Raw genomic sequence first — 288,358 nt, forward strand, 5'->3', positions numbered from 1 at the left:
GGTTACCATGTATTAAAGGAACAGTACGTCAAAATTAAATAAGGAAAGAAAATACAATTTAATTGTAAATATTACGCTAAACAAAATTATATAGTAAAAACTGAAATTCCCTATTATCTTACACTTATCCAAACTAATTCAAATTATTAACAAATATACATTCTGTGCAATCTGAGTAAACTAAGAGATGATTAGACCTTTATCTTACACAGTATACTGTAAATGCAAGCTACATGTTTTTAAAGGCAAAACACAGGAAATTGTTCACGAGCCCAGCAAGTCAACTGTCCTCTACTCAACAGAGTTATCAAAGAACAATGCAGAAAACCCAGGAACTGAAGGCAGGGCAATAAAAGCCTGCCAGAGCATGTCACGGGCATCTGATGATGTAAATGAGCTCTAGATTTTAGGGTCACTGACTGCAAAGGATTTTATTCATATATTTAAAAAACAAACTCCTATATTTACAAGTTTAGCCTCTAAAACGTGGGAGAACATCTAACTAATGACCAGCTGGTCAACTCTACTAAAAATACACGTCTGAAAGTATGAATAGAGAATATTTTGCAGAGGTTTTATACATATTTTTATTCACAGCTTTATACAGTGTAGAACAACTGATGACACTATGAAATCCCAAATTTATTAAGAAAGTGAGCTCAAACTTACAGTCAGTCATAAAAAAGAAGAATCTAGATCGATCTATGCACGCACGCACAAACGCACAGACTTCATAGTTTCTCACACGGTACAAAATACTAAATAATCAGGAAGTTGTCACGGTCCGCTGTGACGGACCGAGTGGAGAATGCGTGTAATGGACCCAGGTGCGTACACAAGTGAACAGACGGGAGTGAGCTTTAACAGAAGGCGAGCCTTTATTATGGCTGAAAACAAGGTGTGCAAATACAGCAGGGATGGCGTGGCTAAACAAAAACCTAAACTGGGAACAAACTATGGTGAGGCTATGGCTTGGAAGACAACAGACCAGGCATGGAAACACGGAGGGTGGGAACACAGACGACGCGACACAGACTGTAAGAAACACAGAGACTAAATACACATGAGGGATGATCAGGGGAAGTGGCCACACATTGGAACGCAGCTGACACACATGAACTTAACGACAGGACAGGAGGAGTGAGCTGAATACACAGACAGTGAATGCAGGCCTTCAAAGTACAGTGGGGCAAAAAAGTATTTAGTCAGCCACCGATTGTGCAAGTTCCCCCACTTAAAATGATGACAGAGGTCAGTAATTTGCACCAGAGGTACACTTCAACTGTGAGAGACAGAATGTGAAAAAAAAAATCCATGAATCCACATGGTAGGATTTGTAAAGAATTTATTCGTAAATTAGGGTGGAAAATAAGTATTTGGTCAATAACAAAAATACAACTCAACACTTTGTAACATAACCTTTGTTGGCAATAACAGAGGTCAAACGTTTACTATAGGTCTTTACCAGGTTTGCACACACAGTAGCTGGTATTTTGGCCCATTCCTCCATGCAGATCTTCTCGAGAGCAGTGATGTTTTGGGGCTGTCGCCGAGCAACACGGACTTTCAACTCCCGCCACAGATTTTCTATGGGGTTGAGGTCTGGAGACTGGCTAGGCCACTCCAGGACTTTCAAATGCTTCTTACGGAGCCACTCCTTTGTTGCCCGGGCGGTGTGTTTTGGATCATTGTCATGTTGGAAGACCCAGCCTCGTTTCATCTTCAAAGTTCTCACTGATGGAAGGAGGTTTTGGCTCAAAATCTCACGATACATGGCCCCATTCATTCTGTCCTTAACACGGATCAGTCGTCCTGTCCCCTTGGCAGAAAAACAGCCCCATAGCATGATGTTTCCACCCCCATGCTTCACAGTAGGTATGGTGTTCTTGGGATGCAACTCAGTATTCTTCGTCCTCCAAACACGACGAGTTGAGTTTATACCAAAAAGTTCTACTTTGGTTTCACCTGACCACATGACATTCTCCCAATCCTCTGCTGTATCATCCATGTGCTCTCTGGCAAACTTCAGACGGGCCTGGACATGCACTGGCTTCAGCAGCGGAACACGTCTGGCACTGCGGGATTTGATTCCCTGCCGTTGTAGTGTGTTACTGATGGTGACCTTTGTTACTTTGGTCCCAGCTCTCTGCAGGTCATTCACCAGGTCCCCCCGTGTGGTTCTGGGATCTTTGCTCACCGTTCTCATGATCATTTTGACCCCACGGGATGAGATCTTGCGTGGAGCCCCAGATCGAGGGAGATTATCAGTGGTCTTGTATGTCTTCCATTTTCTGATGATTGCTCCCACAGTTGATTTTTTTCACACCAAGCTGCTTGCCTATTGTAGATTCACTCTTCCCAGTCTGGTGCAGGTCTACAATACTTTTCCTGGTGTCCTTCAAAAGCTCTTTGGTCTTGGCCATGGCGGAGTTTGGAGTCTGACTGAGGCTGTGGACAGGTGTCTTTTATACAGATGATGAGTTCAAACAGGTGCCATTCATACAGGTAACGAGTGGGGGACAGAAAAGCGTCTTACAGAAGACGTTACAGGTCTGTGAGAGCCAGAGATTTTCCTTGTTTGAGGTGACCAAATACTTATTTTCCACCCTAATTTACGAATAAATTCTTTACAAATCCTACCATGTGGATTCATGGATTTTTTTTTCACATTCTGTCTCTCACAGTTGAAGTGTACCTCTGGTGCAAATTACTGACCTCTGTCATCATTTTAAGTGGGGGAACTTGCACAATCGGTGGCTGACTAAATACTTTTTTGCCCCACTGTAAAACAGGAAACATGAGACATGAACCGGGGAGACGTAGTACAGGGGGAGGTGACATAACTGACAGCATGAACTTGACAGTACAAGACACACAGACATAAACACACGAAGGGCAAGGGAGACGTAATGCAAGGGTAACATAATTACAAAAAGGACTGGACTACCTTAAAGAACCTAAGCAAACAATAAACATCAAAATAGGTCAAGCATAACACACTGGGTCACACGACCCAGGACCATGACAGAAGTACTGTGTAGCACCCACAGTGTGGTTGATGCCACTTGCTGCACTAGAGAACCAGGAACGTATATTTCCAAACTGGGTTACGTTGTTAGAAAGGTCGCTCAATACTTTTAACAAAAGCAAAAACCCAGCAGCTGTGCACAGACTCACTAAGATTACAGTCTCAGCTGCACATATTCAGGATGTTGTGTCCTATGTACACTGTGCTGAACACAACTGTTCTAATGAGAATGAGAACTTTGATGGCCCATGATGCCCTAACCCTAATACATTCACAAAGTATTACATCATCTGACCCTGACAGTCACTGCACATACCTGTAACTGTTACGTCCGTTTTTTAATTGTAAGCCTATTTTTGCATTTAACTCTACTAAACTGTGCACAATGTTTAGGCAGATGCTCAGATTCTAAGACATTGGTACCACCAGTGCAATGACTCCAAACATGCACTCGCACATGCAATCATCTTCAGTCTCAATAAAAACGAGTTACAGTGGGATGCAAACGTTTGGCAGCCTTGTTAATAGTCCTTATTTTCCTGTATAAATCGTTGTTTAATAAAAAATGTCAGTTAAATATATCATACACACACACAGTGATATTTGAGAAGTGAAATGAAGTTTATTGGATTTACAGAAAGTGTGCAATAATTATTGTAACAACCAACGATTTATACAGGAAAATAATGACTATTAACAAGGCTGCCAAACGTTTGCATCCCACTGTACGTCCTCTTTAAACTGTCAGCCTCCTACAGTATCGCTCGTTTTCTACTGCACAGAAAAAGCAGTTTTAATAAAATCAGTGTTAGCAAAAATTATATTCACAACTAAAGTGCAGATTTTATAATTGTTAATGTTTTTTATGTAAAAACAAATCAAGCAGCTGTTTCTAAGCCGCATCGGGCCCATTTTTGGTCCACGTTCACAAAGTTGAGTGCGCTGCCCGCCAGCTCAGCTGCTGGGATATTTACTCTGGTTATCCTCGTCTTTTTATGATCTGGAACATGCAAGTCTAATAAATCAAAAACAAGAAGGAAATGAAGGAGGGGGCAAATATCACAGCAGGAAGGTCTGAAATATTAGACAGTGCTGCTAGAAGTTAAATCAAAAGATAAACTGAAAGTAAGTAAGTAACTACTGCAAGGGCTCGACACACTCTGACTGGATCCTACTATAAAACAAAACTTTTAGCCCATCAGTCTCTGTGCAAACCATAGAGGCTGACATAAGAATAGTTTAAGACATAAATCCTTTAAGTTTGAGGCAAGAAGCCAAGAACCAGCTGTAAACCTTTGACATGTTAAATAGAATGAGTAATTACATTTTTATTGTTACATATAAAGGCCACATGGCACAGTATGCAAAACAAAACAAAAAACATTTCTTTACAAAAACGTAAAAAGTAAAAAGTTTTGTTATCACATCCACATTTTGAGACATGAACATACTGGAGCTTACTTTGTGCTATTGAGCCTGACTCAATGATGCTAAAAGGAAACTCGAGCGAAACCAACAGATTCAAGCATAAACAGAGACGTGTATGAACAGTTATACACAGTTAAACAGGTTTAGCAAAAACAAACATTTTTAAAAGGTCTTTAAAGGAAATAAAAATGTTGATGTGATGGAGGGAATTTGTCATCAGGGAGAAGCGTAACAAACAGAAGTATCCCTCCACTGACCTGAGCTCACATCAGAATCTCATCAGCACCAGTCCTCTGACTCATCTTTCATTCCTCATTCACTGACTCCATCTTTACCATTTATTATAGTAGGACTGCTGCTTCTTCTTCATGAAGACAAAGATCTGACGGCTGCTCTGTGTTGAAGCACAGCCACAGAACAGTGATGCTTTTGTCATAAGCTCCCACAGTCCAGATCACCTGAACGGAGAAACAGAGTGAGAAGAAGTTTAAAATGCTCCTAGGAAATGTACCAACATTAGACCAGTTTGCAGTAGATTTACATTTGTGTACATTTTGATAGATGGACATTTTTCACCACTATCCATTTGATGGCAAATAATCGAAATACAAATTTCATTCCAATTAATTTTAGGGGGTCTAAAGTTACTTAGAATCAAACCGCTCCTTCCAGTCAGCTTGGACAAAGGTTACTAACACTTTCGGCTGTCGTGTTGCTTTAGTCCCATGATAGCTTGTTGTATTGTTTTTCTACAGCCAGAAGCTGAATGTTAACCATGAACATTAAGTAACATGAAACGTATTTCACTCCAGCTTCCTAAGTTTTGTCTTATTTTTACAACATTAAGAGCCAGTCCATTTTGATTGTGCAACTACAGAAGGCGGTTAATGTTTCACCTCAATAAAACAGGTAATGTTGAACAGTACATGCACCAAAGTTTCCTACCTTTTGTGTACATCTTTGATTCATTCCAGCACTAGCACCTTACACTCTCTCTTGGCTATTTTTACCAGTGAAACAAAGCTGGGGTCGGGGGGCAGGTGAGGGGCTCGATTAACAGTTCCTGCAGGAGAGGTTGTTGTCTGGAGCTCTGCCATAGCGCCTGACCTGGACCCAGAACAAAGATATCACAGACATCATTGTGGACTGCAATATGAAAGATTGTCTTAAATGCGTCTCCAATCTTGCATAACTACTACAATGTCTCTAAAAAGTGTATCGTCTATTATGTGAATCTTTTATACAAACATATTTGGCTTAAATCTGACATAACTCAAAGGAATTTCCATCCATCTTCTTCTTCTGGAAACAACCTAAGCAGAGAAGTCTCCAGCCACCTCCCACAGCTTATTCAGGGGGACGCCAAGTCGTTTCCATGGCAGCAGAGAGATATAGTCTTACCAGTTTGTCTTCTCCTCCAGGTGGGACACCTTGGAACACCTGACCTGAGAGGAGCCAATGAGGCAACCTATAGATGCCCAAAACAATGACCCGGTTCATTTCCAGAAGCAATAGCTCGACTCTGAGCACTTCTTGAATGACTGAACTTCTCACCATCTCAAGGTCATTTCTTCCCTTTTTACAGTTTTCAATTAATTCAACTTAACTTTACTCATTTAATAAAAACTTTTTTTCCCAGTCGCCCACACCCCAGTGGAAGTATCTCAGTGCCCCACAGTTTGAGAAGCAGTCTTGTACAATGACCCTCCATACCTGAGATTTACTGACCAAAATGGCTGGTGGTGGGGGAAGCTCTTTAACCGGCTCAGGCTTCGTCCTTCGAAGGTGTTTTTCAAAGGTGACTGAGGCTCCGTGGGCGGTGCGGGCACAGAAGCTGTAAACTTCATATGCTGGCTCAGCTACCGCGTTATCATAGACATGTGGAAGATGGAAAGCCATTACTTACATTTTTTGTCAAGCAAAACTGTGCCAAATAAAAACAATACAGCAGTATGAGCGGTGTAGTAATTCCTGGTTTAAAGTTCTTCAAGGATCAAACATTAAACGGAGCATAAACAGGATTTACTGGGCTGGGTTTGTGCACTGTTAATATTAAGACAATGTCAATACATTTAACAACTTATTTCCTTTGGTACCTCAAAAATCCCAGTTTTGAGAATCTGGAAGGCCACAGTGAAGGACAGCATGGAACCTTTCTTACACTGGCCCAGGTTGTTGAGTGGAGACTGGCACACAACCGCTCCCACACTGGGATCCTGCTCACTTCCTCCTAGATGGATGCATGGACAGTGAGGAGCAGGTAACAAACATAAGCAGGGGGAAGAATGAGAATTTAGACTGGATTAGGTATCCGATAGAGGATTGGAGCAGAGAATATTTATCCAATGCAAGAATCTAAGGCTACGTTCACACTGCAGGTCTTAATGCTCAAATCTGATTTTTTTTTATCAAATCCAATTGTTTTGGCTGCTTGTTCACAATACAAATAAAATGTGACAGCAAACGCGCTCTAGGGTGAACCCTCAAAGCGGCCCGCATGTGCAAAAGCAGACGTCACACACAACGCGCTCTGTTTACGGAAGTAAAAATGGTGGCTACGGATCTAGTAGGTGTTGTTGCAGCAGTCTATCAATTTCTCTCCATGCTAATCAAGTCCAAAACCTCAGTTTCTGTCCATTGACTCGCTGCAGATTCAGGAGAGGGAGCAAATAATTATTTCCCACACACTAGGAACTGTCTGTAGGATTTGATACTCACCCTCTGAATTCCAGATCAGACGAACAGCAAGGAAATCTTGCAAATTGTTGAGCAGCGTATATTTCACCCAGAAGTGTTGTTGAGGCCTGACGGTCCTTGGGCAGGACGCCATCATCACCAACTCCGGACGATTTAAGTGAACACTGGGTATCGAGTAACAAGTAGAGATGCATCTGGAGAGAGCATGATAAGTATTATATTTCTATTATTAGAACATATAGCAGGAATTCTTCTTATAAGAGAAAACAAATAGCACAACAAGACTACAATTTCAATTCTATACAATTATAAACAGAAAAAAATCATTTAATGTTCTTATATGGAGAGTGTTTTGGTTTCTTCTTTAATACATTTTGTATTTCACACATAAAGGCATACAAAATGACACAATGTGCTTATCCCTGTCAGGGTCACGGGGGGCAGGAGCCTAGCTCGGCTACCACAGGGCGAGAGACAGGGTACACCCCGGACAGGTCGACCAGTCTATTGCAAGACTGATACATAGAGACAGACAACCATTCCCACTCACAGTCGTACTTATGGGCAATTTAGAATTATAAGTTAACTTAATCCCACTAAACTTTGGTCTTTGGACTGTGGGAGGAAGAGAACCCACGCAAACTCCACACAGAAAGGCCCCAGGCGCTGGAACTGAACTCAGGATCCTCTTGCAGTGCTTATCGCAGTGTTACGCCTGCTTGCGTTTGTTGAGCAATTGCTGTCCTTCTACAGCAATGCATAGTGGTCAAAGGTCTAATGTAGTGCAGCCACATACATGATCCATAGTTGCTACAGTCTGCGCTAAGGGTGCAAACACGCACTCAGTTGTTATTTAAAATAGATGTTAAACTACAAATTCTGGAAGTCATATAAATATCATCTCTTAAATTGTTTAAAAAAATTTTTTTATTTTGCCACAGTTGGTGAAATTAATCAATTTATTTTTATACTAATTTTCTCTAAATCCTGTTATATGTTTGTGTTCAGTCAAATAACATAATAGTGCTGTAGATCCAAAAATATAGGATTATAGATCTCTCTCTCTCTCTCTCTCTCTCTCTCTCTCTCTCTCTCTCTCTCTCTCTCTCTCTCTCTCTCCATATACATATATATATATATATATATATGTATATGTATATTAAAGGTTATTTGTATTTAGAAGCCTGCAGCCTTTTGATGATCCTTTGGTGCCCTCTAGTGACTCATGTGAAATAGTGATCAACTGGGAAATTAATGTTATTTCTGTTAAATAAACTTGTACGATCTTTATTTGTAGACCACACTAAGCAAAAGATAAATAAAAACTCAAAGGGAACTTTAAGTCTGTTTGCCATCCTTTACTGGATGCAAGCAGCAGCTGTAATTACTTTAAAATACACAGCAGTCGTTTCATATACACAGTACATGCAGACTCCAGGATTGTTATGTACTGCTACAGAAATACCTCAACAAGAAGACAAATAGTTACCTCATGGCAGGATGTACTGGACTGTGCCACTGTAGGACAGCCAACAATGGGACTTCCAAACCCTATGAAAAGACAACAACATTATTTAATAATTAAAACCTCCTCTTCGACCCCTCTACCTCTCACATTGGACTCTCCGGGAGGCTTCAGACTGAAAGCCCCATAGAGGGCAGAGAAGTGACAAGGTGATGAGAGGCATTATGAGGTATGGTCTTTCCATGTGATTTCCATGCATCCTCATTAAATTTTCAGTTTTTACAGGTGGGATAAGGTCCCTAGGCTAGATGCCCCATGCTAACCAAGCCTACCTCGGATATGGGCAAGAGAAAAGGGAAACCATACCATCGCCAGGATTAACAAGGTCCCTGTCAGGTGTTGAGGAGCCAGGATACTGATGAAAAGTGTACCGAAACAAGAAGGCTCAAGTCGGCAAGAGATGAGAACAGGGCACTGTTGGAGTACTAATATGCAAGTAACCCCAGGAGAAGAGGTTACATGAGCGGGATGTGGGACCTCTGGTATCTCCAGCATCCAGATTGTCAGCAAAACAACTACTAACTCAGTGTTCCAACATTTGGAGGAAGGAACTGCTGTCACAGCTAGAGACTGACGAGGTACAACACACAAGCTACGGCAAGGGGGAGCCAGGAAGACAAGTTGGGGGGAGATATCATCATCACCCCCACCCGAGCTTGGGTACCAAGCCCAGGTACGATGGAAGAAGGAGCGCTGAGTGTGAGAGAAACTGACCTGAAAGGTAGGATCATGGTGAAGCTTTAAATTTGGACCCTCCGTATTCGGTTACCAAGATTACGTGAAGCACTCTCTGAAGGTCTACTAGATGATGTGAATGCAGCACTACGGACAGTTCCTACTGTAACCATCACTGAGACTAATCAATACCCTTCAGTACCCTGGAGAAGGAGACTGGAGGTCAAGATCAAGGTAGCGTGGAGGGAAGTTATCGGTATTGAAGTAGAAAGAAATACAGCAAGCATGATAACCTGCCTCAGTACCACATGGAAGCTCCTGTCAGGCATCATATCGGAGGCTGAACTGAACAATACATGAGCGGCGCACAGAAAGGAATCAGCAGGAATACTAGAGGAGTGAATCCCCAGCTACTGGTAGACAGAGCAGGCGCCTGAGACTGCAAGAGTTTGAATAATACAGGCTAAGGGAAGCATGTATAAAGTAAACAGAAAAGGCAGAGTGCCTTTAATTCCTATGGCATGTTCTAACCTCTGTAATACAAACGGTGGTGACCAGTAATGAAAGCAGCACTGTGATGTGGCAGATTTCTTTTCTGATGTATTAATCATACATTTTTATCGTGTCACATTAGTAATAGTAATAGCAAGAGCACTCCTGTCACTTAGTTGTATGCATGTGCACTACAAATGGGCCTTATGCTCTACACACACACACTTGACGCAGTGAGGCCAGTGTTAGTTCATGGGAGAGGTTAAACAGATAGTGAGCCTCCTGTTTATCAGGGACGTAAATCCTTGGGTGACGGCCAAGCAGAAAACAAAGTCATAATTCTGTCTGTGAGGGAGAATTATGACTCTGCGGTCCTACCTACCTATGTCATGTTTGGTGACAGGGTGTGTACCACACTCAACATGGACCAGAGGAAGCAAAGGAAAGAGTTGTCTCAGGAGATTAGAAAGAAAATCATAGACAAGCATGTTAAAGGTAAAGGCTATAAGACCATCTCCAAGCAGCTAGATGTTCCTGTGACTACAGCTGCACATATTATTCAGAAATTTAAGATCCATGGGACTGTAGCCAACCTCCCTGGACGTGGCCGTAGGAGGAAAATTGATGACAGATCAAAGAGACGGATAATCCGAATGGTAACAAAAGAGCCCAGAAAGACTTCTAAAGAGATCCAAGGTGAACTTCATGCTCAGTGAACATCAGTGTCAGATCGCACCATCCGTCGCTGTTTGAACCAAAGTGGGCTACATGGGAGACAACCAAGGAGGACACCATTGTTGAAAACAAATCATCAAAAAGCCGGACTGGAATTTTCCAAACTACATGTTGACAAGCCACAAAGCTTCTGGGAAGATGTCCTGTGGACAGATGAGACCAAAATTTTACTTTTTGCCAAAACACATCAGCTCTATGTTCACTGACAGAAAAATGAAGGAGGAGGAGGCTCGGTTATGTTCTGGGGCGTCCTCTGGGGTTGAATCTGTGCAGGGTACATTGAAATCTGAAGATTGTCAAGGTATCCTAGAGAGAAATGTGCTGGCCAGTGTCAGACAGCTTGGTCTCAGTCGCAGGTCATGGGTCTTGCAACAGGACAATGACCCAAAAACACACAGAAACACCCAAGAATGGCTGAGAGGAAAACACTGGACTATTCTAAAGTGGCCTTCTATGAGCCCTGACCTCAATCCTGTTGAGCATCTTTGGATGAAACATGCCGTGTGGAAAAGGTGCCCTTCAAACTGGAAACAACTGGAGCAGTTTGATCAGGAGAAGTGGGCCAAAATACCTACTGAGAGGTGCAGAAGTCTCATTGACAGTTACAGGAATCGCTTGACTGCAGTGTTTGCCTCAAAAGGTTGTGCAACAAAATATTAAGTTGTGGGCACCATCGTTTTTGTCCAGGTCTGTTTCATGCATTTAGTTTTTTTTAAATAATTCTGTTCAAGCATGGTTAAAAAGCAATGTGTGACTTTCAATGGTTAACATTCATAGAATTTGTATTTACTTATACTTTTGTTTTACAGTTATTTCTGTGACCATTGTGAGTTTTTCGCTCATTGACTGAAGGGTACCAAGAATTTTGTCCACGTCTGTAAATCATATATAAATCACGGTTTATGCAAGCAAATTGTTAGTACAATCACTTCCTTTATTTCTACCGTGTGTGGACTCAGTGGAGACCTTCAAAAAGCAGCTAAAGACGTGTTTATTTCAAAAAGCTTTTAATTGGAACAGGGTTTTATGATATATGTGTTTTTACCTTGTAAAGCACTTTGTGACACGTGTCTGTGAAAGGTAATATATAAATAAACTTTACTTCCTTACTATTTATTGTAATCATTTGGCAGCTTTAACTTTGCACTAAAACTTGTTTTCACAAAATCGCACTGGTTTTAAAAAAGTAACGACACACTCTCCAGTGTGCCTTCTCACCTTGCTGGATTGCTGTTCTTCTTTCTCTTGTAGCTGCAGCTGAAAAATGAAGGTCTGCTCCTCCAGGGCACTAAGCATACAAGGTAAATGTGATGATTTGTTGTCTATCCGACAGAATGAAGCCATGCTGATCTCTGCTGACTGGTGGCTTTAATAGAAAGTATAAAGCGTTATGCTCATTAGGAGGCTAAAGAACACAGAAAACAACTTGCCAATTACTTCCCTGCTTACAAAGCATTTGCACACCGAGTGCATATGTACTTACCAGACATTGTCGACTACGAGCACTGAGCCATCAGGCATCATGGGAAGGTAAGACGAGTTATAGTTTGGAAGAATCTTGACATCTTTGACACACATTCTGTCCTGTGAGCTGCAGTTCATCACTGAGGAAAAAGTAACCCACTAATCATTAGCTGTTTATGAGCTTATTGTACTTCTAGGTACAATTGCATCATTTTGGTGTTTTGCTAACTTGACGCAGTTTTCTGGACCATTCAAATTCCCAATTTTTGCTAAATTTAACAGAATAGTATTGTATATTGTGTATATTCATTTTGTTTGAAGTTTAAAATGCAGTAAAAATCAGATGAAGGTAGCGTGACAGACGTTTACTTTGATTACACAAAAATGAGGCAGGACTACGTGATGGATAATTCTAAGGAGCTCGGAAAGCAACCAGCTGGGCTTCTTTAAGTTTCTTGAAGACGTTTCACCTCATACTTAAGCTCTAAAATCAAATAGTGGCGAGTCACAAGTAATTACACCCTATTTAAACCCCAGTGGGCTGCCCCCTACTGTTGCATTTAAACCGTATTTAAACGTGTTTGGGTTTATGTTAGGACTACTCCTGGCAACGAATTTCTTACTTGACTAACTATGTGGGGGGGGGAATGAGACACTTGCTTAAAACTAAGAAACACTCAAATATTCATTTGAGAACTGTATGATGAAAAAATGTCAATTCCATAATAACAAAAGGGATTTGAAACCACGTATCACACTGTTTAGTAATGAATCATGGCGCTTAACTGTGTGGCATCTGACATGGTTAATGATCAACATTAAACATTACACGTAGCTGCTTTAGTTTAAGGGTCGTGATATAGCGGCTGCTGTTTCACTTAATACTGAGACAGGTAGCTGTCGTTTAGGAGAGATCCAGATTTGGGAAAATACAATTAAAAAAATAATAAAAGTCCACGTTTTGTGTCTGTGTGTGCATGAGCTGCTGTTCTACCCTTGAGGACGGTCAGATGTTTTCCAGAAACAGTCATATGTCGACACTGGACACTGGGAGGTGGAAGAACATCCAGGGTAGTGCTGACTAGGAAAGAGGAAACCATGGTGTTTGTTTACTATCAAACTGGACAATGGAATTATAATTTATATGTAATCCAATGGGACAGATACTGGTTTCCTAGTCTTATGACCTCATTAGTTGTAGGTTTTAGACTACAATCCTTTTTAACTCTTGTGACACACAGAGCTCATTCAGTATGTTGAGATGGCGTGTTTACCTTGTGCCTTGAAGGTGCTAAGATCTTGTCTGAAGGTGCATGTTGGACTCCTAAACTGCAGCAGAGTCAGGTAGCCAAGCTCCCTTAATTCTGCATTTTCCTCCATCTGCTTCCACACAGTGACTACAATCTGTCATCACAGAGAGGCATTCAACTACAGGTTCCACCTCTAGAGTTCATCATACAGGGTACTATGCAAAAGTCTTAAGCCACCTTTAATTTCTTACACTTTGTTAGGAAAACTGGAAATAATAATAATGGATTGCATTTATACAGCGCTTTTCGGGGCCCCAAAGCACTTTACAATGCCACTATTCATTCACTCTCACATTCACACACTGGTGGAGGCAGCTACGGTTGTAGCCACAGCTGCCCTGGGGCAGACTGACAGAAGCCAGGCTGCCATATCGCGCCATCGGCCCCTCTGGCCAACACCAGTAGGCGGTGGGTGAAGTGTCTTGCCCAAGGACACAACGACCGAGACTGTCCGAGCCGGGGCTCGGCAACATTCCGGTTACAAGACGAACTGCCAACTCTTTGAGCCACGATCGCCCTTATACATAAATACATAAAGTTTTACTGAAACTCAAGTTGTCTGCAGCGTTTCCTGACTGCCAGTGCCAGCCTTGTCCCTGAGACGCTGCGAAGGGCGAACTGAACCTCCAGCCTCCCGGGGATCCGGCAGCTTATGCGCCACAGCAGACGCAGCTGCAGCAGGAGGCAGAGGGCCAGCAGCTGCTGGAGCGTCGTCATCCTCGGCTCCTAACGTGTTCGAGTCAGGGGTCACCAATGTGGAGGTAAACACAGACGAGACGAGAGCTCTCACACGCCAACGTTTCTCACTCTAACGTTATTCTTGAACAAACAACAACTGCAAACATCGTACCACAAAACTCAGCAACACACTTCCTGCGTGTGAGTGGAGTCCACCACAGTGGAAATAAGGCAAAAACAAGAGTTTGTAGATAAGATAAGCTTTCTTGTCATTTCTGTCTTCACAAAGATTTTTCCGGGCTTCTTGAAGGGCTTTCCAGAGGTCTAATAGGGTTGTTGGCTGCTGCTGTTCTCTGTAAAGATGATGCGGGCTCCGAGGAGGCCGATCCATGATGTACTCCATTGTGTGTTTTTCTCTTCAGGTACGCTTTTACTCCTCTTTTTTACTTTAGTTTGGTTTTAAAACTTTTGTCATCTAGTTTTTGTTTTTAGTTTAGTTTTGGTTGATTGTAATAACATTTCTACTCAGTAGTGTGCGAGCCTGACAATATCAGGCAGAACTGATCCAGGGTATCACTGAGCTGGATCGTCTCAGGTGCATAGTCTCAGATTGACCGAAACAATGTCTAGATTGAGGTCAGGCATGTGTGGGGGCTGGTCAATAGTATCAGTTCCTTCATCATACTCTTGTCACATGAGACCATGTGACCATTCTGGTGCAACACAAGAAACCCAGGACCTGCTACACCAGCGTATCATCTGACAGTGGCTCCAAAGATTTCACTCTGACACCTAACGGCCATCAAGCTGCCGTTGCCTAGCTTGCAGAGGGATGTGCATCCCTCCATGGATGAGGTTGCCCATTCCCTAACCTACAAACAAACCAGTCATGCTGAGCATTATTACAGGCAGCATAACATCCCCCATGACTTCTCCATTACTTTCACATTTGCCACATCCACTCAGGGTGAACCTGTTAAGAGGTAAATGAATTGGTTTTTATCAGCACCTCCAAGTCTGAGGCCATGTACCTCAGCTGGCAAAGGGCGGAGAGCCCACGCCGGGTCAGCGACAAGTTCCTGGTTGAGGTTGTTCAGGAGTTGGGTGCCTCCTGGGTGAGGTGTTCCAGGCATGTCCTACCAGGTGGAGGCCTCGGGGCAGACACAGGACATGTTGGAGAGATTATATGTCTCTACAGGCCTGCGAACGCTTTAGTGTTCCACGGGATAGGCTAGAGGAGGAGGCAGGAGGTCTGGGCTTCTCTGCTTAGGCTGTTGCCCCCGTGACCCGGTCGCAGATTTGTGGAAGAAAATGAAAGGATAGATGGAGTGGTCTTGTTATTGGCCCTCTAGTAGGCCTGTAGTTAATGTAATTAACACCAAAGCAACTGAAACCGATTAAAAATCCCCTCTGCAACTTAACTGACCAGATTAATATACCAAGGGTTGAATTTATTTAATGCTTTACTTTGATTAAAAAGTGTTCCTGTAATTAGTTTGAGTGTATAAAGAAATCAGGGATGAGTCAAGACTTTTGAACAGTTTTGTACCATTTAGGAATAATAAGCACAGTACAAACAAACACTAACAAATATAAACACTAGAACCTATACATGTTTACGTTTTTTTACACCATTTAAATTCCTTTTACTGAAGGCATCAGAACTATGAATGAACACATGTGGAATTCTGTAATAACAAAAAAGTGTGAAATAACTCAGGACATGTTTGATATTTCAGATTCTTCCAAACAGCCTTTGCTTTGAGTCCTGCTTTGCTCCCTCTTGGCGTTCTCTCCATGAGCTTCATGAGGTCGTCTCCTGAAACGGTTTCCAACAGTCTTGAAGGAGTTCCCAGAGATGCTGAGCACTTGTTGGTCCTTTGCCTTCACTCTGAGCTCCATCTCATCCCAAACCATCCACACTGGGTTTAGGTCAGGTGACTGTGGAGGCCAGGACCCATCAGACCAAAGCACAGATGTCCTCTGGTCTAATGTCCACTCCTTGTGTTTCTCAGCAGCTGTTTGACCATAAAGGCCTGATCCACACAGTCTCCTCTGAACATGTAGAGATGTGTCTGCTACTGGAGCTCTGTGTGCATCTATCTGGGCTCTGATCTGAGCTGCTGTTAACTTGTGATTTCTGAGGCTGGTGACTCGGATGAATGTAGAGGGGACTCCTGCTCTTCCTTTCCTGGGGCGTCCTCATGTGAGACAGTTTCATCGTGGTCTTGATGGTTTTTGTGACAGCACTTGGGGACACATTCAAAGTTTTAGCAGTTTTACAGCCTGACTGAGCTTCAGTTCTGAAAGTAATGATGGGCTGTTGTTTCTCTCAGCTGATTGGTTCTTGCCATAATATGAATTCTAACAGTCGTCAAATATGGCTGCCAGCTGTGCACCAACCTGACTGCTGCACAACACACCTGATGGTCCCAACCTCATTAAGAAGGCAAGAAATTCAGTAAATGAGCCCTGACAGGCTCACCTGTGAGGGGAAACACGTCAGGTGACGACAGCATGAAGCTCACTGAGAGAAGGCCGAGGGTTTGCAGCGCTGTCAATCTATCTACATCTATACACACACACACACACACACACACACACACACTACGTGTACATGCATACAGGTGTGTCCAACCTTGGCTTTACGTGTACTGACTGGCAGCTTGTCCAAAGAGACAGTGAGACAGAAGATAAGCTGGTCTTCCAACACCCAAGCAGACTGCAGGAGATCAACATAAGACAATTTTTGTTTAAATAAATAAAATAATATGGACTGAGTTAAACAATCAGTCACAACAGTACGATATCTAACAGCTGCCATCACAGGTAAAACTCTTAAAACAAACACTTTGGTAAATAAAAAATGAAACCTGTGCTCGCTTAATGCTAGTTTAGCTTTAATTGTGGTGGAAAATAATGTATGCGTTTCAGTTTTCTGTTTGCAGATATTTATGTATAGACATTTACAACAGCTGATAAATTAAAATTTAAAGAATAGTTTTACAATCATTTGTTGTATGTGTTTGTTTTTTCCTGAACAGTTTGTTGTAGCAACTCTTTTAACTCTGCATGTTATGGTAATTCAACTGTGCAGGTGCCCTGCTGCCACTGGTGCATGGATGTACGGCTCCTGAATGACTGGCTGCAGCCTTATATATAAAGCCTGGAGCGCTTCACACACTTCTCCTAACAGCTGAGGAAGTGGAGTGGGTGAGCTGCCGTTACTTTGAACACATCGTTTTCTCCTGTTTTTGGACAGGAGGTCAGACTCTGTCTTTATTTTGGTTCCTTTCCTCTGTGAGGTCGTGTATGTTGGCATCCATCAGACCTTAGCTTTGTTTTATTTACTATTTTGGCCTCAGGTCACCCTGAAGTGTTGACACTCCTGTTCTGTTGTTTTTGCCTCATTACTTTGTAAATAAATGCCATGTAATGACCAGTGATTGTTTCCTGTGGCTGCGTGGGTGTTGGTGGGGAGCAAGTGCCTCATCCATGCCATCTCCTGGCCCGCAGACGGGTTGTAACAACAGGGACTAGACAGGAGAGTGCTGAGAGTGTTTTTGTACTTACGTAGTTTGTTTTTCTAAAAGTAACCTTTTACTTTCACTCCTCACATTTTCAAAAACAGACTCATTACTTTGCATTCAAGAGGAGTTATTATTTGTTACTGCGAGCCTCCAAACATCAAACTGATTTATGTGTAAACAGTAACACATCCATGGCAGTCCTGTTGTGTAATCGTCAGCAGAGGATGATGCATAAAAGAGCTGAAGTGTGTCAAAGTCAGGGGTTAAAACTGGGCTTCATGAGCTGCAGGGCTTCAGCATCTAGTCAGCCCCACAGAAGGTGAGTGAACATAAAGGGAGTAATGTGTTACTGAAGGTTATTTCAAATGCAGCATTTCTGCAAACACACAAATTGTTTTTGCGCAGTTTGTGTAACAATGTGTTGACAGGGAGAGAAAAGAAAGAGCTAACTTCACTCAGACAGACAGGACGTGGCAGGAAGAAGAGAGCTTACATTTAAAGGTAAGGATGCTCGTGGGATTTTTTAAAACGAGATACTTTGTTTGTACATGTGACTTTTTTTTTAATTTTGAAACATGCTGCAAATCAAACTAAGGCATGAAAACCCTCTGCAGGTTAGTTTTCTGCACTGGGACGACTTAAAGTAAAGCACAGTGGCTGTGGGTTTATGGCCACAGTTAGGTTAAATCACATGTAGCAGAGAGTCACATGAATTTGATGAGCTTAGATCCACTGATGAACTCCACCTTGATACTGGTTTTATAGCATCTAGTATAAAGACAGTATAAATTGTGGAGGATGAAACATCTGCTCACATCTGGTTGAATCCAGGTGTGTCCATCCACAGACAGCAGCAGGTCAGCTGATCACAGCCTGCACAGTAAGAACACCTACTGGAGCTCTCAGGAGAAATGAGTGTGAGTTTGATTCAGTTCCCCACACTGAGCCGTGACAACCAGTTTTAGGTTCCCCACCTGCTGAACCCACTTTAACCTCTGACTGTGCACACTTCCTGTTTACAGGCAAAGTCCCCTCCACAATGGAGGCAACAGCAAATAGATTTGATTTTCCTTTTTCTTCAGACTCTAGCTGAGTATAATTAGAATCAAAAATAGACTAAAGTTTGTGTTCCCCTCTGTTATTCTATCATTGTGTTCACATAGCACAGGGTTCAGCGTCCTCCTTTACTTCGAGCACATTTAGAGCCTTTACTTTTTTTTATTCAAGTAAATAAGTAGAATCAGTACTGTAACTTTTACTGGAGTATTTTTACTAGTAGTATCTGCACTTCTACTCGAGTACAGACAATCTAAACCACCCTGTTTTTTGTTTTGTTTTTTATCTAATTAGGACATATGTGTAGGTTACTTAAAAACCAATTTTTTTCCTGTCTCGTTGTAGGTAACATGCGACAATGAGTGATGACAGTTCTGCAGAAACATTAGATGTGTGTAAATCTATGGACTTCCTCTTCTTCAGTACTGGCTTATTTTACCTTGGCTTGTTCTGTCTCGCTGTGCATCGCTGCACTACTGGGTGAGCACTTATGACTGAGGAGTTGGTGACACTGTGTGAAGGTCTGCTTGTCCCCCCGTCTTCTTCCGCTCTGTTCTGCGGTCCTACACTCTACATCCTCGCTGTCTTCACTGCAGCTGCTCATGCGGTCACACTGCTCAGCCGGTGTCTGCCTCCAGCTCTCCGCGGCGCACACGCTCGCCAGAGCGCACAAAGAACCCCCCAGGTCCTTCCGAGACAGAGCACCATCGTCCCTGTCCGTTAAGCCCCGAAACCGCAACACCAGCAGAAACTGGAGAGTCTCCCCGAGGTAGACGTTCTTTCGCTGAGGAAGCGTTGTGTAGTTTGCTGCGTCTGATAAACTCGATATTTGGGCGACAGGAAAATACAAACAAAACTTGTATTGCGACTCCATCGTGGCGGTGGCTAACTCTGCCTCTGCATTTCACCGCGCCTGAACAGGAGCTTACTGAAAGCGCCCACCGATGTGTGCATCCTGCTTCCTTTCACTAATAGCGACAAAACAACAGGACGATTAATCGATGTAGAGAAGACGAATCAGACCAATGCAATCAAAAGTCAGTGACGAAAACCAGAAAAACGAAGGCATGCTGTACCAGGATGCAGTTTACATAAATAACATTTATAATAAGATCATTTTACGTCACCTTGCAGTGACTTCCTACTAAAGCTTAACTCTAAGCCCATGCAGCCCTAACTGACAGCTGCCACACGATATTGCCAACAATATTTGCTCATCTGCAAACACACACATGAACCTGAGTGAGATCCCATTCTTAATCAGCTCACCTGGGAACCTTGCTTTCCACAAGGTGCAGGTCTGTGTTTATGGGAAATCTGACCATTTGTGAGGTCAGACACTGATGTTGAACCGGACGCCCGAATCACAATCTCTGCTCTAGTTAATTCCTCAGGTGTTCTGTCAGGTGTTCATTCACACCAAACTGTCTGATCCATGAACAGGGAGGGGTCGTACCCATCACTGGGAGCATGAAGCTGAAGTCCATGAAGCTCTCTGCACACTGTTCTTAAGGTAATATTACAGCCACAGTCTTGGAGGTTTGCTGGCAGCCTCTTTCATTCCCAATCACGTCCACTTCATTATAACTGTGTCAGTTGGCGATATCCTCCTAAGACCCAGCAATTAACTTTTGTCCTCCTTTGGGGACACGAGTCTGATACTTCTACATCATGCACCATATATATGACTCCTGCTGTACTGTCAGGGGGCATCCTGGCTTTTGTGTGGGCTGGGCAAACAGAACACATCAGCTTCCATATTTTATGGCCATGAGAGATTAAGTGATACTTCTGTTTTTTGTAGATTCTATTGCTTAAACTCAAATTGTTCCTTCTTTAATTTGAGCATCTTAACTTAGATCTAGATTTCTCAAATGCGTAGTAATTACAGGCTTTCCAAAACAAAACTTTTATTCTGTGTTCTTTTAAGTCGGCAGAACTTACTACCTCATAACCGATTGGAACAGTGTCTATACTTCAGGAAGTAGAGGGCAGAATGAGGCAGAAAGGATTTTACTCAGAGCTGTCGAAAAGGAATCAGTCAAAGGATGAAGTGGAGGAAGGCCAGACATCAGAGAGGGAAGGTGAAAGCTAAAAGGAGTTGATGCACCTCATCCAAAATAAGAACTGTTAAATGTAGGGCTGTGAAGTTTTTAGGCACAACAGTATCAAACAACGTGGCCCACAACCACGTGATTCTCTGACTACATCAAACAGAAAATAGGCAACACTTTGAAATAAATATTAGCAAGTCCATTAAGGCAACAAATGAGAACAAATGTCCTCAACAAGGCTGCCAAGGAAAGATGTTTCCCTTCACAGGCGATTTCCTGTCTGAGAAACCAAACCTCATAACTTCAGAGCTTATACATCTTGTCCAGAATAGACTGTGGGTGTCATCATTTTGCCCGTTCTCAGGCTCCTCAAACGCTGGCACGTCCTTTAATCTTTTTGTTTGCCCTGTCTGTCCTGCATCTCTGACAACTTCCACAGTTCTGAATAAAATATTTTCAGCTTCACTCAGCTTCACATTCTGTGATCAAACAAGCTGATGTCCACTTCAAGGAACAGAATATTACAAAAAAAAATGTTTCTGTGAAATTAAATTAAATTATCTAAAAAAAATCTAAATATCAAAACATGTCTCGGGAGGAGTGTTATGAACTCCTTGGCCTGCTGTATGATCTGATTCGAGACAGTTTATACCTCAGTATATTTCTGAGTGCTAACTATAATGTACAAAGCAGCCTGCTAACTAAACTCACTAGCTTTAGCTGATAACTGAGCAGTCCAACCTGTCGATCAAATATGGTTGTTTCACAGAATAGTTATAAAATGGACATGGTTTCACGTATCTACTAATTCTACGTCATTTAAACCTGCAGTGTTTCTAATGCTGGCAGGGCATCCTCGGGTTGCATGAACACTGCATAGAAGTCTACGGGAAATGATTGTGTAGGTCTGTGAGCTCAGTAAAAAGATTTTTAAAGACATTTTTCATTGAATAAAATGTGGAGTCTATGAAGATGTTCAATATGTTCAACTTGAATATGATCTAACGATGTACACAAGCTTGAATAACAAGTTTTAATTCTTAAATTTAAAGATGAAACAATTGTGAAAATAGTCACAAATATGGAGGCTGATATTTGCACAGATGCAACGGCAGCTGTAAACTTACAGTTTGCTTTGCACTCACTGCATTTTCTGTTTCATGATTATAAATGTAACAATTTACACATAAAGTTCTTTGATCTTTTTACTCAGGACATTTTAATGCAGCACAGAACAACCACCGTATCACACAGCTGCTGTCAAATGTTACAAACAAGGAGGCAAAAAGACGTAGGAGAGTTAAAGATTTTTTTAATTATTTAGTACAAGAAAACAAACACAACAGATGCACACAAAGAGCGTGATCTACTACAAATTTCCGACAGAATACAGTTTCAAGTAAGATCATAGCCACATATACTGCAGCTGCTCGGCCTGCTCAGTAACATCTGGAGCAACATGAGGAGTTCTCTGTGAAATGTCCTGTCAGGGCTGTGGGAGTGGCTGAATAGAGATCGTTGGCGAAGTGGGCATGACAGAAGGTAAATCACACCACCTACCACTGCTTCTTACTCTGACCTGTACCGCTCTTGTCCACTATGTACAACATGGAACTTTAATACTGAAAACGAGCTACAAAATGAGTCACATTACAGTATTTGCGAAAATTCAAATAAAGCTTTATCCTAGATCGGGAAGCAAAGTTTGACTTTCTGGTACCTTCTAGTACCAGAAGCTGTTTTTAATTAAAAGGAAGAAAACACACACACACGTGTTTAAACACCAATAAAAAGTATGAGCAGACAGAGGTGACAACACAGTTACTGTCCTGAATTTAAGAAACAGGTTTAACTTTGTTATTTATTTATGTGAAAATGTTTCACCTCATTTTATTTTTACTTGTTTACATTTTTCAACTTGTTTGCCATCTTCCATATTTATATTGGAATTAAGTGTGTAATAAAGAAATTTCCTCAGCATTAATAAAGTCTTTTTATTTCTTTATTACACTGTGCTGGTTACATGACACGACTGTGGTATCCTATAGAAGGGTGCTCGAAAAGCACAAAAACATTATGATGGAGTTTTCAGCGTATTAACTGTTTGTCGTCCATGTTGGCAAGAATTGATTGGCATTCGTCAGCGATTGAGTACCGACATGTATGCTGTGTGTAAATATGACTTATCACCACTAACCTTCAGAGAGTGACAAAATGTACCTGGATATAATAGTCACAGTTATCTAATAACCAAAATATAAGGGACACTTATGTTACAGCATGTAGTAGCACTCTATGATAAAAAAAATCCATATTGTGTAATTTTTTGAATGTTCAGCTGTTACTGGTGTAAAACACGAACAAGCAGAATAGGAAGCGATATTCTTCGAAATCTAAATGAAAGCTGGCAGGTGCAAAAGACAGAAAGGTCTCTTTCAGTGAAGTCAACACGACGTGACTTGGAAACCAGGAAAACCACGGGAAAGGAAACCATTTACTTCAGTTACGCTGCTGTGACATAGAAGCAGCTTCTGTCATTCCAAACGTCTGCGTAGGCTTGACCTCCAGAGACCTTTCTGGATGTGACATCGAGCACATTTTAATTAGCGCGACTGAAACAATGTTGTTGAGACCCCAGACAGGACTATGACACTCCTGAAGCAAGAGTTTCACTGTTAATGATGGCTTATTTATGAATGAAGAGAAAGTCAGAGTTTTAGAGTAAACTAAAATAAATCACTGGTTTCCTGAGTGAAGGGAAATAAACACCTTATGTCCCTTTGATTTTAAGACGTTGTTCAGTATTGACTCTCTTTAAACACACTGACTGTAAGAGATGAATAATATCCTTTCATCAGAGGAGGTAGCCACTCAAACACAGTATGCCTGAATCTCCCTTACAGGCCACTGCTGAGGTGACCAGATGTGCGCTGTGTAGGGTGGCCGACTCTGGACGGAGAACAAGACAATCGAATGTTTGACACTGGGCAATAAATTCAATACTTTCAACAATGAACGAACATGTACGATCTAGGAAACAACCTGTTGTAAGGAGGTTCATTTAAAAACAAAGTGGCGCATGCATATTTCCTGTATATGCATGCAGTCACGTCTGACGCTGTCTGTCACCTGTGCTACCTCGCATGCAGGGATGACCCTCACTAAGGCAGGGCCAACACTGTCAGTGAACCCACTCTGTGACACTTCTTATGCAATCAAAGAAACGTTGTTTTCAGTCTGTGTTAGATTGTACGGACAGCAGTTGGTGAAGAACACAACTGAAACAGTCGTCTAGCTTTAGCACTTTACCTGCTAAAACTCCTAATATGGTCTGTGACTCTACTTTCCTTCCACAGGCACGTCCTCAGAAAGGAGGGAAAGGTAAGCATGCTGGCCCTGCACTTGCCCAATGTAGCTTTGGACCTCACTATGGAAGAGCAGCTCAATGACAAAATGAAACTGGGACTGCTGGGAGTCACTGGAAACAACAGCGAGCCATAAGCTTTCTGCCCGACAGGTGCAGACGTGGTTAATGTTGCTGAAAGTGTGGATCTGAAACAATATAGCAATCTTAGTCTAAAGCTAAAAGATGTATTTTCCTAAATGTAAACAAACTGTGGCAGAAAACTGAAACTCATAATCCAGAAATAGCTTTTAGAGTCCAGACTCACCACTCGACAGCACAAACAAGCCTGTGGTGTTTCAGGAGACACGCCCACAGGCACTTATTTTGAAGCACTACCTTAATTTCACTGGGAAAAAAATCATTACACAAACCTGATGTAAATCAAAACATTTAAAATCCTGCCTAAAAGTGAATTTTTAAAAATTCATCTGGAAGATGTACCTGCACCACCACAGCTGCTATCTGCGGACTTCTCCTATAGATGAGATTTGCTGTCTCTGAGCCGCGTTTAAAGGCAAGCTTATGTAAAAAACAGTCTGTATGTTAAAATACAAAAAAAGATTTGAGCAAGGAAGCGATCATTTGTCTGATGAAATCAATAACAGCTGTTAATGCAACAACAAACCTAAAATGTCTTGGTTTTCTGCAGTGCTCTGTCCAGCGAGACTGTCTTCATGTTTTTATTTTCACAAACTCCCGCCTGTGTCGGATCAGCCACAAGACCCGAGCGGTGTACCCCTCCTCTGTAACCTTGGGACAGCTTGTAACTTTCATTTAATTTAAGCATCAACACAATAAGAAAATGCAGTTCCAATAATAAAATAGACTGTCACTGGGAGTAATTGCCAAAGATGAAAACATACCAAACCAGAGAGTGTGTTCAGGAAAAGAAAGAAAACTGGAAGTGCTGCAGAGAAGCTTGTTTCTTTCTCACATGTAAACTAAATTTGGCTCAGGCGTCTCTGGTCCGTTTCCCCTCACAAATCAAAGGTAACATGTAACTCACCTTAAACTATCTCAATCTTTCTTTTTCTCGCACTCCTTTTAAAGTCTGGTTACTCTTCATTATACGGCTTCCATCCCAGTCTCTTTCTCTTTCCATCTCAGCTTCTCCCATCATCATTTTCTCTCCTGTCCTAGATGAATCATGTCTTACAAAAGCACCACCAGCTGCTAGCTGTCCCTGCTGTCCCAGCTGGGGTTGGACAGCCCGTGGGAACTGTTTACTATCCAGCAAATCTTTGTATTGGATCTCGGGCCTAATCATCCTCAGACAGGCCGTCCTGGTAGCATTGTCGAGACCCGGCTGGAGCTCGTATCCAAGAATCTTTACTACTCCGCTCTGAAAGGGTCGGATATTTTTGTCTCGTATCCGGTACGCTTCTACGGGCTTTCCACCATCCTTCAGACAAACCCGGCCCAGGATTTCCCGCCGCATCCTGAGAAGAGCTACTTCTTGCTCCATCTGGGCACGACCAAACTTGTCGATATCCTCCCAGAACGTGCGGTTGAAGGCTTTGTATAGGTACCAATCTAAGGCGTTCCACTGGCGTAGCTTCTCCCGCTGATGATCCGTTAGCGACAGATTGGGCAACATCTTGCCTTGTGAGCGTCCAGCTCTAGCACCGACGCCAGCCGCTACGGCAGCTTTGCCGACCCAGCTTCCGCTCATTACGCTGTTGCTGCTGGGCTTTTGCTGCCGAGCGTTAAGGCTAAATGAGACTACAGCATCCAGTGGCCAGCAGAGGGCATGTCTCAGCAGGATCATAGACTGGTCAAAGTACTCGGACACAAGAATCAGTCTGAATGTCTGGCGGATCATGGCCTCACCATGCTGAGCTAATTCCACTGAGAAATTAGCATTATTGTCCATGCCAAAATCAAACCACAGCAGGTTGCGGGCATAGTGGTTGTTGCGAAGACGAGGGTCATAGTATTTATTTGGGTCGTCGACAAAGTCGCCCAGCCCTTTTGCCTTCCGAAAGGCAGGAGCTACTTCTTTGTAATAAGCAAAAGAGGACTCCGCCAGCGCGACAGGATCCCTGATGATAGAAAAGTAGAATGTGTCTGCAGGCATCACTTTCTCCACCTGGAAGACAAAAATTGAAACAGTTACAAATAACGATACTACTGCAGTAGCATCACGTATTGTCTCTGACATCAGCAACGGTTCAACTATCCATTGTTTTAATTATGAAACCAACAGAAGCTCCTCTGATGTCATTCTACCGCTGAGCATGCTCAATCTGGACAGAGGGTTTGGCTTGCTGATACGGGTATTTACAGGTATTTACACTAGCAGTCTGGTGATTAGCCAGAATGACAAATAGTGCTAATGCACAGCCCGGCAGAGTTAGGCTAACCAATCCCACTGGGACCTTCTAGTGCTGGTTGAAGGGTTCAGTTTCCTAAGAGTCTGAAGGTTTGGATGGGCTGGCAGTCCTCCTACAGTCATACAGGCGGTTAGGTTAAGTCAGACTAAGCATGGAGTTTAGTGTCTGTAGTGTTTTTAGTCCAATTTGAGCAAATTTCTAAATGAACATCACTTTAGCCCACAAAACGACCTTTGTGTATTATTTTTGTGTATTTTGTTCATTAGTTGTTGTTGATTATCTTCTGCCAATTTTTATTATATGGCTGAGGCTACTGATGTCACATCTGTATATGAGTTTGTACACTTTCATTTTCTATATATAAACTATAAAATGAGTCTCTTTAAGATGTCCAGCCATGTTGGAAATTTGAACAGTGGAGGATTATACAGATGGCTGTATGATTATCAAACCATTTTCAGTCATTACTGTCAGCCTTCTATTTTACCCACCATTCTCTTCGTGTGAACGACTTACCTCTGGCTTATTAAACCTCATGTGATTGCCCATGATGTGAAACTCCGTGGCTCGGGGACCTCGATAACCTTTGACTCTGTGAGCATTGAAGGGTAGTGGGTACCCCAGCTGGTAGCCCAGTGGAAGGGCAAAGCGAAGGTTGCGTTCCTCTCCAAAGCGGTACAGCATGTTGAGCACTGTGCTGCTTGCTGTCTTGTGTGTCTTGAGGAACATGATGTGAGTGTGGGGCTGACAGGAGCCCAGAGACGGCCCCTGGGCATCAGGGGATGAAAAGATGGAGTGAGCAGCTGGTTGGGCACTGCTGTTGGATGAGTGGGAAGAGAGGAGCAAACTGTAAATAATTATTGTTCAGAACATCTCTGGGATTTTACCACAACTCAAATCTACTCACCATATGATAGTATTGACATTTCTACAATCAATGCAAATCAATTCTTGGTCTTACTTGTACTACAAAATCAGTAGGTTTTCACCCCACATCAGAAATCATGTTTAAAGCAAACAGCTTAGCAGCATCACACTGTCTCAACCGATAGAACTGATGTAGCTGTTCACAGGAAATGTAAAAGAAAGGCAAGGCAAGTTTATTTGTATAGCACAATTCAACAACAAGGTGATTCAAGAAAGGACAACAAACAGAAACAGTTCAGTTGCTGAGTACACTTTGAACCTAACTCCTTACTTCATGCAAAGTTAAAATGTCTTAAAGAAGTATAAACGTATGAGCTTTGAATTTATTAGTTGCTGTGAACTGATTTTATAACTGAGTTTTATTCCTGTCTGGATGGTTTCCTTCTAAGCAGATGTTACATAAACACAGACACATCACAGCCAAAATGTTCAAAGCTATACTGTGGTAGCACGGGGATTTCATTTCACACAGGCACAAATACTCCAAGAAAGCAGCAGCAATCATTTCTTCATCATTAATAGCAAACTGAATGAGAAGCATGTGATTGGGTAGCATTTGTCCTGCAGCTGTGGCTTAATGGTTGGGTAATAGTGGGACAGCAAGGACAACAGTATTTCACAACATTCAGGGCCCTGTTCTGTGGAACCAGGGTTCAGGAGACAGACAGTATCTCTACTTTGAAGACTAGGCTTACAGATACAGCCACTTTAAAAACGGCTGTCTCATCCCTGACAGGACCGTGGGTGGGCGCGTGACGGATTTCTGACCAATTGCCAGCTGATGGGTGGCTGTAATGATACCCTCACCTGGAAGATGCAACCATGGGTGGTAACGTCCCAAAAGCAGCATTTAGGAAAACCGGTGGTAATATCTTGTGTATCCACCAGGGGGCGCAGTGTGGAGGCTTGTTATCCTCCTGAGACCCAGTAATTCATTTTTGTGCACTGTAGTACACATTTAGTTTTTGCTTGTAGCTCTTATAGTCTACTTGCCACTCTTCTAAGTCCTGATGTTTCTTAGAGAGGACAACAGTACCTTTAAAATGATATCACATGTGTGGGGGTGTGGCCTTGCCAATTGTCTTTTACCCACCTTTTCAAAATGGTTGGCATGCCTACCAGCATATTTTATGGAAGAAAGAAAGGTAAACTTGATATTTACATTTAAAATGTTTTTTAATTTTCAAAAATAAACATCTAGTAAATAATTTGAGGGGTTTTTAAGAATTAAGCTTATTTAGTTTCACAGAGAACATGACTAATCTATTAATGTGTACTCTAGTGCACGTCGGGACTTTGTACTTATATTTATTTCACTTTTTCCTAGTAGACAACTCTTTGACAAAGGCAGAGAGAATTCTCAACAGAATAATTGAGCGAGATTCAAACAGAGATTTTTCAGAAGATGAGAGTCATGTGAGCCAGATAGGAGAGGGTGAGAACCCAGGAGGAGCCACACAAAGATTATCGAGATGCAGTGGCAGATGTAATAGAGAAAAACACAGGGCCACCTGAAATCTGTCGTCCTATCTGGTCCAAAACCAACATGTAGGAGAATCTGGAATTTTGATTTGAGTTAAAAATAAAATATGGGTAAAATGCAGGAATGATTTCCAGTATAGTAAAAAATAAGAGTCGCATTTATAGCTGAATCCATGACACCTGATTGTTTCTACACGATCACGTCTTTGCTGAAAGTTATCAATGATCTCAATGTGCAAAAAGAACTCCCAGTATCTGGAGTTCAAGCTCCTCTTGGCTGAGAAACCAGGGACAAACATGTGAACAAGACCTGAATAATACCAGTAATGAAGAGTTCTCTCCAAAAATCAAGAAAAGGAGGCCCCAATCAGATGAGAGTGTAGCAAAATATGGTTCCCTCCACTTGCCTGAGATGGTTAACAGTCCAAGGCATTTCAGTTGTAGAATGGTTGGGTGCAACAGTAAAACATATGTGAGATGTGGGAAGTGCCAAATGTTCCTTTGTGTCTCCAAATAAAAATAAAAAAAATCACAGTACTTCCTCAGATATCATACATGAATTGATTTTTGTGAAATAGAAAGCCCAGTGCAATCACTTGTTCCTGAACCAATGGCTTACAGCTAGTGAAGTGTCAGTGACTTCTAAGTTGGTCCCTGATCTACATTTTTATGATATTGTTATATAAATAAGTTTTAATATCCTGCTTACAAAAATTTCAGTGGAGCATTTAATTTTCTTAAATAGCTCTTGAATGTTGTTAGTTTCACATTCGTGATCAATGAACTCCCCTTGTGCACTGTAGTGCACATGTTGTAAAATTTAAATAAAATTGGTTAAAAACAATTTTGTTTTTGTAATGTGTTTTTTTTACCATCCCAACACTTGATTTATCTGAAAAAAATCAAAATCAAAATATTTTTTTCCCCTGGGTCTCACCATGTACATGTGAAACTCGAAATATTAGAATATAGTGCAAAAAAATTTTCAGTAATTCTACTTAAAAGGTGAAACTAATGTAGACTCATTACATGCAGAGCGAGATATTTCAAGACTTTACTTGTTATAATTATGATGATCATGGCTTACACTTATGAAAACCCTGGATAGTATAATCATACATATGTACTCAGTACTTGTCTCGGGCCCCTTTTGCATGAATTACTGCCTCAGTGCGGCGTGGCACGTCAGCAGTGACGTGTTATAGAAGACCAGGATGCTTCAATAGCAGCCTTCGGCTCTTCTGCATTGTTTGGTCTCATGTGTCTCATCTTTCTCTTGGCAAAGCCCGTTCAGGTCACGTGAGTTTGCTGGCCAATCAAGCACAATTATCCCATGGTCATTGAACAAGGTTTTACTAAACCGTCATGACTTTGTTTCTGAGAGTGTCTCATGACAATGACGTAAGCCCGTGCGACGTCCGTGGCAGCAACAGATGTTTGCAGATCAATAATGGACGACCATGCAGCGTTTAAAGCGTGAAAGTAATCACATTACTTTGAGTTTGATTCTGTAAAAAGTGACAAAAACATCAGCGTTTGCTGCACACTCTGCGCGGAAAGAAAACTTCTTTCTACACCGAAACATTAAACTTCAACTCTGAGCGAGCAGCGAGCACGCTGCCACGGGAATGTGACGTTCACAGAGAAACCCCCGGATCCTCCCACTGACAGGACCACTGTGGGCAAACCTCCACCCGCCCCACTCCTGCTAAACAGGTGACAATAGATTTAAGAGCTGCTGAGTCTTTGATTTTATTTATTTTCTGCTGTGTTTTACTCGCATCTATTTGAAAGAGTGAAAACACAAAACATTATTTTATTTGATGTGCTGGAATATGCAGAAAATAGATTTAAATGTTAAACATTCTTCCAGTCAGAGAATGTCGCATATTATTAAATTTTTGCTTCATGCATGAAGTTAAAAGATTAAAACTAACAAAACAAGTTTTTCATTTGATTACATTTTATATGATGGATTATGCAGAAAAAGTAGAACTGGGCTGAAAGGTCTGTTGCTCTATTACATATTCAGGTTGTTTATCATGGTTTTAAAATGTAACTAAGTAACTAATTACTTTTGAAAATAAGTAATCAGTAAAGTAACAGGATTGCTTTCTTGGAAAAGTAATCAGTAATTAGTAACTAATTACTTTTTCAACTAACTTGACCAACACTGCTCGCCATTCTTCCTCCAGACTTTAGGACCTTGGTTTCCAAATGAGATGCAAAATTTGCTCCCACCAGAAACTGGACTTTGTGCCACAGATTAACAGAGCAGTTCTTTTATTCTTTAGCCAGGTGATTCTGTTTGTTGTTCAGGATCAGCTTGACATGAGGAATAGAGCATTTGAAGCTCAACTCCAGGATCCGTCTGTGTGTTGCACTAACTCCAGCCTCAGTCACTCCTTGTGAAGGTCTCTCACACTGTTGAACGGCCTTTTCCTAACAATCCTGTCCAGGCTGAGGTCATCCCTGCTGCTTGTGCACCGTTTTCTTCCACAGAACTTTCTATTAATGTGCTTTGATGCAGCACTTTGAGAACATCCAACCTCTTTTGCAATTACCTTTTGAGGTGTTCCCTCTTTATGGAGGCTGTAGTGATGGTTTTCTGCACAACTGTCAGGTCAGTAGTCTTCCCCATGAACCAGACTGAGAGACCATTTAAAGGCTCTTTGCAGGTGTTTTGGATTAATTAGCTGATGAGAGCGTGACACTTTGAACCTACGATATTGAACTTTTTCAAAATATTCAAATTTGCTGAGCTTTTGAATTTGAAGTTTTCATAAGCTGTAAGCCATAATCATCAAAATTATAACAAATAAAGGCTTGAAATATCTCGCTTTGCATGTAATGAACCCAGAGCAGCATCTAGCGGTGTGGCTGTTATTTTACTATTACTGTATTATAGTATATATATTGCTATATGCAATACTGTTGAGCATGTATTTGCCTATGTAGAGCTTACAGCGAGGGGGTTTTCAACCACTGCAAACGTACTCCCATGCTGTAGTCCTCCACAATACCAACTGCATGTTGCTCGACATGGATGATGCTGTATGTTAGTTAATGCCAACTGGTTGACAAGTCAACAGGTACTAGCGCGATAATAGTTGACCAGGAATGAGACAAGTACAAAGACATTACACACTCGTTTATGCTGAGTTAGTATGAAACGTAGAGAGAGCTGTTTATGACCACAAACCAGTGATCTCTGTTTCACTTTCGGTCTGTACAACTTCACTTTTCTTCACAGATGGACGAAAAAAGGACATCCAATGGTTGTACCAGCTCTACCACATATTTGTGACACTGTTACCATGTGACAAAAACCCACTCTATAGGAACACGGGCAGCCCACAGTTGTCCATGAACTGCCAACATAATTTCCTCATAATAGAGAGAAAGAAAACTAAATCTGACGCAAAAATGTAAACTCCAATGCAGTTCAAATTGAAAAAGCAAAACCATACCTCTTGTTGAAGATGATTCCCAGCAGCTGGGTGGCAAAAGCAATGGCCACAAAGAATAGCAGCGCTTTCCACATCCAAACTGGACCCAGCCGACCACAAACCAGCGATCGCAACATCCTGTGAGGAGGAGAGAAGGATGGATGAATGGAATGATGCACATAGTTGTGAGCCCAAAGCAGTCAGTGGAAGAGGAAGATACAGAAAAAGAAGGGGAAAAGTGTGTGGAAAGAGAGTAATACGGATGGATGGATGGATGGATGGATGGATGGATGGATGGATGGATGGATGGATGGATGGTAGTCGGACGATTGGATGGATGGATGGATGGATGGATGGATGGTAGTCGGACGATTGGATAGATGGATGGATGGATGGATGGATGGATGGATGGATGGATGGATGGATGGATGGATGGATGGTAGTCGGACGATTGGATGGATGGATGGTAGTCGGACGATTGGATGGATGGATGGATGGATGGATGGATGGATGGATGGATGGATGGATGGATGGATGGATGGATGGTAGTCAGACGATTGGATGGATGGATGGATGGATGGATGGATGGATGGATGGATGGATGGATGGATGGATGGAAGGATGGATGGATGGTAGTCGGACAATTGGATGGATGGATGGATGGATGGATGGATGGATGGATGGATGGATGGATGGTAGTCGGACAATTGGATGGATGGATGGATGGATGGATGGATGGATGGATGGATGGATGGATGGATGGATGGATGGATGGATGGAAGAATCAAACACAGTAAGATAATGTCATTAAAGTGACAGGATAGGGTTTGAAGAGGAGAAAAGGCATGAAGAGACGGGGACAGCTGGATGAGTCATAAAACAAAAACGACTGAAGTATCTTCGGGAAGGAAACCAGTCTGAAAATAGATCTTGTATTCCTTAGATTCCTTAGATACTGATGTCCGGTTCATTCTTATAACAGAAGATGAATAAACTCAAAGCATACCTTTAACCAAAATTTAAATACTAATCAGTTAAAGGTTCAAGTTAATTTTACATAGCACCATGGACTTTTCCTTGGCTAGGAAAGGCTACCACTCGCCATTGAACAGAGTTTTTTATAATGTGGCACAAACAAGGCATGAATGTGATTGGTTTGAAAAAGTTGGGGAGGGGTCACAGTTTAAACCTGGCCTCCCTACTGGTCTTTGTTCTGGTGTCTGGCTCATGTTTCCCCTTACACTTTGTGCAGGGGGCTTGTCTCTGTAATGAGAAGAAAGACGACTCCTCTCTACTTTACCATGGCAACCGCCTCTCTTCTCGAGTCAGTCCACTGGAGAGTGAAACTCTTGACACCTTGAAATTTTTGTACCGTGCTGCACCATCTCCAATGAATTCATTCCCCAAAAATTCCTAAGGGGGGACGGGGGGGTCCTCCCTGTTTATGCTGTGTTTTAGTTAGTATCCGTGTACCAGTCTGCCTCTGATACCAGTGTCTTGATTTTTCCTGTGGGTTTATATGTATGGGTGTGGCATTTTCTTACAACACTCTATTCTATGATACATATTTGTGTAGTAATGTTAGAACAAATTATGAGGTAATTGTGAAACCTAAAATAATGGGGTGTATATGTAATAAAGATTTTTAAAAATGTGTTCAAATGTGTATCTGTTCATTGTAAACATGTATGTATTAATGTCTGTAACTGTAACTTTAACCTCAGCCAAACGTCTCCGAAAACGTCGGAGCGCTTTTGCAAATATGTGGTGTCTTGATAAACCGAGCAGATATTTGAAGTTTACACAGCTACAGTATCGCCTGAAAATGTGTTAAAGGTTTATTTTGTGACCCAGAAATAATAAGAGTAATATTAAAACTAAGTAGCTGCTGCCATTGTTGGAAACTGGAATTGGCTGAGTTGTGCTATGAATTCTGGGAAAGGTTGGTCCACGAAGGATACACCCATCCTTCAAATCTGGGGAGAAGGAGGACACATTTTTCTGAGTCTTCGAATTTAGACATTTGTCACGTCGCTGTAACGTAATCAGCCAACAAATGTGGCCTGCGAAGGATGCAGCCCCTGAATTTGTACACAGCTACGATACTGGACACAGCTTCTTCTTCTTCGGGGTTTAACGGCAGCTGGCATCCTTGTACATGCAGTGCTGCCATCTTCTGTTTCAGTCCGTTATTACACTCTTAAATCCTGCTACTTATTCCTGCGTCTTTTGGGATCTTACAAAGCTTCAAATGACGCGTCGAATATTAAATCAGTCGTCAACGATTTTGATAGTCGACGTAATCGTGACTGGTCGACTAATCGTGGCAGCCCTAATGTCTATTGATGTCTATGGTGTTTCCATAGTTGGCACTACTAATTATTAAAAGGGTTTGCCCATCTTAAACAGTAAGTGTGACAATACTTTCCATTATCAAGCATTTAAATAAAAACCCAACACCACTAGAAAAGGGATAAAAATATACATCAATAAAAGTCTTTTTTTTAACATATTCATGCATATGTAACAAGTTCTATGTAAAAGAGCCTGTAGTGAGCTGTCAAATGAAATAGTACTTTCAGACAGTCTGTTTTTCAGTGACATTGATTGCTGTCACACAATCACACTGGAACAGATCAATGTAACAGGATTTGTGATAGATGTGTGTTCATTGGTTTGGAATCACACACAGGTGTCATCAGAGCGTGAACACAACTGGCATGGTCTTTTTGTGTTTGATAACAAAGGAACACTCACAGGAAGTGGCTGTTATGTCATACAATTGCACGTATATTAAACCTAATTTAACCTAATGCATTTTAGTAAAATGCTTATTGGTAATAAGCTGCTACATATTGCCAAAACAACCTTGCAACTCTGTTGAAAGGAAGCGTATTTCCTCACTTTTGGTTTTTATCATACTGATAAAGAGCTGATACACTTATCAAAGCCTCCCACGGGTCTTTAAAGCTGAGAGGGGCTCAGTGTAAAGACCATAACATATGATTCACATCAATTCAATTTTATTTTTATAGCACCAAATCACAACAACGGTCCCCTCAAGGCGCTTTATATTGTAAGGTAGACACTACTAAAACAATCATATGATACCTATGAGCAAGCACTGTGCTGGCGACAGTGGGAAGGAAAAACTCCCTTTAACAGGAAGAAACCTCCGGCAGAACCAGGCTCATATTCATATCTATCCAGCTTAACAGTGATGCCTCGTTCCATCCAGCTGGGCGAACAGAAAAAGAAAGAGACCATTCGCACTATTACAGCAATATTGTTTTCAGAGGATAAAGGCAACTTTGTCGACTTTGCCACATTAGCTTTGTACTGTTAATACGTGCATAGAATTTATGCTTCTATTACAATTTTGTAAAAACATCTTTATTAACTTTATTTTTTTTATTTAACCCTAAAAAATTAATTAAAAAAAACCTCTACAGTTAAAAATGTCTTATACTGATGTATATTACTATTTCAATCGACCCAGTTACGTTACTGGCTAATGGGACACTGGAAAAGTTTGGGGAAAAACTTCTTCAGTGGACTTGGAGACGTTGATGACTAGAATAATCTTCTGACACTCTCCTAATATGTGATGGACTAGTTCTCTATGATTATTTGACATTTAAACCCAGACGGATTCATAACTTTGCAGTCAGGCACGTTACAGTGTGGTATGTCATATGACAGCTGAAATCACACTTCCTCTAAATAGATTTGTGCATTTCACTGTTCACTTTGATCAGATCTGATCACACTGCCTCTCCGTCTGATTGTCACTTCTGCAGACCAATGTGAGATTAATATTAGGGCAGCAGCCACCACCCTGTTCACCACATATTACAAGTCTGAAATGCCCAAGCGGAGTTGGAGGGAGAGGCTGTATATATGTATATGGTTCCCGAACTTGTGACCATGTTAAGACTTGGCGTGTGAAGAATCCCTACACCCACACCTTCGCCCATGTCTGCAAAATCGCAGCCTAGCGCCGCCCATTGTACACCACAGTCTCTCCATCCTAATAACCCCGTTATGGTTTTGCTATCAGCATCTTGTTCTGTGCCCACTTGTTCCATTCTCACATCTATTGCTAGCTATTTCAAGTTACCTGGCTCTCCGTCTGAAAATCATAGCTGTGTCCCCAGGCCGGTATCGGTGACGCTGTTATTGTGCAGCTGCAGAGAGCTCGGAGCATCTCGGAGGCTTCAGCTGCGGCAGATCCACTGCTCGGGCCGTGGACCCGGATCAGCCCCGCGGAGGGACACGGGCCGGAATACGTCCCTGTTGGGCTGAAAGCCCGTCTAGTTCCGAGGACGTAAAACGAAATTTTCTTTCTTCCAGCTGTAAACCTTCCTGCCTATTGTGCTGATAATGAGAATACAGTAGAGTCAAGAAAAGAACAGAGGATGTGGCGTACTTCCGGGAAACATCAAAATAAAAGCATTCATGTGTCTGGACCGTGAACAAGCCGTGAAGGGTATTAGCGTTAGTCGACGTGGGTGCCGAGCAGTGGGTCGGGGGGTCTGGGTCCGTTCATAAAACTCACTGTACCCCGTCCGATGAACTATACACATACTCAGTCTACAGGTTTGAATTTGACATGTCGCCTGTAAAAGTGGCTCCGCGTTGTATCCGGCTGCTCTTGCTGTCGCACACCGTGCTTTTATTAAGTGCGTTATTCCGCTTCGGTTTAATTTATTGACGTCAGCTTGGCGAAGGGGGTTCGCCATATGTGACGTCACACGGTGACGCTGTTAGAAAGGCATCCGCAGAAAAAGAAAGATTCGTTCCCATCGCTTTTCCTTGACCTCCAGGGAAACAAATCCAAGTCCAGGAAAGGTGGTAAGAGAACTGATAAGGAGTTAGGAAAATGCTCTGAAAATCCGAAAGACCCTGCGCTTGTCTCATTATCAGTGTGATGCCGGATATCCGCCATATTTAAACTACTACGTTCTACTCCTTTAATCGAATCTCGGCAGTATTTGGACCTTTATTACAAAGGTTGGAAATTTGACGAAAACGGAAAAATTAGGCCAGATTTACTAACGCAAGGGGGAGTAAAAATACATGGCCTTGTGACATGTATTTGTAAAGAGGAGAATATTTAAATGAGTCACTACAAAATCTGTGCCACACAGTTTATTGCAAATTGCATAATATCTAAAGCCCCAAAAATCATGTCTTATGCCTGCTGCTGTTGTGATAGCTACATCTTTTTGTTTGTTTGTTGCTTAAAGACAGGAGATAGATGGTGATGTGGATGTTGCAAAGCTGTGCCAAAACCGTGTCTCAGTAAAACTTTGCACTCAAGCTTATAGGCGAGCCCCACGTATTGCTCTTCAATAATTCTGGGATTTTCATGTAAAACTACAAAAACAACCACAACTCAGATTCTCTTTCTCAGCAGTGTGCACACAATACATCTTATTTTCTCGTATTAACCTGCTGTGATCTAGTGGAACTCCTTTCCTCCACGGTTAGGATTTGTGTGACTGCAGTAAATTCCATCCATCAAAAGTTTATCAAAAGAAGTAAAAGTTTATGATGTCCCTAAAAGGACCCATCTCATCTTCAAGAACTCATTGTACTGTATCTCCTCTTTAGAGTACTTTGCTCTAAGACTGCTGGCTTACTTGTGGTTCCCAGGTAGACGTAGTAATGGGAGGCAGAGCCTGCTCTTCTGTAGAAGCCTGTTTCTGCTGGCACTTAACTGTACAATCGAATGTGCCTTAAAGCAACTGTTTATGTGGTTTGGTGATTGAATTGAATAAAGTCTGCAATGTGACAAAGAGCATTACCAATAATGCAAACTAACTGTACAGAACCTCAGACAGACTGTTATCAGTAAATATATATCAGAATTTTTATCTTCTAAATCTGCCTTCTTAATAGGAGACCGCGACTCAACTAAAAGTTGTTTTTATTCCTGTTGTGTAATGTTCAGAGTGCAGCTGTGCATTTAACAGGCTGTTGCTAAAACTAAAAATATAGGGTTGAAGAAACATTGGGACGAATGTGTAAAATGTATCATCCTGATCCATGCTCTGGTAAGAAAATCCCAGAAAGATGATTCAGTGTTTTCAGAAACGTTTCATCACAACAGTCCTCAAATGTCTGGGATATACCTCATCATAACTTCTTGGAGGTTTCCCTGAGAGAATAAGCAATCTTATAGCTGGTGGCTGCCCACTACACCTAATCTTAAGGTCAGCATAAAGTTATTTTCCCTGTAGGAATCAGTAAAAGCTACCTTAGTCTACAATTTGGGGCTTAATGTTGAAAAAGATCTAATACCTTTTGACACAAAATTCCACTAATCACTGTCACACTTTCCTGATTTGGTCTCACTGCCATTACTGAATATTAAAAGTAATAAATGACAGGTTTGGTGATATTTTCATAAACTATTCATTTACCACATCAATAAACACCATGACGGCGCAAAATGTTTTTTCTAACATGGCAACCTTTAAAAAGTGAAAGGAGACAGAAAGACAGGTGGGAAAGAATAAAACTTAATGAACTTTTTGATGCCATTTTACACACAGTACTGGTGCAGAATCTAGAAAATGTGGGGAAATACTGGCATCATATACAGTACTTACTTCTGAAGAAATTATGATGGGACCCTGAAATCAGTGGCGTGTCTAATTTTTGTTGGGGGGGCCAGGTAGGGGCACAGATTTGGAGAAGGGTGGCAGATGTAATTGGCAGATAATGTTAAAAACAATTCCACCAACCCTTCACCATAATTCAATAACCCTGTAAACCTAATAACCGAATGCGCTTTTAACTCTTATTAGAATGAGATTTTAACCACTACGGTGCAAAGTTTTTAGATACTGCGTTGATAAAGTACAAGAGATACAATCAGTCAGTGTTTATTCAGCATTCAAGGACATCAATAGTTGCATAGTATTTTTACTGACATGTAGTGCACATATGTTTTGGGCAAAAACATTTTTGAATATTAAAATACGAACATTTGTAACAAACAATTGATAAATTAGCCAATGCCAATGCAAAACTTTATCTGCCTGTTAAAAAAAGAAGATAATCTTCTCACAAACTGGTGATTTATTTTGAAACAGGAAAAAAGTGGAGAAACAAATGAAAAGACTAACATTTGAATAAAACCTGAAAGCAAGTAAATACTTTCTCTGCTGCCTTATGGTAGACTTTGATAATATTGATAAAGAACAACACTGGCTGATGATGAAATACAGTCAGCTGGCATGGTGACACTGCCAGTATTAACCTGCAGGGCTGGACTGGGACAGAAAATCGGGCATTTTGACTACAGACCGGCCCCCCAGGTATTAAAGCCATAAAGCCTTTGAATGAAAACAAACCCTGTTGTGACAGTGATGTACAGTCTTGTTGGTATATGTATGATTTCTATACATTTTACGTCAGATAAAAACGTTGGTTGTAAGATTTAGATAATTAATTAATAAAAACTAGATATTTTAAATGAGAATAAGAAAGTATGTCTTTGTGCCCCCCTCTCCCTGTTAATGCCCTACCTGGCCCCCTGGCAACACTTTGCTAGACCCGCCCCTGCACAGTTACCAGCTGTCAGCTACATAAAAAAGGATCCTGGTGTTATTTGTCTCTCAGAAACAGTTCATAACTTCCCTTCAACTCATTCATGTCACCTAAAAGGTAAACCTGTTTCTCCATCACCTGTTCAGCTCTGATGGTTCAGTAAGGACGTCTCCTGGTTTCATCCTCATGTTTCCCTCTCACCACATATCCAAACCGATATCATGACCAGCAGCTTTACAGCTGTGGCTCCAGCAAACATCAGCTGATACTAGAAATTAATATTAAATAAATTCTAACAACAGCTGATCAAGCTTAAACGTGCTGCTGTTGTTTAGCGCGACATCCGCTGGTTTCCTCTTTCTGGCGCAAAGTGGGCGATAAACAAGAGAGAAAAGCCGATCAGCTGATCATTGATCAGTTTCATGATTGAAGTAGAAACAGGAGAGGGAGGGTGAGAGAATGAGAGAAGAAGAAACAGCTGTGCAGCGTAACGACAGAATGACTCCAGCTTTGTGTGGTTTTTTTTTTCATTGTAGCTGAAGTCCGGGACAAACTGTGTTCCTTTTCAGCTCAACACGAAACGCGTAATATTTTCTCTGAATACGAGACGATTCCGTTTTTTACAGGACGGTTGGCAACTCTACTAACTAACCTTATGAATAAAGTTCACTATCAGTAACATCATAGCACCCACCCAGCTGTATAAACTCCGTCATGCTAGCTAGTACGCAGTACGAGTTATTGTAACTGACTGTAAAAAGTCAGCATAATGAAAATAAACTCCACCTAAACTTGGTTTATATCTGACCCAGATAGACTGCAGGTCATAACTTCTTACCTGAAGTTCAGTTCACCTGACACTCCGGCCGCTGCTACCTCGGGTCTCTGCTCCTCCTGCCTCCCCTTTCCCTCATCCACCTGTTGCCTCTGTGGAAGCTCCGCCATAGCCACCACCAAACAACTGACTTATTTTTACACATCTGCCAGCATCTGGCCAATCCACCACCGTTCATTGTTTGTACCGTTAAGGGAAGAAAGACAACAAAAAAGCATTGACACCAGGCGGTGGGCCGATGGCCAGTCCAGCTATGGAGAGTTATCAACCTCTGTCTCTCTTCCACAGCATGTCTTTATCCTGTCTTCCTTCTCTCACCCCAACCAATCACAGCAGATGGCCCCGCCCCTCCCTGAGCCTGGTTCTGCTGGAGGTTTCTTCCTGTTAAAAGGGAGTTTTTCCTTCCCACTGTCGCCAAAGTGCTGCTCATAGGGGGTCATATGATTGTTGGGGTTTTCTCTGTATCTATTATTATAGGGTATACTGTACAATATAAAGCACCTTGAGGTGACTGTTGTTGTAAATTTGGCATTGTATGAATAAAGTTGAATTGAATTAATCTGTAGTGGAATACATTTAAAAACATCCAACATAAAGACAGGGGCTGTTATTGTCCCTGAATCTTCTCATGCTTTCCTGCCTGTTATCTCTCTCTGTCTCTCTGTCACAAAGGTAGTGGTTGCCCCATGATCGGAAGGTCAGGGGTTTCAATCCACTGAACGGCTACCCTGAGGTACCCCTGAGCCAGGTACCGTCCCTACACACTGCTGCCTGGGTGCTGCACTGGTGGCTGCCCACTGCTTCACTGGGTGAATGGGTTAAATGCAGAGGAGTAATTTCCCTACAGGGACTAACACATACACATTAGGTATATCACATTAGCCACCTGAAGGCATGAAGAAGGCTAAAACCGCTTGGTTAAGGGAAGAGATGCGAAAGATGGGTCTATATGGTTCTCTGTGGATTATTTGATGCTTATTCACTGCCCTGGGTCGACAAACTCCTGGTTGGATTAAGTACTGCTCGTCTTTATACAACACACCAAGGACTACTTGTAGATTGCCTTGTCTCCAGAATCCACACAGATATATATTTTGGAATATCACGTTTAATGGGAGCAACTTTTCTAATGTGCACCTCGAAAAATTACACAGTGTAGTAACCAAACGTGATATTCAAAAAGATATATCTGGACAATGATTTTGTTTTTTGTTCAACTAAACCAGGGGTCGGCAACCTGCGGCTCCGGAGCCACATGCGGCTCTTTAGTCTTTATACTGCGGCTCCGTGGTTTGGGGAAATAAATTGTAAAAGTATTTAGCTGAAGTGTATTTTATTTATGTTAGTTTTTTTTTTAACTTGTAGTTCTAAATTGGAAGATTATCGTGATCTTGAAATATCTTGAAAAAAATAAAATCCCCACATCCCCACGGCTTGCCCTGGCAAACCGTGACAATGCCTAATTTGTGGATTGTCGATCTTCAGATCCTCATACGTATTTGAGCAGCTTTTCTCCACCATGAACTATGTTAAAAACAAAAACCGCTCACGCCTCACAGACAACAGCTTACAGTCCTGCGTAAAGATGAAAGTGACTTCGTACAGCCCCGGTCTCCAGACGCTGTGCGCAGAGGTTCAGGAGCAAAAGTCCCATGTCAAACATATCACGGCAGACCCAACGATGTTTGCATGAACAGAATGGCTGTCGCCATCCTCCATCTTTAAAATGTATTACCCTTCCAGGACCTGAAGTTAAGTAAAGCGCCAGGGTTCTTATCAGTGTTTTCCGTATTGGACCTTATCACTGTTTAGTTTTCACATTTCCTGTTTTATTGTGTTAGCCTCGGACTGTGTGTATGTTCCACTTCCTGTGTCATTAGTTAGATTTAGTCCAGCTGTGTGTACTCACCTGTTTCTTGCCATCATGAGCCGGTGTATCTAAACCCTCAGTTTCTCTCAGTTCCTCGTCTTATCATCGTCTAATCCACAGGTGTGTTTCCAGGTCTACTTCAGTCAGCCAGTCTTTCAGTTTCAGATAGCTTCTGTCCGTCCAGCCTCACTAATAAATACCATCCACACCTTCAATCTGCCTGCGAGTCCTGCATTTGGGTCCACTCGCCCTCTCTCTACAGTGTGACGCCTGACAACTTGACATCGACCAATCAGCTGAAAGGAAGAAAAATCTTGTCAAAATTTGTATGTGCAAGTTGAAACTCACACGCATGTGAGGGAACTTGAACAGGAAGCTTCACACATATTTTTTTTGCCTTCTATCCGTAAACAGACATTAACCAAACAACTTGTAACTTGTTTAATTATCTTTTACAAATACAAATCTTTTTTAGGCACACATTTTAGATATTTTGATTTACAAGGTTACAAAACTCACTTCACAACTAGACAGTCTGATTTACAAGTACAAAATATTTATGACCATAATTTGAGCCTCTGAATCAATCTGCAGTCCTAATCCCGAGACCCCTTTGCACAGTGTTCAGAAGAGTTGTTCCTTATATTTCTTAAAATGTTTCTTAAAGGCACATTTATATTCCTTCAGCCTCCTCTCATTTTGCATATAAAATAAAATACATCTAATTTTCTTTGATGTACTTGCTGTGTAACTCTTGTCCTCCATACATCACAGACCGCTAATCACACTTTTATCAGTTAATATCTAATATAGCGTTCCATGTTCTTCCTCCTGCAGCAACTGTGTTATAAACAATGAAACGCAAAATGCAGTTACAACGAAGATTCACACAATCTGCTCAACTGTTTATGCTGCTCTCTATAAAACAGGAAGTGATGTGTGACCTAATACAACAGACTTCACACAAGAGGGAGAAACGCTGAGGGAAGAATTTGGAACAAATAACTGGATTAAGTTCACAAAGAGAACCAATACAGGAAATAACCTAAACATTATAAAAAACCATCCCTTGATAAATAACCAAAACAGTCCAAAACACTGAAAACAACTGACCGAGGACCATGACAGTGTGTATTTGGGGATTTGTTTGCATTCATTTACACACACTCCATTTTCCCAAGACTTCAGGATGGACACATAGTTGAAAAACTAGATGAAGTTCCCATCGATCCAACCATTCTCTTCCGCTTATCCTTTTTCAGGGTCATGGGTGCTGGAGCCTATCCCAGCTGTCTTAGGGTGAGAGGCAGGGTACACCCTGGACAGGTCGCCAGTCTGTCGCAGGTCAATGAAATTCCCCAAATCCGAAAAGCAAATCCAGAATCTAAAAGTGTGTATTTATTTAGGAGTTTAAATGTAATTAATTCCCAATTAAAAAACAAGTTAACTTTGCAGAAACTCACCACTGCTCACACTGTGGGGACAGGAAGCCGTCCTGGTTCTAAATTTAGAAGCAAAGCCTCTTATCAGTTCACTGGTGCCTTTGTTAAGGAGCACAACACCTGCTGCTCCTGACCAGAGTCTACTCCACTTTAATCTACATGGCCCAGTTCAGAGAGTCGTAACAAAAACGAGCACAAGAAAACATGCACTGCGATATCTGCTTTTGTTCTATTAAACACAAAAACAGCTGCAAAGAGGAACTGATGAAGTCACTGTGTTTAGAATAAGTAACGGTGTGCTTAGTGGTTGCGTTAATGTTTTGTCCCAGCATGGTTTTCTAATAATGACGACAAGTACAGTAATACTCATCATTACATTATCAGAAAAAAGAGAAAACAAACTGTGTCAGTTTATTTTTATAAAGCTTTTATAAGTTTTATAAAGCCTTATGAAGGGAATCGTTTTACAACATCAGTGTTACATCCCTGAATTAATGTGACATCATGTGCACCAAACTGCACCGTTTATGCTTTTGTAAAATGACTTTTCCTGTGAAAAACTAAGAATGCTCCATGATTCAGTGCCACCTTTTACACCTTTAGTAAGAAGGTACAGGCGTGAGGCAGGTTAATGCTTCACTGCTGTGAAGCTGTAATAAACCTGTCACAAATCTTTCTCTCTAATAATTTTGTCTTAACTTCAGATTCAAGTTTTATGTTTCATTAAAGGGAAATCAGACTGCCTCGTTTTATTGCCACCTCCAGGTTAACACCCTGATGTTGCGCAGTTTACAACGTCGCTGTTTGGATGTTTTAAAAGCAAAATACACTCACGGTGCGGTTCAGCAGGTCTTCCTCGTATAGCGGTGTCCGGTTAGTGAAGAAAACAAAGGGCGTCCTTGTTGCACTGCTCCTGTTGGCTCAGCAGACGGCTGAGAAAGACCTCTGAAGTTACCGTGTCATGTGGTTCCTCTGCGCCACACAAACACCATCACGGACACGTCACTTACCCACTTTCCCGTTTTTAACTTTAGCTCCTGAATAAAAAAGTTTTAAATTCGGTATTGGGGGAAACAGTAATGAATACATGTGAGCTGGAAAATGTCTCAACACGTTTATTATAATATACAACCCTGAATTATACTGATTCAATTCAAGTTTATTTTATTTATATAGCGCCAAATCACAACCACAGTCGCCTGAAGGCGCTTTATTACTGATGACCCAAAGACAATTCAGTCCACTGATGAGCAGAATGCGCATCAGGCAGCTACGTGAAGTTCACCACAATTAAAAAATGAAGCTTGGAGAAAAAATAGATCCCGGGGTCAAATACGTGATGAAACAGGCTTTTGTGTAGCTACCATTCACTGCGCGTTGTTAGTTAGTTTATGTCACACTGGTTACAAACTATACTGCAGCTAAAGTATGTTGATAGTCATGTTTCACCTTTAACAACAGCATCTCTGTTCTCGCACTTTCATTCCAGACGCATTTGTCTGTCCTGCTTTGTGTTTCTTTGCTTTTTGCGCTGTCCACGGCACGTGCTGCAGAGACATCTTGTGGTCATCTTGTGAACGTTTAATGGGTTGTGATTGTTATTTTAGAAATTCAGAGCTTTGAATTCGTTTTAGAATAGTAACATCACAAGTTTAAGTTAGATAAAAGACTCTTGACAGCTTACAGGAAACAGAATCTGCATATACTGCACTATTTCAAATTGCTGACTGAATCCTCCACATTGCTGCTGTCTTTCCAATTTGAATACAGCATTTGTTTTTCGTACATGGCTTAATTTTTAGCTAGATCAAATCGTTGACTATTTCAGAATCAGAATCAATGAAACGTACAACAGACACCAAGCAATCATATAAAGTGTAGAAATAGAGATATAAACATAAACATTAAAGTATTAACACTAATGTTTCTGGGATATTACAGGTGTGAGTGCACAGGTGCACAAATATACTTTGTGGCGTACAAAAAGTGACAGAGTGTCTGGTTCAGTGTGTGGGTCTGACCCAAGTAGATGCATTAGTTTGATAGAGGGAGGTAGGAACAACCTCCTGTGTCATTCCCTCAGACTGCAAGGTTGAAGAAATCGCTCTTCAGTGTGTTACGGAGAGGGTGGGAGTCATTGTCCGTGACCGGCAGCTGTCATGAAACGGCCCAAATGCAGGCTCGTAGGTGGGGGGAGCCTGCATCTGTGAGACAGACACGCAAAATTAAAAAGGAAACCATGAGAACAGACATGAAAACTTGACTAGACGTGACACATGGAGCACAAAGGAGGCACAATAACAAACCCCAAGATCTAAAACTCATTAAAGAAAACCAGAAACTAAATTCAAGATCCAAAATTATTTATTTGTCACATGCATCGTTATACGAGTACAACATGGGCTCCGTAGGCTGCAGCGCCCCTGAGAAGGACAAATGGATGGATGGGTTTTTAAATAAATCTAACACCAGAAGTTTGTTCTGACTGATAGATCCACCGCCCATTTCCCAATAGGAAGGGATCTAAGCAGCTTCTAAAGAAAAATGTGTGGACTTCTTGAAGTTTTTCAAGAAACTTTTCTTTCCAGGCTCTTTAGACTTCGATGACCTGGATGACTGAGAACCTTCACAGACATAATATGAAGGGATATTGATTCATCTATTTTGGGGAGCTGTTACGGTTCAGCGTGGGGGACTCAAGCGCAGGAAGCCAGAATCAGCTGTACACAAGAATTTATTTACAGAATCCACCAGGTGTATAAACAGGAAGTGCAGGGCAGTGCTATATACAACAAGGTGAGGGACGGCGCTCCAGGGAAATCCAAAGGGGTAGTCACTCGTTCTCCAATTCTCCACACACACACATGACCACAGGTCCACTCTCCACTCTCCACACACTGATTCACACGGGAAGGTATCCAGGAGTCCTGTAGACGAGGAAACGAGAATTAATTACAACGTTCACAATGTTAACTGAGCTGTAACTTTGACTCTCACTGACGGGTGGCAGACAACGATCCAGCGAAGACCAGCAGACTCCTTCTGGCTTAAATGCCGATCGCCTTGATGGGCATCAGGTGTGTTCCCCTTCCGTGGGCGTGAACCCACAGTGAGTTCTTCCCCGGCGACAGAGAGGAGGAGAGAGAGAAAGGTAGAAATGGCCGATCAACGTCCTGCTGACCCCCCAGGCCGTGACAGGAGCGTCCTATATATAACTTGGGAGTTCTGAGAAACTGTGCACACTTGATGGTGTTTTTCATTTAGACTTGATTAGGTTTAAATTTCTTTTTTATTATACATTTCATTTGTTGATATTCTAAAAATCTTTTCTTGTTGAACCCGTACTGTAGAACTAATCTGTCGAACAGAATAAAGTCTGTTCCTTCTAAAATATGTTCCAAGTATTTGATTCCTTTACGACTTCAATCTGTGAAGTTTATCATATTATTGTTTTGTAATATGTCCGGATTGTTCCAGATAGGTGTACGTTTGCATGGGATTCATGAAGACTGTTATTTTTAGAAACTCCCACCATGCTGTCAGAGAGGAGCTGATGTTGATGCTTTTAAAGCATTCATGTCGTTTGATGTTTGAGCTGATAAATGGTCAGAAATCTCCAGATTATTGCACAGTGCCTGTTCTACAAGGCTCATCTTAGTGGGCGTGTTTTAACCATCCAGAGATGAACTGAAGCCTGTTGGTTAAAAAGTAGTGTTGAAAGTTAGGCGGCTCTAGTCCTCCTTTATCCTTGGCCCTTTGTAGCATTTTTCAGCTGATACGTACAGGTTTATATTTCCTTTTTTTTTTTCTTTTTTTTTTTTTTTGCACCACTTTTTGATCGTTAGATACGACATGTCGCATACGCAGATGCACATTTCTGAAGTTCAGATAAATGCCACGACTCACTGACCATTCACTCTGAGCAAAGGTTACTGTAGCTGTCAAGGACGAGGTGCCAATTAAAGTTTGGTAGCGCAGAGAGCTGCTTAGAACATAACCCTTTAAATTTTCTTTTTATTTACTTCGACTGCCAAGAGAACAATTTGTAGCAGTTTGCCACCTATGTTGTTGAACATCAAAGGCACAACTGTGATTCCATGTAACTGTAAAACAATCAAAATGTGTCAGTAGCAGTATTTACTCCCTCACACCTGTGTAGTTTATGTTTAACTAGCAGCTTTCTTCCAAGAACCACAGACGAGGTCTGCTCAGCGTTCTCACTTCCTCAATCAGTAATTTTAATAAATGCCTGAGTTCCTGTTATTGTAAATCTGATTCCTTCTCACTGGCCAATTCTCTTTCTCAGCTCCTCTCAGTAAACTTGTCGTTATCGCTGCCGTAACAGGAGACTATAAATATGACTTCTGGTTTCATTGTCACTATTGAGACTTTATGGCGACTCTCATCCCACATCACTTCCCAGATCCTACCTGGCCGGTGACCAGTGTTCACTTTGTGTGTGGATTGTGCTGTCTCCGGGTCTCTGAGGTTATCAGTTGTGTTATGCTCGGACTTCTAACAAAAAGATCATCACATAAAAACAAAAACAACAGGATGTTAATGAACAGGGAGGGGAAGCTTTAGTGTCAGGCCAGTTGCATGATGAGTACGTCAGTAGAAGGGCTGGTACACTTTCCTCCATCAGTCATCAGCCACATCTCAGAAAGCTATTTCTCTGACCTTTGTGGCTGCGTGTAGTCGCCAAAGTGTGAAGCATTTTCTCTGTTGAGTTTATTCTCAGTATTGACATCAGAACACATCCCCCCACTTAAGGAAACAATGGGCACGCAGTGACTCTGGTCACACGGCTAAGAGCTGGCCGGAGGAGAGGCCTCCATAGGCCGACTCTGTAGAGAAGATGTGTACATAATGCTTTTCATAAGCTGCTTACATTTGTTATATTTTCAGTAGGGAACTCGACTGGGGTTTAACTTGTATACTGTTTTTTTGTTTTTTTTGTTTTTTTTGGCCTGTCCCGTTTGGCTCTTTTGCCATCAGAATTATTGTCTAAAGGCAAAGAAAGATGCCCAACCGATTTACTTTACCAAACTGACCATCCCAGCCTTGCCGTAATGGTCCATTTGATTCACCTTTTATTGTTTATTTTATTTTCACTTACTGAATACGGGACAGACTTGACTGGGGGAAAGAAGGGGAGAAAGAAAGAGGGAAAGAGAAACAGCTGAGAAGAGGGACGGGGGAGAAGGGCAAAAAACAAAAACCAACAGAATGAGCAGAAAAAAAAATGCATATATCAATCACCTGGTTTATATTTCCAAAGGAATTTAGAAATGTACGAATCCAGAGATCTGAACCAGGCAGCTGATGGTTCACTCGGGATCACATAAAATAATCAAACCACCATTTTTCTTGAAGCAATCCTTCCCATGAGTGATAGGGACAGAGACTTCCCTCGAGTCAGATTGTCTTCTACTTTCATTAAAAGTGGCATGTTGGTTAATTCAGTTAAATCTGCAAGCCTAGGAGAGTTAGCTCTTCTGTGTTGTGCCACTGGCTCAGCAAAAGGTTGTTTAGTTTCCCTGGAGTGTAAATCTTTGCAATCTTCCTGGCACTTCACAACGGTCCTGGTGATATGTTAAATAAGGAATTGTTGTGGAATTTGGTGATATAAATTAGACTTGTTTTGCGGTAAATCTTTTAGAACCTACCATCATATTAAACACTACAGCCAAAGAAACAAAAAAGTGCTCACAGATTATCCTAACAAAGGAAAATTAACTCAAAAAAGCCTTTTAAACAATCTTGTGTTTTTGGATTACAAATGAATTAATTTACGAGATGCACTGTAGGTACTGTGCATTGCCCAAGAATGTAAGTGTGCACATTGTTTTCATGATCAATAATATAAATTATTGATCATTTTGAAGTAGATGTTCTTGCTGATGTTCAGTTTTACATGAATGTCTGCAAGAACTTTTCCCATCCTTTTGTTCAACCACTTGGAGTCACCAAAAGCTTATATTTTACACTGCATGATTTACACTGAGATGTACGCTTCATTGCCCAAGTGTACAAATAACTAACTAATATGTAAACCGTTTCACCATAACGTAGGAATGCTACTGTGTTTAGTAACGACTGTGTCGTCCATGTGGCCTCGGTCTCCACATCAACCAATTATTCTGATTGATTGACTGAGTATTTGCAGATATGTCCTTACAGCCTTTATTATAAAGAAGATGTGATTGTGAGCTTCTGATAAAGCTTCAAAGCCAGAAAGTATAATCCTAGAAAAAGTGAAAAAATGCTGTTCTTCTTTTTATTTTTAATGCATTTTGTTATTAATAGTTGTCCTACATTGTCACTGTAATACATCGAAATGACAAACACATCTGTACCATAGCTACAAAAATAAAAGCACTTATTGGTCAGGAATCGTCGCGTATCCACCACTAACTAAAGTAGTGATTTAGCAAACGCCTCCTTGCCTGAGACCCTCTGAGTATTTATACTTTTTCATTTGAAGGCTTGTGAAGTACTCTGCTCTCTGCTCTACTGATGTGTTATTATAGGGCTGATCCACCTCTGTGTGTCTTTAAATATTACATTATTATACTACTTTAAAACATAAGGGAAATGATCTGATGCCAATTTAAAACTGTACAGTTGTATGATGAAGAATAAAATGTGTAGCCTTCCAATAAAGACATGGTTGATATTCCAGGTCCTAATGCTGGATGAAGTGTTCAGATTTTTAAAGTAGCATTCTCAGCTGAACCTTCCGATTGCTTTGATTCTAAATGTTGATTTTAAACTTAATTTGGTCCTCGCAAAGAAACAGCCACAGCGGCATGCTTTTCACAAGTAAAAATACAGTTTCTTTACACATTCAAGCATTTCAGTTTGAACAAGAGGAAGTTACAGCAAAACTAGAGCCTTTGTGTCTAAGGTCTGTTGTTTTTAGAGATCACACACATAGACAACCACACCACAGGAAGCCACAGACATGAACACAATTTCAACTTCTCATAAAGATCTGTCTGTTAAAGTTGTGCAGTCAAAGCAAAAGCAGACGGTTCAAGGTTCTTTATTTGTCACATGCATAGTTATACAAGTACAACACACAGTGAAATGTAGCCTGACACGCTCCTCGACATGTGCAAAAAAATGGGGGGGGGGGGGGGGGGGGGGTGTAGAGGAAGAACATTAATAATATATATATATATATATATAGTATATACACTGGGTGAATGTGCAGTAGTAGCAGCAAGCAGGTGAATTCTGTACATTAATATGAATAGACATCTGACTATTTTACAGGATAGACAATATAAACATATTTAAATTTAAAGGAATTTGAAATGTACATTGTGCCTTGGTTTAGTGTCTGGAAGAGTCCTGACTCAGTCAATTATAGATGATGTGAGAGGGCGGGTGTGTGTGTTTAGGGCACGGATGGCTTGGGGATAGAAGCTCCTCTTGAGTCTCTCTGTCCTTGCCCGGATGATGAGGAACCTTCTACCAGATTGCAGAAGTTGGAACAGTTTGTTGCCAGGATGGGACGGGTCCTTCAGTATCTGCGCTGCTCTAGTCCGGCATCTCCTGGTGTAGGTGTCCTGAAGCGGGGGGAGAGCAATCCTGCAGCAGCGTTCTGCTGTACGGATCACTCTCTGGAGAGCTTTTTGGTCCTTCACACAGCTGTTCCCGAACCACGATGTCATGTTCTGTGTGAGGATGCTCTCCACAGCGCCTGTATAGAAAATCCTGAGGATCTTTGGAGAGACCCTGAACTTCCTCAGTTGTCGTAGGTGATACAGGCGCTGCCTAGCCTTTTTGGTCTGGACCTGAATGTGGGCAGCCCATGTCAGGTCTGAGGAGATGTGGACACCAAGATACTTGAAGGACTGCACCCTCTCCACTGGAGCTCCATTGATGATAATGGGCTTGTAGTCTCTGTGCTGACCCCTTCTGAAGTCCACCACCAGCTCCTTGGTCTTGCTGACGTTCAGCTGGAGGTGGTTGTCCTGGCACCACGATGCCAGATTCTTCACTTCATCCATGTAGGCCGCCTCATTGTTGTTGGAGATGGCACCCAACACCACTGTGTCATCAGCAAACTTCACAATGGTGTTGGAGCCATGGGTGGCCACACAGTCAGAAACACCAAAGCTGTTCCTGCCCTTCAATTACAGAGCACACTGTTTTATTCACTTCAGCAAACAATTGTAATTACAAGAAAAACGCTGTGTAAATTCTTAAGTTGAATACTTTGTATGATGCTGAGGTATAATGACCTTTGAAGACACCGTCTGTATGAAGAAACATGCTGCAGGCACTGCTCAGGTGTGGCTTTGGCCCATTCTCCCACACATTCAAATCCTGAAGGTCCCGTGGCCCGTGCTATAACTCCCCATAGATTTGGATTCAGGGCAGCTGATTGGCTGGTACCAGTTTAGAGTTTCCTTGGCCGTGTGTTTGGCATCATTGTCTTGCTGAAACATGCACTCTTTGTTCATCCTCCTGGTAGATTTTTGTCAGGAATGTCTCAGTACATTATTCCATTCATGCAAATTCAGCTCCCAGAGTCCTCAGTGGAAGCTTCGGTAGTTTAGACATTCTTCTGTAACCAATGTCATCGTTATGTTTCGCAGCAATACGATTGCAACAGTCCTTAGACGCTCACTGGTTTTATATATCATGAAATGTCCATTGTGTGGCACATTGGTAATGACACAACGTTTTATTGGCCATCAATTAGGCCTGAACCAGCTGATAATAATCAGTACTAAGTGACAGGATTGCTTTCTAATTACTGACAGATTTCAGCTGATGTCATGACTTTCCATGTGATTTCCCTTTCTTCATGTGTTCGGTACTTTTTCCCCGCATCTTTTCTTATTGTTACACATCGATGGTTTGATTTCTTTAGATTTATCGCATAACTGCTGCATCTATTTCATGCATCATGCATTCATACATTTAGTCCAAAATGTGTTTATAGAAAGATTATTTGACTTTAAATTCACTTTATCACAATTCCAAGGCTGCTCAGCACCTAAGAAGCCACTGCTTTACAATGAAAAGCCAAGATAAAGTTTCCAACTTCCCAACAATCTTACTTTAGTGAGAACTCCCCAGTAAACTGATGGAACAAAATGTTTGGCCATAAAGGCTGAAATAAGCAAACTTGAAGCCTAAGAGGTCCAATTTTGATATTCCTTTGAAACTCCCACGATGAGGAACCTAATGAGGAGGATGATTGAAGGTTGTTATCATCATGTCCTCATCCAATCAGAATGCAAAATAAAACAGCCACCAGGTTGTTGTTTGTTTGTTTTTTTTAGTTTTGTGACCTTTTCAAAGTGGGCAGACAACAATAAAGAGACAGGAGATAACAGCAGGGGACTTTTCATTTAGCGACTTGACACAGAGAATACAAGAATATCATTTCATTTATTCATTATACATGTTTTGGAGCTGCAATATGCTGGTGTACAGACAAGCTCTGTTTCAGAGATGGGCTTTTAACCAGACGCATTATCTACAGTTTCCAACAGCATTGCTTTCTGGTAAAAGAGTCCAGGTGCTGAACTTGCAAGATAAAGTTACAACATTCGATTTGTTGTGTCCAGTGTCCTGACTTTTTTGGAAACAGGTTTAGAAATGATGAAAGAATACAATCAAGTCTTGGCCCCTGTGCTATCCAACATAACAGAACATAGTAATAAATAATATGGTCTTCAGATGATGCACATACAATTTCAGGTGAACAACAAAATCAGACGTATTACATCGTATAATTATTTATTTAACAAAACGAAGCCAACACACAGAAGCAGTGTGTGAAAAATTAAATACAATATTACTGCTTCAGCGGGAGTCACGTAGCCGCTAGCTGCTAATAATCAGATAATCTGTTTATGTGCTTCTTATATAAATTTTTTAGTGCTGTCAGTGTTAATCTCTTTAAAATGATGTTAACGCCATGACCGCATTAATGCGGCAAATCTCAGTTAGCGAGTTAAGGTGGATCTCCCCGTGCGTGGGGCTGCACGGCATCAACGTGTTGACGAGCTAACCACGCTAACGCATTGATGCCATGCAGCTCTATGCACGGGGCGATCCACTTTAACTCGCTGAGATTTGCCGCATTAATGCGGACAGCACTAAAAAAATTTGGAACAGAATAAATGGACCCTTGCAGAGCAATAGCAATTCATGTTTACGTAGTTCAAACGTGTATAATAAAAGATATTATCTTCTACTTTTTTATAATAGAATATTATTTTATTGCATCTCCATGAGCTTTGTGCATTACATTGTTTGTTTTTAGAATCTGTTATTGCATGGTAAAAAAACCCCAAAAAAAAAACCTTTATGACCATTGTGAAGACATAGTATATACAAGATTATGCAAGATGTGTTGTTGTGGAGAAACCACCGTACACTTCCCTGTGATGGCTTAGTATTGTGCAAGCATAATACGTGCCTTGGTGGTTGATGAAACAGTGTCTCTGGCTGCACTGTGCTGTGCTGCAGGTTTGATATTAAAACTAAAATTAATGCCAGTGAGTTAAGAACCTTTTGGAAGGACCCTCATTTAAAGAACACCTCATAAATAAGACGTTAAAGGTTGAGTAGCAATATAGAGAAAAGCAAAAGTCATTTCACAGTCTGCTTGTATTTCATCAAATGTGATGGAAAGAGCACAAAGGAGAAAAACAGAACTCGTGCTGGTGATGATGTTGGTGAGAACATAAACCAAAGACAGACAGATACAGACAACTGAGGAAAACATGCCCAGAATGCACCTTTCAGGATAACAGTGACCCATGGAGCTAAGTGGGACTAAGAGATCCTCCAACATCTTTCAGCTATTGTGAGCACTCAGCTATCTCTGCCCTGAACTCAGATTGTACAGGGGGAACATCTTTTGAACAGTGCCTATCACCATGTTCTTCCTGAAGGTATCTGTGGTGAAATAATACGCAATGGGGTTAAGCACTGTGTTTAGACAAGCCACCACCAGGCTGTAGCGGTATGCAGCCAACATGGGGTGCATACCGCTACAAGTTCTAGAGGTTATAGGCTCTCTGTGCAGGGAGAGGACAACTAGGGTAGCATGGTATGGAGAGAAACTGAATAGGAAAATAAGCAGACTTGTAGCAATCATCCTCCGGATCTTTCTGCTGTTCAGCAGATTTGTCTGAGCCACAGTGCTTTTTTGAACAGTATGAACCAATATCCAGGAGCATACTAGCATAATTGCTAAAGGGAGCCCAAACCCCAGAAATAAAGTGGAAAAAACTACTGCTGGTTGTGTGGCATAAACCGGTGGGTTATCAAAGCAATGTTTAGTAACATTTAAAGAAACATTTTCACGCTTGAGGATGTAGATTGGCACACTTGGACCAAAGGACAGTATCCAGACTCCAAGACAAATCAACCATGACTTCTGTCTTGCTCTCTGAATTCTTGTAGACATAGGAAAGCTGACAGCGACACAGCGGTCAAAGCAAATACAAGCGAGGAATAAGATGCTCCCATACATGTTGGCCTTCAGGATCAAGCCAAGGCAATCACACAACACCAGAGGAATGCCTTCTAATCCAAGGTGGTAGTAGATTCTCACTGGCAATGTGAGGATGAGTAAAAAGTCCGCCACGGTCAGGTTGGTCATGTAGACAACTGTTGGGGATCTGGATTTGATTTGACAAAAAAAAAATACCAGAGCTATAACATTCAAAGTAAGACCCACGATGAAGATGAAGGAGTACAAGCACACGTGGATGATGTCGAAGTGGTTCGTACTGTCATTGGTGCAGGTAGTGGTGTTGCTGATGGACATCGTGACCTGTGAGAAGGCAGAAAAAATAATGCATGAAAAAAACAGGTTTGTTGCAGGTTTAAGTATCAAAGAACAATTCATGTTCAGCTCAGATGTCGTCAATCAAATAACTGTAACTTATGTCATGTCAACATAAAGCTTCTTTGATTACTACGGCAGCAATGTTACAAACTACTATCTCAGCTGGGAAACAGTCAAAGAAGCACACGCTGATCAGAACCATAAGTGAAGCAGCTCACTGAAGTGACTACACACAGTCACACACAGTTCTGAATTGGTGTAAGAAAGACAAACTGTCAGACTCCAACCTGATTCACCAAATCGAAACTGGACTTAAAACGAATCACAGTGAAGCTGGAATTACTGAAGCCGTCGTCAGGCCTAAGTCTTTGCAATATGTTAGTGATTAAAACAGACCTCGCCCTCGCACAGCTTCATACCACTGAAGGGACACTACAAGGATGATTGAGCTCTATCATTGGCTATTTGCTGGGTGGGCTGAAATCACATTCAGGTTACCCACAGAAGAGGCTCCGCAGTCAAAGCTTCTAGTACCAGTATTAGTAGCTCAGGAAGATAGGGTGGCAGAGGAGCCAATCACTGGCTTCAATGTGATTGAACACATGTTAGAGAGGGGAATAGAGCCGCCTCGTGCTGTGAAGGAGGATGTTAGCACAGTATTCTCCACTGACTGTAAGAAAGCGGAAGTCTTTTTAAAGGTGAGTTTGTTAGGAGCAACTCAGGCGGACCCCAGCAGCAGATCACAGTACGCATTTAGCTAGAGTGTAAATGACTTATCTACAGTGACAGAGTAACAATAACAGTTCTGGGATTGCAGGGATAACTGGCGGAGGACTTGAACGGTCTATGGGAAGAAAAGGGAGCAGAGATTACTGAGTGGACACTAGACTTGTAGTCAAGACCGCCTAAACCAAGACAATACCAAGACCACAAGGTATCGAGACCAAAACCAAGACCAAGACAAAGTCGAGACAAGACCAAGGCCACGTAAAAGTGGTCTCGAGACTGGTATCGAGACCAAGACAGGTCTTAAGACATCCAACTCTAGTGGACACGGAGAGAGGAAGACGAGGGTTGTGTGAGGTAATAGAGTTGGAGAGCTTATTTGTCACGAGTTTGGTAGAAGGCTCGGGCAGTGGTAGTGAGGAGCTGGGGGCTGAGGCGAGAAGAGTGCGTGCTGGTGGCACAGGCAGATGGGCGTGGCCAGTTCCCCTTCTCCAGCACAGCAGCAGAAGGTAAGACAGCTATTGAGGGAGGAGATTGACATGTTTGCACCCAATGGTTTTTCTTACAGCACCTCCTTCTCAAAACTCCACCTCTCCTCTCCTGCCTGCTCACCCTCTCAGCCTCTCTGCATGACTCCGAGGAATTTGGACTCAGTGTATCCCTCTCATTTGAGTAAATTATGGTTGTGGAGAGATTACTCGAAAATGATGCATGGACTAATTCTCCTGTCTTCCTTCCCCCAGACCATATCTGTTCCTCGAGTCACAGTCCACTGGCTTCACTTAAACCCTCACCACCATATGGCCCAAGTGTGTTCATGTGTTTAACTGAGAACATGCAACTCAGTCCTGCTCTCTTGCCTGTTCTCGTCTAGGCCTTGCACTTGCACTTAGTCTGCATGCCTCCAGTTTAACCATTCATAACAGAACAGCACATCATGCTGCGTGTACGCACAGGAAATAAAAATCTGGAGTCTGGCAAAGCTGTTTCCACAGGGTGCAATCGTGGAAAAATAATCCCCCTCTGTGGAGTTTTTGCTACATAATCTGTAAAAGCTGTACTCAAAAGGCATTGTAGCTCCAACAGTACATACACAGTATAAACTTATTGCTTCACTAACACGTTATCAGGAAAGATAGCACTTTAAATGGCATATGTCCTTAAGTAGTTTGGGAGGACGAATGTAAAACAGTCTATCTACTCAAATATGTACGTGAGAAAAGAAATGAATGGACATGATGAAAAATTAGTCGTCCTATGTATTCTTTTGTTACAAGATCCCAAATCCACCATAAGAGCCTATTGCAGAGTACTTAAAAGTACTTCTAATGTTACCTTTCATAATTACACATCATACAAGTGCTCTGGGTTTACAGCTCATTCACTGTAACATTTCCATTTGGTTATAGCAAATAGCTGAAAAGTCATTGGCTACCTGGAAGATTTTAGCTGAGAGCTTGTAAATGAAAATCCACGTTTGGCCAAATGTTGCGCTTTACTTTAGTTTACTGGGTTTTTGTTTTTTTGACAATTTGTAAAACATTTCACACCATGAAGACATGCAAAGGTACAACAGTATCTCTGTTTCTAAACATTATTTGTGTATGTTTGAAATAACATGAAATAGTCAGTGCATTTTCAAACCAGTACATTTCTTTCAGTTTCATGTCGTTCACACAGACTAAGGTAAGGACAGGAAGATACACAAATAACATTCCCCACAATTTTCTGGTTTGGTTTTACCCTCTGTAGAGCTGAGTGACAAGTACTAAAATAGTGTTAAATAGTATAAAATAGTGTTTAAAGGTAATTTGTAAATGCGCTGATAGTGTGAGTTTTACCTGTTTGATGATTAAATTTATAAAGATCCAGTGGAAGCAGAAGAAGAGCACTTCTGTGGTGAGCTGATATCTTTGCCACAAGGCAGCTTCCTGTGCTGACATCGGTCAGCTTCTCTCTGCTCAGTTTTCACACGTGTGTGTGGTACGAATACTTTCTTTACATTTTCTGTACGTGTTATGGAAATGTATCCACACACAGTCTGTAGTTTGCTCTCATATCGTTATTGTTTGTGTAAACATAAACAAAATTAATTATGTTACAAATGTTATTGGGTCATCTCCAAGCAGATCTAAAAATCTTTGTATTAAAATAAAAATGACTATTTTCTAAATTCAAAGTCATGTGACAAAACAGACGAGGCTCGTTGTCTTTTTTAAGTTTTAGTTATTATTGACTGGCTTACATGAATAATGCTGAGCTTGATTTACTTCTAGCTTGATGTTAAATTTACATCATATTTATATCTTAGAAGAGAGATCCCTCTAGAGGCGAGCAAATCACCCGGGTTCTGTTCATCTGGATGTTGGAGGAAACATCAGTGGAACAAACCTTTCTTCAGTCACAGCTGACAGGATGTTACCCCAACCTTCCCCAAACCCCAACTAACAGTGACCCTGAGAGGTCAAGTGGACTGCAACTTAAGAAAACAACAGCAAATAGAAAAAAGCTGCAAAATAACACAAAACACAACGGAAATAGGAAAAAACACAAAACAAGCCCCAAAACTGGCATCGTTTTGGGGCTACATAGTTCTACAGTGGCAGAACTATGTAGATGTAAATGTGACTGAAGGAGCAGAACAAGTGTCAGGCTTAAAGAGTGTTTCAGTATTAGACATGCTGTGGCATATTAACATATTAATCTGTAGAGTTTAATTCGGCTCTCTCGTGTTTGTCAAATATTTTCACTATGTAAAAAGAAATTTTTTAATTCAAGTTTCTTTTGTTGTTTCTCTTTTTCTGCTGTTTTTTTAAAATCGTCAAACACGTGACCTTTCATCAGAGTCGGATATCAACCACACACAAAACTGCATGTCAGGATCCAGACTGGCTGGTCCTCCTCCTCCTATCAACCCTCCCACATATCTGACTTCCTGAGTGGGCCGTAGTTCTTCCCACAGTTCTTCAAATCAGTGAGGAAGAGCGCGACGGTGCGAACGACTGAGTCTGCAGACAGTTTATGTAGGAGGCTCGTCGCACACCCTCCTGTACACGCTGAGTCTGCAGAGTTCTGCTTTTCACCAAGTGTCCACATTTTCAAGTTTACAGATAAAATGTTCATGTTTGTGTTTTAGCTCTCATGGGTCCTCAGATGCAGCTAAAGGTGGGGCTTTAACAAATCACCCCTTCAAAGGAGTTCTCTTTAACTCATCGATCCTTGCTTCTTTGATATCGAGCCCTCTAAAGGTCAACAGCACTAAATGTTTAAAAAAGAAAATGTATTTTCTCATCACGAGCCCTAAATCAGCTGAGTCACATGTCACAGATGCACCTCCATGCATTTGTGTTGATAACACACTGATAACAAGCTGTGGGTCTGTGTGAGGGTACGTCGATGATTTTGATCTTTTCAGAGAAGAATTTGTCTTTGGGCTGTGGAAATGACTTTAACCAGACACGAGCAGATACATGTAGCTTCAGGCTCACCTGTTTGTTTAGCTGTATGTCCGAGACTAACTTCACATGTGGGACAGAAAAGTTTGTTTCTTCGTCTTTAATCCATTACATCGTTTCAAAACCCAGCTCGTTTTGAATAGTCTTTATTAGATGACGCATTAATGATTACAGACAACGGAGTTTGGATTTCTTTGGAAGTTCAGGATTGGTTATAAACTTGCTGACCAACAGTGATAAAGAAACAATGGAGATTTCTTTGTGAACAAATGTTCTGTAGACACCAGTTTGATATTTGAGGCTTTAATAGTGGAACAATAAACATTTCCTGTCACTGACCTCATTTGTGTCGTGTGCTGATGTCAGTGGTTCCACCACAACTTTGCAGCTACATGTTGAAAAGTCCATACAAGTTTTATTATGAGTTCATTTAACATTAACCAGAGAATGTTTTTTCTCAGTCCACTGTGAAAGGTAAGCGAATTAAGGCAGAAATGTAGAAAATCCCACAGCAATTCACAGAAAACTACATTCAGTGTCACAGTGGTGTATGTGGACGTTTGTCTTCCTGCCAGAAGTTCTTAACTTTGGCTTGAATGATCCGAGTCGAGCTCCTAGTATTCAGTAAAGTCCCTTCAATTCACAAGTTGGAGTCACTTGTTCCTGAGAACTCTGAATGGAAGTCCGTGTCCTGGTATGATCACGTCGGCAGTACGTAAGGCCTCCTGGCGGCTGACCTCGTGTACTGCAGCGTTCATACTTAGATCCCACCAGCTGTTCTCGTCTGAGCAGCACTCAAACAGATCTCCTGCGATCAGCACGGTGCCTGCTGAGGTCCCCTTCACCTGCACGCTGATATCTTGTCCTGTGTGGCCTGGAGTGGGAACTATAGACACCTGTGGATGAAACAAGACTATTTAAAAACACTACATACATTTAGAAAAACCAACGAGATCACCAACTCTGTCACAGGACTCAAATTTTGAGATTATTGTTGAAATTATTTAATAGTTTTTCTTTATTTTTACTACTTTCTACATTGTAGATACAAACTGAAGACGTCACCTATATGAAGCAAGATATATGGGATTATGTAGTAAAGACAAAAGTGATAAATATGTTTTATATTTTAGATTCCACCCTTTGCTTTGTTGGCAGCGCTGCAAACCCTCGGCCTTCTCTCAGTGAGCTTCATGCTGTCGTCACCTGACATGTTTCCCCTCACAGGTGAGCCTGTCAGGGCTCATTTGCTGAATTTCTTGCCTTCTTAATGAGGTTGGGACCATCAGGTGTGTTGTGCAGCAGTCAGGTTGGTGCACAGCTGGCAGCAATATTTGACAACTGTCAGAATTCATATTATGGCAAGAACCAATCAGCTGAGAGAAACAACAGCCCATCATTACTTTCAGAACTGAAGGTCAGTCAGGCTGTAAAACTGCTAAAACTTTGAATGTGTCCCCAAGTGCTGTCACAAAAACCATCAAGACCACGATGAAACTGTCTCACATGAGGACGCCCCAGGAAAGGAAGAGCAGGAGTCCCCTCTACATTCATCCGAGTCACCAGCCTCAGAAATCACAAGTTAACAGCAGCTCAGATCAGAGCCCAGATAGATGCACACAGAGCTCCAGTAGCAGACACATCTCTACATGTTCAGAGGAGACTGTGTGGATCAGGCCTTTATGGTCAAACAGCTGCTGAGAAACACAAGGAGTGGACATTAGACCAGAGGACATCTGTGCTTTGGTCTGATGGGTCCTGGCCTCCACAGTCACCTGACCTAAACCCAGTGTGGATGGTTTGGGATGAGATGGAGCTCAGAGTGAAGGCAAAGGACCAACAAGTGCTCAGCATCTCTGGGAACTCCTTCAAGACTGTTGGAAACCGTTTCAGGAGACGACCTCATGAAGCTCATGGAGAGAACGCCAAGAGGGAGCAAAGCAGGACTCAAAGCAAAGGCTGTTTGGAAGAATCTGAAATATCAAACATGTCCTGAGTTATTTCACACTTTTCTTGTTTACTACAGAATTTCATGTGTTCATTCATAGTTCTGATGCCTTCAGCGAGAATTAATGTAATCCGAATGAGAATACTTTATTAATCCCTAAGGTAATTATGTAAATGTAAATAGTGTAATAGTTCATTACTGCGTAAATAGTAATGACAACTGGTACACACACACACACACACACACACACACACACACACACACAGTCCGTGTTTGCATCGCGGTGGTTTCAGTGTGTTGTATTCCAGCTAAATGAAGATCAAAATAAGAAATAAATCTCTCGGTTCAACCTTTAAATTTCAGTGTGTGTTGTGACAAAAATGAAAAACTCACATGTTCATCAACGGTGTAAGTCTGTCCCTCTGCCAGCTCGCTGGGACTGTATCTGTCCCCTTCACTGACGTCATATCCTACAATCATCTTTGCAGTTGGGAAAAGACTCAGATTTCCAATGTGGTCTGAGTGTCCGTGGGTGCCCACGACCAACTCAATGTTTTCTGGGTCCAAACCTCTCTTTTTTAAGGTCGTCAGAAGGAAGTCCCGGTCCCACGGCCCCCCAGTGTCGACCAGGATATTCTTCAGTCCCGTTATCAGAGTGATGGTCCCGTCGGCTCTGAAGTTCCCGTCAGTCTCCGGACAACAATATCCGGGTTTCAGGACGGACACGGAATACGCCTGACCGCAGAAATCCAACTCCGTCTCTGACAGAGGGACTTTCTTAAGGGAACAACATCCACCAGAGGTTACCTCCATCACTGCAGTTACGGAAGTGGTGTGGAGCGTTTCTTCTTCTTCCTGAAAAAGCGGAATAAACAGAGAAGTCTGCTGCCCTCTAATGGTTGTTATCTGTTACTGCGGGTTTAAACCGACGACTGAAAGCATCTTTTATATAGTCATTGGGTTGGAGCAAAGCACGAAGGAGTATTAGGGCTTTATTCAGAAAAATATATTATTGATCAGTTTGAGAATAAAGCTGAAATAATACTCTGGACTTTACTCTCTTTATTATTAAAAAAAAGTCTGTGGTGATTATCGGCCTCTGCAAAACGCCTTCTGTAGATGAGTTAATGAGATCATACTTCAGAGTCAGTTTTAGTCATAGGAAATGATTTCTCTTTCAGCACAAACACAGTGTGGTGATAAGAATAAAGACAATGAAGAGATGGAAGCAAAAGCAGGAAATGAAATGGCTGGAAATAAGACAGATGCCAGCATACAGATAGTTACACCCTCGTGAAAAAAGACGATGTATGTTGTTTCACAAGACACAGTAAGACAGCTGGTCAAGTGGTCTGTGTAGGTTCACCATCATCTAGGTCATGGGAATCTAGAGTTTAGAAATAAGAGCAACTGGACTTCTTAAGTTTCCTGAAGACGTGTCACTTCATATCCGAGAAGCCTGGAACTGAAGAAGCTTCTGGATGAGACACTGGGAATGTCTGAGGCCCCAGTCTGCCAGTTCTTCGACTTCCACCTCAAGCAAAGCTTCAGTTGCATTACAAGGGAAGCTGAAGCTCATGGTTCTCCTCCAATTTTCTCAAACTTAACAGTAATAAAACTGAAGTTTTATTACGTCCTGGATTGATTACTGTAATTCCCTCCTGTTTGGTCTTCCTGAAAGGTCCCTTCATAAACTCCAACTTCTTCAAAGTTCTGCAGCTCGGGTCATAACTTGCACTCCGTGAAGAGCTCATATTACCCCAGCTCTTCAGCAGCTTCACTGGTTGCCCATAGAAGCCAGGATAAATTTTAAAATCTTATTTCTCACGTACAAGTGTCTCCATAAATCTGCTCCTTCATATTTGTGTGACCTGCTCCACTGTTTCCCGCCCTCTCAGATCCTCATCTGCTATTCATCTTACTGTTCCGTCCGCGGGTCTCATCACTGTGGGTCACAGAGCTTTCAGTGAGCTTTCAGTCGCTCGGCTCTGGAACTCTCTTCCTCCAGCCATAAGAAATATTGACTCCCTTTCTGTGTTTAAGTCACAGCTCAAAACACATCTGTTCAAACTGGTTTATTCACTTTAATGCTGATTTGATCTGTTGTCAAGTTCTGTTTTGCAATTTTAACTTATTTTATGTATTTTATGACTATTGTTCCTTTTATTAATTTTGTTCTTTGTAAGGTGACTTTGGGTTTCTCGTAGATCTCTTAGGACTGTCCTGGCTGACATGTGTCTGCAACGTTGAGGTTGGGGTGGCCTCTAGATGGGCAAACTGAAGTGATGGTTCCCCTGATTAAGAAGGGGCCTGTAGGATGTGGCTCCAACTATTGAGGGATTATACTCCCCAATAAAGTCTATCCCAGGGTAATGAAGAGAGAGTTTATCTGTTAGTTGAACCTTGGATTCAGGAGGACACATGTGGTTTTCATCCTGGTCATTGAAACACTGGACCAGCTTGTTATCCTCTCAAGGATATTCGGGGGGGTGTGGGAGGTTGCCCAACCAGTCTACACGTGTTTTTAAGGAGAAGGCATCTAACCAGGTATCTCAGGGTATCCTCTGGGTGCTTTTGGAGTATGAGGTGTCTGGCCATTCAATCCCTGTACAACCATAAAGCTTGGTTTGTATTGCCAGCAGTAAGTTCAACTAGCTTCCAGTAGGTGTTGGACTGTGTCTTTGTTACCCTTTATCAGCAGTTTTAGTCATAGCTTTTATGGACAGAATAGCTAAGTGTAGACAGATGATGGAGCAAACTAACCAAAAAACAAGTTAAACATAAAGGAAATCGCACAGAAAGAACAATATAGTGTCCACAGCTCCACCACAGAGTAACACAGTGAAACATTAGGTCCCTGTTAGTATACAAATTAATGATGAATTAATATATTGATTGACTCTGTCTTACAGAAACATAAAGGTTATGATTATGTTAGTTTAAGCACCACCCCGACCCATACTAACTATCTGAATACTTGCCGCACAGGCTGAAGCGAGGAAATGGCAGCAATCACCCCCTGTAGCATAGCAACCAAAGACACAGACAGTGTTTCAATTCGTTTCAAAGCCTGACGCTTGTCTACCCTGGAAAACTCAAACACGGTTTTATTTGTGTTCACTTGGCCCATACTCTGAGCTTCTATCTGATCTCTCTGACTTTTTGTCTTATTTCATGTTTTCTAAAAGGAAACTCATCTGTTACTATGCTAAATAAGTGAAGCTCATCTATTTGTTAATTCTAGCTTCCTTTCCATATGAAAGTGGAGATCATAACGGATCTCAGAACACCAAAAGCCCTCAGAGAGAAAGACGACTACACTTTGTAATGAGACTAAATACAGCTTTCAGCAACAATAGCTAACTGCAGCCACAAGATGGTAGTAATGGAAAGGCTGGATGCACATATTAACAGACAGGAGCTTTATGATCAAATCTGTTTCAGCTGCTCCTGACCTCACTTTTTTCTTTGACTTTCACTCAGTATTTTAGAGTATTCATTTGTTTCAATAGCTTTCTTTTCAAAAACCAAGACATAATTTTCGTAAGGCTTAATAAAGTTTTCTGATTCTGAAAGGACAGAGATTGGTCTAAATCTTAAATTATGTTTTAGATTTGACAAACTGCTTCCCTTGCTTGTCCTAATGGAATCCCACTGGTAAGACTGCTTTCTTCCATTTGCGCAACATCTCTAAAATTAGAAATATCCTGTCTCAGAGTGACACTGAAAAACTAGTTCATGCATTTATTACTTCCAGGCTGGACGACTGTAATTCATTATTATCAGGAAGTCCTAAAAACTCCCTGAAAAGCCTTCAGTTAATCCAAAATGCTGCAGCAAGAGTGCTGAGAGGGACTAGAAAGAGTGTGTGTATTTTGCCCATAATGGCTTCTCTTCATTGGCTCCCTGTTAGGTCCAGAATCAAATGTATAATCATTCTCATCACACACAATGTCTTCAAGCCCCTGCTGCTTTACTTGTGGTTTAACTACATAGAGTATTTAAAAGTAGAATGGGAGGCAGAGCCTTCAGCTCAGACACAGACACCGTCTCTACTATTAGAATTGCACTTAAAAATTTCCTTATTAAAAAATGCATAGTTAGGGCTGGATAAGATGACCCTGAATCCTGTCTTGGTTATACTACAAAAGGTTTAGTCTTTCTTCTTCACGTACTTTTTTCACTCACTGTGTGTTTATACACCACTCTGCATTTATTTATTAGTTGATCTCTGGCTTTCTCTCCTCATCCCCAAACGATCGTGCCAGATGGCCAACCTGATGTCTCAGTCTGATTCTGTCAGAGATTTCTTCCTGTTCTTCCCACTGTCACCAAGCGTCAGGCTTAGTTCTTGTGAACTATGGCTATAGAAATTGAATTGAAATAGTAATCGACCTAAAACCATGATAAGTGTGATTTACTTTAATTCCACTGTAATAATGCGGTGAATTTGATTGCTATCCGATCCCTTACAGTTAGTTACAGCTCCATCGTTTGTAAAAGACACTTTTTCAGCTTCTAGAAATGTTGTTTTTATCTTTTAGGTGGTACCTGTGTAACTGATATATATGTAAGAAATTAACTAAACACGTACTGTAATGTTACATGATGGAGTCGAGCACTTTATGACAGCACACTGTTAGCGGAACACTTGTGATGTCATTTGAACCGGTGGGATCTTGTTTCTGTTACACATTAACGGCGACGTCACATCTTGACAATGGCGGAAGAAGCCGTTGTTGTTGAGGGTTTGTCTTTCATGGATCCTTTCAAAGGGCTTCTGTTGACATATTTTATGCCAGAATCATGCTACGACGAGTTCTTCCTCAAGTTCAACTTTCTAGACGGTAAGAGGCTCGTCGTAGTTTGACAAGCGCAGTTTATTCCCGGAAAGTGTAACTCTGAGGGTCTGATGACAGGACACGAGCGACGTTTCCACGTTAGGTGTAAATAAAGTGAGAGTCATGTGGTGTCGGGACGCTTAGTTCAAATGTAACGATATTTGAATACAGCTGCATGCAAACAATGAGGGAGCTCGTTTGAACCAGCAGTCTGCTACAAAGTAACGACACGAATGTACCTGAACACGGGTTCGACACGACTGGCAACACCGTGTCAGTTCCACTCTGTTACTCCAACTACGAACTACAAAGTCAGGAAAACAGCAAACAGGAAAAAGTTATTGGAGGAATATTTGTGTTTTTATTCTCTCAATTTATTTCAAAAAGTTCATTTTAAAAAATCAGGTGAAGGAAATGTCTTTAAAGTTGATTCACAGATTTAAGTCACGATGTCATTTACTGTAGAAACGTCGTTTTGTTAGCTCTGATTATTCTACCTTTTCTCTTATTAATCACATGCTGATTTTTGCCAAGTTCATTATTCACAAATGTAGGTTTACAAGCAGATGGCTTCATTTTCGTGAGATTATAAAAGAATTGTAGCAAATGTCTCCGTGATTTCTTTTTCACAAAATCGAAACGCTGGCAGTTCCAATCTCTGTAATGTTGAAGTAAACTTAGTGTAATCCTGTTTGCCGTGTGTTCTGTTTCACTGGAGTTGGAAGTGAATCTTATTGAGAGAGGAAAATGTATTTACGACACAGACTGTGGTACAGAGTTATTATAATTTAATATTTAAATTCGTTTTTGTTCTTGTTCACTTTGGTGGCCTCAGGATCTGATCTTTGGTTTTTGCGGGCGATGCGGTTCTTTTAGCTTCTTGGGATCATGACCTCCAGCTTGCACTGGAGCTGTCTGTGGAGAAGAGAATTAGCGCCTCCATGTCAAAGACCATGGTTCCCAGACAGAAAAGGGTGGCGAGCCCACTCTGAATCTGGGATAGGTTACTGCCTGAAATACAGAAGTTCTCGGGGTCGTGTTCCTGAGCGAGGGGAACGCCGGATTGGGGCGGTATCTGGAGCGATGCGGACGCAGTTTGTTGAGGTAAAGAGAGAGCTGAGTATGAGAGCAAGGCTGTCGATTTAGCGGTCTATATTCCTACCTCACCTGTGGAACAAGCTCTGAGTAGTGACTAAAGAGGTTACGGCTACAAGTGCCAAGAGATGAGTTTCATTCAAAGAGCGGCCGGGCTCTCCCTTACAGAAATGGTGAGCTTGGTCATTGAAGAGGGACAGAGTAGAGCCATAGCTCCTCCACATTGAAAGGAGCCAGCGGAGGCATCCACTAGGATGAATCCTGGACACCAGCTAGGTGACGTGTTCCAGCCATGTCCTACCTCCTGCCTGGCCTCAGTCAGACTTGCAACCTGAGCCCAGATACACAGCAGAAAAATTACTCTATCATTTCCTTCAGGATTAATAAAGTATTTCTGATTCTGATGGATGCTTTGAACCGAGTTGAGTTGTTTCCTTTTCGGTTAGTTTCCAAAATAGTTTTTCTGGTTTTAGTTTAGGCTTTATTACTAAATATGAAATTAAAGATGCCTAAATGTTTGTTCACTAATAGGTTCAGTTAACTTTAATATCCCTGCTGTAGAAACAAAGGCCTGTTTGTTTGGTTTGTTTTGCAACTTTACGATTTTTATTCAAAATCAGTTTAACAGTGCAGTGATTTTTTTTTCTTCACTTAACTGTTTTCCTTTACTGCAAATAAAAAAATAATAAATAAAATAATAATAAATAATGAATGTATTGCTGCAGACATTGCATTCCAAAGGTCCTGATAATCATTCAGCCTGTGTTTTCTTCCAGTGCCATGTCTGAAGATTGTACTGAGCAAAGGCCTGGGGATCGGCATCATACTGGGATCAGTGATGGGTAAAATGCTTCCTCCACCTCTCTTTGTACCTGCTGTTATCTGAATTGCTGCCTTAGTCAATCAAGAGATAGAATATATTATTTGGCTTATTTGTTTTTAATTATAAATAAACATCAATTTCATTTAATTTTAGTGAAAAAATTAATTATAGTCATATATCCTATGTAGTATAGGCCCATATTTGCCTCAAGGTGCTTTATATCATGAGGTAAAGGAAGGTTGGAGATTGGCCTATAATTAGCTAAGACTGCTGGGTCTAGAGATGCTTTTTGAGTAAAGGTTTATCTACAGCCAGCTTGTGAGAAGACGTCAGGAACAGTAAGATGAATAGCAGATGAGGATCTGAGAGGGAAACAGTGGAGCAGCTCACACAAATATGAAGGAGCAGATTTATGGAGACACTTGTACGTAAGAAGTAAGATGTTAAAATTTATCCTGGCTTCTATGGGCGACCAGTGAAGCTGCTGAAGAGCTGGGCTAATATGAGCTCTTAACGGAGTGCAAGTTATGACCCGAGCTGCAGAACTTTGAAGAAGTTGGAGTTTATGAAGGGACCTTTCAGACCAATAATAAATAAAATAATTAATAAGCAATTGGAGTTAAAAAGAAATCATGGGATCACTTTATGGACCAAAATGTAACAGCTGAACACAGTCGTGGCTTCTTTCTGCAACAGAAATCAAATCTTCTCCCGTATCTGTAGCAGAAGTTCCCATGAATGTGGGAATTTATGGTTGCTTTGCTTTCAGTCTTCTGTCCAGTTCAAACCAGCTCGATGGGGTTTCAGTCTGGAGGCTGTGATGGACACTCCGTGTTTCCAAGCTCTCCATCTTGTTCTTTTTTTTCAGACCTGCATGTATAAGTGTTGTGATCTTCTGTCTCTCTTTCATTGTTAATCGCCTTTTCCTCACATCACTCTACTTTCTGCAGTACAGCACTGTTCAGCTGATGCTGACGAGGCTTTGGTACCACAGTGTGTCCAGCACTGCTTACTGCAGACAGAGGGGGCTGGAGCTGTAGGAGCAGCAGCTTCTGCACTGCTGCAGAGCAGCTTCAAACTGTTAGCCCATGTTGTCCCTGAAAAAGGGCTTTTTGTATCATTGTGAATGAGCATTATGTTGTTTAACCTCTGACAGTTCAACACTTTGTACCATTTCAAGCTCTTGACTGGTAGTGTATACACTGTATTGTTTGCTTCAGTAAATCGCTGCACCCATCTTCCACCTATTTTCCTTGAAAATATAAAGAGGCGAGGGGCGGTGCAGGACTTCTGTACGGTACTGTGTGTTAAATTATTTTATAACTTTTTCCCCAATTGTTTTTTAACAGTGAAGCTTCCTCAGATCTTAAAGCTTCTTGGAGCGAAGAGCGCTGAGGGGCTGAGCTTCAAGTCTGTGCTGCTGGAGCTGTTGGCGATCACAGGGACAATGGCTTACAGTGTTGCCAACAACTTCCCTTTCAGGTTGGACCATGTTTGGTTGAAGTAGAAATGGACACAAGGTGCTCTGAATTCTGCATGTTATTGTAATCAGTGTTTATTAAGGGTCCAGGTTTTCTTTATGCCGTATGTCACTGCAGTTCCTGGGGTGAGGCTCTTTTCCTCATGCTGCAAACAGTCACCATTGGCTTCCTCATTCAGCATTATGGAAAAAGAACCAGCACAGGTAAGACTTCATGCAAACTGAACTGTTACCAGAACTGCTTCGGTCGTTGTAGAATTTTGTGAAGCTTATAGTCGCCTCGAGCATGTATTCATGTGGCGTATAACTGTGACCAATGGTTTGACTTCTCCCCTTGATGTTATTAAATACCAAAATATACATGAAAAAGACATTTTACATCTCACAGCTAGTCTTAACTGAACGGATACCTTTTTGTTTGTTTGTTTTTGTGGCGGAAACGTGCTTCCACATGAGACGAATCATTCAGTTTAACATTGTTACATCGACATGTTGCTTCCCTTGCAGGTCTCCTATTCATGGTTATATACTTTATCCTGCTGGTCCTGCTGCTGTCTCCAGTGACTCCTATGTCAGTGGTTACCTCCTTGCAGGCCTTCAACATGCCGGCGATCATCATTGGGAGGGTAGGCCTGCACACGTCACACGCGTGGTTTTAAATCATCTGTAGCTTTTTTCAGACGTTGTCTTTTCAGGCATTCCTGTAACACAGTACAGTGCATCCAGACAGACTGACAGTACTCAGAGTGATTAGCTTGTAATACATTTTCAAGACCTCATTGTGTGTATGATATGTCAGCTAACACGTGTCATCAGATGAATCCATCTTTACAGTTACACCGACAGTGTCCACTAACAACATGCAGATAGAAGAACGTGTCAGCCTCCACAAACAAACGCTCGAGCTTGAGTAACACGTGATAATCTGTCCGGTTCTCTCAGCTCATCCAGGCATCCACCAACTACGCTAACGGTCACACCGGCCAGCTCTCCGCCGTGTCTGTTTTCCTGCTGTTCGCTGGGTCCCTCGCACGCATCTTTACCTCAGTACAGGTGAGACGATTAAAATACAATGCACACCTCCGTGTCTTTGCCCTGGTTTGAGCAGTTTTTACGGGGACCATTCCTCATCAGAGCGTTAGCTCTTTATTGAACTAAGATCTCATTATAGAGGACATGGTTCACATTCTGCAAAAAGTAAATTATTGAGCTTTATGCTGTCTTTTTACAGGAAACTGGAGACTCACTGATGGCGCTCACCTACGTCATATCCTCAACCTGTAACGGCATTATTACTCTGCAGGTTCTTTACTACTGGAACAGTTCACCTCAGAAGAAAAAAGAGGATTAGACAAATAACCGTCACTAAACGTGGATAACAGAGAGCCATCTACATGTTCGTTAGACACTATGTGTGTCTTTAAACTTGGAAGACCAAACTTACACATGAAATGTTTGTACAAAGCCTTTGGGACACATGGTATTATAGATGTGCACCTGACTGACGTACAGGTGAAATTGTAACAAGCCAGGCTGATCATTCAGCTTTTATGATGAACAGCTTTGGTGGTGGGGTTAAATTATGGGTCGAGCTGCTGCTCTAGTCCTCTCCCTCCCTGCACTGTCCTTACATTCCTTTTGATGCAGTTTCCCTGATTGTGGTTCACACTGGTTTTAATCATCACAGGGTTAAATCTGTAGGCCCTGTGGAGGAAACACAACGAGTAACCATTGCACATTTGTTTATCATATATATTCCACTGACTTGTATTGTAACAGCAGCGAGCGACACAACATATCCTTATATTGAATTTCTCTTCAGCTGAAATAAAATATTGTGATTCTAAGTTGGAGGTTTACAGTTTTTCTTTTCTGCATCATCACATAAAGAGTGTGTGTGTGTGTGTGTGTGCGTGCGTGTGCGCGTGTGTGTGCGCGCGCGCGCGTGTGTGTGTGTTCCTGTCTAGCTATCTTTGTGAGGACCGAAATCTGCATTCTACTATAGTTGTGAGAACCAACAGGCACTTGTGAGGACGCACTCACCGGTCCTCACAAGTGTGAAGCCATTTTGAGGCTCAAAATGTGGTTTTAGTGTCAGGGTTACAATTAGGTTATGGTCAGGTTTAGAGTAAGGGTGAGGCATTCATTTTTAATGGTTAAGATTAGGGTAAGGGGCTAGGGAAACCATTATGTCAATGAAGGTCCTCACTAAGATAGCTGAACGGGCTTGTGTGTGTGTGTGTGTGTGTGTGTGTGTGTACATATTTTTTTCCTGTTTTCTTATAAGTTCAGTGAAGTGATGCAGAAACCAGAGACTGAGAGCTGAACGTGTGCATATTTACTCGCCGGTTAACTTTGAAGAACGTCCACGTCCTGCAAAGAGTTTGTGGATCTCAGGTTTTTGGGTCTTTACCTTACAAAATAAAGAGTTGTTGTTGTTGTGATTTGTTGTCATTTAAATAAAACTAAATTGAATCTTGAATGTAAACACTGAATCACACTTTAAAGCTCTGTTGGTAACCACCACCTGATGCTCACACACAACACTCACACAAACAGAGAATGACTGCAGCTCTTTGTAAAGACTTTTAAGTCACTCTTGGCATATCCATGGCAACCACTTTTTGAAGCCTCATTGCTTGTTGCTAGGTGAGGAGATGTACTGGACCAGAAAATCCTTCCATTGACACTCCCTCCACCTCCTCCTCCTCCTCCCACACTACTCTTTCTCCCCCTTCTATCCAATTCCTATCCTCGCATGGTCCCATGGACCTCAGCAAAAACACCAACGTGTGTGCTTCAACGTCTCCCACTTAGAACAAATGGTCAACGATTGTTCCCGTGCTACTTCTGTTGTCATGTCACATGGTTTGCTGTTCTTGGTTTTTATATTTTTATAGCTACTCCCTAAAAGATCCCTGTTTTACATTTTAAGAATCAAGAGTGTTGTGGGAAAGTGTTAAAGGTCCACATCCTAGGAGGGTCCATACCGCCTTCCAAGAGATGGATGGATATAGAGATGTGTGTCACCCTAAAATATGTCATGTTGAAGGGCTGAGAAGCTATAGGTTTTTGCAGTCTCTTATATGTGCTCTATGTTGTTATGCCCCTCCTGTTGTTGGTCTCGGTGCGCTCATCTTTTCTCCCTTTCCTCAGGATCCTATCCCCTCCCCTCAGTGACCGATTAGCCAGTGCGTGATTCCCTCCCATTTCCATGAGAAAGGCGCTGCTCGGTGAAAGGGTTAAGCCTGTGGACTAAGTCCTAAAAAGCAACCCTAATTTTCTGCTCGGTGGGGGAGTGAGGAAAGCGGGGAGTGGGAACAAAGACGCCCAGGGGAGGAGCGGGGACTCTGGGTTTACTATATGCACCTGCGACTTGAAAAGCCACGGACAATGTGCTTCTGAAACGGCCAATTACGAACGGGCCATCCACTCGCTTTTTCTGTGGAAAGACGTGGGGGAGGAGGAAAGACGAGTCTAAAGGAAGGAAGAGACTAAGGAAAGTGAATTTTTAAAGAGGGTAAAGATAAGAAAGTAAATAATCGAGCTCTAAATAATTCTGGGGACAATAGAGGACACCCTGTCCTGCCTTCCCAGCCCCCAAAATTCATCCTCCCATATCACATGATCCCCTGTGTTCTCCCGCTTTAAGTTCATTTTTGTCCCAAGTGTTATCCTGCCTCGGGCAGAGCTAATGGCTCCACCCGGTAGGAGGAAAAGTGTCTCTGGAATGCTGAGAAACACAATTTAAACTTGTTCAATTCAGCTTTAAAGTCAAAGATTCTCTTTTTTTGATGCAAAGCAAAAATTTACGACTGATAAACTCAGAACATTGTGACAACAGGAAAAAAAGGTTTTCCTGTTTTTCTTTTTTTGCATATTTGTAACAGTTTTCAGATCTTCAAACAAATTTTCATATTAGGCAACAATAACCCAAGTAAAACAAAAGTCCTGTCCTTCTGTTGAAGGACAATTTCATTTATTAAGAGGAACAAAGTTACCAAACCTGCGGTCCAAAGTGAAAAAGGAATTGTCCATTTTTAAATCATAAATTAACACGCAGGCCTGATTACTGCCAGAACTGATGAACAACAAATCACTTAAACCGGGCTAAGTGAAGTTGGGTTAAGTGAAGGTTAAGACATCTCAAAGCAACACTTTATGTTGTGATCTAAAGAAACTCACTAACGGATCAGAAACAAAATCATCGATATCATGTCCAAGTCTCCAGCGGACCACGGTGACAACTATTATCAACGAACTTAGCAGAGCGGCTGTCTTCCCGGGAGTGACCGGCCTACCAAATGACTCCAAGCCTGTGTCGCTGACGTGTCCAGGAGGCGATAAAAGAACCAGAACTACATGAAAAGAACCTCAGGCCTCACTTACCTCAGCTAAGTGTTCATGATTCAACAGGGAGAAATAGACTGGGACAAAATGGCATTCATAGATTTCAGAGTGAAAAAGAGCTAAAAAGTCTCGGGGAAAATCACAGGAGTCTGATACAGAAATGTAACTCTGTCCCATCCATCAGGGATGTGTTAGTGTTTGTTGGTGTCAACTTTGGGAGCCGACACGTTTCATAAAAATGAAACCTTACCAACAGTCGAACATGGCTGCAGCGTGACGGTCTGGGGCTGCTCTGGTGCTTCAGGATCGATGACTTGCTGGAACCACGAATTTGCAAATTGATGGAACAATGAGTCCTGCTCTCTACCAGAAAATCCCAACGGAGGATGTCGGATGTCAGTTTGTGCCCTGAAGCATGAAATGATGTTCGGCCTTCAGGGTTTCAGGTTATGGAGCAGAATGATGATCTAAAACACACCAGTCCCCTTTAAAAAGGGGAAAAGTGAAGAAAACAATGGTTTTGGAGCGGCCTGGACAAAGTGCTGACTTAAATCCTGACCGCCGTTCGTACTCAAAACCCTCCATTAAGGCTTATAGTGGGGTACACTCATACTGCATTCATAATGCAAATATTATAATTCAATAAAAGTTCAAGTGTCAAAGCAGGTAAATACTAGGCCGACATTAAAATGGTGAAAAATCAAATTGTATTAAAACAATGTCAGAATCATCAGTCTGTGTAAATGTGGCTCATGATTGTTCTCTTGAGTAGTTTTAAGGGGAAATCGTTTCCAGAATTACTTGTATTCACTATATAATTGTAGTATTCTAACCCACAACCTACCCACCTAATCCAGCCCAGCACTGTGCAAATGGATGAATGATTACAATATAAACTAAGAAGCCGGCGAGAGCATGAAGGCTGGATTAGTGAGTTATTGGATTGGAGACAAAGTGAGCTGCTGTAATTTCATTTTCATGAAACGTGTTGGCATATACCTAATTTATTAATGTTGTTATGAAAGCCACAAATCTTTTCCATCAAAAAGGAATCAGACTCTTAGTCTAAGAGCTTCATATACATACTGTTTGCATAAATGCTGCCTACGGTAACTTACACATGACACTGGGCAGGTTAAACCCCGAATGCTGGACATAGTTCAGCTATGATGACTAGAACAGAATTATATCACAGTACGTGACTGACATGTCCCGCTTATGTTTGAAGATCACACTTTGAATCCAACCAGGACTAAACTTAAAAAAGAAATTAGCATTATCTCAACGTTTGTTACTGCAAAAAGTTTAGAAACAAGAATAAAGGTTTTCTGAGGTTTAATCAGGAACACGCATCCATTCTCTTTAAAAGTTATAAAAATACAACTGACAGTTCATTTAAAAACAACTCTGGTCTTTTTCCAATCCAGCGTCCTTGTATGGAGACATTTGAAAGACCAACTGAAAATCTAGCAGTTCACATAAAAATCCTTTCAATTATTTAAAAGCATAGAAAAAGAAATACTACACCTGCCTAGCGCAAGAGGACATGAATATAAATTCAGCATGCTCAGTTCAGATCGATGCATCGAAACATGAAAATGTCCTAAAACTAAATTATAGCAAATAAAACACCTGCACACAGTGAACACAGTCAGATCTTAGAGCCGAAAGTGTGATTCTGACTGAGGCTGCTTGTATTACTGCATGTAGGAGGTACTACTGCACAAAGCCAGTCCTTTTCCTCGTAGACACGGTGGTGATTGTCCAACAGAAGTTTGTTTCATTTCATTCAAATGTAACTGAAGAGTAGAAGTCCAGATCTAACACAAGGCTACTAAACCAAAGCCACATGGCAAAGAGTTAGATTTTAAAAAGCTCTGTTATTCAAGTTGTGCATTTCATTCTCGAGTTTCCTGCTGACGCGTCACAGCAGCACTAACGAATGGCCAGCAGCTCAGGTGATGTGGCTATCACATGATTTCAGATGGCAGAAAGTGACAGTCGCCATTCGAAGACGTGGCCACGGGAACCAGTCCAACCAGCACTAACTGTGCTGGAACCATAATGAAAGCCAGTATCGCAAGTATTTAGGGTGGTTCTAAAACACAAGTTCTATAATACACAAAACACTAGAAAATATTACATGTTATGTACAACAGACACCCCGGCTTCACTCCAGACATTCAGTGAGAGACGTCTGTGGCAGGGTGGTGGGTGGAGTCTCAGCGCTGCGTGTGTGGCCTGGATGCGTCGTGGCACCAAAGAGTACATTCGGATACTTGTCGTACTGCAGACACATCATCAAAAACTTCACAACTTCTTTATGCTGACATTCTGAAGTACTCCACACCCGATTCCATCTCCTCTCTAGCTGCTCGTGAACCGTTCGTCAGTCCTAGATGTGTGTGAGAGGAACAGTTCCAGTGAGGTAGTGCTGCTGCACACTGGTGTAGCCCCTCTGTGCTGTCGAAGGGTCGCTGGCATCTCCTCCCGGTCCAGGAATGTACATGCTGATCATGTCTCTGAGGTCACCCTGCAAAGCCCCCCGATGGTGGTTTGGTGTTCCCGTGGGAGGAGAGTGGGACACCGGTTCTGATTTCACCATGGACATAGTGACAGGGCTGGGCTGCTGTGGACTGCTGCTGTATGACATGGGGCTGTGGGGTGAAGACGGCATTACAAGTTAAACAACATCAAAACAACGTAATTATTTTGGAATAAAAACGTCAGGATGTACTGCTGAACTACAATTCTGTCCTGTCTTTGTCCACCATAAAAACCAGTGTGCACCGAGCTAGTTACAGCACTTTATCATCAAACACACTCCTGCATTACTGGAAACTCTGCAATAGTTATTTGAATCCGGTGTAGTAATTATATCCAGTTAACTTTTAAGCACCAGATATTTTCAGTTCTGTGTAACATAGATAATAATGCCGCAGAGCGAAATACAGAATTACTTCTCTTACACTGAGAATTTATACATACATATTTTTATCTTGCACTGGGGATTTTGTTGCTATCATCACGTATAAAAATTCCCAATATGTTAACAAACCACAGCGTGAACTCTACAACAGACATGAGTGAGCGCACAGCAGACTATGTTTGATTTTGTAGGAAAACTGCGGGATGACTGGTCTATGTGTCACAGCTGTTTTCTTTCAGTACATCTGCTTTTCTATCTGAATCCTCTATCATAGTTAAATGCGTATTAATGTACACTGATGCAAACTTGTCTTGATTTTCGACACTAAAATGCATTCATTAAATACATGTAGAGAGATATTTTCAGTGTTGGAAGAGACTGGATGGATTATAAAGTTGATACGTGTTCCTGATAAATCTTCAAAATACTGTCTGAGAAAATTTTTAAAATTTGGATTCGACTTGTGTTTAAAAGCTTAAAGGAAAAATCTCAAGCTTCAATGATTCCACTGCTGTATTAAAAATGCAGTGACAGATACAGCTGCAGACCAGTCAGCAGAACCAATCAAACTGGGAACTACTGCAATAAATTGCAGCATCATCCATCCTTACACCTGAAAATTTATCAAGTGTTCAGACTTTGTTTAGGGTCATGAGATCTGTGCTAGGAGGCAAAATCTCCCCTAACACAGGACAATGGTTTGGACGGGGGTCTGTGGGCAGGGGACCACACACGGAGCAAGCCTGCTTGCCAACAAGTTATACTGATAAAGACTGCAGGCAGAGGAATGCAGACAAACCTCGTTGCTCAATCATATGTAGACTTCTTTGTGATTCGGTGGGAATGGATGCAACATATGTGCCTCATTTGAATAAACTCAGCATGATGAGTCCTGTGGCAGTTTGAGAACATCCAGCATTACTTATTTCTGGTATCTTAATTTTCATTCAGTAAAAAAGACATTTCTCAGACTCGTTTTTTAAAATCAGAATCAGGATACTTTATAAATCCCCAAGGAAATTATGTAAAACAATATAACAGTGAGGGGATTTTCAGCACAGAGAAATAAATTCACCGAGTGAAAGTCCAAGGAACCATGAAGTCGCACTAACGAAGGATTGCACGCTCCGTTTCCACCAGATTTGAACACCTTTGACCTGAGTTTGGAGAACTCAATGAAGAAGTAACCTACAGTTTAAACGCTGCTGCTCAGTATCGTATCTGCGCGCTTTGCCATCTTTAACGAGCGCTGGGAACATGCGCGGTTGTTGTTTTGCAGAAACGCAGACACACACTCACCTGTATGAGTTGGCCCCGTTCATGTACGTCTGCGGCGCCGTCATTGCAGGTGGGTACTGGAGAGCTGACAGCTCATACCGGTGGAGCTGCTGTGTGTAGCCCAGTGCCTCGCCCTGCATGCCGGCGTATCCTCCGGTGGGGCCCCAGCCATAGCTCTCCATCCTGGGGCTCCCACCTTGGCTCTGTGCCGCTGCCACCAGCAGGTTTCCCGCTGTCAGTGGGTACTTGCCTACCTGAGTGTCTTTTTTGAGTAAAGGCTTTGTCTTGCGTCGTGGCTTGTACTTGTAGTCAGGGTACTCCTTCATATGGACCGCACGGAGCCGCTTGGCCTCGTCAATGAAAGGCCGCTTCTCAGCATCGTTCAGAAGTTTCCACTCGGCCCCCAGCCGCTTGCTGATTTCAGAGTTGTGCATTTTCGGGTTTTCTTGTGCCATCTTGCGCCTCTGCCCCCTGGACCAGACCATGAAAGCGTTCATGGGCCGCTTGACTTTATCCATGGGGTCGGCTCCAGGTGCGCATGCCGTTTTAGAGCTCGGGTGAGAGTTTCCATTGCTGCCCATGCTCCCGGTCATGGTGCCGGTGACCGGTGACATTCCCTGGGAGGTCTGATGAGAAGGGGGCTGGCCAGTCGGCTTCAGCTCGTGTTCCATCATGCTGTACATGCTGGGAAAAGTAGGAAAGTTGAGTTACAAATAAACGATCGAGCACTCAGGAGCCTTCGTCGCCGTCAATCTGGCGACTTTTGGCCAGGTTTAGTTACACGTTTCCCCGGGGCTTACGCACGACACACCCGTGAGACTGCAGCGGACAACCTGCCCCCCCTTTCTTAAATTAAAAGTCTCTCGAGGCAGTCATTAAACTAGCACTGAGATACACTTTCACAGTAAAGTTTTGCGGTTTCAGTGCAGTGAAAGAGTTTACGGAAAACCACTTGTTGTCAGACAGCCAGCTCACACACTGAACTCATCTGTCTGTTCACTCCCAAAGTTCTCCTATTCTCGTGCAGTCAGGCATGAACCAATGGGAATGGCAAAAAGCTTCATTCTGTGCGTGTGCATTTGCAAATGAAAGGGCTCCGGGGGTGCGTGAGACACTTGTTGATGACGGAGTTGGTGAGAGGAAGCATTCCAGTAAGACAAGACGATCTTAATAATCCCCGGGCAACTGTAAACTATATACTGAAAACGAGGTTTTAGCAAAGTTGTCTGTGGAGGCAGCCACGCAGGCTGTCACGCGTCTCCGGGCTTAAAATATGGTTCGAAAGATCCGCAAATATAAATGTATCTATAATCATGGAAGTTGAAATAGTACAAACAACAAAAACTAAAAGAGTAAACAGGGTGTTTATAACCAGTTCGATTTCATTTATAAAGCACAACAACAACAGTGTTTGAAACTGCGGGGTAACCGTCCCACAATATCACAAAGAAACCCCCAACGATGAGAGCTCCTCTGTGGGCAACACGGGGGACACAACTCCCTCTAACTGTTAGCCAGGGCCAGGCTGAGAGAGGAGCGCATGCTGCCGCTGGTTGGTTAGGGAGGTGCAAGAGAAAAACCATCAATAATTTCATTTCAACAGAGACATATTGTGTCGCACAGCCTGTCGGGACTGTTTCACACACGCAGCTCTGGTTCCAGAGTTTTTAAAAGAGCAAGAGACTTTCAACTTAGCATTTCAAACCTAAAAGTTTTTCTAGAAAGAGTAAATTATTTGTACACAGTAACAGAATTATGTAAAAATAGCTCCTGAAAACTAACCATGTTATTGAGTAATAGCACAAACCATGGGTGTGCAATGGCTTTGTAAAACTTGTAGCTGGTAAAATCTGACTGAGGCTTATCTTCCAGTTTACATCCAACAGAAGTTTGAGCTGCAGCTTTAGAAAGCTTCATGCCAAAAGCGAAAGAAATCAGTTTAGCTTGAGGAAAAGATATGTTGGTGTTCATAACTCAGGAGGTGGATATGAAAAGTTCCAACTGTCAAGAACTGGAGTGGAAGTGTGATCGAGAAACTCAAAGAGAGCCAGAACAAGCCTTACAGGAAGTAAAAGACTAGTGAGAGATGCATCCAAAGATCCCAGAACAACTGCCGACACACAAGTGACCCCAGTAGGACAGTCACAATTGTTATTTCAAGGAAGACAGTTACTTGCACCCTGCACAGGAAGCAGAGCAATGGAAACTGTGCAGACACCTTCAAGTCAGACTGAGATACGCTAAAGACAACCTGGAGAAAGACTATGCACACTGGAAGCCCGTCCTTTGGTCAGAGAGAACTAGCCATAGAGACGCTGCTTATGTTTGGAGAAAGAACACAATCCCCACAGTGACACACAATGACGAGAGTACTAATCTGCAGGGATGCTTCGGAGCGTCTGGAACTGTGAATGTCGTCAAAGTGGAAGGAATCGGGAAAATCTGGAACCCTGAAGCAGTCGGCAGCAAAGCTGGGTCTGGGTCGCTGCTTTATCTTCCAACATGACAACAACACCAAACACACATCCCTCATGGTGAACCACCTTCAGAACAACAAGTAAAAAAGCTCTGACTTGAATTCCATTGAAAGTCCTTGACAGTTTAATTTGGAGGAGCTTGAAAGTCGCTAAGAATGTACTGGGATTACTTTGGAGATGTGCGAGTCTTGTTGAACCACAGCAAACGACTGCAGCAATGTCGACAACCCTGGTAGTTTTGTAAAATGATTTTATCACCGTGAAGTGAAGTTGCTTGAAAAAGCTGAATTAAAAGTGTTTGTTCTGTTGGTACGTAACCAAATCATGTGTTAACATCAGTTATCAGAGTGTCCTTAAAGCCAACACTGATGAGACAATCATAACGAGAAGCTTCAGATGAGAGTTTGGGTCGAATTTAGTTCCAAGAACTTCAACGTTATTTATACCAAATCACAACAACGTGTTTTATATTGGAAGGTAAAGACCTCCACAATGTAGCCAGCTCTGATTAGTACTCACAATCAGAGCCTTAAAGAATGATAATAGAGTACGATGTGGCTGTTTCGATTACTTTAATTATGCCGTACTATCTCCTGCTGACTTTGTGAACATGTCAGAGAATCAGAGACTCTTTTAATGTTAAAGAGCTTGGACCGTGACATTTCCATTATATCTCCTCATTCAGCAGACCCACGAAATAATGATGAGATTCAAATGTTTTGGAACGCATCAAAGTCCAAACAGCTTGATGGAAAGGAGGGGAAATCTGAATGAACAGAAATAAAGTTGGATAAAATACGCTGGGGTTTGGAGGTCAGAGAAGTGGGTAAAGGCTATAGATTTATAGGGGGAGAAATAACCAATGAAAACAGGGAAGGCCAGAAAATGAAGGTGAAAAGAAAGGAGGAGGGATGCAATGATGAAGGGATGGATGATGAAGGGGTGGGTGATGGGTTGGTGCAGGAGGGTGGATTTGGATGACAGGGCTTGAATAGACCTCTATTCTTCCCTACGCTGGCTTCTCTTATCATGCAAAACAGGCCCGTTCAGCCTCCCAGCCATCCGTCACACAAAGAAAGACCATGGCAGCCTTTTTACAAGCCTCACACTCACATAATCCACCCACCCCATCCCACCATCTCTCAACCCTGCGATCCAACACCCAACAGGGAGCGAGTTGGTACCCACAGTGTGCATGTGGCATTTGGGGGATGGGCACAGGGTACATTCACCACAAACAGCGCCTTTGGAAAAGGGACCACCTAACCTGAGAAGCAGGCCACAAAGTTGAGCTGTGCACCATGTTTTGAGGCTGTGCAGACACGATTATAGAACCACGGGAAGCTGGAATAAGGCTGCCCGTCCATCCCAGGGCTAACATTTCTCTATCTTACGTCTGTGCCTGTGAGCTGGAAATTAGTCTGTGGATAAACTGTCAGTGTCGCTCCTCCAGCAGGCTGGGAGAGAAAGAAAATGCAAATCCACAAGAGTGTGCATGTGTGCTACAGAGAGTACAGGGCTGATTATGTTAGCAAGGCTGAATCGACGTCTCCCTCTAGTGGACGGAGACGTTATCGTTCATACATTTGTTGGCCTCCTGCAGGACATGCTGATGGTGCTGCTTCTCAGACAGCTTCTATTTGCTCAGCAGGAAAAACACTGTATGCGTCTCTATTTCATCATTTTATATTCCAGCTTTATTACAAATGCACACATGTATCTTTACCTTATCGTAGACATGCCTTATGCCGTTACATGTTTAGTACTTTATTATGAAGAATTGCACTCTATGCAAGAGTCCGTCAACCAGCCGCAGCCTCAGTAAACTGGTACGGTCTGTAGCTGCTGCACCCACGGTGGGTGAGTCAACCTCAACACCGTTTCACACAAACACCAAATATTTGAATAAGAGCAAATTCAGTCCTATGACGCTCCTGTTGTCTCAGGGCTGTCTCTTTTTAATGAAGATTCAGATCTTAATGAGCTCTCTTTAATTGGGAGAAAGAAAAAAAAGACAACGGGAAAATAAATGATGGGAAATGCAACAGAGACACTGACATGTTCTCCTCTGATGGGACACAAACGTGTCTGAAGATGTGAATATTATAAGAGTTCCAGCTCTAACATTGACTGCTCCACTCCATCGCCCACGTCACTGAGTGAGCTTTGCCACAAAAGTAGACACCACACAGGATTTGGCCAACAGAGGGCTGCTTTACAGCTTTAAAGAAAAGGAAAAGAAAAGGATGTTTTTATTGTTTTTCTTTTAAAGACCAATAAAATAAATACTATACAGTATCCAATGTAGAAAACCTGATACACTGTCTCAAAAAAAAAAAAAAAAGAGAGAGGGGAAACAATCCATACATTTGGGGGAAAAATAAAAAATATTAGCACTGATAGCACACACCTCATAATACGAGAGCTCAGAAACTTTTGGTGGAGTGGAAAGCAAGATAAAAATCTCTATATACTTTTATATTTGTAGTTTGGTCCAGATGACACTCCCCATTCATCTATAAGATTTGGATGAGGTAGGTTACAAAACATGACCACAACCATTTGAAATCTTATATTCCCTGTAAAAAAAAACAAAAACAAAAACAAAACAAAACAAAACAAAAAAAAAAAAAAAAAAAAAACCTCCAATCTCAACTAACTGGAGACGGGGAAAAAAATAAAAACCAAAAAGCCGCTTGGATCTGGGTCAGGAGGCCAAATCGCTACAACTCACCGTTTCTGCCTGCAAGCACTCCTCATCTGAACTCTACTGTACAAATGGCTGAACAGGGTTACGGCCGCAATGGGAAAGGAGGAAAAGCAGAGAAGCACAGCAGTAAAGAGGATCAAATTTGTCAGCCACTGTACAGCTCATTTTATTGATCATGTCCTGTTTACTTCCAGAACCCAAAACCTGCTGTAAACATGACCGTGGGCGTGCGTTGTGCAAATACACTGAAGATTGTTTAAATACTGAGCTAGTCAATCACACCGCTGTTCATTCAGAACACCGTCGAGTCCAGACTGCTCGGGTCAGCCGACCGACGCTGCAACAGCCAAACCTCACACAAGCTGCAAATCAACAGTGTCTCTTTGCCAACAATCAGCAAGTATAATGTCATCACTGGACTTTAAATGTGCTTTTGGAAACAGTTCTGGCGTGAAGCAGAGTATTTAACCGCTGGGAAAATTTCAGGGTCGATAAAAGACAATGGCAAATGGAGCGGGTCAGCAAGTCATTCTTCCAAAATCATGTCAAATGCTGAGTAAATTCAGGGTGGAATTTAGAAAAAGGAAGTTTTTAGTATTCGTATTGTAGGAAACAAGCTTTTACTTCTAAAACAATCGGATATGGGTGGACAAACAGAAGCGGGGAGTCTTCTAGATAAGATCGGCCACGTTCATGGGCATCTCCTCCACGGTGGTGTTGTAGAATGTCTCAATGTCCCTCAGTGTTCGCTTGTCATCCTCGGTTATCATGTTAATGGCTACTCCCTTTCTGCCGAAACGACCTCCCCGACCGATCCTGTCAAAAACAAAAAGGGATCACCGTCACTGCAGATATCATCTCTTTGGGTTTGCTGCTCATGCTCACGTTGGACAAAGAGTTGACGTGAACATTTCATTTGCCTGTTGTGCATAGCTGCCAATCATGTCTGCAAACCGTTTATGTCCTCACCTGTGGATGTAGTTTTCCCTGTTGGTTGGCAGGTCGTAGTTGATGACAAGGGAAACCTGCTGAACATCAATACCTCTGGCCTGAGAAGAAACAAACACCTTTACTTACATGGCACAACTCAATTTTGGATCTAACAGCGAGCCAAAGCAGGAGAAGGATGGTCTCTGAAAATGTACTGCTCCCCCCTTCCCCTGGAGTTTCTCTGCATCACTCTGAGACAGGATATTTTAGAGATGGTAAGCAGCCTTACATATTTGTTTAATATGTGCATTGAAGGACATGTCCTGGTCAAACAGGAGGCCGAGGTCATGCCATCCAAGAGGAATCTGGCTGTCAGGGCCGAGCACAATAACCTCAGTTTGATCTTTATGGCCATCTATCAATTAAAATTGGGCCGTAAACTGGATGTTTCTTTGCACTCATGTCCTGAATAAGAGCTAACCCCACATACAAACTGGTGGTGGGTCCAGTTTCTATGACCCACCACAGCTTTACCCAGAACTCTCACAGGTGAGCTACAGGAATAAATGTAATCTGCCAATTAGTTGTGAGTCAGGGATTTCAACCCAGCTACAGTGGAGGGCAGATCTCTGCTCTACCAAGGAACTTTCAGTCCTTTACCAACACTGCAGCTGGCAGGAGAGGGAACCTTGGACTGCAAACAGCACTAATAAGAAGCAGTTACATACCAACAGGTCAGTGGTAATAAGGACTCGACTGGAGCCCGAGCGGAACTCCCTCATGATCAGGTCTCTCTCCTTCTGGTCCATGTCACCGTGCTGAAAAGACAGAATGAAGTCTTACAACATGCACTGAAAGTTTCCACACTTGTACCAAATGTGTCAGTCACACAAAGAGGTTCGTACCAGAGCAGAAACTGTGAAGTCTCTGGCATGCATCTTCTCAGTAAGCCAGTCCACTTTTCTCCTTGTGTTGATGAAGATCACAGCTTGTGTGATGGTCAAGGTTTCGTACAAGTCGCACAAGGTATCCAGCTTCCATTCCTGAGGACCACCAGGTCAGACTGTTAGCACAGCAAGCTCAGCATGAACACCCTGATTACAGGGAAAGCGAGTGCACGTTTTTCACCTCTTTTTCCACATTTATGTAAAACTGGCGGATGCCCTCAAGTGTCAGCTCCTCCTTCTTCACGAGGATTCTGATAGGCTCACGCATAAACTTCTTTGTGACCTCCAAAACATCAGCTGGCATGGTGGCAGACAGTAGGACAACCTTAAAAAGATTTACAGAGATATCCGTCAGCTACAAGCAGAGTTCATATTTCAAGCAAGGATCTTTGGCTCGGCCGTTACGGCGCTGACACCAAAGTTCTAACCTGGATGTTGCTCGACAGCTTCTGGAAGATCTCGTAGATCTGATCCTTGAATCCTCGACTAAGCATCTCATCAGCCTCGTCCAACACGAACATTTTGATGTATTTAGAAGCTGCAAAAAGGGAACCACCATGTTACACATACGGGCACATAACACAGCCATACGTTTGCACACCGATACAACTGATTCATGTTGGATTTAGGAATCACGTGCCACTAATGAGGTTTCGGTAATGAAGCGTCTTCAGGTGTAAAGGTGCCGTATTCAGAAGTAATGAATGTATGATCATGCCTCTGGACCTCTGTTGTCATGAAAGCTCGAGCCAGCAGAACGCCGACCACAGCTACACCACAGCAGGGGATTACAGTGTCAGCTGACACGCATGGGTTTCATCATTATACAGCATTATACAATAACTGACCTCCGAGGTGATCAAAGTCACCAGAGACTCGTGTTAATTTCTTTCTTTGTGGTCACACATTTCAAACTAAGCCTGATTTAACTCCTTCTCAGGAAGACTTACAAAGGTTTTTGCGAGTTAGCATGTCAAAGACGCGTCCGGGAGTTCCCACCACGATGTGTGGGGCTTCAGCCTGCAGTTTCTGGACCTCACTGCGGATGTTGGTCCCTCCAATGCAGGCATAGCAGCTGGCTCCCATGTAGTCGCCCAGGGCAAGGACCACTTTCTGAATCTGAAAGAAAGTCAAAGACCAGACGTTAAGCCATGCAAAAGGCTACATGAGAGATCCTTAAGAAACAATAGCACAATATGTCACTAGTGTAAGAGGGCGGGTGTGGAAGCCTACCTGCTGAGCCAGCTCCCTAGTGGGAGCCAGGACCAGAGCCTGAGTGCCTTTCAGCTCCACATCAATCTGCTGAAGGATGGAAATGGCAAAGGTGGCAGTCTTCCCAGTGCCAGATTGGGCCTGAGCAATCACATCGTAACCTGAAATTAAAACATGTGCAATTTAGTATCCAGGGAATTCTTGGGGTTGTTAACTGCTAAGTGTTAGAAACACATCATTACATATTGAAGCACGCTTACCCTTGATACAAGGCATAATGGCCCTTTGCTGGATAGCTGAAGGTTTCTCAAAACCATAGGCATAAATTCCCCTGAGCAGGGTCTCACGTAGACTCATCTCATCAAAACTATCCACAATCTGGTTCCAATTGCTCTGGAAAGGTTAGAAAGAGCACAGGTTTATTGTCAGTTCATTACATGCTGTGCTGTGAAGAACGTCACAGTGTTGGTGAGAGTTTCATAGGAGACTTACCTCAATGATCCCATCTGGCTCCATGCCTTCAGGGCCATTGTCTCTGTGAATGACAGAAACTCAGTTATCTTTCCTCTCAAGCTGCACTTGTAAATGACCTTAATGCACTAAATCCTCTCTGCCCACGAATAATGAGAATAAAAAGAATCTTCTGTGGCACAAAAATATCCCCCTTTAAGTAAACGTGCTGATATAATCATTACCAGGCTCGCCGTTATATCATTCTTCCCAAACTTGGCATGAAAAAAGAAGCCTTCGCCCCTTGTGCTGTGACGCGCGGCCTTGTGGAGAGGCCGCCATTTTTGCTACATACAATCAAGATGGTCGTTTCTCCATTCAGGGAGGAAAAGACAGGGGCGGGTGGACGCTTCACGGAGGAAACAGAGCCACAGCCACGTCGAATGTGGCAAAGTAGTCGACAAACGCCGACATCTTTGTGTTCAAAGCGTTCGGATCATTTAGAGCTGTCCGCGATGCTATGAAGAAAGCGGCAGAAGAAGCTTCGCGGCTTTCCGCCGCGGCCTGCTCCGCATTAGCTGCTAGCAACAGGGCCTGCTAGTCTGTAACTGTCGGCGAAAGTCGGCGAAAGCTATTGTTCATTTAGACACGTAAGGCACAGCGCTTTATGGAGGCAGCACACAGCTCCACCACATGCAGCGTGTGTAAGCGGAAAAACGACCATTTTCAGCGGCCTTAAAGCGGCCTTTGTTTAAAACGCCGACCATCCGTACTAAGACCATGTGACTCCATCGAACAGCACGAAACGGCATTAATTCACCTTTACAGACAAAATAAGGTTCGTTACGTGTATTACACCCGAAAATATCGTAGTTCCGATGTTTTGGCTTCAATATCAAGTTACTACAAATGAAAAGAGGAAGAATTTTTAAAGGCCTACATCAGGCTTGTTCACGTGCTGTCGCCGGATGCCGATAACGACCGCAGTCTGTATCCACATCTGAAGCATTAAGACTAATATAACTTCTGACTAGCATGACTTTAACGATCTAAAACATTCAATCTTATTTCACACTCGTCTCCTGAAACGCGCAGAGTCCTGATGTTCATCTAAGACAAAAAGTCCCCGAATGTTACTCGACTACAAAACTCGGTTAAAAATCTGCATTCTTGAGAACATCAAGTAAAATATGACGGATTGAAGAAGAAAATACGCCCTAGAACTCACACTTTATGCGACCAAAAGTAGCCCTCCTTACCTGTTATCATATTCAGCCGACATTATTTCAAAGAAAGAATCCGCAGCAGAAATCTCTTATATAGGTTATGCGCACAAAGAGGCTTTCTCATTGTAAAAGCTCACCGTCACTTAGCTGTGGTCCCGCCCACAGGCACTTGCGATTGGACGAGCTCTACGTCACGTAAAAGTAAGCAGACCCACGGGGCGGACCGTTTCCGTTTACAGTATGCTCGTAATTCACGCTCGTGCCCGAGTTCTTTAGCCAAAGAGGCGGGGTTTCAGTTTTTACGGAATCCGTTGGTGACGCAACCGGGTTTCTTCAGTCCGCCTGCCCAGGTGTGTCCCCGCTGCTTTGTTCAGACATTAAAAAACGCCGAATTAAAAATAAACACAATTTTTAAAAATTAAAAATAAACACAATTTTTAATTCGGGTCATGCAACGTGTTAATGTTCCAGCATTACGTCGAGTATTTACAGCCTATCAGAAATGAGGCTCCTGTGTAATATGCATCAACACACTGCTCTTTACATTCACTCATACTCTATCACGGGAAAGAGTTAAAAAAAACTTTCTGTTGATTATCTCAATTTCGTGCTGAATCTGGATAATGGACAAATCTAATGACAGTGCAGTAGGTTAGCTCCATAAATGTAAATAAATAAATAAAGCTTGAAAAACTAATGTCTATAATGGCACATTTTAATGCTTTAAAAAAAACCATAACCACAAAATGACACCATGAAATTAAACTGAACATTGTCCCAGTGACAATAATGTGGCATCTGTACCTGGTTTAGAACTTTTTAAGTGTTATCATATATATGAAGAACCCATCGTGTCTTTCTAGTCTCTACATGTGCTGAGAATCATTCAGATATTTGCTCTGAAATGGGGTTTTATTACTTTCATGTAATGTGTTTTTTATTTCTTGATCTAATATTCTGTCTCCATTAAAATTAAACTACCATAAACAACTAGGCTGCTCATTTCTTTGTGAGCAAACTTACAAATTCACCAGATCATCAGATGATTGTACCACTGTACTAATATTCACTTTCTACACAGATTGATGCTTTTTCTTTGTGGATTCCCTCATCAGGTATTGCTTTTCTGTATGGGGCCGATTTGGACTTCACACCATGTGGGCAGCAAAAACAAAAAAGCACTTGGGTTTTGGTTACGACTTGTTCTCTCAGTGCTTATGTATCGTCTGAGTGTCGACACCTATCACAAAAAATACTGCAGTGGCTTTCCTCACTTTCACAGCCGTTAGAAAGGGACTGTGAAAAGGTGTTGTGGCAGTGATCGAAGCGCCCATTACAGCAGGTATCAGTGTGAAAGGGTCTGCAACCATCCCCTCTGCAAAGAGCTGGCTGAATACCTGATACTGCAGGTTAATGAGGCACGCATTCACACCCCTCACCCACCACATCCTGGTAGTAGTCACTGCAAGGCCCCCTTTGTACTTTGTGGATGATGCAATCAATATGGGACTGAATGATATCCTATAATATCTAGATGCAGTTAGTTTAGCGACATGTTCAAGGCTGTCAGCTGTGCATCCCCAGCTTCCCCAGAGAAAGAGTCTGGTTTGGTGCAGCCACAGAGCACGGAAGCTCAAAGCAGACAGTTCAGAACTGGGATCACTATCACGAGGAACAAACCATAATGTGATGAAGAAATGACCCAAGAAGACCTCTAACTACTTTAACTTTTCATGAAACCCAAACATATTACCACAATCACTGACAGAGACAGGAAAAAATTAAATGCAATGTAAATATAGTTCTTTGAGCCAACAGGTCATTTCAGTTCAATCTCCCACAAGCTGTTTGTGACTAGAAAGTTTGACTAGGACTAAATTACATCTGCAGAGCTTATGGGGTGTTCCCCGTTTGCAGGAAGAAACAGTGGTTCTGATGGAGACTGCATAGCTGTCTACATCTGCGTGCCGGTTAAACACACTCTTTCAAAATGCTAATGTCCACATTTTGGACAAAGGTTTGAAAGAGGAGTGAACGACCCTCTTTGAACAGACGTGGCGTCTCACACCGACAGCGTCTGCCATCTACGATACAGCTTTGAGATCCTTCCCAGACGCCTTAACACACATCCTGGGCCTTTTGACTTCAGTAAGTCACATGATGGGGGCAATGGGTTCACCTGAAACCTTGGCTGAGTGTGACCCACCCCATTTTCACACCTTGGCTCATGTGATTATGTAGAGAATCAATAGGGGGTCAACGGCCCTCTTAGGGACAACAGGGCTTAAAATCTGGGACTGATTCTCAGACGAAACGTCTTGAAGAAACTGAACGTAGTCCTTCCATTACTATGATGTGGATGAGTGAAAACCTTCACACACACACACGTTTGCCACATATTTTTATTTTTAGCAGTCATAACGTATTGTAGAAGATATATAAAACAGCTCTCTTGCATCAGCTCCTTCTTGGAAAAAAAAAAAGCAAAGCCAAAAACAACTATTCACAAGTTTTCTTTTGTTATAAAAAGAATAAGAGAGCACTGTATCTCCACTGTGGACATATGCCTGGTGTGTATTTGTGGTCCTCAACAAAATGGCTTTTATACTAACCAGAAAATCTAAACAAAAACAAAAAAAATAACAAGAAAAAAAACAAATCGTCTTTTTTCTTGATCTTTTATGAAACCCAAACATGTTACCACAATTACTGACAGAGATTGAAACACATTAAAAATTAAATGCATTGTAAATATACTTCTTTGAGCCATTTCAGTTCAATCGCTTTCAAGGTTTATGACTTGAAAGCGATCGAGGGGGAAAGTTTCTACTGTGTGGGCCAGCATGAGGCGGGACTCATGGATGCTGCAGAAATCCAACTTTCCCTGAGATTCACCAGAAAAAAGTTTTACCTGCCAACATAACCATGGATTCCCACTAAACTCCAGCTGAGCAGACCGCAGGAAACGGTTAAAAATATTGTACATGGAAGTTTCACACTGTAATACACTGGCAAACATTTTGTGCTGAACAGCTCGTCCACAACGGTGGCCATTGCATGGGGTACGTTTCATTTGCAAAGATGTCAAGTAATGACTGGCTGGATGGAAAAGTCACTGCAGCCCTCTAAACACAAACTCCACTGTGGGACTTCCCTTCATACCTCCTGGACGCAGGCTTTTCCGTACCTCAGTGCTCCCTCTCCAACCAGAAAACTAGTGGACTATCTTTACACGGATAACTAGCACATCCCCAAAATAAGACAGCTAGTCTTGGCCTCTCACAACCACAAAGAACTATGACAGATATTTAAATCAGTGTTTTTCAAACAAACCGAGGGAAGCAGAACCTGAAAAAATAAAGTCAAACAATGTTCGCATCTAGAAGAATTTCTCTGCATGGTGGAAGAGAAAAAGTTAGGTTTGTAATGTTTATTTTCCCCCAGTCACTTGCTCCCATTTTCCTCTTGTTTTAACACTGTCCCTCCATCCTGTTAGACTTCAGGGACGGAGCAGGTGTAGCTGGCCACAAACGATGGAAATGAAGGGTCACACCATAAGCTTGCAGTGACACAGTTCTTTGTACATCTGTCTTCTGAGGCGGGGCATGTCTTGCTGCCCAAAGTTGAACTGCTGCCCGAGTGCCAGACACTTGCAGTACTGCAGGATAGCAGATAAGGAAAGGTCAGGGTCAGATACTGAAACACATTTAAAACAATCTGATGTGTGGTAATTACCATCTATGCAGTAGGTACATGTTTCCCTCATAAATGCTATAAAGAAGTGGAACAGACTAATCCAAATTGTCTATGGCTAGCTCTCAACAACGAGAGTTCGTGTTTATATCAGGGCTGGGCGATATATCGAGTATATTTGATACGTACGATGGTTAAAATGGTTTTATCGTAACCATCGAGTGTAGGTTCCCGCACGCTGCAAATGCATCATCAATCCCCCCTCCTAGCTGGAAAATGTTCTACCTGCCACACTGTGCTGAGCATGCGTGTTTATATGCTAGCAGATGGGAGAAATATGGTGACAGCGGGAGTTTCGGACTCGCTGTCGTCTGGATTTCACGAGAAGGTTGTCGAACGACATGAATAAACTCTGCATGTCAACATCTCCCCACACACCAAAGGAAACGTTAAATACACCAGCTGTGATTAGAGCTACGACGGCCTCTGTTGAAGGAAACCGTTCACGTTATTGTTTATCGTTCCTGAAGCATATTTGTGGCCTTCTTTTGCTGCTGGTTCAGATCGTTTTGGTTGGAGAGTGACGAAACCTTTGATGTTAGACAATGTGACGTTTGCTGGGTTACGTGAAGCTGAGTGTGGCTTTGTTGTTTGTGTTTAGGCACATAACCTTTTTAATTGTTGTGTTGGCCGTTTGGTGTTTGCAGAAATGGTTTCTATGAGCTTGTGGCTGAGACTTGAAAGTTTCTGTGGATACCACACATGTTGGTATTTACATAAAAAACCCGACCTCACTGAGGCTCACACTGCAGCCCACCCCCTTTGCTGCTCAAGACATATCGCGATATAGCCAAACAATATGGCAATATTAGAGTTTCCTCATATCACCCAGCCCTCATGCACACTGTAGAAAACTCACCTGTAACACAAAAGCCCCACAGTCACTGTCATTGTTCTGGCGGCCCACATTCTGCAACATTACAAATACATTAGCATTAGCAATGGTACCATTTCAACTAAAGTCTACTTCTCGTTTGATTTTTACTCAAAGTCTCACCAGAGCTTTGGTAAGTGTTATAAAGAAAAGTCGTGTTACCATTTTGAAAAAGCCGGTCCATCCTGTCAGGAAGTCTTGCTGGTCTTTTTTGATGGCTTCAGCTTGCAGGTATTTGTAAATGTGCTGGAATCAAAATGAACACATTCAAAGAGACTGAGACACCTGTTTCCAAAAACAGAGATTCTGACTTTGAGCAGTAGATTCATGGATACACTATAGGTGTGACAGCCTGCCCTCTCCTATCAGCAACTGAATCACTGGCAGGACAGACAGAGCAGCAGCTCTGGACCCGAACATTTGGGTTTAACACAACCCAACTGAAGAGGTTACAAAAACTTTGGTCTTTTACAACAAATTTGCAGTGTTAAAAAATACTAAGTTTTTTTAAAAAGCAACAATATTAGCTACCAGAAATATCACGCAGCTGCTCATTTGCTACTATTAATCATTTTGACAGAATAAGCATCTATACCCACTGACCTTTCTTCAAAAACCGTTCAATCATCCACTCATTCCTTTTCCAAAAGCTGCCTGATCCCTACCTTTGGGCAACGCCTGTTCAAAGTTCTCTGAGAGTCAAAGTAGGTGATGGCTCGACGAGGAATGTCAACACTGACCAGCGACCAGTGGACCTCAAGATGGATGGGGATCAACAACAGATCCTTCTGAAAGATGTCGACCTGATAAATGAACAGAAATAAACGAGAGTTTGAGAGACGTAACAAAAATCTTGGTTAAGCTGTCGGTTTTCAATTATACGATGCCCCCACCCTGTAACACTAAGCCAGCAGTGCTCCTAATGTGGTCTGAAGCAATGTAACCAACACACAGATGGAAAAGCTTGTAAAGTGGTGTATGCGGCTGCTAGCCAAGAGCTAATTCAGTTATGAACCAAACAAAGCCAGACGCTAACAATGTGAGAAGTATGTTCTTCCTATTAAGACAAGCAGATGAGTAAGGCTGTCATCACATCATCGCTTTCAGTTCTATAAAAACCCGTCACAACATTTTTCCATGGGATTTTACAGGTACTGCAGATAAACCACATGCAAGTATTTCATTGCTTTGGTGTATATTTGTTACACGTTTCAGACCAAACTAATTTTACTCACATTTATCCAAAAACACCTTGATGATCAAAGATAGTTTTACACAGAATATTCTCAAAAAACTAACAGCATTGAATATGATAATATATGGTAACATGTGATATTAAACAATGATATATTAATATAACAAGACGAGGACGGAGTAATGTCCATGGCTGCTCTGCTGCTTCAGGACCTGGACGACTGCAATTGATTCAACCATGAACTCTGACCATGTCCAGCCATCAGGTCACTCAGTAAGCTTAACCACAGGTGGGCAATGCAGCAGGACTGAATATTGTCTAATATTTCATTATGTTTGATTATCTTAAAATGTGTGAACAAGACAAACGTGCAGGAAACTAAGAAATGAGGAACGGGGCATATCCTTGCTCAACAATGCTGGATGATCAGGGTCGAACAGAAACGGAGGCACACACGTTATCTCAACAAAAAACTTTAAAGTAAAACACTCGTGGGATCTTTTTAGTCATCAGATCGTAAGGTTGCATGATGATGATGTGCCTTCTATGTGTATAATATTAGGATGATTTAGAAACCAAAACTATTTTATATTTACAAATGAGCTGGAACTGTGGATAAACAATTACAATTTAAATGTTAAAAAATATTCTGTTTAAACCTTTGAAAAAATAAATTGTAATTGTGCTGTTTATATTATTCCTCTCATGAAAACTGGGACGGGCTTTCAAATCTTAACTTGGAGAAGCAGCTAACTAAACGTATAAAGTTGACTGTTTTTTATTCAAGCACTAAAAGAGCGAGTCAGGGCGGCTCCTTTCAGGGGTTTGTAACAAGCTGTAACAGTAATCATGTAAAGACAACATGCTTATCTGAAACTATACAGGAGACAGTTTAAGTTTATTTTGTAACAAAGAACCTTTGAAGTTTGAAAGAACTGGACTCAGTTTCAGATGAACTCTCCGTGCTCTGCTTGCTGCAGAGCTCTTATGTTTGAAATACAAACTAGACTTTTGTCTTAACCAAAGTTAGTCTGACGCCTTGTTTTTGACTAAAGATCCCAGAGAAGATCAAAATGGTCCATTGGTAGTGTCAGTAGATACCAAATAAAAAAGCTGAACCACAGTGGTTTTTGGACAAACAGCTGATTTCCATCTAAAGCCAAAGCACAGAGCAGACACAACTGTGCGTACAGCTCAGGCTTTGTTATGTTTGAATGAAAAGAGCACATAAACAGTCAGATCTAAAAAAAAAAAAAAAAAGACATAAAAATATATGTTCATTTTCATTTTGATGTCACAACGTTCTTTGAAAGTTCAAACTGAAGCAAACTGACATTTACAGCACTGAGCCATCAGAAAATGGTCAACGGTCAGAAATGTACTGAAACATGCAAACACACATGGAAATCTAAGGCAAAAATACATTTGGTGAGACCAGCCTGAGCTCTCAGGTTCAGTAAAAACTTTCTAGCTTGAATAAAGATCAGTCCAAAGGTCTTCTTTGTTCCCTTTGTTCCCTTGAGAAGGGAACAAAGGGAACAAAGGGAGGAATCTTGAGGATTCCAGTTTCAACATCTCTGAGGTCCAAACCCTGAGTGGGTCATTCTACGACTGACCAGGTTTCATTGTTTTTCTATCCAGGTCTTTGCTGCATTACCTGTGTGTTTGACATCGCTGCTGTAAAATAAAGCAGTCAGATGCTTTCCAGCTGGAACTGAAGGGTGGCGCAAAATCTCAGTTTGTTCTGCATTCAGTATTACTTCAGGTTTAAGAAGATCCTGAGCTGGCTGACATGCAGTCTCTGTTGTACAGACGAGACCGTTACTGCACCTGTTCATCTACAATCTGAAGCTAAAATCTCACATTTGGACGCATCACTCTATCAGACTGGTTGCCACCAATTTTTTGTGTAGTTGTTGAGTTGTCTGGCACTCCTCAGCTTGTTGTCAGTTTACCCTGCTTCTTTAGATATTTAAGACAGCTACTACTACTTTTGTCCTCCACTTGTCCAGTTTCTTGACTGCATACAATGCCAACATCTGCAGGAGTTTACAGGAAAAAGCTCTTTTTGTCACCGTGTTGGTCACAGAACTACACGGCAGTGTTCAAACAAAAGAAATCTGAACCAATTATGTGGCTCGAAACTGTGACAATGTTTCATCCCCCAGAAAAAAAACTACTGCTCAACACCACTCGGGTCTTTCTCCTTGGAAGCAAAGACTTCAAGAAATGGGCGGCTGGCTCAAGACCTTTGTGGAGTTAGTAAAGTGAGAAGACTAATCTGTGTAGTTTTAAAAGCAGAGGGTTTTCCCCACTCTTACTCCAGATGTGTAAGAAAACCCCACGGACAGTGAGGCTTTAACCTAGACCAGTGCAGATCATACAATCATGCATCACACACAGAGTCGTATAGAGATTCTTTGACTCTGATATTATGTACCGACTTAATGAAAAACTCAAACTCTTCTAAGCAGATGAAACACGGTTTCCACTCGTGTGCAGCCTGTCATGACGTTTGAAATGTGCTACTGATGTTCAGAAAGTTCTTAGTTGCAACTGTCTGCATGAGAGGTCTGAATTATTTAGACCACCTTCATAAATTTGTGTTACATTGTAATTTAAAGACAAGACTGAATGTCTTTTATCATCCAGCTCTAACGACACTCCTCATTGTTTTATTCCTGCATATTGATACAAAGTGTTAATATGCTGCTAAACTACTCCGAGTATGTTGGCCACATTCACTTACATTTTTTGTCCACCGTTTGACTCCTTCGTAGCCTTTTGTCCTTAGCTTATCGTAAAAGAAGCTGTTGAAAAAATGGACCTGAAAAAGAAAAAAAATGATTTTGATTGATGACAGTAAACATGTAGTAATGGGATTACACAGACCATTACTACGGGAGCAGCAAGGCTCCAGTCATCGCAGCCAGAGACAGGACTCGGCACAGTCCAACGTTTTGTTTTTATTTTTTTACCATCATAACATGACAGCAAAAGGAAAAAAGCTCCTTAATCCATAATTGGCAGCTCGTTATACCCGTCTGCTGATAGCCACACATCCTACCAGGCGTGTTTCCACACTTTATAAAAAGAACATCAATTAGCATTCAGACAAACTCTGTGAGGCCCAGGTGGACAAGAACAACAGATAAGACTGGTTTTGGTTTTTCCAGCTGGGGTGGACAAGGCTGAGCATCAGGCCTTCAAACCTCGGCCTGTGCTTCGAGGTTTCCGATGGTTAGAACGACTCAGGGGTGTTGAACCCCGACTATTATGACAAGTTACTCTAAACATGTTACAAATTATCTCCACTACATAAAGACATACTTGAGAAAAACTAAAAAAAATTTGTTATTCATTAAATCTTTGTTGGTTGAAACTATCTTGGAGCCGTGGGAGCAGCCATGTTTTTTCGCACACAATGCATTCTGGGACGATGACGTGTATTGGTTGTCGGTAGTATAGGTGCTTTCGTTCAGCTAACCTGTTTTGTTTTTTAAAGTGTAGCAACCGTATTAATTAACTTGCCTAATTACCTGGTTACGACTTGGTAGACCAGCACTATGCGGTCTTTGAGTCTGATGTTATTAGCCATGTCTGGGCCCAAACTCAGCTGCAAAAGTCAAATGATCACTGCGGCATTACTGAGAGTTAAAAAACTGTCTAAAGTTGTTCATCTGTAATAAAATGATCAGTGTGGCTGCTCTGCCAGGTGTATCAATTAAGTTTAATATCCAGGCATCCATGAAAACTGAATTTATGACATTTAACTGAATTAGGAGTTAGCAGGAAGTTAGCTCACTAGTTTCCATCTAAATATAATATACAGTGGAACCCCGAATTATGAAATTAATTCGTTCCAGAGGGTCTTTCGTAAGTCAAATTTTCCTAAGTCGAAGCACCTTTTTCCATCGCCTTTTGAGTGAGGCGATGCTGGCTGAAGACGAAGTTCTTGGTGGAGGAGGTTGAAGAAAGCATACGCATGCATGCATACATACGTACATGTACATAACATTATGGAATTTAATTTAATTTTTTAAAATTTTCTATATTATCCATTTCGTTACGCGGGCACTTTGCCGTACCACGGGCAGAAATATTGCCGTTAAGTGCCTTCGTAACTTGAATTTTTCGTTAAATGGGGTCTTTGTAAGCCGGGGTTCCACTGTACCTGTACCACTGTGTTCTGACTGAGAGATTTATTATCAAATTCAAACGTACAGCTCTATCTCCTCCAACATAAATGAAGACTAAACAGCAGTGACGTTTGTAGGGTTACTGAAGTTGGGCTAGCTGGTATATAATGATGTGCTACGTGAACGCTATGTTAGCATAACATAAACAGTAAAGCTGGAGGATGAACGCTAACAAACTGAGGACTTTTTTCCCACTTGATAAAAGTTCATATGAGAGTTCCCAATGGTTAGGGACGAATGTAATCGCATGGCAGGATGCTGTAAACGGACCAAACTTCAGTCAGGACTGAGATAATCCATCCACAATACCAGGTTAGTCATTAATATACTGCTGCTACATGGGCTGGGCTGCAGTTACATCGTAAGGGTTTAAAATCTGAGCTTTAAAATGATTGGCGGTAATAAAAACCGTGAGAAGCCGACAGTGATCACTGACTGTTTTTAGGGGCTTGTTGAGTTTAAATCGAACAAGATACAAAACATTAAAACATGTTAAAAACACAACAGTCTTATTAAAGGCAGACTACTTTGGGCCCGGAAGCAGGATTCATCACGTTATCACTTAAAGACCGGATACCGGTCATGGAGGCTAACAAGGGCTGCCCAAAGAACATCTGGATTAAGACAAACGCTCTGAGACGCCGTTGCCATTGGCAAGCAGTAGCCGCATAGACACCAGTAGTTTTCCCTCACTCTCTCGTCATCGTTTGACGGATTGTTTTCATCTTCATCTAAACTAAGTGCTGGTTGACTGTTTTCGGTTTGCTCTGGTTCAAACTGGAAAGGTTGAACAGAAGTGATTTCCAGTGCGCTGCTAACTGTGAACTGGATGCGGTGCAACCGTGTGACGTCACTACCCAGAGTGCATTGAGAAGTAAATAACAATGGCGACCTACTGGTAAATCGGTTTTATATAAAATGTGCTTAGAAGGAAAACATTTAGTATATTTTAATACCACATGTGTTATTGAAAGCACAGTACACATTTTAGCGCAAACATGTCTTAATAACCGGGGTTCCCTTTAAACTAACATAATCATCCTGCTGTAACCAGGTAAATCCATTTGTTTATTAATTAATGTACTAACAGGGACTTAGAAGAGAGGGACGCAATGTTTAAAGTTTAACATTTAACTGTTTTACTCTTTGGTGCTGTTGAGGACACGATATTGTTCTTTCTTGGTTATTTGTATTTAAATCATTTGCTCAAGTTTGGTTTGTTTTTGTCTGGCAGCAGAACGATTAGACACAAGAAGGTGGTGGTGGTGTACCGGGGGCTTCTGTTTAGAACTATGCTTCCTCATCCCCGTCACCCAGCCATCTTTTTATTCTCAGGTCAATCTGCCAGGGGAGAGCTAACGGAGCCTACGCTACCTTTGACTGCACCGGCTACAGCGGCCTGGCTAGTTACGGGTTTTTCCAATCAGTGATCCTGGCCTCCACAAACGGGCTACATTTATTACATGTATTTCTTATTCATTAACATCTGACCTAATGAGCAGGAAAGTGCAGGAGGAACAGGTCAAGAGGCCACACTGCTAACAAGTCGGCTATGAGCTAAGCTAGTGAATCGCTGAAGACACAGTGAGTGAAAACTGAAAATAACTAGTTTGTGAATCAGAGAGTGCTCTGGACAAACCACGTGAAGATTACACTCTGAAATAAGACGTTATCTGTAAGTTTCCAATTAAATCGACTACACAGATAAGCTACACAAAAACAACAGTGTATGTTTGAAAAGGAACAGAGGGTGATACAGTACAGACAGCAAACATCAAGTGATGAGGAATAGTCAGGCCCCATCTTATCTTAATGACCTTGTAGCACCATATCACCCTATTAGAGCACTTCGCTCTCGCTCTGCAGGCCTACTTGTTGTTCCTAGAGTATTTAAAAGTAGAATGGGAGGCAGAGCCTTCAGTTTTCAGGCCCCTCTTCTGTGGAACCAGCTTCCAGTTTGGATTCAGGAGACAGACACCATCTGTACTTTCAAGATTAGGCTTCAAACTTTCCTTTTTGCTAAAGCATATAGTTAGGGCTGGACCAGGTGACCCTGAATCCTCCCTTAGTTATGCTGCAGTAGGTGTAGGCTGCTGGGGGATTCCCATGATGCACTGGGTGTTTCTTCTTCACTAACTGTGTGTTAGTAGACCTCTCTGCACTGAATCGTTAGTTACTGTTAATCTCTTCCACAGCTTGTCTTCGTCCCGTCTTCCTCCATCACCCCAACAGATCCCGTTAGATGGCCCCGCCCCTCCCTGAGCCTGGTTCTGCCGGAGGTTTCTTCCTGTTAAAAGGGAGTTTTTCCTTCCCACTGTCACCACAGCGCTTGCTCATAGGGGGTCATGTGATTGTTGGCTTTTCTGTTTTCTTTGCACTATTGTAGGATCTCCAACCTGATAATATAAAGCGGTTTGAGGCAACTGTGTTGATTTGGTGCTCTATAATTAACACTGAATTGAACTACACCAATTCAAATAATCAATAGTTTCTGCTCTAAATATATTATTATTATTATTCAGTTATTAGACCCTCCACAAAAATATTTACCATAATAACAATGAAAAACGAAGGAACATATCACAGCTGTAAGATCTTTGTATACTCAGTTTATATATTCTGAGTGGCTGTTTTCATTATGATACATCAAGTATTTGATGTAGTTGATCTTGTGCACTGATGTATCGAGTGAAGCATGGTTTCAGTGTGTTCAGCACAGAAGGTTCAAACAAGGCTGAAGAATCTCAGAAGATGTTACATATGGCTTTTGCAACGACACAATAATAACTGTGGGTAGGTAAATCATCCACAGCACAAGCTGCAACAGTTTCGTTTGCAGCTTCCTCACCTTCTTTGGCACAGAGTCCATGACCAGCTCACCGTACATGTTCATCACCTGAATAACACAAAAACAATGTAAGAATTAAAGTGCAAAGAGAAATGTTCTCAGGCAGCAACACTTTTGATACAATTCTCTTTACTTTTAAGGCCCGAGTGTGAAACCAAGCAGCCGTTTTCATAAACACAGTCTGATTTTAAAGCCTCGCTGAGGGCCTAAACTTTGCACACGCATCTGCTCTGGTGAAAACGTACATATTTTATGGGTCTGGCATGTGGACAGTACAAAATGATTCTGCATACATGGTTCCACCTGTGTGGGTGAAATTTGGTACACGTGTGCAACTTTCCAAGATCAGGGGCCTGTTCTTCGTACCTCGCTAAGTAAGTTAGCTGGATTAGATTGTTGACGATTTCGCGTGATCCTGGATCGTTCGGTTCCCCGAAGCCCATCCGGGACTTGCTGTCATAGCAACAGAGCCGTAAGCGTAAACCTGCTGGGGAGCAGGTTTACTTTATGTAAACAGGATTAGATCGTGGCCACGCAGGTATGTCCGCTTCATTTATACGAAAGCAACAGCGATATTCCACCACTGTTTCACCATAAATAAGTAACATCAATGTAACTAAAGATAATGCAGCACCTGATCCATTTATTGATTTCACACAGGTCATTCCCTAAAAAAGGGAAATGTACTATTAACATTCTATTACATGTATGTGATTATTACAGATGTAATTCATATTTCAGAGTAGTAATTGTAAATTACTTCGTGTACTCAAGACGAGAGACCACGGCTATAAAAGCGAAGGTGGATTTGGGAAGCCTGTTGCAGCCATGTCCTGTCTGTATACGCGAGACACCCATTGCGGAAGGTGTAAGATTGATAAGGAGAGTCCTCAGAATTCAGCGTATATTGCGGGACAGACAGGATCCTTTAGCTCAGCGCGACAGTGTGCTCATAGAGAGATATCGATTTTCCCGTGAGGGTATTATTTACTTAACCAACTTGTTGACGAGGGGGTGCAGGACCACCACCTGTCTTTTTTTGCTCTGCCCTTTTCTTGGTTGCTGTTATGAACAAACAAACAGATTATTCCAGGGTCTCTTTCCAAGAGACGAAAAGCAATATAAGTGATAAATATTACCATTCTGTAGAATATTCTTATATTTCACTTTTACTTGTTCCCATGTTCTAGTGGGTCCTGTTGTGGCTCTAATGTGAAAGGGGATATAATATAACATAATATAATATAATGTAATATAATATTGGATAATATGGTGTGATATGATAAATCTACCCTACCGCCTACTGGTGTTGGCCAGAGGGGCCGATGGCGCAATATGGCAGCCTCGCTTCTGTCAGTCTGCCCCAGGGCAGCTGTGGCTACAACCGTAGCTGCCTCCACCAGTGTGTGAATGTGAGAGTGACTGAAAAGTGGCATTGTAAAGCGCTTTGGGTGCCTTGAAAAGCGCTATATAAATCCACTCCATTATTATTGTTATTATTGGATTACTTACGAGTTTGATTTGTCAGCAACTTTCTGCCAGCCCTCTCTCCTTGCTTTTGCAGCCTTTGCAGTGTTCCCTTGCGTTTTAATTAAACTCTGAAACTCCTGAAATCCCTCACTCAAGAGTTCTTGCTCTGCTGCCGAAAAATACCGAGCGCGCTCCTTCGCCATTTTCGCCAACCAATCAGCGGGTTGCCGATCACTGTTTCTACTATCGATGCGTAGCCCCTTTTACGGCACCCAGTGATCGCACATTACTTCATCCAGCTGTACTAATCGTCAACAGCAGGTGTGTTCGGAGAACCGGATTAGCGAGCTCACGGTTAGCGCGATGATTTGATCTTGGATGTTTCATTTGATCTTGGATGTAGTAAGCGACGTACGAAGCACAGGGCCCAGTTCAGAGAAGCTTTGAGACAAACCCAACAGGAAGTCTGCCGTTTGTCATTTCCAGATATTACACTTTGTGGTTGACAAGGAATGTTGAAACCTTGGTTTGGAAAGTCTTCAGTAGTTTGTTTTACAGTTTGCCTCAAAGTTACGACAGGAAGCACAAACCTGCATATTTGACGTGATCGTTGAGGAGTTTGATTTAAATATGATTACAGGAAATGGCTCAACTGCACCACTCCACCTCCAGCCAACTGAAATTTTCAATTCTGTTCAGTTTAACTTCGATAGCCCCAAAGCACAACAGCAGTCGCTTCATGGCACTTTATTCTGGAAGGTAAAGACTCTACAATAAACCAAAGAGTGAGTGTCCTGTCATCACTGCTCACAGCTTTAATTTGTTTTGCTTTTCTTGATGATGAAACATTGGATGTTGTAACATCTGGACTTTGGAGAACGAGAACATATACTGACGTACCTAACTCAGCCGATGCCATGCACCTGCATCATTTACAGCACGTACAAGTTACGAAGTATTAACAGCAGTATCTCTAAAATGTGCCACCGCAGGAACAACACAGGTGTACTGAATCACATTTTAATGACTCCCTTTGGACTTAGGTGCACTAATGCCTAAGATTAAGTCAAAATTCCCCCCAAAAGCCCCAGTTAGAGTGTACTAGCATACCTGGTCATTGAGCCAGTTCTGTCCATACAGAGTGCCCAGGTCGTCCATGGTCAGAACATGCCGCTTGTAGTTGACTCTGAAGGTTTTAGCTACAACAGATCCTGATGAGCGGTGGAAGGAGTGTATTAGATGTTGGACCACTGCTTTTCTAAGGAAGAACGAATCAAAATCAGATGTACAGTTAGCTCCATGTATTCAGACATCGCTAATGAAAGCTTTCACTACACAGCCCAAATCAAAGGATCGCTACAGCAAGTGAAAGAGGACACCTTTGCTGCAAAAACAAAACAACTGCAGTTACATAGTGATTCTGTGAACATTAAGTTGTGAGTTGTGAAAACAAAGCTTAACGTCTCATTCACCCAAACATTCATGCAAGCATGTTTCTGTACATCTAAGAGCTTTTATCCATCTCCACACGCCGCTGAATGCCTCACGAGCAACTCAAGATTCTGCAGCTTCCCCAAGGATACTGAAGCATGCAGCCTGGAAAAGCTAATGGATAAAGAAAACACCAATTTTCCGATGAGTAGATGACCTGCTCTACGTTCACAGCCACACTAACCCCGGTTCTCTGAAAACCAAGTGAGCTATGAAGTATGCCATCCTGGTGTGACCAATCACGGGAGCTTCCACCACATCAAGAAGATGGTTCAAGCACACAGGGTCCCCAGACCCCCTCTATAGGAGCCCCTGGCTCCACACCAGGCAAGTGTTTCTTTGATGTGACCATGAAGTCCGGCAGCATGGTGAGATACCGGCTTTGGTTTTCAGAGAACTGGGGTTGCTCGTGTAACCAAACAGTGTGTATCTCACTACAGGAGACTGCATGCTCCAGAGACTACAACACCTCGACCGAGGACACGCCCGAGCTCGGTACGGAGCTAACAGCATGCTAAGCATCAAGAGTCCAGTGAGTGCACAGTCACATCAAGGCCAAAAACAAAACCCTAACACATGTGTGGGGATGCAACACCCTTAAAAAGAGAGCCCCTAAAGGGTCCACCTTCCTCTGGTGGACTTAGCAGGTCCACAGCAGAACTACCTCACTGTGGTTGGAGGGAAAGTTTCCACAGGAAGTATTGCTACATAAAATTCACTCATCCCCACACACTCCACAGGCTCAAAACTCAGCCCTGAAACTCTGACACTGCGGCTAAGTCCCAGGAGGGAACAACCTGTTTAACAGCAGGCGTCAGGCCCCTTATCAACTGCTTCATTCCCAAATGCAACATGGCTGAAATTGGAGCTAAACACACTTCAATAGTGGGAAATGCTCCCAAGTTATCCAGAAAATCCTGAAGGAGCAAAACACATTTGATTACGAGACGCACACATGTCTCAAATATGCATCAGTAAGTGATGGTGTTGAAGCTCTACGTGGTCTCAACCGCCCTCAGAGTAGTGCTGCAGATTACAGCGTAGATATGGACACCAGCTTAACCTTTACTGCACAGAAGGATGAGAGAAGGATGGTAACAACACAGAACACTGTTAACACAACAGTATCACTACGTCTCACCTGTGTGGGTGTGAGAAGTTTTCATTGAAGATGTCCTGAAGTTTCTCCACAACATCATCCACGTGGATGGGGATCAAACTGCCGTACTGCCGTAGCGACTCTTCCAGAATACCTCGAGACAGATGACAGCCACATGAATGAGGGCTGCGCCACACACAGGTATAATACAGGTAACATCATACAACATGTCCAGCTGAGATACATGCATTTACATTTGCGAGCACCAACAATGAGCAAACCCGAGCAGTGAGTTTCATACTGGCTGATGTTCAACAACAGAGGACGTCCAGCACAAACTGAAACACACTCTGTGCTCCTCCATGAAGAGCACAAGGCTGTGACGCAGCAGGGTTACAAACCTGTGAGATTGTACAAGCTCTGGCTCACGTGCTGCTAACGTTCACATGTTCCGCCTCCATCACACATGATGTTAACCATACAAACGGTCTTCCTGCTACCCTCTGGATAAATAACAGTGTGCAGCTGCAGCACTGTGGAAATGCCACATTATTCATGTTCAGTGTTTAGTGCAGTCGAGCTATAGTCTATATTCAACTCATATTCTTTGTGTCAATACTTCACTTTAACTCTTAGCTGTCACCATGTAAATGCCAGCGTTTCACCCACATTTCAAACTATCTGGGAGCAGCGAGTGACAACGTTAAGCCCCACAGCTCCCAGTTTTTAAACAAAAAGCACCAGTGAAGATGATGCTGCCATAGTTTAATGTCCACACACACTAAACAGAAGTGTCAGTCTTCCACAAAAGCACAGCAACTCGTTAGTTTTGTACTTCATTTAGATTTCATATAAACCACATTCATGAAAACGATACCGCTAAGCTGAAAACAGTTTATTTGAGAACATGAACACAAAGGTTTCATTTGTTTTTTGACAGATGTCAAACTTTAAATGAAAAACATTTGTAAGATGAAACCAACGAGCAGTTCATGTTGAGACGTCTTTTCCTCTTATCACGGCTCATTAATGACATCCAAATATTTCTTGGCCAATGATGGAAATCAGTGGAATACTCGATTACTAGGATAATCTGACCCACCTGCCACAGAGGCAACAACAGGGAACGAGTGGGTACAAAGACACAGCTCTGCTTTACACGGGTCCAGAAAGACTTTACAGAACCAGGTTGGACCGACACGGCACTGCTGACACAGTTACACACGAGACATACAAGGCCACAGACACAGCATGAACTGTTACTGATGCATCACACATGTGTGAGCATGTGTTACAGTACACTCTGTAACATGAACACTGTAGGACCTCACATTGATGCTGACATGAGAAGCAGCGCACACTGAAACACAACAGGGAGGTACACAAGGACGGACATGAACCAGGACGTCACCCAGTCACAATGAAGGGACGCACTACAGGAAACACGTGTCAGTCTAAAAGCAGTTTAGAGACTCACAGCTAAAGACAAACTCTAGACCCAACAAAGACAGCGGACACCTCAGACCCTGGACGTAAAGTCCGGATCGCTGCAGTCAAAGCAGCTGTTACGTGAGGTTTACAGCTGAGGATAACAGGACATTATGGAGGAGCAACAAGTGTGTGGACTGATTGGTGCCTCCATATATATATATATATGAGATAAAAGCAATGACAGCTGGATGAATCTCGAGTTATGGGGTCCCGGGCTGCCGTGTAGAGTGTCCCCCCGACTCAGACATGTGACGTAAGGAACATGAAAACAGTTATGTGGAAACAGCCTTCCTCACTATCAGTACGACACATTCAGCATCTGCAGCTCAGACTGTTCAGTAAGGATACGTGTTTAACTCCAAGACTGATTCAAGTCTTTGGGTATTAAGACAGAGCAGACGTCATGTTTGATGCGAGCTGGCAATCACCGCTGCTGCCCGTCAGCCTCCTGCTAGACACACCGATGTTTTTCATTTTCAAAGCCTACGTCGCCTCATTCACAAGCTCTCACATTCAGAAAACCTGACCTCTTCAGCTCGCTGATATTCAAACTCGTCCAAGACTTGATGCCCATGCTGTAGAAGTTTGAAGCGCCTACGTCGCCTCGTTCTCACATTCACGACCTTGAGCGTCCGTGCTGCCCACGCTGGTACTGCACAAACATTTAAGGCAAGGCTAGAAGCATTTGTGATACATACCATTCACACAACTTGTGTGTTCTTCAGTAAGAGCCAGCTCTGCCGGCCTGACCTCTGCCTCCAGGGTCACTCGGTCCTCCTGCTTTCTTGAGGAGGAGCCGTTTATTTGCTGATCTGCCAAAGGAAAGAAATCATATTTGTTATGGAATCTGCAGACTCAGGCATTTTTATCAAATTCCAAAAATAACAGTTAAATCAATTTGGGTCAAAGGTAACTTAACTGCAACTTTTAACAGTAACAGGGAGGCTAAACTAAACTCTACTAAGCATGACGCTGCAGCGTATCACAGCTGGTGTCACTGCAGGTTATGGAAATGTATTATTATTCCCACTTATTCAAATGCCTCGTGGGGATTTTTTCACAAAAGCAGTAAAACTGGCGACTGAAGCAGACTGAAAACATCTGTTACTTTTGTTATGGTACTCTGATTGTTGCCACTGACAAAACATATCATTTTAAATGCCTGCTATTCCCATTACTTAGCATTCCCACACGAATACGTACCTCTGTCAGACTCTGTGTGCCCGTCATCACTGCCGTCATACTCCTCGTGCCCGTACGGGGGGCCCTCATACCGTTTCAGTCTCCTCTGTTCTCTTTGAGTGTTCCTTTGCCCTTTGTGGCTGCACCTGGGTCTTACGGAGCACATCCACCGGGCCTGCTGGCGCCAGCTCTTCCAGTGCTGAGAGAGCCGAAATCCAAGACCTCCACGGCATCGCAAGCGCCCGAGTCTTCTCAGAGCCCTGTACTTGCTTAGGCGGGACCTAAACAAGTCTCCCGCTTCAGCCTGGCTTAGTGCGTGAGCTACGGGGGCCTCGCCGATCTCTTCAGCCTTCTGTTCTGGTCTCTGATGATCGTGCTGCTGTGAATGAAGGTGCTCGGAAGACTGGGAAGAAAAATCTGAGATTCCCCACTCCTCCACCTCCTGGTCTCCATCCTCTTCAACATCTTCATCCTCGTTGTTTTCCAAACTCTTGCTGTCAAACTTACCCATGTCTTCACCATCAAAGTTGTTAACTTCATCGTCACCTACAGCTTCAGTCCCACCTATGCCATCTTCCTCATCCACTACATATTCACCCGTCCACACCTTTTCTTTATGTTCCAGTCTCAGGTGCATGGGGGTGGATACACTGTGATCTGACACTGGGACTATGAGGCGGTCCGCTGGAATCCCACCTATGAAACAAACAGCAGTGATTATCGACCAATCAGGCATCACGACAGCCCAAAAGTACTGCTGCAGCTCATTACAACAGGTAACAATGTATCTATGAGCTCTTCCTACACAATATAAACAAGGCACACTTATCTGTACTCATCTGTATCACATTACTTAGCAACCACCTACCAACAGGCCAAACTATCCCATTTGTAGTGAGCATGGACCTCTGACACATTAAAAAAAGCATCGTATCGTCTTCATTTCACTAAAAAATAACATCTACCCCACAGTGCTGTCCAAAGGCCTTGAGTCACCCCCTCAGGCTTACTTTGAATATTTGAACACAGCCTTAAGTAACAGCTCTAGCTGCTGCTTCAGTTTTCCTTGGGACATCATTAATTTTTTATTTTTGGAGGTTTGGTTTTTGGCCTCATTTCACTCAGTGACGTTGGGGATCTTGTCAAAATCGAAATCTGGAAAAGTACGTCCAAATTTGGGTCGACCCTGCAAAACCACGAGGAAACGTTCTGCCTGGGAACACATTCAATCATTCGTCTGTGTGTTTAGTATCGGTTAATCCGACATCCTTTGTATCCTGGCAAAGAGAGACTACCAGAGTCTGATTAGTGTTTGTTGTATGATCACCAAAAAGAGCTTAAAGACACTATAGAAAAGCAGCAGTTATAATAAGATGAGAGCATGTGTGCATACATTCAGTCCGTGTTTATTAAGGTATCGATGTGTGCTGTGATCACTCCATCCTCGATGAAATGAATGAAATATCCTGGTGGGAAACCTAAGCTGCATGCTGGTTTCACACACCACCCACGTCCACGTTTTAGATACCAAGTAGATCGGGGGTGGGGAACTCCAGGCCTCAGGTCCTGCAGGTTTTAGACCTCACACTGGGTCAACACACCTGAATCAAACGAGTTCATTCACAGGCCTCTGGAGAACTTCAAGACATGTTGAGGAGGTCATTTAAATCAGCTGACACATCTAAACCTGCAGGACACAGGCCCTCGAGGCCTGGAGTTCCCCACCCCTGATGAAGACTTTGAAATCAAAGACTTTCTGGGGCCCCTGAGGGCCACAGCTCACTGCTGGACTTCACTGGTTACTAGATCGATTTTTTTTAAATGGCATAAAAAGCAAGTTCTTAAAACATACATGAGACACAATAAAGAAAAAGGAAAACAAATTGAGGCAAGTTTTATAAACCTACACCACACTGTTGTTGAATATTCACTCATTTATCACCGACATTTAACTTCAGGGGCACAGAGAGGATGAGAAAGTCAGTGCAGGGACTCCAGCAACACGTCATCAGGGTGATGATGACCCTGATGAAGGCCACAAGTAACTCCGTAAAGTTGTTCCTCTTTACTTTTAAGTGTTGTGTGTTGTGACATTTCATTTCAAAAATGGAAGTGACCTCGTGTCCATCAACCTCTTAGGGTTTCCACAGATGCCTGACCCAGTGGTCTGAACGTCCACCCTACTGGGGGGTAAATATTTTACACACAAACAGTGAGTGCTAACCTCCTCCTGTGTCGTTCTGCCCCACAGCGGTCAGACCCAGGTCTCTCTGCCAGCGGTTCTGGGCTAGGCTACCACCACTGTCTCGCATTATCCAAGAAAAACCCACAACCTGCGCCAGCTCGTCACCTACAAACAAACACAGTCTGCAACGGTGGGAGAGAATACAGTCAGTTCATGAAGTCCACAGTGGACATCAGAATAACACAGTAGCTGCTTCTGTCTGTTTGGATTTTTAAGTGACAAAAAGAAAACTCCATGAATCACTTTGCTTCATAGAGATGCAGTGTTATATACCAAAATGTAAAGATGAAAGTACACATTTCCATGCAGATTATTCTAGTTTGTAAATTACAACGATATGCAGTTGAGTGTTTTCACAGCATTTATACATGAGTTGATCTGATTCAGCATAGATCCAACACTGAGACAGTGCTCCATAGGCAGTACAGGACACTCAGGACCCTGGGATAGCCTGGGATATTGTATTTTGTAGGGGAGTCTCTAACACTTTAGGGCTACCGTGGACCCGCCATGTCTTACAATAAAATAAGAACTGGGTGGTTACAAAACATATTCATAAGTAGCCTATAAAAGACAACTTCACACGAATGAAAGCCTATGGTTCAATAAAAAGTAGAAGTATTAGTAAATTTCATTAATTTGACATGGCAGCGCTTTTCTAATCTTACTGAACACTTGGAATGTAAACAAGCCGTTACATAGTCTTGACTTGTTGTTACGAAGTACTGAAGCTAATTTTGGCACAATTATTACAAAACAACTACTAGGAATATAAAGGCAGTAATAATGACCGTAATTTTACAACTAACGCGTGGGACCGTTTCAGTGGGCAGCCACAGGCTTTGCTACACAGACAGAATACACGTCCCGGTGCCTCCACGCTGCTTCACTTATCCTGCTCACTGATGTTAGTCCTGCAGTTTGTCTTGCTAGCTTCACTCCGACCACTGTGTGATGACAGCGGCATTGACAAAAAGCGACAGGAACTACACGTAGTTATGGACTTAACTGTTTACGTGCAGGATTAAAAAAATAAATTACTAAATAAATCCTCTTCTCAATAAAACTCTTCCATTATGAACACTTCTGCAGGAAATAGTCTACACCAATGCTATCTCGTGAATGCTAATAGCTAGCTTACCGTTGTTTCATCAAATTAGACTGAATAAAGCTCACACCAACTGCAAACTCCTTTTTATTATAATATATCATGACTATTGACAACCAAAGCATCAACACGAACATAAGGAATAAGGTGAAGTTATTCAAATTTGCCGAGTTCTTTAATTATCTGTTGAGTGTGCGGGCTAACCTTTGAGCTATAACCATGTTGTCCTCAGCTAGCTAAGCGGACTGTAGGCAGATACCATGCTAGCAGAAAAATAAACCGCCCAGTGTGTGTTTGTTTCCTAGCTAAATGTTGCCACTGCATGCTTACCCTTGATCTGTAGGGGTGTAGAAATCTCTATCCGCGTTCTTCTGACAGAATGTGAGCGTATTCTGTGTGCACAACACTGACCCAAAACAAACGCTAATTGATGTTGAATCTCATTCAATGAAGTCAAGTGTGGGGTAGCTGTTTCCACACTCTCCCTCCGCTTCCTCTCTTCTTCTTGTGTTTGAAGACGATTGGCCATTAGCTGTTAGGCACTATACCGCCCCCACGTGGTATGGTGTGGTATAGCGGTTGGAAAGACTCAAACTCGGACTTCAACGTTTACCGGTTTCCTGCTTGTTTTGCCACTTTTGGTCTGCTCCCAGGGGATGAACCATTATTATGTCTACACATTGCAGACAGCCTTTGTAATAGCAAAAAAAAAGTCAGGCTGTATAATTTATCTTTAGAATCTTTTTTCCATATGTACTGCCCATTTATGTTTGCACATTGCAATAAATCACTTCATATGCTTTTTTTTTTTTGGCAAAATAAAGAAATAAGGGATGGCACAAGCCTTTGGTCCTAGAGCTGCTGTGCAAACAGAACCATTAGAAATTATTCAGGTGATTCTTTCATTGTTGGTCTGCTCCAGGCCGTGCAGACCATCATGGAACTAAAGGAAACCAGATTCACACGCAACAGGTTCTGTCCATGTCTACGGTTAGAAGATGGAACGCGTCGAGTGACCCACATTCATTCAAACTGAACTCTGAGGCGAAAGCAGTGACATTAAGTTATTGTTTACTGTGCTGTCAGGACTGAATATTGAGCTGCAGCAACTCACTGATAATGTTCAGCTGAACTTACCCTCCCAGCGTGCTTGGCAGTGAGAGCAGCTTGCTGGTTCCTGCTGAACTGACGACTTGCATCCTTCGCAGTTCATATTTCAAGTCATAGAAACCGTTTTCCATCGCTCACATCAACAAATTGTAGCTTTGATATATTTTTTATTGTTCATTAACCACTTGTGTTTGTTTTGAACTCACTGCAGTACGACTACAGGTACACAAAAACGTCACAGACTCTCTAAAATGGTACGGATACAACGAGCGCTTGAGTGATTTACAGATCTATTTGAACCGTTACCTTTTTTATGAAATTTGAAAGCTGTTCTTAATACAAACTCTGTAAAGTTGATCAAATATGAAGCATATAAAAATAAAACACTGGCCCTGAGATACTGCTGGCGTGGCACTGGGGTGCCGAGACTGCTTTGAGCTAGCAGCCACAAAGGCTTCATGTTTTTGGGGCTCGCTGGTCTGCCAGATCGGACAACGTCTGGACAGTCTGGGCCAACCGACTCAGGCCTTCGTCCTCCATGATGAGTTGAGGTGAACACAAAGAATCCTGGAAGGGGACGGAAAGAGCAGGAAGTAGAGCCAAGTAAGAAACATACACTTCTACACATTCACCAGTAAGCAGTCACTCATTAATATCAAAGTAACAGTATGTCCAGCTTTATAACTTTGATAATGCTGCATATTTCTAAGTGTGGTTTGATCAGATTTGAAAAACTTTGCTAATGAGACAAAACCAAGGAGTCCTGTCACTTAATGAGAGGATGCAGCTACATCACAGTGCAAATGTTCCCCTGAATACCAGAGCATGACTTTTACTGACGTATTCATTCTTTACTGAAGATGATGCATTTGACTGTGTGTACTTACCTGTGTGAGCACGAGCTGCCTCAGGACTAATGCAGGTGTTTAAATGGGTTTGAAATACAGATGCTGCTGTCACTGTATTATAGAAACTCTGAAAGGTTTTTGTTCTTCTAACAGAAAAAACTGAACCGAGAGGTTTCAGACTCATTAGCAGTTTTGATATTAGTTTGATGGTTTGTCACAACTCGCACATGACGGGTCGACAATGAAGACAGATGAGACAGTTTCAGGAGGCGAGGTGGACGCATGTAAGCTTCACAAAATGAGACACTGAAGCTGCAGGAAGACAACAGCAGCAAAGCAAACACAGCAGAGAAGCACCAAAAAGTTCTTTTGAAATCATTTAATTACAACAGACAAAGAGTCAAAAATCATCCTCGTTAGTAAAAGGTGTAGAAATATACAATACAAATGCATTTGGACTAACATTAAAGAATATGTCTGCATCATTGTGGATTTTATCAGTTAGTGTTCGTCCAGTTTGACCTACAAAAATATACATCTGAGCTGAAACAACAGCAGAGTGCTCATAAAACTGTCAGATATAAGAAGCAGTTATTTTGGTTTTACAATGGACAAAAATCTAAATCAGTATAAAACAGCGTCCTCACACCAGAGCCAATCAATCCCACTGCACTCACACTGAGGGGGCGGAGCAGAGCCAACATCGCCATCGTGAATGGAGCTCAGCTTCTACAACTATCACTTGCACCTACTTCATATATCATGTCTAAACTGAAATAAACACTTGTGTCCTTGATTTTGCTCGGTCATTGGTCTGTAACCACTACAAAAATAGAAATTTAAACACCATAAAACAATAAATACAATAAAATTTCCTTCAGAAGAACCTGTTGAAACAGGAACTCCAGAAAGTGAGAATTGTTAAATAAGCTTTAAACAGAAAGTAAGGAAACGCTGTTTGTTGCAACGAGGCGTCTGTTCTCACACAGCGCGTCCTTCACCATGAAAACCTGCCACAGCTTCTCTGTCAGCACCAAGCAGCCTATTCTGACACTCTTACGCTGACCATGTGGTGCTGACAGTCAGGTGCTGGCTGGAGCCTGAACAGGTCAAAGTGTGGAGGTGACATAACGGGACTCTTACCTGATAAGGTAAGAAAGCACCTTTGGTGGGAGATGCGCCAAAGGTGCTCTGTTCAGAGTTTGGGGACGGTGAGGTTGGAATAGCCTAGCCACAGTGCTGACCTCAGTCCCATCAAACACTCCTAGGATCAGCCTGTTTGTCCCAGACTAACCAACACAATCACACCAGTTGACTTGTGACGCATGCTGGTCAGAGGCCGTCCAACAGCAGCGCGTGAGCTGCATGAACCCAGGCTGCTGTACCTGCGTACGGTTCTTCCACAGGCCGATGAGTCGTGTTTCAATCCAACAAGCAGAATAAGCTGTTTGGCATCAGCAGAGAAGGTCTGGCAAGTCTGTCCTGTTATTTCCTCACAAATGTGGCACATTTAAGGGGAAACAGCGGCTCCTGCCAAGCAGCACAGTTACAGCACAGAAGTAAGTGCTCACACACAAATGTGCACACTTACTGTTTGTTTAGACGTTTGTTACACAACTAAATTTACAATAGCTTCTGATTCAGGTACCGAGTGCTTCACATTAAATAATAATGATGAATGCAGTGTGTTACATGTAAATGAGCCCATAATCTATTTACATAGAGAATTACAGGTGGACCCATGTAAGTCTGGGATAACCAAAGTTCATATGAAACAATAGACACGTGTAACAGGAAGGCGCTGCTCGCCGCTCTGAGCCGTGCTGCTCTCTCATCTCGTCAGATTAAAGGCTCGAGGCAGCTACTGTCGCTTCATATTTGGTGCCATTTATATAAACTGATCCAATCAGCTGGCCCACAACATACAGCTGATAGACTGAAGCAGCCTTTAGGTAAAGTGGCCCTGAAGCCAAAAGCCAGACTGCAGCGTCTAGTTTTAGTCCCACAACAACAACAGTGATGGAAATGAATCGTTTGTAAAAAGAGCCATCGTCTTTAAATCAATGGTTTTTACATGAATAATGTCCCATTTTAGTCAGCGGGCTGATTCAGTTGCTGTTACGTCTAACAGCAGTGCCAAACTCATCATGAATAAACAACAAACTGTGTCTCAGCAGAGTGACATCACAGGAAGTTTACACCACGCTGACGGGCTAAACCGGCTCCTCAGAGTTCCTTAAAGTGGAAGACGAGAAGGTCTGAGGTGAGATCAACACCAGGCTGTGGTGATGTGCACACTCACTCACTTAGCAAGGACACTGCTGTAAAGCCAAACAGAAAGTTATAGAAATAATAAAGTCAGCACATAAAGAAAGCCCAGAGTTACACAGAGGGACTTTTAATCAGGGCTCATCACATGAAAGGAAGCACAGCAACTTTTTTAAGGAAGTTGAAGTGACGACATGTATGAAGCTAAAAGGAAACTGTTTTCATTTCCTATTTCTCCCAGTGAAATCCTATCGCTTACACTCAGAGTTTCAGATGTTTGAATATTTGCTCAAACACTGAATGTAGCCTGAATCTCCCAAATGTCTCGTCCTGCGGGTTAAACAGCTGCAGTAACGAGTGTGTCATGTTGGTTGCACACACTGGCCCTGAGTAGAAACAGCAAAGTTTCCACGCTGAGCCAATCACATCTGTGAATCTCCAAAGGAAACTTTGTCACAGGGTTATTTTACCTGGATACATCTAATTGACCTGCTGGAGTGACTTAAAGTGCGCACACTAATCTCACAAAGTTTTAAAACTACTAAGATGTTGGACTTGTTTCACCGAGACAACCAAACATAGAACAAAATAAATAAAGCAATAATTTAATGACCTGTTTACATTTATACAGACAGGTTAGAGTCCGGGTTAACCGTGATTGGTCAAACAGACCATTGACAGTAATGGAGCTGACACAGAGAGCGTCCTGGAGGGGTTTGAACCTCAGGTCTGAGGCAGTAACGGCGCCCCCTGCTGAAGCGCAGGCATGTTTCACTCGCTCACATCAGGAAACATCACAACATGAGCGCTTAAGACGGAAACATTATCCTTTATTTTGTGTATTCTTGTATTAAATAATGAGGTGCAGATGCTCTCTATGAGCTCCTCACGAGGTCAGCAAAAGCAGAGATCCCTTAGATGGGTGTGTCAGGCATAGAGGCCCCGCCCACCTGTCAGGTACAGCTAATCAGACAGACTGGCTAAGAGCGAGGATTATCTGGAGGGGAGAGGGCTGCAGCAAGGGCCAGCGTAGGAAACATCAGGAACTGTGAATCATGCAAAGCATCGAGCCCAACAACACAAACACACACAGTGAGACTTGGTCACAGCTTCTCTCTGTGAGCTGGAACATCCTCCTGCATGTCTAATGAGACACTTGGTTAACCTGAGATTTCAAATACACAGAACAGCTGGGCTCTGTTTCCCTCAGACTTCCACCAGTATAACCAGTGTCATCAGGACAGATAGCAGTTACCTTTCACTTGTCACTAATGGAGCGACCCAGGTTTAAACGAACTTCCAGGAGATGGTTGGTGATGGTGCAGGCAGCTGTGACACAGACAATCATCACGGAGCGCTTCTGTTCAGTCACCAGTACAAAGCAGCACACTTACAGGTCTTACAACACGAGCACCGTTTGCTTTCTATGCTAACAGCCTGTTGCTATGGCGAACGTACTCCGTGTCACATGTCGTTGCTTTAAGGGAGCAGGTAGCAGTAGAGGACGTAGAGCAGCGCCATGACTGCACAGTAGAAGAGCAAGAAGTCTGCGGACAGCAGCGAGGTGGAGGACGACGAAGCCTCAGGCGAGGAGTGGAGGCGGGGCCGGTCCTTCTCCTCCCCCTCCACGGCCAGCAGGGCTGTCACACAGCGCAGCACATTGGGCAGCTTACACAGAAGCACATCAGAGCACACACACACTTCAGTCTGGACAGGAGAGGACACACACGCACGCAAACGCACAGAAAGACAATATGAGTAGTTATATTGTTAAAGCTAGGACATCAGAGACGACAGGACAAAGGGCAGAACAGCAAAAAGCAGATTTAGACTTGATTCAAAGCACTGTCATCACAGCAGACTACACCAGGACAGCGTCGGGACATGCACACGTTACCTCGGGGACTCCCAGCCGGCGACAGGCGGCGACAAAGTTTTCCACGTTGAGTCGACACTTTGCCAGGCTCAGTTTGGGCTGCGAACCACCCACACACACACACACACACACACACACACACACACACACACACACACACACACACACACACACACACACACACACACACACACACACACACACACACACACACACACACACACACACACACACACACACACACAGGCGAGTTATTCTCCATCACAGCAGGAAGCTGCAGCTGTACTTTTACACTCTCTTTGCCGTTTCACATTCAACATCTTCTGGAAGCTTTTAATGTGAAATCTGAGAAGGAAGTAGGAAGAAGCTACAAATATGTAACAGCAGTGTTAGTTGTGACATGAATCGTTCTGCCTGTAGGAGCACTTCGTGTTTCTGATCAAAGCGAGCCGACTTTATCTGCACAGACGCGCTGCAGCTCTCACAAACTGCTTGTTTTACAAAGAAAGGTGACGTGACCGACAGGTGAGTGGACAATGACCAGGTGAGTCATACAGACTCTACTGCTAACAGCAGCGTCATATTTCGTTTCAAGGCTTCCAGACTCACCACCGCTGGGGAAGGAATGTGGATGATGGACACAGAGCGTGGGCGGATGTGATTCACCAGCTGGCAGAGGATGGTGCCATTGGCCAGAGCTTCACCCATATCCTCTGGTAGAGTGATCTTCAGCCGGGACTCTAGAGTCTGATTAAGGACACAGAGCGTCATGGTTTAAAGTAGACCCCACTCAGGTGCCATGACACTAACACAACTCTTATTAGTTCGTCCTATGAGGAGCCTGACTGTGACACCAAGCGTCCAGTTTCCCGTTTAGATCACGAGGAAGTGTTGGTCTGTGGGGCTGACCTTGCGTAGCTGAGTGATGTCCGGTCTTTCCTCTTTAGGCAAGCGCAGCGTCGTGCGAGACTCGCTTCTGCCAGACTCCCCAAGAGAAAAGATGGCCCCTGAAAGCAGACAGGTAAATAAAGGTGTAAAGGTGTGTGGATTGTGGAGTGACGCTGTGGCGTGTTCTTTGGGTACCTGTGGGTTTGACGCTGCTGTGAGAGGACGTCCGAAACAGGAAGCTGCTGGGTTTCTGGGCCTGACCAGGAGGAGGGGACGTCTTGGGGGAGGACGGGAAATCTGATGCAAACGTCAACAATGCAAAGTGTTAAAGACGCACTCTCACTCACATCACAACACAAAATGACACACACATACAAACTGAATCGAACATATTTCATAATTACAACACGGCTCCTCTTCATCAAAGCGTGACTGCAACCACCCGTATGTGGAAGACTCGATTGCTTCACTGAAATGTGCGCTTCTGAGGAACTACACTTTGATGTGTTACAGCACATGTTGCACAGTGGGATTTAAAAGAGCGTGTAATTGTGAAACATTCCACCCACACACACTCTCTCTCTCCTTTGTTACCTGTCTTGCTGCTCGATCGCTGCAGAGAGACTGAAGGAGCGCCTGTGCTCATTTGGTCAGCGCTCTGAGGGAGAAACAAGTGTGATTTAAAACAGCAGACACACAAACCCGTTTACCTCAGTGAACTGAAGACAAGGACAGTACTCACTGCACATCTGTGTCGCAGGCCAGATGTGCCATTCTCTGCTTTGCTGCTTTCTGGTGATGTACCACTAGAGAGAGACACACGCCACTATCAGCAGCAGAACCTCAGCCCTTTGTTACCACTTTAACATAGATTTTTGAACAGGCGTCTGTCTCTATGGCAGGCCTCACGTGTGTTTATCTGCACGCCATCCTTACCATGAACTACTTCCCATCTGCTGTGCAGTGGCCACATGACTTCCTGTTTTGGTGGAGAACTTCAGCGAACTACAAAATAACAGGTTAAGACAGGCAACAGCGTATAATTAGATGAGAGCACAGTTACAGCGTTGACTCGAGGGACACGTAAGGTAAGCAGAAACGCCGAGTCATCTTCAAAATAAAAGAAATGTGCAGACGCTAAAAGCAGAATATCTCCGTCAGTATCAACCTTGCTTTCTCCTTTTGCTGCTGCTGAAGCCGTTCTCTCTCCTGCCAGATAAACAAGGTACCAGGTCTCCTTCGCTCCTCTAGGGAGGGGCTGGAGGGGGACAGAGGAGACGAGGAGGCTGAAGATGAAGAGCCCAGCTCGATGTGGAGGCTAGATCTGGGAGTGACAGACACAAAATGGATACAATCAGAGTTTTTTATCCGATTGTTTCCAAGCTCGTGAGCCGACTTCCAGGACTTCTTATTACTTATCACTGGCAGCTTGTCTGTTAGAGACGCTGCTGACATACAAACTAAACTAGGACTCTCTGAGAAGAAGCTTCCAACATTTAAACTCTGATTCCTCTTCAACAACACAAACTTTCATATCCAAATGTTTCCCATTACTGATGTTTACGTACGATTTACATTCACAGACGTTTGAACCTTTTACTTTATCCAAAGGAAGTCGGGCAAATACGGAGGGCTAAACGTGCACAACTAAACAAAAGAAAAACACATACGCTGTTCCAAATATCGTTTTAATCAGAGAATGGCATCAAGTCGGTTCAACATGTGAGATACTGATCTGGTCATCTAAGGAGCTGCTCTGCTATTAATTAAACTAACAGGAGCAACAATGAGACAAAGTCCAAAATAAATAAAATGGTTTTATAGGTGAAAGCCGCTGAGTTTGGTCAGTGTTACTGCTGACTGGCTGACACCTGGATCATACAGAGGCTGCACAGGTAGTCCGACTCCTCCAGGACGGCACATCAATACGTGCCACTGACACAAGGTTTGCTGCCTCCCAGCACAGTCTCAGAAGCATGAAGGACACAGATAACTCTAGCTTGATATTGCCAGAGAAGGTGCTTAACCCAACAGCATTACCAGGATCTGCTCCTTTGTGCCATGAGCTAGAAAATGACCTTCAGCAAGCCACGAGCGTGACCGTCTCTGACCAACAATCAGACTTGGGCCCTGTGCTCACTGCCTGCCCTGGGGCCTGACAGGTCCAGGAGCGGTGCTCCGTCCTTTCCACAGATGAGAGCAGGTTCACCCTGAGCACAAGTGACAGGTATGAAAGGGTCTGATACCTCCAGACCCGGACTTTCATCAAGCATCTCAAACTTGGGATGGACTGGTCCTGTGGTGATTGACTGGAATTGGACATACCACCACAGACAGACCCTTCAACCACAACTCAAAAGCTTTGCAGAGGTCTTTGGACTGAACTTCCCAAACATCATGCTGATCCAGTGAAATCTGTAGGAAAAGTCCAAGATCAGAAACAGCAAAAACCCCGTCGATGTCAAATATTTGATTTTAAAAAGTCACACATGGCACTATGGCTCCAGTTTTCCTCACCCACCAGCATAAAATACAAAAAGCTTTATCACAACGGCAGCGCGAGCAAAGGTCCACGACAATCGTCACACCGAGTCAAACATTCCCTCAGATCATCAGAAAGGAGAGAGGCTGTTCTTGTTAACAGCTGGTGTAACCCTGCTCACGTCTCCATCACAGAGCCCACTGCGTGCCTGAACTGTGCGCTGCTGGACTCGAGTTGTGTCATTTGCAAGTGAATTTACCCACGTGACCTTGGTGGCTGTGGACGTTCCTTCCTCTACTAACCCACAGTGCACGTGACACTATCCACTCGGCCACAGCGTGGTTACAGAATCAGCACCCTGGCGTCTCCATTGCTGTCTCGGGTGACTTCAACCACGTCACCTTGGACATGACACTTCCACCCTTCACACAGGACGTGGTCTGTGCCACGGACCGACTGCATGCTAATGTCAGGGAGGCATACAGTTTCTCCTCCTTTCAGCTCTATGTGCCTACTGTGAAGATGCAGAGTGTGACCGGTGGTCAGAGGGCTGTTTTGAGGTGACAAGCACCCACTGAGACCCACGGTGAGGACATCAGTGGGCTCACCCAGCGTATCACTGAGCGCATAACCTCCTGCACAGACTCTGTTGTCCCTCCATTGTTACCCAGATAACAAGCCGACACTGAAGATGAACTGAAGGGGTCCAGATGTGGACTGACATTAGACTGACACCAGAGCTGAGGACACCAGCATCTACCTACTCAATCGAGTCTACGCCCTGGACCAGCCGGAGAGGAGCGTGAGCGTCATGTTGTTTCAGTTTCCTGGTGCATTCAGCAGCATCAGACAGACCTGCTGGGTGATGATCTGACAGCGATGCAGGTGGATGCCTCGCTCGTCCTGGATTGTTGATTACCTGACAGGAAGACTAGAATATGTGCGTCTTCAACACTGCGTGTCTGACCAGGTGATCAGCAACACAGGGAACCACAGGGGGCCTCTTCACTCTCTACACCACAGACATCAGCCACTGCACCTTAATACCACTTTCCACCACCGACATCTACCAAAGCTTTAGCTTTTAGCTAACTAAATGCAAACAGTCTTAATATATTTGCCAAGTCTTGTTTTGTTTAGTGTGCTGTGTGCAGAATATAAAGTTATGCATCAGCATTGCTCAATCACACTAAAGGCCTAAAGTTTCTTCTAATAACATGTATCACTCTGGGTTCTAGTGTTATAATACAGTATGAAGTGGATTCATGTTGTGTGAACCTGCAACATATTTAACCTGGAGAACTTTTGTGCTGCACAAAGCAAGTATTGCAGCTACACTTTGGGAGGTGAGATTTGTGCAGATAATCAATATTCCTCTTTTAATTTTGAATTCAGATTTCTGCTTGTGGTGTTACAGAGCAGACCCTGCGCTCTGAGGTTTGAACCTACTGCAGGTGATACAGCCATGCAAAACTCTGACTGTGCTTCACACCACTGACCTGGATGTTGTTGACTCCTGGGATTGCAACAGTGACGATCTGTCCTTCTGATCCTGAAAAACCAATACGCGGTCAACATAATCAACACAAACACAGGACACGACACTGCGTGACAGCTGCAGATCGGCGTGAGGATGACTGGTACCGAAGGAGGCGTGGATGTATTGGTCCTGATGTCGTCCTCTTCCTCTGTCACACTGCTGTCAATGAAGTCAACCTGCTCCGCATTTCCATTCACTGTGAAGAGTACGATGGTGTTCAACACGTCTCACAGCACAAACAATGATTTATGGCCTGTGCCTCTTTCCTCACCTCTGTTGGATTCCTCTTCTTCCTCCGCCAGGTTACTTTGGTCTCTGTTGACCTCAGCCATGCGGAGGGAGCGCTCTGAGAAGTCGTCAGCAGACTGAACACACAGCACATGTCAGTGAAACACTGATCTGTTTATCTAATACTACACAATGCATTTTTATATCCACTATTATAGATATTAATAGAAGAATATATAATGCAGTCACATGTGACAGTGTGTATCCTGTAACGTTACCTCGTTCCCAGACCATCGTTTGCTGCCGCTGTCAACGCTGTTGAAGCCAGAGTCCAGCCCTCCTAACTGACCTGGAAACAGTTCCTGGTCTGACAGACTGCAGGGAAAACACCATAAGCACCCATTAAAATGAAGAAGAGCAAACATTGTGTTAGTCGGGGCAAACTGTGAAAGAGCGCCGCTCTAAAGGGCAGTGACTCATGTTTTTAGGCTCTGGTGCAGTGTTAGAGTGGATTTCCCACAGCAGAGTTACTCCTCTTATCTCTGTCCTTGGTTCAAGTACTACAATGTTACTGGGCGGCTAAATGGAATGCATTGATTTACAATGGTACTATTTTCATTTGAGTGTAGATGGATACTGAGCGGTGCCCAACCCCCGGGCCACGGACCGGTACGGGGCCGCGAGAGTTGAGGTTTGGATGTGAAATTGACAGTTTTCAGGGTTTTTATCGTTAACTCGGCTTCCCTGGGTCTTTTCTCGTGTTGCAGTTGTGCGTCTTATTTTGAAAGAAATATTTATGCGTTACCATAGCGACCAGAGAACATTGGGGTTGGGGTTTAAAGCGTTAAGAGGCACAGAGGAGGAAGTTACGCTAAATGTTGTTGGCGCATTTCAGGAGGACGCTGCTAATAAAGTTACACAGTGAATCTGCATTTATTATTATATTTACCAAATCCCACAGTTTGTGTCTTGGTCGTATCATTTTATTTTGTTGTCTCGCTTAGGAAATCAACTTCCAAAGTATTTGTTACTCACAGAGGTAAATTTACAGGATTATAATATCCAGACAATCCAAACACACTGGCGTAGCACCTCCACATAGAAATATGTATCGTCACACGTGTTCTTAGGATCTGACTGTTACAGCAGGAAATTGCACACAGCGTCTTCACTGACTTAACCCAACCAGTTAAGGAAGTCTTGACTATCTCTTAGACCTTTGTCCTTACCAGCTGTTAAATCCAGTGGGTCTCAGGTGTTTCTCCAGCTCTTCTTGGCTCCTCTTACAGGCCTCCATGTTGAGGTACTTGAAGATGTGGTATTTGCCCTTGGAGCAGATCTGCGCTGGTGGCATCTGCAGTGGATTGCTATCCAGTGAGATGCTTTGCAGATGCCTGAGGTGACGGTAGCACAAAGGCAGATGGGAAACTCGGTTGCAGGAGACATCGAGCCTAACGAGGGGCAGCTCGGATATTTCTGTGTGGGGAACAGAGAGGGTAAGAGTCAGTCGCTCCGGGCTTGGAGCTTCGTAAACATTAAACTGACTTCATACAGTTGAAACCTCAACTCCTTCACCACTGGACGTCGATCCAATAAGAATTCACTTCTATATTATATTATCTACATTCCCTCTCTGATTGGCCTGTTCAGCACTCTCTTTTCCTACTGTGGATTTTCAAGTAAGCATGAGTGGCAAAGGGCTCCAAGTTTATTTGTACCTTCAGGCAACGTGGTGAGCCGGTTCCTTCTTAGGTTCAAGTCTCTCAAACACTCCAACTGCCCGAGCTCTGCTGGCAGACGCTGAAGTTCATTACAGCTTACATCCTGAGAGAGAAAAAACTATAATAAACCAAGAGGAAAACTGCAACACAGAAATGTGACAGTGATTAAACTGTAAGACTGGACGTCTGACCATGAATCACAGGAAGGTGAAAGGGATGCTGTGAGGGGTACCACTGTACCCTCCACAGTACAAACAGAACATTTCAAGGAGAAATGACGGTGTGAGTGTGTCGTACCAGCTGTCTGAGTTGTGTGAGGGAGTATATGGAGGCGGGCAGTGAAGACAGCTTGTTGTTACTGATGATGAGCACTCGAAGGAGGGGGAGCTGAAAGACCGAAGGCTGTAAACTGGACAGGAGATTACGACTGTGGAGTCACAGAGAGAGTGATGCAGTTTAGGAGGTGTGACCTGGGACTGCACACAAACACAGTTAGATGCTTTACTACGTTACACAGTGTGTTTGCTGTGAGCTGCACTTTTCCTGCTCCAACTAACAACAACCTGGAGGGTTCGCCTTGTCTCCTAGCAACAGCAAAATTAAAGTGTCCAGGCCCACATTAACAAACACTAAGACACAGAGGCTCGCCTCAGAGGTGAACCTGATTACCGACTGCTGCCTTTGCACTAACCAGCGCCTGGTTCTACCAGCCTACTGAGAGCATTTGTGTGCTCTCTGATTATTATCAACAGTTGGATTAGTGATCAGCCCATGATTGTTTTATATAGACTGGATGAACAGTGTACAGATGGAATGATCACTGTTTGTGTCACTGATACCAAACTATGACTGCTGACTACTCAGTAAGTTTGTTTTTAAAATGTATCATTTTATATGAACAAAAACAGCATTTTTATTGGACTGAACGTGGCCCAACAGTCCACCTAAAATAGTTCAGGACCAAAGCTAAACCTGTTTCCATTTTGCCAGAAATGTTCAAATGTTGCTGCAGAACAGCTGCAGTAACAGTGTTTCTCACTGTTTTTGAAGTAGGACTGGCCTCCATCTGACGTTACGACAGAAGCGCGTTACCTCTGCTCTTCCATTACCACGGCTCTAAGAACTGTTTGAGGTCTACATTTGTCACAACATTACTTACTACAACAGAATACAACGCTACTGCTAAACAATGCAGTGCAGTAATCAGAGTCACGTGTTGCGGTGTGTAGGAGTTACCTGAGGTTGAGGTAGGTGAGAGCCTGCAGGTTGCTGAGGCTGGAGGACAGGGACCGCATCCCATTGTGGTACAGGCTCAGTGTCTCCAGGGAGATGAACTGACACAGCTCCTCTGGCAGCTCACACAGGCGGTTCTTTGACAGATCTGGAAAACATCAAACGGCCCAAACTTCAACAGTTGTAGATACATTGATACAAATGTTAAAATGGACCAAATGTTTATTAAATGTTTTTATGAATGAGATCTTTGTTTTATGCCACATACAGCAGCTTGCACTGTAAAACCTGCAGCATAGACTTAACCACCACCGCCTCCTGCCTTTCACATTACTGTACAACACTGTCAGTCACCATGAAGACAGCGTGGCGCAGCAGTCACGTCTCAGCTCAAATTAGACATTTAAATGAACAAATGCAGTCAAAGGATCAACTTGATACATTTTTTTGTTTTAATTACTTTACAAATTGTTTTTATTTGTTTATATTTTGTATGTGTTGGTAAACTTAAAGGTCAAAGGTCAAGTTTCCTGATAATCTCATGAATGCAATAACCCTGAAAGAAGTCACCTAGCACTTTGCATTTGATACCACGAGTGTATCCACTAATAATCTCAAACAAGGTTGAATCTCAGGTCAGAGGTCAGAGGCTGACATGTTCATGCTTCAACAGGACATCTGTGCTGTAGCTGTGTCTATGTAATCGCACACACCCCTGAAACCCGACACTGTGACCCGAGGTATATCCTGATGTGCACACCCCTGCATTGATTTCAAAATCCTACACTGCATTGTTATCTGGAATTATTGCACCTCTGACCCCTGACTTTGAGGTCAAGGTCACTGAGATTCATCAAACTCCAAGATTTTTAAGAGATACACCAATGGGATCAGTGTAAAACTCCTACTTTGCTTCGTTCTTGAGTTATTGCATTCATAACTTTGGGTATTCCAGTCGCCCACCTCCTGCCTGGCATAATGACGACGATATCACATCAGCCTTTCATGGCCGAGGGCTAAAAATGTAACTTAACGTTGGGTCAGTGCAGGTCCCAACTATTGTCATTGGGCCGTTCGATACCATCAGATCCTCCTGGACATTTATGGCTAATTTTTAGATGCAAGTTTCCTCATTTATGAGTGAGACGATAACAATCACCAATATAAGGACTCAGAAATGTCAGCAAATTCCCAGAGGGAGGTTGCTGACATCATCTGAAAGGACATGAGGGAACATAAAAAGAAATGGAGGGACAAATATGTCTGACCTCACGAAAGAGTAGAGACTAAGGAGGGAAAAGGTTACTGCATGTAATTTTTTTCTATCATGGGCAGAAACACATAAAAACAAATAGATAATTAACTGGGACACAAACACACGGTACAGTAATTAGCACCAAACACACCAGCACAAGCAGGTCGTAGGTCTACAAATATTTCCTGCTGAAGCCTAAATCAAAGATCTCGGCTGGTGAGAACAGGACACCGTCACTGTGTGGGTGTGGAGTTTTTGTAAAATCTCTTTCAGTTTAGTTAAGAAATAGATTAAATGACTAGTAAGCCTGGTACCAGGTAGTGACAACACCGATGATTAGTCGGCTAGTTATTCCCTAACCTTACCCAAGAAAACCTCACCAGCCCAAACTCTGCTGACCTTGTTAGCAGAGTCAGACTGATTTCACATTAGAAAGTGTCCTGCTGTGTTTCAGCCTGGCATTAAGCAGAAACGCTCCACAGCGAGGAGGAGGCCCAGCACGTCACCATGATAAGAACTGAAACCTTTTGTCAAAGCTGACTCAGACCAGCTCTCTTCAAACACTGCTGTTTTCTCTGTCCTCTCTGGGGAATCAGCTCACATTCAGCTGAGCTGAAATGTGATTGGATTTCCTCGTCAGGACACACGGTGCAGCTTCTTACTTCCTTCAGTGTCTACAGTAGAGGTGAAGAGAACAAATCCACGATACTCTATAAAATCTAATATACGATTAAAAAACCTGAATGTTCTTTTTATTTACATTTATTTTATTCTCTTATTATTTAGTCCTCGCTCCCACTCTGGGACTCAAAGCAGTTCAGCTGCACACAACCCAAAAGACAAAACATTAAGAACTGAAAAAAGTAAAACGCGTGTTGAAGAAGCAGAACAGAAACTCAAATATATGACAAAAACTTTGTCCACATAGTGTGTAGGGCTGTAATAATCTATCAATTACTCTATTAGTTAATCGAGTGATTATACAAAAGCAAAAAGACAAAATGAAGAATGTTTTAATGTTTAACTACCACATTTGTATTTACGTGCTACATTAAAGTGTCATTATCTAAAGAAAACATTTTCTTGAAAAAAAATCTATAATTTCAAGTACAGTCAAATACAGAGTAAATAAGATAAATATGCAAACTGCACTAAGGCTTAAAAAATGCTCTGTGTTGTTTCTGACATTAATAGGAGGCAACGAGACGTTATGAAGGTGCACATGTTAAAATCCACCCAACACTCTCATGGGCTCAGTTTTACTGGTCCATGTACTTTTTTTATGGGCCTGTGAAAAACTTTACAATTTCATATTTTTAGAAATTACAAAATTTTATTATTATTTCACTTTAAAAATGTTATGAAAGCCTTGAAATAAATGTGGTCTAGTACTATCTAGTAATATCAGTCTGCACATGCTCCAGAGAGCTTTTCTTCAAATTCTTTAATTCTCACTCGCTTTCGCAACTTTGTACTTTTGTGTTACTCGATGCTACAAACGCGTTTTCTTTTCCCTGACTCACTTTACCTGTCATTGCTCAATTACTTAGATATAAAAATGCTTTGTTAATATAAATATATATCATGTTTATGATTATTAAATGACTCCTCCTTGTTGGCTGTATTTCAATCAAAGAAAATTCAGACCAGCTAGATCTGTATGTGTTCACTCAATGAGAAGTAACAACGACTTTCATTGCTAAGCATTGCACATGCTGCTGCACACTCTGGAAAAAGTTCAAATCTAACCAAGCAGGAACAAATGTTGGATCGCTGTTAAGCTAACACATCATCAGAGCTACTTTCTGCGTCTTGAATACCAAGGGTAAGTAATGCATGTGTACAAATATAGACCTGAATATATTCATTTCTGTAGGGGTGGCGAGTAACCCTCTACCTTCATGTCACAGGTCGTTCAGTGTTACCCTGTCTCACAGGATTATCGGCCACTTCAGGATACCTGCTGACCTGGATCGACTCCCGTTAAATTACCACAGTGGGTGTGGAGATGTTTCACCAGGCTTAAGAACAGGGTCAGCGATTATTAGCTCGGAGAAACTGGATCAAAAATATAAACAAGGAAAAGCACATAACAAGAAAAAACAGTATGCAGGTTATAGCAAGCTCTCACTTGCCCTGTGCCACCGTCACACTCTGTGGGTATTTTCCAGTAAAAGTCACAGGCCTAACCAGTTTGAGCCCTGGTCCATATGCAGACACTCTGACAGTGAGCAGAGAGCCGTTAACAGCTGCTGTGGATCAATGATTGTGCTGTGGCCAGAGGGCACAGTAAAACACAGGGTAATGAACCCTGTCAGCAGTAAGACGGCAGCTCTGAAGCTCCACGTCTGCTATAAGGGACCTAAATACATATAAACACTGTCAGATTAACCATAACGCCTCACTGTCAATGCCATTAACTACAGACATCATGGTGAAGCTCATTGGAACGTGACATTTCACAGCATTTGTGCATCCATCAGGTTCATTGATGCTTTTTGTTCTCAACCGTATCAGCAATGGATGTGAATAACTGGTCAAATGAGACACGTCTGGAGGAAGGACCAGCACGCTCTGGGCACGCTTCATGTAACTGAAGGAAGGATGAATGGAAGACGTACCGAGACCTTCTGCTACCAGGATGATGAAGATGAAATGAAGACAATGATCCCAAACACACGGCCAAGGAGACTCTGAATTGGTTAAGAAAATAAAGCTGGCGCAGCCAATCGCCTGACTCTAATCTGACATCTGTGGAAAGAGCTAAAGGTCAGAGTTCAAAGTAGGGGCTTATGGAGCAGGTTATGGAGCACTGTTTATGTGGAAGAATGGGCCAAAGTCATGTGACTAGTTTCTCTATACAGGACATTACCTCATCAATAGGCTTCTGTACAAAGTATTAAATACATTTTTGTTCAATACTTTCCTGTTTCACTGTGTCATTACTAGAGATGGACCGATCCGATATTACGTATCGGTATCGGTCCGATACTGACCTAAATTACTGGATCGGATATCGGAGAAAAATAAAAAATGTAATCCGATCCATTAAATATCACGAAAGCACCTCACAAAACTTGCAACACGCCGTAACTCGCCTCAGAACGTTAGCAGTCGGAGCAGTATGCATCACGTGATAGAGCGGCTGTGGCATGCCGGACCTGTCGGTGGTCTGGATAGCATTTGGAGCTTCGCTAGCAACCCGGCATTTCATCTCCGACAAAGTTATCCCCGAGAGAAGTAAAGCAAGTGTGTAAGTCCATCTCTGAATGTTTGTAAAGCATTCCTGCGTTAAGCTTACCAAGCGATATATGGAGCGACTGCCTCTCCTGCTGCTACTTCAATCATGAAACTGCTTAACGATCAGCTGATCGGCTTTTCTGTCGCGAGTCCGTCTCTCTTGTTTGCTTTTGGCCCACTTTGCACCAGAAAGAGGAAACCAGCGGCTGAACAACAGCAGCACGTTTAAGCTTGATCAGCTGTTGTTAGAATGTATTTATTATTACTTTCTACTCGAGGATCTTTTTCTACGTAGCTGACGCTGGTAACTGTGCAGGGGCGGATCTAGCAAAGTTTAGCCAGGGGGGCCGATAGGGCATTAACTGGGAAAAGGGGGCACAAAGACATACTTTTCTTTCTTATTCTCATTTAAAATGTCTAGCTTTTAATAAATAATTATCTGACACCCAAAGTTTTAATTTGATGCAAAATGAATAGAAGTCCATTACTGTATATAGTAACTATTAAGTCTAATATATATACCCTAGTAAGCTATAGTACTTTTTCCTTTGGGAAGGTACCATCTGTGCAGTCTGCAATTTTGTTGAAGAAAGATGTTGAATCTATTTAATATTTCTTGAAAAATAATTGATTTCTGTGCATTTTTTTTCACACTGCATCAAATTAAGGTTGATTACGTCGATTAAGCATCATGAGGTGGAGCGTGAGGGGTGGTTCCCTATTTTTTATTTATTTATTTTTGTTGTTGCTGGGAGTTGGAACCCTATTAGTTAGGTTGCTTAATATTTATGCTAAGTACTCTTTAAAATACCAGAATAGGGAGGATGGTGTAGGTTTAAGTTTATTAGATTGATCAGTATTGCTGAACTATAAATATTTTTTTTGGATACAGGTATAACAGAATAGCTTTAGTGTAGTTGTTGTTTTAAACTTGAGTATGAACTTATACAAAATGCAGCAAGATATTTAAAAAACAGTTTTGTTGATTAAAAAACACTATATCGGATTCATATCGGTATCGGCAGATATCCAAATTTATGATATCGGTATCGGTATCGGACATAAAAAAGTGGTATCGTGCCATCTCTAGTCATTACACACAAGTCAACATCTATAGTTTCATTTCTTTGCATGTGTGGATTGCATGGCTATTACTGACATTCGGTCACAATGGCAGCACGTTTACTTTTAAATAGAGTTGCAAGTTTTCCAAAATGTAAAAGTAGGGAAGGTGTATTTACTGGAACAATGAAAGCAGATCATGAGGCTTAAAAGGGGGCTGAAGGTTTTAAACAGATCAGTAGAAAGAGGAGGATTTTCCTGCCAGAGCAAAGCTCTGCATCTAATTACAGGCTCTGCAGGAGGCTTTATCCTGGACACTTACGTCACCTCTCACACATTGATCAGACAGAACTCTGTGGAGGGCTTCCAAACACCTACAGCATGATAACACAGGACACGAGCTCGAGACATCAAACAGGTTTAAACTCATTGTTTAAAAAAGAAAAAAGTCAAATGAAGTCATCGGCCCTCTTATGTTCCACCCTGTATTGCATAACAGCGGGCCTGAGGAGCTGCTCAGCACACGTTTGTTTGTGTTATGAGCTTCATTTGATCACAGCTGACACACTGAAACATTACAGCCTTCAAAGTCTGAATATTTATCCAGGTAAGATGGACAGATGGACATAACCTGGACTTCATCTGCACAAAACGCATCTATGTTTCATGAGAAAGTCACCACTACTACAAAACACAGCAGTGTCTCCCACGAGTACTTGGGCGAGTACTTGGGAGAGTACTTGGGCGAGTACTTGGGCGAGTACTTGGGCGAGTACTTGGGCGAGTACTTGGGCAAGTACTTGGGCAAGTACCTGGTCGAGTATTTATGTAAATATAAATATCATTATATAATCCATTGGCTATGCTGTCCACCCCTGCTGTACATTTTTTTACCAGCTTTAGTCGTTTCTAGGATGTGACTGATGCTCTGCATGAAACTAACCAGGTGAAGACCACATTGTGAATGACATATTAAATAGCATTTCATTGTTGTTCACTTTAACTGCGGTGGCTGATATCATATAAACAACATATGCACATTTTATAAACAAAATAAAATAATATTTCTTTAGTTGAATTTGTGAAACAGACACAAACATTACAGTTTGACATCATAAAAATAGTATTTCTGCACCAATGAGGTGATTCCCAAAAAGCTATTAGCCAAAATGTTGGCACCTTTAGCATGCTGCGCTTAAAACAATTAGAGGGAACTGGATAACTCAAAGACGTGACGGGGCTAAAAATGACATTTAAAATGAAATCTGATCCTTTGTTTGCAGACGCTTCATCACAAACTCTCACTGGAAGATGTGTTGTCAAGAAGCCATCTCTAAGGAAGGGAAATGAGATAAACACTGAGGTGGATCCAATTACACAAACACTGCACTGAAAATCAGTAGCAACACAGTTCAGAGTGATGAATCCAGATTTGAAACTGTCATTGCAGGATCTGTTTAGCAGATCTTATGAAAAACTGGCTCCATTACCGATTGTCCCATATCACGTTTCCTGCACATTCTCCACCTGCCTGTGCTGAGGTGTGTTCACGTTAACAACATGAGCCTGAGTTAGTGGGCAGGCACCACTGCCAGGAGACAACAAAAGAACTGAGAAGACACAAATAAATGAGTCACAAGGAGAGGCTGTAGGCAAACGTGTGCGTCGCTTTTTGTAATAACATGAAACAACTTAGCAACAAGTGCTCGACATATGAGACAACCTTACATTTGTATTCGTGTGTGTCAGAACATCTAATACTGACTGACAGTTATAGACTAAAGTTACTTTACTAGAGTTCGACCAACCACGCGTCTTGGAAATGACCTCGTTTGACTACTTTACAGCATTAAATATGCACTGAACAAGCATTCCTGCTGCTGTGAGCGACATCAAGCTTTATTATACATTCGATTTAGCGCCATGTAGCAACCAGCTACCTCTTCCCCTCACCCTGGCTCTTTTTCATAAGACAGCATCAGACCACAACGTCTGTTCTGATGCTGTTTGTTTCGCAATGTTGCCAGTGACAACACAACTCTGTGTCTGCTGAAAGACAGGATGTGGCTGTGTGGATTCCTGTTACAGTGTTAGTGATAGCAAGCTGATGAGCAGCACTACAGACAGAAGCTAAAGGCGTTCGGTACAGCGTGTGTGAGAGTAGACAGAAACTGCACTATTTCATTAGGTGGGAATCTAAATGTTTCTGTGAGTGATGGAGACGTGCAGCAAGTTACCATTTAAATCATAGCGAGATGTTTGGATATGACCCGATCTTAACCAGCAGCGTGTTCCAGCAGCGTGTTTCCTACCAGCAGTATAACTAGCAGCTCTGTCTGACTCATGTGAAACAGACTGAGAATGTTGCCTCATTATTTGAAGCCCTTATTATTTTATTCATTATCTTTTATCCTGTCACACCTCCCGTCTTCGTTCTGTTAAAGCCATACAGACTGCAGGTTTTGCTTTAGCTCCATATGCAAAGCTCAGTGTGTCCATGCAAAAGGCAGAACATGCTGCTCAGCACACTGACAAACAAATAATACGACACAATGCATGATGGGCATGAAAAACTAAATCTAACTAAATAAATGTCCCATGGTGGTTGGAGGTAAAAACATATAAATAACATTGTTTAAAGACTTCTTTTTAGTTTTAGTTTGTTTTCCACTGAGTTATCAGCTTTGTCACTGGTTAGCTAACAGAAACTATTGTAAGTCTACTAACTGCTACCAACCAACCAAACCCAGTGACGTAAAGGTTTGTACTGGCACCAAACGTGTTCTAGAAACTCTGAGCACTTATGTCTTAAATGCAGTTGCACAGTTTGAGGACAGGGAGGCTCCATAACTGACCTAAACTACAGTTCGTATAAATCTGTTAAACTACTTTCCTTTCATTTAAACTCGCCTGAACCTACCTCTTGATTAAAGACACCAACAACCTACAGCCACATTATTAAGAAGCACATATTTCATCTATCAAATTGTAAAAACTTTGACGTTTGCTACAATAATAACAATAATAATAATAAATGGGTATATGTGCACATACAGTATTTACTTCAACCCCTCGAGGCCCCGTCTTCTACCCACTTGCACAGTGAATCTGCTGTTACGTAAGAGAGGGACGGCCTCAGCTTTCATTATAGAGGAGGCGGTCCTCTCCACACAATTCGATTATTTACACACCAATAGTAGTAGATTGTGTTTCAGGGAAAAACACAGGACTATGTGACCTGGGTTTATGGATCATGTGGTCTCTAGCTCATGTGTGTTGTCATGGCCCCGTAACACAGAACGTGTTATTTTTTCTCCTATACCGGACTATTTAAGATCAGATAACTCTCTTTATTGTCATTGCACAGTCATACATAGTACAATGAGATTGGAAAACTGTCCTACGTCGGCACTACATATAACACAACACGATATGAGACATCACATCACAACGCAACACAAACAACACAACACAGTATATTAACTTAGTAATAAAAAAAAGAAGAATAAGTGCATGTGTATTGCAAACTGTTATTATTGCACATTAATTATAATTGCACCTTGTTATAAATATAAATATTATTATTGTTTTAAACATCGTTCCCCCCCCCAAAAAGTCCAGGGAGGTAGCCAGTCAGGTCAGCTATTTGCACTGATCAGGGCTACTGCCCTGTTGTAAAAGCTGTCCTTTTTGGGAATTGAAGATGGTCGATTACTTCATATTTTTTTTAATGAAACAGGTTAACTTTAAACTTTTAACTGGAAAAATGGAAACTTATTGTTGGAATTTACATCCAGTTTGTAGTGGTTAGCAGGCTACGACTTCCTGAATAATAAAGTAGCCTGGAACGCCGGACCTGTTGGAATTTAATGCATTTAAAACAATGTGGTTAAACAACAACAAACAGCTTTAACAAGGAAAGAAAACATATCAGCAGGAGGAAACTCTACACTCACATACCGTGAAACTTATTCAAGTTCCAAATAGAACGTTCAGTTCAGCTCTATTTAAACTAGCACCAAATCACAACAACAGTCACCTCAAGTCACTTACTAGTGTAAGAAAAGGACCCCACAAGAACACAGAAAACTCCAATAATCAGACGACCCCCTATGAGCAAGCACTTTGGTGACAGTGGGAAGGAAGAATTCCCCTTAAACAGGAAGAAACCTTTGGAAGAACCAGGCTCAGGGAGGGGCGGGGCTTAGAAAGATGGGACAAACCATAAACTATTGTCAGTCCTTACAAACAGATCAAAATAACAGTAACATGTCTCACAACTTCCTACACACTGAAGACCAACAGCTATGGGAACATTGGAGTTCTGACTACACACAGACACACACAGGCCACAGACCCAAACTAGTTATCGTCCTTAAGGCTGAAGACAGACTCTGGATCAGAGAGAAAAAACAGCAGCAACCTTTAAAGCAAACAGCTGTTTGTTACTAAAAGCACTACCATGAAAAGATGTCATACTGAAAACTCACTCTGAACTAAAGTGAAAGACTCTGATTAACAGAGCCATCCATGAAGACCACCAGGCTGCCCTGTTCACCAACAAAAAAGAAAAGCCTTTTCCTCACAATGAGATGTCCCATCCAGTCTTATCAGTTCATGAGACGCTCCTTCAGTATTCCCATGGATATGTTTGAGGAAACTGCTGGTTGGTTCATTGACTCACTGTGATGTTTTTAGTCTCTTACACTGACATGACAGCTGGATGGAAACATGGTGCCTGGCTAACAGAACCTGCTCGGTAATCGGAAAGGGAAAGCAGGGAGGCTCACAGAAGAAAAAGCAGAACTAAAGACTGAGTGAACATGCCGCCCACATCCGCAGAGTAAAGGAAATAAGACCTCTCTCTCACAGAGCAGATGCCAGCTACTGACAACAAGGCTCGAAGCCATACAGAATCCATACTGAAGCCACACAGCAGGTAAAATAAGTATTGAACACATCACCAATTTTCGTAGTACATATATTTGTAGTAGCACGAATTGCTCAGGTGTGATTTTGGCCCAGATCTCATTATTACACATAACTTATGGACCTCTGTGATTAATTTCTTTAGCATCCGTGGGCTGAATGGGTCGCTACAGACGTCTGGTGAGAATTTCATCTCATTAGCATCTTTAGAAATATATTTAATTTGTTCAATACTTATTTTACCCACTGTGTGTTAAAGTGTGTTCACCGAGTTCACAAAGTACAGAATAGCTTTGTAGCTTCTAGCAACACTTCCCAAATATGTTCCCTTGGATCCCCTGTGGAGGCACCGTGGGCAGACACACACTGCACTGTGGGCCCCTGCAGGGGTTGGTGCTAGCATACCTACATTATGCCCACACACAACTGCTCAAGTGTGGACAAGAACCCCCAAGGGATTTATGTCTCTACCCAGACTCAACAAGATATACTGTGGAGCTGCTTACAGAAAATAAGATAATCACATGTGGCCTAATATCATTGACTTCTTTAGTTGGTCAGCAGTACATCAATAAGGTCTCCATCACCCTTTCTCTGCCCCTTGCTGACAGTGTGATGGCTGGAGATTAATAATAACTGATAATTGAATGTAGTGGTGTATAAACATATAGTGAGTGAGAAAGGTGACTGAAAGAGAAACACCCAGTGCATCAATGGAGTCCCCCAGCAGCCTACACCTATTGCAGCATAACTAAGGGAGGATTCAGGGTCACCTGGTCCAGCCCTAACTATATGCTTTAGCAAAAAGGAAGGTTTGAAGTCTAATCTTAAAAGTAGAGATAGTGTCTGTCTCCTGAATCCAAACTGGAAGCTGGTTCCACAGAAGAGGGGCCTGAAAACTGAAGGCTCTCCCTCCCATTCTACTTTTAAATACTCTAGGAACAACAAGTAGGCCTGCAGAGCGAGAGCGAAGTGCTCTAATAGGGTGATATGGTACTACAAGGTCATTAAGATAAGATGGGGCCTGATTATTTAAGACCTTGTATGTGCGGAGCAGGATTTTGAATTCTGGATTTAACAGGAAGCCAAAACAGGAGAAATCTGCTCTCTTTCTAGTCCCTGTCAGGACTCTTGCTGCAGCTGCATTATACATGTAAGCATGTATAATGTAAACAGAATTGGTCCTAGCACTGAACCCTGTGGAACTCCATAATTAACCTCAGTGTGTGAAGAGGACTCTCCATTTACATGAACAAATTGGAGTCTATTAGATAGATATGATACAAACCACTGCAGCACAGTACCTGTAATACCTACAGCATGTTCTAATCGCTCTAATAGGATATTATGGTCGACAGTATCGAATGCTGCACTGAGGTCTAGCAGGACAAGCACAGAGATGAGTCCACTGTCAGAGGCCATAAGAAGATCATTTGTAACCTTCACTAAAGCTGTTGGTGGCTATGAACGATGTCCGTCAATTGAACGGGTGGTGGTGTGGACATGAGGCAGCCAGTCATCACAGAATGCATTTCAAACAGGATCACCAGGAGCAATGGTGAAGGAACGTGTCCCAAAAAGTACGTTCTAACATACTTTTGTTTATGTATCACCAAATATGCAATACATGAGATTTTTTTAAAGCAAGAATGTTGTTGCGGTCGATTTGCCAAGATAAGATAATTACTCCAACATTATCTGAGATGTCAGGTCTAGAATCAGCTCTGATGTTGATGTGTGAGCCTCACAAACAGAAGCTGTCAATAACCAGAAGGGACAGGACCGAGGAGGATTTATTAGAATAAATAACAGTATGGGACAGAGGTGGTAATACCAGTACTCTATCGTATTGTTTTTGCCTTATACGCTTCATTTCCAAATATGAAGACATGATGGGTGTCTCTAGACTTTGGCACATAACTGTATCTATATGAAAAATGTAAAACATAAACAAATGCACACACACACACACACACACACACACCAAGTGAGCAGCTGGGGTTCTCAGTGCCGGCTGTCCAAATCCCCTCGTGCTCTCAGCATAGCTGTACGACCAGCAGGACCCCAGCAGCCTTTATTAGGAATTTGGAGACGTGGCGAACGACACTACAGGACAACTTCAATTCTTCAACAATTTTCTTCTTAAAATGCTTAAGAAAAAGTTACCTAAGTTTCTCAGCAGTCCATTTAATCTGCTTGCTGCATTGAAGCATACTTGGGGATTAGCCGAAACCTAACCTCACAGCACTATAGCTCCAGAACAGCTTGGTGAATCAGCACTAACTGAGTACGTCCCTTACAATCACAGAATCAGTGGGTGCAGTTTTCTGCTGATATAACGTCTGTGTCAGGAGGCACAACTACCAGGTACTTCTGTGAAACTCAAAGCATCTCATTAGGCAAGACACTCAAATACAGGCTAGATGCTACAAAACTGACTGTTTCCTGCTAAACAACAACTGAGTCACTGTGAGCCAGTGTGAATGACAGATGTCAGCAGCTGCCTTGTTAATGAGGACAACTGAAACGCTGATTTCAAGATTCTGCCACATGCCTCGCAAATGTATTAAACTTTAAATAAAAAATGCTTTATTAAGCAACTAACACATTTGTTAAAGGGCTGTGTGTCACCGCTTCTCCAATCAAGCCACAAACGCGTAGTATATGAAAGTCTGTGCACCACTGCATCTGAAAATTTAATTCTCTGCTAAGACTTCAGTCTCCAAATGTTCAATTCATACACTTAACCTTATAGAGTGAAGAGTATGTAAACAGAATTATCATTAACAGTCTCAGCGGCATTCACTTTGATGATATAGTGATGAAAGCCTGAAATACTTCCTCATCCTTTATTATCAAAAAGCACTGACTGAGTGACACACAGGAAAAATGATGTGTCAAGTAGGCATTTAAGCGAGGCCTTGGGACATAAACACCCAATCAGAATCCAAGCATCGTAGCCTCTTTCATATCACAGTCACCACACAGTGAGAGAAAGCAGAGCTTAAGCTGATGGATAAACTCAAACACCCAGATAAATGATAAAGATTAGGACAGCAATACTGTAACTAATAGATGTCCAGGTATATTTTGCAGCTTATTTTAGCTTTTATTTTTTAGCCTCCCACCCTGTCACAGCACATGCCTGACCTCCCTGAGCCTGGTTCTGCCAGAGGTTTCTTCCTGTTAAAAGGGAGTTTTCCTTCCCACTGTTGCCAACAATCAGGAGGAATGTGGTTGTTTGGGTTTATCTGTATTAGCGTTAAGTCTTTACCTAAAGTGCCGAGGTGACTGTTGTGATTTGGGCCTATATACACTGAACCGAATCCGCCCAAAAAATGTTACAAAAGATTTTTACTGTTGGGGATTACTGGATCCCACCTCTTATTTTGAAAGATCAGATGCTGCTAACCAGCTAGCCCAGTTTCAAGTCCAGTTTCTCTGCTGCAAGCTGATCAAGTCACTGTTGCAGAGGATGTCGTTCAGATGCCTCTCCTTCAGGCCACGAGGGCCCATTTCACAACAGAGTAGTGGCTTTAAATGCTGTGCTTGACTCTTTCATCCAACACAGGTTCTTGAACAGGTTCACACTTCTTCCACTACTGATCTTTAATGTAAAACCACGACATCCCAACATTAATGCTGTACACAGCTATCCCCCACAGTCATGAGTGCCCCACTCATGCCCGTAAAGCAAAGAGCCAGATGGTTACAATATGCAAAGCAGCAGCAGCAGCACTGCGATCAGACTAATTTCACCCGCTTGGATGAGGTAATCCTCTTTCACCATCGCTAGGCTAATCCACACCTACTTCACTGTTTTTACTACTTTTACTCTGTTACCAACAGCACTCTGCTTTGATAATGATAACTAGCATGAATCACCGGTAAACACAAAGTCTAAACCCCGTTGAGGGTTTCACATGATAAGTTGAGGAAGAGGAACCCGTCTGGCGTTTTTTCCTTTTCTCGTTGGAAGTTAGCTTCCTGAGAATAGCAGCTTTCTTAAAAGCGATACTTATGACTGTGCTCAACTAGAAACGGAACTACAACCTCATATGTTTGAAGCTCTTAAGCAGAAACGTATTTGGGAGTTATATTGGCCGCTAACGGCGCCGCTCAGGCCGGTGGGAGACGGGCCAGCTGTACGAGGCTGAATCCCTGTTAGAGATACTTGACGTTCATACGGTTAGTCACGTTAACCTGCCGAAGCAAGAAGTCGCTATGAAACATATAAAACAAGTCAGTTAAAACGTAGAGAGGCTGGCCATGTAGCTAGGACAGGATCGGGGAAACTTTGAAAACAGTGTTGTGCAACGCGGCGGGGAGGGGAAGGATGAGTGTTCGCCCTGAGCAGAAAGAAGCAGGTGGCGATACAACAAAAGGCGTCTCTCATAATTAAAGCTAGCATGATGGCAGGCTTTTTCAACTTACTTAGAAAAGTGAAAAACAAGCTAACCTGCGTGTGTTATGTCGGACAGGTCATAGTTCTTGGCGCTCCGAGGAAACTCCTTCAGTTTACGGTTTGACAAGTTGAGAGCCCCGCTCGTGGCAGCCTCCTCGAGCGCTTTTTCCACGCTACGACTGGCCGCTACTGTGGCAGGCAGCTGGGCTCCATCCCCAGCAGCCATCAAACGTACAGGTCTACCTCCTCTTACACTTTGTTTGAAGCGTCCACTCCACGTTCATACCCTGTAGGTCCGTGTAAAATCCAGAGTGGGCGTTCTTCGTGGACACTTTCAAAGCAGGGAATTATTTCTTTTTTTAACGCAGGCTTCGCTCAACAACGGAAGCTCTCGATTCCGTTACTGAACCAGGGGCTGTCAATCTTCCAGGAAGTCGCGCCAAGCTACAAAATGTCGCAACTGTTTTACGGGAAGCCCGGGTTTCTCCTTCAAAATAAAATACCAGAACCAAAATAAAATAGTGTAGTAAACCTCCGACGGTTATGAGTGCTGCTCTGTATGTGGCAGGCTTTTAGCAGAGCAAACAGAAAAATAACATTGCACCAATAAAAGAGCTCACAATACTGACAACTGTGCATATTTTAAGTAACTAACTAAACTCATTTTTAGCGATAGATGATATGGTTTGGACATTTTATCGTCAGTTGTGATAATTTTAGGTTCAGATTTTGACTTCTAGGCTCCTCGTTACATGAAGAAGAATTGCAAAATGTTGGGAACTGTAACACTGGCACTATCATAAGGGTTCAGTGTAGAATGAACTGGCTTTACAGCACATATCTATTCGCTTTACATGTCAAATGATGTACGGTCCATCACAAAGAAATATATAGAGAAATAAATGTTGATAGGTTACATGAAAAGTAGAATAGCCTTTTATTGTCATTGTACATGTACGGTGAAATTGTGGGTGCTCCACACTAACTGTGCATGAAATGGTAAATGGTAAAAGCGCTTTACACATCCAGTCATCCACCCATTCACACACACATTCACACACTGGTGAATGTGTGTGTGGAATAAAATATAAACAGTTGTATAGACAGAATTAATAACAGCCAAGAGGAGTACATACAAACAAGAGAACCATATACAAAACAGGAGGAGGGCGCACATTACAGTTTTGAAACTGATGAAGGTTAATCAGACCATGGCTCAGATTGGTAAGTGGGTGGGTAGGGGTGGGGTGTGGGAGGGATAGTGTTTGTTAACAGTCTGAATGGCCAGAGGGATGCAAGGGATGCAGTAGAAGGCCAGCATCAGCTTCTGGTCCAGGTTATTCTTCCTCAGGACACGGAGGAAGTGTAGCTGCTGCTGAACAAGGCTTGGTTTGGTCCAGGAGTACAGGAGGAGGCCCTAATCTATACTCATTACAGAATATTTAAGTGTCCTTCCTGAATGTGGCTTAAACTCTACAATAATCAGGACTGAGTTAAGTAAGGTTAAATTAGAACACGTGGGTTAAACCTCATAAGGATAAGTAATCATACATAGTGCTGAAAGTATTCATGGGTTCAAAATACATATATTAAATGAAAACTGTGCAGAAATGATTTCTGTTGAATATTTGCTGCTCATTGTTGAACTGAGATATAGAATTAGTAAAAAGGTTACTGTGACCATTTAATCCTCTCTGAAACCGAGCGTAGAATTTAAAAAGAAATATTGAATCACAAGTTCCACCTTTCCAACTAGAATGATCTTTGTAGAAATTACGACTACATACGCTCACCGTGATGACTGAAATCCAGTTGTATGGTTGCATAACCCTCAGCACCAGGTGCTGATGGGCAGCTGATGGAAACATGACAGCCACCTACACAAATACTCATTCTTGGCGACCTCCCACACCGTGGTCGACTTGGTCAGCAGCGCTGGGAAATTTAATGTAGACACTGCTCAGTTCACAAATATCCCTGCAGACTTTATCTGCCAGTTGACCCCTATTAATGAGTACAGAAATCCCGTGCCTGTTGGTGTTCATTTACTAATATTGCCAAACAAAAGTCAAATCAGTGTCCATGAAGGATTAATTTAAAGCCTCTGTGCAGTCACAGCACTCCTGGTTAAATCTGTAATTATTCAAAAGTCTTGAAAAACTAATCGCTTTGAGCTAAGACAGATGAAATGGCCATTTGAATTAACTTTGTCTATTAAGCGTTAGAACGCAGTTATGTTGCCTATTCTGGGTTTTATTTTGTTAGGATTGACCGGAAGTGAAGCAACGCTGTGTTTGTCGACGTAGCTTTCACGGGGGTTATAAGGGGTGCGGCCAACGCGAGGGTAGAGGGAAGCATGGGCGTCGCCTCAATGAAAGTATTTTTGAGGCAGACTGAGGAGGCGGAGACTATGTGAAGCCTGTTAATATAATAAATGTATTTATATCTACATTAAAGTTTCAGAGTGTAAACTTTTTACAACACAATCATAATCACACACAAGCTTTTTCCAAACGAAGGCAGAAGTTAATGAAATTTTCTTTAATCTTTCATTTTCATTATAGTACCGACGGGATTAAATTCAATATTACTGTGTCCAGTATTTTCATGTTTTAAGCATCCATATGAGACATACTATAGCTATAGTTATAGAGTGATTCACTGTGTGTTTGTGATTCGGATGCATTCCGGTTTGCAGTGTGTGGCTCTTGTTGGAGGGTTGTTTGGGTTTATAAATAGTTGATATGAAGGATTCATCATCCTGCAGGAATCATAGGTTTGTCCTTCTTTAATCTACATTCAATGTCCCCATTTTAAAGTGTGATGGTTGTAAAATAGTTTACATTATTAAAGAAATGCAGTTTCTTATCCCTTTATTTCTTCTGGCAATGTGTTGTTTCAGTTCTCTGACTGATCGTTGATAATTACAGTGTAAATAATGTTTGTTTATTCTCCACCATAACTTTGTCATGGTCCTGGATTCTGAGCGTAGCATAATGTTTTAGTTCTGTTTAATATGACGTTTTCCACATAGTCTGCTCTTCATTTACATCCTTTGAAGTTTGTATTTAAGTTTAAATCTGAGTTTATTTTTCATGAGTCTACTCTCTGATTTCCCTACTTTTATCCACAGTTAAAGTCATTCCCTACTCTTCAATCTTCTTACCCTGTTCCCTGTTCTTAAGTCAGCTTTGGTGTCAGATGTTCACGTTTCGTTATTTCCTGTTTTATTATAGCTTCTTCCCTCCTGTGCACTGTATTTAGCTTTGTGTCCTGTGTTTTGTTTTACCTGTTCCAGCTGTGCACAAAATGTGCACATTGTGCTTTTCATTTCAGGTGGTAGAGCGGGTCACCTACTCACCGGAAGGTTAGTGGTTCGATCCCCGTCTGCTCTAGCCTGCATGCCTTGGGCAACGCCCATGTTCCGATGCATCCATCAGAGCATGAATGTGAGTGGATGTTAGATAGAAGCACTAAAAACCTTAGATAAAGTGTGTGAATGGGTGGATGCACGAGTTGTATAAAGCTCTTTGAGTGCTCAGTGACAGTAGAAAAGCGCCATATAAGAGTTGTATCCTTTGTCTCACTTCAGTTCTTTGTTGTGTCATACTAACCATTTGTCTGCCTTTGTATATTAGTCACGTCGCGAGTCGCCTCGGGGGGACACCCTAGCATGTTGATCCAAACCGAGCTGACGTTCCATGTGATGTGACAAAAGATGCCCTGACCGATGTGTCACGTCATGTGTCGCCAGGGACCCACACCGTTGGCCCAGGACCAAGGATCCTTGTTTCCAGCTGGCACCATGAGGAGGTGGTGTTGGGGTTTCACCAGACCCTCCGGATGTAGGCTCACGAGCCTACGCAGCATGGCCTAAATGGTGCGAATCCACTGGCATCCAGTGCGTTAAGAGGATGCCCAAACACCTCAAAGCTAAGATCAACAAGAGAGTCATACGGCCGGTGGCCCTATAGGAGCAGAAGATGGAGATGAAGATGCTCAGGTGGATGGTGGGCGTAACCCGCCTGGATCATGTGACGAATGAAGGTGTTTGAAAACAACTCGAAGTTGCCCCAATTGAAAAGAAGATGAGGCAAGCGCACCTACAGTGGTATGGACACGTCATGTGCAGTGAGGAGAATTTGGTGTCAAGAACAGCCCTCTGACTTGACCCTGGATCTGCCGACTGCAAGGAAGACCGAAGAAGCGGTGGATGGACGCAATCACCAATCTCGCCGTAGAGGACACCCAAAACTGATCCAAATGGAGAAGACAGAGCCATGCAGCATGGAGGAGAGGAAGGCACTCACATCACTTAGTAATGACAACAATATTATCATCCTTCAGACAAGGGTAGGTGCACAGCTCTGCTAAACCAGAAAGACTGTCATGAGAAATAGACAAAAATACTTATGAGGCCTTAAAACCAGACCCAGGTTGTGGTTACAGGAAGAAGGTGATAGATTTTCTGGCTTCGATCTTCAACCCGCTGGTGGGCAGCTCTGAACACCACATCCAGAACATCCTGGGTTTTGTTGAGAAGGTGAGAGATGTCATGATGGAGGCAGATGAAACCATGGTCTCCTACGACGTTACATCTCTCTTCACTTGCATCCCAGTCACAGAAGTGTTGGAGGTAGTTCGTAAGAGATTACAGGATGACCCCAACCTCAGCAACAGGACCACTCTCAGCATCGACCAAGTGTGTTTGAACTGTGTCTTCATTCCACCTACTTCACATACAAGGGTCAGTACTACAGGCAGAAACATGGGTGTGTCATGGGCTCCCCAGTTTCACCCATCGTGGCCAATTTGTACATGGAAGAAGCAAAAAAGAGGGCTTTGCTATCCTACCCTGGAACACCACCAAGCCTTTGGTTCAGATATGTGGATGACACCTGGGTGAAAATCAAATCTCAGGATGTTCCACAATTCATGGATCACATTAACTCTGTGGACCGACACATCAAATTCACCAGGGAAGATATGAAAAGTGGCAAGTTAGCCTTCTTAGACTGTGAGATTTCCATCAGTAATGGGGGACATCTAAAAGCTGACGTGTACCGTAAACCTACATATACGGATCAGTATTTAAGGACACCCACAAACTGGGTGTCATCAGGACGCTACAACACAGAGCGAACACCATCCCCACAGACACAGCAGCCAGGGAGGCAGAAGAACAGCAAGAAGGCCCTGAGTAAATGTGGTTATCCCAGCTGGACTTTTGTCAAAGCTGGAAAAACGCCTAAAGAAAGCTCCAGCCGATCCAGGAGAGAAGGACAACCGCTGCCCAAGCGAAAACCTGTAGTGATCCCGTACGTGTCAGGAGTATCGGAGCAACTGAGACGCATTTTTTCTAAACACCGGGTCTCTGTGGCTTTTAAACCCCAAAACACGCTGCGCCAAAAACTGGTCCACCCCAAGGATCGGGTCCCCCGACACAAACAGAGTAACATAGTGTAGCTGTTAAGTGCAGGACGATTGTCAGGATTTATACATCGGGGAAACCAAACAACCTTTGGCTACAACACAGCAGAGCCACCTCGTCAGGCCAGGACTCTGCAGTCTATTTACTCCTACAGGCCAGTGGACACTCTTTCAATGATGAGGATGTAACATCCTGGACAGGGAGGAACGCTGGTTTGAGGGCGGAGTCAAGGAGGCCATTTACGTGAAAAGGGAAAGACCATCTCTGAATCGAGGAGGGGGCCTAAGGGTACATCTTTCAATCATGCTGTGTTGCTGTGTGTAACTGTGGTCATAAAAATTACTACAGTGAATTTTTTTTTAAATTGTATAGTAGAAAGTAAAAAAGAGACATTTTTCTGTCGTTTACCCGTTTATAGCTTAATGACTTTTTGTAGTATGAAGGCCAATAAGGGAGGTTTTTATCAGCAGGAAACGCTGTTAAAGTCCATTCTGCTTGTACTTGTTTGTGGTGCACAGCAGCTCAAACAAGTTGGGAATTATAATATAATAATAGACTAATTTAAACACCCAGACAATGAACCATGGCTACATGCACAAAGACACTTTGTATATAGTTTATTTTATGTAATATTTAATACTGAATTGTAAACTAAGTCTTTTTAAGGAAGCAAGTTTTTGTTCAGTGTTATCATAACAGCTTTATTTTTATGCATTTACTACTGCCAGGGAAAGCACACATGAGGCTAAAGTTGTGGACAAGTTTGAAACATTTCATTGACTAACATGGAAAATGCCTGAAAATAAAAAAGAGCATCATCCATCCAGTCGCTTCCACTTATCCTTTTCAGGGTCGCGGGGGGCGCTGGAGCCTATCCCAGCTGTCATGGGGCGAGAGGCAGGGTACAACCCGGACAGGTTGCCAGTCTAACACACAGAGACAGACAACCATTCGCACTTAGTGGCAATTTGGATTATCCAATTAACCTATCCCCACAAGCTGCATGTCTTTGGACGGTGGGAGGAAGCCGGAGTACCCGGAGAGAACCCACGCAAACACAGGGAGAACATGCAAACTCCACACAGAAAGACCCCGGCCTGATGGTGGAATTGAACTCAGGACCTTCTTGCTGTGTGACAACAGTGCTAACCACCATGCCACCGTGCTGCCAAAACGAGCATCACTTTATCCTAATTTCACTACTTTACCGCTAATTTTACAGATAGACTCTGGGCATTGGCATCCTTCATGCAGTGGAGCCAGTGCATCCGAACAGAGGGCGGCCCAGGAGGTAATAATAAAGAGAGTTGCTGTGTATCTGGCCTCCTGCTCTGACAGTTTCCTGCTCATGTAAATGTTCGGGCAGCTGATCCCCTTTACTTGGAGTGTAGAGCAGGGGTTCCCCACAGAGTAATGTGACGACCGACCCGACACCCTGTCATGCTTGTGTGTTCTTTCAGTACCCAGTACAGTGGTCTCCAGCTTCACTATATAAAGGAGAGAAACCTCATTAGTTTTATCATGCACACCTGTCCCTCCAACCCTACTGCCACTGCCCCTTGAGCTCGCTGCACCACCCCTCCCCTGCAGCTGAGGCAGGGACCACATCTCCGCCACAGCCTTCTCTGTACGAACGCTGCCTGACACTGCTTCGTCCACTGGACCAGACCTGGGGCGAGATCAGTCAACGGGCTGATCAGTTCCGTGAAGCCTGGCATGAACTGACAGTAGCACCCAGCCAGCCCGTGGTCAAATCCAGTGTTGTGAAAAAACGAGCAGTGCGTACCTGGTCCAGGAGCTCAGCTCCCCTTGCTTTCACTCTGTCTTTCCTCAAACAAAGGAACACTGCAGACTCCTATGGGAGTCACTGACAAACTTATGCTTACAGCTAGATAGCGCAATGAAAAAACACCTCTAAGTACTGGGTGAATCCGACAGAACTAGACATGCAGTATAGAATGAAAAAATACATTAGGCACTATTCTCAGGAACCAAGAATGCCTGCGGTGAAAATACTGGCTTTGAGGTAAACCAGTACGAAACTAACATTTAAAGTCTACATTTTTTGAACATCAAAGATAAAGTTACCCAAGAGAAAGAAAAATACACTCCTCAAAACGTGAAGTATAAACCGGAAACATTTAGCAACTGCAAATCGGCATCCGTGGACGCTGACAATTGGTCGTCTTCCAGAACACCAATGATGCGGATGTTTTGACACCGGGACTCCAAATCTTCATATTTATCCTCCAACTTGGCCACCGCCTTAGTTAGATGGTCCACTTTTCTCTGGAGGCTGATGATGTCGTCAGTACAGGTGGACAGGGATTGCTGCATCTCGGTAACCGTTACTTTTAGTTAGGTGAAACTCTCCTACTCTACTTTGAGAGCGCTGACACGGTTACTATCGGTGGCCTGGGCCCCAGTCCCCGACTCAGGACAGGTCAAGGGCTCATCAGGAGAAGCTGGAGGCGAGGCTGGATCAGGTTTCCTCATTTAGTCGGCTTTGGTGGCATTTTAGTGACCGAAATATAAAAGTTTACAATTGTAAAAGGACTTGTAAAATGTGTGTGTGAATGGGTGGATGACTGGATGTGTAAAGCGCTTTGGGGTCCTTAGGGACTAGTAAAGCGCTATATAAATACAGACCATTTACCATTTACTTTGATATTGCTTGGGGTCGAGTCAGAGAAAAAGTGCTCAGTAATAATTGAAAAATAGGGGCAGCACGGTGGCACGGTGGTTAGCACTGTTGCTGCACAGCAAGAAGTTCCTGAGTTCAATTCCACCATCAGGCCGGGGTCTTTCTGTGTAGAGTTTGCATGTTCTCCCCGTGTTTGCGTGGGTTAACTCTGGCTTCCTCCCAACATCCAAAGACATGCAGTTTGTGGGGATAGGTGAATTGGTTAATCCAAATTGCCAGTAGGTTGTCTGTCCCTGTGTGTTGGCCCTGCGATAGACTGGCGGCCTGTCCGGGTTGTACCCCGCCTCTCGCCCCATGACAGCTGGGATAGGCTCCAGCGACCCTGAAAAGGATAAGCGGAAGCAAATGGATGGATGGATATTGAACCAATGCCAAATAATAACGTTGGGTTTGTAAAGCTCATTCCTTCAGCACTCTTTAAAGGTTGAATTTCCCGTGTTGGCTGGTAATAACTAGCGCAATGGATTAGTTCACTCAACACATTGAGCTATTTTTGTCTTTCATTTTTGTCTTTCATCAGTGACCCAGTCAGCTACTCTCCAGCTGCACTATTTTCCCACCAAAGATTTTGTTTATTTATTTTCTATTTTTGCTTCCGCTCAAGTCCCAGCAGGAAAAATGACATCAGCGCTTCTCACGCTCTTTATGCCTTTTTCTTCTTAGCTGTCCCTCTCTTTCTCTCCTACACTCAGTATTTCCCTCATGTGGATGTGATCTCTCCATAACCAGGACATGATGGCTCACACTACAATATTACTGATTTTACAGTATTGTGATGCAGCCATGTACAACAAAGAGCCAACAAGACAGCTCTTCTTATGACTTTACAAAAAGTTCTGATGATTTATTTATTTATTTTTTCAAAGTCCATCTGCTGTGTTAGTCAGCCTCCCCTGACACCACACATCCCCCAGCAGACCCATGGCTGATTTCCTCTCCTGCTTAGGGGGGTGGAGGTGGGGTCAGAGGACGCTGACCAACACAGCAGATCTCCATCAGCTAATCATCCCTCCTCTCTTTTAGCCGGCTGTTGCGAGCAGTGCCGGACTGAGCTGGAGTGTGACAGCTGGAAAGCTGCACAAACAGACTGACAGGTCCTTCTGTTACAAGCATAGAGCATATTATTGGTCCCCGGTCCTTTGAATGTTAAATCAGTCTAAAGAAGTGGGCATCGTACTGGATTCACTTTATCTGGCCAGGATCGCTCTGATTTTGAAACAGAACTGTGACCCTACTTTCATCTCATAGTACAGACCTGTATCTCTCCTCTCAGTCCAAGCAAAACGACTAACCAAGATCTAAGCATCTGAAAACTTATACTGCCAAAATCATACTTCTGGATCAGACAAAGTTCATACCCTGTGGGCATATTCATTTCAACATGCAGAGACTTTGATATCATCTACAGTATATCCCTGCTCACAGCAGGGAGGATTCAGTTGTATCTCTTTTTGTGCCGAGAAGGCTTTTGCTCAGGTTGAACGGCCTTTTGGTCGACGACTTTTCACCTCTTCCTGTATCATCTGGGGTGGTTGGAACAAGTGGTGTAAAAGATCATTATGATGCTCGAGCCATTTCCTTATCAAGGCTGAGTGGAACAGAGTCTACACCCAGTCTTTGGCTAAAATCTTGCATATCTGAGCCACAGCTGTAGGAAGTGATAGATTTCTGGCTGATCTTTATGAGTGGCCGTTGCTCTGTCTCTCTCTCTTTCTGCCTGGGAATTTTTACAGGTAGCTTGTGACATCTATGTAACACACAGAGATTCATTCAACATTCATTTAGGATGGATGGATTGATGCAGGCTGTAATTAAATTACTTCAAACACAGAGCACCAACTTTTTCTTCAGTTTGCTTTCTTTGTCTGCTTGTGGCTGGTTGCTTTATCCTGTTGATGGTGTGGCCAGTTGTCCCAGTCAGCACAGGGAATCCCATTATTTTAAACATTTGATCATGCTGCTACAGCAAAGTTCTTCCAGTTATACAAGAATAGCAGCAATTTCCCAACCTTAGAGTTAAATGATATTCAGAGCAATTAGATTTCCAGGCTATTGCACTGACCTCTGCTCGAGTACATATGTGTTTTTAGAAAAGAGGTAACGTGCAAGACCCTGATAATTGGTACGTGGGGGAGGCGGGGTGAGCACTCTGCTGTGCTTCATATACTAAACTACATGGTAAATGGCCTGTATTTGTATAGCGCTTTACTTAGTCCCTATGGACCCCAAAGCACTTCACACTACATTCAGTCATCCACACATTCACACACAGGTGATGGCAAGCTACATTGTAGCCACGGCTGCCCTGGGGCGCACTGAGGCGAGGCTTGACCAAATGGGGCTATTTAATTTTACCATCAACTTTGATAGGTTTCTGCCTGCTAAACCCTAAACTGGATAAGCAGATAAGAAGATGAATGTATGTGGGGACTTCTATCTATACTAAATTAAAAGTTAATGCCATGTGAAAGAAAAACTAAAGCCAGCTCATTTCGATATAAAATGGGAAAGAGATACGCCACATAAACTACATTACCCATAAGCTCTTAGAACGGAACCGCACAGAGAGCTCATTTATTGGCTGAAAAGCTTCAGCGGTAATCACGTGACTGCCGTCATCCGGGTAGCCATGGCTGTATATAACGACCCGCGGTGGGGGGGAGGGGGTCTAGTTCAAACAACAGTCGATATTCAGTGTAGACGGAGGATATTATTTTGGCTGCCGAGTCAGAGTTTCTTTGTAAGTTTTTAAATATGGTACGTATTATATGTCGTATTAACAAAATATTATAACGACACACTCTGTTTAGGTAGTTTATTTGAAATAAATCTTTATTTGGTAGCGTTGCGTTTTCTTTATTAGTTAACAGTTGGCCGCTAGCATTGGCTGGTGTAGTGGATTAGCATGCTAAATACCCACTGGCTTCACTGGGGAAGCGCTAGCATGGCTAGCGAATATTAAGCGGACCTTAAGTTAATGTTGGGCTACAATAAGGCGCGTTTCGGCGGAGGCACACTAATAGTACTGGTGTTTTACAGGCTGGTGGTAAAGCTGGTAAAGACTCTGGAAAGACCAAGACCAAAGCGATTTCGCGCTCTCAGAGAGCAGGACTGCAGGTTTGTCCCCAAATTTCATTCATTTTCTCGGTTGCACAAGCACGAGCTATTAGCCAAAAGTCAGTGGCTCTTTGTCGGTGGCGGGCTCTCATCGGGCGGCCAGCACGGCTTTGCTTCTGTTCACTCGTGTCATTATCCCCGCAGTTCCCGGTAGGCCGTATCCACAGACACCTCAAGTCCAGAACAACGAGCCACGGCAGAGTAGGAGCCACCGCGGCGGTGTACAGCGCGGCTATTCTCGAATACCTTACTGCTGAGGTGACCCTAAGCTCCGTTTATCTTGCACTTCGTCGCTTGAAGTGTTGATCTTTTTGTAAAGGCTGTCTCTCTTTCAGGTTCTAGAGTTGGCAGGAAATGCATCAAAGGACCTTAAAGTAAAGCGTATAACCCCACGCCACTTGCAGCTGGCTATTAGAGGAGACGAAGAGCTGGATTCACTTATCAAGGCCACTATTGCAGGCGGAGGTACGAACATTACAGAGAACTGTGTTACGGTCTTATACTCTCGTACTCTAGGGGTTTACACATTTTGTTGAGGCACAAATCCGTTTTGTGTTGCATCTGGTGTAAAACTGTAACATCAACACTATTGTGGCAACTCTTTGTTACAAGGGAGCAGCTGAAAGTGGTTACTGAAATTAAAACTTAACTGTTCAAGTATATAAACTGTTATAACATTGATTTTTTTCAGGCGTGATCCCACACATCCACAAGTCTCTGATCGGGAAGAAGGGCCAGCAGAAGACTGTATAACCTGAAGGGTTCAGCAAGTTGTGCCATCTCAGGATGAAGTCTGCATCAAGTGGTTAAATGTCTTAGATTAGTAATCTTACATTATTTTATGGTAGTGTGCATTTACTACTCTGGGTGGGGTCTGTTTTGGGTTTTTTTGTTTTGTTTTTTTAATAGTGGGCCCCTCCCCTCTCCTGCAGGTTTTTGGGGGCGGGGGGCGGCTCCAGTCGGCTTGTCTTGGATGTATACGTGTATTTGGCCTTTCTGTTTTTAATCTTCACAGCTTTGAAAGGAGCTCACAGCCACCAAACCTAGTCGATACAGAGTACAGGATGTGCATAGCTTTTGTGAAAACTCAAGATGTGCTTATGTGCTTTGTATGTATCTTTAATGCAGACCATCCATTTCAGACTTGTATTTCAAAGCATGTTCATTCTCTTTACCACTGGACTGTCATGGACCGGTTCATAACCTTGTTGGTATTTTTGGATTCCTGAATAAAGACTGGATTTGGCACAGTCTGAGTGTTTCCCTTAGTTTGTCTTATTCTCTTTGAACAGAGTGCTGTGGCTTTCGTCTTAATCATGCAGTGATGTATGACTACAGGTGGTGTAATGTGAAGCTTTGACTTTCATTCCACCTTTGTTCAGTTTTACACAAAATTGGAGGAATGCTAATGGACCAGTTAGGTGAGGTGGCTTCACGCAGTGTTATAGATTTCATCTTTATTTTCATTGCATAAACGGCCAAGTTTTAAACTGTCAGGGTTCATCCCCCTGACGTCCCTACTGCAGTGACCTAAACCTCTGTGGTCTAGTGCACTCGGTGGCTTTTTAAAGTGCTGCAGTGCCAACACGCAAGAGTTTTCTGTCTTTGCCTGTGTTCAGAGTTACAGGAGTGTTGTACATGTGAGTTTTTAAAATGATATACTGCAGGCGTAACATCATAAACCCAATTGTAGTATATGATTCACTTCATAGAAACAACTGGGAGACCACGTTTTTATTTCATTTCACTGAAATGTTAAGAATTCTGATTGTTTTTAAAACTGAAGGTGCCTCAAGTTTACTTTTAGAAACCAAAGAAGCGTTTGGACATTTCCCATTACTGCAAACATATTAGACTGGTCTCTGCTGCATTTAAAAGGTTCTTCAATGCAGCACCCATACCTGATATTGAATACATGCTTTCTAATGCATTAAAGTTTACTGAGTAAAATGTTCATAGAAATTAAAACAGAAAGCTAACAGCAAGATATCATTTAATTGTAATTGAACTGTCCACTGTTGCCCACTCACATCCTGGGCCTTCTGACCTCAGTAAGTCACATGATAGGGTGGGGCTACGTTTCACAGTGGGTTCACCTGAAACCATGGCTGTATCCCAATTCAGGGTCTGCAACCTTAAAGTACTGTCTAACCTTCGTAGCGCTGCCCAGGTTGCCTAGCAACCATGATAGTAACAGCTGGAAACGTTTCATACAGCTTTGTTTGACAGAAATGAAGGAGGACGTATTTTGTACATTTCTTTCTACATGAGCTCTGTGTGATGTGATAAGTATCTGAGGCTGAGACCAGAGGACTGTAAAACATGATTGTTGGGCTTCATTTCTGTACTGAACAGTCATTTAAGATTAGCTAGTAAATAACAATTAGTTAATGTTGTTCATGAGACTAAAGTCATCTCACTGTGGTAATGTAAATATAATATGGCCAATATTATAGTCACTATATTAATCATTATTAGTTATTACAGCAGTGAACATGAACTCTGAGCTTCAGTAAAGATTCAAGTTGCATTTATTTATATTTCCTATCACCTTAAATCTTCACTCAAAGACAAGTGTCTGTGACAGTGTGTATATAGATGTATCATATATAAGAGAGAAATATTGTTATTTTAATATGTTGGCATTACTAAATTTGGCTCAATGCTTACATATATGTGTAAAAAGCAAATGTACGAGCTGTGATAACTGTGTCTGATAGAATGAAGAGTAGACTGAAATATGAAATATTCCTTTATTGGGTGAGAAAATCAGACCATGTCATAACTGCTGTAAGTCACACAGAATAGATATACTCAAAGCTTCATAGAACTGAAACAAACATTTATTTTAGCTCCATTCTGCTGCTGATACAGACTTTAGGTTTCTGAACATTAAACTTGTTGCTGCCTTTCATAGTGTGTAACTTGAAGGCCCTGAGTACTTTCTCCCACACTGGAAACACTGGGATGATCACATTATTTGAACATTACCTAATAAGACTGATTCAGGACAGACAGTTATGTTAAACTTTTCTAGCAGTCCTTCACAAACAGGGAACAGTCTGTCTATTCTCTCCATCTGTCAGCTGCTGCTGGCTCTTCCTCCTCCTCTTCCTCACACACTGCTGAGTTTGTCCTGGTGGATCATCAGGGCTGCAAAGCCTCACAGATGATGTGCAGCAGTGGGTCCCTCAGTCTGTCCTCACTCTGGACACTTGCAGTCGTCACACATGGAAATCAAATGTGTGATAAGGTGCAGGATTCAAACACAAGTGTGACTTATAAACACATGTTCATACTTTTATTCCACAATCAGAGAGAAAGAAACAGACAGAGAGTGCAGGACAGACAGACAGGTGACAGTCTCAGGTGTACACACTGCTACAAACAGGAGGATTTAGTGTTTGTGTTATTACGAGTGCTAAACAAGAAGAGTTCCAGATGGTGCAGTGGACACATGTGTGACTGCTGTGATTAAAGCATCTTTCTTTCAGCTTAACGAGTGAACCGTCAGCTCGTTCAAACACACGTTAAAGTCCGTTTGGCTCGACACCACCGAACAGAGGCAGCAATATAACATAGCTAACATTAACAGTGCAGTGAATCCTGCTTGTGCCGTGATGTTCAGGACTGCAAACCGAGCAGCATCACTGACTTTCAGCTTGTTGTGTTTGTGGATAAATGACTGACTTTAATTATCCACAAAATCATCACATTCTCTGTAGGATTAAAGTCAACTATTGAACAGCGTATATTTTAAAGTAAAGGCTTTAAAACCAAGTAAACGCTGAAAGTACAAACATCACTAATGTCACATAACTTTGCCAACATGTGGCCAACAGGAATGTTTTAATGTTCTTCATTATTAAACATTTGCACATAAATAAGTGACATAATATTCAGTACTTACTTCTGAAAGTTTACTCTTCAGCCGCCCCTCTTCCGCCGTTTTTTAGCAAAATTATCCACACCCACCGCCGCGCTATGGAGTCTGGGATATGTTGGGTCATGAAGTCTACACCGCCACATCCTTAAAATTCAGGGAAATGAAGGACGCATTTGAGGGCCGCATTTCGAGCAGCCTTTGAATTGGGACAGCCTTCGTCGCGTCGCTGTGACGTAATCGTCCTTAAAATGCGGCCTTTGAGGCTTCAGACCCTGAATTGGGATACAGCCCTTGGCTGATTGTGACCTACACCCGTTTTCACACCTTGGCTTGCGTGATTAGGCAGAGGATCAATAGGGAGTCCATGACCCTCTTAGGGGGACACTCACACCGGACCTAAACCTGGGATTCTCCACAGTCGCTCTCAGAACTGAAGAAACTTCTTGGATAAAACGTCTTCAAGAAATTTAAAGCAGTTCAGACACTTTTCTTTCCCAGCTCCTCAGACTGTCCACCCTGTTAGCTTGGTTAAGCAGCCATGAAGAGTAGAAGGCCAAGTATGAGTTTCAAACAGTAAACACATTTATTTTTAAACCCTGCAAACAGTAGCGGTTTCAGATACTGGCGACACGGACGGTTGCCCGGGGCGGCATCATGGGCATCGGCAAAAAAAAAAAAAAAGTTGCTCGTACTCATGCTGCCCCGACGTCAGCCAGCGCATATTGGGAATTGCATACGCACCTATCAGTTTTGGGAGTAAGGGCGCCCTCCGTTTGCAAGGTGCGCCTGCTGCCTGCGGCACTGAGAGGAGAGGGCGGGGGATTCTCTGACCGGCTGGAGCAGCATCTAATAACCAACTCACAAAATAAAGAAAAATAAAAACAAACCAACAAACACAAAAACACCAGGCATCATGATACAGACTTATAATTTGCACCAATGTTTTTTCGAAATTCTATACACGAAAGTGAGCGCGAGAGCCCTCGGTGCGCCTGCTCGCTGCCAAAGTCAAAGTAAACTTTATTGTCATCTCCGCTACAGACAGTCCAGTATACAGAGATATGAGATGACGAGGCTCCAGTTACAGCAGTGCAAGTAAACAAACAATAAGAAGAGTAAGAAAATAAATATACACTTTAGGACCAGGGGTAAAGGATCAATAACAATTTAAATTTACAGTTTGAGGGGAGGGGGCCCCTGCTGCTTCCAAAAAGAGCACATTTCATTTATAATGTTGTAAATCCAAGTCCATTATGTATTCATGATTTGAATCCTGGGTTGTGTGAAATCTCAGAAATGCACCCTAGATGAAGTGAATCTGTGAACTAAGGTGTAGGTCTATTAGATCATGTTGTGGTGATCCTTGTGTTGGGGGATTTGTGTTCATACTGGAGTGCAAAATTAAAACCAATGGAAGATGGACAAGAAAAGTTCAAAGCCATCATGGTGCTCAACTTAGAAAAAATAGAAAAGAAGAGGAGGAGAAACGAGCAAAAGATGCAGGTAAGCAGATGTGTGATTGGAAAATGGCAGGTCATCCTGAAACTATCAGAATCAGAGTGAGTCAGAAATTATGTGGGTTACAGTTGCTCCAAGAAGAAATGGTAAAAAAACAAACAGTAACAGACTAAACTCCAAACAATACATTATGTTACAGATTTAAATATTAATTAGTCCTTGTCAATTGTTGATTTGTCCTGTTCTCATTGTATGACGAATTATGATGGCTGTTTGGTAGCCGTCTGCATACAATGCATACTCTCTGTGTGTGTGTGTGTGTGTGTGTGTGTGTGTGTGTGTGTGTGTGTGTGCAGCAGCTTTATGTTAATGTGTGTAAGGATTTGTGTCTTCGTGTGTGTGTGTGTGTGTGTGTGTGTGGGGGGGGGGCGCCAGAGGGATTGTTCGCCCAGGGTGCCAAACAGGCTAGGACCGCCACTGCCTGCAAATAAACAACATTGACATCAAAAGTTTTACATTTCCTAAATGTATCCCACAATCTGAATATAACACCCACTTCCCCACGTTTGATCCGCTGTGTTAAATATGATTAAGAACAGAATTCAATCATTTTCTGCTCATCAGGTGCAGTGAACAGATGAGTGCAACCACATTTATCACCTAACACGCCCACGAGTCACGCCTCACACCCGTGCACCAATACAAGGTGTGCATTTAAACCAACCCTCTTAATCCAAAACAAAAAGGAACAACTCATATGGCTCCTACACTTGTGCTCAAGAACTCAGTCCTATATTTTAGGTTATTCTGAATAAATCGTTCATGCCCTCTCTTGGGAAAGAAGCTGTTGTGGTTCCTGGTCCTAAATCTAGTCGTCCAAAAGTTCTAAACGACTTCAGGCCTGCTGCCCTCACCTCAGTCTTTGAACAAATCATCAGAAATGTGATTATGGAAGACACTGAACTTCAGCTTGATTCAATGCAGATTGCACATAAGCCCAATAGAGGAGTGGAGGACGCGCTTTTGATTCTACTTCACCTGATTGTCAAACATGTAGAGAGTAAAGGACTTCAGTTCATCGATTTCTCTGCTGCTTTCAATAACACAGCCCCAGATTTGAATCAAAAGACTTTTAGAACAGTTTGAAATCCGGACAAACCTGAGCAAGTGCAGTCATATAAATATCTGATGCAGGACAAAGTCTTATAAAAGCAGCTTTGTCCCTGCTGCCGTCACTAAACTTAATAACTAATAACTGTTTTCCTGATTTGATTAATCGCGTCTAATTTCCAAATATGTGTCTGTCAGGTTTAAATCGATGTGTGTGTTTGTGAAGGGATGACAAATGCTATTATTTTTCTGTAAAGCAAATTTACGTAAAAGTAAAGTAACCTTGATATGTCAGGATGTAGATGTCCCACCCAAAAACGTCATCAGCCCTGAAACATCGGTACTGTTCCAGGCAGCATTGCTGTCCACACGTCCATCAGAGTGTTAGAGGCGGCTGTCACAGATGTTGCAGTCTGCTCTCTGTTTCCATGAAACAACCACACTTGAAATGATCATTAAAGCTACCTGTACTAAAGGAAGCTGAGAACATGGCAGACGTGGGACTGACTGTGATCAGACTGTGACGATTGTTCTTGAGCAGATCTACAAGTCAGCTGTTCCACATCATGTTTCTAGGATGGAGCCGTTTGGAATAATGCCGCCCTCTGCTGGACAGATATTGTGTTGTCCCTGAGTCCTTCTGATCCTCAGCACTTTCTATCAGGAGACAACGCACCCAGGTCCCATCTGACGTTGTTCACTTGATGTTCTGAAGCCCAGTACGGACCTTAACACGGGCTCCATGTGGACATATTAGATTAAATGTTTTTTAAGACCAGTTTCTTGAATTACATGACGGTGTGATTTTTATTTTGTGCTTTTAGTGCAGAGAGAGTCTCTGTGGAGGTTGGATGTTCTCCCCGTGTTTGTGTGGGTCCTCTCAGGGGACTCTGGCTTCCTCCCACAGTTCACACACATTCAGGTAGTGGGGTTAGGTTAACTGGTGAATAAGTGTGAGCGTGAACGGTCGTCTGTCTCCTCACCCTGTGTTAGCTGGGATCCACTCCAGCTCGTACATGCCCGTCAGGCACCGTCCTCATACCTGTTCTGGTAAATCCAGTCCTGGAGGACACAGCTCACCTGGAATCTGTGTTCATGTTATAAAATGTTACATTTCATTAGAAGTTGGTTGTATTCCAGTTTTATGTTGCAGTTTTCACTTTTGAAAGGGAAGGTTAGTCCAGCTCAGTCAGATGCTGAATGCTCTCTTTCAGTACGTTGTTGTATTAAACGATGACTCAGCAGACGACACATTGTAGCCATGTTAAAAATCATGCAACAGACCCTTGGTCACGATGTCGTTGTGGGGATGTCTAAAGGCTGGCTTCCTTCTAATAACTGTAACAAGTGTTTATGGCGCTCCTTGTGATGCTGGGTCAAAGTTCAGCCTCTGAAGACCTCGACGTGTTTGAAGTTATCCACAGGGTGCGAGGTCCACTTCAAAGGTGTTCTATGTTAGATGTTGGTCAGGTTAATCAAAATGGAAACTGTTGAGTTTACACATTAACCAACATGGTCCAGCACTAAACATCGTAACGCTTTTAGTTTATGGAGAGAGGATGCTGCCATCAAATTCAAAATGGGCTAATATTTTTCTTTAAATGTTTCATTTTCTCACTTTGTTTAAAATACTGGTTTATAGGATTTGCAAATGATTGAATTCTGTTCTTAATCATATTTAACACAGCGGATCAAACGTGGGGAAGTGGGTGTTATATTCAGATTGTGGGATACATTTAGGAAATGTAAAACTTTTGATGTCAATGTTGTTTATTTGCAGGCAGTGGCGGTCCTAGCCTGTTTGGCACCCTGGGCGAACAATCCCTCTGGCGCCCCCCCCCCCCCCACACACACACACACACACACAGAGAGAGAGTATGCATTGTATGCAGACGGCTACCAAACAGCCATCATAATTCGTCATACAATGAGAACAGGACAAATCAACAACTGACAAGGACTAATTAATATTTAAATCTGTAACATAATGTATTGTTTGGAGTTTAGTCTGTTACTGTTTGTTTTTTTTACCATTTCTTCTTGGAGCAACTGTAACCCACATAATTTCTGACTCACTCTGATTCTGATAGTTTCAGGATGACCTGCCATTATCCAATCACACATCTGCTTACCTGCATCTTTTGCTCGTTTCTCCTCCTCTTCTTTTCTATTTTTTCTAAGTTGAGCACCATGATGGCTTTGAACTTTTCTTGTCCATCTTCCATTGGTTTTAATTTTGCACTCCAGTATGAACACAAATCCCCCAACACAAGGATCACCACAACATGATCTAATAGACCTACACCTTAGTTCACAGATTCACTTCATCTAGGGTGCATTTCTGAGATTTCACACAACCCAGGATTCAAATCATGAATACATAATGGACTTGGATTTACAACATTATAAATGAAATGTGCTCTTTTTGGAAGCAGCAGGGGCCCCCTCCCCTCAAACTGTAAATTTAAATTGTTATTGATCCTTTACCCCTGGTCCTAAAGTGTATATTTATTTTCTTACTCTTCTTATTGTTTGTTTACTTGCACTGCTGTAACTGGAGCCTCGTCATCTCATATCTCTGTATACTGGACTGTCTGTAGCGGAGATGACAATAAAGTTTACTTTGACTTTGGCAGCGAGCAGGCGCACCGAGGGCTCTCGCGCTCACTTTCGTGTATAGAATTTCGAAAAAACATTGGTGCAAATTATAAGTCTGTATCATGATGCCTGGTGTTTTTGTGTTTGTTGGTTTGTTTTTATTTTTCTTTATTTTGTGAGTTGGTTATTAGATGCTGCTCCAGCCGGTCAGACTCATCTGGCTAACCTAACAGCAGTCCTGGCCAGGCTAGAAAAATATGGATTGAGAGCAAACAAAAACAAATGTGAGTTCTTCAAGGATGCCATTGAGTATTGTGGACACAAGATCGACAGACATGGGCTCCACAAAACCGAGGACAAAGTTGAAGCAGTCCTGAAGGCACCAGACACTAAAAATGTGAGTCAGCTACGTTCATTCTTGGGCTTAATTAATTATTACCACAAGTTTCTACCAAACCTTTCAACAGTCCTGCACCCGCTGAACTCTCTGCTGCAACAAAATGTCAAATGGAAATGGACAAAAAACTATGAAGAGGCATTTAATTTAGTTAAGTTAAACAGCTCATTACATCAGAGGAGGTTCTGACACACTTTGACCCCAAGCTACCACTTCGCCTCGCCTGTGATGCCTCACCATATGGCATTGGTGCCGTGCTATCTCACAAAATGCCTGATAGATCCGAACGACTACTTGCCTTTGCCTCAAGGTCCCTAAATGCAGCCGAGCACAACTATACGCAGATAGACAGAGAAACACTCAGTCTAGTGTGGGGAGTGAAGAAGTTTAATCAGTATTTATATGGACGACACTTCACCCTGATCACAGACCACCGACCGCTGGTGTCCATCTTTAACCCTCAGAAAGGTATTCCAACCATGGCTGCGGCACGCTTGCTTGGGCTTTGTTCCTGGGTGCACACACCTACACCATTGAGTTCAAAGGGACAAAGCTACATGGAAATGCAGATGGACTTTCACGTCTTCCACACATGCAACCCACCGAAGAAATGACTGATCCAGCTACTGTGTTTCATGTTACACAAATGGAACCCCTACCTGTCACAAGTGCTCAGGTGAAAAGAGAAACGAGCCAAAACACAATCTTGTCAAACGATCTTACTGTGAATGGTTGGCCGTCCTGTAGTGACACTCAGTTCTCTGCGTACTCCACCCGCAAAGACCAACTATCCGTTTGCCAAGGATGTGTCATGTGGGGAACTCGTGTCATCCTGCCACCCAAACTACGTACAAAGGTACTGGACTCACTGCACGATGGACATTTGGGTGTTAAGATGAAAGGTCTTGCTAGAAGCTATGTTTGGTGGCCAGGCACTGATTGTGAAATGGAGAATATGGCTAAATCCTGCATTGTTTGCCAGCAGACGCTGCGCCAGCCTCAAACAGCACCTGTACACGCGTGGGAGTGGCCATCCGCTCCATGGCAACGCATTCATATAGACTATGCTGGCCCATTTATGGACTAAATGTTCCAGGTTGTGGTTGATGCCCACTCAAAGTGGCCAGAAATCTTCCCTGTAAAGCAAGCAACAGCTGCCAGCACGATCAATAGTCTTTGGTCACCGTTTGCACGCACAGGTCCGCCACAACAGCTCGTAAGTGACAATGGTCATCAGTTTACTGGAGAGGAGTTCCAGTGTTTCCTTAGGAGTAACGGCATACGACATATCACTTCAGCTCACCATCATCCTGCAACAAAGCTGAACCAGCCAGTCGCACAGAGGGGAAACCGCTACAACAGAAAATTGACAATTTTTTTACTGTCTTACCACTCATGCAACAACTGGACACACACCTGCAATGCTCTTCATGGGATGAGATCTGAGATCACATCTAGATTTGCTGAAACCAGACATTCGCAAGGATGTCCAAGATAAACAGTCTTCCATGGTGGAAGCAACAAGAAACAAAACCAGGTTCTTCAATGTTGGACAAAGAGTTCTCGCCAGAGACTACAGAGACCCAAGTCAGAAATGGCATTCTGGCACGATTCGTTCACGGACCGGACCGCTGATATACACCATAAATGTTGGAGCCAACTTAGTCTGGCGTAGACATGTTGATCAGATTCTAGATGCAGAATGTCACGTGGTTCCAGAGCAACCTGAGAGGACACATCTACACCTCAAGATTCAGAAGAGTTTGCCCTCGCTTCACCACCTGAGGTTCAGGGTTTACGTGAAACCACCAATGTTCAAACACCTGAACTTTCCACACAGAGCACTATGGACTCTGACCAAACAGGCAGACGTTACCCTGAGAGAAATCGCAGAGCACCTCAGAGACTGAACTTATAGGTTTCCAGTTCATTTTGTAAGGAAAGCAGTTAAAATGTTTAAGAGGAAACAACCTACCTCTATGTTGTAAATCACTGAGTAGGTGTCATATTTCAGTTTAAGTACAATCTTATGCTTATGCATAAGCTTATGCTAGACGAGTCCAGAAGTACAGAAACCTTGTGTACAGCGTTGGAGATGAAGTTCTTCTCTTGAACATGAAACATGGAAGGAAGGGAGGAAGACTTGATCCAGATTTTTCAGGACCCTACACCATTCAAGACATCGCTGGCAAATGTGTGAGATTAAAAAAACACGGAAGGAGCAACTTTAAGAAATCACTACAGCATTGACCATATCAAGCCATACAGAAGAAGCCACCATGTAAATATCAGTGACAATTAAAAATACCCAACTCGCAGTCAGACGGTGAACAGCAGCACAGACCTGAAGATGCCTCCCTGCCATCCTACTGCTAACCCTCAGTGCCAGCAAAGTCCAGAGGATTCATTATGCACCCAAAACGGCTGACACAAGGAGTTTAATTGTGTTCCAGGACCAGAAACGCGTGAACAAGAACTTCCCTCCCGGAAACAAAGCTTAGAAAATGAAGGTGACATAGTGAACAACTCTTTTTGACCAGTTGGTCATTTGTTGCCAGTTTGGCGTTGCAACTTAATTGACTGTTGCATGACTTTGTTTGCATTTTGAAGTCTTCAACTCATATTGGATGTAAAGAAACATGCAACGTGCACTGAGCTTGTGGAAGTCTGGAAATGGATCTGCCTGTCAGTAATTTTCTATTTTGCCCACCCGCTGTACCTTTCCTATTTCTCTGCGTGTAAATGCATGCCTATTGTATTGACTTTTTTCCTGTTGTGGCCCGTTGGCCTTTACCAAGCTTATCCACTAGAAATCTCATGCATGCCTGAGCTAACTTATCATATTTTTCTTTTAGTAAAGAGGCTATGGCGTGCAAAGGATACTGGGCGCTTGGAGGCAGCTGTTGGACCATACAAGTTATTTTTCGAACACTGCAGGGGTCACGGTGGTTTCTGATGAGGTAAGAGAACTTATCATTATTGAGTCTGATTTCGAGGTTCTGCTCCTTCTGAAGCATTTGCAGTGCAGAGACCATTAATAGTTTAAAATGTGCGAGTAGGTCGGGGGGTTTATATAGCAAAACTCTGATAAGGTTTCACCCATTCACTTCAACAGGAAAAAATGTTATCAACCACAACACAGATGTTGTGACATCTGTGACATCATAATACCCAGTTTCAGTATATGCAGAAAGAACCTTTATCAGCAATTCTATTCCTTTAGATGTTTTTGTGTACAGCACTCAAGCAGTTACTTCAAAAATTGTTGCTGTTGTTGTATAAACTCAGATTTTTCAAAACAGGTCATTGATGCATATCTGCACCGTGTTATTGACAGACGAAAGGTAAGTAAGAAATGTCATTTACCTACTAATTTTGAAATTTAAAAAAAAAACCCTATTTACTGTTCTATAACATTTTTCTATACTTGTGCAGAATGCTGCACACCTGCTCTGTTCAGTAGTTGCAAGCTTGTTGTTTTCTGGGCAGTTCAGATGCCTCAACTGGTATGTTGAAAGCTCAGAAGTGGTCCAAACAGTTGACTCCTTTCTGTTGCTGAGGAAAGAGTTCGGTTCCTTTAAAGAAGACTATATTTGAAAACACCCTGAGACGCATGGTACCTAAGTAAATCCAAATTACTCTGCACTTCCAATCCCACAGATGAAGTTCCCAGTTGAAGACGTGGCTGTGCCCTGTGAACTTTGGTACACACTGGATTCTTGTGGTATGTGTTCATTTTGTTATTAATTTGCATAATTTGTTGTGAAGCAGTTTCTTGCACAAAGTGTTATTTTTAAATAAGTTTTCAGTGGCACAAACAATTGTAATTTTTAATTTAACTTTTTCTTTAGATTGTCAACATCTCTGCACAGAAAATACTGCTCATAGACCCCATGGGAATGAAGGTGTTTATGACAGGAAAATTCTGCGCAACTGGAGGTATGTATGATACTGAGGTGTTATTCTTAGATTAAAAAAAAAAAAATCTTGTTTCATTACAAACACTTTTGTTCAACTAGGAATTTTCTGAGGATGAGAGGGCATGAAGACACCATGGAGTGGCAGTTACAGACTATGCAACACAACAAGCGACAGGATTCCAGCAGTTGTGGAGTTTTACTGTTAAAGGTAACCCGTATTCAAATGATTCAGTTTCTTGTTAGCTAGAATTAAGACTTTAAGTGAATTTAAGTGAAGTGAAAGTTATTTCGGTCAACAACAACAAAGATGATCATTTTACATAGAAGTACTTAATCATACAGTAACTGAAAAAGGAATAGGCTGAAGCCTTGTGGCTTATAATTATCCTATCCTTTACCTAATTAAGACTTTACATTCTAATTATGATCAATCTCACAGTTTGCAGAACACTACCTTGATTTTGGAGAGGTCAGTGAGGTGTCAACCACTACAGAGCCAGTTGTGCTGGAGCGAATGCAGATAGCTTGCACCCTACTTGAAAATCGAGGTAAGTCCAGTAAAGTCCTTATCACGTTAGTGCGTACTTCCAATTTAAATAGTGCTTTTCAAACAGCACAGTACAAATAGTGCTCTTCAAACACTTTCAGATAAGACCCTTCTCAAAGTCTAATTTAGACTAATTTTCCAGGAAGTATATTTGGAAAAAATGTACTATTATTTTTTAATTATTCAATAAATAATGTTTGATTAAAACCTAACTATGATTGTGTTTCAGGGAACGCTGAGGACTACTGCATTGTTTGCTCCATGTTAGATGCTAACGCTGACCGCAGCATGATTGAAATGGTAAAACAAAACAAAACAAAAGAAACACATAAGTCTTAGTATCATTACTTGCCAATCATAATTAAAATGTTGAGTAATAGTATTCACCAAACAGAATATGAGCCATTTATTTTTCCTTTCCAGGTGCAGTGTGAATCTTGCCAAAGATGGGCACATTTTGCATGTGAAAAATATAAAGAGAGCAACCAAGAATATAAATGCCAAAAATGTAGCCAGAGTCAGACAGAGACTGTGCAGAGACTGTAGAAGGACAGAGCAGCAGCAGAGCAGTCCAGATACACTGATGATCCTCTGTCAGATCCAGAGGGACACACAGGGATGATGCTGGACTCTACATTGTGTCTGACAGTGGAGCTGTTCTCAGAGCAGTTCACTCTGCAGCACTGACAGTCATCTGCACTTCTTCTCATTCCTCTGTCAGTCACTGCTGGATGAAGCTCTCCTCTCCACCTCCCAGTAACATGGCCCAGTCAGAGCGTCTCTACACACAAGCTGCTGCTGCTTCAACCTCTCTGGATCATCAGGACACAGCTCCTCCTCTCTCAGCACACACACCGTCCTGTTTACCATCACCACCTCCACCTGCAGAGAGAAGAAGGAAGAGCAGAGGAGATAAACGAGTGTTTCCAGAGACTCTTCATCAGCTGTCAGTCAGTGATGCAGCACATCCAGTATAAAGAGCAGCAGGGACTTCAGTGCTGGGACTGTACTAGGACTCATTGTTGCTTCACTTTTTCTAATCTTTGGATTTTTATTGAAGTTGATGAAAATGTTTTTCCCTCCTAGTTTGAGTTTGGACTTTCATTCATTAGAAGAACCTTGGTGTGTCCACTCTGAGCTCTGTAGGAACCCCAACAACAAGCCCAACAATCCAGATGGACGGTTCCAGCTGTTAACTGGAGGAATTCCATCCAAACATCTGCTCTCACTAAATTCTTCCTCACCTACAGACTGTGTTCTTCACTGCTTTAAACTTGGAAATGAATGCAGTCATTGGTCTGCGTGCTGCTTTGTTCAGAGAGCTGATTGGCTGTTGACAGCGTTTGATCAGAGCGTGTCAGCCGTTACCATGGTGACCATAAAGGTCAGAAACAGGAAGTGTTTGTGTCCAATCCTGAAGCCTGTCACCATTCTCCTCTCACAGCTTCACTGAGAAGCTGCAGCTTTACAGGAAACACTGGATCTTTGCTTCATACTGACTGTGTTTAGTACAATACTGCTGACAGCACCACCCACTCACTCCATCACTCTACTTACAGCAGAGTCTCCAGTCTGTAGTCTGGACTCTGCTGAAGATCAGACAGCTGCTTCACATCTGGATACTTCAGGTTGTTTCCTTGCAGCTCCAGCTCTCTCAGATGGGAGGGGTTGGACTTCAGTGCTGCTGCCAGATAATCACAGCTGATCTTTGACAAACCACAGCGACTCAATCTGTATAAAGAATGAAAGATGTAAGTTTATTAGACAAAGTGTGAGCTTGAAATCATTCAGTGTTTCATCATCTGTTCAGAGCTGAAGAAGGTTCAGAATGTAGAAGTTTAGAAAATGGAAACTCCAAACAGCTGAAGCCAACAGGAAGCAGCTTCAAACAGGAAACTGTGCAGAGTTTCAGACTATATGTCCTGATGCAGCCAGTTGGATTTTGGAGATTTGAATCTCTGTTCTGTGACTAAGTCCTTGAATCATTTCTTCCAGTTGGTCCAACAAGACAGACTAAGTGTTGGACATGTGTTGTGGCTCCATTAGGGGAGCTTCTAAATGTGATGTGATGGCCCCTCTGGGTCTGTCAGGTCACAGCACTGAAGAGAGCTCAAACTGGGCACACAGTTGTTCCAGTCTGGACCAAAGACTCTATACTGGGACTGAGGGACTGCTTTGACTGCACCCACTGGGACTTTTTAAAGGCTCATGTTCTCACTTAGATCATCGATTTCTACTTACATTTCTTTCTGGGAAAAATGGGGATTACTTTGGAAACAGGAAGTATTTTCCCCAATAAGCAGCCCTGGATTAGTAAATCACTCCAACATGTTCTCAGGCAGAAGAAGCTGTCTTGTTATGAGGAAGAGAAGAAAAAGATTGAGGCACAGAAACTTGTTGAAAGAGAGATAAAGCAGCTAAAATCAGGTGTAAAAGTAAAGCAGAGGATGAGCTGAATAAAGGACACTCAAGGCTGGCTTGGAAAGGAATGAAGTCCATGGTGGGGATGCAGAACAAGGAGCAAAGATGAATGTGATGCTGAATCAGCAGAAGACTTGGACTCATTTGATTCCAGCTTTGATATCATTGATTTCAATGAAGAGCTTTGTGATTGTAGCAAAGGGCTGGTAGCTCTGAGAGTCCCACTGATGAGGTGTTTGTGTGGAAATCTCTTAGTGGGACCAAAGAGAGAAAAAGCCCTGGTCCTGATGCTGTGGGAGGGAAATGATTGAAGTGTGCTGTGAGGAACTGACTGGGAGATCTTCACACATTTTCCAGTCCTCCTTGGAACAACAGGAAGTTCCCAGCATATGGAAACAAAGGTTAAGTGTCCTATGGCACTCAGTGATGATGGTGCTGTGGCCCCACCACCTCCACCTCTTTGTAAAGGAACTAACTGTAATCTGAAGCTTCAAATGGGACTAAGACTTCCTCCACTAGGTGGCAGTGTCTGATGAGAAAGTGTTAGTGGAGCTGGCCTGGAGTCAGAAACAGGAAGATGCAGGATTTGGGCTGAAATGGGGAAAAGTGGTTGGCACTAGTGCCTTAAAGCAAGAAGGTTGTAGGTTGAAGCTTGTTGGCCTTTCTGTGGAGGTTGGATGTTCTCCCACAGTCCAATGAAATGCTGCTTAGGTTCATTGGTGCTTCTAAATTGGCTGTAGGTGTGGCTGTGAGAGAGTGCTTCTCTGTCTCTCTCTGTTGGCCCTGTGATGGACTGCTCACCTGTGCAGGTGGACCACGCCTCTTGCCCTATGACAGCTAGGGCACAGGCTGCAGCCCTGTGAGCCTAAGCTGAATAAACAGTTAGCAAAAATGATCCATAGATGGCCTGAAATCCCCCAGTTAGCAGTTTGGTAGATAGCTATGACATGCTAATCCCATCCAGCAGCTGTATTCTACCTGTAAGCTGATCCCTGCTGAGCCAAAGCACTTTTTCATATACAAATTACAACCTTTAATAGAAACCTATTGGTCAGCATCTTATTAGCCTGCTGTTAGCTTCATTCCACAGAAAACTGAGAGAAACTAACAGAGTTGATAAAGAATAAAGAGAAATGTGCTGATTTAAAGCCTTTGAAGTGCTTCAGATGATCTCTGTCCACTTCTGTCCACTCATTCATTCATGTAAGCTTTCTAATGCAGCTTTGATCTTCACAGTCTGCTTCATGAAACTCATTCTAACCCTGAATGTCAGAGTGTTCCTCCTTCTCTTTCCCATCATTCATGCTGGCAGTGGAGGAGATTTGGATGTTGGACTGTGTTTTGGATGATGTGTGTATGTTTGTGTTGGACTGCTGTCTGTAAAGCAAACGCACATTTTGCTTTGGATTTCAGTGTCAGACAGACTTTAAGGTGGAATGAAGAGTTGGAGAGTTTCACAGTGAATTATCCAGTGGAGGATTTTTCTTCTTCTTTGAAGGTTTGAAATGTGAACATTGTTCTGCTGCAGTCAATGGACTAAACCAGAGAAGAAGAAAACAGACTTTACCATGAAGATCCTCAGTGTGGATCAGTATAATATCAGCCTGATGTCTGCAGTTTAGTGTCAGCACAACTTTCACATCGTATTCATCTCAGCACAACTAAAACATGCTGACTGACCTCAGAGTTTCAAGTCCACATCCTGGACTCTTCAGGAAACCACACAGATGCTTCACTCCTGAATCCTGCAGCTTGTTGTTGGAGCTCAGGTCCAGCTGTCTCAGATGGGAGGGGTTGGACTTCAGTGCTGCTGCCAGATAATCACAGCTGATCTCTGACAAACCACAGTCCCACAATCTGTATAAAGAATGAAAGATGTAAGTTTATTAGACAAAGTGTGAGCTTGAAATCATTCAGTGTTTCATCATCTGTTCAGAGCTGAAGAAGGTTCAGAATGTAGAAGTTTAGAAAATGGAAACTCCAAACAGCTGACAGAGTTCATACGCCTTTGTCAGGGTCAAATTCAAGCAAGACCATGTGAAAATTAAAACACATCATCCTAGGTGAACTTAAACACCTTTGTTCCCCTTTTGTTAAGACATAGAAAAGTACACCACACAAAAATACTGCAAAAGGAAACGGTCGCCTTATATACATAGTGTATAAACTCAAAATGCACATTTCACTTCAAATTAAGATTAAGGCTTTGAACAGATCACATAGTTCAGTTCAACATATAAGACTTTAAGAATGCACAAGCATCTACTTAAAATCTATTTAATTTATCATCCATGATATTATTTTGTACAATTCCAATGTATTTTGTTCATCTCCCTTAAATAAACAGGCAGTCTTAAAGTATGAAATATTCATATACAAACACATATAAATGTGTGTACTGTCTCAGTGGCTGATAGTACCCCACAGGCCTCAGTGTGAGCTTGAAGACATTTATAATGTTTAAGTAGTTTAATGTGCAGGTGCTGACGATAAACACATTTTGAATGAAAGCCGGGGAACTTTGGTAGCACAGAAACAAGTGGCTATTCTTTGTGACTATATGGATCACTCACAATACCATTATTTCACACAAAGGCACCAAATTAATACTCAAAAAAGCTGCAGCAATACACACAAATATAAACAGTACTTGGTGACAACTTTGCTTTTAGCCTTTAACCCTTCTTGACTACTTTTGATGTGGCCTCTATATTTTACCTTTAAAAACAGTTTATCTTGCCAATCTGTTATTTTCTCATTTTGACCAACTGTATCAGCACAATTTATCTAAATTCAGACAAAATTTAAAATACAAGTAGAAAGTGATATTTTGACTGTAAAAACCACACACATGTTTAACGAATCATCTTCATAACTTGAAATGCAAATAGAGATTGTACATTTTTAAAAATACGCACACGTTTTGCAAACAACAAAGTTATATGGTACTATTTACCAAAAAATGCAGCCAAGGCTCAGACGTTTTTCATATAATCATTTCAAACTATTTACAGAACAATCAGGTGTCAAACAATAGTTTGTGTCACTCTAACACATATGAGAACAGCACAGGGATAAACCTGCAGGTCTGACAGCAGGTGTGTCACTCAGCGTTTACACTGCAATCTGCCTTTGTTGGCTTTAAGGCAGCAACTGTGACGATCACTAGTAGAACTGACACACAAAACAAAACAACAGCTACACACTAAATACACAAGACAACAAACTAACTTGAGACCAAACACGGTAAACGTCACAAATCTCTCACGTATCAAAACTCTCTCTCTCTTTCGCTCACTCGCTCTCTCTTGCCGGTCACTCCTAAAACTTCCCCCTTTTGCTAAACAACCAAATGTCATGTTTCCATATCATTTTTGATTGGTCGACATGGTACATTTTCCCACCTATAGGGCTTTGGAGCGTGATGTCACGGGAGATGGGCCACGCCCCCTTCCGCCATGACAGTAGGCCAGCCAAAGGATACCATTTCAGCTATGGATCGTACGTGTTGTGTTGTCGGTTGCAACGTTAGATCACACGATCGTGAAGGCAAGAAGCTGGATAACGGGCTCTCTTTTCATCGTTTTCCATCCTGGAGGCAACGTGAGGGATCCCATGTATCCGATATTACTAAACAAAGACGTCAGGCTTGGATTGCAGCGGTGAGACGAGCGGATATCGAGTTCTCTGCAATCCCCAGCTTTTTGTTGGTTTGCTCACGGCATTTTCTTTCCGGTGAGTTCTAAATTAATTCATATCACTCTTGAAAGGCTTTTAGTGTTATTTTCAACGTGCTGAGGTCATAGATAATGAGATAAAACATGCTAATGTGTGATGCTGCAGAACCACATCATGTCGACTGAGTAGCTTATGATTTGGCATTATTGCAGGCAAACCAGCATATGAAATGGATGTAACAAATCCAGACTGGGAACCAACACTGCACATGGGGCATGACGACATACCTGTATCAGACTCGGACCGGCACTCAAGGCGTACGCAACGGAAGCGAAAAAGAGCACCCATCGGAGGTAAACAACCCCCCCCCCCCCCCTCTAAAAACATACTAAATTGCTATCACTGTACACTAATCCGCACATAACTTCCAGATGAATCACACACCTGTCATTGGAATATTGGTGTACATTTACCTTATGTCTAATTTTATCTTACAGGCTTTCGTTATGCAGCTGCAGAGTCTGAAGGTGTGCCCCGTGCAGAAGTGATTGATGAAGATCTGACAGAAGACCAACAGCAAAATCACAATGTCATGGAGGCAGTGGACAGCAGTTGTGTTGGACAAGTGGAGGTTGAGGTAGCAGCTGCAAATGTGGATATACTGAAGAAATGTAAACCTTTTAAAATGATGACAGATTACAAACTCTCAGCTGTGTCTGTAATCAAACCTCTGTAACTTTGCTTCACTTCAGCAGCATCAGCTCATGTTCACATGTTGATTCATGGTTTGCTTCAGTTTTTGATGGACTGCAGAATATTTTGAAGGTTATCTGCTATAAAAAGCCAGAACAGGAAAATCTGCTTCATGTGTTTCTGTTTGATCCTCAGTGACTTTGACACAAAGGCCTCTGCTGTGATGATCACACCTCTGATCAAGTCTCACAGTGTCAGCTTTGTTTTTATACATATGGATATGTGCTGATAAATGATCAGAGTTATAATATTTCCCACTGTCTGCTGTGTGCCGTGACCTTTGACCTGCTAAAGACAGTCAGCTGTGGATTATTCATTGTTGTGTCTGATACTTAGAACTGTGAGGAAGAACACTACACAGTTAATCAGGGTCCCCTCTCTCTGAATCAGGAAAGGTGGGCAGGCCGCATGTGGGCCGCGGGCCATACGTTGAGTCTCACTGTTTGAAATGTGAACATTGTTCTGCTGCAGTCAATGGACTAAACCAGAGAAGAAGAAAACAGACTTTACCATGAAGATCCTCAGTGTGGATCAGTATAATATCAGCCTGATGTCTGCAGTTTAGTGTCAGCACAACTTTCACATCATATTCATCTCAGCACAACTAAAACATGCTGACTGACCTCAGAGTTTCAAGTCCACATCCTGGACTCTCCAGGAAACCACACAGATGCTTCACTCCTGAATCCTGCAGCTTGTTGTTGGAGCTCAGCCCCAGCTGTCTCAGATGGGAGGGGTTGGACTTCAGTGCTGCTGCCAGATAATCACAGCTGATCTCTGACAAACCACAGTCCCACAATCTGTATAAAGAATGAAAGATGTAAGTTTATTAGACAAAGTGTGAGCTTGAAATCATTCAGTGTTTCATCATCTGTTCAGAGCTGAAGAAGGTTCAGAATGTAGAAGTTTAGAAAATGGAAACTCCAAACAGCTGACAGAGTTCATACGCCTTTGTCAGGGTCAAATTCAAGCAAGACCATGTGAAAATTAAAACACATCATCCTAGGTGAACTTAAACACCTTTGTTCCCCTTTTGCTAAGACATAGAAAAGTACACCACACAAAAATACTGCAAAAGGAAACGGTCGCCTTATATACATAGTGTATAAACTCAAAATGCACATTTCACTTCAAATTAAGATTAAGGCTTTGAACAGATCACATAGTTCAGTTCAACATATAAGACTTTAAGAATGCACAAGCATCTACTTAAAATCTATTTAATTTATCATCCATGATATTATTTTGTACAATTCCAATGTATTTTGTTCATCTCCCTTAAATAAACAGGCAGTCTTAAAGTATGAAATATTCATATACAAACACATATAAATGTGTGTACTGTCTCAGTGGCTGATAGTACCCCACAGGCCTCAGTGTGAGCTTGAAGACATTTATAATGTTTAAGTAGTTTAATGTGCAGGTGCTGACGATAAACACATTTTGAATGAAAGCCGGGGAACTTTGGTAGCACAGAAACAAGTGGCTATTCTTTGTGACTATATGGATCACTCACAATACCATTATTTCACACAAAGGCACCAAATTAATACTCAAAAAAGCTGCAGCAATACACACAAATATAAACAGTACTTGGTGACAACTTTGCTTTTAGCCTTTAACCCTTCTTGACTACTTTTGATGTGGCCTCTATATTTTACCTTTAAAAACAGTTTATCTTGCCAATCTGTTATTTTCTCATTTTGACCAACTGTATCAGCACAATTTATCTAAATTCAGACAAAATTTAAAATACAAGTAGAAAGTGATATTTTGACTGTAAAAACCACACACATGTTTAACGAATCATCTTCATAACTTGAAATGCAAATAGAGATTGTACACTTTTAAAAATACGCACACGTTTTGCAAACAACAAAGTTATATGGTACTATTTACCAAAAAATGCAGCCAAGGCTCAGACGTTTTTCATATAATCATTTCAAACTATTTACAGAACAATCAGGTGTCAAACAATAGTTTGTGTCACTCTAACACATATGAGAACAGCACAGGGATAAACCTGCAGGTCTGACAGCAGGTGTGTCACTCAGCGTTTACACTGCAATCTGCCTTTGTTGGCTTTAAGGCAGCAACTGTGACGATCACTAGTAGAACTGACACACAAAACAAAACAACAGCTACACACTAAATACACAAGACAACAAACTAACTTGAGACCAAACACGGTAAACGTCACAAATCTCTCACGTATCAAAACTCTCTCTCTCTTTCGCTCACTCGCTCTCTCTTGCCGGTCACTCCTAAAACTTCCCCCTTTTGCTAAACAACCAAATGTCATGTTTCCATATCATTTTTGATTGGTCGACATGGTACATTTTCCCACCTATAGGGCTTTGGAGCGTGATGTCACGGGAGATGGGCCACGCCCCCTTCCGCCATGACAGTAGGCCAGCCAAAGGATACCATTTCAGCTATGGATCGTACGTGTTGTGTTGTCGGTTGCAACGTTAGATCACACGATCGTGAAGGCAAGAAGCTGGATAACGGGCTCTCTTTTCATCGTTTTCCATCCTGGAGGCAACGTGAGGGATCCCATGTATCCGATATTACTAAACAAAGACGTCAGGCTTGGATTGCAGCGGTGAGACGAGCGGATATCGAGTTCTCTGCAATCCCCAGCTTTTTGTTGGTTTGCTCACGGCATTTTCTTTCCGGTGAGTTCTAAATTAATTCATATCACTCTTGAAAGGCTTTTAGTGTTATTTTCAACGTGCTGAGGTCATAGATAATGAGATAAAACATGCTAATGTGTGATGCTGCAGAACCACATCATGGCGACTGAGTAGCTTATGATTTGGCATTATTGCAGGCAAACCAGCATATGAAATGGATGTAACAAATCCAGACTGGGCACCAACACTGCACATGGGGCATGACGACATACCTGTATCAGACTCGGACCGGCACTCAAGGCGTACGCAACGGAAGCGAAAAAGAGCACCCATCGGAGGTAAACAACCCCCCCCCCCCTCTAAAAACATACTAAATTGCTATCACTGTACACTAATCCGCACATAACTTCCAGATGAATCACACACCTGTCATTGGAATATTGGTGTACATTTACCTTATGTCTAATTTTATCTTACAGGCTTTCGTTATGCAGCTGCAGAGTCTGAAGGTGTGCCCCGTGCAGAAGTGATTGATGAAGATCTGACAGAAGACCAACAGCAAAATCACAATGTCATGGAGGCAGTGGACAGCAGTTGTGTTGGACAAGTGGAGGTTGAGGTAGCAGCTGCAAATGTGGATATACTGAAGAAATGTAAACCTTTTAAAATGATGACAGATTACAAACTCTCAGCTGTGTCTGTAATCAAACCTCTGTAACTTTGCTTCACTTCAGCAGCATCAGCTCATGTTCACATGTTGATTCATGGTTTGCTTCAGTTTTTGATGGACTGCAGAATATTTTGAAGGTTATCTGCTATAAAAAGCCAGAACAGGAAAATCTGCTTCATGTGTTTCTGTTTGATCCTCAGTGACTTTGACACAAAGGCCTCTGCTGTGATGATCACACCTCTGATCAAGTCTCACAGTGTCAGCTTTGTTTTTATACATATGGATATGTGCTGATAAATGATCAGAGTTATAATATTTCCCACTGTCTGCTGTGTGCCGTGACCTTTGACCTGCTAAAGACAGTCAGCTGTGGATTATTCATTGTTGTGTCTGATACTTAGAACTGTGAGGAAGAACACTACACAGTTAATCAGGGTCCCCTCTCTCTGAATCAGGAAAGGTGGGCAGGCCGCGTGTGGGCCGCGGGCCATACGTTGAGTCTCACTGTTTGAAATGTGAACATTGTTCTGCTGCAGTCAATGGACTAAACCAGAGAAGAAGAAAACAGACTTTACCATGAAGATCCTCAGTGTGGATCATTATAATATCAGCCTGATGTCTGCAGTTTAGTGTCAGCACAACTTTCACATCATATTCATCTCAGCACAACTAAAACATGCTGACTGACCTCAGAGTTTCAAGTCCACATCCTGGACTCTCCAGGAAACCACACAGATGCTTCAGTCCTGAATCCTGCAGCTTGTTGTTGGAGCTCAGCTCCAGCTGTCTCAGATGGGAGGGGTTGGACTTCAGTGCTGCTGCCAGATAATCACAGCTGATCTCTGACAAACCACAGCCCCACAATCTGTATAAAGAATGAAAGATGTAAGTTTATTAGACAAAGTGTGAGCTTGAAATCATTCAGTGTTTCATCATCTGTTCAGAGCTGAAGAAGGTTCAGAATGTAGAAGTTTAGAAAATGGAAACTCCAAACAGCTGAAGCCAACAGGAAGCAGCTTCAAACAAACACAACAAGAGAAAAAACTCTGAATGTTTCACATTAAAGTCGTACATTTATCATAAAAACAGGACAAAGACTTGAAAAAGTCGTGTTTTTCCTTCCAGGAACCACAAGGCTTCACTTTTAAAGGTGAAGTGTGAAAGAAATGGACATATTTGAAGTCCAACACCTTTTTCCAGTCACATTATTAAAGCAGACAAACTACAAGCTCATTTTCATTCCAACAAGTCATCTTCTGACCTGGACTAACAACACTGGTCTCTATGTGCAGCTGGCTGTGAGACCAGTGCTCAGGGACCGTCTACAAAGTGCAACACTGAAAGAACATCGCACACTAGCTGTGTCCCAAAACGTCGGCTGCATCCTTCGGAGGACCCGGTATTCGCGGTCTACGTGGGCCGGGTCCTTCAAAGATCGAAAAGGCTGGAAGTGCGAGGCTGTGAAATGGGACGGTCTAGCCTTCAGATTTGCGTCACCGCTGTCTCGGTGGAGTTTAATAAACTCGGCCATCTGCTCCTTGCTATCTAAAATATAACAGGACACTGGCGTAAATTCTCGACCGTCTCACACTTCTGTTTAATCAGTTTCCTGTTTAACGTTTATTCAGCTGTGTGAAAATCCCGGAGAAACTTTGATCTCAGCCAAACCGATTTACTCCGGAACAAATAAAACACAGAAAAAAGGCAAACAATTACATTTTTAAGTTATCCGAGTGACTTATATATCGTGTTTCACCTGAGTAGTGAAAGAGCGGGGTCTGAAAACGATGAAGCCGGGCGTCCGCTGCTCTCGCTGGCTGGAGTGACCATTGAACCCCCCGGCTTGCTAGCGAGCGGGTGGGGAACAGACGTCTCCGAAAACGTCGGCACACTTTTGCAAATATGCGATGTCTTGATAAACCAAGCAGATTTTTGAAGTTTACACAGCTACTTTCTCGCCTGAAAATATGTTAAAAGTTTACTTTGTGACCCAGAAAGATTAATAAGAGTAATTTGAAAACTTAGTAGCAGCCGCCATTGTTGGCAGCTGAAATTTGGCTGGGCCGCGCTATGAATTCTGGGATATGGTGGGCCACGAAGGACACACCCGACGAATCCTTCAAATTCGGGGAAATGAAGGACGCATTTGTCGGGCACATTTGAAGGAGTCGACAAATACGGACAGCCTTCATCGCCTGGCTGTGCCGTAATCGGCCTTCAAATGCAGCCTCTGGAGGATGCAGCCGACGTTTTGGGACACAGCTACTAATTTGCTTCCATCATCCAACCTGAAGAGGAAACAGAGACGCCTCCCCTTCAAAGTAAAAGCTGCTCCTTTTGGACACAGTATCAAAGAAAGTCTACAGTATAACATAGAAAAGACAGAACAAAGTTTTGGTTGTTTTAAATTGTGCAGAAATGAAACTACACTAAGCTCAATTATGTGACAGACATTTCATCCCATGTCAGTTTGGCCTCATCCTGGGCCGGATTATCCAGCACACACTCTGACCACAGGCCCAGGGGCCACGCACAGCTGGCTCCATCCAAGAGACAGGAAACAAACCAACACAATAATAAAAAGCACCATGTGATCTTCTTACATCTTCATAGTAAAAACATGATATTTGTTTCCTGATAAAATGATGTGACAGGTAGAACAGAGTAAAGTGGTGGTGTTACAGCCTTTCTCCCCTCTGCTGCCGAGGCTGTTAGTCTCTCCCAAACTCAGCTACAGGACTTCCAAATGAATGAAAGCAGCAGAAGTGGCTTTACAAATGAAAGAGGAAGAGGAGAAGAAGAGGAGAGGGAGGCCACCCTGACCATCACTCCAGCTGAAAACATCACACTTCCATTAAAGTTGGTGAGGAAATGTTGAGCAGGATGAGCTGCTGGCTAATCTGGAGGCTGTAGCAGCAGCTCACAGTCACAGTGGGTTTCCACTCATGAAAAAGCTCTGGCTGCTTCATTTCTCATCTCATATCAGAGACTTTAATGCTTCACTGAAGCTGTACTGTGATGCTTCCATATTCCAGTGAGGCCTCCATAATGATTTCAGCTGTTCTGTACACACACTGTGTGCCCTGTATGGCTCAAAGTCTCTGCAGCCTGTTTTTATCTGCTATCATCAGATCTTCATCATCCTCATTCACATCCCTCACACACTCTACAGCCTCATCAGCACTGACTTCATCTTCACTGACTGATGGAGCACAACATGAACCTGTGGAGGCTGAAACACTGTCCTGTCAAACATCTCCCCGTCACCACTCCACTTCTGTCAGCCTTTAAATGAACCCTGCTCAAGTCTGTCACTTCTGTTTGGAGCCAAAAGAGGTTAAAGATTATGCCACTACATTCTTGTCTAGAAAATATTAAAGTGTATTTGGTGACACACAAAAAAGGGTAAAAGTATAGTTTGGGTCCACACATGTCCAAACCCTGGTGTGTAGGCCTACTTAGTATTGAGAAAAGCCCACTAAAAGAACGCCCACCAGACCAAAGCAATGGTGTTGACTTGATCAGCATTAACCCCGCCCCCTGACTTTGATGGGTGAAGCTGACAAATAAAATGTATTTATGAACAGCGATGCAGGGCCAGGAGTAGCAACGTGAATTAAATAAATACATCATTAAATAATTCATTAAATGTGTCAGTAAAATAATTAAAATAGAAAACAAACCAACAAAATATGTAATTAACTAATTTGAATTGTACATAAATACTTAATGAATTATTTTAAATGAAATTAACCGATAATTCATTGTGATTTTGTTTTGTGTTTTGATGAGCTAATAATCAGCTCTCTTTTTCTCATTGTTGTTCTAAGCCGCTTATCCAAAGGTAAGGCACTACCTGTTGAATTATTTCCAAAGTGTGCCAAATTGGACATTACAAATTAAAGTCTACTCACTGAAATTACTGGGGAATGTCTGCTTTGATTTTGATGAGAATCTCATGACAGTACTGAGGATTTAATGCAGTTGGACTGCTAAAAATGATTGAATGCGGTTGGACCGCTAAAGGATTTAATACGGTTGGACCGTGGAAAGCAGTTGGACTGCTGAGTGATTTTAGTATATTAGGGAATTTGGTTATTGTTTGGGGTGGAGCCCGTATTGGTTATAAGGTTGGACCTGCTTCAGTCTTACACTTTTTTGGCTGTTTTACTGTTGTTCCAAAGTATTATAAATTATTCAAGAACGTCAGTTGGACTGATAGGAAGCGCAGTGCTCAGAGGTAACGCTTGCCAATGCCAAGGACGCTTAGGCATTGTCCTCGAAGAGGGATAGTCAGTTGGTCACTGTGGAGCTTGGGGCACTCCAGAATAACTAGGAGTTAGAGTCTCCTTACCGTTTGGAACGGTAGTCTGCGCTTTTTTGGCCAGCAGAAGTTGGACTTCGGGCGTGTAACTTTAACTTAAAACTTCGGGGTAAGCCTTGGCTGTGAAATGCCAAAAATAGAGCTTCAGGCAAAGTTTGGGTTGGTTGACGCTTTTAAATTGAGTTAGGGATTTTAGAGATGAGGCCAGAAACTGTTGGACAGATACTGGTTAATTGATCACAAAAAAGTTGGACTTTATCGGTTGGACCGTTAACTCAAATTTGTCGAAATTGTTTAGGCGCTAAAGCTGACAGATGTGACAGTGGTTGTAAATATAAGACGTCTTTGTAATATAAAATAAGAGATCTCTGTGTGAAAGGAGTCTGAGGCAGTGCTGGAGCTATTTTTAGACTGTGTGTGTGTGTGAGTGTGAAAATGCAAATTAGTCAGCAGTGAACTGTTTAAACCACAGTTGGTTTTACAAATACTGCTGCAAACATTGTTGAGTGTGTGTTTAAGACGCCATTTATGTTCATTAGAGGGCTATAAATAAAGTTTTGAGTTGCCGTAGTGGATGTATAGTAATTGACTGAGTTTTGATATATAAATATAGTGAGTGCACTGTATATATTTAAGACTAACATATTACTTTTAGGAGTAACCTCTCATCAGCAATAAATGCTGGTGTGTTTTATTTTTTCTATTCTATGTGTGTGCTGTGAGAATTAATAGAGGTTTCAATTGTTTTCTTTGACTTGCTCTTTCTGATTATGAAAGGCATGTCTGAAATACTCTTAGGAAAGCGTGTTGTGAGTATATTCCTCAACTCTTGTCACAGTTTAAGTGTGTGAATGCTGTGAGTAGCAGGCTTTGAGTGATTGGGTGTGATTTGTACAAAATAATAAATAATAATAACACTATGAAAGTTGATAGTAGAGTGAGTGCAGAAGTGGAAGTGTGAGAGAAAAGGCGGTGTGTGTGTGAGACGATCTGACAAACGCAAAGAATTTAGTATATTTAGAAGTGTGTGCGTGAAATAAGGGTGAATTGTTTTAGATCAAGACTTAGTAAAACAAGAGTTTTATTAGCCTGTAAAAAAAACAAAACAGGAGAGATAGAAACAGAAAATATGGTTCTGAGCAGCTGCAAGGTTGACAGGAAATGGTGTGTGTGACAGGAACTTTGCATGCCCATAAAAGGAACTGACTGTGACAAGTGAGCACACAGAGAGAGAAACATACGAGTTAAACTCCAGGCAGATGAAGCAAATGGAGGTTTTAAGAAAAGAAATGAAAAGGATATTAATTGTATGCTTTAGTGTGTCAATACAGGTGGACTTCTTTCAACCTAGAATCTTGAGTACAAAACCATTGATTAACAGAATTGGGAGGAAAACAGGCCAGATTTTGGCTTAAAATTTTACAGCTTGACCTCCCACTTGTCCCGATCCTGAGAAGAAGCTCATAGGACAGTTAATCTCCTGATGAAGACCGACAGAACATCGTGGACTTCAAGAATTAACAGCAGGCAAAAGACAGTGCAACTGAAACTACACTGACGATACCAGCAGCAGCATGGAAGAAAAGCACGTGATGGAAAATGCACGGTGAACTGCAGGCTGGTAAGAACAGTGTGACATAACTGTTTAAAGACACTGAATGGGATATTTTGCCAGGCTGGGATTTAATCTAAAAGGAAAATACTGAAAAGAGCAACGGAGAAGAAACAGAGAAGAAACAGACTGTGTTTGCTGGGGATCACAAGACAACAAAGGACACTAAGAGAAGGGCACAGGGGCCAGTGGGAAGGTGAAGCCCAGACGAGTTCGACTGCGAGAATAGAGGGTACAATTGGGTTGAAATTGAAGCCGGAACTCAGGATGGTTTAGGGATGTCCACGTCACAAACAAAGAGGTAAACAAAAAGAAGGTAAAATAAAGAGAGAAAATAACTGACAATTACATTAATGAATAGAAGACACACATACAGATATTACATAGATTTATTTTTAGGATAAAGGGGAGAGCTTATACGTAGAAATGACTTTTTATACATATTGCATTTTGTGCCTTTAAGGGAGTTGCGGCTCAATTCGTCTCTTGTGGGTCACGAGCCTTTGGCTAGCGCTATGATTAGCCAATCTACTGTGAGGATGATATGAGTTATTGAAGGATTGCACACGCTTACAGACATATAGAGTCCATAAACACACATGACAGTATTGATTCCAGGCAAAAGGCCTCAAATTAATTTAGCGTTTAACTGAACTTGAGCTGGCCCTGTAACAAGTGACAGAAAAGAGGAACTGAATAGGAGTTTCTTGCTTTAGAGAAGGACCAAAGGAAGGAAAGCATATATTTTGGTTAAGTCTGATAAACTAGAATGAGAAGGTATTGTTACATCAAAGGAGCAAGATGAAATAAAAAGGCTGTACCAAAAACAGGTTATAACATAGGAAATGTGAGTTTTAAAATGAAGTTAGTGTTAACACACAGGAGTTGTTTCAAGGCAGCGTTTAGCTATGATAAAATGTATGCAGGAGTAATTGCTTATATGTTTAAACTTAATTGATTAAAGTGGTTGTTTTTTTGGATCTTTTAGTAGAATAGGCGCTTATAATGATTTTCTTGTGAAAGGAGATTCTAGGTCAGAGTGGAGGCCTTGCAGCAGCGAGAGTTCTGTGTACAGGATGTTGATGATTAGATAAGGCAAGCGACAGGAAACGCATGCAGGGACGTGAAAGCAGCGTTTTAAGAGTTTTAAAATGATGAGTAACGTTGAAGAATATATATAAATACAAGTCAATAAGTCAAGAAGATAATTAGGATCAGGCTTTTGATTAAAGAGTCCCAAAGATAATAAGTTAGGGAGGTGCAGGAAAAGGTGTTTGGTTTGCTTTACACAAGATCTCGGCGACCACAGGGGGGTGAGGATGCTGGAGGCCCGAGGCATGATGGACCACAAGAGAGGGACGCAGAAAAAACCTAATCTTACGCATGGAGTGTTCTCGAGGGGGAGCTGGTGTTTATTACTGGACCACTTAGATGACATGAGGTTGTCTGATTTGCTGAGCCAGAGGACGGCTAGAGAGGGTCAGAGCGGGAGTGGTGACCCCGATGTCCATGATGCCATGGATGGACATGGAAGCAGCTGAGTGGGCCGAGGAGTGACCCAACACAATGTATTGTGACCTCTGGTGTTCCAGAGGTCGAGAGAGGGAGTATTGAGATTGGAGAGATATTTTGCTGCTATTGTTAAAGGCTCATGTTCTCACTTAGATCATCGATTTCTACTTGCATTTCTTTCTGGGAAAAATGGGGATTACTTTGGAAACAGGAAGTATTTTCCCCAATAAGCAGCCCTGGATTAGTAAATCACTCCAACATGTTCTCAGGCAGAAGAAGCTGTCTTGTTATGAGGGAGAGAAGAAAAAGATTGAGGCACAGAAACTTGTTGAAAGAGAGATAAAGCAGCTAAAATCAGGTGTAAAAGTAAAGCAGAGGATGAGCTGAATAAAGGACACTCAAGGCTGGCTTGGAAAGGAATGAAGTCCATGGTGGGGATGCAGAACAAGGAGCAAAGATGAATGTGATGCTGAATCAGCAGAAGACTTGGACTCATTTGATTCCAGCTTTGATATCATTGATTTCAATGAAGAGCTTTGTGATTGTAGCAAAGGGCTGGTAGCTCTGAGAGTCCCACTGATGAGGTGTTTGTGTGGAAATCTCTTAGTGGGACCAAAGAGAGAAAAAGCCCTGGTCCTGATGCTGTGGGAGGGAAATGATTGAAGTGTGCTGTGAGGAACTGACTGGGAGATTTTCACACATTTTCCAGTCCTCCTTGGAACAACAGGAAGTTCCCAGCATATGGAAACAAAGGTTAAGTGTCCTATGGCACTCAGTGATGATGGTGCTGTGGCCCCACCACCTCCACCTCTTTGTAAAGGAACTAACTGTCATCTGAAGCTTCAAATGGAACTAAGACTTCCTCCACTAGGTGGCAGTGTCTGATGAGAAAGTGTTAGTGGAGCTGGCCTGGAGTCAGAAACAGGAAGATGCAGGATTTGGGCTGAAATGGGGAAAAGTGGTTCGCACTAGTGCCTTAAAGCAAGAAGGTTGTAGGTTGAAGCTTGTTGGCCTTTCTGTGGAGGTTGGATGTTCTCCCACAGTCCAATGAAATGCTGCTTAGGTTCATTGGTGCTTCTAAATTGGCTGTAGGTGTGGATGTGAGAGAGTGCTTCTCTGTGTCTCTCTGTTGGCCCTGTGATGGACTGCTCACCTGTGCAGGTGGACCACGCCTCTTGCCCTATGACAGCTAGGGCACAGGCTGCAGCCCTGTGAGCCTAAGCTGAATAAACAGTTAGCAAAAATGATCCATAGATGGCCTGAAATCCCCCAGTTAGCAGTTTGGTAGATAGCTATGACATGCTAATCCCATCCAGCAGCTGTATTCTACCTGTAAGCTGATCCCTGCTGAGCCAAAGCACTTTTTCATATACAAATTACAACCTTTAATAGAAACCTATTGGTCAGCATCTTATTAGCCTGCTGTTAGCTTCATTCCACAGAAAACTGAGAGAAACTAACAGAGTTGATAAAGAATAAAGAGAAATGTGCTGATTTAAAGCCTTTGAAGTGCTTCAGATGATCTCTGTCCACTTCTGTCCACTCATTCATTCATGTAAGCTTTCTAATGCAGCTTTGATCTTCACAGTCTGCTTCATGAAACTCATTCTAACCCTGAATGTCAGAGTGTTCCTCCTTCTCTTTCCCATCATTCATGCTGGCAGTGGAGGAGATTTGGATGTTGGACTGTGTTTTGGATGATGTGTGTATGTTTGTGTTGGACTGCTGTCTGTAAAGCAAACGCACATTTTGCTTTGGATTTCAGTGTCAGACAGACTTTAAGGTGGAATGAAGAGTTGGAGAGTTTCACAGTGAATTATCCAGTGGAAGATTTTTCTTCTTCTTTTTGAAGGTTTGAAATGTGAACATTGTTCTGCTGCAGTCAATGGACTAAACCAGAGAAGAAGAAAACAGACTTTACCATGAAGATCCTCAGTGTGGATCAGTATAATATCAGCCTGATGTCTGCAGTTTAGTGTCAGCACAACTTTCACATCATATTCATCTCAGCACAACTAAAACATGCTGACTGACCCCAGAGTTTCAAGTCCACATCCTGGACTCTCCAGGAAACCACACAGATGCTTCACTCCTGAATCCTGCAGCTTGTTGTTCCTGCTCAGGTCCAGCTCTCTCAGATGGGAGGGGTTGGACTTCAGTGCTGCTGCCAGATAATCACAGCTGATCTCTGACAAACCACAGCCCCTCAATCTGTATAAAGAATGAAAGATGTAAGTTTATTAGACAAAGTGTGAGCTTGAAATCATTCAGTGTTTCATCATCTGTTCAGAGCTGAAGAAGGTTCAGAATGTAGAAGTTTAGAAAATGGAAACTCCAAACAGCTGAAGCCAACAGGAAGCAGCTTCAAACAAACACAACAAGAGAAAAAACTCTGAATGTTTCACATTAAAGTCGTACATTTATCATAAAAACAGGACAAAGACTTGAAAAAGTCGTGTTTTTCCTTCCAGGAACCACAAGGCTTCACTTTTAAAGGTGAAGTGTGAAAGAAATGGACATATTTGAAGTCCAACACCTTTTTCCAGTCACATTATTAAAGCAGACAAACTACAAGCTCATTTTCATTCCAACAAGTCATCTTCTGACCTGGACTAACAACACTGGTCTCTATGTGCAGCTGGCTGTGAGACCAGTGCTCAGGGAGCGTCTACAAAGTGCAACACTGAAAGAACATCACACACTCATTAGCTTCCATCATCCAACCTGAAGAGGAAACAGAGACGCCTCCCCTTCAAAGTAAAAGCTGCTCCTTTTGGACACAGTATCAAAGAAAGTCTACAGTATAACATAGAAAAGACAGAACAAAGTTTTGGTTGTTTTAAATTGTGCAGAAATGAAACTACACTAAGCTCAATTATGTGACAGACATTTCATCCCATGTCAGTTTGGCCTCATCCTGGGCCGGATTATCCAGCACACACTCTGACCACAGGCCCAGGGGCCACGCACAGCTGGGCTCCATCCAAGAGACAGCAAACAAACCAACACAATAATAAAAAGCACCATGTGATCTTCTTACATCTTCAAGACAAACATAGTAAAAACATGAGCATATTTGTTTCCTGATAAAATGATGTGACAGGTAGAACAGAGTAAAGTGGTGGTGTTACAGCCTTTCTCCCCTCTGCTGCCGAGGCTGTTAGTCTCTCCCAAACTCAGCTACAGGACTTCCAAATGAATGAAAGCAGCAGAAGTGGCTTTACAAATGAAAGAGGAAGAGGAGAAGAAGAGGAGAGGGAGGCCACCCTGACCATCACTCCACTGAAAACATCACACTTCCATTAAAGTTGGTGAGGAAATGTTGAGCAGGATGAGCTGCTGGCTAATCTGGAGGCTGTAGCAGCAGCTCACAGTCACAGTGGGTTTCCACTCATGAAAAAGCTCTGGCTGCTTCATTTCTCATCTCATATCAGAGACTTTAATGCTTCACTGAAGCTGTACTGTGATGCTTCCATATTCCAGTGAGGCCTCCATAATGATTTCAGCTGTTCTGTACACACACTGTGTGCCCTGTATGGCTCAAAGTCTCTGCAGCCTGTTTTTATCTGCTATCATCAGATCTTCATCATCCTCATTCACATCCCTCACACACTCTACAGCCTCATCAGCACTGACTTCATCTTCACTGACTGATGGAGCACAACATGAAGCTGTGGAGGCTGAAACACTGTCCTGTCAAACATCTCCCCGTCACCACTCCACTTCTGTCAGCCTTTAAATGAACCCTGCTCAAGTCTGTCACTTCTGTTTGGAGCCAAAAGAGGTTAAAGATTATGCCACTACATTCTTGTCTAGAAAATATTAAAGTGTATTTGGTGACACACAAAAAAGGGTAAAAGTATAGTTTGGGTCCACACATGTCCAAACCCTGGTGTGTAGGCCTACTTAGTATTGAGAAAAGCCCACTAAAAGAACGCCCACCAGACCAAAGCAATGGTTTTGACTTGATCAGCATTAACCCCGCCCCCTGACTTTGATGGGTGAAGCTGACAAATAAAATGTATTTATGAACAGCGATGCAGGGCCAGGAGTAGCAACGTGAATTAAATAAATACATCATTAAATAATTCATTAAATGTGTCAGTAAAATAATTAAAATAGAAAACAAACCAACAAAATATGTAATTAACTAATTTGAATTGTACATAAATACTTAATGAATTATTTTAAATGAAATTAACTGATAATTAATTATCAATATATTTTTTTTAATTAATTATATACATTTTTAATTAATCACTGAAATAAATAATTCATTAGTGATGTATTTATTTAATACAACCATAAAATTATTGCTAGTTTAATCAAAATAAATTTAAGACATCAATATTAAAGGTTAAATTATGATAATGAATACATGCAACTATAACTGATGACGTAAGAATTTGGATTTTTTAAGCTAAAGCGAAGGTGCTGACTCACTTGGCATGTTAGGCTACGTTCACTCTGCAGGTCTTAATGCTCAATTCCGATTTTTTGATCAAATCCGATTTTTTTATCTGCTCGTTCACACTACAAATAAAATGCGACAGCAAACGCGCTCTAGTGTGAACGCTCAAAGCGGCCCGCATGCGCAAAAGAAGACTTCACACACAACGTGCTCTGTTTAGACCCAGAGCAAACAATATTGTTTGACAGATGGCCCTTAATATAAAGACTTCGGACTTTACGTTTCCCAATTTTTGCTTTAAGTTATTTTGTTATTTACATAATAATGTAAATAACCTAATAATGATCCTTATTGCTGTTTTAGAGGAGCGGTGCTTCAAAGGATAGCTGCAGATTTCTGTCAGAATCTGCAGATTATACAGTACAAATAAAATGTTCACGTTTCTCCAACGTTGTCTTCCCAACAGTTTCACTGACATCTACACGGGATGGCCAGGAAGCGTTCGCGATGTCTTATCGGGCGCTGATAATTGGCGTCTGTCTTGTGTTGGTGACGTAAAAGACGGATTTAATGCGACATGACCGTTCAAACAGCAGTCGCTTTCTAAAACATCGGATATGTATCGGATTCAGTACCACATACGAAAGTGACCCAGGTCGGATTTGAAAATATCGGATTTACGCCGTTCACACTGTCATAGCATGATCGGATATGGGTCGCATAGGGTCAAAAAAATCGGATTTGATGCGCTTTCGCCTGCAGTGTGAACGTAGCCTTACTCTCAAATCCTCCCTAATAACAAGAACATAATTACACTTTAGCCACAAGAGGGCAGCAGCATTAATACAAGTCGCATGTATATAAAGGTACAGTGATTATATTACAGTGATTTTGACAAAAACAAAACAGAAGTTCATGGCAGTGTGTTTTTCATAACATACCAACCAAATTAAATAATAAAAACTTTATAACTTACAGAGCTTTTTTAGAGACTTTGACCACTGGCAGCAGCCTCAGAAGAGCCTCCTCTGAAGCAGAGTATTTATGCAGGTCAAACACGTCCAGATCTTTTTCTGATGACAGTAAGATGAAGACCAGAGCTGACCACTGAGCAGGAGACAGTTTATCTGTGGAGAGACGTCCTGAACTCAGGGACTGTTGGATCTCCTCCAGTAGAGAACGATCATTCAGTTCATTCAGACAGTGAAACAGATTGATGCTTTTCTCTGCAGACAGATTCTCACTGAGCTTCTCCTTGATGTACTGAACTGCTTCTTGATTGCTCTTTGAGCTACTTCCTGTTTGTGTCATGAGGCCTTGCAAACGAGTTTGATTAGTCTTCAGACCCAAGAGAAAACGAAGGAACAAGTCCAGGTGTCCATTGGGGCTCTGTAAGGCCTTGTCCACAGCACACTGGTAGAAGTATTTCTCTGTCTCAGAGCTTGTTTGTTGTTCTTCCAGCAGATTGAGTCCAGAGTTGATGAAGGTCAGGTGGACATGAAGAGCAGCCAGAAACTCCTGAACACTGAGATGAACAAAGCAGAACACCTTGTTCTGGTACAGTTGTTTCTCCTCTTTAAAGATCTGTGTGAACACTCCTGAGTACACTGAGGCTGCTCTGATATCGATGCCACACTCTGTCAGGTCTGGTTCATAGAAGATCAGGTTTCCTTTCTGCAGCTGATCAAAAGCCAGTTTTCCCAGTGACTCAATCATTTTCCTGCTCTCTGGACTCCAGTGTGGATCTGTCTCAGCTCCTCCATCATATTTGATCCTCTTGACTTTGGCCTGAACCACCAGGAAGTGGATGTACATCTCAGTCAGGGTGTTGGGCAGCTCTGCTCCCTCTCTGGTTTCCAGCACATCCTCCAGAACTGTAGCAGTGATCCAGCAGAAGACTGGGATGTGACACATGATGTGGAGGCTTCGAGCTTTCTTGATGTGGGAGATGATCCTGCTGGCCTGCTCCTCATCTCTGAATCTCTTCCTGAAGTACTCCTCCTTCTGTGGGTCAGTGAACCCTCTGACCTCTGTCACCATGTCGACACACTGAGGAGGGATCTGATTGGCTGCTGCAGGTCGTGTTGTTATCCAAAGGCGAGCAGAAGGGAGCAGGTTCCCTCTGATGAGGTTTGTCAGCAGCTCATCCAATGAGGTGGACTTTCTTGTTTCAGTCAGGATTTTAGTTTTGTTGAAGTCCAAATTAAGTCGACACTCATCCAGACCATCAAGTATGAACACAACCTGGAAGTCTTCAAGCCTGCAGATTCCTGATTCGTTAGTTTGATTAAAGAAGTGATGAACAAGCTCCACCAAGCTGAACTTTTCCTCTTTCAGCACATTCAGCTCTCTGAAAGTGAATGGAAATATGAACTGGATGTCCTGGTTGGCTTTGTCTTCAGCCCAGTCCAGGCTGTATTTCTGTGTTAAGACTGTTTTCCCAATGCCAGCCACTCCCTTTGTCAGCACTGTTCTGATTGGTTCGTCTCTTCCTGGTGAGGCTTTAAAGATGTCTTCTTGTCTGATTGTTGTTTCTGGTCTGTCTGGTTTCCTGGATGCTGTTTCAATCTGTCTGACCTCATGTTCCTCATTGACCTCTGCAGTCCCTCCCTCTGTGATGTAGAGCTCTGTGTAGATCTGATTCAGGAGGGTTGGGCTTCCTGCTTTAGCGATGCCCTCAAACACACACTGGAACTTCTTCTTCAGTTGGGCTTTAAGTTCTCGTTTACAGAGTGGAGCAAATATTTCTGAAGGTAAGAAATTCAGAAACAAATATTATATAATAAATATCATAGCCTTTCAGTACCCTGAAAGGATGAATGTCTATTGGTCCATTTCTTGAGCTATTAGGAAAGATCAATATTCAGTCTTTAGAGAAATTCTCTTACTGCTCTGCAGATGGTCAGCCATCTCATGCTGCTTAAGTCTCCTCAAGAAGTGGAGTGTGATCTTCAGAAATGCTTCTCTGCAGCTCTTTCTTTCATCTTCATCCTCACCTTCAAACATCTCCTCATCCTCCATCTGGCTCTTTAAAGTTTCTGGGTGATCTGGACTCAGAAGCTTCTGGATCTTCTTCAGCTCGTTCTTCACAAACATGGTGATGTTGTCCTCCAGCCGCTGGAAAAGAAGACTATATGAATTACCCAGTGGTAAATGGACTGGTTCTTATATAGCTCTCTTTGATACTCTGTGCACACAAAGCATTTTATACAACATGCCTCATTCAACCAAGCACATTGTTCTATGCTTAAATACTTTCTTTCACACTCTGATGGATGCATCAGAGGGCAGCTTGGGTTTAGTACGTTACCCAGTACATTTGCCAGCCAGGGTTTGATTCACAAACCTAACTAGTAGCTGACCTGCTCCCCTCCTGAGCTACAGTCACCCCAATCTGACTGAAATCATGGAGCCCAAACTCTGATTTATGTTGGACACACTGACAATCCTCTGGTCCACAAACTGCAGCATAGAGGTGACTGAAAAGAACAAATGTAAACGTAGTACTACAAACCATAACCACAGAGTCCAGGTGTGTTTGATGCTGCTGTGCAGACTGACCAGTGGAAACCTCTGCTCTCTGCTGGTCCACTCTGTGGAGGAGTAATGTATAATTAGCTCATGTTATGTCTGTCCACACACAGACACAAGCTAAAGGTCCATGAAGTGATGTTTGGATGGGTTCAGTCAATCAGATGACTGTCATGGTGGAGCTTTGCTAGTCCTGCTGATCCCACTGAGAATTAACAACTCAGTTTCCAGATGTCTGTAGTTTTCTGCTCAGTTTCTTTAGTCCCAACAGCTCTTACCATCTCCTGCATAAAGCTTTCCCTCCATGCTCAGATGCCCTGGAACAAGGTGCTCTCTTTATATCAGTGACTGGTTTAAAGGGACAACTTGCAGTGCTCGCCAAACTTTGTGTCAGCAAAAGTAGTTCTAATGTTTCTTACATTTATTAAATTTTTACATTTTTACACACACAAATCAATGAACGCAAAAACATGAACTTTCCAGATATTTTGTTTTACAATGTTACAAAACTCAGTTCACAACTACACAGTCTGATTTACAAGTACAAAATATTTATGACCACAGTTTGAGCCGATGTATGTCCCGAGTCTGTGGACTCAGTGGTTTTGTTTTGATTGTTCTTGTCTTTTGTTACAATTTCATTCTGATTAAGATTTTCTAGTTCTGAGGTTTTGGTTTCTGTGTTCCCTCTGTACTGTGTTAGTATTGTGTCTCTGTGTTCACTTCCTGTTTTATTTTGACAGTGCCATGTCCTACGTTAGTGTGTCTACTTTTGCTTCCCCTTGTCTGGTTATGTCCAATGAAACCTGCTGTGTCTCCCTTTTCTCATTCCCTGATGGCTCTTTTGTGTATATGAGCCCTTTGTTTTCTCCTGCTTGTTGCTGGTTCGTCTGTGTTGTCTCCCCGTGTCTCCGTTTAAGGTTTCAGGTTAGTTTTTTGTTTTTTTCAGTAGAGGTTATCTTAGCTTCTGCACAGGCCATCTCCACTGCACTTCACCGTTTCAATAAAGCTCACTCACTTCACAGCAGTGTCGGCATCTTGGGTCCTTTATTAAATTCAACATGGCTCGCCCCGCTAGCCGTGACATAAGATGTGAAAACAATATCCAAAAAACATGAGAGACAAACAGGGAATAGTTTTAAGGTGCAGGGCCAACAAACTGAGTCTAGCCATGAACTCAGAGTTGATTGAATTAGCATTTTGAATTGGCTGATCTGAGTTACTTCAATCAAGTCTATGTTCACTTTGAGTTAAGATTATACGTGATTGATGTAAAAGAAAAAAGCCGTCATCAGCAACTGATTCTGATTTAACAGGTTTTCAAATCTAAACGGTACCCATCGCTAGCTGGCTGTAGTTAAACCTTTACTTAAAAAGCATCCCTAGACCCAGCTGTCTTAGCTAATTATAGGCCAATCTCCAACCTGACAATCCTTGAAAGAGTAGTTGGGGGGAGACAATCAGAGGGGCAGTGTGATGATCTTTGGTTACAAACTACCGCAGTCAAGTCATTAAGGGAAACAGGATCAAACTGCTCTAAGACAGCTGAGCACACAGGAGAAAGACTCGGATTTGAGGCAGCAGTCGGCGAGACAAGAGCCCTAATAGACAGAAGCTTGTTGTTAAAAAATGCTAAAAAGAGTGACGCTGAAAAACTAGTTCATGCATTTATTACTTCCAGACTGGACGACTGTAATTCATTATTATCAGGATGTCCTAAAAACTCAGTGAAAAGCCTTCAGCTAATCCAAAATGCTGCAGCAAGAGTCCTGACAGGGACTAGAAAGAGAGAGCAGATTTCTCCTGTTTTGGCTTCCCTTCATTGGCTGCTCCTCACATACAAGGTCTTAAATAATCAGGCCCCATCTTATCTTAATGCTGCACCACAACACCTGATCTCTGGTTTCCTCACCTCTTCAATCCCACTTTAATACTTGACTAAACTCATTTTCCTGTTTAGGTGTTGAGGCAAAGCCGCCCATCTACAATGCAGGCAACAGCAAACGGAGCTATTTTTGATTCCCTTTGAGTTTTTTCTACTTTTGTGCTACAAAATGTTCAAGCTGATTAAATTCATTAGAATAAAAGTTCAGATAATTTTCTCATATTAATGTTGGAGGTAGAAATTCAGGTAACTTTGCACAAAAACTGGCAGAAATTTCCTTCAAAGATGGCGTTTTTACTTTAATACTGTGAGTACATTTCAGAGCCTGTACTCTTTTACCTTTACTTGAGTAAAGAAGCTGAATCATTATTTCAGCTTTAAGAGGGTATTTTAACACAAACATCAGTCCTTCTACTTAAGTATGTTTGACACTTTGTTTAATCATCATTTTTAATGATCAAATATAATTATGTTTGTTATTTGTGGATTTTAAATGTCCTTGACAGAGACAGATGATGATCATTATCCTGCACTGTGGTCTCAGGTTTGGTCGAGCTAGCACAAAGAATGGCTATGTTGAACTTCCTCCTGGGATCTACACTAAGAAGTGAGTCCAACATTAGCAGGGTCTCTTTCCTTTATCTGATTCACTTTAGCATTCACAGTCACGTGAAGCTTGTTATTAACTCGATAAGTCAACCCAGGGTTTCAGCTGAGCGCTCACATGAAACACATGGTGTTGGCAGCATCTGATCAATCATATTCATGGAGACGTGTATCAGCAACAGAGCAGCTGAGTTTGCAGAAGGAAGTCAAACTAAACCACAGGAACAATATGAGGAGATTACACACATAATAAAATACTAGCAGTAACACAGCTGCTGCAGACAAATCAGTCGTGTGATCGTGTGTGAGAGGAGAAGGACTGTAAAGGAGTTTGGTGTTAAAAGCTCTGTATGAATGTGGGAGACTTTGAAGGGCTTTAAAAAGGCCAATATAAAATAAAAGGCAGCAAAATTGCTGAGTGTGAAAGTCACCAGACTTATCAGACCTCTGTGATTAAGACCTGTAAGAACACCTGTTTGTACTTGTTGGCATTATATCAAACACACACGTATATTAAGCCTTTGTTTGAACTCTGGTTGAATTTGTTACTTTCAGACTGTGAAACATCACAGAGGCTGCAGCTGCAGATCTTTTATTCACCTGGAAATTTACTTTAAATGTTAGATGGAAAATGTATTGCTCAGTTTAACCAAAGTAAGAACAAGAATCCATAAACCTTCATAAAGACAAACATCTCCCAGAACATTGAGCTGCTGAAGTGTCACTGAAGGGAAAAACTATTTGTCCTCCTCCATCCAGCAACACCTGAAACACCTGAGTGGAAGCTCCTCCCTACACTGTGTTTGAAGCAAAGCACAAAGGAGACACCTGCTGGAGCAGCTGGAGTCCTACAGACACTCAGCCTCTTCACTACACAAACACCTCCTACAACATCCACTCTTTCCACTCTGACTGCTGTGTTTGTGGAAACACTCCAACACACACCGCTTCACATACCAACATAGAAATGTGTGAAAAAGAGCTGAGCTGATATTAAACATGAGGATTTATTCAAAAATACAGAGTCAGGAACAACATCTAGACACACATTACCTCTCAGCAGCAGAAGAACAGCCTTTAAAGTCTATAAAAGCATCCTTCGACTCGTTGCTCTTTAAGGAAACACAGCTGGGTTCAGGTCCAGGAGATTCTGGCCTCTTATTGATCCTAAAAGAAAAACAATAAATGTCACAGCTTCATGAGACAGGAAGGAAAAACTGGAAATATTAAATTAAAGACATGATGAACAATCTCATAAAAATAATGTACTTACTCTTTGTCACATAACAGTCTTTTGTTAAAGTTTACAATAATACCCTTCGACCTGTTGCTCTTTAAGGAAACACAGCTGGGTTCAGGTCCAGGCTCTGGATTAGTTTCAGGGTTATGTCCAGCTGAGCCTGGTACGCCCCACAGCTCTGGGCTTTAAAACAACACACACAGAGGTATGAGTGTGAATAATGATGGAGCAGTGATGTGAGTGCTGAGCTGTGACATGGAGAAGAGTCATGGACAGTTAGAGATGGTCATCTCACCTCTGAGCTTTGGTCTGGCTCTCATGTTCCCCACACAGAGTGCTTTTAGAGGGAGGGACTCCCTCCTCTCTGTCCTCACACTGATCCATGCTGCTCAGTTCACATCAGCTCACACACACTTTCTACCTTCACCTGCAGAGGAAACACAAATCATTCATGTGCACATCAACTGAGAGCTGCAGAGGTCGTGTCTGATGTGTTGGACTAACATCCATCTGAGACGCAGCTTTCATCAGTTCACTACAAAAAGTGTCACAGAGCCCAGTTCAGCCTCCAAATCCTCCATTACTGTAGTCCTACAAAGCAGCAGGTCAAACATGGCTGCAGAGAGCAGCTTTATGTCAGTAACCATGTCCAGGACCGAGCTGACTGCTTACAGAGTTCATACTCTAACTGCTAGCTGCTCTGCTAGCTAAGCTAACTCAGTAACAGTGACTCTGACAGCAGTTACTGTGGAACAGCGGCCGAGCTCAGGACACATTCAGTGTGTTTAGTCTGAGTCCTGGACTCTGATTCAATGGATTCAATCCAGCTCAGAGTTTCATGTGTTCATCAGAATAAAATACATGTACTAATATAACAGAAGTAATGCTCTGAATGCAGGACTGTAATGGAGGATAAACAAGGTTTTTACAGCCTGAAAGAAACATTCAGTTCATATATTTGTAGACAGTGAAGCAGTTTTTAATACTGCAGCTGTTTCCTTCACCTGTGTGTGTGTGAGCCACACCTTCATGTGCTGCTTTAGAAATATGTGGTCTGACTGCTCAGACTGAGTCTAGGAGGAAAGTTCACACGCTGGAGAAAGTTTTGTTCCTAACTTTGTCAGAGTTCGGCTCCAAAGACAAAGAAGACGGAGCTCACAGTCTGTAGATGGTCCTCAGTGTGTGTGTGAAGCCAAGAGAGCACACAGGAGTGTGTTTATGTCAGCAAATCAGTGTGTGAAGAGTCTGAGGGAGTGTGTGAATGAGACTCAACACTGAAACCAACAGTCCAAGAAAAGCGTCTGGATTTCTTTAAGTTTAACTTAAAGAAGTCCAGACGCTTTTCTTTTTGCCTCCATAATGTCTCCATAATGCTGCAATGTTATCTGCCCCAGAAACACTGTGCAGAAGCTCTGATGGTGACACAGAAAAGTCACAGTGGAGATACTTCTGTCCACCTTTGATTAGACTCATTATAAAAAGGAAACAAAGTTTGAACACAGTCATGTTTCCAGTTCACTGACTTACATTTATTCCATGGACACTCACTCTAACCTGAAGCACAGCTACAACCCAACATTGTTGAGGCCTCATCTCCTCCTTTCCTGACTGTAGAGGTTAAATATGCAACAACCAACAAATAAAAGAATTTGGTTCATTTCAAAGAAATTCACACGGTGACCAAGTAAAGTAACCGTAGTAAAGGAGACAACATCCCGTTGATGGTGGGATTATTTGAAAGATTTGCTTTAGTCACGTCACCAAATGCAGTTGAACCACCCGTGGATCCATGTTTGACCATTCTACCACTCTGAGCTCTGCTTTTGAATCATTTTATTATTATCATCATTCATTGATTCATTCTTTGGAGGGGGGCTATTTCCTAATGCCGCCCTAATAAGGTGATGTTCAAGGGGAAATATAACAGAAACTCTTTCAGTGTTATTCATTAATAAATTAACAGATAAACTGTGAAGAAGAAAAAACTGAGATTTAAAGGAGAGAGTGAGAAACTTGATCATCCATCCTCATAATACATGTTTATCAGTATCTGCTGTGACCATACTGCAGTAATAACTACAAGTCTACATTTCTGTGACTGTTGATCAATCACAGCAGGAATCTGAGCTCATCTCTGCACACAGAGCAGCTTCAGCTCTGGGATAAACTGCTCGCTTCACGTCCTTCTCAGCTCACAGACACTCATCCTGATATTTTCCTTTAACATTTGATGGTATAATTCATCTGAGTTTACACTTTATCTGCATAAATACAGAAAAACAGACCCAAACACCAGAAACCATCAGTTTCACGATCAACGGGAAGTGGCTCAAACGTCACAGTTTCATAACGTCACCCTGAACTCCACTCACGGAGTTTCTGTCGCCATTGTAGTTTTTAAAGTCCCGTGATAAAGGCGGGTCTTTCTGTGAATCCGCACGCTCATTGGCTAATAGGTCGAGATTGACACATCGTTATCCAATGAGCGTGCGGGAACTTCCGACATAAAGTTGTTTCCTTTGAAAAACCAAAGTCTGATTATTTTTGCCTCCACTGACGGAGCCTGTTGTTCCCGCCACAGAGACACAGTAATGTCAGAGCGGTGTTAACACTCACCCTGCCTCAGCACAGCTCTCACTCTCCTCCTGCTCTCTCACACTAAACGGAGGCTCAGCTAAACTCACTTCCTCTCTACTTACAGGAAACCAGCGCTCAGAGGAGCCGACCGGCCTCACATTTCACCCACAGACACGAACAGCGTGGAATTATTTTATGTCATAAGAAGAAACATATTCATGTTAACACTCACCTGCCTCACCTCCACCTTCCTCCTCCTGCTTTCACTTTCACTGCTGCTCCCTAAACACAGAGGATGCTGGGACTTGTAGTTTTTTCCTTCCGGTGCGGTCTTCCTCTTTGTTTGTTTGTGTTTGTGTTCAAGTTATTTCGATCATGTAAACATCAACAGAACACGTGAAGCCACACAGAGTTTGTATGTCGAGGTGGGTAGGAGGGTTTGAGGGTTTGGGGAGGGGTCAGAGGGAAGAGGTCTCTCAGTCTTGACAATCCACATTGATGGCATTGCATCTTTCAGCGTGTTTGTGGGTCGATTTGGATGCTCCAGGTGTGAGAGCAGCCACTCAGCCTCTGCTGCAGATGTGTGTCACAAGTTCATCTAGTAGTGAGACGGTGGCGCAAGATGGCGAGTTGAGCAGTCGCACGAATTAGGAGCTCGTTGAACTTGTCCCAGAATTTACTTTGTGTTCGTTATTGTTTCCACTCGAAAGTAGTAAAATGACTGCCCCAAGTATAGTTCAACCTGCTAAATTCAAACTCGACCTCAAAAAACAAGAAACAACATCGCCATGTGATGGAAAGGAAGACAGCAGAGAAGGAACGGATCATGACTACGTAGAAAAAACCTTTAAAAAAGAGTGGACGAGCAGCTAGCTGACCTGAGTGTGCAATGCAAGCAAGCTAGTACGATGCTAGCCAGCCTAGCCAAAGCGGTTCAGTTCAACTCGGAGGAGGTGAAAGAATGTAAACAAAAGGTTAAAGAGTTGGAGAGACGAAACGAGCAGTTGACCAAAGATAACTACGATCTCAAGGAGAGAGTGTGAGAGCAAGAAAGGTACAAAATGAGGTGGTGCCTCCGGATTAAAGGATTAGAAGAGAAAAGAGATGAAGGTGTCAGATCGCTGGTTATTGGAATTCTTGGCAAGATCGCACCTGATATGATATCAAAGCTTGAAGAATCTGTGGATGTGGTGCATAGAGTTGGGAAGAAGATTGAGAACAAGGTCCGACATATCATCATTCTGTTTGCTCTGAGACACGTGAAAGAGGAGATTTGGCGTCGCACCAAAGATTCGGCTGTCTGTAAGAACGGCGGTTTCCACTTCGCTGAGGTACTGCCGCGGGAGGACTGGGAAGAGAGGAGGCGGCTGTGGCCGCAAATTGAACAAGCCAGACGGGCTGGGAAACGGGCCTTTTTCCGGGGTCCTCATGGATACATCGAAGGACGGAGGATCATCGACGTTGAATGAAAGACTTGATGTAAGACTGTATACAGTGGAATATTATTAATGGGACAAAAGAGTTCTACTTAAAGTTAAAGGTTATTAGTCACTGAGTTGGTGACAAGTGTTACAATTTAAACTCATGTTTATATATTTTTCTTTTCTTTTTAAAAAAAAAGTTATTTTCTTAGCATACTCTTATTATGGTTCACTCAAAAATTTCTTTTGGTTCATTAAACGTTCGGGGTTTGAAGGAAATTGTTAAGAGAAAGGCACTTTTTTTATTTTGCAAGGGGCAAAATGTCACTGTCTGTTTTTACAAGAGACTCACTCTGTGGATGCCGATGTTACCTTTTGGGCTAATCAGTGGGGAGACAAGATTCTTTTCAGTCGTGGATCTAACAGATCTGGAGGTGTGGCGATTTGTTTTAATAAGTTCCCAGGGGAGATTATAACATATAAAGCTGATAGTGAGGGTCATTGGTTAACTGCAGCTTGAAGAGCGAAGGTATATTTCTAATTGTTACAAATCTTTATGGACATAATAACGAAGGTCAAAATAAACGTCTATTGGAAAATCTAACAAATGTTATTTCAGAGTTTAAAGTTATGTACCCCACAGATTACATCCTAGTAGGAGGAGACTGGAACATGACCTCAGATGAATGGATGGACAGATGGCCTCCTCGCTTAGGAAGGAGGCAACAGAATAACATTATTGAGAACTTTTCTAGTGATAATAATTTTACAGACATTTGGAGAAGTTTGAATCCTGGAGTTAAGAATTATTCATGGTTTAAACCTAATGGAGAAAGCAGGTCAAGAATTGATTATTGGTTAGTGAGCGATGACATTTTGAGGTGTACTTCACCATCTAAAATCTCCAAAGCACCCCTATCTGATCACTGTTTCATTGATCTTGTCTTAGAACCAACAAGGATGAAACGTAGTAGCAGGGGATATTGGAAATTTAATGCCAGCCTTTTAAATAAGGACAAGTATTGTGATAAAATTAGACATAAAATTACAGATATAAAAAATGATGACTCAGTAGTGGGTAATATACAGAAATGGGAACTTATTAAATTCAAAATCAGAGAATTCACTATAAAATTCTGCAAAGAACTGAACAGGGAAAAACGGGAATATGAAAGTAATTTACTTCGTGAAATAACTCAGTGCTGTAGTAAAGAAAAACTAAACGTGCAAGAAAAGAATAAATTGATGGAGTTACAAACTAAATTAGACGATCTTTACCTAGAGAAAGCCCAGGGTGCCTTTATAAGATCGAGAGCCAAGTGGATTGAGGCAGGTGAAAAGAACTCATCATATTTTAGTAAGCTGGAAAAGTGCAGACAGCAGAGAAATCTAATCTCAAGCTTGTTGATAAATGGGACTGAATGTAAAGATTTCAGAAAGATTGGAAAAGAAGTCTTCACTTTTTATTCCAAATTGTACTCCTCAGAATATTCAGCAGCTGATTCTGATAGTTTCTTTGATAAGATTCATAATCTCATCCCATGTATTGACAAGCCGTTCAAAGATCTGTGTGATTCAGAGCTTAAAATTGAGGAACTGGATTTGGTGGTCATGAAAATGGCATTAAACAAGTCCCCAGGGACAGATGGACTCACTACTAATTTTTATCAATTCTTCTGGAAGGACCTAAGAACTTTATTGTTTGATGCATTAAAGGAATCGATAGAGAAAAAAGAAGTGATGCCGAGCATGAAACAAGGGCTGATAACCCTGATCCCTAAATCGGGTAAGGATAAAAGAATTTTAGACAATTTAAGACCCATCACCTTACTAAACACTGACTATAAGATCCTGTCTGGAGCTGTAGCTGAGAGGCTAAAGAAAGGCATCTCAAACATTATCAGTGAAACACAATCAGGTTTTTTGAAAGGAAGACTAATTCATAACAATATTAGGCTGGTTTTGGATCTCCTTGAATACAGTGAATTAATCCAAGAGAGAGGGTACATCCTGTTCTTGGATTTTTACAAAGCATTTGACTCAGTTGAACATACGTTCATATTAAAAACTCTGCAGTCTTTTGGTTTTGGAGAGGAATTTATCAATGTTATAGAGATGCTATATAATGACATTAACAGCTCTGTTTTGCTAGAACATGGTACATGTTCAAGGTTTGAGGTTAATAGAGGGATAAGGCAGGGATGTAGCAGCTCACCACTTCTGTTCATCATGGTTGCTGAGCTGTTGTCTATTTTCATCATCATCATCATCAACTTTATTTATAAAGCACTTTAAAACAACCACAGCTGACACAAAGTGCTGTACATTGGAACTGTAAAATAAAATTACATGAGATATAAATAAAAAACAAATAAAAGAAGAGTGAAATCATTAATTAAATAACTACTGCATTAAAAAAGAAACTAAGTCTCACTGAGGTTAAAAGCCAAGGAATAAAAGTGGGTTTTAAGACGTGATTTAAAAGTGGACAGTGAAGGGGCCTCTCTAACATGCATGGGCAAATTATTCCATAATTTTGGAGCCACAATAGAGAAGGCCCTGTCCCCTCTGAGCTTCCTCCTGGATCTCGGTACCTCCAGGAGCAGCTGGTCAGCTGACCTGAGAGACCGACAGGGTATGTGGGGATGAAGAAGCTCAGAGAGGTAAGGCGGGGCAAGACTGTGTAGACATTTAAAAACAAACATAAGAATTTTAAAATTAACTCTAAAAGACACAGGCAGCCAGTGCAGAGAGGCCAGCACGGGGGTTATATGCTCTCTTTTTCGAGTTCCTGTTAGGAGTCGTGCAGCCGCATTTTGAACCAGCTGCAGACGTGAGAGCAATGACTGACTGACCCCCACATAAAGTGAGTTACAGTAGTCCAGGCGGGAAGAAATAAAAGCATGGATCACTGTTTCAAGGTGCTGCCTCGAAAGAAAAGATTTTAGTCTTGCCAGTCGCCTTAAATGATAAAAACTGGACTTCACCACTGCTCTGATTTGGTTGTCCAATTTAAAATCACTGTCCAACTTAAAACCAAGGTCAGTAACAACAGATTTAAAATAGACTTCCAGGGATCCTAAAACAACAGAGGAGGACTCACAGGGACCACTGGGTCCAAACACCAACACTTCTGTTTTCTTTTTATTAAAATTTAAAAAGTTTCGAGCCAACCAAGCTTTAATGTCATCTAGACATGTCAAGAGAGGTTTTGTGGAGATGGCATCCTTGCGTTTTAGTGTCAAATAAATTTGGCAGTCATCGGCATAACAGTGAAATGAGATCCCATGCCTTCTAAGGATAGAACCCAGAGGCAGTAGATACAGAGAAAAGAGCAGTGGCCCTAAAATTGAGCCCTGTGGGACACCACATGACAGAGGAGCAGAAGACGATTCGTAACCGAGAAGGCTGACAGAGAAAGTTCTATCTGACAAATAAGACCTAAACCAATTGAGTGCAGTGCCACCAATACCCACTACATCATGTAATCGAGAAATTAAAATATTGTGGTCTACTGTGTCAAAGGCAGCAGTTAGGTCAAGCAAGACAAGAACAACATGGTTACCAGAATCACATGCCAGAAGGATGTCATTAAAAACCCTTAGTAATGCAGATTCTGTGCTGTGAAGGGTTTTAAAACCTGACTGAAAAACCTCAAAGATTCCATTTTCATCTAGAAAATCTTTCAGTTGACTAAAAACAATTTTCTCTAAAACCTTGGAGACTAAAGGCAGCTTGGAAATAGGCCTATAGTTCGCTAAAACTGTGTGATCAAGGCCAGGTTTCTTAAGCAGTGGCTGTACTACTGCATGTTTGAAATTTGCAGGAACCACACCAGAAGACAGACTGCTGTTAATAATGTCAAGGACATACTGTTGTATACTAGGAAAAATTTCTTTAAAGAATTGTGGAGGGACAGGATCCCGTGGGGAACCTGTGGGCTTAATATGGCGAACCACATCCTCTAAAGAGGAGAGCGTCACAAGCTCAAACTGAGTGAAAACAGCAGCGCAAGGGACAGAGACAGAGGGGTCAGAGTCAGGAGCTGTGATAAGAGCCCTGATGGTGACAACCTTTTCAATAAAAAAGTTCAGAAAATCATTGCAAATCTCAGGAGAAACTTCCAAACAGACATTCAAAGGAGTATTAAGAACAGTGTCAATGGTCCTAAATAACACACGTGGGTTATGACAGTTGGAAGAAATAATATTTGCAAAATATTCCCTTTTTGCCTCTTTAACAGTGTTCTGGTAGCGATGCCAGCAGTCTTTGAGAATTTGAAATGATACATGCAGTTTATCCTTTTTCCACCTCCGTTCTGCTCGACGACATTCCCTCTTAACAGCACGACTGCTCTCATTAAACCAAGGCTCAGGTTTAGCCTTAAGCTGCCTGGTTTTTAAAGGAGCCACAGAGTCCATGATTTTTTGACAGCAAGAATTAAACCAGGAATGTAGGTCTTCTGTGTCAGAGGAATTATTTTGATTAAAAACAGTCACATTAAGGGGTTAACTGTGATGGGTGAACAGATAATAATCAGTCAGCTGGCAGATGATACCACCCTGTTTCTAAAAAATGAGGACCAGATTCCTTTAGCCTTGCAGGCGATCAACCATTTCTCCAAAGCTTCTGGCCTACAGCTGAATATTAATAAATGCAAAATTCTAGCTCTGCATGAGTGTCCCCTGCAAGCAATAAATAATATGCAGATCAAAAAAGAGGTGAAGTATCTGGGCATTGTAATTTGCAAGGATAAGACATCAACAGAAAATAAGAATATCTGTACCAATATAGAAAAGTGTAAGTCAATTTTAAACATGTGGCTGCAAAGGGACATAACTCTGTTTGGGAGAATCTTGCTAACCAACATGGACAGTCTGTCCAGACTCATCTATCCAGCCTTTTCTCTGCCCATACCTCCAAAACTAATTAAATCTATAAATACTCTTAATTTTAGGTTCATATGGAGGAACAAATGTCATTATATAAAGAAAAATGATGTGATTAAGAATTATGAAGAGGGTGGGGCTAATGCCACTGACTTTGATGTTATGAATGGTGTACTAAAATTGAAATGGTTAAGATCTTTCATTAGGAACAAAAATTCCTTTTGGAACATTATTCCCAATGTGATTTTTGGCAAAATGGGTGGAATAGACTTTTTGTTACGTTGTGACTTTGATTGCAGTTCGTTACCTGTTAAACTCTCAGCTTTCCATCAGCAGGTCCGTCTCTACTGGAAATTAATCTATAAACATAGCTTTACTCCTCACAACACCCCTATATGGAACAACAGGTATATCCGTTTGTGTAGGAAATCTGTGTACGTGGATGAATGGAGATCTAAAGGGATTTGGGCTGTAGCTCATTTTATGGATGATAATGGGGTCTTACTAAAACATGAGACGTTTTGTGAGAAATTTGATGTAAGATGTACTGCTAAGAGATATAAATCCCCAGTGAAAGCCATCCCAGTCCCTTTGAGATCAATGATAAAAGAAGATATTGTGCACTCTAAAATTTCTCCTGGACTGAGGCAGCTCTGCATAGCTGGAGTTGAATTTGGTGACAGCAGGTTTACAAACAAAGTGATCAGGAATATTTTGATAAATGAAATTTGCCCTAATCCGGTTAAAAGAAATTATATCCTTAAAGAATTTGAGACCATGGAGGTTAAGGCGATAAGACAAAAGTCTACAGGGAGAGCAGAATTATTAGGCAAATGAGTATTTTGTCCACATCATCCTCTTCATGCATGTTGTCTTACTCCAAGCTGTATAGGCTCGAAAGCCTACTACCAATTAAGCATATTAGGTGATGTGCATCTCTGTAATGATAAGGGGTGTGGTCTAATGACATCAACACCCTATATCAGGTGTGCATAATTATTAGGCAACGTCCTTTCCTTTGGCAAAATGGGTCAAAAGAAGGACTTGACAGGCTCAGAAAAGTCAAAAATAGTGAGATATCTTGCAGAGGGATGCAGCAGTCTCAAAATTGCAAAGCTTCTGAAGCGTGATCATCGAACAATCAAGCGTTTCATTCAAAATAGTCAACAGGGTCGCAAGAAGCGTGTGGAAAAACCAAGGCGCAAAATAACTGCCCATGAACTGAGAAAAGTCAAGCGTGCAGCTGCCAGGATGCCAGCATAGGAAAATTGGGTTGAACAGTGAGACTGCATTTGTGGGGTTTAGAAACATCCAGAGCATCGCAACAGAAAGGTAAATAAAAAAAGTAAGAGAGAGAGAGAGATAAAGAAATAAATGAACTAATAATACATAAATGAATAGAAAAATAGAAAACACACATGTGAAATTGTCACATGTGAAATTGTTTTTGGAGAGAATCAGAAGTGAGACAGTTTGAATCCACAGTTCAGCGCAAAGATGCAGGAATTAAATCTGATTATAAAAACACATCGAGGCAACGAAGACCAGCTTACACTCAATATTAATATGAACACACAACATACACGCAATGAAGACATGCTTACACTCATGAATGTGAATACATGACATAAATGCTGAATGGTGTAGATTTAACACACTTAAAGGCTGAAGCTGAGGAATAACTCAGGAAGCTGCAGGACAATAGAGCGACTTTTGTGACAAGGAAAAAGAGACTGGGAGGACCAACCAGGGATTAGAAGCTTAAAGCAGGTTTAAAATAGTGAATTAGAAGTGGTTTCCAGCTGATTGAGCAAAAGAAGTGACGACTGTAGAAATAAAAATAAAAGAATAATAATTGAATTATGCAGCAATGTTTTGAATATGCATTTCTGTTGTCAGGGCAACTTCTCGAGATGTGACTCAATATGCAAATTAGTTGAATGAGTGGGGACAGAAAAAAAAGAAAAACTCAAGTTTCCTGTCTGAGACATGAGTGAAGTTTGCATTGAGAGAAATATATCTGTGACTGTGTGAGAAGAACTGTTTGGTAAAATATATGATAGCAGCCGCAGGACAATTAAATAAAGTCTGTGACTAAGTGCAGTCGTGCAGATTTGGAGAAGAAGTTTATAATTTAGTGATGACACATTGTTATAAAGTGTTTAGAAAGGGCTTAATGGGAATATTACTGTTGGGCAAACTGTGCGGCTTTAACAAGATTTTCTGTGTATTTAGCAGGTGAAACTCTGTCAGCTGACTTCAGACTGTCAGGAAGCTGAAGAACCTGAGGCCAACCACTGAAACATGATGTGGGCAAAATGAACAGAGGGAGTGATTTTAAAGGTGAACATTTAGGACTTACTGCAAATGTTACTATGTCAAAGTTACTGTGACTCAAACAGAGGAAATTCTGATTTTTTTATTTCCACACCCAGCATGTTTTGGGTGTTATATGCTATTAAATACTTTTAAATAAATTAAAAAGTATTTTCACATTTAACTCCAGAAAATCATCGATCAAAACATGGATATTACCTGACCACAGATTCGTGGTGACGTCACTGCTCTTTTAACTGTTCGGTGTCTTTGTTTGTTTGCTGGTTGTAGAAATGGTTTATATGAGCTTTGAGCTGAGAGTCAGAGGTTTCTGTGGACACTGCTCATGTCGGCACTTATATTTCTGACCTTTTCTTATAACCGATTAAACATGATCTCCTCCCTTTTGCCCCCATTTTTGGTGGTGTAGGTACAAATGATCAGGCATGACACTCTCATAATAAATAAGATACTGCAAATAATTATTTCTGCATTTGTGCGATTGAAGTGAATTGAAAATGTGTATGAAATGACACTGTTTTAAAGATTTGGCCTAAATAATTTTGGAGTGAATGAGTCTAAACATGATGACCTAACTAGTGATACCCTGACACACACACACACACACACACACACACACACACACATACGTGTTTTCGTGATATATCAGTACGTATGACAAAAATGTGACAAATGGGAACGTGCCTTTCCGAAGGTCCTAGAGGCATGGGGATCTCAAAAAATTTGACCCATGCTTCCAGGAACACACCCATCTGTTGAGATTTTGGCTAGGGCTAAATTTTGGTCAAACCTGAATTTAATGCTACTTGTGAGGACACTGTCAGGTTTATGTGACTTATGAGTACCATAAGGTCACACACAGATATTTCATGTTTAGGTGAATTGTGAAGCCCATGGAAACACATAATTTTCAAGTATACATGACTTATAAGGACCAGGTAACGGTAGGTTCTGCATTTTTAGCTTGGCTCCTTTTGAGATTACAATATAATAGACATGGATGCACAATAGTAATGCTCATCAGTTGGGTAACTTCTGACAGAAATATCAGACATTTATGTGTTAATAAAACAGTAAATCTGAGCTGTGTAAAGACTTTTTAAAAAAAAAAAGACATGGGTCAAATGTGGTCAGTCTACTTTTTAAGTCTTGATATTGTAATGCATTAATTCATTTTGTAGTGAATGTTCATGTGAATAAAAACGTGGAACATTATCTGCCTTTTTTATCATTTAATTGCAAAAAGCACCCAGCATAAACCACAGATTTATGAGTAAGAACAATGCAATACAGAAAACTGCAATACTGACATAACTGTGGAAGTAACAAAGTATCTCTCTTGCTTGTTTCTTTTTTTCTTGGATCTTTCTTTTAATGCTATGATCCTGTTGTGGCTGTAGTACCTTATGACAACCCAGTCTCTGCCTTTCAGAGCTGCCGGCTCTGCTTGGAGGCAGCAGTCACATTCCTTTTTACCTGGTACTTTGCAGCTTTTTATGAAGTGAAACATGCCGCTCAGCAACCTTCACTTCATCATTTGTCCACTTGCTTCTCACCGTCCCAGCTGTCATAAATGGAAACAAAAGAAAATATCTTAATGTGAATGCAAGAAAAGATAGAAAATATTCTAGTTTATAATGTGAATACAAAATGTTCTTAAACCTTGCTTTCTACTGGAGCACTTTAAAGGAGCAATAAGCACAATTCATCATACTTAGGTTGAAGGAATTAAAAATGACTATGTGAAGAACTAGAGGTGTAATTACATCTGGAGTACAGCATGAAGTCACAATCCCTCTCTCTGTGTTGATCTCCAGCCATAGACTTTGGTTTGGTTCACAGGCAGTGCAAAACAGCACACCTAGCAGTGAAAAGATATTGCTTATTGCTCCTTTAAGGATGCTTGGAATGAACCATTTGAAGTGCTGTGTTCTGCTGGGAATCAAATAAGATGAAATGATTTATGATAAAAGCTCTGAATAGTGTCATGTCTGAAAACAAACTTGTTCTTTGATCACAAGTATATTAACCTAAAACATTTTGTATTTTGGTGCCTTTACCCCTTCTTGGTGAAGTGTTGCTAATGTTTTTGTTGTCCAGGGTGATTGAGGCAGAGGTGCCCTTCATGTTGTCCAGGGCAGCTGAGTAAAGCGTGTGGCTTGGAACCCCCGGAATACTTGGTCCTTGAGCCTTTGAAAAGTAACAGTGAAATATGAGAATCAATGCATGCAATAGGTCTGTTTGCTTTTTTCTCTGCATTGTAGGCAAAGTCAGCGTTGGGCAGTGTGTAATTCTACATTAAGGGGCTAAGGGGCGATCGTGGCTCAAGAGTTGTAATCAGAAGGTTGCCGGTTCGAGCCCCAGCTCCGACAGTCTCGGTCGTTGTGTCCTTGGGAAAGACACTTCACCTGTTGCCTACTGGTGGTGGTCAGAGGGCCCGGTGGCGCCAGTGTCCAGCAGCCTCGCCTCTGTCAGTGCGCCCCAGGGTGGCTGTGGCTACAATGTAGCTGCCATCACCAGTGTGTGAATGTCTGTGTGAATGGGTGGATGACTGGATGTGTAAAGCGCTTTGGGGTCCTTAGGGACTAGTAAAGCGCTATATAAATATAGGATATTTACCATTTGATATGAATATTTTACATGTGAACATAATCTACTAATAATACTCATCACAGTGTGATTGTTTGAAATCGGATAGAGTGTTATTATCTTCATGACAAACATCCCTGCTGTTCAGTTTCAATGTAACACAAACTAGAGTTGTTGGTTCTACCAATTGAGAAAGGCTAAAAACAAAAAAACAAATTCATGTCCTTCACAGCTTAAAACAATCTGAGGACAATGTAACACAGAAATATCAAATTTAGTAGGAATAAAGATCAAGCTGATGCTTTAAAGGGAAAGTTAGGACTAACAAATGATATGCCAATTTCTTTCTCCTAAGATGTTCACAAACAAGTAATGCTAATGTTGAATATGGGAAACTTTCAATCAAACTGATTATTTTAATATAATCAAAGGGCACTTAATTTATGCACTAGGCCCAACTGACACATATACTTGATGCCAAATACAAAAAAATAATGTGTAACCTGTTGGAAGAATGAAGTGGGTGTGTCACTCACCAATTGGTCTGAAGGAGGTTGAGACAGGACCTCGGCACTTGGTGTCTGCAACAAAAGACAACAATATAACGTCAGAAACATTCTCTAGTATAAATCCCGACTATTTAATTAACTACAGATCATATTTGTATCAGTGAATATTATTACAGAAGGATCTGACTTCCTTATACCAGATTCTATAGAAACTTAACACTGTACGGTTCTGCTACCCAACGATATGAGGACAGTGTAACACACACTAGAGTTGTTGGTCCTACCACATGAGGAAGGCAACTGAAACACACTCCTGTCCTTCACAGCTTAAAACAATATGAGGACAGTGTAACACACACACTACAATCACTGGTCCTACCATATGAGGACTTCTACTTAAACACACTCCTGTCCTTCACAGCTTAAAACAATATGAGGACATGACGACTGAACACATGTAGAGTTCACATTCCTGACCTCTAACTTCTCCTGCTGTTGTCAATAAAAGCTCTAAACCCAACACTGATGTACAGCCATCTATTTCCCCAGAAATTAAATCATGTAAACTGATCAGCGGGAGCTTATTTTGACAAAAACATGTGTAAAACGACAAAAATATCAAATTTTGTCAGAATAAAGATCAAGCTGATGCTTTAAGGGAAAGTTTGGACTAACAAATGGTATAGACAATTACTTTATCCTAATGCTAATGTTGGTTTTGGTTAACTTCGACTAAAACTGATTGTTTTAGTACAATTAAAGTGCATTTCATTTATGCACTAGGCCCAACTGACACATATACTTGATGCCAAATACAAAAAAATAATGTGTAACCTGTTGGAAGAATGAAGTGGGTGTGTCACTCACCAATTGGTCTGAAGGAGGTTGAGGTAGGACCTCGGCACCTGGTGTCTGCAACAAAAGACAACAATATAACGTCAGAAACATTCTCTAGTATAAATCCCGACTATTTAATTAACTACAGATCATATTTGTATCAGTGAATATTATTACAGAAGGATCTGACTTCCTTATACCAGATTCTATAGAAACTTAACACTGTACGGTTCTGCTACCCAACGATATGAGGACAGTGTAACACACACTAGAGTTGTTGGTCCTACCACATGAGGAAGGCAACTGAAACACACTCCTGTCCTTCACAGCTTAAAACAATATGAGGACAGTGTAACACACACACTACAATCACTGGTCCTACCATATGAGGACTTCTACTTAAACACACTCCTGTCCTTCACAGCTTAAAACAATATGAGGACATGACGACTGAACACATGTAGAGTTCACATTCCTGACCTCTAACTTCTCCTGCTGTTGTCAATAAAAGCTCTAAACCCAACACTGATGTACAGCCATCTATTTCCCCAGAAATTAAATCATGTAAACTGATCAGCGGGAGCTTATTTTGACAAAAACATGTGTAAAACGACAAAAATATCAAATTTTGTCAGAATAAAGATCAAGCTGATGCTTTAAGGGAAAGTTTGGACTAACAAATGGTATAGACAATTACTTTATCCTAATGCTAATGTTGGTTTTGGTTAACTTCGACTAAAACTGATTGTTTTAGTACAATTAAAGTGCATTTCATTTATGCACTAGGCCCAACTGACACATATACTTGATGCCAAATACAAAAAAATAATGTGTAACCTGTTGGAAGAATGAAGTGGGTGTGTCACTCACCAATTGGTCTGAAGGAGGTTGAGGCAGGACCTCGGCACCTGGTGTCTGCAACAAAAGACAACAATATAACGTCAGAAACATTCTCTAGTATAAATCCCGACTATTTAATTAACTACAGATCATATTTGTATCAGTGAATATTATTACAGAAGGATCTGACTTCCTTATACCAGATTCTCTAGAAACTTAACACTGTACGGTTCTGCTACCCAACGATATGAGGACAGTGTAACACACACTAGAGTTGTTGGTCCTACCACATGAGGAAGGCAACTGAAACACACTCCTGTCCTTCACAGCTTAAAACAATATGAGGACAGTGTAACACACACACTACAATCACTGGTCCTACCATATGAGGACTTCTACTTAAACACACTCCTGTCCTTCACAGCTTAAAACAATATGAGGACATGACGACTGAACACATGTAGAGTTCACATTCCTGACCTCTAACTTCTCCTGCTGTTGTCAATAAAAGCTCTAAACCCAACACTGATGTACAGCCATCTATTTCCCCAGAAATTAAATCATGTAAACTGATCAGCGGGAGCTTATTTTGACAAAAACATGTGTAAAACGACAAAAATATCAAATTTTGTCAGAATAAAGATCAAGCTGATGCTTTAAGGGAAAGTTTGGACTAACAAATGGTATAGACAATTACTTTATCCTAATGCTAATGTTGGTTTTGGTTAACTTCGACTAAAACTGATTGTTTTAGTACAATTAAAGTGCATTTCATTTATGCACTAGGCCCAACTGACACATATACTTGATGCCAAATACAAAAAAATAATGTGTAACCTGTTGGAAGAATGAAGTGGGTGTGTCACTCACCAATTGGTCTGAAGGAGGTTGAGGCAGGACCTCGGCACCTGGTGTCTGCAACAAAAGACAACAATATAACGTCAGAAACATTCTCTAGTATAAATCCCGACTATTTAATTAACTACAGATCATATTTGTATCAGTGAATATTATTACAGAAGGATCTGACTTCCTTATACCAGATTCTCTAGAAACTTAACACTGTACGGTTCTGCTACCCAACGATATGAGGACAGTGTAACACACACTAGAGTTGTTGGTCCTACCACATGAGGAAGGCAACTGAAACACACTCCTGTCCTTCACAGCTTAAAACAATATGAGGACAGTGTAACACACACACTACAATCACTGGTCCTACCATATGAGGACTTCTACTTAAACACACTCCTGTCCTTCACAGCTTAAAACAATATGAGGACATGACGACTGAACACATGTAGAGTTCACATTCCTGACCTCTAACTTCTCCTGCTGTTGTCAATAAAAGCTCTAAACCCAACACTGATGTACAGCCATCTATTTCCCCAGAAATTAAATCATGTAAACTGATCAGCGGGAGCTTATTTTGACAAAAACATGTGTAAAACGACAAAAATATCAAATTTTGTCAGAATAAAGATCAAGCTGATGCTTTAAGGGAAAGTTTGGACTAACAAATGGTATAGACAATTACTTTATCCTAATGCTAATGTTGGTTTTGGTTAACTTCGACTAAAACTGATTGTTTTAGTACAATTAAAGTGCATTTCATTTATGCACTAGGCCCAACTGACACATATACTTGATGCCAAATACAAAAAAATAATGTGTAACCTGTTGGAAGAATGAAGTGGGTGTGTCACTCACCAATTGGTCTGAAGGAGGTTGAGGCAGGACCTCGGCACCTGGTGTCTGCAACAAAAGACAACAATATAACGTCAGAAACATTCTCTAGTATAAATCCCGACTATTTAATTAACTACAGATCATATTTGTATCAGTGAATATTATTACAGAAGGATCTGACTTCCTTATACCAGATTCTATAGAAACTTAACACTGTACGGTTCTGCTACCCAACGATATGAGGACAGTGTAACACACACTAGAGTTGTTGGTCCTACCACATGAGGAAGGCAACTGAAACACACTCCTGTCCTTCACAGCTTAAAACAATATGAGGACAGTGTAACACACACTACAATCACTCGTCCTACCATATGAGGACTTCTACTTAAACACACTCCTGTCCTTCACAGCTTAAAACAATATGAGGACAGTGTAACACACACACTACAATCACTGGTCCTACCATATGAGGACTTCTACTTAAACACACTCCTGTCCTTCACAGCTTAAAACAATATGAGGACATGACGACTGAACACATGTAGAGTTCACATTCCTGACTTCTAACTTCTCCTGCTGTTGTCAATAAAAGCTCTAAACCCAACACTGATGTACAGCCATCTATTTCCCCAGAAATTAAATCATGTAAACTGATCAGCGGGAGCTTATTTTGACAAAAACATGTGTAAAACGACAAAAATATCAAATTTTGTCAGAATAAAGATCAAGCTGATGCTTTAAGGGAAAGTTTGGACTAACAAATGGTATAGACAATTACTTTATCCTAATGCTAATGTTGGTTTTGGTTAACTTCGACTAAAACTGATTGTTTTAGTACAATTAAAGTGCATTTCATTTATGCACTAGGCCCAACTGACACATATACTTGATGCCAAATACAAAAAAATAATGTGTAACCTGTTGGAAGAATGAAGTGGGTGTGTCACTCACCAATTGGTCTGAAGGAGGTTGAGGCAGGACCTCGGCACCTGGTGTCTGCAACAAAAGACAACAATATAACGTCAGAAACATTCTCTAGTATAAATCCCGACTATTTAATTAACTACAGATCATATTTGTATCAGTGAATATTATTACAGAAGGATCTGACTTCCTTATACCAGATTCTATAGAAACTTAACACTGTACGGTTCTGCTACCCAACGATATGAGGACAGTGTAACACACACTAGAGTTGTTGGTCCTACCACATGAGGAAGGCAACTGAAACACACTCCTGTCCTTCACAGCTTAAAACAATATGAGGACAGTGTAACACACACACTACAATCACTGGTCCTACCATATGAGGACTTCTACTTAAACACACTCCTGTCCTTCACAGCTTAAAACAATATGAGGACATGACGACTGAACACATGTAGAGTTCACATTCCTGACCTCTAACTTCTCCTGCTGTTGTCAATAAAAGCTCTAAACCCAACACTGATGTACAGCCATCTATTTCCCCAGAAATTAAATCATGTAAACTGATCAGCGGGAGCTTATTTTGACAAAAACATGTGTAAAACGACAAAAATATCAAATTTTGTCAGAATAAAGATCAAGCTGATGCTTTAAGGGAAAGTTTGGACTAACAAATGGTATAGACAATTACTTTATCCTAATGCTAATGTTGGTTTTGGTTAACTTCGACTAAAACTGATTGTTTTAGTACAATTAAAGTGCATTTCATTTATGCACTAGGCCCAACTGACACATATACTTGATGCCAAATACAAAAAAATAATGTGTAACCTGTTGGAAGAATGAAGTGGGTGTGTCACTCACCAATTGGTCTGAAGGAGGTTGAGGCAGGACCTCGGCACCTGGTGTCTGCAACAAAAGACAACAATATAACGTCAGAAACATTCTCTAGTATAAATCCCGACTATTTAATTAACTACAGATCATATTTGTATCAGTGAATATTATTACAGAAGGATCTGACTTCCTTATACCAGATTCTATAGAAACTTAACACTGTACGGTTCTGCTACCCAACGATATGAGGACAGTGTAACACACACTAGAGTTGTTGGTCCTACCACATGAGGAAGGCAACTGAAACACACTCCTGTCCTTCACAGCTTAAAACAATATGAGGACAGTGTAACACACACACTACAATCACTGGTCCTACCATATGAGGACTTCTACTTAAACACACTCCTGTCCTTCACAGCTTAAAACAATATGAGGACATGACGACTGAACACATGTAGAGTTCACATTCCTGACTTCTAACTTCTCCTGCTGTTGTCAATAAAAGCTCTAAACCCAACACTGATGTACAGCCATCTATTTCCCCAGAAATTAAATCATGTAAACTGATCAGCGGGAGCTTATTTTGACAAAAACATGTGTAAAACGACAAAAATATCAAATTTTGTCAGAATAAAGATCAAGCTGATGCTTTAAGGGAAAGTTTGGACTAACAAATGGTATAGACAATTACTTTATCCTAATGCTAATGTTGGTTTTGGTTAACTTCGACTAAAACTGATTGTTTTAGTACAATTAAAGTGCATTTCATTTATGCACTAGGCCCAACTGACACATATACTTGATGCCAAATACAAAAAAATAATGTGTAACCTGTTGGAAGAATGAAGTGGGTGTGTCACTCACCAATTGGTCTGAAGGAGGTTGAGGCAGGACCTCGGCACCTGGTGTCTGCAACAAAAGACAACAATATAACGTCAGAAACATTCTCTAGTATAAATCCCGACTATTTAACCCTCGTTTTACCCTAGCGAAAAAAGGGACCCGCTTGGGTAACTTTGGATTTTTGATTCTCAATATATCAGTCATTTTAAAGACTAGTTGCATGAAACTTGGCCAGGATGTGTGTTTTAGGATTATTTTTGAAATTCAATGATCCCCTCTATGGTGTGGTGTATAGTAAAGAAGATTCACATATGTACTACCTCCTTTTACCCTTGTATCCGTTTGGGCCCCATTGACTCCCATTATAATCACATATTTTCGATATACTGTAATCCTGACATGCGATAATGCCTTTCTCGTGAATACCTAATGGATCTAAGCCTCAGCCTTCAAAATAAAGGAAAAATAGGTTTTGGATCAAATGAGCACAATATTAGGTACAGCACCACCATAGACATTTTCAGTGCTTTTGAATGGAGGACATGGTTATCTTACTATGCAAAATACATGACAATAAAACAGCTGACCACCATAAAATAGTCTTGATGTAGTGGAACTGATATAAGAGAGTGGTGTGAATGTGATTGAGAATATATATATATACTGTGTGTGTCGGTCACAAACAAAACGGCCCGTAGAGCCGCCTCCTTGAAGTGAACAACGGGAGCCTGCTCCGTTTTTTTCTCCTTTCTCTGAACCTCTGTCAATGTTATTTTGCTTCACTTTGCACATGAGCCTTGTTTTTGCCCTCAGCAGAGAGGGGAGGGGTGCAAAAGCAGCCACGTGTTTGTTGAGCAGAGGGGGGAGGGGTGCAAAAGCAGCCACGTGTTTGCAGAGCAGAGGGGGAGGGGTGCAAAAACAGCCACGTGTTTGCAGAGCAGAGGGGGAGGGGTGCAAAAGCAGCCACGTGTTTGTTGAGCAGAGGGGGGAGGGGTGCAAAAGCAGCCACGTGTTTGCAGAGCAGAGGGGGAGGGGTGCAAAAACAGCCACCTGTTTGCTGAGCAGAGGGGGGGAGGGGCAGTCGTTACTCTCCCAGTGGCATCTCAACAGAGCCGGAGGGAGAGAGAGAGATCGTTTTGGATTCAAGTGCACACTTGAAGTCTGTGAGAATAGTTTGCAGCCTTGTCTTACTAGTCATTTCTGCACAGACGCCACTAAATGCACAGACTCGCGCACACACAACACGAAGCGCACGGTCAATTTAGGGGAGCTTGGAAGCTGTGCTCATCGTGCAAACAGCGCGTTATTATCGTAACGGCTGCAAAAGTTAGGATATGTCCTGTCTGCAACATCCATCTTCACCTGTTGGAAGAATGAAGTGGGTGTGTCACTCACCAATTGGTCTGAAGGAGGTTGAGGTAGGACCTCAGCACTTGGTGTCTGCAACAAAAGACAACAATATAACGTCAGAAACATTCTCTAGTATAAATCCCGACTATTTAATTAACTACAGATCATATTTGTATCAGTGAATATTATTACAGAAGGATCTGACTTCCTTATACCAGATTCTATAGAAACTTAACACTGTACGGTTCTGCTACCCAACGATATGAGGACAGTGTAACACACACTAGAGTTGTTGGTCCTACCACATGAGGAAGGCAACTGAAACACACTCCTGTCCTTCACAGCTTAAAACAATATGAGGACAGTGTAACACACACACTACAATCACTGGTCCTACCATATGAGGACTTCTACTTAAACACACTCCTGTCCTTCACAGCTTAAAACAATATGAGGACATGACGACTGAACACATGTAGAGTTCACATTCCTGACCTCTAACTTCTCCTGCTGTTGTCAATAAAAGCTCTAAACCCAACACTGATGTACAGCCATCTATTTCCCCAGAAATTAAATCATGTAAACTGATCAGCGGGAGCTTATTTTGACAAAAACATGTGTAAAACGACAAAAATATCAAATTTTGTCAGAATAAAGATCAAGCTGATGCTTTAAGGGAAAGTTTGGACTAACAAATGGTATAGACAATTACTTTATCCTAATGCTAATGTTGGTTTTGGTTAACTTCGACTAAAACTGATTGTTTTAGTACAATTAAAGTGCATTTCATTTATGCACTAGGCCCAACTGACACATATACTTGATGCCAAATACAAAAAAATAATGTGTAACCTGTTGGAAGAATGAAGTGGGTGTGTCACTCACCAACTGGTCTGAAGGAGGTTGAGGCAGGACCTCGGCACCTGGTGTCTGCAACAAAAGACAACAATATAACGTCAGAAACATTCTCTAGTATAAATCCCGACTATTTAACCCTCGTTTTACCCTAGCGAAAAAAGGGACCCGCTTGGGTAACTTTGGATTTTTGATTCTCAATATATCAGTCATTTTAAAGACTAGTTGCATGAAACTTGGCCAGGATGTGTGTTTTAGGATTATTTTTGAAATTCAATGATCCCCTCTATGGTGTGGTGTATAGTAAAGAAGATTCACATATGTACTACCTCCTTTTACCCTTGTATCCGTTTGGGCCCCATTGACTCCCATTATAATCACATATTTTCGATATACTGTAATCCTGACATGCGATAATGCCTTTCTCGTGAATACCTAATGGATCTAAGCCTCAGCCTTCAAAATAAAGGAAAAATAGGTTTTGGATCAAATGAGCACAATATTAGGTACAGCACCACCATAGACATTTTCAGTGCTTTTGAATGGAGGACATGGTTATCTTACTATGCAAAATACATGACAATAAAACAGCTGACCACCATAAAATAGTCTTGATGTAGTGGAACTGATATAAGAGAGTGGTGTGAATGTGATTGAGAATATATATATATATATATATATACTGTGTGTGTCGGTCACAAACAAAACGGCCCGTAGAGCCGCCTCCTTGAAGTGAACAACGGGAGCCTGCTCCGTTTTTTTCTCCTTTCTCTGAACCTCTGTCAATGTTATTTTGCTTCACTTTGCACATGAGCCTTGTTTTTGCCCTCAGCAGAGAGGGGAGGGGTGCAAAAGCAGCCACGTGTTTGTTGAGCAGAGGGGGGAGGGGTGCAAAAGTAGCCACGTGTTTGCAGAGCAGAGGGGGAGGGGTGCAAAAACAGCCACCTGTTTGCTGAGCAGAGGGGGGGAGGGGCAGTCGTTACTCTCCCAGTGGCATCTCAACAGAGCCGGAGGGAGAGAGAGAGATCGTTTTGGATTCAAGTGCACACTTGAAGTCTGTGAGAATAGTTTGCAGCCTTGTCCTACTAGTCATTTCTGCACAGACGCCACTAAATGCACAGACTCACGCACACACAACACGAAGCGCACGGTCAATTTAGGGGAGCTTGGAAGCTGTGCTCATCGTGCAAACAGCGCGTTATTATCGTAACGGCTGCAAAAGTTAGGATATGTCCTGTCTGCAACATCCATCTTCACCTGTTGGAAGAATGAAGTGGGTGTGTCACTCACCAATTGGTCTGAAGGAGGTTGAGGCAGGACCTCGGCACCTGGTGTCTGCAACAAAAGACAACAATATAACGTCAGAAACATTCTCTAGTATAAATCCCGACTATTTAATTAACTACAGATCATATTTGTATCAGTGAATATTATTACAGAAGGATCTGACTTCCTTATACCAGATTCTATAGAAACTTAACACTGTACGGTTCTGCTACCCAACGATATGAGGACAGTGTAACACACACTAGAGTTGTTGGTCCTACCACATGAGGAAGGCAACTGAAACACACTCCTGTCCTTCACAGCTTAAAACAATATGAGGACAGTGTAACACACACACTACAATCACTGGTCCTACCATATGAGGACTTCTACTTAAACACACTCCTGTCCTTCACAGCTTAAAACAATATGAGGACATGACGACTGAACACATGTAGAGTTCACATTCCTGACTTCTAACTTCTCCTGCTGTTGTCAATAAAAGCTCTAAACCCAACACTGATGTACAGCCATCTATTTCCCCAGAAATTAAATCATGTAAACTGATCAGCGGGAGCTTATTTTGACAAAAACATGTGTAAAACGACAAAAATATCAAATTTTGTCAGAATAAAGATCAAGCTGATGCTTTAAGGGAAAGTTTGGACTAACAAATGGTATAGACAATTACTTTATCCTAATGCTAATGTTGGTTTTGGTTAACTTCGACTAAAACTGATTGTTTTAGTACAATTAAAGTGCATTTCATTTATGCACTAGGCCCAACTGACACATATACTTGATGCCAAATACAAAAAAATAATGTGTAACCTGTTGGAAGAATGAAGTGGGTGTGTCACTCACCAATTGGTCTGAAGGAGGTTGAGACAGGACCTCGGCACCTGGTGTCTGCAACAAAAGACAACAATATAACGTCAGAAACATTCTCTAGTATAAATCCCGACTATTTAATTAACTACAGATCATATTTGTATCAGTGAATATTATTACAGAAGGATCTGACTTCCTTATACCAGATTCTATAGAAACTTAACACTGTACGGTTCTGCTACCCAACGATATGAGGACAGTGTAACACACACTAGAGTTGTTGGTCCTACCACATGAGGAAGGCAACTGAAACACACTCCTGTCCTTCACAGCTTAAAACAATATGAGGACAGTGTAACACACACTACAATCACTGGTCCTACCATATGAGGACTTCTACTTTCCTGTTGGAGGTTGAGACACGACAGAGGGACAGCAGGGTAGTAGCTTGCACAAATGATTCTATTGACACAACAGGGAAGTGAGATTAATGAACTGAACGCAACAGACTCTTTCAAAATAAAACAGGAAACATGGCATGAAAATACAAACGTGGTAATATACAGCCCTAACATAAACTCCTTAAAACGATATTAATAACGTTAAGCCAAACTCAACTAACCCGCCATTAAACATAAGAAACTCAAAAACCTTAGAATAACATCAGAAACGCTGGGCCAGAGACCCAGACCGTGAGCAAATAACTATAATATTATTGATTTGTGCTGAATAAGAAAACATTAATATTATCATTTAAATCCCCCCAAGCATATCTTGTGTTGAAAAAAAAAAGTGTGTTGCAGTTAGCTACACTGAGCTTAGACTGACTGTCTCTGCAGTTGAAGATGCAGAGCACATGCAAGGCCGCAGGTCCCTTTAACTCCGGTGGGAATTTAAAAACAGTTAAATTTAACTTCTAATATCTATTGTTAAAGATAAATCTTAAGTAATTTTTTAGCATTTATCATCATTCACCACTTTCAATTTGTTCAAATCGGTTGTGTATTGTTTTAATTCCGTTTAACTAACCTTAATTAGCTTGTTAAACATACAACTTTACCTCGCGGAGCTTTCGTCGACGCATGGATATCAAAGGTAAATACATACCTCAAGATAAATCTCTCCTGAGTGCTGAAGGTCCCGGATGTGCCGTTCACGCAGAGCTCCGGCGAGTTTGTATCTTGCCGTGACCAGCAGCTCTTTGGTTGACGCTTTCGAACAATCAGATGCATCTTTACTCACTTTTTGACCAATCAGAGACGTCGTTCTATGCTCCACTGACGAAATGCTGCATCCTCTCACCAGCCACGGTCTCTCCTCGTCCATTTAACAACAAAAACACAGCAACACGTGCTGGATTTGAGGTAGGAACACTTGAGAACTGTCACAATGTTTTGCAAACTGCTGTTACAGTTAATTTCGTTCCGTTAATTTGTTTGGTTCCTATTCTGAAGTAACACTTAATACACATGGGGTTAGCTTGCTGGTCTAGTTTAAGTTAGCATGGGCATGCTGTTCACTGATAGAGTAAGGCTAAAATTGTCCTGATATTGTCAGTGTGTTATCATAAACATGCAGCACCCCTAGACCCCCAAGTTAAAATACAGATAATAGATAAGCAATTTAAGAAAATAAGTATAATGTGTATAATAAATGATTTTACTGTCACTTTCCTGGGTCTGTTGACCCAGCGTTTTAAGTTTTAGTTTGTTTAGATGTCGATGTTTATTTATAAGTTCTTTAGGTTTGCTAAGTTCATTTGTTTATTAGATTACCCTTGTGATGTCTGTTTTATTGGGAAAGTCTTTGTCCTAAATGCAGTGAGTCTAGTTTTGTTTCCCCTTGTCCCAGCTGTTCCTCATCCCCTCATTATCTCTCTGTGTACTTGCAGTGGCTTGCAAAAGTATTCGTCCCTCTTTTCCACATTTTGTCACATTACTGCCACAAACACAAATTGTCATGGTCCTGGGTCGGTGACCCAGCGCTTTTAGTTTATTATTATTATGATGATGATGATGATTATTATTGTTTGAGTTCTATGTGTTATATTTGGTCTGCCTCTGAGTCTGTGTCTCTGTCTATGCTGTCACCCCGTCTGTTTGTGAATCTGTCTGTTTAGTTCTGTGTCTTGTTTGGTTCCCCGTGTCTGAGTTTCCTGTTTTATTGTGAAGGTCTCTGTCTGATGTGAGTGTGTTCAGTTTACGTTTCCCCTGTCCCGTCAGCTCTGATTCCTCCCAGCCGTGTTGCCCTCCTGTCTCTCATCCCCTGATTACTGGTGTGTGTATTTAAGCCCTGTGTGTTCTCCTGCCTGTTACTCGGTGTCCTGCTCGGCGGCTGCCGCGCATCCCTTTGTCGTATGCACCCAGGTCTGTTATTTTAGTTCTTCCCAGTTTAGGTGTCTTCAGTTATTTGTCATGCCCCACTGCTTGTTTGCCACTACACCTTGTAAATAAACTTCACTAGCATTTTCATCCACTGCTTGCATCTTGGGTCCTCCTTCCTCCACACCACACGGCTCGCCTTCCCAGCCGTGACACAAATCAATTTTAATGGAATCCAATTGCAGCAAAAGGTGGGTCTACAAAGTATTGACTCAGGGGGCTGAATAATTGCGCACACCCCACTTTTCAGTTATTTATTTGTAAAAAATGTTTGGAATCATGTATGATTTTTGTTCCACTTCTCACGTGTACACCACTTTGTATTGGTCTTTCACGTGGAATTCCAATAAAATTGATTCATGTTTGTGGCTGTAATGTGCCAAAATGTGGGAAAGTTAAAGGGGGCCGAATACTTTTGCAAGCCACTGTAAGTCCTGTCCTCATTTGTTCAGTGTCAGGTCATCTGTTGTTTTTGGTGCCACGTTTCCATGTTCCAGGTATCTTTGTATCCATGTCAGGTTTCATGGTTTGTTTGTTTTTTTTAATAAAAAATATTTTCCCCAGGTTAGGTTATTGTTTAGCTTCACCTCTGCCTTTTGTTTTGTAATCTTTTAATTTCAATTCAATTTTATTTATATAGCGCCAAATCACAACAACAATCGCCTGAAGGCGCTTTATATTGTACAGTAGATCGCACAATAATAGATACAGAGAAAAACCCAACAATCATAGGACCACCTATGAGCAAGCGCTTTGGCGACAGTGGGAAGGAAAAACTCCCTTTTAACAGGAAGAAACCTCCAGCAGAACCAGGCTCAGGGAGCGGCGGGCATCTGCTGTGACCAGTTGGGGTGAGAAAAGGAAGACAGGACAAAGACATGCTGTGGATTAATAACAAGTATGATTCAGTGCAGAGAGGTCTATTAACACACAGTGAGTGAGAAAGGTGACTGGAAAGGAAAAAACTCAGTGCTTCATGGGAATCCCCCGGCTGCCTACGTCTATTGCAGCACAACTAAGGGAGGATCCAGGGTCACCTGATCCAGCCCTAACTATATGCTTTAGCAAAAAGGAAAGTTTGAAGCCTAATCTTAAAAGTAGAGATTAATAAACGGCTTGCTTTCTGTTAATATTCAAATTTTCTTTCACGTTCCTTTGTGTCAGCATTTTGGGTCCACTCCTCAAATTCATACATATGTCTAACCGTTTTTCCCCACTCGGCGACACACCCGTCGGGGGTCAAACTCTGGTAATTGGCAATTCTGTTCTCAGACATGTGAAGCTAGAGACACCGGAAACCATAGTCAATTGTCTTCCAGGGGCCAGAGCAGGCGACATTGAAGGAAATTTAAAACTGCTGGCTAAGGGTAAACGTAAATTCAGTAAAATCATAATTCACGTCGGCAGTAATGACACCCGGTTACGCCAATCGGAGGTCACTAAAATCAATATTGAATCGGTGTGTAACTTTGCCAAAACAATGTGGGACTCTGTAGTTTTCTCTGGTCCCCTCCCCAATCAGACCAAGAGTGACATGTTTAGCCGCATGTTCTCCTTAAATTGCTGGCTGTCTGAGTGGTGTCCCAGAAACGATGTGGGCTTCATAGATAATTGGCAAACCTTCTGGAGGAAACCTGGTCTTATAAGGAGAGACGGCAGCTCTCATTTCTAGAAATATGGACAAATTAATTAAACCCCCCATAATATGACTATCCAGAGTTGGGACCAGGAAGCAGAGTTGCAGTCTTACACGCCTCTCTGCAGCTTCTCTCCTCCTGCTACCCCCCCAAAAACCCATCTCCATAGAGACTGTGTCAGCTTCCAAAAAGACAAAAAACAAACTAAAAACCAGCAACAAACAACTTAAACATAAACAATTACAAAGAAAGAACAATACAGTATCCACATCCTAACTAAAGAGTAAAACAGTGAAATGTGGATTATTAAATATTAGGTCTCTCTCCTCCAAGTCTCTGTTAGTACATGACTTAATAATTGATCAACAAATCGATTTACTCTGCCTTACAGAAACCTGGTTTTAGCAGGATGATTATGTTAGTTTAAATGAATCAACACCCCCGAGTCATTCTAACTACCAGAAACCTCGAAGCACAGGCCGAGGGGGCGGTGTGGCAGCAATTTTTCACACCAGCCTATTAATTAATGAAAGACCAAGACAGACTTTTAATTCATTTGAAAGCCTGATGCTTAGCATTGTCCACCCCAGCTGAAAAATTTTAGAAACCAGTCTTATTTGTTATCATCTAATTGTCCACCTGGGCCTTACACAGAGTTTCTCTCTGATTTCTCAGACTTTTTATCTGATTTAGTGCTCAGCTCAGATAAAATAATTATTGTGGGTGATTTTAACATCCATGTAGATGCTAAGAATGACAGCCTCAACATGGCATTTAATCTGTTATTAGACTCAATTGGCTTCTCTCAACATGTAAAAGAACCCACCCACCACTTTAATCACACTCTAGATCTTGTTTTTAACATATGGCATAGAAACTGAACATTTAACAGTGTTTCCTGAAAACCCTCTCCTGTCTGATCATTTTCCTGATAACATTTACATTTACAATAATTGATTACACAGCAGTGGAGAGTAGACTTTATCACAGATGTCTTTCTGAAAGCGCTGTAACTATGTTTAAGAATGTAATCCACCCACTGTTATCATCTTCAATGACCTGTACCAACACAGAGCAGAGCAGCTATCTGAACGCTACCCCAACAGAGGTCAATTATCTTGTTAATAATAATTTTACCTCCTCACTACATATGACTCTGGATACTGTAGCTCCTGTGAAAACTAAGGTCTCAGATCAGAAGTACCTGACTCTGTGGTATAATTCTCAAACACGTAGCCTAAAGCAGATGACTCGTAAGCTGGAGAGGAAATGGCGTGTCACAAATTTAGAGGATCATCATAATTGGAGAAATATTTTGCTGATTTATAAGAAAGCCCCCCGCAAAGCCAGAACATCTTACTATTTGTCACTGATTGAAGACAATAAGAACAACCCCAGGTTTCTCTTCAGCACTGTAGCCAGGCTGACAAACAGTCAGAGCTCTTTTGAGCCAACCATCGTTAACTAGTAATGACTTCATGAACTTCTTCACAAATAAAATTCTTATCATTAGAGAAAAAAATTACCAATAATCATCCCACAGATGTAACATTATCTACAGCTACTTTTAGTACCGTTGATGTTAAGTTAGACTCTTTTTCTCCAATTGATCTTTCTGAGTTAACTTCTATAATTACTTCCTCCAATCCTCCGTGTCTTTTAGACCCCATTCCTACAAAACTGCTCAAAGAAGTCCTGCCATTAATTAATGCTTCAATCTTAAATATGATCAACCTATCTCTAATAATCGGCTATGTACCACAGGCCTTCAAGCTGGCTGTAGTTAAACCTTTACTCAAAAAGCCATCTCTAGACCCAGCAGTCTTAGCTAATTATAGGCCAATCTCCAACCTTCCTTTCATATCAAAAATCCTTGAAAGAGTAGTTGTCAAACAGCTAACAGATCATCTGCAGAGGAATGGCTTATTTGAAGAGTTTCAGTCAGGTTTCAGAGTTCATCACAGCACAGAAACCGCTTTAGCGAAGGTTACAAATGATCTTCTTATGGCCTCTGACAGTGGACTCATCTCTGTGCTTGTCCTGCTAGGCCTTAGTGCAGCGTTCGATACTGTTGACCATAATATCCTATTAGAGCGATTAGAGCATGCTGTAGATATTACAGGTACTGCACTCCAGTGGTTTGTATCATATCTGTCTAATAGACTACAATTTGTTCATGTAAATGGAGAGTCCTCTTCACCCACTAAGGTCAATTATGGAGTTCCACAGGGTTCAGTGCTAGGACCAATTCTGTTTACATTATACATGCTTCCCCTAGGCAGTATCATTAGAAGACATAGCATACATTTTCACTGCTATGCAGATGACACCCAGCTCTATCTGTCCATGAAGCCAGATAACACACACCAATTAGTTAAAGTGCAGGAATGTCTTAAAGACATAAAGACCTGGATGGCCGCTAACTTTCTGCTTCTTAATTCAGATCAAACTGAGGTTATTGTACTCGGCCCTGAAAATCTTAGAAATATGGTATCTAACCAGATTCTTACTCTGGATGGCATTACCTTGGCCTCCAGTTATACTGTGAGGAACCTTGGAGTCATTTTTGACCAAGACATGTCCTTCAATGCACATATTAAACAAATATGTAAGACTGCTTTCTTTCATTTGTGCAACATCTCTAAAGTTAGAAATATCCTGTCTCTTAGTGACGCTGAAAAACTAGTTCATGCATTTGTTACTTCCAGGCTGGACTACTGTAATTCATTATTATCAGAATGTCCTAAAAACTCCCTGAAAAGCCTTCAGCTAATCCAAAATGCTGCAGCAAGAGTACTGACAGGGACTAGAAAGAGAGCAGATTTCTCCTGTTTTGGCTTCCCTTCATTGGCTTCCTGTTAAATCCAGAATTAAATTCAAAATTCTACTCCTCACATACAAGGTCTTAAATAATCAGGCCCCATCTTATCTTAATGACCTTGTAGTACCATATCACCCTATTAGAGCACTTCGCTCTCACACTGCAGGCTTACTTGTTGTTCCTAGAGTATTTAAAAGTAGAATGGGAGGCAGAGCCTTCAGTTTTCAGGCCCCTTTTCTGTGGAACCAGCTTCCAGTTTGGATTCGGGAGACAGACACTATCTCTACTTTCAAGATTAGGCTTAAAACGTTCCTTTTAGCTGAAGCATATAGTTAGGGCTGGACCAGGTGACCCTGAATCCTCCCTTAGTTATGCTGCAATAGACGTAGGCAGCCGGGGATTCCCATGATGCATTGAGTTTTTCCTTTCCAGTCACCTTTCTCACTCAGTATGTGTTAATAGACCTCTCTGCATTGAATCATATCTGTTATTAACCTCTGTCTCTCTTCCACAGCATGTCTTTCATCCTGTTTTCCTTCTCTCACCCCAACCAGTCGCAACAGATGGCCGCCCCTCCCTGAGCCTGGTTCTGCCAGAGGTTTCTTCCTGTTAAAAGGGAGTTTTTCCTTCCCACTGTCGCCAAAGCGCTTGCTCATAGGTGGTCATATGATTGTTGGGTTTTTCTCTGTATCTATGAAGCGCCTTGAGGCGACTTTTTTTGAGATTTGGTGCTATATAAATAAAATTGAATTGAAATTGAATTGTACTTCTGTGACATTTACAGTTGCTTAGTTAATTAAGTGACTTAATTACTCACTTTTATTTACTAATTGAATTACTAAATGAAGCTGGAATTGTGCATTCTGCAGTTTTTAATAGTGTGTTATTAGTTTTTAAAGAAACAATATGCATTTTATACTATATTGTAAAAAGTATAAGGTAAGTTGAATTTAAAATATAATTAATAAAGTGTTGACTTTTTTCATCAATTCTTGTAGATACACAGAGTCGAGACTGAGCCTGATGATCATACTGAATCAGATGACAGCGGCAGGAATCTCCAAGTTCAACTGCAGATTGCAGATGCAATTATATTAATGTAGATTAATATAAACTCTTCAAGGGTCAAAATCTGCACACACATCATTCTGCATAGTGAAGGTCAGACAATTTGTGCATTGATCTTGAGAAGTAAGACTCATTAATTAATAGTAATATAATTAGACAAATGTTGAAACTTTATATTTCGATACATTTTGTCAACAACAAAAGAAACCAAGCTGTGCAGGTACTGATAACTGAATCTAAAGACCTTCATTTTTGTCAAGATTTGCCTGATTTAACTGTTGTTACCCTTGCTTATAGCTCACCTTAATATGTTTTTGATGTGTGTTAGAATGATTGTTTAATTGGCAAGGTTTGAACGAACAATTTTCAGAAGCCTCAAAATTCATCTGTTACTATTCCACGAATGATTGAAATAAAGTTCACCTCCATTTCAACATTGAATACGACTTTGGACATAAGAACTAAAAGGTGCTGCCAACGCATGTGTCCGCTAAGCCCCAGAAGGGTATAACCTGGGTCAAATGTGTTATTGTGTCTGACACACCTACAATATGAGGACTCGCAGAGTGACGTCACTGAAAGTGTGTTTAAAGTGTGTTAAGTTCCAAAACTGGCCAGTAGGCGGCGAAACTGAAAGTGAGCAAAAACGCTAAACACACTTAAACACACTTTTTCATAAAATTGTGATGTTTCAGGACTTTCGAGATTTTTGGTTTGGGAGCATGTTGGGAGCCTCTAGAACACTTTAGAAGGCTCAGAAAAATGAGGACCTCAAAAATGTCCTCATTTTTCTGAGCGTCCTCATTTTGTGAGTGTGTTATCATAAAATTGTCCTATGATGTCATGAAAACAAGTACACACACACACACACACACACACACACACACACACACAGCATGTTATGCCAGTTTCAGCTGAAACTATGTTTCAAACCATGTTCCGGGTTTTTAGTTCACCATTTATGAGGCTTCAAGAAGAAAATAAAAGACAGATCTGAATGTTTGAAAATGTTTTGGAAAGATTCTGTAAAGATGAGATGAAAAATACTCAAAGGATAAATTTAATTGGTTTATTATTTAGATAAGTTGAAAAAAGTTAAACAAGCAAGTCAATGAAGAAACAAGGTAAAATGAAGTAATAATGAAAAAAGTTAAACAAGTAAATGAAGAAACAAGGCAGAGGAGAGAAAAGCCCAACAATCCCCTCTGAGCAAGCACTTGGCGACAGTGGGGAGGAAAAACTGCCTTTAAACGGGCAGGAACCTCCGGCAGAACCAGGCTCAGGAGGGGACAGTCAACGGCCGGGACTGGTTGGGGGGGTTAACAGAGGTGGAGCAAGACGAGGCTACATCAGGTGAGGAAGCAGTAGCGTCTCTCCTCCGGAACAAGTGGAACCATTTTCTCTTTTTTTTCATGCACTTTTCCACGAGCGCTTTTTTCTCCAGGATGAGATTTCTCAGCTCATCGATGGTTTCTGCGTTTTGTTCTTCAAGTTTCTCACATCTTTGTTCCACCTCTTCCAATGTTGCTTGTTGTTCTTCAAGCTTGTCTTTGAGTTGTTTTGATGTTGCCTCCTGTATCAGCTTGTCCTTGTGCATGTCTGCATTTCTCTGTTGGACCTCTTTGTGCTTGTCTTCTAACTGCTCGTTTCTTTTCTGGATTTCTTGGAGCGTGAGCTGCAGGTCTTCATGTATTTTGTCTTCTTGTTGTTTTTGCGCCTGCATTTGAGTGTTTTCACGCTTCAAGTTATTGAATTCCACCAAAATCCCCTTAACGAGCTCGGAGTTGTTTCTCGCTATCTGATCGATCCTTCTCTGCATCTGTGAGCAGCGTTTCTCCAGTTTGTCCTTTTCTTCTTCCACTTTAGTTGCTTTGTCCTCCAGCTGATTACAAAACTCTTGCAGTTTTAGATTTTTAGACTCAAAGTCCTGGACGATACGTTTTCCTTCTTTCAGTCTTTCCTGCTGTTGCTCTTTCTGTTGAAGAAGGTCTTTATTTTGGCGCAGTGTTTCATCCAGGCTTTCTTTCAGCATGCGGTATTTTTCCTGCATGCTCTTCAGTTCGTGCTGCATGTCTCGTTACTTTTTGTCCTGCTCTTCCTTCTGTTGGAGGAATTCTTTCTTTTCTTCCACAGCTTCATGGAGCTGTCTTTGGAGGAGCCGATTTTTTCGGTCCATGTATTGGAGATCCCGTTGTATCTTATCAGTCATCGTTTTCTTGTCTTGGAGCTGGTTGGTCATTTCTTTTAGTTCTGCACTCTTTTGCCTGTTTTCTTTAATGAGGTGCACAATCTGCTCTCGGGTCTGAGCAAACTTGATTCCCCAGCCCTCATTAATAATTTTTATGTCCGGCTGGCGCTGTTGTCTTTCTTCCAGCTCTTTATTTTGGGCTTCCATTCGTCTACACTTGTCCTCCAGTTGAAGTTTGTCTTCTTCAATTTGTTGCATTTTTTTCTGGAGAAGGTAGTTTTCCTTCCTACTCTCCTCTAACGCCCTTTGGAAGGATGAGGAGCCATTTGGGGAAATTGGCCGGCCACGCCAGGAAGGAGAGGCGGCGTAATCTTTTTGAATTGGTTGTTTTTTTCTTGGAAACATGTTGGAGTTTCTATACGATGACTTTGAAGAGCTTGTGGTGAACGTTTTGTAGGCTGCAAACACAGATGCTGCTGAAACGAACTAAAACTTGCTGTTTCTCACCCCTACTTAAGGAAAAACATCAAAGGACTTAAGATTCTTAAGATCTATGACATCATCACTCCCTAAGCCAATGAGATTGTCACAAGACATTTTGGAATGGGGTATTTTTTTTTTAAACTGTTTTCAAACTTAACTTAAAATTTCAGTGTTTCCTGGTTGTGGACTATTGGTTAGTCCAGCCGATTAAGAAATTAATTGTCACAAACATCACTAATATTATATAACAGACGACAGAAAACACGAGTTTTTTTTCTACTCAATAGAGGTATAATAAAAGTTTTTTTAATTATCCTACTTTTTATAAAAGAGAACATTTATTAAAGATTATGTATTTAATTAAAAAACTCTGTTCATCTAAAGCAGGGGTCAGCAACCTTTAAGACCCAAAGAGCCAAAGAGCCATAATTGGCCTATCTGGGGTTGAAAGGCTCGATAAATGCACGGCGTTTCGCCGGGTACACCGGCTTCCGCGAGTGTGACGCTTATTTTGAGCGATGAAAAAATAAGAAAATATAATTTTATTTGTATATTGCAAAATCACAATAATCTTCCAATTTAGAACTACAAGTTAAAAAAAGAACTAACATAAATAAAATACACTTCAGCTAATTTATTTTCACAAACCACGCGGAGCCGCACTATAAGGACTAAAGAGCCGCAGGTTGCCGACCCCTGATCTAAAGGGTTTAACAAAAAGGGGGAGCTTCCTGCTGGAAATTGAAATGTCCCCATGTCCCCACTGGGCGATCGTGGCTCAAGAGTTAGGAGTTCGCCTTGTAATCGAGCCCCGGCTTGGACAGTCTCGGGCAAGACACTTCACCCGGCAAGACACTTCACCCGTTGCCTACTGGTGGTGGTCAGAGGGCCTGGTGGCGCCCCAGGGTGGCTGTAGCTACATCACCAGTGTGTGAATGTGTGCGTGAATGGGTGGATGACTGAGCGTGGGTGCTTAACTAGTTAAAAAAACAAACAAACATCTGTCTCTTATTTTTTATGTCACACAGGAAAGAAGCTTCAATGTCTGATGAGAAGACATTAATTTGTTGGTGTTTGTGGTGTTTGGTGCAGTTTTCTTGTTCTCTGGCTTGTTGTTTATTTACAGTGGAGATGAAGATCTCTAACAAGTTGATTTGTTCACATTTGCGCATTTTTAAGAGGAATGTGTTTTTTGAGTTTGTACACTATATGCATGTAAGGCAACCGTTTCCTTTTTCTGTATTTTTGTGTGCTGCTCTTTTAACAAAAGGGGAACAAAAGACATTTAAATCGACCTCAGATGATTTGTTTAAATTTTTACAAGGTCTTACTGAGGTGATGCAAAGTGAAACATGCTTCTTTTTTGGTAATGTGCTGGAAAAGCTTGAAAATTGACCTTGAATGTGCTTAAAAAGTGCTTGAATTTGACCCTAAAAATGTGTATGAACCCTGCATATATTGCAGTATTTACAGTTTATAGTAGGAATTTCATGGCAACAGCTAATCTTTATTTTGTTTACTGGGAAATGAAATGCTGCCAATTCACAAAGCTGTGCTTCAGCTGCACTTCCTGTTGTAGACTTGTGATGCACACAGGCTCTGTTCCAGCACTCAGCATGTTCTTCCTTATTTGCTCCACCAGGGGGAGCTCCTAAACTATGACATCTTGATAGGAGTGAACCAGGGAGAGGGGCTGAAGTTTGTGGACGACAGTGAGGACAACGACGGCATCTCAGCTGCGGCGTTCGACTACACCATCTCCAGCTTTGTTGACAACCTCTACGGCTACCCAGAGGGTGAGGACGCCACCTCTGTACACTGCCACTTTTTCAGTTATTCCATTTTACAGCCTCCTCTCACTTAACTGCATTTTGCAGCATCATCAGGTTTTGTCTCATTAGGAGCCGCGTTTGTTGATTTGTTCGTTTTTTTCTGTTTGCTGTATTCTTTAAAATAAACGGATAATCGTCAAAATGACAAATGTGGACAATTATCAAAGCTTACATTACAATTCTGACAGCTTGAGTTCACATGAATTTTCAAAAGAATATAAAAAGCTGTGAAAGTGCTTTAAGCGTTTAAAACATGCGAGTAAAGAATGGAATCAGTAACATGTGAGCCCAGTGAAGTGCATCAAACAAGACAAGCGTGCTAAAGAGAGCCACTCATCCACATCACGGCGTGTCTGCGCCTTAACCTTTGAGGCTCTGTGGGCAGTAATGCTATCATCCCCCAGGTAGTCGGCTCCCAATCTCAGTGTCGGTGTTTCTGACAGATCGGCCTGCGAACCCCTCACAGCCGGACCACAGTCACAGTACAGACATGTTTGGATAATGCAGTCATGCTTCCTCTCTGCTGCCTGTCACTCCTTCTGTTATCTGAAAGAGTTTTTTTTCCTGTCTAGATTTCTCACTCGCTTCCTGGCTCTTGGTTCATCTCACCAACATTTGCTTTGGTTTCATATCTGTTGATCAGACCGATCTCTTAAAAAATGTCTTGCACTGCTGTTACTTTACTCTTAGCAGTTTTCACTTTTATCTTTCTTCCCCCTCCTTTTGTCCCCTCCTGTGCTTCTTCACCAGGCAAAGACATCCTGAGGGAGACCATTAAGTTCATGTACACAGACTGGGCGGACAGGGACAACGGCGACATGCGGCGGAAGACTCTGTTGGCCCTGTTTACGGACCACCAGTGGGTGGCACCAGCTGTGGCCACTGCCAAACTCCATGCTGAGTTTCAGTCCCCAGTTTACTTTTACACGTTCTACCACCACTGCCAAACCGAGACGCGGCCCGAGTGCCGACGCCGCGCACGGAGACGAGATACCTTACGTGTTCGGCGTACCGATGATCGGTGCCACGGACCTGCTCCCGTGCAACTTCTCCAAGAACGATGTGATGCTGAGCGCTGTGGTCATGACTTACTGGACTAACTTCGCAAAGACTGGGTAGGCCTCATGTCACAGTAGTGTAAACTGTACACGTTACTGTATGTTCTCTGACAGCCTTCTAGTCATCTTGAATACTTGAATCTAGGTTGCTAGTTTAATTCCCGTGTGGCTTTGAAGAATTGAACATACTGGTTCACCAAAAGCATCCAGATCCCAGAGCAGCCGGTTGGTCTTAGATAGTTTAAAGGTTGCACAGAGAATGGGCCTCCTGTCTGTATTCAGTGTATTGATGCCACATGTTACTTATAATGGAGACTGAATATAACTTTGAACTGAAACGTTTAACCTTTATGCTCCACCAGGGACCCCAACCTGCCCGTCCCTCAGGACACCAAGTTCATTCATACCAAGCCCAACCGCTTCGAGGAGGTCATCTGGACCAAGTTCAACTGGAAGGACAAGCAGTACCTTCACATCGGTTTGAAACCTCGTGTCAGAGACAACTACAGAGCTAACAAAGTGGCCTTTTGGCTGGAATTAGTCCCTCATCTTCACAGCCTGCACGACGTGCTCTTTCCTACCACTACGCGCTCCCCCGCAGGCCGTGACCCCGGCACCATGAGGCCCAGAAACAACGTTCCTCGAACCACTCGTCATCCTTACCCTACCTTCCCATCAGATCCTGAGCCCGAGGGCTCAGAGCGCCCGCCCCAGGACCTCTTTCCCAGACACACCCGCGACTACTCCACCGAACTGAGCGTGACAGTTGCAGTTGGAGCGTCGCTCTTCTTCCTCAACATCCTGGCCTTCGCTGCCCTTTACTACAAGCGTGACAAGGGGCACGAGATGCGCCGGCACCGGCTGTCCCCTCAGCGGGGCGGCCCCGCCAACGACCTGGCTCACAGGCAGGAGGAGGAGATCATGTCCCTGCAGATGAAGGACTGGGAGCACGACGCTCACCACGACATGGAGCCCCTGCGACCCCACGACATCCTGCGGCCCGCCTGCCCTCCCGACTACACCCTGGCGCTGCGCCGCGCCCCCGACAACGTGCCGCTGATGACGCCATACACCATCACCGTGATCCCCAGCACCATCACCAGCATGCAGCCTCTTCACGCCTTCAACACATTCCCCTCCACCGGCCACAACAACACCCTGCCCCACCCCCACTCCACCACCAGGGTATAGTAGGGACAGGCCCGACACAGCGCCACCTAGGGACCAGGAACACTGGCTCTGCTACCGCTCTGGAAGGGAGGCCTCTAGACGTGGGCCTTCGTTCTGTCCTCTTATTCTCTTCTTTCTCCAAAAGCAACTACACCTGCTGCGTCATGTGCTGTGAAACTTGGCAGCTCCCTCCACTGGTGGCATGTGGAGGTGCAACTGAAGTGTCCAGCAGCAGATGAGCAGTTTGGGGTGGGTGACTCAGATCTTTCAAAGATACTGTTTTCAAAGACGGTCTGCTGTTTCCAGGCTCAAGACCTCCAACATTTGTCAAAGGGACGAATGCTCTCTCGCTCCTCGCTGTTTTCTCTTTTTTACGCTGGCGTCATCTCTTTTTCCATCTCCTGTGTGTTATGTGCACATTATGCTTCTCTTTTCTACATCCGTGTTTTATTACTGCTCTCTTCCTCTCATTTGACACGCCTCCCTCCTGCTCTTCTCTAAAAATTCCCGATCTGCTGAGCAGTTTGGAGGCGGGAGGCGTACACTAAACATATAACTATGAAAACACTGATATCTTTCATTCGACCAGCATTTTTAGGTGCCAAGTAAGTACTGCTGTGTTTCATTTCTCATCGAGGGAGAAGAAAAACGAAAGAAAAATAGAGTTTCGCTATTTACCGTCAACTAACAGAGTTCTGTCATGTTCTCATGACAAAGTGCCAAACTGGCCTCAGTCGTGATTTTCTTTCTTCCATCTTCTCTCTTTTTGTTGTTTTGTTTGAAGCATTTGTTTAATTGTTGTTTTTTATTGTGTGGAAAGAATTTTTCTGAAAATATAGATATAGAGAAATGATATTATATATAGTTCTATATAAAATGTGTACAAAGGAGAAAGTATATAAAAGGGTTTTCTCAGTGGGGGATCTATGCATGAATTATTTTTAAAGACGCGGGGAAAAGGACACTGTACCTGTCGATGCACGTTTCCCAAAATCTAAACGAGTCATATCGCTCCATGTTTGCTACTTTTGGTTTTTGGTTTTCTCCCGCAGAGTAAGAGCATCGCAGGAGCATCGCAGGAGCATCGCAGGAGCATCGCAGGAGCATCGCAGGAGCATCGCAGGAGCATCACAGGAGCATCGCAGGAGCAGCGCAGGAGCAGCGCAGGAGCTCCTGAAGTCAAACGACGCCTCCCAGCACTCATTTATTAAAACGGAGTCGATGCCAAAAGTCTTAAACGTTAGAATCAAAGCAACAGCTGTGAACTCAGTCATGGTGTCATGTGCAGCCTCCATCTTACTGTCACTACTTTTTCATTTTAGGGTACGTGAGGTAAAGCGTCCGTCGATGTAGCTTGATTGTACAAAATTATTTTTCTACGTTATTAACAAAACAGAGCAGAGACTGATGCTGCTCCTGTCTGACCCCCTTATGTCTGCCACATGTGTATTCTGACTTCATATCATCACTGCTCCCTCCCTCCTCCACTCTCCATCCTACACCGCCTTTGTTATTTAACACCGACCCCCCCAAACTGATAATCAGACAAATTCCCAAACAGCTGACTTCACTGTGTCGACACCGTTCCTGACTATTTCTGACCTCAGTTCAGCTCTGCTATTATCCTCACATTAAGGGTTCGTTCACCTGCCTGCAGATGATCTGTGAGCGTCGGTTGTAAATTAAACTCTAAGCACACTGAGGGTAACCGGGAGGCGTTCAGGGCCTGCAGTGCAGAGCTGCAACATGAAAAAAAGGGATGGGGGCTCAGATCTCCTGAACAGGGTGGAAACAACACGGTGGGTTTGTGCTGTTTGTGATTCCTGCTCCGTCACTCTGGTGGAGACGACTGCAGCTCAGCAGCGCTCCCTGCTGATCCTCTGATGAAGATGTCAACAGTATGTAAACTGAGCTGATGTGCTGCTGTTTGAGCCCACGTGGTAGCGTACGTCCAGTATGGAGAACTTAGTCACCGGTGCTGTCTTTGCTTGTGCTCTAGCTTTAGCCTGTTTGATTGTTTGTTTTCTATTTTATTACTGCCTAAAAGGGGAGGTGGGGGAAACACATGCCTGACTTCTCCTGTCAGAGGTTTTGTAAGCTCAGTGGAAGGGAAACGTGCACAAAGTAAATCATAAAACAACTGAGTGGGGCTGTGCTGCAGGTGGATCAGTGCTGTGGACAGTAGCTGTGGAAAAGAGACTGGACAAAGACTCTCAGCCTTAAATACAGGACAGAGGATGATCCGATCATCTTTCAGCTAACAGTGTCGAGCAGAAGGACGGCCGGCTGATGCGTCCGTACGAACCCTTTTGTACTCACTCCTGTGTATAAGGAGGTGGCGAGGGGTTGTGTAGTTAACCTCAGTGATAGGTTTGTAGCATAAACCTATTCGTTGGAACGTTAAGGACAATTTAATTACATAGCAAAGCAAGACACGAGTAGGCAAAGTTCTTCATGTTTCCCGTGCACGGGAGAGAACCGGACAAACGCCGTTCCTTCGCTTCACCCCAGTTGCTCTCGTCCGCTCCCCCGTAACACTGCTCTTTTATTGAGGTTACATGAATATACATATGACGTTCATTAACATATGACGTCTACATACAAACAAAGAGTACCTTGCCTGTGTGTGCGTGCGTGTGTGCGTGCGTGTGTGTGTGTGTGGTGGGGGGGGTCAGAGTGTGACCCCATAAAGACTTCCCTAAACCTGCTGGTCTGGAAGTCCAGCAGTTCATCTAAACAAAAGGCACTTAGCCTAAATCAGATATAGACACATTTATCCTAAATGAACAGAGGGAGTGACTTTAAGTCTGATTTCAGACTATGTCAGTATTAGTTAAGCCAAGAGTCGGGCAAAAGCTTTATGACCCGGAAAGTTCTAATTCCCACAACATATTGTTGGATTAGTAAGCAAAACTTTTCTGTGATGAAGATTTTTGGGGTTGTTGTTTTAGTGATGGGTTCATTCTGTCAGTTAGCTTTGGCTTGTTTTCTTATTTCAATAGAGGGAGTTTTACTAAACATGGACATGTCGAGGAGCGGCTCATTATTTCTGTAACAGTGCACTTAGAGAAAACTGTCAGGTGTCGCCCCCTTTGGTGATGATGTTTTGTGCTCTGATGAGCTAATAATCAGCTCTCTTTTCCTCCTTCTTTGTTCTAAGCAGGCCTGCAAGATTGAATTAACAGCGCTGTAAAACATTGTTGTGAGAGCAAATATAAGGTGAGCTTTTCCAGATTACAATGGGCTGAGGAAAAGGTCACCTGTGGGAACCTGCGAGTTCCTGTCTAAAGGATTGCAGCGAGTCAATCCAGTCCAAGATCATAAAGAACTCTTTTTCTAAAAACAAAAGAAAGAACAAATAAATGAGCTCATATTGATGAGGGTGGAGACTCTGATGCTTTGCGCGTGAGGCTCCACTTGTCTGCTGTGCAGCCGTGACAAAGACTGGACCAGCGTTAGGATGAGTAGATGTTGACAAACTATTCACGACGCCGGTAAGAAAAAGGTGGATGCTTTGCTTTGCTTTTGGCAGGAGCACAAGAGAGAGAGAGGGAGACCGAAAGGTTCACATGAGAGTGGAGCTGCAGACTCCACCCTTGGGCGGCTAATTTTGGGTTGCTGATGTTTGCTTTAAGAAAATGTTGTTTTATTGACTGGGTTTAGATGATGGTGTCACATTATATTGTTGGGAAAATGCCAAATGCTAAAGGGGAGAAAATGTTTGATATTACTGATGTTACCATTAACCAAAGCAGGCCACTGTAGAAGTCAACGACATTTTATAGAAGGAAAACAGAACCAAAGCCAAATGTAGGAGTTATATAGGGGATTGGTGGACTTGTCACATTCCAAATCCAGTTATGGAATAACAAACACTGGTCCAAGGGAAAGGGCAGGTGATACGAGGTGGTGCTGGAGGGAAACGAGCAAAGTAAAGACAGCAAACCTATTTTGGTTCGATTTGATAAAGTCAGATTAAAAGAAGTACCATGACACTCAGAGGATCAACGTGAAACTAAAACATACGCACATTTTGTATGAAGCACATGACTGATAACTGTTGTGTTTTAAGTTTAGTTTCTTATAGCACAGAGTGGATCACAGTGAGGGAAGGACAGGGGGGGAACTGAGTTTAAATGTGAAGTTGATGCTAATATACAGGTTTTGTTTCTAGGTCGTTCTGGGGATGCAGGCTCTGGGTGGAGCCAGGAGCTGAAAAGATCGAACATGATAATTAAACTGATTTTATTATTTAAACACAGGTTTGCAGGCCCGGAGCAAATATACTCGAGAGGAGAATCGCTGAGGTTTTCTGAGAAATGATCTGATGAACCTTTTTCTTTTAATTTTCTAGTTGTGGTTTTGTTTGACACATGAAGATGTGTCAAAAGGGGGAGTTTTAGGTCTAATTTGAAACAATGGATTATATGATCGATGATGCAATTCTACACTGCAATCATCGAGTCCATCCTCACCTCCTCCATCACCGTGTGGTACGCTGGAGCCACTATCAGGGACAAACAGAGACTGCAGCATGTTGTGCGCTCTGCTGAGAAGGTGATTGGCTGCAGACTCCCATCTCTGCAGGACCTGTACGCCTCCAGGACACTGGGGCGTGCAGCTCAGTCACAGCTGACCCTTCTCACCCTGGACACAGTCTGTTTGACCTGCTCCCCTCAGGCAGGAGGCTCCGGTCCATTCGCACCAGAACCTCTCGCCATAAGAACAGTTTCTTCCCCTCTGCTGTTGGACACATGAACAATAACCGTATGACTGTTCCCACCACTACCACGTGACCCTACGCTGTGTTCACTGCATCATTCCATGTTTGGCCCTGATCACCACCTGCACTCATGTATATATCTATCTACTTAGCACTTTTAATCCTTATTTTTATTTTTATTTAAGTGTTATATGACAGTATGTTTGCACTGAAGCACCGCAGCAATTTCCTAATGTTGTAAACCTGCTCAACATTTGGCAATAAAACCGTTTTTGATTCTGATTACTGTCAGCATTTTAATCGCTAGTTTAAAGGCTGCAGCTGTTGCTCTAACATAAATGTAACAGGCCTCAGTGCTGGTTCTAATAGTCTGAGCTGCTTCCAGCTTTATTTGTGAAGAGCACAGCAGCTTACAAAACACGTAGCTAGCTCGTACAGCTGCGACGTTAAACTTTCATGAGCTAAGATGACCTTAAAATAACGGGGCTACGTGTGGTGATGCTAGCGTTAGCCACGTTAGCGCGTTAACTTCACAGGTGGTCAGACTGAGTAAACAGGCACTAAGTCAGAGGTTGGGCTCTCCGTTTCGCTGCAGGATCCCTTCATTCATGCAATTTATGCAGTTTATTAAAGTGCAATTGGAAAAAGGATTTTGAAATGCAGTTTTTAAAAGCATTTCAAAAATCAGTTTATTAAATGGGAATTCAAAAATGAATTTACAAATGTAGTATCTCGGGGTCTTGTTCGCGAGTGATGGGAGAAGGGAGCTGGAGATCGACAGACGGATTGGGGCTGCGGCTGCAGTAATGCGGACGCTGCACCGGTCAGTCGTGGTGAAGAGGGAGCTGAGTGTAAAAGCGAAGCTCTCAATTTACCGGTCGATCTACGTCCCTACCCTCACCTATGGCCACGAGCTGTGGGTAGTGACCGAAAGAACGAGATCGCGGATACAAGCGGCGGAAATGAGCTTCCTCCGAAGGGTGGCTGGCCTCTCCCTTAGAGATAGGGTGAGAAGTTCGGCCATCCGGGAGGGGCTTAGAGTAGAGCAGCTGCTGCTCCACATCGAAAGGAGCCAGCTGAGGTGGTTCGGGCATCTGACAAGGATGCCCCCTGGGCGCCTCCTGGGCGAGGTGTTCCAGGCATGTCCCACCGGGAGGAGGCCCCGGGGCAGACCCAGGACACGCTGGAGAGATTATATCTCTCGGCTGGCCTGGGAACGCCTTGGTATTCCCCCGGACAAGCTGGAGGAGGTGGCTGGGGAGAGGGAGGTCTGGACCTCTTTGCTTAGGCTGCTGCCCCCGCGACCCGGCCCCGGATAAGCGGATGAAGATGGATGGATGGAATTTACAAATGCAGAATTTATTCTATAATTCATTACTTAAGCACAGAATTCTTTATTTCGATGCGCGTGGCTCTTGTGGTCCTCCATACAGGAGTGAGAACGTGTTGGCATTTGGGTCCTCCTTCCCCTCATCATAGTCTGCCACGCAGGCCGTGACAGAAAAGCCCACTAAAAGAACGCCCACCAGACCAAAGCAATGGTTTTGACTTGATCAGCATTAACCCCGCCCCCTGACTTTGATGGGTGAAGCTGACAAATAAAATGTATTTATGAACAGCGATGCAGGGCCAGGAGTAGCAACGTGAATTAAATAAATACATCATTAAATAATTCATTAAATGTGTCAGTAAAATAATTAAAATAGAAAACAAACCAATAATTGATTAAATATGTAATTAACTAATTTGAATTGTATATAAACAAATATTGAAAAATTTTAAATGAAATTAATGGATAATTCATTATTAATATATATCTTTAATTGATTATGTAGATTTTTTAAATTAATTACTGAAATAGTTCATTCATTAGTGATGCATTTATTTAATGCAACCATAAAATTATTGCTAGTTTAAGTAAAATCAATTTAAGACATCAATATTAAAGGTTAACTTATGATAATGAATACATGCAACTATAACTGATGACATAAAAAATGAGGATTTCTTAAGCTGAAGCCAAAGTGCTGACTCATTTGTCATGTTACTCTCAAATGTTTTCCCTAATAACAAGAACATAATTACACTTTAGCCACAAGAGGGCAGCAGCATTAATATAAGTCACATGTATATAAAGGTACAGTGATTATATTACAGTGATTTTGACAAAAACAAAACAGTTGATGGCAGTGTGTTTTTCCATGACAGAATAATTACGCACACCCCACTTTGCAGTTATTTATTGTAAAAAATGTTTGGAATCATGTATGATTTCCGTTCCACTTTGTGTTGGTCTTTCACGTGGAATTCCAATAAAACTGATTCATGTTTGTGCTGTAATGTGACAAAATGTGGGAAAGTTCAAGGGGGCCAACACTCGGACCGGCGGCCGCCTCGGGTCTCTGCTCCTCCTCCCTCCCCTTTCCCTCATCCACCTGCTGCCTCTGTGGAAGCTCCGCCATAGCCACCACCAAACAACTGAGTTATTTCTACACATCGACCAGCATCCGGCCAATCCACCACCTTCCATCGTTTATACCGTTACAAAAAAATAAAAAAACATCATTGGCCCAGAAAAACGAAAAATCACCATCAGTATGCCCGATGGCCAGTCCAGCTATGGTCGTGCCATCAGTTAACCCTTCACGTGGCAGCTGTGACACGCGTGCCCAGGGTTGCCGACCCCTGCTCTAAAGCATCTGATTTGGATTCCTGAGATCAAATATATTTTCCTTTGTGTTTGTTTTCTTCACATTTGTGGCTTTAATGTAGTGTTACATCCTGTTTGTTTGCTTCCATCTGTATACATGTCCAGATTCACTGTTATGTTTCTATTCTTACATTGCTGTGTGATCACTGTTCCCTCTGCTGACTGATGTGACCTTTTGTATCTCACACTGATACTTGTCATATTTGTATCTGCGCCTAAAAGATAAAAAGTTTTCCACGCTAAAACACAGCTCCACCTCCTGCAGTTCTCCCTCTGAACCACTAGATGTCTCTGTTATCTAAATGAAGACGTGCAGCACAGCAACCACAGCAGCGCTCAGATCACACGTGTCCTGTTATTATGTATAAAAGCATGAAACAGGTGAGACAGGTGGGATCAATATTAATGTTGTGGAAATATATGAAAAAGCAACAGAAGAGAGAAAACATTTCGTGTTTCTAGAAAGATCTTTCAGCTCACAGCTGCTCACAGACTGTATTTACAAGTGACAAACTGCAACTCTACAGTACATCTACAGTATATATCAAATATATTCTGTATTCAAATCTATTGAGTGATGTTTGAAAGCCTTTCCAGGTGAGTTTGATCCAGGAGGGTCTGAAGCCAGAGTCAGACAGAGACTGTGCAGAGACTGTAGAAGGACAGAGCAGCAGCAGAGCAGTCCAGATACACTGATGATCCTCTGTCAGATCCAGAGGGACACACAGGGATGATGCTGGACTCTACATTGTGTCTGACAGTGGAGCTGTTCTCAGAGCAGTTCACTCTGCAGCACTGACAGTCATCTGCACTTCTTCTCATTCCTCTGTCAGTCACTGCTGGATGAAGCTCTCCTCTCCACCTCCCAGTAACATGGCCCAGTCAGAGCGTCTCTACACACAAGCTGCTGCTGCTTCAACCTCTCTGGATCATCAGGACACAGCTCCTCCTCTCTCAGCACACACACCGTCCTGTTTACCATCATCAGCTGCAGAGAGAAGAAGGAAGAGCAGAGGAGATAAACGAGTGTTTCCAGAGACTCTTCATCAGCTGTCAGTCAGTGATGCAGCACATCCAGTATAAAGAGCAGCAGGGACTTCAGTGCTGGGACTGTACTAGGACTCATTGTTGCTTCACTTTTTCTAATCTTTGGATTTTTATTGAAGTTGATGAAAATGTTTTTCCCTCCTAGTTTGAGTTTGGACTTTCATTCATTAGAAGAACCTTGGTGTGTCCACTCTGAGCTCTGTAGGAACCCCAACAACAAGCCCAACAATCCAGATGGACGGTTCCAGCTGTTAACTGGAGGAATTCCATCCAAACATCTGCTCTCACTAAATTCTTCCTCACCTACAGACTGTGTTCTTCACTGCTTTAAACTTGGAAATGAATGCAGTCATTGGTCTGCGTGCTGCTTTGTTCAGAGAGCTGATTGGCTGTTGACAGTGTTTGATCAGAGCGTGTCAGCCGTTACCATGGTGACCATAAAGGTCAGAAACAGGAAGTGTTTGTGTCCAATCCTGAAGCCTGTCACCATTCTCCTCTCACAGCTTCACTGAGAAGCTGCAGCTTTACAGGAAACACTGGATCTTTGTTTCATACTGACTGTGTTTAGTACAATACTGCTGACAGCACCACCCACTCACTCCATCACTCTACTTACACCAGAGTCTCCAGTCTGTAGTCTGGACTCTGCTGAAGATCAGACAGCTGCTTCACATCTGGATCCTTCAGGTTGTTCCAGCTCAGGTCCAGCTGTCTCAGATGGGAGGGGTTGGACTTCAGTGCTGCTGCCAGATAATCACAGCTGATCTCTGACAAACCACAGTCCCCCAATCTGTATAAAGAATGAAAGATGTAAGTTTATTAGACAAAGTGTGAGCTTGAAATCATTCAGTGTTTCATCATCTGTTCAGAGCTGAAGAAGGTTCAGAATGTAGAAGTTTAGAAAATGGAAACTCCAAACAGCTGAAGCCAACAGGAAGCAGCTTCAAACAGGAAACTGTGCAGAGTTTCAGACTATATGTCCTGATGCAGCCAGTTGGATTTTGGAGATTTGAATCTCTGTTCTGTGACTAAGTCCTTGAATCATTTCTTCCAGTTGGTCCAACAAGACAGACTAAGTGTTGGACATGTGTTGTGGCTCCATTAGGGGAGCTTCTAAATGTGATGTGATGGCCCCTCTGGGTCTGTCAGGTCACAGCACTGAAGAGAGCTCAAACTGGGCACACAGTTGTTCCAGTCTGGACCAAAGACTCTATACTGGGACTGAGGGACTGCTTTGACTGCACCCACTGGGACTTTTTAAAGGCTCATGTTCTCACTTAGATCATCGATTTCTACTTACATTTCTTTCTGGGAAAAATGGGGATTACTTTGGAAACAGGAAGTATTTTCCCCAATAAGCAGCCCTGGATTAGTAAATCACTCCAACATGTTCTCAGGCAGAAGAAGCTGTCTTGTTATGAGGGAGAGAAGAAAAAGATTGAGGCACAGAAACTTGTTGAAAGAGAGATAAAGCAGCTAAAATCAGGTGTAAAAGTAAAGCAGAGGATGAGCTGAATAAAGGACACTCAAGGCTGGCTTGGAAAGGAATGAAGTCCATGGTGGGGATGCAGGACAAGGAGCAAAGATGAATGTGATGCTGAATCAGCAGAAGACTTGGACTCATTTGATTCCAGCTTTGATATCATTGATTTCAATGAAGAGCTTTGTGATTGTAGCAAAGGGCTGGTAGCTCTGAGAGTCCCACTGATGAGGTGTTTGTGTGGAAATCTCTTAGTGGGACCAAAGAGAGAAAAAGCCCTGGTCCTGATGCTGTGGGAGGGAAATGATTGAAGTGTGCTGTGAGGAACTGACTGGGAGATTTTCACACATTTTCCAGTCCTCCTTGGAACAACAGGAAGTTCCCAGCATATGGAAACAAAGGTTAAGTGTCCTATGGCACTCAGTGATGGTGGTGCTGTGGCCCCACCACCTCCACCTCTTTGTAAAGGAACTAACTGTCATCTGAAGCTTCAAATGGAACTAAGACTTCCTCCACTAGGTGGCAGTGTCTGATGAGAAAGTGTTAGTGGAGCTGGCCTGGAGTCAGAAACAGGAAGATGCAGGATTTGGGCTGAAATGGGGAAAAGTGGTTCGCACTAGTGCCTTAAAGCAAGAAGGTTGTAGGTTGAAGCTTGTTGGCCTTTCTGTGGAGGTTGGATGTTCTCCCACAGTCCAATGAAATGCTGCTTAGGTTCATTGGTGCTTCTAAATTGGCTGTAGGTGTGGATGTGAGAGAGTGCTTCTCTGTCTCTCTCTGTTGGCCCTGTGATGGACTGCTCACCTGTGCAGGTGGACCACGCCTCTTGCCCTATGACAGCTAGGGCACAGGCTGCAGCCCTGTGAGCCTAAGCTGAATAAACAGTTAGCAAAAATGATCCATAGATGGCCTGAAATCCCCCAGTTAGCAGTTTGGTAGATAGCTATGACATGCTAATCCCATCCAGCAGCTGTATTCTACCTGTAAGCTGATCCCTGCTGAGCCAAAGCACTTTTTCATATACAAATTACAACCTTTAATAGAAACCTATTGGTCAGCATCTTATTAGCCTGCTGTTAGCTTCATTCCACAGAAAACTGAGAGAAACTAACAGAGTTGATAAAGAATAAAGAGAAATGTGCTGATTTAAAGCCTTTGAAGTGCTTCAGATGATCTCTGTCCACTTCTGTCCACTCATTCATTCATGTAAGCTTTCTAATGCAGCTTTGATCTTCACAGTCTGCTTCATGAAACTCATTCTAACCCTGAATGTCAGAGTGTTCCTCCTTCTCTTTCCCATCATTCATGCTGGCAGTGGAGAAGATTTGGATGTTGGACTGTGTTTTGGATGATGTGTGTATGTTTGTGTTGGACTGCTGTCTGTAAAGCAAACGCACATTTTGCTTTGGATTTCAGTGTCAGACAGACTTTAAGGTGGAATGAAGAGTTGGAGAGTTTCACAGTGAATTATCCAGTGGAGGATTTTTCTTCTTCTTTGAAGGTTTGAAATGTGAACATTGTTCTGCTGCAGTCAATGGACTAAACCAGAGAAGAAGAAAACAGACTTTACCATGAAGATCCTCAGTGTGGATCAGTATAATATCAGCCTGATGTCTGCAGTTTAGTGTCAGCACAACTTTCACATCATATTCATCTCAGCGCAACTAAAACATGCTGACTGACCTCAGAGTTTCAAGTCCACATCCTGGACTCTCCAGGAAACCACACAGATGCTTCACTCCTGAATCCTGCAGGTTGTAGTTGCAGCTCAGGTCCAGCTGTCTCAGATGGGAGGGGTTGGACTTCAGTGCTGCTGCCAGATAATCACAGCTGATCTCTGACAAACCACAGCCCCTCAATCTGTATAAAGAATGAAAGATGCAAGTTTATTAGACAAAGTGTGAGCTTGAAATCATTCAGTGTTTCATCATCTGTTCAGAGCTGAAGAAGGTTCAGAATGTAGAAGTTTAGAAAATGGAAACTCCAAACAGCTGACAGAGTTCATACGCCTTTGTCAGGGTCAAATTCAAGCAAGACCATGTGAAAATTAAAACACATCATCCTAGGTGAACTTAAACACCTTTGTTCCCCTTTTGTTAAGACATAGAAAAGTACACCACACAAAAATACTGCAAAAGGAAACGGTCGCCTTATATACATAGTGTATAAACTCAAAATGCACATTTCACTTCAAATTAAGATTAAGGCTTTGAACAGATCACATAGTTCAGTTCAACATATAAGACTTTAAGAATGCACAAGCATCTACTTAAAATCTATTTAATTTATCATCCATGATATTATTTTGTACAATTCCAATGTATTTTGTTCATCTCCCTTAAATAAACAGGCAGTCTTAAAGTATGAAATATTCATATACAAACACATATAAATGTGTGTACTGTCTCAGTGGCTGATAGTACCCCACAGGCCTCAGTGTGAGCTTGAAGACATTTATAATGTTTAAGTAGTTTAATGTGCAGGTGCTGACGATAAACACATTTTGAATGAAAGCCGGGGAACTTTGGTAGCACAGAAACAAGTGGCTATTCTTTGTGACTATATGGATCACTCACAATACCATTATTTCACACAAAGGCACCAAATTAATACTCAAAAAAGCTGCAGCAATACACACAAATATAAACAGTACTTGGTGACAACTTTGCTTTTAGCCTTTAACCCTTCTTGACTACTTTTGATGTGGCCTCTATATTTTACCTTTAAAAACAGTTTATCTGTTATTTTCTCATTTTGACCAACTGTATCAGCACAATTTATCTAAATTCAGACAAAATTTAAAATACAAGTAGAAAGTGATATTTTGACTGTAAAAACCACACACATGTTTAACGAATCATCTTCATAACTTGAAATGCAAATAGAGATTGTACATTTTTAAAAATACGCACACGTTTTGCAAACAACAAAGTTATATGGTACTATTTACCAAAAAATGCAGCCAAGGCTCAGACGTTTTTCATATAATCATTTCAAACTATTTACAGAACAATCAGGTGTCAAACAATAGTTTGTGTCACTCTAACACATATGAGAACAGCACAGGGATAAACCTGCAGGTCTGACAGCAGGTGTGTCACTCAGCGTTTACACTGCAATCTGCCTTTGTTGGCTTTAAGGCAGCAACTGTGACGATCACTAGTAGAACTGACACACAAAACAAAACAACAGCTACACACTAAATACACAAGACAACAAACTAACTTGAGACCAAACACGGTAAACGTCACAAATCTCTCACGTATCAAAACTCTCTCTCTCTTTCGCTCACTCGCTCTCTCTTGCCGGTCACTCCTAAAACTTCCCCCTTTTGCTAAACAACCAAATGTCATGTTTCCATATCATTTTTGATTGGTCGACATGGTACATTTTCCCACCTATAGGGCTTTGGAGCGTGATGTCACGGGAGATGGGCCACGCCCCCTTCCGCCATGACAGTAGGCCAGCCAAAGGATACCATTTCAGCTATGGATCGTACGTGTTGTGTTGTCGGTTGCAACGTTAGATCACACGATCGTGAAGGCAAGAAGCTGGATAACGGGCTCTCTTTTCATCGTTTTCCATCCTGGAGGCAACGTGAGGGATCCCATGTATCCGATATTACTAAACAAAGACGTCAGGCTTGGATTGCAGCGGTGAGACGAGCGGATATCGAGTTCTCTGCAATCCCCAGCTTTTTGTTGGTTTGCTCACGGCATTTTCTTTCCGGTGAGTTCTAAATTAATTCATATCACTCTTGAAAGGCTTTTAGTGTTATTTTCAACGTGCTGAGGTCATAGATAATGAGATAAAACATGCTAATGTGTGATGCTGCAGAACCACATCATGTCGACTGAGTAGCTTATGATTTGGCATTATTGCAGGCAAACCAGCATATGAAATGGATGTAACAAATCCAGACTGGGCACCAACACTGCACATGGGGCATGACGACATACCTGTATCAGACTCGGACCGGCACTCAAGGCGTACGCAACGGAAGCGAAAAAGAGCACCCATCGAGGTAAACAACCCCCCCCCCCTCTAAAAACATACTAAATTGCTATCACTGTACACTAATCCGCACATAACTTCCAGATGAATCACACACCTGTCATTGGAATATTGGTGTACATTTACCTTATGTCTAATTTTATCTTACAGGCTTTCGTTATGCAGCTGCAGAGTCTGAAGGTGTGCCCCGTGCAGAAGTGATTGATGAAGATCTGACAGAAGACCAACAGCAAAATCACAATGTCATGGAGGCAGTGGACAGCAGTTGTGTTGGACAAGTGGAGGTTGAGGTAGCAGCTGCAAATGTGGATATACTGAAGAAATGTAAACCTTTTAAAATGATGACAGATTACAAACTCTCAGCTGTGTCTGTAATCAAACCTCTGTAACTTTGCTTCACTTCAGCAGCATCAGCTCATGTTCACATGTTGATTCATGGTTTGCTTCAGTTTTTGATGGACTGCAGAATATTTTGAAGGTTATCTGCTATAAAAAGCCAGAACAGGAAAATCTGCTTCATGTGTTTCTGTTTGATCCTCAGTGACTTTGACACAAAGGCCTCTGCTGTGATGATCACACCTCTGATCAAGTCTCACAGTGTCAGCTTTGTTTTTATACATATGGATATGTGCTGATAAATGATCAGAATTATAATATTTCCCACTGTCTGCTGTGTGCCGTGACCTTTGACCTGCTAAAGACAGTCAGCTGTGGATTATTCATTGTTGTGTCTGATACTTAGAACTGTGAGGAAGAACACTACACAGTTAATCAGGGTCCCCTCTCTCTGAATCAGGAAAGGTGGGCAGGCCGCGTGTGGGCCGCGGGCCATACGTTGAGTCTCACTGTTTGAAATGTGAACATTGTTCTGCTGCAGTCAATGGACTAAACCAGAGAAGAAGAAAACAGACTTTACCATGAAGATCCTCAGTGTGGATCAGTATAATATCAGCCTGATGTCTGCAGTTTAGTGTCAGCACAACTTTCACATCATATTCATCTCAGCACAACTAAAACATGCTGACTGACCTCAGAGTTTCAAGTCCACATCCTGGACTCTCCAGGAAACCACACAGATGCTTCACTCCTGAATCCTGCAGCTTGTTGTTGGAGCTCAGGTCCAGCTGTCTCAGATGGGAGGGGTTGGACTTCAGTGCTGCTGCCAGATAATCACAGCTGATCTCTGACAAACCACAGAGACTCAATCTGTATAAAGAATGAAAGATGTAAGTTTATTAGACAAAGTGTGAGCTTGAAATCATTCAGTGTTTCATCATCTGTTCAGAGCTGAAGAAGGTTCAGAATGTAGAAGTTTAGAAAATGGAAACTCCAAACAGCTGACAGAGTTCATACGCCTTTGTCAGGGTCAAATTCAAGCAAGACCATGTGAAAATTAAAACACATCATCCTAGGTGAACTTAAACACCTTTGTTCCCCTTTTGTTAAGACATAGAAAAGTACACCACACAAAAATACTGCAAAAGGAAACGGTCGCCTTATATACATAGTGTATAAACTCAAAATGCACATTTCACTTCAAATTAAGATTAAGGCTTTGAACAGATCACATAGTTCAGTTCAACATATAAGACTTTAAGAATGCACAAGCATCTACTTAAAATCTATTTAATTTATCATCCATGATATTATTTTGTACAATTCCAATGTATTTTGTTCATCTCCCTTAAATAAACAGGCAGTCTTAAAGTATGAAATATTCATATACAAACACATATAAATGTGTGTACTGTCTCAGTGGCTGATAGTACCCCACAGGCCTCAGTGTGAGCTTGAAGACATTTATAATGTTTAAGTAGTTTAATGTGCAGGTGCTGACGATAAACACATTTTGAATGAAAGCCGGGGAACTTTGGTAGCACAGAAACAAGTGGCTATTCTTTGTGACTATATGGATCACTCACAATACCATTATTTCACACAAAGGCACCAAATTAATACTCAAAAAAGCTGCAGCAATACACACAAATATAAACAGTACTTGGTGACAACTTTGCTTTTAGCCTTTAACCCTTCTTGACTACTTTTGATGTGGCCTCTATATTTTACCTTTAAAAACAGTTTATCTTGCCAATCTGTTATTTTCTCATTTTGACCAACTGTATCAGCACAATTTATCTAAATTCAGACAAAATTTAAAATACAAGTAGAAAGTGATATTTTGACTGTAAAAACCACACACATGTTTAACGAATCATCTTCATAACTTGAAATGCAAATAGAGATTGTACATTTTTAAAAATACGCACACGTTTTGCAAACAACAAAGTTATATGGTACTATTTACCAAAAAATGCAGCCAAGGCTCAGACGTTTTTCATATAATCATTTCAAACTATTTACAGAACAATCAGGTGTCAAACAATAGTTTGTGTCACTCTAACACATATGAGAACAGCACAGGGATAAACCTGCAGGTCTGACAGCAGGTGTGTCACTCAGCGTTTACACTGCAATCTGCCTTTGTTGGCTTTAAGGCAGCAACTGTGACGATCACTAGTAGAACTGACACACAAAACAAAACAACAGCTACACACTAAATACACAAGACAACAAACTAACTTGAGACCAAACACGGTAAACGTCACAAATCTCTCACGTATCAAAACTCTCTCTCTCTTTCGCTCACTCGCTCTCTCTTGCCGGTCACTCCTAAAACTTCCCCCTTTTGCTAAACAACCAAATGTCATGTTTCCATATCATTTTTGATTGGTCGACATGGTACATTTTCCCACCTATAGGGCTTTGGAGCGTGATGTCACGGGAGATGGGCCACGCCCCCTTCCGCCATGACAGTAGGCCAGCCAAAGGATACCATTTCAGCTATGGATCGTACGTGTTGTGTTGTCGGTTGCAACGTTAGATCACACGATCGTGAAGGCAAGAAGCTGGATAACGGGCTCTCTTTTCATCGTTTTCCATCCTGGAGGCAACGTGAGGGATCCCATGTATCCGATATTACTAAACAAAGACGTCAGGCTTGGATTGCAGCGGTGAGACGAGCGGATATCGAGTTCTCTGCAATCCCCAGCTTTTTGTTGGTTTGCTCACGGCATTTTCTTTCCGGTGAGTTCTAAATTAATTCATATCACTCTTGAAAGGCTTTTAGTGTTATTTTCAACGTGCTGAGGTCATAGATAATGAGATAAAACATGCTAATGTGTGATGCTGCAGAACCACATCATGTCGACTGAGTAGCTTATGATTTGGCATTATTGCAGGCAAACCAGCATATGAAATGGATGTAACAAATCCAGACTGGGAACCAACACTGCACATGGGGCATGACGACATACCTGTATCAGACTCGGACCGGCACTCAAGGCGTACGCAACGGAAGCGAAAAAGAGCACCCATCGGAGGTAAACAACCCCCCCCCCCTCTAAAAACATACTAAATTGCTATCACTGTACACTAATCCGCACATAACTTCCAGATGAATCACACACCTGTCATTGGAATATTGGTGTACATTTACCTTATGTCTAATTTTATCTTACAGGCTTTCGTTATGCAGCTGCAGAGTCTGAAGGTGTGCCCCGTGCAGAAGTGATTGATGAAGATCTGACAGAAGACCAACAGCAAAATCACAATGTCATGGAGGCAGTGGACAGCAGTTGTGTTGGACAAGTGGAGGTTGAGGTAGCAGCTGCAAATGTGGATATACTGAAGAAATGTAAACCTTTTAAAATGATGACAGATTACAAACTCTCAGCTGTGTCTGTAATCAAACCTCTGTAACTTTGCTTCCCTTCAGCAGCATCAGCTCATGTTCACATGTTGATTCATGGTTTGCTTCAGTTTTTGATGGACTGCAGAATATTTTGAAGGTTATCTGCTATAAAAAGCCAGAACAGGAAAATCTGCTTCATGTGTTTCTGTTTGATCCTCAGTGACTTTGACACAAAGGCCTCTGCTGTGATGATCACACCTCTGATCAAGTCTCACAGTGTCAGCTTTGTTTTTATACATATGGATATGTGCTGATAAATGATCAGAGTTATAATATTTCCCACTGTCTGCTGTGTGCCGTGACCTTTGACCTGCTAAAGACAGTCAGCTGTGGATTATTCATTGTTGTGTCTGATACTTAGAACTGTGAGGAAGAACACTACACAGTTAATCAGGGTCCCCTCTCTCTGAATCAGGGAAGGTGGGCAGGCCGCGTGTGGGCCGCGGGCCATACGTTGAGTCTCACTGTTTGAAATGTGAACATTGTTCTGCTGCAGTCAATGGACTAAACCAGAGAAGAAGAAAACAGACTTTACCATGAAGATCCTCAGTGTGGATCAGTATAATATCAGCCTGATGTCTGCAGTTTAGTGTCAGCACAACTTTCACATCATATTCATCTCAGCACAACTAAAACATGCTGACTGACCTCAGAGTTTCAAGTCCACATCCTGGACTCTCCAGGAAACCACACAGATGCTTCACTCCTGAATCCTGCAGCTTGTAGTTCCAGCTCAGGTCCAGCTCTCTCAGATGGGAGGGGTTGGACTTCAGTGCTGCTGCCAGATAATCACAGCTGATCTCTGACAAATCACAGCCCCACAATCTGTATAAAGAATGAAAGATGTAAGTTTATTAGACAAAGTGTGAGCTTGAAATCATTCAGTGTTTCATCATCTGTTCAGAGCTGAAGAAGGTTCAGAATGTAGAAGTTTAGAAAATAGAAACTCCAAACAGCTGAAGCCAACAGGAAGCAGCTTCAAACAAACACAACAAGAGAAAAAACTCTGAATGTTTCACATTAAAGTCGTACATTTATCATAAAAACAGGACAAAGACTTGAAAAAGTCGTGTTTTTCCTTCCAGGAACCACAAGGCTTCACTTTTAAAGGTGAAGTGTGAAAGAAATGGACATATTTGAAGTCCAACACCTTTTTCCAGTCACATTATTAAAGCAGACAAACTACAAGCTCATTTTCATTCCAACAAGTCATCTTCTGACCTGGACTAACAACACTGGTCTCTATGTGCAGCTGGCTGTGAGACCAGTGCTCAGGGAGCGTCTACAAAGTGCAACACTGAAAGAACATCACACACTCATTAGCTTCCATCATCCAACCTGAAGAGGAAACAGAGACGCCTCCCTTTCAAAGTAAAAGCTGCTCCTTTTGGACACAGTATCAAAGAAAGTCTACATTATAACATAGAAAAGACAGAACAAAGTTTTGGTTGTTTTAAATTGTGCAGAAATGAAACTACACTAAGCTCAATTATGTGACAGACATTTCATCCCATGTCAGTTTGGCCTCATCCTGGGCCGGATTATCCAGCACACACTCTGACCACAGGCCCAGGGGCCACGCACAGCTGGGCTCCATCCAAGAGACAGGAAACAAACCAACACAATAATAAAAAGCACCATGTGATCTTCTTACATCTTCAAGACAAACATAGTAAAAACATGAGCATATTTGTTTCCTGATAAAATGATGTGACAGGTAGAACAGAGTAAAGTGGTGGTGTTACAGCCTTTCTCCCCTCTGCTGCCGAGGCTGTTAGTCTCTCCCAAACTCAGCTACAGGACTTCCAAATGAATGAAAGCAGCAGAAGTGGCTTTACAAATGAAAGAGGAAGAGGAGAAGAAGAGGAGAGGGAGGCCACCCTGACCATCACTCCAGCTGAAAACATCACACTTCCATTAAAGTTGGTGAGAAAATGTTGAGCAGGATGAGCTGCTGGCTAATCTGGAGGCTGTAGCAGCAGCTCACAGTCACAGTGGATTTCCACTCATGAAAAAGCTCTGGCTGCTTCATTTCTCATCTCATATCAGAGACTTTAATGCTTCACTGAAGCTGTTCTGTGATGCTTCCATATTCCAGTGAGGCCTCCATAATGATTTCAGCTGTTCTGTACACACACTGTGTGCCCTGTATGGCTCAAAGTCTCTGCAGCCTGTTTTTATCTGCTATCATCAGATCTTCATCATCCTCATTCACATCCCTCACACACTCTACAGCCTCATCAGCACCGACTTCATCTTCACTGACTGATGGAGCACAACATGAACCTGTGGAGGCTGAAACACTGTCCTGTCAAACATCTCCCCGTCACCACTCCACTTCTGTCAGCCTTTAAATGAACCCTGCTCAAGTCTGTCACTTCTGTTTGGAGCCAAAAGGAAAAACTGTTGTTCAGTCGTTTGGAAAGACAACATTTCTGAAAGCACTCAAACTTCTTCACATTTGTCTTCAGACACATCCTGAACATTTAGGAACTAAAGAAAGTTTCAAACATCAAAGACATGAAATATAGAAAAACAACAACAGCCGCAGTCAGTGAACTCACCTCAGAGTCTCCAGTCGACAGTTTGGACTCTCCAGTCCAGCACACAGAAGCTTCACTGCTGAATCCTGGAGGTCTTTATTTCCACTCATGTCCAGCTGTGTCAGATGGGAGGGGCTGGACTTCAGAGCTGAGGCCACAACTTCACAGTGAGACTCTGAGAGTCCACAGTGAGTCAGTCTGTGATGATAGAAAATATAAAATGTGTTATTATAAAAGCAGAAAATCTGCATTATAAACACAGACTGAATGTATATGAAGACAAAACAGAGTGAGGTCATAATCTGATGAATCTGCTCTTCACATCTGTGCTTCAGCTCCTCTTACGGTGTTTGACATGACACAACGATTGAGTCTCTCTCAGACCTGCAGACTTTTAATGAGAATCTTTGTTTGGCTTTAATCTGCAGATGAAGGAGGAAGATGGTGTCACATTTAGGCTTCCATAATGTCCACAGTCTGTCACTGAGATCTGATCCAGAGTCAGAGTGAAGACACACATTTGGACTGTTTCCTGTTTTGACTCCAGAACATTTTGAATGAGTTCAGCTCAGTGAAGAGTTCCAGCTGGAAAGATGATCTCTGTTTGCTACCTGCTGTCAGGTACGACTGTTCACGTCCACACGCAGGAAAAACCTGCTGACTGTTACCAAACGGAGCAGAAATCTCATCACTGGACAATAATGATGAATGAACTCAGAGCTGCTGATATCAGATCTGATTTCAGGGGAACTAAACACAGAAACGATTGGCTCATTTGAGCTTTCTGAGCCATTATCTGCTGCTGTGTCGCTAGTTGGCAGAAAATGATTTGTATTCCTGTTCAGGGCTTCAGTGTTTATGAGTCCAGATCCAGGTGACAGCAAGTCAAAATGATGTTACCTGTCTGTGTCCAGCAGCAGCCTGTATTCACTTTGAATATTGTTATAACCTGACATGGATCAGTTTGTCTTTGATTGGTTTGTAAATGTCACTGTTTCCATTGGACCTGAGTGACGTACAAAGACAAAGAGGGAGAGAAAGGAGAGAGAGGATGGAGACAGCAAAGAGAGAGCAAACACAAACAGGTGAGAGTGGACAGGTGACCAAGGTCAGCAACCAATCAGAGAGCTTCTGTTTGACCCACAGTCACTGATGATGACTGCACATAACCAAGCAGTGTGTTACTCTGATATCAAATATGGATCCTGCTCTTATAATAATGATCATCAGAATATATTATTGTGTTATTTTGTAGCTGAATACGATGTTTGTGTGATTATCAGTGAAAGAAGCAGTGAGGAGGATGGAGAGAGAGAGAGGACAGAGGGTGAAGTTAGAAACACTAAAAGGATTTTTCATGGATTTCATGGATGATTTGAGTGATTTCCAGCAGGACACTTAAACATGTCAGTGGACGTCCTAAAGAACATATTCACTGATATGAAACGTGTCATTGAACAGGATTAATATCAGTGGAAACATGGTGGAAACAGCTGTGACTGCATGGATGTGACACACTTCAAATCTGTTCTCCACTCTTGGATTTGGGATCCATGGAGCTGCTGCTGAGTCTGTACAATAAAGGAATGGTGTGGAAGGTTGCAGCGTACGGACACAAACACTTTGTGGTTACAATCTGATTTTATTTTCAACATTAAACTACTAACCTACACTGATCAATGATGTTAATGATCACATCTGGACTCACCCAGCCTTTCTGCAGTTCCTCACAGCTGGAATCAGTCTCTGTCGTCCCCGCTCTGATGTTTTGTACTTCAGCAGGTCCAACTCATCCAGAACCTCCTCTGACATCTGCAGCATGAAGGCCAGAGCTGAGCACTCGATCTCAGAGAGTTCCTTCTTTGATCTGTTCTCTGACTTCAGGAACTCTTGGATCTCCTGAAATAATGAGAGGTGGTTCATCTCCATCAGACAGTGGAAGATGTTGATGCTTCTGTCAGGAGAGATTTCATCACTGTTCATCTCCTTCAGGTTGTTGATGACTCTCTGGATGGTTCCTGGACTGATCTCTGTCTGACCCAGCAGACCTACTAAGAGTCTCTGGTTGGACTCCAGACAGAGGCCATGAAGGAAGCGAACAAACAGGTCCAGGTGGCCATTTTCACTCTGGAGGGATTTATACATGGCTCTGCTCAGGAAATCATCCAGAGAGGACTTGTTGTATTTTTTTCCCAAAAAGTTCTTCAGCACCTCTGTCTTCCTGTTGGAGTGACAGTGGAACTTGTAGACAGCAGCCAGAAACTCCTGAATGCTCAGATGAACAAAGCAGTAGACTGGTTTCTGGAAGATCACACACTCTCTTTTGAAGATCTCTGTACAAACTCCTGAGTACACCGAGGCCTCTGTCACATCCAGACCATACTGCTCCAGGTCTTCTTGGTAGAACATGATGTTTCCTTTCTCCAGATGTTCAAACGCCAGCCTCCCCAGCTTCAGAAGAACTTCCCTGTCAGCCTCCGTCAGCTCCTGTGGACTCGTCTCACGTCCCTCATGGTACTTGTTCTTCTTCCTCTTTGTCTGAACCAGCAGGAAGTGTGAGTACATGTCAGTCAGGGTCTTGGGCAGCTCTCCTCTCTGCTCTGTAGTCAACATGTGCTCCAGAACTGTAGCAGTGATCCAGCAGAAGACTGGGATACTACACATGATGTGGAGGCTCCTGGATGTCTTCATGTGGGAGATGATTCTGCTGGACAGCTCTTCATCACTGAATCTCCTCCTGAAGTACTCCTCCTTCTGGGCGTCAGTGAAGCCTCGTACTTCTGTTAGCCTGTCAACACATGTAGGAGGGATCTTATTGGCTGCTGCAGGTCGGGAAGTTATCCAGACGAGAGCGAAGGGAAGCAGATTCCCCTGGATGAGGTTTGTCAGCAGCTGGCTGACTGATGACTTCTGTGTGACATCAGACAGCAGCTTCCTGTTGGTGAAATCCAATGAAAGTCTGCTTTCATCCAGGCCGTCAAAGATGAACAAAAGCTGAGAGACAGCCAGCTTCTCTGCTGTGACCTTCTGTAATGTTGGATGGAAAACATGGAGCAGCTCCAGAAGACTGTACTGCTCATCTCTGATCAGGTTCAGCTCCCTGAATGAAAGCAGAACCACCACACTGACATGTTGGTTCTCCAAGCCCTCTGCCCAGTCCAGAGTGAACTTCTGCACTGAGAAGGTTTTTCCAACACCAGCCACGCCGTTGGTCAGAACCACTCTGATGGGTCTCTGTTGGTCAGGTAAGGCTTTAAAGATGTCCTGGCACCTGATTGGAGCGTCATGGAGGGCGTCCATCTTGGAAGCTGTCTCCAGCTGCCTCACCTCATGTTGGGTATGAACTTCTTCACTCTGTCCCTCTGTGATGTAGAGCTCAGTGTAGATCCTGTTGAGGAGGGTTCTACTTCCTGTTTCATCACTTCCTTCAGTCACACGTTCACATCTCCTCCTCAGACTGATCTTATGTTCATCTAAAACCTCCTGCAGACCAACATCTGCTGAAAGAAAGAAAAACAATGAGACTAAAGAGAAAGAAAACTCTTCAATGTCTGAACAACACAAGAAGTCCAGTTTTCAGAAATGAGTCCTTTAGCAGACAGATGTTCAGTCTTACTTTGTACACAGCTGCTCTGACTGGCTGTCTGCAGTCCAGCTCTGCTTCTGGATCTTTCTCCACACTGTGCAGAAGCTCTGATGGTGACACAGAAAAGTCACAGTGGAGATACTTCTGTCCACCTTTGATTAGACTCATTATAAAAAGGAAAACAAAGTTTGAACACAGTCATGTTTCCAGTTCACTGACTTACATTTATTCCATGGACACTCACTCTAACCTGAAGCACAGCTACAACCCAACATTGTTGAGGCCTCATCTCCTCCTTTCCTGACTGTAGAGGTTAAATATGCAACAACCAACAAATAAAAGAATTTGGTTCATTTCAAAGAAATTCACACGGTGACCAAGTAAAGTAACCGTAGTAAAGGAGACAACATCCTGTTGATGGTGGGATTATTTGAAAGATTTGCTTTAGTCACGTCACCAAATGCAGTTGAACCACCCGTGGATCCATGTTTGACCATTCTACCACTCTGAGCTCTGCTTTTTAATCATTTTATTATTATCATCATTCATTTATTCATTCTTTGGAGGGGGGCTATTTCCTAATGCCGCCCTAATAAGCTGATGTTCAAGGGGAAATATAACAGAAACTCTTTCAGTGTTATTCATTAATAAATTAACAGATAAACTGTGAAGAAGAAAAAACTGAGATTTAAAGGAGAGAGTGAGAAACTTGATCATCCATCCTCATAATACATGTTTATCAGTATCTGCTGTGACCATACTGCAGTAATAACTACAAGTCTACATTTCTGTGACTGTTGATCAATCACAGCAGGAATCTGAGCTCATCTCTGCACACAGAGCAGCTTCAGCTCTGGGATAAACTGCTCGCTTCACGTCCTTCTCAGCTCACAGACACTCATCCTGATATTTTCCTTTAACATTTGATGGTATAATTCATCTGAGTTTACACTTTATCTGCATAAATACAGAAAAACAGACCCAAACACCAGAAACCATCAGTTTCACCATGTAGAATATATTGTTGTTTCCTTGCTTTTAATTCAGAGAAAAACTCTGATTTGGATTTTCTCTGTTCTCTTTGCCACAGCCCATCCCAGCAGCAGCTGAAGCAGCTGACTGTCACAACACTGAATAACACTTTAGGAGGAATTTCAGAGGTCAGTAAAGCTCCAGTTTCAACATCAGTTAATTAATCATAGTTCATCATAAATGTTAACCTGGCTGGCACACATGTTAATGTTAGCCATTTAAATATTAGCAGTTAGCTGAGGCCACAAGAAGAAGAGGCCCTAGAAGAACAATGGATGATAAGATTCGATTTTCAAGACTAGGCAGAGACGTGTTTTCCTTACCTAACCTAACCTACAGTTATGTTTCCTTATTTCTGCTGTTTGCATGTTCACAGCTGAAATAAAGCTGCCTCTTTGACTTCATCCTGTTGTGTTTGGGTCCAATCCTGCCTGCCACACAGCGCTACAGGACAAAGTCTAATATTTTTATCTTTTTAATGAATCTTTGGTCATATTTATCCAGGAAAACACAAACATGTAAAGGAGTCATCACAGTTCTCTGACCTCGTTGGTTCAGCACTGAAGTGTGGAGGGTAATCTTTGGACCAGTCACTCCTCACCGACGGACAGCTGGATCCTGCAGACTGTGACCTCTGACCTCTGCAGACACAAACATGTTTTATTCAATGATCAATTCTCTGATAAAGTGATTGAAGCAGCTGTGATCACACAGACTGCAGATAATGCAGCTGTTTCCTGTCAGTAACAGTCCTCTTAGATTAGAGTTCAGCTTTTTACAGGAAAACAAATGTCCCTGAATGCAACAGTGAGACACAGGCTGCCTGTGTGGCTGTGATAGCTGCCGTTAGGAGCGCTCATGTGTTTGCAGTTAGACGAGGAGATGTTACCATCATGGACACGTTAACAAATCCTGCAGCATCACGTGGCACAAACACTTTGTGTTCCTGTCATCTGCAAGCAACAGGAAGTTCATTAATAAAGGCGGGATGGAGACGCGACTGTGATGGTTCTCCTTCATCCAGCTGTTACACACATCTGGGCTCACACGACGAGCCTTTGTCTAATACAGCAGCTGCTCTCTGAACACTTTTCTGAAGAGGAGCTGCACAAACCTTTGTTTGCTTTCTAGAGCAGCGTATCAAAGTCAAACTACCCACTGCTAGCAGCTGTTTCTATCATAGTTTAGGATCCAGATGTGTGAGGTCTAGATTTACACCTCTGATTAAAATACATAGTTAAAAACAGCCAATTGAGTCCAAATGTGTCTTAAACCAGATAAACTGACAGTTACAGCTGAGCCTGTGTGTCCTTGGAGACACTGCTCTGCTACAGAGATGCATTTTAGAAACCAGGAAACATCAAAATCATTTAAATCAGAGAGTTCTTGTTACTAACAGCTCACCTCTCTGCAGCAGAGACTTTGAAATCAATGATAAAATCTTACGCCTAAATTAACTTTACTGTTAACGAGTTTTCATGTTTCTGTAATCCACCAGTGTGCTCATGCTTTTTTAAGTGAAAACATATTTTTAATGATCAAATATAATTATGTTTGTTATTTGTGGATTTTAAATGTCCTTGACAGAGACAGATGATGATCATTATCCTGCACTGTGGTCTCAGGTTTGGTCGAGCTAGCACAAAGAATGGCTATGTTGAACTTCCTCCTGGGATCTACACTAAGAAGTGAGTCCAACATTAGCAGGGTCTCTTTCCTTTATCTGATTCACTTTAGCATTCACAGTCACGTGAAGCTTGTTATTAACTCGATAAGTCAACCCAGGGTTTCAGCTGAGCGCTCACATGAAACACATGGTGTTGGCAGCATCTGATCAATCATATTCATGGAGACGTGTATCAGCAACAGAGCAGCTGAGTTTGCAGAAGGAAGTCAAACTAAACCACAGGAACAATATGAGGAGATTACACACATAATAAAATACTAGCAGTAACACAGCTGCTGCAGACAAATCAGTCATGTGATCGTGTGTGAGAGGAGAAGGACTGTAAAGGAGTTTGGTGTTAAAAGCTCTGTATGAATGTGGGAGACTTTGAAGGGCTTTAAAAAGGCCAATATAAAATAAAAGGCAGCAAAATTGCTGAGTGTGAAAGTCACCAGACTTATCAGACCTCTGTGATTAAGACCTGTAAGAACACCTGTTTGTACTTGTTGGCATTATATCAAACACACACGTATATTAAGCCTTTGTTTGAACTCTGGTTGAATTTGTTACTTTCAGACTGTGAAACATCACAGAGGCTGCAGCTGCAGATCTTTTATTCACCTGGAAATTTACTTTAAATGTTAGATGGAAAATGTATTGCTCAGTTTAACTAAAGTAAGAACAAGAATCCATAAACCTTCATAAAGACAAACATCTCCCAGAACATTGAGCTGCTGAAGTGTCACTGAAGGGAAAAACTATTTGTCCTCCTCCATCCAGCAACACCTGAAACACCTGAGTGGAAGCTCCTCCCTACACTGTGTTTGAAGCAAAGCACAAAGGAGACACCTGCTGGAGCAGCTGGAGTCCTACAGACACTCAGCCTCTTCACTACACAAACACCTCCAACATCCACTCTTTCCACTCTGACTGCTGTGTTTGTGGAAACACTCCAACACACACCGCTTCACATACCAACATAGAAATGTGTGAAAAAGAGCTGAGCTGATATTAAACATGAGGATTTATTCAGAAATACAGAGTCAGGAACAACATCTAGACACACATTACCTCTCAGCAGCAGAAGAACAGCCTTTAAAGTTTGCACCAGCATCCTTCGACCTGTTGCTCTTTAAGGAAACACAGCTGGGTTCAGGTCCAGGAGATTCTGGCCTCTTATTGATCCTAAAAGAAAAACAATTGTCGCGTATTATTGAGGATGAGAACAAAACAACGAAGGTCCAGAAGAATTAGGTCAAACGATGATTTTAATGAACACATGCGTAGGGAGATGAACACCGTTACACAATCAGCGTCAATCTCCGCCCAAAAGCACACAAGCAGTTGCTTTTATAACATCAGGATATTATTACGCCCCCTCTTGTGTCAGAGCAGATACTTGCATGAGTTAAAAACACAAATGTTCTGTTGACAACTTTTGACACAGTTTGAAAAGAACATCGTCTCCACGCCAGGTGCTTCCTGTAGCTCGTCTTGCTTTCACTTATCCCTGGAACATCAGACGCACGTCCTGCAACAAACTATCACTTATGCAGGCACAAAATGCAGTTACAAGCAAAATATGTCTGAACTCTAACCTAGAATATAAGTCTACCTACGGTGTGTGTGTGTGTGTGTGTGTGTGTGTGTGTGTGTGTGTGTGTGTGTGTGTGTGTGTGTGTGTGTGTGTGTGTGTGTGTGTGTGTGTGGATGTCTCGACCTCAATTGCACTCTGTCTCACCTACTAAAGCTCACACCCAGACTCTCATATGTGTAACAATTTAACTGAAACTATATGTGTAATATATTGAATAAATGCTTTAATCAAATGCCACTACTCAAAGCTCAATAAAAAGGATATAAACGAATAAAAGATAATAATGAATACTTGTATCATGTGTGTTTTGTAAGCGTGTAGGCAATCCTTCCATACCTCTAAGTCACTTTGCACAATAGATCGACATCGCGACATCGCGCCAGACGAAGCTTCTGACCATCAATTATCAGACTGAGCTTAAACTCTTTAAAAGCACAAACTGCAAGATGTGTATAAAAATAGTTATAACTGCACCTGGAATAAAGGTTAATATGGGATTATGATAACACCTGTAAAACAAGTTTTAACGTAATACCAACAGCATCAATAAATGCTTTGATGAAATGATGATTAATGCAATGGTAATGATAATGGTTATGACAGTAACAGTAACATATCTCCCTGATCTCCACACAATAAATGTAACAGCTTCATGAGACAGGAAGGAAAAAAAGGAAATGTTAAATTAAAGACATGACGAACAATCTGAAACTCGTAAAAATAATGTACTTACTCTTTGTCACATAACAGTCTTTTGTTAAAGTTTTCAATAATACCCTTTGACATGTTGCTCTTTAAAACACACTTTTACTCCCTGACCTTTGACCCAGTGTGACATGTTGACTCACTACCTCAGACAGCTTAAAATAGTCTTTTTGTTTTTTGGTGCTGCCTAAAAGAACCGTGAAATATCTGTCCTATATACAGTTATGTTCATATATTTTTGTACTACATCAGGAAACTCAAAAACATAGTTTTTAACATTTTAATCCTTATTTTTAAAACTGTTTTTGTCATTTTTCTTCTCCCACTGCATCAAAAATCATTATTTACACTGAATAAATGAGTCAGCAGCTCTCTTACATTGTTGCTGCAGGTTCATTACTGAAGTGTGGAGGTATTCCTTTGGACCGGTCACTCCTCACAGACACACAGCTGGATGCTGCAGATCCTGCTCCATCCTTTTCCTCCATCTTCTTGATGTCAGGGTGGAGTTAGTCTGAGAGGCAAACACACACACTCAGAGGTGCTGTTGTACTGGAAGCATCACACTGACGGGTTTCTAAAGTTCTCATTGATCATTTCATGGAGTTTCTGTGGTAAACACTGTCCTGTGACATATGTGTTATGGTGAGGGTCATGAGGGCTAACCAGCCCCACTCCTTACTCCTCATATTTCAGCCTGAAGCACAATAACTGTAACATTCCTGACTGCCCGACAGACGGTAGCCTTGGAAACGTGCTCAGCGTCACCAATATTATACAGAAAGCTCCCGTTTGCAAAAAACCGAAGTGCGATACAAATAATATGTACAGAACTGAGAGCATGTCCGCGATGTGTCACATGAGCAATATTAGGCCTGAGGATGTTATTCAAATAACTTATAGATTGTGCTGAAAAACGGTGACGTTCACACAGGAAATCATCAGGAAATGATAAAATGTCCAAACGCGCTCTGATCACTCTCTCCCGGCGGAGAGCTCTGCGGAGAATTTGGGCTTCAACATCTACTGGCTCTTCAAGGAAGGAGCACGCCATGTCTGACACTTCCTACAGTCAGGTTTCCAACACAGAGGCGGAGAAAGTCAGGGTTAGTTGAAGTAAACCTGCTAGGGGGCAGGTGAGCTTCACGGAGTGTGTCGTCATAGTAACTCACTCAGGATTAATCTAAACTCGCTTTGTGAAACCGAAAACCCAGAGTTTTCGTTAACTCAGGGTATACTTACTCAGAGTTTGCACTAAACCGGCTTCCTGAAACAGGGCCCTGAACCCTGAACAAACCCACCTGTTCTCTGATTGGATTGTTAAATTTGTGATTGACATGACATTGGCCAATCAAATGAAAGGCAGAAAAATAGGGACGTACTTGTAACTTGAAACTTGAGTGCAGAGTTTCACACGTATTGCTTGGCTAAGTCCACACACAAATTATTTTTACACCTACAAATCCTGATTTACAAGTACAAAATATTTATGACCACAATTTGAGCCCATACAGCCACAGACTGACGGAGGCAGGAGAAGCTGCCTACAGTCATCAGTCAGTGGATCCACAGTAACATCGAGTTCAGCTGCTGATCATCAACTGTTTCTGTCTCGTTCCCAGACTCTGATCTCACATAAAACGAAGCAGATTTATGCTGAAACTAAGCTGCACACAGCTGATGTTAGCCAGGAAAACAGTACAGACTGCTAACGTTACCTTAACATGGAGACGATCAACTGCGCCACAACATTCACGAAAGCGAAAGTAAAAGCGACGGAAGGAAACGATCAGAGAGGCGTTTGAGGGACGGTCAGAGTCAGGAACCTCAGAAACGCATCAGGCTGGACCCTGTTTCAGGAAGCCGGTTTGGAAAACTCAGAGTGAAAAACGACACTCACGGTTGAGTAACCCCGAACTGTCCAACTCGGAATATTCGGTTTCAGAAAGGCTGATAACAATTAGTTCAATCAACGCGGAGTTGCTTTAACCCCAAGTGAAGCGCGCGGACGAGGATACATAAAGCCCTGATTAGTGGAGCACAGATTAAGCGAGTCACCATGGAGACGGAGGGAAAGAAGGCGTGGTCAATGTATTTTACAGCGCTTGAGGCCGAAATTCTGATGGCAGCATATGCCGATAACATGCAAATTCCGCGGAAAAAAGTAACACAGCCACAGCTGCAAAAGAAAGGGAGCATGCATGGCAAAACATAGCCGACAGTCAATGCGTGAGTGTGAATTTAAACATTGATCTAGGGATTCCCACCCATTTAACACGTTATTTTATCATATGTTATTTTATTTGTTATTTTATACATTTTATTTTGTGATGTGATGTGAGCGCAGGTGCAACCCAACAGGCCCCAAACGTTCCTGGCAGCAAGTAAAAATGAAATATAAAAATATAGTCCAAACAGGTAAGGTGTAATTGTATTATGAGCCATAGTGCTTGCACTGAAAAAAATATGTTGTTGGATTTACTTAATTCAATGGTGGACATTTGTTGCACACAGATGTTTTGCTTTGGCAGCAACTTAAACAATTGAATTAAATTAACACAATTTATTCAAGTTCAATAAGCCTGTGCAATTTGTGTTGATAAAATGTGACTTAAACATGTTTTGATGAAGTAATTTGAGCTCTTGGAATATTTTAATCCTTCACAATTTTCTCACGTTATCCCAACACGATTCAATAACTTTTACCCAATACTACTTGGTCACTTAAATACTACATGTTATCTTCAAATTACATTTTGCTATTATATTCTAGTATCAAATACACAATTTTCAAATGGAGGCCTTATAACAGATTGTATTGTTCTCTTCCAAGATGGTTGCTGGCATCCACCAGTAACCTTTCAAAACAACATGTCTAATTTCACTGCAGTAGGTAAAGAATTAAACTGACATTACTCCTCTACTGAATCTATATAAATCAACAGTTAAATAATGTCAGTTCTTCCGTGTTCTCTGGAATCAATCACAGCAAAGAAATTAGACTCTTTCTTTTGAAAAATGTTGGGAAAGAACAATACAAAACATTCTATTTAAGGCCTCTGACATCAAGATTCAGTTAAACAACAATTATAACTAAACAATTTGAGGTAATGTTAGTTTCCATTAACATTAAATTAGGTTACTGAATTGGCAAACACCTTCCTATTAACACTACCCATTTTACCCCAATAACTAAAGAAATTAGCACTTGCAGGTCAAAACCTTTATTCAAGAGACGCAAAAATAACATTGATACAGTGACTGTCAAAAATTACAGCACTGATCATACTGTGACATCTTGGTTCAAAACAGCACACTTAGAAATATTCAACGTTCCTTACTTCAACTGAATGAAACTGAAAATACCATTTCACACGGGCCATATGGGATATTTAGACTGTATAACTGTTCATGCTACATCTCTTCACTAGTAAAAGAAAGAAAAAATACAAAGAGAAATTTAAAAATGCTGCCAAACAGAACTTGTACAGAGCAAAAGGAAAAACAAACAACAACAAAAAACGGCTCGTCCTCATGGCAGTTGCAGAGTATATAAAAATGAACCCTGCGATCTGTTCCTGGAATTGAGCTTCAAAAATGCAGCAGAACAAGTGTGAGATTTAAATGTCCTCTCACCTAGAGCTGGTCACCTCACATGCATAACAGTGAGCTTCGTTGCAGGAGCAGTTTTGTCTTAGTTGTGAGCTTTTCTTGAGAGCTGAGTTGCATCCAACTCCATTACCACCCATTGAATCACCTCAAAAGTGTAGCAGAGTTGTGATGGGTAACTCATGTTGAAGGAATAAAAAAGGTCCAAACAGCATGGCTACTGCAAAGGTCACGTTATCCAGATCTTGAAGAACAACATCAGAAAAGTCATTGCCTGGCGCATCTCTGGAGACAGATGTTCATTGTGGTTTTCTCAATCTGTGCAGTGGCCTCAGGCAAGTCCTGGTTAAACACAAAACATTTCTTTAAGATTCCTTTTTAAACTCATCTCTTTTTAATCTACCAGTTCTAATGTTAGAGTAATTTAAACCAATGCAAGCAACATAGTAAATAGCTATAGCCAAAGAGTGGCCTGCCATGCTGCCATTCATGGTCTAACAGAGTTTCTAAGAGAGGGTGAAAAACATAATAATTTCAAATGCTTTACATTAGTTTTTGTTAGAAAGACACCGGCCCATCAGAAATCCAGGTTATGTCACTCAGAAGATGTTAGAATTTAGACTTTCAGCCCCACAATTTGGTTAGCTGTTGGTCAGTTGGTCATTTTTTCAAACAAAAGCTAATATAAATATTGGTGGGATTTTCCTTTGTTCATTAGAATGACAAATTTAAAGTTTTTTCACACTGATGTGACCCCTAATACAGGGGTGGGGATGGGGCCTCAAGGGCCGGCGGCCGAGTTCACTACCAGGCCTCATGTGAACTTCAAATTATTAAAGAGGACTACTGGTCCTAACCAGTCCAATGAGGATCAAGTGGATAACTAAATGCATTTTTAAATGTTGCAAAGCCACAATCTACTCATAAAACACTCACCATGAACTCCTGCACCAAGATGTTGCAATTGTCTTTCACACAGATGCGGAGCACTTTGATGAGGGACTCCGAGCATTAATGTCATCCTTGACTATTATAACAAAGAAAACAGAGATTTGTGAACTTTTCAGTAGCACAGAAGAAAATGATCCCAGACAAAAACTTGACTTTTTAAACCAGTCAACATGCAACACCAGCATCTACAAAGCAATATCAAAAGTTCCTGTTTGACATCAACTTTATGGATATATAGTTTCCAGAACATTTATTTTTTTTTAAAAAGATAATTTTTTCTCAGTGGGCCAGTAAATGCATGACGGAAATTATGGCATCCTTTCGGTGGAATCAGTACTCACAGGTAATAGTTGACTGTTTCAATGGATGCAGCATAAAAATCTTTTACTGACCTAATGCAATACATATACACTTTGTAGTTAAAGAATTTTAAAGTTCTTACTGTCATCATGGCAGCTACATCCTTTAGCTTTGTGCCCTGTTCCCCTGATCACTTTGCAAACACTTTCAGCAGACTGTCAGAGAAAAACTCAGCTCCGTCAGAAACCTTGACTGTAAAGGCATGGTTGGGATGCACTGGAATGCTGCATTTTATCTGAAATGACATAAAATTATTTTGAAATAACAGCAGGCACTGTGCTTGGTTAATCAGTAATGTTTTGTTGAATAAAAACTGTGTTTCCAGATCTTATGGGATTAAAAAAAATCCAAAGATGTTTGTTTTTGATTTGCAACCCAACAACCCACAAGTTACAACCTCATTTCAGTTCAAGTGTGCATTAATGCGAGTCCAGTAATCACCTTTCTGGCAATACATACAGGTATAAGTTAAACCTATGGCAGATTTTGGATTTCTCAGTTGTATTAATAGGGTGAGTATGCATGCACCTAATAATTATAAAAAACCTATTATAATTAAGTTACAGAAACGAAAATAGAATATACTTTCTTACCATAACACCTTGAACCCACAATCCATCAGCTGACTCCTGGTGAAATGCAGAATAGAGGTCATCTCTCAATGTGCAGCAAAAAAAACAAAAACAAAAACAAAAACAAAAGGAGGGCAGGAGGGGTAGGGATGTAAGCTAGCATAATGCCGCTGATGATATAAGCTGTTCAATGTCCAAAATCTCACTAACACCACGGTGCAGTAAATACACAATGTAACTGAAGAGTCAGTTGACAAATCTATTCACACAGAAAACCAAATTATGTTATGAGTGCCTCGTAATTAGGTTTAATGTGATATTACGGCTCTTGTGCCAAAGACAAATTCAAATGAAAAAGCGCCAATTCTTTGATAACAGATAAAACAGCAAATAAGCTAACGGCTCTTTTTTAGCATGTTACATGGCGACACTCTAGACGTTTAACTACATTTGGCTGAAATATGGTAAAAATGAATTCAAAAAATCAAGACATACCAAAAACGTAGAGTTGGCTGCTCGACTTGACTGAGATGGATGCCTTTTTTAAACCACGATCCAAAGCCCGCGAGATGAAATCACGCGTGGTTTCACGAGATTTAACGTTGCTATCTTATTGACTTACTTCACCTGAACATGATATGAACAATTTAATACACCCTTTCTGCATATCATGTAGTTTTTACACTATATAGTTACATTTAACTTTAAAACATGAGGCAATTGTGTTAAATGCATGCAAGATGCTTACATAAATCCAAGAGATGGCCAGTCCCTTTTTTTCAGTGTGGTCTGTTTGTCCGATGTAAATCAATTGCAGTTAGAGGCTACATTAATTTACTTTCTGTAAGCACTTATTGAAATTATCTGAGCACATTACAAGTACATATTTGCTTACTCTGTATGCTCAAATGTGACCCCGTTATAGCCAACAGAAAAAAAGCGGAGGCCCGAAAAACAGGTGGGGGTCCTCCACCACCACCACTCACAGAGGCTGAGCAGTTGGCCCTCAGCCAAAACAGTGGGCGCCCTGTGGCCGAAGGCATCTCTGCGGGGACATCCTCTGAGTCAATAACCCCGCAAGACACAAGTGCCTACATAGGGGGTAAATTCAAAATAATACATGATGTGCATACATCCTTTCTTCACAGTCACCTTTGCAGTGCGACACATTCATTTGATAAACTCTTTACCATAATGGATTATTTTGTAGTGAAGTTATTTTCCGACTGATTTTGCCTTCCCTCAGTCTTGGTTGTCTTTGAGAGCATAATGACAATGAAGTGTAAGCTGAGTGCTATATGTTTGTTAATTGCCATTTGGTCCCTTGTAAGTTATAAGTGACCTGTATGAACCTCATATTCTATCAGTTGATGGTGGTGGTGTACTGCATCTGGTGCAGCCTCCTGTTGAGCCAGACCAACATGCAGTTGTGAGTACTCTTAATACTCCACAGATTATATGAGTTTACAGTAGAACAGCAATGTTGTCTATTTCTTTACTACAGGAAAATAATGAAGAAACATTGACAGCTGTTACAGAGGAGGAAGCAACAGAGACACTTTATGAGGTTTACATCTTTTAATACTTTGTGTACAGGAAACACAGGTGACCAATAAAGCCAGTTGAACAGAAAATCTGTTTATTCTTCTTTCAACATGTTGAGGTGATGGGTCAAAAGAAATGATTGTGACATATGGTGTCTCTGACTGCGCTTCCATCTTGTATGTCCGTGGGAGGGTCAGGATGTTCATGGTTTGGATCACTGCTGATGTTTGGTTCAGAAGGACAGTGTTCTCCTCTAATTGTGGCAATGTTGTGAAGAATCACACATGCCACAATAATGTCACATGCCCTTTCTGGGGTGACCCTGAGTCTTTGCAGGCACTGGAACCGGGCCTTAAGCATTCCGATAGTCATTTCAATTCTGGCTCTTGTCCTGCAATTAGCCAGATTATATCGCTGCTGTGGGCCCGGTTCAGGGTCAGGGTAAGGGGTAAGCAAATAGGGTAAACATGGATACCCCCTATCACCAAGCAAGTAGCCAGTGAACTCTCCTAAGACAGAAGGGTACACTTCAGTTCAAATGTCCCTGAAGCAATTGGTCTTTATATATTTTAAAGTATTCTCAACTCACCATGTCCAAATTTTGTGCTCAGTGTACATTCACGGAATATTTGTGAGTCATGGACAGAGCCTGGCCACTTGGCTTCCACATTTGTGATAATGTTGGCAGCATCACATATGATCTTCACAGTGCAGAGAACACAAATTAGCATCCATTACTATAATGAAATAATTTGTTAGTTTGACATGCTACAGGGAACTATGTACCTGTACATTAATGCTGTGGAAAGACTTCCTGTTCACATAGTCTCCTTCATTTACTGAAGGAGCAATGATTGGAATGTGAGTGCCATCTGTACAGCCAATCACGCCTGGGAACCCTGGAAATAAATGTAAAATTTAAGTAGTAGTTCAAGTATCACCACATCATAAATTAAGTTTTGGTCATCCTGATACCTGCAATTTTGTGGAATCCCTCTTTGATAAATCTTGTGGGTCTGTGACCGGGGAACACCACAGACGAGTACAGGAGACGTTTCAGTGCAACTGTAACATTCCTGACTGCCCGACAGACGGTAGCCTTGGAAACGTGCTCAGCGTCACCAATATTATACAGAAAGCTCCCGTTTGCAAGAAACCGAAGTGCAATACAAATAATATGTACAGAACTGAGAGCATGTCCGCGATGTGTCCTATGAGCAATATTAGGCCTGAGGATGTTATCCAAATAACTTATAGATTGTGCTGAGACACGGTAACGTTCACACAGAAAATCATCAGGAAATGATAAAATGTCCAAACGCGCTCTGATCACTCTCTCCCGGCGGAGAGCTCTGCAGAGAATTTGGGCTTCACGATCTACTGGCTCTTCAAGGAAGTGGCACGCCATGTCTGACACTTCCTACAGTCAGGTTTCCGACAAAGGGGCGGAGACAGTCAGGGTTAGTTGTAGTAAACCTGCTAGGGGGCAGGTTAGCTTCACGGCGTGTGTCGTCATAGTGACTCACTCAGGCTGCAGCTGAACTCGCTTTGTGAAACCGAAAACCCAGAGTTTTCGTTAACTCAGGGTATACTTACTCAGTTTTTCCACTAAACCGGCTTCCTGAAACAGGGCCCTGGAGTTTAATTCTGTTTTCATCTTTAGAAACATCTGGAAATAGTTATAAAAACGCTGCGTAATAAAGAAAAATAGTGTAGATTAGTTTGAGTTGTGTTTAGCTGAGCTGTGTCTTTAATCTGAAGTTCATTTTGTGGAGGAGCAGCAAGACTTTCAGTGTTACTCTCAGAGAAAGCCTCCCAAATGTCTGTTGTCTTAATAGTGGAATTATCTGGAAAATGAACCAGTTCTTATGAGCTGCTTTTCTGTATGAGCAGTCACAGCATTTTATACAGCGTGCTTCATTCACACAAGCACTTCTTTTTCTAACAATGACACTATGATGGATGCATCGGAGAGCAAGTCTGGGTTCCACATCTTGCCCAAGGATACCGTGGCGTGCAGACTGGAGCAGCCAGGGATCAAACCTCCAACCTTCCAGTTAGTAATTCTACCTGCTGAGCTACAGTCTGTACTTCCTGAACAACACACCCTCCTTTTGTTTCTTTATTTCCAGTAGCAACCAGGACCATAATGAACCCTGACTCCAACAGACACTCAGGATCCACCTGCCCAGTAAGTCACCCGCTAACTGCAACTATCAGAGCCCTGACCTTCTGCAGAGACGAGTCACACTGAACACAGCAAGTGTCCCTGCTCTCAGATACAAAACCTGCCTTTAAAAGTTCAGAGTAATGAAATCAGCAGTTCTGGTTCTAGAATTTGTAGTCTCACACACATGTGCAGAGCACTTTTGTTGTTTTGGTTCACATCGGTTGATATTCTGCTGCAAACAACTAATGAGGACATTTTCTAAAAGCTTTGAGTGTCCATCAGGATCCTGTAGAAACAGCTTCTGGCTGCAGCTGCTGTGGAGCTCCACAGTAACCGGAAACACGTAACTTCAGTTAAATCGACTTTGACAGCGAAAACTAAATTGCGTTTTTGCTACTATTGATGCTGCTGAGAAATAAAAATGGTTTTAAGTTTTTTTTTAACACTCTGGGTTTGTTCATAAAAATTCCCCTAAATTGTTCGTGGCCAAAAGTGACACTTGCTGTTTCGCTGATTCATTTATTTTTTTTACAGTACATCGTGTTGTGCGTTCTGATTGCTGTAGACCATTGTCAATCAATCTAGTCCAGTGTCTCCTGTACAGGAGCGGTCCCTAATAGGCCCACGGACCGGTCCGTGAGTCTTTTGGTACCGTTCCGCGAGAGTTGATCCTCCGGTGTGAAATGTATGGTTGTAGTTTCTGTGTCTTATTTTGAAAGAACTATTTACGCGTTACCATAGTGACCAGAGAGCATTAAAAAGCAGAGAGGAGGATGTCACTGTCATTGTTGTTGGCGCACAGCTCAAGTCACGTTTATTATATTTACAAAATACCACAGTTTCTTTTTTTTATTCTTTTGTTGTATTTATCCGCGACACCTTAAAGGTCGTTCCCTGAAAATATCGTCTGACATTAAAGTGGTCTGTGGTGCAAAAAGGTTGGGGACTCCTGCTGTACAGTACAGAATGCGTTTAGCTGTCGAATTTACATAAATCTTCGATCGCTAGCAGTGTAACTCTGAAGTGCTGCACTGTATGTTTGTAAGTTTTCTCCCAAACAAACACAACAATGCCGACGAAACGTTTTGCACCCTCAAATGCACCTTCAGGTTTCATTCCATAATACTGGACTTATGTTTCTACGAAGGTTTGAACTCTAAGAGTGTTTAACATGATAGTGATTTATTGATTCTAACCCTAAATCTATCCAGTAATGTCTGCACATATTTTCAGTACTGATTTTAAAGTGTTTTAATCCTTCTGTCACTCAGGGAACCCAATAAGGATTCAAATACTTCAAAAGTCAACCAATGACATTGATGTGTAAGACTATTTAATAATTATTTATTTTTTATATTTCATTTATTCATTCGTTCTTTGCACTGTGATTTAACCCATCTTTGTGTAAAGCAGGGGTGTCAAACTCCAGGCCTTGAGAGCCAGCGTCCTGAAGCTTTTAAATGTATCTCTGCTGCAACACACCTGAATAAAATTATTAGGTCATTAGCATGACTCTACCCTACTCAAGTAAATTTAAATAAATGTAAGTACATACCACCAGGTAGCTCCACTCGTACCCAGTGTAACGGGAAGTGAGAGGGTTAGGTTTTGGCGCTTTGAATGTTCAGTTGTGTGATGCAGCGATTAACGTTTGAGTAAAATATTGGGCTCTCTCGTGTCTTCCCTACATTCCTCCACAATGTACGTTTTTGCAAAAATGTACTTCTAGAAGTACTTTTATTGCACGATGTTCATTCACTCATGAGCTGCTGCAACATGAATCAAATGGCTGAACTGCCACCTTGGCGTGCAGTCAAGTTCTACAGTCTGCTAATGATCTAATAATAAGTATTAATATTCCTCACTCACCTTACTAAATGTTTGTGAACACAGCCAGAAACATTTGCATCACAAACACAGACTAGTGTTTATTAGCAGAAGCTTTTGGGTGGTTGCTCTCAAACCTGTGTACAAGTTGAAGCATTAATGGTCCCTTCACTGATTTCCAGGTATCCAATGTCAGGGCTAACAGATGGATTCAGACGCAGGCAGCGTTCTGGCAAGCAAAGGGTTGACAATTTATTAACACAGAAGGGAAACCACAGTGATGTGTATATACAGTGCATGGGGCAGGGCTTCAGGGCTCCAGGGGAAGGAATCCACACTCGCTCCCCACTCGGCCCAAACTCCGCCACTCCTCTTCTTACGCACACTCGCTTCTCCACAGCCACTCTCGCTCCAATTTCCACTTATGTTGACACACACAGGGATCACAGGTCAGGGTCCGCCACCAGTTCCGGGGAGATCTAAACACAAAGAGTCCAATTAGATCAATACGCCACACAACACTGAGAGAGTTTGTCTTAGGAGAGCTGAGAGCACGAACATGGGAGGTTCAACGTTCCAGTGCCGAATACTCCGTGCCGCAGCGTTAAATAGGCAAGGGGGACGCCGCCTGATCAGCAACAGGTGTAGAAATCACCGCAGATACGTGGGCCAAGGGTGAGAGCCCACAATGAGCTCCACCCAGGGAAGCAGGAGAGAAAACAAAACAAACCTGTGGCCAACATGAGCGAGCCGGAGAGGCACAGGGACCATGACAGCCAATACCAAGTGCACAAGTTCACCCCAGATGGTTCCTCTTCTCTGTAACTTGGAGGATGTGGAGTAGGCTGTATTTTAATCAAAGACATATCAATCAATCAATAACCATGTCTAAAAACAACACAGGTTGACCAAAGTGCTGTACACAGTAAAAGAAAAAGTAAAAAGTAGAAACAAATACACACAATGAACAAAACAAAAAATAATCCCAAATTTCGTTTTTTTTCCTGAAGGGGTCAAACACTTTTATGCAAGAATGACAGCGAGGTGAAAAACCTTCACCCGCAAGAAAACTCGAGCTGTGACTCATAGTACGAACACACACCTCACAGTAACACACTTTGTTTAATGTGAACTTTTTGCCAAGCTAGCTAATCCTGACCAACACACCAGACACAGAAGATAAAGGAACGATGTTTTACTGTTAGAGACAGAAAGGTTAAAACATTTTGGCAGAGGGCTAAAAGGGGCTAAAATTACCCAAAAAGAAATTCCATTTGACCAAAAACACTTAATTTTTAAAACATTAAGTATATAGTTATGAATAATGAACAAATAATTAACAAACTGGGGTTCATAAATCGTGTAACACATCCTTATGGTAAGAAATTTTACCTTAATGCGTTACATGTGTTAGAAGTCAATGTATCTTTAACAATATACTCCTTATTTTATATCTCCTGATCCTTCACAGAGCTGCATGAACCTGTTGTTGATGTCAGAGAGTCAAACTCTGCTGAAGAGTGGGTTGTTTCCTGTTCAGCCACTGGTCGACCTGCTCCCACTGTAACACTCTCACAACAAGACCTCAGCTTCTCACAGTACAACACTGTCAGTGTGTCCAACACCAACGCTACATTCACTGTCACCACTCAGGTTCACGTAAACACAGCACACAGGTGGGATGTGCAGCACGAGTGCTCTCTGCTCCTCACAGAGAGGTGATGGAGACGATTCCTGAGGTCCAGCAGACGTCAGATTATCAGTGATGGTGAGAAACTGAGATGCAATAACAATGCATTGTGGTAGTATGCATTTTCTCTTTGATCAATAATTGATGTATTCATTTTGATCAGTGTCACATTTTTCCTGCTTTTTCAAGTTTCCTCCTGGATCATTGTATTAGCTGCAGTATTGGTGATGATGGTCTTTGTCAGTGTTGCTGCTCTGCAGTAGGCTACTCTTTAAAGAAAAAGACCAGATAACTTTCATTTTTCATTTCTTGTCATTTTTTTCTACACCAAAATCTATCCAATAATATCTGCATAACATTTTCTACTTGTGATTTAGTTATTAATTCTTTGCTTCATGATTCAATCGGTCTTTGTCTAGTATTAAATTTTATGTCTCCCATTTAATCCCACTGGCTTTAAAGTGTTTCACCAGATTTTTACGAAGTACTTCCAGTCTTTTGTTGTCTCTGTCCCAAATGTTCTGAAATGTGTTGCATGTATTAAAAGAAGTTGGACCAAAAAATGTACTATGTACTTATAAACTTACATTTATGAAAGCTGAACAAACATTGATGTACTTGACTTTTGTAACAGTGAAAAGGCGATCTGTTTTTATTGATAAATATATATGTTTGCATTACTGTTATTTAGATTGCCATGTTAGAACGTAGCAAACAACATTGTTTGTTCCTCTGTGGTTTCTTTATTTTTACAAATCTAAATGTTTTTGGTCAAAAGATTAATAATTTCATATTGAGGTCAGATGGTCAGCAGTTTTGATGTTTTTGCAGAGATTTTATTTTTTGCAAAATAGCACAAGTAAACATTAAAAGTAGTTCCTAAATCAAGGCATTTATTATTAAGGCGGCCATTATTATGGCCCTGTGTGGAAAAAGTGATTGCCCCCTAAACCTAATAACTGGTTGGGCCACCCTGAGTAGAAACATCTGCAATAAAGCGTTTGGGATAACTGGCAATGAGTCCTTTACGAGGTGCTGGAAGAATTTCTGCCCACTCATCTTTGCAAAATTGTTGTAATTCAGCCACACTGGAGGGTTTTTGAGTATGAACCACCTTTCCAAGGTCACAGCACCTCAATCAGATTCACGTATGAACTTTGGCTAAGCCATTCCAAAGTCTTTATTTTGTTTTACTTAAGCTGCTTAGAGGTGGACTTGTTGGTGTGCTTTGGATCAAGTGCACTTCAGCTTGTGGTCGTGAACAGATGGCCAGACATTCTCCTTCAGGATCCCAGAAACTGGATTCTGTTCATCTTGACGTTGCATCTCCAGACTGAGAGATCTCAATTACTTTGTTTCTTATTTGCTTCTGAATTTCCTTGGATTGCGCCATGATGTGTAGTTTTTGAGGATCTTTTGGTCTACTCTACTTTGTCAGACAGGTCCTGTTTAAGTGATTGATTCAGCACAGGTTTGGCAGTAATCGGGCCTGGCTATGACTATGGAAAAATTGTATATTTTCTATTGATAAATGCAAATATTTCATGTCTGTTATGTGCATTGCCGTGTGGAGAATATAAGGAAAACAATTGTGTGGTTTACATTGTTTCTTCCTCTTAGATTTCTTGATTTTTTTTAAAAATTGCAATAACTTTATGTTAATTTCAGTGCACTTTCACATTTCTTTAAATTCAAACTACAGTCCTGTGAATAACTAGAAACACTTCTAGCAGCACAAATGTGAGCTAATTGTTTTCTGCTTGACTTTATCAGTCTCTCATATTGTTGTGGAGGAATGTTGGCCCACTCTTCATTACAACGTTGCTTCAGTTCTTTGAGCTTTGTGGGCATTTATTTAAGCACAGCTCTCTGAATGTCCCAGGTTGAGGTCTGGACTTTGCTTTTCAGCTATTCTGCTGTAGATTTGCTGCTGTGTTTGGGATCATTGTTCGACTGCAAGACCTAAACTTTACCTATTAAACAGTTAACTCTGTATTTTACACTTTATGTGAATATTGTTGCAGATTTCAATTATTAATGTTTTTATAACTTTGTTCTTTCTTATATTTAATATTATACAATATTTATACTTCATGTCTCTGTCTTCTTTTGAACACTCCAGCACAGCATCACTATAACTTTGTCCTCACTGACAATAAAGCTGTTTTATATATTTCATTGCAAATGTTTCAAGCAATTTGTAGCTGTATCTTAAGATATTTTGTTAATAATATAGTATTTTATATTGTTTTTTTCCCCATATTTGAGAAATATTTAACATGTAAAAGTCTGTTTATGTACAATTTGGTGATATTAGCCCTGATTATTGGAGGAACTTGTACATGAAGCAGATTTCTGAGACTTCAGATTTGAAGGTTGTTGTCATATAATCTAAATGATGGCAGATTAACGTTCCCTACCTCTGTCCTACAACCACAGGACTCCTTTGCATTCGACTGATAGAAATTTCAAGCTCAGTGTTAATGAAGATTTCAAAGGCCTTAGTGCAGGGGTAGGGCACGTCTAAAACCTGCAGGGACACCGGCCCTCGAGGCCTGGAGTTCCCTACCGCTGCCTTAGTGTGAAAGGAATGAAGCTGTAGCGCCTCCCAGTGGTTGAAAAGAGGTACACAAGAGGTTTTTGCAACCTGCTGTTTAATGAAGGTAATCAGCTGGGACAAAGGTACATTATGAGAATAATATCTCTGACAAACCTCTACCTCAATTAAAAGATGCATTTTGATTTACATGAATGCATTTCATCTTCTCTGCAAAGGCTACACAACCTTCTTTGCCATTTGAGTGTGTCCAGTCCAGCTGAAACCAGCTCATTACTGATGGCATGAAAACGATCTGTGAGGTAACATTTTTACTGTCATTCATTCCTGTTGAAAACTTGTCACGTGTTTGCTTAGGTTCTTCTCAGTAATCCTCCCGTATCCTGTGTAAAAACTACCCGAGCTTAAAGTATACAGACTGCCGGGAGGGGCGAGACGGGAATTTTCATTGCATATATATATATATTAAAATACAGATAGCAGCAGCCACGAAAACATAGGCAAGAGAGAGCATAGCAGTGTCGTAGATGTAGCCAAATAAGACAGATAAATTAAGATGGAAAATCCCCAAAACAAAACCCAATCTTTAGTGTGGGAGCATTTCCATGTCATTCCCAAAGGTGTAATTATTTTCAGCGACTGCAAACTGAACACAAACTTTTCATAACTGAGTTTGTTTCTTCAGTTGTATTTTGGTAATGCTGTTGTACAGCAGGGAAGCAAACACAAGTGCTAACGCTAACAACATCCAATCAGGATTTATTGGTTAGATCAAAGCTAACATCTGCATTACATGTGAGCACTACACATGTTATTTAACATATATAACGTATAAGATTTTTACATCTTTCTCTTTCCCTCGAGAAGAACTGCTAAAACTGTAGAAATAACATTACAGAAAAGCAGGACATGCTCAAGCAAAACATTATAGAAAGTCTGTCACAGTTCTGGGTCAGTTTGACCCAGTATTTTGAGTTGTCATGTTTTTGCAGGTTTAGTTTAGTTCCATGTGTCATTTTCTGTCTCTCTCTCTATGTCGAGTCTGCGTCTTAGTGTGATGGTTTCTTGTTCCTGTTTTATTGTGAAGGTCTGTGTCTCATGTGAGTGTGTTCAGTTTTACCTCTGTCTCGTCTTGTTGATTATTCCCAGCTGTGTCCACCACCTGTGTGTAATTCCCCTGTGTTTCTCTGTGTATTTAAGTCGTGTCCTCTGTCATTGTAGTTGCTGGTGCGTCTGTGTATCCACCATGTCTCACCCGTGTGTTCTCCCTGCTGTCCATCTCCTCTGCTCGTTCTTGTCCAGGTTTGTGCTCTGTAGTTTAGTTGTTTCCAGTCTAGTTTAGTTCGTGCTCCATTTGCTGTTTGTCCATATTTATTTTTGTGTTCAATAAACCACCTTCACTTCTCCACTACTGCCTGCGATTGGATCCTCATTTATTATTTTCACACGGCTCTCCTCACCCGCCGTGACAGTACGGACCAGCCAGATATGGATCCAGCGGCAGTCACCCCACCTAGGGAGCTTCAGGAGGCCGTTATCAACTCTGCTTCTAAATTGATTTACCAGCTGTTAGAGCATGAGGGAGAAGTGTCTCTTTACACTGTGGAAGCCAGCCTACAACACCTTATTTCCAGTTACCCCTGGTTATTGGACTCACTGCGTCCGCTCGTACAGAATTTTGTTCTTCACGAGCTTCACCTACACCCCCCCGCCGCTACCGCTCGCCTGCTCATGCAGTGATATCATCAGTGACAAGTCAGGTGATAGAGGCTAATGCAAAATGGTCTTTCAGTGAGGCAGAATTTATTATGACAATACCTTTTTTTTTAAATACTCAGTATGAATTAAACAGGTTAAAGGTCAATGCTCTGTTGTAATATAAAGACAAAATGATTGACAGCAGCCCAGCAATATCAGTAAAACGCAAATTAGCCACATGGTGCAATGTAAGGAGCTCTGTGATTGGTTAGGAAAGGACAGACTGGCCACCTCGATTTTTCTTCACTGCACATTGATCCATAGCTTTGCTCTGTAAAGGCTAACAAAGTGCTTTTGCTTTACAAAGACATTCAGCGTCGGTATTCACTCTTTTAAAATGCCACTGAACACTGGAGTGAAATGGAGCCCTGATCCTCAGAGTTTTATTGTTGCTAACATTTCTTATAGATAGCACAGATAGTGCCCCACTGCAGTAATCACTCATGTCTAGATATTCCTGTTAAAAACGAGTTTTTCCTCCCCACTGTAACATGGCAAACATAGCAAACGGATAATCCAGCTGAAGCTTCAGACAGCCGTCAGACAGTGAAACACTGCCATCTGCTGGACGCGAATAACACAGACGCTGAAGGAAAAGCACTCAGAAGGAAAAGCACGCACACTTGGAAGACTTGACCATTTGCACAAAATGAATGGCTGACACTGGACAGATGAGAGAATGTGGATGGTCACACCCTCGTGCATTAAAGAGGGCTTTCAGTTCATTGAAAACACAAAACCAAACACACAAAAGACACAATGAGACAGCTGATCAGTTTGCTTCACTAAATCATCGACACAAGCCGTGTTGTAGAGGGTACTGCAGCCATGGCAGGTTATCATCTTAATGTGGCCCTGACACTCCATCGTACGCCACAAAGCTGTGAATAAATGAAAAGCAAAGAGGCATCATCACTAACATAATAACTGTAGAAGTTATCCCGCTGCATTACATTTATCAGGATATCGTAATAAATGTTCATCATATGTTGCTTTGCCCCATCATTGTTGTCATTAATATCGCTACGTGACACTGGACACTTCCTGTCATTCATATGTCCTGACTTTGTGATCAGTGTAGCAGCTTGAAAATAACTGCTTGGTTAACAGCAGGTGTACAGGCAGGTGCTCTGATCAAATAACATGTTTGGCTAAAGAAACAGAAAATAAAAATATGTAAATAGGAACACCCACATCTCTACTTCTTCTTCTATTTTCCATTTCACACTTACAAAAAAGTTCTCCTGCGTAGGTGTTGAGACAAATATATGTCAATTTAATACTTCAGACAGGCCCCAGAGCAGGTCTGAACAATTAGTCCACTTAAAATCAAAACTGCAATTTGAAACCATGCAATTAGCAATTTTGCAAAGAAAACTTGGCTAGGCTAAGCTAAGCTAACTGTTAGACAAAGTAGAGGAGTTGGAAGAGTAAAGGATTCTGGTTAACTCCAGTTCAACTTAACATTAAATTAAACTGACAAATATCATGTTTATATTCATATCTTAGTCTTTTGATGAGCTCTATCTTATAAATCTATTAGACTCAGACGAGGTCGGCACAGGGACAGGCCTCGGGGGTCCAGGCCCACCCGGTGAAGTGCTTCTTCCCCAACATCTTCTGATGTACTTCATTTATACATTTTGGTAATGAAGTACTTAAACTACCACCTCACTGATTAGTTATTGCAGTGTGAGTTCAGTTCAATTAATCAGGTCACAGTAGTTTAGCACTTCTACAGCAATCATGCAACCAGCAGGACTGAGGAGGACACTGGGTGGACGGGCTTTGCAGGTCAGACTTTGAAACTATCTTTTATTGTCATTACGCCAAAAGCAGTGAAATTATATGCTGTCCCATTCAGTGCAAATAAAGAATCTGTGTTTACTGACAGGACAAAGCACTGAACATGATTTCATCTGTTAACCTGGACAAATTCCAAAACAATTCCTTATTATTTCTTTTTCTTAAGTAAAACCAGTAAAAGCTTCTACTTCAAAAATATGGACTTAACACTGAGATCCTGATATTTTAGACCAGTTGAATTTAGATGATCTTTTTTAGTTCGTTCAGTTTGCTGGTTCTAACGACGACGGTCTTCATCAGTTTTAATGTCACTGTGACTCATATCTCTGCATGGCTGTTTTGTTCTGAGTGCACTGTGACAATGAAGTTAAGATCCGGTGATCAGCACAGCAGCCTGGGAGTGACTGCTTGGTTAACGACAAGGTTTACAAGACCTGATCAAATGTCACACTGGAAATATTTTGCAAGTGAAACAGCAAATGAAAAAATGTAAATATGTTAACTGGACCACCTACATTGTTTCGAGAGCAGAACTAAAGAGTGCGACCCATCACTTCAGTTTCAGCATATAATTTCTATTTAACACTCAAAAAAATCTGTTGTACAAGTATTAAAAATATATTCACAAATGAAATTGACATGCCTGAGATGAAAACATTACTCATACAAGTTGTCAGGTAAAGTCTATAGCACTGTTACATCTAAATATGGACACTGAGCTGGGACGATGTCACAGATCTGAGCCTCTGCACCTTCACTATACGTTTGTGTATGTCAGGCCTGTCCTGTATCTCTCCACCACCTGATCCAACACACCACCAAATCCTGATCAGCTGATCATCTCTGCTCCTCTAATCACCTGAATATCCAAGTATCCGAAAGTGTCCATCGATCTGACAATACAATTGTAAAACCGATCACTGACCTGTGCCCTAATGTGTTCTGTGCACTTGTGAACACACTTCCTTATGGAGTACGTTTATTAAGGACACTCTTTCATTAGCACACAGGTTCAATAACACAACAAATAACCTCCAATAAACCTTTTAATAAACTGTCATTGGAGGCTGATGTGTTCTCTCTTGGCTTGTTTTCTTGTTGTGTGCCACACAGAAAATAAATGCATGGTGTCTTAACTCACTGATACTGGGATATCAATGAGCACAGAGTCCAGCCAACGATGGCACAAAGTCAAACCTCCTTCAAGGAAACTGGAGAGTCCAACACTGGCATTGAGGCTACCCCAACAATATCAATATGGTGTAACTTCCTGCTCTAACTCAGGCTCCTTCCCCACAAGAAAGATGATATTTTATGTACTTGAAGTCAGACCTGGAATCTGCGGGTCAGACTTCCTGGGCCCCCGACCCCTGACCTCTGAGATTTTCATGTCTTGTATTTTATAATATTTATCTTTTGTTCTCCTGCCAAAATTGTAAACACTGTCATCATGCCATATTGCACTGTTGTTCGATCAGCTTCATTAAATATACTTTTATATATACTTTTATCCTTTGTTTTGTTATACATCCATTTAAACCCTCATATGAAATTATTACAACCAACTGGTAGTAAAACAAAAATAAAAAGATTGTTCAACATTTTAACTGCAAATGGTCAAAACATTCACTTTATTTGCCAAAAATTATACTTAAAAAGGGGAAAAAAGAAGTGTTAATAGTTTATTTGAAAGGTCAAAATATACCAACACATCTTTTTATTTTAAATCTATTTGTTTGTGCATTAATTTTTTTTCTAAAGCCAGATGTGGAAAAACAGGCTGCATCTACATGCAGGTTCTTGTGGTCAGTGGTCATCATATTTGCATTATCTTTCTGAGTCACAAGCAGGGAAGTGTTAAAGTTTCCTAGAAGTGGTGGGCCAGTGATGTAGGTGTGGATGCAAAGGATTATTTGAGGTGGTGCTGATCAGAAGTATAAAAATCAAAGTGTCCAGATCCAAACACACTTTGTTCCTCTGTGACAGAAGTGAACTAGAACTCACAGCAGCATCTGAACTGCAGAAGAGATCTCTGCTCATCTCCGTCTGCATTCCTCTTTTGGTAAGAACTTATTATGTATCATTTAAAATGATTTTCCTTTTAAAGCTGGGCAGCAGGCTCACGTTGAACATCTCCATAAACTGTCATAATTCTGCTGCTACACTAAACACTGCATTCGGTGAGCACACTAAACTTACGTAAGCTGTATATTTGCACGGTGAGAGACCTGTTTTTGCTGATTTGTGTTCAAATACAACAAGATCTTATTTAAACTGACTGTCAGATGTTGCCTATCCAGTTATGTAATGAACCCACTATATACTTTAACCACAGACCCTTCACCACATCTTCATCACCTGCTGTTCCAGACAACCAACTTATACCTGAACCACTGCAGGTTAATCATCATCATTAGTAAAGGAAAAAAAGGTGAGTGTCTTATTATTTTTATTTAGCAGTGTGTCACTGTTACTACAGAGCACACTGAAACATGTGACAGGAAAGAATAACTGAGTGCAGAAAGGCATTTATATTAAATCGGATTTAAACTTTGTTCTTAATGAACCGGATCTATTATGACCTGGACTTTTATCTATAAAATGGGCTTGTGAAACCCAGAGGAAAACTCTCTCAATATATCTGTAGATATAAATATATATTTATCCAAATCACATCAAGTGAAAAAGGCAAAATGACAAAATTAAAAAAAAGAATAACAAAAAGTATAAATTAAAACACAAAATTTTAAGGCAAAAACAAATATCTTGATGTCTTAATACGATGAATATAAAATATAAAGTAATACAACAAGGTTAAATATCTAAACATTTAAACTACTTCAGCTTTTCAAAGCTTCTTTTTCCAGTTGAAAATGACATCATCACGCCTGAATCTGCTTCCAGGAGCCGTCCAGATCAGGCTTGTTCAGGATATTTAGAAATCGTCCTAACAGTTGAAAAATAAAAAATAAACAGAGAACAAAGTAATATATATGATTAGAAATAAATAAAAAAGAAAACTATAAATAAAACGACTTCTTTCATTTAAAGAAAAAGGTCTATCAGTCCTCTTGTCGTGTGTGTTTGCAGCTCACAAAGACGACTTACTGAGCTTCAGGATCCAAAAGGATGTATCTGCCAAATTCTTAATGTGGAAAAACGTCCATGTGTTTTCTTCTCCAGGAGACGATGAAGACACTGTTTGTCTGCATGATGCTCGTGCTGCTCTTTGCTTCCGGATTTTCCAAAGTGAACAATTTTCAACCAAGCGAGCACTGACCTGAAGAAACACCTTATGAAAAGTTTAGAAGACAGCATGTAGATGCTAAGATGACTGAAAAGCTGTGTAACACAGAAATATCAAATAGGAATATCTACAAACTTGACAACAGTTGTAAGGAAACCAACACATTCATCCTCAGCATTCCAGCAAAGGTCAAATCCATTTGTAGAGGTGATGGGAGGTACGATGAAAATAGCGGCATGACGTATAGTACCGCAACGTTTCGCATAATTAAATGTAAGCTAAAGCATCAGGGAGCCAGGAAACCCAGCTGCCAGTATGAAGGCAGGCTTCTCACTAACAGGATCATTGTGGTGAAATGTGAAGGGAAGTTACCTGTGCACTTCGATCGGGACCTTCTACCCTCTGAGCGCAACGATGGCGAGCAACTGTGAGGAAAGAGTGGTGTGGAGGGGGGGCGTGGTCTGCGATGCTGCTGCAGGTGAGATGGATGTACCTGCGCTGCATTTGCTATCACGCCTCGCCAACTTAAAAGGCTTTGTGCTGTCTGAGTTGTTGGTGTTGTGGATGTGTTGGCTGGCAGTCCACAGACAGACTGATTTACACAACTGTGGAAAAAATAAAATTAATAAATAAAATAAATTGGAAAACATAGATGTGTCATTATTTCATATAGATTTCAAATAACATACCATTTGATGTCAACATGTTTTAGTTGCATTTGCAGTGCTCGTGCTGTTATATTCTTATGATTCTGTTCATTTTATGAGTGTATCCTTCAGCCTTGCTTCACATATTTACTGCTGCTTGATCAGCTTTAGTCCTGCTAGCATCAGCACAGGTAGAAACAGATCACACATCAGAGAATCGGCCGTGCATCTAAATGCAAATGGAAACTAAAAATGAAAACATAGATAACTGAGCTGAACTTCATAGATCTGAAAGTTGACCAATGCATACATAGTGCTAAAAATCAGATATCGGGAAAACACATTATTTTATATTATATTACTTTTTTTTAAAGTACATTTGTGGACATTTTATTTTCAAATTATCCAATCACAGAATCAAAGGCACAAAGCCTGTGATGTCATCAAAGGCACAAAGCTTGTGATGTCATCACATTCTGTCATTGGAAGGAGAAATTCAGTCAACTGCAGCAACTCTTTGGTGGCAGAACTACAAAACAACCTGTTTGTTAAAACCAAGATAAGGAAGACACAGAGACGCAGAAGCAGACGCTGAAGCACACGCTGAAGCAGACGCATATAAAATGGCAGAAGCACAGATGGAAGTGGTCGTGAGCCCAAATATAACAGTTTTGCAAAGATCGGAAAATGACCTCAAAAAACCCCAAACACCAAATCCTGAAACACGTCCTCTGGCACAAGTTCAAACAGAAGTGGTCGTGAAAGGCAAGAAAAAAAGGGGGCAAAAACAGAAAAGAGTGGCTGAAGAACCCAGACGACCGATTACTCGGGCGTATGCTCGGGCTCTTCTAGAAGCCCAAAACAACGTGGCTGATGGAAGCAACCTGAGAAATGAAGAAGTGTCAGGAAACCCTGAAGGAACCTCTGAAAGGGAAAACCCTGAATCCCTCCCTATGTCAGAACCAAAGGACGACGTGAATATGGAGACAGAGGCAAACATGAATAACGCCAGTGGACAAAACCCTGGGCCAAATGGAGGGACGTGGCAACATCAGCCAAATCCCAGATTTATACCCCATCATGGCAGAGTCCAGTATGATTCATGTTGTGAGATTGCTGCTCTCAGGCATCAACTACAAGCTTCCCAAAACCACCAGAACGAGCTTTACTGGAAACTGGTAGCTGCTTGTAGAGGGCTTCTTATTACCAGTCTAAGGTGACCAAACTTCATGCACAGATGATCGCCGACAAAAAACAGCATGAAGAAACAATTAAAGAGCTCATAGAGTAACTGGAGGAGGCTAATGATAATAATAAGCCTGATAAGAGCAAAACAGAGGTTCAAGCAAAGGACAACCAAGCAGTTGTCATGCTGGATGACATGATCCGTGTCCTGCACGAAGACGTCAGCGACCCTACCACAGAGCAGTGTGTGGATTCTTCTACACAAACCACAGAGGCTTCACACACGGACTGTGTAGGTCTGAAGGAGGCTCAATTTGAAGTCCAATACAAGACTCAACAAGAGCAAATAGGAACACTTCAACAACAGCTCCTAGAAGCTCAACACCAACTCAAGGAACAGGAAGACAAACATAGGCAGGACCAGGAGACACTGAACATGGAAATCAGTGAGCTTAAATCCCAGCTCTGCTCCAACAAGGAGCTTCATGACATGAAAGTAGAGACTCTTTATCAAGAGTTGAAAGAAGTCAAAGCGTCCTACATTAAAATCACACAGGAGCAAAATGAACAAAATTCCAACACAGCAAATGGAAAATCTGAGCTTCTGGTGGAAAAAGACACCAAAGAACAGGACAAGGAAGAAGAAGAAGACTCCCTGACATCAACTGAGATGTCTCTGCATGACTCTCTACAACAAACAGAAGACAGAGAGAAAACGATAACTACCAATCCAGCTGAACTCGAAACTGAAGCTAAGACTGTGCCAGAGAAAAAACCCAAGAAGAAGAAGAAGAGGAACTGGCTGCGTCGGCTTTTCAGCTGTACCAGTCCACAGACAGACTGATTTACACAACTGTGGAAAAACGAAATAAATACAAAAAAAAAAAAAAAATTGGAAAACATAGATGTGTCATTATTTCATATAGATTTCAAATAACATACCATTTGATGTCAACATGTTTGACATCAACAATGACTAGCCAATTTAGCTTCCACTTGGCTGAAGCTAAAGCCTAGCTAAAAGCCATTTGGCTGCTCTCCGGGTGATAGGGTTGTATTGTTGATTGTCATTTATGCTTAGAAATATTTACTCATATATGCTTAGAAGTATATAATCATTGGTGGATTGAAAGAATGCTTCATCCTAAAGAGGTCTGTATTAACTTTGTGTA

General features: G+C 42.0%; 12 protein-coding genes, 4 long non-coding RNA genes, 1 other non-coding gene and 1 pseudogene across 64 annotated transcripts; 4 read left to right on the top strand and 14 right to left on the bottom strand.

The window, feature by feature from the left end:
* Positions 1-4,322: 4,322 nt before the first annotated feature.
* trappc14 (trafficking protein particle complex subunit 14) lies at positions 4,323-19,592 on the bottom strand. 3 transcript variants are annotated; one of them, XM_026160719.2, is made up of 12 exons: positions 19,058-19,592; positions 16,671-16,754; positions 13,319-13,448; positions 13,039-13,125; positions 12,064-12,184; positions 11,799-11,868; positions 8,643-8,704; positions 7,175-7,347; positions 6,553-6,686; positions 6,170-6,315; positions 5,402-5,563; positions 4,323-4,914 (listed from the first exon to the last, which is right to left on the bottom strand). In XM_026160719.2, the coding sequence occupies exons 1-11, from the start codon at positions 19,490-19,492 to the stop codon at positions 5,422-5,424; spliced, it is 1,584 nt and encodes a 527-aa protein (XP_026016504.2). In that variant the 5' UTR covers positions 19,493-19,592; the 3' UTR covers positions 4,323-4,914; positions 5,402-5,421. The 3 variants fall into 3 exon arrangements, with proteins under 3 accessions (XP_026016504.2, XP_026016494.2, XP_026016483.2); XM_026160709.2 differs by having other exon boundaries at positions 6,185-6,315; positions 11,799-11,946; XM_026160698.2 differs by having other exon boundaries at positions 11,799-11,946.
* A 5,391-nt stretch (positions 19,593-24,983) lies between these two features.
* gal3st4 (galactose-3-O-sulfotransferase 4) lies at positions 24,984-42,738 on the bottom strand. Of its 2 annotated transcripts, none has more exons than XM_026160683.2 (4): positions 42,574-42,738; positions 32,291-32,407; positions 26,928-27,228; positions 24,984-26,167 (listed from the first exon to the last, which is right to left on the bottom strand). In XM_026160683.2, exons 1-4 carry the CDS (start codon positions 42,588-42,590, stop codon positions 25,091-25,093), a joined length of 1,512 nt encoding a protein of 503 aa, XP_026016468.2. In that variant the 5' UTR covers positions 42,591-42,738; the 3' UTR covers positions 24,984-25,090. The 2 variants fall into 2 exon arrangements, with proteins under 2 accessions (XP_026016468.2, XP_026016461.2); XM_026160676.2 differs by lacking the exon at positions 42,574-42,738 and adding an exon at positions 36,390-36,686.
* Positions 42,739-54,692: 11,954 nt separating this feature from the next.
* On the bottom strand, positions 54,693-58,592 carry LOC113011804 (lysophosphatidic acid receptor 6). The gene is made up of 2 exons (XM_026151571.2): positions 58,374-58,592; positions 54,693-55,791 (listed from the first exon to the last, which is right to left on the bottom strand). Exons 1-2 carry the CDS (start codon positions 58,473-58,475, stop codon positions 54,829-54,831), a joined length of 1,065 nt encoding a protein of 354 aa, XP_026007356.2. The 5' UTR covers positions 58,476-58,592; the 3' UTR covers positions 54,693-54,828.
* A 1,682-nt stretch (positions 58,593-60,274) lies between these two features.
* mblac1 (metallo-beta-lactamase domain containing 1) lies at positions 60,275-64,306 on the bottom strand. Its single transcript, XM_026151555.2, has 2 exons — positions 62,329-64,306; positions 60,275-60,883 (listed from the first exon to the last, which is right to left on the bottom strand). The coding sequence occupies exons 1-2, from the start codon at positions 62,746-62,748 to the stop codon at positions 60,641-60,643; spliced, it is 663 nt and encodes a 220-aa protein (XP_026007340.2). The 5' UTR covers positions 62,749-64,306; the 3' UTR covers positions 60,275-60,640.
* A 2,081-nt stretch (positions 64,307-66,387) lies between these two features.
* mpdu1b (mannose-P-dolichol utilization defect 1b) lies at positions 66,388-72,021 on the top strand. Its single transcript, XM_026160670.2, has 7 exons — positions 66,388-66,782; positions 68,648-68,713; positions 70,044-70,176; positions 70,293-70,378; positions 70,682-70,800; positions 71,117-71,227; positions 71,406-72,021. The coding sequence occupies exons 1-7, from the start codon at positions 66,656-66,658 to the stop codon at positions 71,523-71,525; spliced, it is 762 nt and encodes a 253-aa protein (XP_026016455.2). The 5' UTR covers positions 66,388-66,655; the 3' UTR covers positions 71,526-72,021.
* A 3,821-nt stretch (positions 72,022-75,842) lies between these two features.
* Positions 75,843-79,780, bottom strand: sox19b (SRY-box transcription factor 19b). The gene is made up of 2 exons (XM_026160660.2): positions 78,753-79,780; positions 75,843-77,181 (listed from the first exon to the last, which is right to left on the bottom strand). Exons 1-2 carry the CDS (start codon positions 79,412-79,414, stop codon positions 76,920-76,922), a joined length of 924 nt encoding a protein of 307 aa, XP_026016445.1. The 5' UTR covers positions 79,415-79,780; the 3' UTR covers positions 75,843-76,919.
* A 4,288-nt stretch (positions 79,781-84,068) lies between these two features.
* Positions 84,069-88,841, bottom strand: eif4a1a (eukaryotic translation initiation factor 4A1A). The gene is made up of 11 exons (XM_026160652.2): positions 88,717-88,841; positions 87,500-87,542; positions 87,268-87,400; positions 87,029-87,168; positions 86,746-86,914; positions 86,224-86,333; positions 85,977-86,120; positions 85,754-85,891; positions 85,577-85,666; positions 84,888-84,967; positions 84,069-84,734 (listed from the first exon to the last, which is right to left on the bottom strand). Exons 1-11 carry the CDS (start codon positions 88,737-88,739, stop codon positions 84,590-84,592), a joined length of 1,215 nt encoding a protein of 404 aa, XP_026016437.1. The 5' UTR covers positions 88,740-88,841; the 3' UTR covers positions 84,069-84,589.
* LOC113019819 (small nucleolar RNA SNORD10) lies at positions 86,483-86,623 on the bottom strand. Its single transcript, XR_003272124.2, has one exon. It is a non-coding gene; the product is annotated as a small nucleolar RNA SNORD10 (small nucleolar RNA).
* A 2,226-nt stretch (positions 88,842-91,067) lies between the features above and the next one.
* Positions 91,068-112,147, bottom strand: senp3b (SUMO specific peptidase 3b). Its single transcript, XM_026160643.2, has 12 exons — positions 111,969-112,147; positions 110,510-110,652; positions 108,307-108,981; positions 107,802-107,915; positions 105,655-105,766; positions 104,133-104,280; positions 101,553-101,600; positions 97,255-97,332; positions 93,976-94,113; positions 93,473-93,556; positions 93,296-93,346; positions 91,068-92,341 (listed from the first exon to the last, which is right to left on the bottom strand). Exons 2-12 carry the CDS (start codon positions 110,595-110,597, stop codon positions 92,231-92,233), a joined length of 1,647 nt encoding a protein of 548 aa, XP_026016428.1. The 5' UTR covers positions 110,598-110,652; positions 111,969-112,147; the 3' UTR covers positions 91,068-92,230.
* Positions 112,148-112,898: 751 nt separating this feature from the next.
* lrch4 (leucine-rich repeats and calponin homology (CH) domain containing 4) lies at positions 112,899-141,161 on the bottom strand. 2 transcript variants are annotated; one of them, XM_026160631.2, is made up of 18 exons: positions 140,778-141,161; positions 125,836-125,980; positions 124,897-125,026; positions 124,597-124,702; positions 124,108-124,354; positions 123,157-123,253; positions 122,922-123,015; positions 122,755-122,846; positions 122,610-122,662; positions 119,797-119,952; positions 119,565-119,633; positions 119,371-119,434; positions 119,223-119,286; positions 118,824-118,925; positions 118,650-118,747; positions 118,350-118,487; positions 117,762-117,839; positions 112,899-113,315 (listed from the first exon to the last, which is right to left on the bottom strand). In XM_026160631.2, the coding sequence occupies exons 1-18, from the start codon at positions 140,947-140,949 to the stop codon at positions 113,205-113,207; spliced, it is 2,016 nt and encodes a 671-aa protein (XP_026016416.1). In that variant the 5' UTR covers positions 140,950-141,161; the 3' UTR covers positions 112,899-113,204. The 2 variants fall into 2 exon arrangements, with proteins under 2 accessions (XP_026016416.1, XP_026016409.1); XM_026160624.2 differs by lacking the exon at positions 112,899-113,315 and adding an exon at positions 116,777-117,571.
* Positions 141,162-151,472: 10,311 nt separating this feature from the next.
* On the top strand, positions 151,473-153,228 carry LOC113017459 (histone H2A.Z). Of its 2 annotated transcripts, none has more exons than XM_026160616.2 (5): positions 151,473-151,615; positions 151,898-151,975; positions 152,120-152,233; positions 152,311-152,440; positions 152,667-153,228. In XM_026160616.2, exons 1-5 carry the CDS (start codon positions 151,613-151,615, stop codon positions 152,726-152,728), a joined length of 387 nt encoding a protein of 128 aa, XP_026016401.1. In that variant the 5' UTR covers positions 151,473-151,612; the 3' UTR covers positions 152,729-153,228. The 2 variants fall into 2 exon arrangements, with proteins under 2 accessions (XP_026016401.1, XP_026016397.1); XM_026160612.2 differs by having other exon boundaries at positions 151,473-151,598.
* A 13,054-nt stretch (positions 153,229-166,282) lies between these two features.
* On the bottom strand, positions 166,283-263,750 carry LOC113017662 (protein NLRC3-like). Its single transcript, XM_080294903.1, has 8 exons — positions 263,641-263,750; positions 258,293-258,369; positions 256,385-258,176; positions 254,698-254,874; positions 173,367-173,543; positions 169,993-170,169; positions 167,449-167,622; positions 166,283-166,773 (listed from the first exon to the last, which is right to left on the bottom strand). Exons 1-8 carry the CDS (start codon positions 263,748-263,750, stop codon positions 166,761-166,763), a joined length of 2,697 nt encoding a protein of 898 aa, XP_080151029.1. The 3' UTR covers positions 166,283-166,760.
* Positions 207,612-221,099, bottom strand: LOC113027148 (uncharacterized). 41 transcript variants are annotated; one of them, XM_080298221.1, is made up of 13 exons: positions 220,881-221,021; positions 220,178-220,235; positions 219,807-219,851; positions 218,967-219,011; positions 217,707-217,751; positions 216,867-216,911; positions 215,493-215,537; positions 211,200-211,244; positions 210,360-210,404; positions 209,520-209,564; positions 208,455-208,584; positions 208,161-208,255; positions 207,612-207,958 (listed from the first exon to the last, which is right to left on the bottom strand). In XM_080298221.1, exons 1-13 carry the CDS (start codon positions 221,003-221,005, stop codon positions 207,947-207,949), a joined length of 780 nt encoding a protein of 259 aa, XP_080154347.1. In that variant the 5' UTR covers positions 221,006-221,021; the 3' UTR covers positions 207,612-207,946. The 41 variants fall into 41 exon arrangements, 39 of the variants coding, with proteins under 39 accessions (XP_080154347.1, XP_080154345.1, XP_080154358.1 ...); XM_080298219.1 differs by having other exon boundaries at positions 220,157-220,235; XR_013905904.1 differs by lacking the exon at positions 216,867-216,911 and having other exon boundaries at positions 220,881-221,099.
* Positions 221,012-228,114, top strand: LOC145425296 (uncharacterized). Its single transcript, XR_013905959.1, has 2 exons — positions 221,012-221,137; positions 227,611-228,114. It is a non-coding gene; the product is annotated as an uncharacterized LOC145425296 (long non-coding RNA).
* LOC145426151 (neuroligin-2-like) lies at positions 230,272-234,950 on the top strand (annotated as a pseudogene). Its single transcript, XR_013906889.1, has 4 exons — positions 230,272-230,310; positions 231,931-232,147; positions 232,934-233,298; positions 233,604-234,950. The product of XR_013906889.1 is annotated as a neuroligin-2-like (transcript).
* Positions 263,751-266,470: 2,720 nt separating the features above from the next.
* On the bottom strand, positions 266,471-269,537 carry LOC145425264 (uncharacterized). 2 transcript variants are annotated; one of them, XR_013905919.1, is made up of 4 exons: positions 268,776-269,537; positions 268,265-268,417; positions 267,808-267,893; positions 266,471-267,213 (listed from the first exon to the last, which is right to left on the bottom strand). It is a non-coding gene; the product is annotated as an uncharacterized LOC145425264 (long non-coding RNA). The 2 variants fall into 2 exon arrangements; XR_013905920.1 differs by having other exon boundaries at positions 267,808-267,898.
* An 839-nt stretch (positions 269,538-270,376) lies between these two features.
* Positions 270,377-271,504, bottom strand: LOC145425274 (uncharacterized). Its single transcript, XR_013905932.1, has 2 exons — positions 271,086-271,504; positions 270,377-271,000 (listed from the first exon to the last, which is right to left on the bottom strand). It is a non-coding gene; the product is annotated as an uncharacterized LOC145425274 (long non-coding RNA).
* A 3,019-nt stretch (positions 271,505-274,523) lies between these two features.
* LOC145425267 (uncharacterized) lies at positions 274,524-275,878 on the bottom strand. The gene is made up of 2 exons (XR_013905923.1): positions 274,856-275,878; positions 274,524-274,775 (listed from the first exon to the last, which is right to left on the bottom strand). It is a non-coding gene; the product is annotated as an uncharacterized LOC145425267 (long non-coding RNA).
* Between the last annotated feature and the right edge of the window lie 12,480 nt (positions 275,879-288,358).

The sequence above is a fragment of the Astatotilapia calliptera genome, chromosome 3 (genome assembly GCF_964374335.1).
Source record: "Astatotilapia calliptera chromosome 3, fAstCal68.1, whole genome shotgun sequence".
In the NCBI taxonomy this organism is placed as follows: Eukaryota; Metazoa; Chordata; class Actinopteri; order Cichliformes; family Cichlidae; genus Astatotilapia; species Astatotilapia calliptera.

What these genes read in the sequence shown, in the direction of transcription:
- trappc14 (XM_026160698.2), bottom strand. Translation starts at nt 19,492, where the DNA reads ATGGAGTCGCAATACAAGTTTTGTTTGTATTTTCCTGTCGCCCAAATA. An exon ending in GCGAGACAGAACAAGCCAAG is followed by an intron (nt 16,755 to 19,057) that starts GTAAAATAAGCC and finishes GATCTCCTGCAG; the next exon opens with TCTGCTTGGGTGTTGGAAGA. An exon ending in TTTTGGTCAGTAAATCTCAG is followed by an intron (nt 5,564 to 6,169) that starts GTATGGAGGGTC and finishes TTCTGGGTCCAG; the next exon opens with GTCAGGCGCTATGGCAGAGC.
- mblac1 (XM_026151555.2), bottom strand. Translation starts at nt 62,748, where the DNA reads ATGGAGGTAACCTCTGGTGGATGTTGTTCCCTTAAGAAAGTCCCTCTG. An exon ending in CTTACACCGTTGATGAACAT is followed by an intron (nt 60,884 to 62,328) that starts GTGAGTTTTTCA and finishes TTTCATCCACAG; the next exon opens with GTGTCTATAGTTCCCACTCC.
- eif4a1a (XM_026160652.2), bottom strand. Translation starts at nt 88,739, where the DNA reads ATGTCGGCTGAATATGATAACAG. An exon ending in TCGGCTGAATATGATAACAG is followed by an intron (nt 87,543 to 88,716) that starts GTAAGGAGGGCT and finishes TGTCATTCACAG; the next exon opens with AGACAATGGCCCTGAAGGCA. An exon ending in AGCTGTCGAGCAACATCCAG is followed by an intron (nt 86,121 to 86,223) that starts GTTAGAACTTTG and finishes AATCTTTTTAAG; the next exon opens with GTTGTCCTACTGTCTGCCAC.
- LOC113017459 (XM_026160612.2), top strand. Translation starts at nt 151,488, where the DNA reads ATGGCTGTATATAACGACCCGCGGTGGGGGGGAGGGGGTCTAGTTCAA. An exon ending in TGCCGAGTCAGAGTTTCTTT is followed by an intron (nt 151,599 to 151,897) that starts GTAAGTTTTTAA and finishes GGTGTTTTACAG; the next exon opens with GCTGGTGGTAAAGCTGGTAA. An exon ending in GGCCACTATTGCAGGCGGAG is followed by an intron (nt 152,441 to 152,666) that starts GTACGAACATTA and finishes GATTTTTTTCAG; the next exon opens with GCGTGATCCCACACATCCAC.
- LOC113027148 (XM_080298219.1), bottom strand. Translation starts at nt 221,005, where the DNA reads ATGCATCTGATTGTTCGAAAGCGTCAACCAAAGAGCTGCTGGTCACGG. An exon ending in AACCTCCTTCAGACCAATTG is followed by an intron (nt 217,752 to 218,966) that starts GTGAGTGACACA and finishes CTTTTGTTGCAG; the next exon opens with ACACCAGGTGCCGAGGTCCT. An exon ending in AACCTCCTTCAGACCAATTG is followed by an intron (nt 211,245 to 215,492) that starts GTGAGTGACACA and finishes CTTTTGTTGCAG; the next exon opens with ACACCAGGTGCCGAGGTCCT.
- senp3b (XM_026160643.2), bottom strand. Translation starts at nt 110,597, where the DNA reads ATGCGAGACAGTGGTGGTAGCCTAGCCCAGAACCGCTGGCAGAGAGAC. An exon ending in GCAGAACGACACAGGAGGAG is followed by an intron (nt 108,982 to 110,509) that starts GTTAGCACTCAC and finishes TTTGTTTCATAG; the next exon opens with GTGGGATTCCAGCGGACCGC. An exon ending in AACTTCTCACACCCACACAG is followed by an intron (nt 104,281 to 105,654) that starts GTGAGACGTAGT and finishes GTTCTTCCTTAG; the next exon opens with AAAAGCAGTGGTCCAACATC.
- mpdu1b (XM_026160670.2), top strand. Translation starts at nt 66,656, where the DNA reads ATGGCGGAAGAAGCCGTTGTTGTTGAGGGTTTGTCTTTCATGGATCCT. An exon ending in GCCAACAACTTCCCTTTCAG is followed by an intron (nt 70,177 to 70,292) that starts GTTGGACCATGT and finishes ATGTCACTGCAG; the next exon opens with TTCCTGGGGTGAGGCTCTTT. An exon ending in GCATCTTTACCTCAGTACAG is followed by an intron (nt 71,228 to 71,405) that starts GTGAGACGATTA and finishes GTCTTTTTACAG; the next exon opens with GAAACTGGAGACTCACTGAT.
- lrch4 (XM_026160624.2), bottom strand. Translation starts at nt 140,949, where the DNA reads ATGGCTGCTGGGGATGGAGCCCAGCTGCCTGCCACAGTAGCGGCCAGT. An exon ending in TCACACAACTCAGACAGCTG is followed by an intron (nt 124,703 to 124,896) that starts GTACGACACACT and finishes TTTCTCTCTCAG; the next exon opens with GATGTAAGCTGTAATGAACT. An exon ending in ACATCACTCAGCTACGCAAG is followed by an intron (nt 118,488 to 118,649) that starts GTCAGCCCCACA and finishes GTCCTTAATCAG; the next exon opens with ACTCTAGAGTCCCGGCTGAA.
- LOC113011804 (XM_026151571.2), bottom strand. Translation starts at nt 58,475, where the DNA reads ATGTCAGCACAGGAAGCTGCCTTGTGGCAAAGATATCAGCTCACCACA. An exon ending in TAAATTTAATCATCAAACAG is followed by an intron (nt 55,792 to 58,373) that starts GTAAAACTCACA and finishes GCCTTCTCACAG; the next exon opens with GTCACGATGTCCATCAGCAA.
- sox19b (XM_026160660.2), bottom strand. Translation starts at nt 79,414, where the DNA reads ATGTACAGCATGATGGAACACGAGCTGAAGCCGACTGGCCAGCCCCCT. An exon ending in AACGGGGCCAACTCATACAG is followed by an intron (nt 77,182 to 78,752) that starts GTGAGTGTGTGT and finishes TTCACCCCACAG; the next exon opens with CCCCATGTCATACAGCAGCA.
- gal3st4 (XM_026160676.2), bottom strand. Translation starts at nt 36,412, where the DNA reads ATGATTTTCAGACGGAGAGCCAG. An exon ending in GGAATCATCTTCAACAAGAG is followed by an intron (nt 27,229 to 32,290) that starts GTATGGTTTTGC and finishes CTCATCCAACAG; the next exon opens with CAGTGCCCAACCAGCTGCTC. An exon ending in TGAGGTTTAATAAGCCAGAG is followed by an intron (nt 26,168 to 26,927) that starts GTAAGTCGTTCA and finishes TTTGTCTTCCAG; the next exon opens with GTGGAGAAAGTGATGCCTGC.
- LOC113017662 (XM_080294903.1), bottom strand. Translation starts at nt 263,750, where the DNA reads ATGGAGGAAAAGGATGGAGCAGGATCTGCAGCATCCAGCTGTGTGTCT. An exon ending in TGTGGACTTGAAACTCTGAG is followed by an intron (nt 170,170 to 173,366) that starts GTCAGTCAGCAT and finishes TTCTTTATACAG; the next exon opens with ATTGTGGGACTGTGGTTTGT. An exon ending in TGTGGACTTGAAACTCTGAG is followed by an intron (nt 167,623 to 169,992) that starts GTCAGTCAGCAT and finishes TTCTTTATACAG; the next exon opens with ATTGAGTCGCTGTGGTTTGT.